Source organism: Perca fluviatilis, chromosome 20 (assembly GCF_010015445.1).
Source record: "Perca fluviatilis chromosome 20, GENO_Pfluv_1.0, whole genome shotgun sequence".
NCBI classification, from domain to species: domain Eukaryota; kingdom Metazoa; phylum Chordata; class Actinopteri; order Perciformes; family Percidae; genus Perca; species Perca fluviatilis.
This window is the reverse complement of record NC_053131.1, coordinates 24264037-24515103: the sequence shown is the minus strand read 5'-3', so window position 1 is coordinate 24515103 and position 251067 is coordinate 24264037. Positions and strand designations below refer to the sequence as shown.

The 251067-nt window shown below is 41.5% G+C and overlaps 10 protein-coding genes, 2 long non-coding RNA genes and 1 pseudogene across 32 annotated transcripts; 8 read left to right on the top strand and 5 right to left on the bottom strand.

The window, feature by feature from the left end:
- Positions 1-445: 445 nt before the first annotated feature.
- On the top strand, positions 446-3041 carry zpcx (zona pellucida protein C). 2 transcript variants are annotated; one of them, XM_039785643.1, is made up of 9 exons: positions 446-885; positions 962-1074; positions 1150-1208; positions 1286-1457; positions 1538-1643; positions 1728-1813; positions 1881-1966; positions 2047-2886; positions 2959-3041. In XM_039785643.1, the coding sequence occupies exons 1-8, from the start codon at positions 451-453 to the stop codon at positions 2808-2810; spliced, it is 1821 nt and encodes a 606-aa protein (XP_039641577.1). In that variant the 5' UTR covers positions 446-450; the 3' UTR covers positions 2811-2886; positions 2959-3041. The 2 variants fall into 2 exon arrangements, with proteins under 2 accessions (XP_039641577.1, XP_039641578.1); XM_039785644.1 differs by having other exon boundaries at positions 2963-3037.
- Positions 3042-9150: 6109 nt separating this feature from the next.
- Positions 9151-17267, top strand: pabpc4 (poly(A) binding protein, cytoplasmic 4 (inducible form)). The gene is made up of 15 exons (XM_039785641.1): positions 9151-9808; positions 12088-12281; positions 13037-13152; positions 14135-14274; positions 14359-14453; positions 14535-14672; positions 14783-14878; positions 15016-15285; positions 15668-15758; positions 15915-16010; positions 16150-16280; positions 16378-16468; positions 16554-16684; positions 16787-16911; positions 17257-17267. Exons 1-14 carry the CDS (start codon positions 9613-9615, stop codon positions 16886-16888), a joined length of 1887 nt encoding a protein of 628 aa, XP_039641575.1. The 5' UTR covers positions 9151-9612; the 3' UTR covers positions 16889-16911; positions 17257-17267.
- Positions 17268-19522: 2255 nt separating this feature from the next.
- Positions 19523-23479, top strand: ppie (peptidylprolyl isomerase E (cyclophilin E)). Its single transcript, XM_039785640.1, has 10 exons — positions 19523-19642; positions 20129-20227; positions 20350-20393; positions 20993-21019; positions 21169-21250; positions 21339-21442; positions 21532-21655; positions 21875-22060; positions 22187-22329; positions 23259-23479. The coding sequence occupies exons 1-10, from the start codon at positions 19612-19614 to the stop codon at positions 23325-23327; spliced, it is 909 nt and encodes a 302-aa protein (XP_039641574.1). The 5' UTR covers positions 19523-19611; the 3' UTR covers positions 23328-23479.
- Positions 23480-23997: 518 nt separating this feature from the next.
- On the top strand, positions 23998-26209 carry gjb10 (gap junction protein beta 10). Of its 3 annotated transcripts, none has more exons than XM_039785639.1 (2): positions 23998-24187; positions 24679-26209. In XM_039785639.1, the coding sequence occupies exon 2, from the start codon at positions 24711-24713 to the stop codon at positions 25500-25502; it is 792 nt and encodes a 263-aa protein (XP_039641573.1). In that variant the 5' UTR covers positions 23998-24187; positions 24679-24710; the 3' UTR covers positions 25503-26209. The 3 variants fall into 3 exon arrangements, with proteins under 3 accessions (XP_039641573.1, XP_039641572.1, XP_039641571.1); XM_039785638.1 differs by having other exon boundaries at positions 23999-24187; positions 24676-26209; XM_039785637.1 differs by having other exon boundaries at positions 23999-24187; positions 24608-26209.
- Positions 26210-29248: 3039 nt separating this feature from the next.
- On the top strand, positions 29249-32191 carry gjb3 (gap junction protein beta 3). Its single transcript, XM_039785636.1, has 2 exons — positions 29249-29409; positions 30079-32191. Exon 2 carries the CDS (start codon positions 30153-30155, stop codon positions 31011-31013), a length of 861 nt encoding a protein of 286 aa, XP_039641570.1. The 5' UTR covers positions 29249-29409; positions 30079-30152; the 3' UTR covers positions 31014-32191.
- Positions 32192-32573: 382 nt separating this feature from the next.
- hmgcl (3-hydroxy-3-methylglutaryl-CoA lyase) lies at positions 32574-37733 on the bottom strand. Of its 2 annotated transcripts, none has more exons than XM_039785634.1 (9): positions 37602-37733; positions 37239-37322; positions 36314-36421; positions 36070-36165; positions 35786-35934; positions 35618-35681; positions 35331-35519; positions 35083-35208; positions 32574-33265 (listed from the first exon to the last, which is right to left on the bottom strand). In XM_039785634.1, exons 1-9 carry the CDS (start codon positions 37695-37697, stop codon positions 33164-33166), a joined length of 1014 nt encoding a protein of 337 aa, XP_039641568.1. In that variant the 5' UTR covers positions 37698-37733; the 3' UTR covers positions 32574-33163. The 2 variants fall into 2 exon arrangements, with proteins under 2 accessions (XP_039641568.1, XP_039641569.1); XM_039785635.1 differs by having other exon boundaries at positions 37611-37733.
- Positions 37734-38187: 454 nt separating this feature from the next.
- On the bottom strand, positions 38188-42060 carry zbtb8a (zinc finger and BTB domain containing 8A). 4 transcript variants are annotated; one of them, XM_039785631.1, is made up of 4 exons: positions 41883-42060; positions 39729-40603; positions 39385-39554; positions 38188-39172 (listed from the first exon to the last, which is right to left on the bottom strand). In XM_039785631.1, exons 1-4 carry the CDS (start codon positions 41945-41947, stop codon positions 38855-38857), a joined length of 1428 nt encoding a protein of 475 aa, XP_039641565.1. In that variant the 5' UTR covers positions 41948-42060; the 3' UTR covers positions 38188-38854. The 4 variants fall into 4 exon arrangements, with proteins under 4 accessions (XP_039641565.1, XP_039641566.1, XP_039641564.1 ...); XM_039785632.1 differs by having other exon boundaries at positions 39729-40664; positions 41883-42059; XM_039785630.1 differs by lacking the exon at positions 41883-42060 and adding an exon at positions 40874-41456.
- A 587-nt stretch (positions 42061-42647) lies between these two features.
- On the bottom strand, positions 42648-46575 carry gale (UDP-galactose-4-epimerase). 3 transcript variants are annotated; one of them, XM_039785628.1, is made up of 11 exons: positions 46400-46575; positions 45481-45609; positions 45086-45198; positions 44599-44712; positions 44132-44308; positions 43934-44047; positions 43735-43801; positions 43520-43605; positions 43350-43427; positions 42993-43107; positions 42648-42886 (listed from the first exon to the last, which is right to left on the bottom strand). In XM_039785628.1, the coding sequence occupies exons 2-11, from the start codon at positions 45599-45601 to the stop codon at positions 42822-42824; spliced, it is 1050 nt and encodes a 349-aa protein (XP_039641562.1). In that variant the 5' UTR covers positions 45602-45609; positions 46400-46575; the 3' UTR covers positions 42648-42821. The 3 variants fall into 3 exon arrangements, with proteins under 3 accessions (XP_039641562.1, XP_039641560.1, XP_039641561.1); XM_039785626.1 differs by having other exon boundaries at positions 45086-45201; positions 46400-46574; XM_039785627.1 differs by having other exon boundaries at positions 45086-45201; positions 46502-46568.
- Positions 45989-50850, top strand: LOC120548932 (annotated as a pseudogene).
- A 12976-nt stretch (positions 50851-63826) lies between these two features.
- Positions 63827-66664, top strand: insm1b (insulinoma-associated 1b). Its single transcript, XM_039785625.1, has one exon. It carries the CDS (start codon positions 64123-64125, stop codon positions 65590-65592), a length of 1470 nt encoding a protein of 489 aa, XP_039641559.1. The 5' UTR covers positions 63827-64122; the 3' UTR covers positions 65593-66664.
- Positions 66665-67741: 1077 nt separating this feature from the next.
- Positions 67742-185957, bottom strand: ralgapa2 (Ral GTPase activating protein catalytic subunit alpha 2). Of its 12 annotated transcripts, XM_039785618.1 has the most exons (43): positions 185673-185956; positions 165452-165562; positions 163052-163101; positions 153721-153778; positions 151041-151084; positions 150742-150922; positions 150420-150535; positions 149500-149638; positions 147575-147783; positions 146880-147119; positions 146452-146634; positions 143714-143848; positions 143436-143584; positions 143210-143321; positions 142608-142845; positions 141773-141952; positions 136183-136329; positions 135656-135778; positions 134871-134956; positions 134679-134769; positions 134247-134420; positions 133232-133417; positions 132057-132250; positions 131417-131515; positions 130812-130967; positions 126947-127075; positions 125488-125616; positions 123262-123320; positions 122944-123052; positions 120055-120165; positions 119684-119752; positions 119291-119428; positions 116690-116867; positions 114456-115293; positions 113721-113792; positions 112865-112988; positions 112617-112772; positions 109735-109893; positions 104679-104806; positions 80101-80222; positions 74309-74368; positions 73352-73393; positions 71154-71287 (listed from the first exon to the last, which is right to left on the bottom strand). In XM_039785618.1, exons 1-42 carry the CDS (start codon positions 185776-185778, stop codon positions 73389-73391), a joined length of 6093 nt encoding a protein of 2030 aa, XP_039641552.1. In that variant the 5' UTR covers positions 185779-185956; the 3' UTR covers positions 71154-71287; positions 73352-73388. The 12 variants fall into 12 exon arrangements, 11 of the variants coding, with proteins under 11 accessions (XP_039641554.1, XP_039641546.1, XP_039641547.1 ...); XM_039785612.1 differs by lacking the exon at positions 73352-73393 and having other exon boundaries at positions 70063-71287; XM_039785617.1 differs by having other exon boundaries at positions 71145-73393.
- LOC120549041 lies at positions 81271-85130 on the top strand. The gene is made up of 2 exons (XR_005637307.1): positions 81271-81529; positions 84140-85130. It is a non-coding gene; the product is annotated as an uncharacterized LOC120549041 (long non-coding RNA).
- A 12423-nt stretch (positions 185958-198380) lies between the features above and the next one.
- On the bottom strand, positions 198381-206975 carry LOC120549384. Its single transcript, XR_005637380.1, has 4 exons — positions 206838-206975; positions 199889-199957; positions 199715-199797; positions 198381-198452 (listed from the first exon to the last, which is right to left on the bottom strand). It is a non-coding gene; the product is annotated as an uncharacterized LOC120549384 (long non-coding RNA).
- Positions 206976-251067: the final 44092 nt, after the last annotated feature.

The following is a 251067-nucleotide window of genomic DNA, read 5'->3' as shown; positions in this document are numbered from 1 at the left end:
ATCCTGATTCTTTAGTGGTTTATGTCCTTTAATTATGTAAATGTGACCTGGTTCCCACATAAATACAATTATTTAAAAAAATAAATTTATGATGTGCACATTTTATTTGTAGGGAATGTAATACCAGCACAATACCATAAAACATGCCAAAGTTATTGGCCACTTGGGCATCTTTAGGCACAGTATAAGGATATCAAATTTAGATTTTTTTTAATTTATTTTTTTTAAATCATCCATGACTTAGTTTTTCTTTAGGTGAATTAGCTGTCTCACAATACAACACGCAAATAGTATAGAAGCATTACTGGCTGCACTGTGTCTCATCTGAATGCCTCATAATGGCCTGGCAGCCTCGTTAGCTGGATTGCCTGCACCTGTCCCTCCTGCCACTGCACCTTATTAATGACACACCTGGGGTGGGAGGGTAATCAGAGTGGTTGGCCCACTTTGATGTTTACACTGGGGACAATGAGAGAGATGGAGCTATTTCTTTGCCTTTTTTTTTTGGACATTGCTGCTCAATCTGTAATAAAAAAGCAGGATGCCCCAAATTTCCAAAATGTTCTGAGGTTTTTCAACAACATCAGGCCTTTTCTGTTTGAAAGAAATTTAGATTTCACTCCGTTCGACACCATCTTCAGCTCTTGGGGAACTGTGATCCCTGGCATTCACATGTTCTCTGAATTACTTCCCATCGTGATGGTTCCCAGAGTAGAGGTGTTTTGCGATGAATCTAAGATAACTCTGCTGGTTGATAAGAGATCCAATGATTTCATGCTAACTGGAGAGGAGCTACAGTTGGGTAATGGCTGCTTGAGCAACAAAGAGCTACCAAACCAATTTGTCTTCACTTACAGTTTGGATGAGTGTGGAACTACACCTGTGGTGAGTTGACCAAATTCTTTACTAGTTAGCCTACTTATTTGCACAGCTTTTTAAGGATTTTCTGATACTCTTACAGATGCAGAATGGCTTGGTAATGGTCACCAACTCTCTCCACTTGAATCTCAAAAAACCTTCCACCATCTGGTGGCAAACTCCTTCCACAGTGCACATATTTTGCTTACCAAAAAGGTACCTCGATTGAGTTATAGAATAATATAAGTGGTCCCAAATAATCATACTAAAGGAGACTGCATGTCTTTACAGGTCGTATTCAATGGCATTTCCTGAGAATGACCAGATCTTTAACATTGAAGCCATGAATCGTGAGTAATAAGAGTAAAAAATGCAATTAGGCTGGATTGTTTAATTTGTAGTAACACATGGTTTACTGTTCCTGCAGCATCTTGGACCAGCAGTGCAGAGTCTATTATCTATGAAAGAGGCCAGGTTGTCAACCTCCAGGTTTCCACCAAAAACAAGCCAGAGCAGCAGCTTTTCATTCAGTCCTGTTTTGTTTCGGCATCTCCTGAGCCTCAGACTAGACCCAAACATGCACTCATAATAAACAAAGGGTAAAGTAGCCAGTCAGGAATTGATTGTAGAGTTTGTCTATGCTGTTCTAATCACCTGTGATGCCGTTACACTCTGCCAGATGTACAGCCCAGTTGGATTCTTCTCATGCTGCCGTACAATTTGTGGCCTCCAACAGAGCGGATGTGGTTAATTTAGTTCTGAACACATCTTATCTCATTTCTGAGGTGGGTGGGTGTGTGTGGGTTTTTTTTGTCGTTTTGACATGTTTCTGCTGTTCAACTGTATAACCTGAACTCTCTCCTCTGAAGCTGTATATCCACTGTAGTGTCCTCATGTCAGACCAGGATGTCAGCTTTGGCTCTAAATCCTGCAACTATAACCCGATCCAGTCAAGGTATTTGTACATGCATGAAACTGTATTTTGAACTTTTTCATTACTCAATTGGATTTTTCTCTTTCAGATGGGAGGACCTAAGTGGAAATGTAGAGGTGTGCGGGTGCTGTAGCTCAAAGTGTAAAGGCCTGTCAGTCAGGCACATTCCGGAGGGTCAGTGCTTTGTGTTGTGAAAAGGTGCCACAATAAGTGGGACTTCTGGTCTCTAACTCTCACTAAATGTATCCTTTCAGATGCCAAGGCTACTGTCAGCACTGGCCCCTTTGTCATTGTGGATAATCATGTAGAGCCAAGTCCTGAGCCTTCTGAACCGCAAGAAACCTCCAGCGCTCCTGTTATGGACTCCATGCGGTCTCACGGTGCAGTCACTGAGAACAAAATTGTTTCTGGAACTTCTGCATTAAGACCCCCTCAGGGTGTGGTGGTGGTGAGTCAGGACCCAGGTGCCAGACTGACCCTTTGGCTACCTGGACAGCTGCAAGATCTTGAACACAGCAAGAATATCCGTTCTGAGTCTGAAGACAATTTGACACTTAAGTTGGAGGCAAGCGACACTGTAGCAAATGACCTTCATGAGCTGCGACTACTGGCAGATAAGGAGCCTCTTCTGAATACGCTCCTAAACGAGATGGAAGGTCAACGTGCAAATGAACAAGTAAGTGAAGGCCACATGTGGGATCTGAATCTTCTTACCCTGGTTGATGGATGGGCAATTCCTTCACAAATGGAAAAAGCAGCTTTTGCAGAGGAATCTCAAAGAAAAAAGCGTTTTGGAAGATCTGGAGGGTTTGACACAAAGTCTCCACAAGAGGTTGCCATCCCTCTGACAGATGAGATGGTTTATGTAGATGTCCTAAACCAGAATGACTATAACCAAATGAGACATGGGCAGCCAGATGCAGCTGTGATGCCCCAAGAAGCAAGTGATTCCCAACCAATAATTTGCTCAACTTCAGTTTTCCAAAAGCACGGATGGATCACACTCCCTGAGTTATGAGGAAGAAGTGATGAGACAACGAGGGAAACTGGAGCATAGACAGAGGGCTGCACTCAACTTTCTTGGATTTGTTGAGGTAGGCGAACTAATCTTGTAATGTATATCTTATGCATGTGACTGAGTAAACTTCTCAATCTTTTATCCTCAGGAAGATGGACAAAGCAGAATAATTGCATCTTCATAACTTCTATAAGGTAGCATACTTTAACTGAATAAATGTATTTGAACAAATATCCAGTGTTTGTTTCAATGTCATACCCAACTTTTGGGGTAAGCAGGAGGGTCCACCAAAAATGAGAACGAAGAAACGGGTCGGTGTTTCGTTTTTGGTTTCAAACTGAAAAACAAATATGAGCTCCCTTTTCTCGTTTTTCCAATGTCCATACAAATTAAAAAATTAACTGGAAAACTGCTCGTTTTTCAACTTTTTTTTTTTTTGTTATTCATTTTCCGTTTTAACCCAAGAGCGAGAATACGGGCTCATTATTATAATGTGCATAATCATTGGAAATCTGGAACACAGGTCTGGTTGTTTTGGTCTTACGTGTTAAGATCAAAGTTGACTAAAACAAATCTGCTCTGGACAGGAAGTAACATTAACGTGTCAAAATAAACGTATGAGAGGTGTAATAACAACCAGAAGAACAATGGGCCTCATTCACCAATATCTTAAGTTTTCTCTTAAATATGTTCTTAAGAAGGTTCCTAAGAAAAGTCTACGCCGGATTCATGACGTGTTCTTAAACAGCAGAATTGTTCGCACCTGTGTTCTTAGGATTGATGAATCCCACGTCTTCCTACCTGAAAGCGCGTGCCAGTTGTTCCGAATTGGCATAAGAAAACGCCCCGCAAATTCCCATATAAGGACATGACACTTCTGTGCACCTCCTGGGAGACAGGTTTTCGGAGATTGTCGGAGCCGCGGTGGAGGAAGTACTGAATCTCAGTACTTAAAAGTACAAATAACCAGAGACACTTTTACTTTAGTAAAAGTAGAAGGTGTCCACTACCACAAACAAGGCCTGGCTTTAAACAAAACAAAAAAAGTCCTATCCTAACCAGCATAAAACGGAAATGTGTTAGAATCGGAATGCGGTTGGTTTTATTCATGGGTGTATTTTATTTTCTTTAACCATGCAAGTAAGCAAATAAAGTGTGTGTGTGTGAAGCAGCGCAAATGGGGAGATGTGAAGAGGTCCAGCCAAATAAATAAGATATGAACGCGTCTTACGCAGCCTGGCAGAGGAGTAAACGACGCTGTGGAGATAAATTGATATAGCAACTTTGATTTTAAAAACGGGAGTAATAAAAACAAACTTTCACTTTTAGCGGTGGCTGTATTACCGAGGGTCAGCGGCGCTGCGCCCGGGCTCTGGAGCACCGGAGCCGGCTTGGATCAGCGGTGCCCCATATATACAGTATCTACGGCAACCAAACTTTACTGGTGAGACAAACGTGTGACGGTCAGTAAGACGTTTTGGCAGGGGGGAAAATGTAACGGAACATTGTAGAAATGTAGTGGAGTAGAAAGTTTAGATAATTGCTGCAAACTGTAACAAAGTAAAAGTCAAAAGTAGGCTATGCACTATTGAGTCTACTTAAGCAAAGTACAGATACGTGAAAAATTTACTTAAGTACAGTTAGGACGAATTTGTACTTTGTTACATTCTATCACTGCATGTTGGCCCTATACATAGCGATCAATCACCAAATAACGCAAGATTTAATTTTTAATTGCTGATGTAAATTGCAATGTTAGTTTTTTTTTTTTTTTGCATACTACATTTTCTTCAACAAATGATCAGAAATACATTACAGTACAATACTATCATTGTAAACGACTGTAGAATTAAATAAAATGCAGTAAGCAATCATTTGGAGCAAATTGTCATCACTCAAATGTGCGTAAGAGTGCTTTTCAGTGTTCGTAGATTTTGTTCTTAGCTAAGAACAAATCCAAGTTAAAACATTAGTGAATGCCAGAATCTTCGTAAAAAGTTCGTAAGAAGGGTTTAAGAACACATTTCTTCATAAGAACGGTTGGTGAATGAGGCCCAATGTACTTTAGCTTTTGCCTGTAGCTTGTCAGATTAAGCTACAGTTAATTATTTAGGGTTATATAAAGTATTTAATTGAGTAACATTCATTAATAGTCACAAAGAGTAAGAATGACTATTGTTAAATAGAAATAAGATTATCATTTTTAAATAAAATCTGCATTCCCCTAGCATTGTGTGGCATTGACTACTTTTACTCTAATCTTACATCAGCCAGTAAAAGGCAAAAAATATAACTGCTTTTTTTAAATTTCTCTGCAGAATATTGTATGTGACATGGTTGACCACATTAGTTGCCAATGAACATGTCGATGTGACGAAGAACATAAATTAACAAGTCCAAGTGTACTGGAGACTGTCATTCTGGTCTGGTCTCCTCAGGCCCTGCAGACTGGACCAGAGTTCATGGTGAGCATGGTAGACCTCCTCACTGCCGGGCCTGTGCCTGGATCACCCAGCTCGTTAGATGTTCACTGCTCATACTAAGCCCTTGAAACGGTAGTTGGCCAATATTCGATAATAAAATATAATACATGATAGGTATTGTGTTATTGAATAACAAGGAATGGTCAATGGTAAGCACTGTGGCCTTACAGCAAGCTACTGGGTTGGAACTCTGGTGGCCCGGGGCCTTTCTGCTTGGAGTTTGCATGTTTTTCCCGTGTCTGCGTGGGGTTTTCTCCAGGTGCTCCGGTTTCCCTCTCCCTTTTACTTAATCGTAAGTCACTTTGGATAAAAGCACCAGCTAAATGACATGTCGTTTAATGTAATGGAATGAAATGAACAAGTGAACTAAAGCACATATAAGACTTAGAACATAACACCGTAACAACATAAAACTCAAAGAACTAAATAACAAAAACTATGTGCTGCTGTGTGCATGTGTTGTAAATAAAATAATTGGTACCAGTCCTGACTTTGCAATGCATTATTTTTCTGATCAAGATACCTGACATCTCCTTGTAAGCAATATAAATATTTACTGCCATTGTATTGTTGGAGCAGCAGCAGATGGCACAGAATCATGCAAATGTTTAATGTTACAACCGAGATATCTCTCTCTCAGAACATACACTTTCACAAAGGCCAGTGCATGTTTATCATATATTGTATGATGCTGTGGACTCAAGTGGCAAATCTGAATCAGCAAAGTGGCCTACTGTAATATTCTAGACGTAAACCACATGTGTGGTCCAGTCTGCAGAGCCTGAGGAGACCAGGATGAGAGAAGCAACATGGCATCTTCCTCACTAATATGATGAGAAGTTTGCAATGTGGCCCAGTTGTACCTGCAGGAGTTCTTCATCACACTCAAATTACAGTTTTTTACAATCACTAATTTCAGAACCTTGATGTCATTTTTCAAAACTCTAGACACAAACCTCACAACCAATGATCAAAATACACATTTTTTCAAAACTCTAACACTTGTTTCAATTGCTTGGATACAATACACATACACCTAAGATCATTTGTTCATTTAACAAAGATCATCTGTTCAATATGACACAACATCAAAGTACTACTATTTCAAAAAGCAATTCACACATTACATTTCAGATGATTGTCTATTCATTTCATTACAATCATATCCTATCTACATCTACTACAACTATCAATCGATATAACTACTCAAAATGATAAGTAACTGTTGCATTACTCTTAATGCATAGTTGTATGGAAACAGACAATATTCCATGTTTAGATTATGAAAGTTTCAAGATAAGATTTATTGTCACCAATTAGCTTGGAGCATGAACCAATTAGTCTACATGATCTATGGATGTAATATTTCATCATCATTCTTTACTGTAATGTATTACTGTATGGTCCCATGTACCATCTTTGAGACTATTTACAGTATTGACAGCACTGCACTGTATGCATGCAGGCCCTTGGAATTGCTTGTCCAATTCTGTCAACTCGATATACTTTATATATAAATATACTGTATATATACATATACACTCGTACCACATTGTTCGCCATGCCCGAAGGTTTTTTCCAAGATGTTTGGCTAATTGCAATGTAGATGAGAACCTGTGGCCAAATCCACAAGACAGAGTTGATGAAGATGTAGAAGTACAGTAATCACTTATTTGTTTTGCTTTTTACAGTACAAGCAAGTTGAGGAACACTGCATTTGATGTTTTACAGTGCTGTCTTTTCTTTTTTGTAGTTAGTAAAAAACTGTATTTTGCTTTGATTCAAATAAACCTATGTTGTGATACTGTATTGTTTTTCAGGTTTTGTTCAATGATTCCACTGTGTCTGTAGTATTCTCTCTACTACAGCAGTACTTTTATAGAGATGTATTTACATCTAGTACCATAATAAAACATGGATCACCTATTTTGTACTACAATATTTAATGATTGTATGAACGATGACACAGTGAAACTATGGGTAGCTTGTGTGTGGGTGATCTAAAGTAACGTTTCAATGGTATTTCACAATCAATTAGTTTTTTGAACCAATGATTGTGAAAGTGCAAGATTTCTTTAAAGATATGAATGCACAATGCAATGTTTTGAACATTGGACAGCCTGTGTTACAAGTGATGACCATTGTGTGTTTTGTGTCTAGAGTTTTGAAAAATGACATCAAGGTTCTGAAATTAGTAGCAAAGTGATTGTAAAAAAACTGTAATGGCAGTTAAGTTGGTCAACCATGTCACATGAATATTCTGCAGAGTTGCAATAAAAAGAAGCTTTTTCATTTAAGTGGTCAAGTGGTTTAGCCCTTGTGTTGTCTTATAAATTGGGTCATTATAAATGTTATTGGCATAACTAAATTGACCATTTCATAAAGCATGAAGTAATTTATCACTCAATTCTGGGTTACCCCTTTTATCCAACTTCATTCCACTCATTAGTTTTACACTTATTTTTTGCATTCATGGTCAACAGACCTCATTTACATGAATTATACCTAATTTCTAAGTAAAATGAGGATATACGATTAGTAGTTTTGGATTATAACAGACTGGTATATTCAATTCACTTTTATTTATAGTATCAAATCATAACAAGAGTTATCTCAGGACACTTTACAGATAGAGTAGGTCTAGACCACACTCTATAATTTACAACGACCCAACAATTGTGTGTGTGTGTGTCTGTCTGTGTCTTTCTGTCTGTCTGTGTATGTGTGTGCTTATGTGTGTGTGTGTCCTGTGTGTGTGTGTGTGTGTGTGTGTGTGTGTGTGTGTGTGTGTGTGTGTGTGTGTGTGTGTGTGCATGCACATACTTGTAAATATATCTTCTGTAAAGCTCAATAGTGCCTTATTGCACTACCAGGTCAAAATTTGCCCGGGAAGACCATAACTACTATAAAATTGAATAAAACACCCAAAATGTTATGAAAGTTGTGAATATTAATTTACTTGCGAAGAGCATTGGAACAATGCATGTTATTTGTGGTTAATTTGGTTGAATGAAACCCACATTTCTTATAAGAAACTTAGAAAACACAACACATTTAACCCGAAGACAACACAAGTGTTAGATGCCTTTTTACTGGCTCGTCTAAGATTAGAGTAGGCCTAACTAGTCAATAACTGCCACACATAGGCTAATAATAGATGAATGCAGATTTCATGTGATTTTAAAATTATTATTTAAAAATTAAATACTTTATATAACCCTAAATAGCTAACTTTAGCCTAATCTGACAAGCTACAGGCAAACAATGTATTCATAAAGTGCCTCGTTCTTCTGGCAGTTATTACAGCTCTCATACTTTTATTTTGACACGTTAATGTTACTTCCTGTCCAGAGCGGATTTGTTTTAGTCAACTTTGATCTTAACACATAAGACCAAAATAACATTATAAACGGGACCTGTGTTCCATCAGATTTTCAATGATTATGCACATTATAAAAATGAGCCCGTATTCTCGCTCTTGGGTTAAAACGGAAAAATGAATAACAAAAAAACAACAGTTAATTTTTAATTTGGACATTGGAAAAACGACAAAACGGAGCTCATATTTTTTTTTAAATCATATTTTCGACCCGTTTTTTCGTTTTTTCATTTTTGGTTTAAAACGAAAAACGGATTATAGCCTACTTTAGTACCCTGACCCATAGGCTTGTGTGACGCCTTTTGTATTCTCACCCAGATGTCGCTGTGGGGAGCTGGGCTCTGTAGTTGGGACAGTACTGTGCTCTCTCTCTTTTACACCGCATGCGCAGAAATTCCTTTTTTCTTTCCCATGTTATGACCCTGGCCACTATTTCCTCCGCACTCTGCCACTCTCTATAAAGTGCCCACGCTTTTCCTCACGCAGTCTCTTTGCCCGGCCACAAAGCAACCGTGAGTGTCTAACTCACTGTTCTTAAAACTTAAAATAAAAATAAAATAAAAAATATAAAATCCACAAAATCTTAAAAACAAGTACTACTGTAATACCTAAAGAAATACAAACGTTAAAAAAAAAGCAAAACTAATTTACAAAAATACAGAAACAAGAGGCCGGCTTTACCCGAAGTTGGCTTATAAAGGAAGAAATACTTCAGAAGAGGTCTTTTTTTTTATATATATATATATATATCGTAATTTTTGGTTTGACATTTTCTCAAGCTGAACCAGAGCCAGCTGTCTCTTATGCTATTAGTTGGGGAGAACTGAAGCGCAATTCGGACCCGGAATACAGCTCGTACGAGCATTTTTTCTGGCCTTTTTAATTTTTTAAATTTTTTTAAGGATAGCCTTTCATTCATTTCTATTGCGAAGTCCGAGATATGAACACAGCGACGGCGGGGAGTTATCCGATGGCTTCTCTCTACGTTGGCGACCTGCACCCCGATATCACGGAGGCTATGCTGTATGAGAAATTCAGCCCAGCCGGACCTGTGCTCTCTATTCGGGTATGCCGAGATATGATCACCCGGCGGTCCCTCGGATATGCTTATGTGAACTTCTCTCAACCTGCTGACGGTAAGAAAAGAAACTTGAGAAGTGATCACTGTGCAGTTTGATCATGTTACTTGCATGCAGCTTTAAGATGCAACAGAAATCATGCATCCTTAAAATATTGACAATGTCACCATATGTTTTCAATGTCAGTCCTACAACTGTCTGCATAACCAAATGCAAAATCGGAACACGATGCAATACAAAGCACTGGACTTTAACTGAATTATAAAGTGACATGTTTGCAGTCTATATAAGACAACCAGTTCCTCAGACTCATTTTGACCCATATAAGCATGCCCCAGTTGTTGTTACAAAATCACTACCAGAGTTAAAGCCCTCACAAACGTGCAGTCTGACCTGTGCTTAAATAATTTTCAATTTTTAATCATTTAGGTAAAACTCATTTTAGCAGATCTCACTTATTCTGCCCAAATGACCCATTTCTGCTCCTATTTAAAGGGCTGTAGAGTGAAACTATTCCCATTGCCCTCTGCTGGTATATGTTCACTGAAAGCAAGAGAAGGGACAAGCACAGCTGAACAATAACCCCTGCACTGCCTTCTAGACATGTCTTATGTGCATTGTCTGGTACATGCATTAATATCAAATACTTGATCCGGTTTCGGTTCAGATTTAATCCCAATTTATTTTTTAACTCGTCGAGGATTATCCGTATCAATAGTTGGTTTATGTGTAATATATTAACTACTTAAACTGGTATCAAATCATTGAGCAATAATAGCAGGTGTTGTGGTTGTCTTTGGAGGCCTGGTGATACATTGTGTGGACTTCTTTGCCTCGTGTATCAACGTTAAACACCTGTCACAATTTATCTGTGCTGGAGTCGCTTACCAAAAGCTCGAGTAACGATAGGTTACAACTGGCTCACTTTCAGGAAGGTGGTATTGGTCACTTGAGTAAATGTAAGAAGACCCACAAGCGAGAACACAATTTGTTATTGGAAGTGTAGAAATGGGGGGAGGTAGCTGTTGGGTATTTAAATGGAGTCCTACCATGTGCCTGTGGGGCAATAGCTTGCTGCTTGTTATTATAACTAGTTAGTGCATTTGATATCATGCGGAGTAAGCCAATAGTCAAGGTTGGTCTGTATGTGTAAACACAAGACCTAGTGTTGCTCATCTGAGCTTTCTTTTTGAGTCTCTCTTCCCCATCAATGGTAGAGAATGCTCTACTCACACTCCAAGCCAGCACATACCTCCCAGGACCCCTCTCTAAATATAGAACATCTTTTTGAGCAGCCCAAAATTTGCCTGGCTGCAATACTTTAAGTTCTTAACATGACATAATTGGTTAAAAAGTAAATCAACCCTGTCAACATTTCACCACACTATTTCACTACCATTCTAAATAACATCACTTACAGATACAGATAATTATGTATTACATGGATCACTCTGGCCTTTTTAAAACTATCCATTCCCACTCTGAATCTTCCAGAAGACCACATGTTTGACAACAGTCACACACCTTCTCTGAACACACGGGCTGTGAAGTACAATTGCAAGCTAAACTGCTGATGCCAGCAGACGCAAAGCAGCTCCGTTTTGTTTACCAGACACTTTTAGCTGGGAAGCCTGGCCTGTGTGTGTCTGTTACTGTAGAGTGACTGAACAAAAGGATGTTTTGGTATGTGCGCCAACATGGACATCAGAGCCTATATGAGAGTTAAATCAATAGACGTAGAGAAAGAAATGGTATAAATTGAACCCTAATGATTAAACTGGCATAATGATTTGAGCAAATTAAAGCTATAACATCTTAACACCACAATTTCAGCCCAGTTTTTGTTATCTGAGGGCCTGCTGCACTGCTGCAACTGGCCTAGGTGGGACATGGCCCAGCAGCATGTGGTGAGTTAGAGAAGGGGAATGTGCTCCCAGCTTGCCCACTGCAGCTGCCCCTCACACTTGTCCCAGCTGCTCATCAGCCACATGGTCTACTGCAGTATCTCAACCATGTTATATGTGCCTTGTTAATGGGCTGGCGGCTGAAATTCTCCATTGTAGCACAAACTGCACAGGAGGGCAAAACGACTAATACACTTTACTGTAACTTCATGTTATTTCTCTTGGATGTTATGCTGTGGTTGTGGTTTAAAGGGATAGCTGCATTATAACAACAGTTACTGGAATAGAATAGAACTTCCTTGTGTGAAAGCACTACAGTCCATGTATTGACCATGATAGATGAAAGAAGGATATGTAGCATACATAGTAGTGACTGATATAGTTTGAGATTAATGACATTTCCCTCCATCTCTCTGCAATTCCTCCTTCCAGCTGAGAGAGCCCTGGACACCATGAACTTTGACGTGGTAAAAGGGAAGCCAATCAGAATCATGTGGTCCCAAAGAGACCCCTCTCTCAGGAAGTCTGGAGTGGGCAACGTGTTCATCAAGAACCTTGACAAGTCCATTGACAACAAAGCCCTGTACGATACCTTCTCTGCCTTTGGCAACATCCTCTCCTGCAAGGTACAATTGTCATAAATATGACTGAGGGACTTTAAAACGGGAAGATGTTTCTTTTATGCTGTATATATTCCCACTTTTGGAAACACTGTTCCTGCTTGAAGATTTCACAGAAATTATGCTTAAATTAGATTATAAATTGGAATAAAATTCTAATGCACTTAAAACATTCTCATGTAAACTCATACGCCATCTCTCCTAGTTCCAACTAAACCCTAGTCACATTGTAGCAATACTGCCACATTTTGGGAAATGCATTTATTCGCTTTCTTTCAGAAAGTTAGATGAGAAGAACGACAGCACTTATGTCCGACAGTGGAATATGAAGCTATAGCCAGCAGCTGGTTAGTTTACTTTAGAATAAAGACTGGAAACAGCTAGCCTGGCTTGGTCCAAAGGTAACAAAACACATCTACAGTCTAAAGCTCACTAATGAACAGTTATGTATAGCTTATTGAAGTGACATCTGAATTGTAAAACCACAAAGTAATGCTTTTACACTTTGCTTTTGTATGGATTAAACAAACAAGAGTAAACATGTTAATTTGGACAGAATGAGGCTAACTGGCTGCAGCTTCATATTTAGACGAGAGATTTGAGATTTGATTTGATCTTCTCGTCTAACTCTCAGCAAGGGCGCGAATAAGCGTATTTCCCAAGATCTTAAACTTCTGTTTTTGAGTGAAGAAACTGCGTGCATGTGTAGTGATGCCTCTCTACCGTAAGCGTATTTACCTGTAAGTCTTCCTCTGCTCCAGGTGGTGTGTGATGAAAATGGCTCAAAGGGCTACGCTTTTGTCCACTTTGAGACCCAGGATGCTGCTGATCGTGCCATCGAGAAGATGAACGGCATGCTTCTGAATGACCGCAAGGTGTGAGTGTCTGATCATTTAGGAACTGGGGACAAAGGGGCATTCATTGTTGGTAGTGTTTTGAAAAGACTGTTGAAGAATTTAGCATGAACTTAAAAATGATTTAGATAGTACTTAACTATCATGATATTGAAAGCGCAGTACTTACTGAGCTTATGGTGAATATGGTAATAGCTTATATGTATCAGACGGTGTTATACTGTGTGTATCAACCTGACTTGTGTTGAGTGAACTGACTTTTCGTGTGCTTTTCAATTGGTGAGTTTGTGTGTGAATAATCTGACTAATAAGCCCATCTCTCTCTACCGCAAGTATGAAGATAACCTCTGAACTGATAGATAACAAACTAAAAACTCGTACTTACTCTTGTCTTTCCTACCAGACGCGTATTCTTTTGCCTCATTTGTCCACCCGCTGGTCACCCGTCTTGGAGTGTTTGTATGTGTGTGTGTATGACCACGCTTGTGTGTTTTAGTGATGGATCGAATGCAGGAATGCAATACTGGATGGCAGAAGGGGAGAGGTCATCATAGCAAGGTATATAAGATCATTTGGTCCTCAGCTTTCCTTTGTACTGTGAGACTCTGTTCCTCCATCCCTCTCCGTCCACCTCCTCATCAAGTTTTGGACCAAGAATTAGGATGGTTGTCACTGTGATGTCTAGCATGCCAACGTATCTGCCTGCCCCTGGTGTTATTAACAGCAGTTGGATGTTTTTTTATTGGTTACCCCAGGAATGATGAGTCACTTGATGAAATGTAGCTATGAATTTGTTTTGTGGATGTTGTAACTGTTTGTTTTTTGTAAAAGAATGTGCTCTCTTTTATTTATCGTGCTTGCGTGATCAGGGCGTCCTCTACCGGATTCAAGAGTGTTTTTAGATCGGCAAAAGGAAGTCAAAAGAGATGGATCCTGGTTTGTTTTCTCACTTCTGCCAGGACTGTTTTACAAGAGTGTGTTTCGCTGCCCTCCCTCTATCTTCAGGTTTGTGGGACGTTTCAAATCTCGCAAGGAACGGGAAGCTGAACTTGGTGCTAAAGCCAAGGAGTTTACCAATGTCTACATCAAGAACTTTGGGGATGATATGAACGATGAGCAGCTGAAGGAGGTTTTCGACAGATACGGTAAAATGGGACTATATTCACGGGTATAAATCCAAACTTTGATGTGGTCCGACAGCCACTTATCTGACCTTTTAACCTCTGCAGGTAAAACACTCAGCGTGAAGGTGATGACAGACCCCACCGGCAAATCCAGAGGCTTTGGGTTTGTTAGTTACGAGAAACATGAGGACGCTAACAAGGTACTTTGGCCTCATGAAAATGTACTAAGTGATTAGTCTGTATTGGTAATTCTTCTCTGATAATAATAATTTCGTTCAAAGGCTGTCGAAGAGGTAAATGGCACCGAACTCAACGGCAAGACTGTGTTTGTGGGCCGGGCCCAGAAGAAGATGGAACGGCAGGCGGAGCTGAAGAGGAAGTTTGAGCTGCTGAAACAAGAGAGGATCAGTCGTTATCAGGTCTGTAGAGACTATGCCCTTAATTTAATCAAATCAATCTTAAATTTGAACCCATGACTGTCAAAGAAGCTATTACATATGTATCATTACATTCTCTCTTTTGGTTTCAGGGTGTTAATCTTTATATTAAAAACCTGGATGACACCATAGACGATGAGAAACTGCGTAAGGAGTTCTCTCCATTCGGGTCGATTACAAGTGCAAAGGTGAGAACAATCAAACAGATGTTGCAATGCATCACCAGTAGAGAACAGATAATGCATCACTGCAATATGAATATAGCAACAGTGTTGACAATATTGTGTATTTGAAGTTATCCAAACACAATCTGTCTCTATATTAGGTGATGCTAGAGGAGGGTCGCTCCAAGGGCTTCGGCTTTGTCTGCTTCTCCTCCCCCGAAGAAGCCACCAAGGCCGTGACTGAGATGAATGGACGCATCGTTGGCTCCAAACCCCTCTATGTGGCTCTCGCTCAGCGTAAAGAGGAGCGCAAAGCCCACCTCACCAACCAGTACATGCAGCGTATTGCTGGCATGAGGGCCATGCCGGCTAACGCCATCATTAATCAGTTCCAGCCCACCAGTGGCTACTTCATGCCAGCTGTGCCACAGGTGAGAGAATCAAAGTCTGAGACGATAGTATGTATTAAAGTGGCTATGATATTTAATATTAAAAATGGATGACTGTGTGTCGCTCCTAGTACAAAGCCACGGATAATTATCTGCTGACTCTACAGTTCCTCTCAGCTCTTTGAAGCTTAGCTTCTTAGGTTTTGGAAAAGCTCTAAAATGAACATACTTTATTCAAATTTAGAATGTCAAAGCTATGATGATTCAACTCCAAGTGAAGTTTTTGAACTGCATTTCAGGCAAACTTTTCTTTACATTCTATTTCTGTAAAATGCCACCAATTAAAAAGGCATTTACATCAGTTTCAGGAGGGTGTGACTTTAATGCCATACATCTATAAATGTCACTTACTTGTATACACCAGGCCCAGAATAGGACTACATACTATGCACCCAATCAGCTGGCCCAAATGCGACCCAACCCCCGATGGCAGCAACAAGGTGGCAGAGGTCAAGGTGATTATGTGGCACTATATGATAGATGATCTTTAATACACTTTCAGTTACCTAATGTAAATAGTTAACTGCAATGGACCTTTTTAAATATATACATTTTCAGTGAAGTTTTGTATTGCATCCCATTGTTTTAGTCTCTGCTTCTAACACTCCCAGGTGGTTTCCAAGGGATACCCAGCTCGCTGCGTCAGCCAGGACCACGCGCCAACCTGAGACACATGAGTCCTGGTGGCGGCACACAGGGCCCACGAGGTGTGTTCACTAATGACAATTGACCAAAATGATCACCTTCAGCTCATTGGCTCTGGCTTAAGCATTTTATTGATCTTACATAAACAGTAGAGGTTGTCAAGACACTGAATTCTGCTCCATTTTGCCTCCTCTCTGCTAGCCTCTGGCCAGGCCATGGCTCCTCGTCCCTCAATGGGAGTCTCCGGCCCCCGTGCCATGCCTCCTTACAAATATGCCACTGGTGTCCGTAATCCCAACCCCCAGGTTGTGCAACCTATTGCCTTGCAGCAGGTATGGGCAAAAGACCAGTCACGTCATCTTGTGTTACTGTCATATAAAGCCCCCAAACCTACATATCCTTTCTATTTTCCTTATCTATCCTTTCTAGGCTCAGCCAGCTGTGCACGTTCAGGGTCAGGAGCCTCTCACGGCATCCATGCTGGCTGCTGCGCCCCCTCAGGAGCAGAAACAGATGCTAGGTATGAATCCTGTATCATAATGAATGAACTGTAATGCCTTTAAGTTTTTATTACATTGATTTATTCTCAATTTATTTCCAAATAGGTGAGCGTCTTTTCCCACTGATTCAGTCCATGCATGCCAACCTGGCAGGAAAGATCACTGGCATGCTGCTGGAGATTGACAACTCTGAACTGCTGCATATGTTGGAATCTCATGAATCTCTACGCTCAAAGGTACTTCGCTACCTCTCTCTCTCTGCCATATTATCATACTGAAATGTCAGTTATCCTCAGAACACACTGTGTCATTGTTTGTCTGATGTTATGTATGTACAGGTGGAAGAAGCCGTCGCCGTGCTACAAGCCCACCAGGCAAAGAAAGATGCCACGCAGAAAGTGGGCAGCATGGCTACTACTGCTGCTGCTGCCCCATCCTGAAGACTGCGTCCTGTATTGAATTGGTATGATAATACATTATCAGTCAAGCTATTCATACAAAATTAAGTATAATAAGCATAATACGTTTTGTGGTAGTTATAAAAAAGTAATTGTGTTGTTTCAAAAAGGAAAGAGGGGAGGGGGGGGGCCCCCCCCAACCCCCAACACCAACCCCCCCCCCCAGGAAAAAAAAAAAAAAAAAAAAAAAAAAAAAAAAAATTTTATTTTTTTTTAAAAAAAAATATTTTTTATTTTTTTTTTTTTTTTAAATTTTTAAAAAACAAACAAAAAAAAAAAAAAAAAAAAATATTTTTTGGAAAGGCGTTTTTTTTTTTGGGAAAGGGGGAAAACCTTTTTCCAGAAAAAAGGAAAATGAGCCTTGTTCTTTTTCTTTGCTTGGAGGTTTTGATTTGAAATGATGGACTCCTCCATCCTATGTTATCATGGGTGCGTGGTATTCTCAATAAAGGTATGATATATCAAGTTGACCACTGTTGTGTAATGTTAATGCTTACTTATAACCAATTTAATTCAGTTTCAGTTGTGTATCTGACAAACTTACCTGTCAGTAGTGCACAGAGAAGAACAGAGTAAACAGCAGAATAGACAGGGCACTGCAGGGGTAGCAAAAAAAAATGCATTTCCTGCAAAGAATGCTTGTGAATGTTGAAAAGCTAAATTGCTAAAGCTAAACTGGATTGCTGGCATAATTGAGTAAGGTGAAAAAGTGAGAATAGTTCCGTAAATATGACTTGAATAAACATGGAAAGCAGCTGAAACCGTATAAATGGCTGAAAAAGTGGGAAAGGGATGAAGGATGCAAAATAAAGAGTAAAATTATAGGGTTTCAAATGTTTTGCCTTATCTGTGCCACTATTTCTTTACTGCAGTAGTTTACAAAAGAGTAATAGTATAGTATGTCGAAAAAATTTATAAAGTAATAGTATAAAAAAATTATTTAAAAAGTCATGTCAAAAAAGTGGGAACAATGTCATATGTCGAAAAAATCTATAAAAAGTCTTAGTATAGTATGTTCAAAAAACTGATAAAGTCATAGTATGTTGAAAAATTAGACAAAAATGTCATAGTGTATGTCAAAAGTAATAGTATATTATGTCAAAAAAAAGTGATAGCATAGTATGTCGAAAACGTCATAGGATAGTATGTTGAGAAAAGAGATAAAAAGGTGATAGTATTTCCAAAAAATAGTATAGTATGTCGAAAAAAGTCATACTATAGCATGTCAAAAAAGTTATGGTATGTCGAAAAAAGTGAAAAAGTCATAGTATAGAAAGTGATCAAAAAGTAGTAGTATAGTCGAAAAAAGTGATCAAAAAGTAATGTTGAAAAAGTAATAGTATAGTATGTCGAAAAAAGTGAAAAAAAGTCACAGTATAGTATGTCAAAAAAAGTGGTAAAAATGTCTAGTATAGTAAGTCTAAAACGTCGTATATATTGTGTCGAAAAACAAGATAAAAAAGTCATAATATAGCATGTTGAAAAAGTAATGGTATAGTATGTCGATAAAAAGGAAAAAAAAAGTCACAGTACAGTATGTCAATGAGATGAGTATGAGATTGGAGCACTCAACCTTGTGGCTACCAATCATACTCTTATCAACCTAAGCTATCTGACCAGACACAAAGTTTCTATTTTAGTGAACCAGTCATAGTATAGTATGTTGATGAAATTAATAAAAAAAGTCATAGTATAATATGTCGAAAAAGTCATAGTAGAGTATGTAAAAAAAGTAATAAAGTAATAGTATAGCATGTTGAAAAAAAATATAAAAAAAATCATATGATAGTATGTCGAAAAGTGCATTTATCTCTTCAAAAGAACTGGTTGGGGAAGAGACTGACAGGATCACAACTTTGCTCTTCATCTTTCCTGTAAAGCAGGTCTTGAAACTAATTGCATCCCATAAGACTTGATCTCTCAACCTTCTGTTTTCCAATGATTGTCCTATCACCCTAAGCTATCTAACCTGACACACAAGTTCATGTTTTTGTCACATTTTTCTCTTAAACTAAGTATATTAACCCAGAAAACTTAGTGAAACATATAAGAGGAAAACTTAGTTTTTGAACTATATGTCAAAAAAATGATAAAAAGTCATTGCATAGTATGTCAAAAAAAGTGGTAAAAAAAGTCATAGTAGAGTATGTCGAAATAAGTCATAGTGTAGCATGTCGAAAAAAATGGTAAAAAAGTCATAGTATAGTATGATGAAAAAAAGGGATTCAAAAGTCATAGTATAGCATGACGAAAAAAGTCATAGTATATGTCGAAAATAAGTTATAAGAATGTCATAGCATAGTATGCCGAAAAAGTATGTAAAAAAAAATAGTCATAGTATAGTATGTCGAAAAAAGTCACAGTATAGTATGTTGAAAAAAGTGGGAAAAAAGTCATAGTAGCCTATAGCCTACGTCAAAAATAGTCATAAAAAAGTAATAGTATGTCAAAGAAAGTCTGAAAGAACATGCAACTCCACACAAAAAGTGTAAGTCACACAATACACACCTATAAACGCAGAAAAAGCACTCAATTTAAACAGTGTTAAACGTTTAATATTATAGTATGTATAAAAAAGTGAAATTAAAGTGATTACAGCTTCCTCCGACAGGTGTCGCCAGAGGAAATGTGGTCGGGAGGCGGGCTTCAGCCTCATTGCACCAATGACAAGCTGAGGGGGTCAAAGTTGAAGGGTTAAATCCAATATGGCGGCTAACAAACGAGTGTTGTATGTTGGTAAGTGTGTTACTTTTTATTTTATTTTTAAATACATTAAAGGTATATTGTTTCAGTATATCTAGCTAGCGTTTTAAGGACATTGCTTTATAAATAATTAAATTAGACACAACTACATATGTATAGCGTGCACATATTATGTAGCTAAAAGCCGGTAACTCATGAGAGCGTCACCTCAACATGGCAACTTCGTTGTTTGTAAACGTTGCACAGATTACCAGCCGCTATGAGTAAAGTCCGTCGTGTCAAATGAACTCTGAATACATGGAATAAAATAATGAAACAAAAAGCTTTATCCTCAGGGAACTCAGGACTCCAGTGGTTGTTATTGTTTCTTGAACGTAGCACGTAAACCTGCTACGTTATCCTCTCCTCTAAATATCGTTACAGACACATATTTTCTTCATTGTCAAATTTAAATATTAAGCGACATCTCAATAACGTACTGTTCATAAGCTCAGTCTCAGTACGGTGTGTTTCTGTCAGGTGGCCTGGCAGAGGAGGTGGACGAGAAGGTGTTACATGCAGCTTTTATTCCGTTTGGAGACATCACTGACATCCAGATACCATTAGACTATGAAACAGGTAAGATCAGAAGTTTAATTGCTGTTAACTGTGATAGTAACTGCACTGTTTCTATGTAACATTTTATCACTGTGAGTATGATAAATATTAAGATGTATTCATGTTTTATGTTCTGTTTTCAGAAAAGCACAGAGGATTTGCGTTCATTGAGTTTGAACTGGGAGAGGTATGTACTGGTTACAGACAGTGCTGAAATACACACTAAAGACTGCAATATTGTGATATTAACCCAATAAAGACAATACTCTGTATGGGAATCTTCATGCATTAATATTTCAAATTAATGAACATGAATAAGGTTATAGTCAGAGTAAGCCTAATTCAGGGTGTATAGTTGCATTATTGAGAGAGATGTTGAACATACCTTAACTGAGCTACACTATCTATGTTTTAAGTGAATTTTGCAACACAGTTATCAATCTGCTTGCTGATGGAATCTACTTTTATGTACAGCCATAAAACATAAAAATGCACTTATTGTGTACCATAATAGCAACACAAGAGAAAGATTCTGTTTGATGTGTAAGAGAAGTGATTTACAGTTATTAATATGGCTGTTCTCTAGCATGTGAATAGGGATTGAATACATTTATCGGCATCCTTTATACACAGTTTCATTGCAATGCTGTCTTATTTAGAAAAGGTCTATGGTAGCATGACTAGTGAATTCAGTGTGAACATGGATGGTAATTGGCACATAGTTGGGACTTTGATGGTAAATGTTTCTGTGCTCATAATCTGTTTATGGCCTTTTGTCTTATGTAGGATGCTGCAGCAGCTATTGATAACATGGTAAGTGGATCACATTGCTCCACATTAATGTCAATGAAGTTTTATTCCTTTTTCTGAGACCTAGCTGTTGTGAGTTTACCCCCCAAAAAAAGTAAAAAAAATGAGTTTACGGTTTTAATATTGATGTTTTTGTTCTCTTTTCCTGCTAGAATGAGTCTGAGCTTTTTGGACGGACAATCAGGGTCAACACCGCCAAGCCCATGAGAATCAAGGAAGGTTCTTCTCGACCAGGTGATTGATAAAAACCTGTTTATAGAAGCCTTTGCCTGGACAGTAGTTTAAAGCCTTGGTTCGGATTTTAACTCTGCTTTTCCGTCAGTGTGGTCGGACGATGACTGGCTGAAGAAGTTCTCAGGAAAGACCACAGAGGAGGCTGAGGGGGAAGCAGCAGCTGGAGAGACAACCAACACAGCAACAGAGGAGGTGAGATGGCTTTCTCTCTAAAGTGCATTGGTGACTCTGACTCTTAAACTATGTCAAGATAGTGACCGAAGTATGATTTGTTTTTGCAGGCTGAGCCCCCGGCTAAAAAGGGAAGAGTTAACCCTCAGGTCTACATGGACATCAAGATTGGAAACAAGGCAGCAGGGAGACTACGCTTCCTCCTTCGGGCTGACATCGTTCCCATGACAGCAGGTGTGTGTGCTTGTAGGGCTTTCTCCATCACATCTTTGTCAAAAATATATACTGTAGCTGCACAATGTTTGGGTTGCTTGCATACATAATTGACACTAAAATGAATTCTACAGGAGTAAAACAAAACCACAAGTGCTTAAGTATATCTCCCCTTTAAAAAAACCTAAATATTCAGTTGGCATATAGTAACACCAACATCTTTTCTTAAATCCTATATAGAGAATTTCCGCTGCCTGTGCACACATGAGAAAGGATTTGGCTTTAAGGGCAGCAGCTTTCATCGCATCATCCCTCAGTTTATGTGCCAAGGAGGTGACTTCACCAACCACAACGGCACCGGTGGTAAATCTATCTACGGCCGAAAGTTTGATGATGAAAACTTTGTCCTCAAGCACACCGCGCCAGGTGAGGAATTTCGCAAGGAGCTCATGGAGTGTGTGTTGGTAGTCTCTAGGTGAATGAGCATCATGGTTTACGTTTACTAGCAGTTCCCGTGGATAACTGGCCAAACCTTATCTCTCATGCTCACAGGGCAGCTCTCCATGGCCAACTCCGGGCCAAACACTAATGGCTCTCAGTTCTTCATCACCAATGACAAAACAGACTGGCTGGATGGCAAACATGTGGTGTTTGGAGATCTGGTGGAGGGTATGGATGTGCTCCGTGCAATGGAGGTAAGGGATAAAAGGGTCTACTGAGACCGCAATCTATTGGTGGGGAGAGTGGGCAACGTAAAACATTTCGCCGTTTCATCACTAGAAATGCAACTGTAGCAAGCATCTCACTATCACTAACGTTATCCACATTCATATTTAGACACAACAAATGATATATCCAGCTACAAAAAAAGCCTGAAAGTCAGAAGTTAGAGCGAAAGTACAAAAAGTCGTTCCTCGTCTCATTGGTGTAAACTGGCAGGTTTCAGAGCGACGTCTTCGCAAATATTTGCAAGTTTCAACTCTTCTCGTCGCAAATCTTTGATCTAAACTGGGGCTCTGAACGCCTCTGCGGAGATTTGACTGTGAGATTAGCAGTCGAATCATTCTTCTTTGATTGAAGCATCGAATATTCGACTGTTCAAGGTCACTCCTATCTATATCTATATATCTATATATATATATATATATATATATATATATATATATATATATATATATATATACTGTTGCATGTTTCAATTTCACCGTGAAATAAAGGGTTAATTCAGTGATAATAAAAGCGTAAAATCACTCACAGCAAAAAAGCACTGTCATAACAAACCTCAGTTATTACCCGATTTGGTCTTTGTACATCACTATTTCCTTCTCACTTTAATTCTTCTCACAGCAGAAACCCAAATTAGCAAACATTTGAAAATTGGCACAAGAATCTGCTGGTTTACCAAATGCTATGATTGATTTTTAGGGATTATGCAAAATTAATCATGATTTAATCTAGATTATAATTGTATCCATAAAGGTGGAACTCAAACATCTATCTGGGCTTAATGCTCTATTGATATTAGTTGGTCATATTATAATAAAAGCTTGCAAAAGTTTAAGACAATCATGCTGAATTTTGGCAAGTAATTGCTGTATCTTTTAAATGTGTTTTCTTTCTTCAGGCTCAGGGAAATAAAGACGGCAAGACGAAGCAGAAAGTCATCATCTCTGACTGTGGAGAATATGTGTGAACGAAAAAGAATTGTGCTTGTATGTGTATGTACCATATGTGTCTATGGAGGCAGTGAATGTCGGAGAGTGTGTTCATGGTCTTTTGTACTTTGAGCCCATGTCATCTGCCATGTAAATATTTCAATAAACTTGTTTTTGTTTTATAAAGAAACCACTGCTTGATGTCTATAACATTCTTAAATGTCACATTGATCAGCCGGTTGTTGGCTTATCCCTTTATAGCTGCATAACTACCTATTTATTGCACATATTTTCTTAATTATTTTGAACTTTTTTAGTAACATGCTAAGTCAATGTTAAAAAAAAATGTAAAAAATAAAATCTGAGTTTGTGTCAAATTGGTACACTAAACAAATAAAGCATGTTAAAATATGTATAATAATGGCACAGAGATTAGGGAGAATTATGACTAGAAAAGTCATAAAAAAAACACGTCCAGACACTCAAGGTTGTTTACAAAAAGTGATCAAAGACCTTTAATTAACAGGGCAAGACATTAAAAATAAACCAACGCGTATCGACTTGAGCCTTCCTCAGGGTCTATGAATGGGTTTCATGTAAAAAAAATGAAATTATCAAGTGCAGGGAGCCTGATTGACCACGTTACATAATATCTATAACTGATCCAAACTTCAATAAATCGAATACTTAACGCCGCCCTTTCTCTTAAATTGGAGAAACGAGTATTTAGTGCCGTGGAGCGGCCACACCTGAGCAGGTTGAGCCGAGAGGAGACATGGCAGGCCAACAACTCCACCCCCTCCTCTCCCGTCCTGTTGAGAAATCTGCTGAGGTTCTCATCGGTGAGGTTCATCCAAAGCACGCTCCGACACTGATCCGCAACAACTGCTTTTAAACTGTAAGTAATACAATCGATATATAAAGTACTGAATAATAACACGAACTTGTTCGGATTCCGCTGATTTAGTAGGTTTTAGATGTGTATATTTGGGATACGCGCAATTGCGCATGGAATGTACAAACTTGAAAGAGTTGACCGTAGTCGTTGGGAAGTGAATGGCTGACTGAATACGAGTTCTCGGACTGTGTCTCACTATAGCGACGAATTAAAAGGTTTCTGATAGGATAATGATAACGTCTCTTGTTAAATACAAGTTTTAGGGAGCATTTATGTCTTTACTTTGGCTCTTTTTCTTTTTTTTTTTTAAAACAGAATTTACGTTCAAGATAAACACGTGAATGTATATGTTAATAACCCAGTTCCACCTCGGGTTGTTTCTTCTATATCTGTGAAATGACTGTTTTCTTTTTGTCTCAGGCTGTTGGATACCTGAGTTGTGTCTGTGCCATTTTCAGCTGAATAAAGCTTCCCCTGTCTTCCATCAGCAGGAAGAGAAGACAGGCTGTGGACAAACCTCGTCATGAACTGGGCATTCCTCCAGGGCCTCCTCAGTGGGGTGAACAAGTACTCCACAGCTTTTGGCCGAGTGTGGCTCTCTATTGTTTTCCTCTTCAGGGTCATGGTGTTTGTGGTGGCAGCGGAGAAAGTATGGGGCGACGAACAGAAAGACTTCAAATGCAACACGGCTCAACCCGGGTGCCACAATGTCTGCTATGACCACTTCTTCCCCGTCTCCCATGTCCGGCTGTGGGCCCTGCAGCTCATCTTTGTCACCTGCCCCTCTCTCCTGGTGGTGATGCATGTAGCCTACAGGGACGACAGGGAAAGGAAACACCGGCTTAAGTATGGCGAGAACTGTGACCGTCTCTACGCGAACACGGGCAAGAAGCGCGGAGGCCTGTGGTGGACCTATGTCCTCACATTGGTCTTTAAAATAGCTGTGGACGCCACCTTCGTCTACCTTGTGTACCACATCTACGAAGGCTACGACTTCCCCTCGCTCATCAAGTGTGAACAGGAGCCATGTCCCAACAAGGTGGACTGCTTCATCGCTCGGCCCACTGAGAAACGAATCTTCACCATCTTCATGGTGGTCACCAGCCTGGCATGCATCGTCCTCTCTATTTTCGAAATCGTCTACCTGGTTGGTAAAAAATGCCGTGAATGCGTCATCTCGTCACGCAACTCTCGCCGCAGCACGACCAACAGGATGTACAGTGGAAGCAACCTGATGGAGTCAGACACTCTAAAGGTGCCTGGCAAAACCAGCCCTGAAACGCCTGCTCCTTCATACAGCCTTGCTATATCTTGAGATACTGAGAATAAAGACAAAGACTTAATGAAAAACTGTCTTTGGAAAGGAAATATGCTTTTCCTCCTGCTACAAGCGCTCCCTTAAAAGCAGACATTTGTGTGTTCAGAGATTGAACTACGATGGAGGTAGTTCTTTACCGTTTTTGTGTCCACTGTCAGAAAACTTGAAATTCCGGACCACAAGACATATGTCATTGATCTGGAATGCGGTCACTGTTGTGGTTTTCAGTCAGAGTATTCAAAGATATATATTTTTAACAGATGGAGTTCTACAGCCCTTGCAAAGAAAATCAAGTCTGTGTAATTTAGATTTAGCCTTGAGACCGATTACATGAGTCACTTCATGGTTTGGAGATGGTTTTTCACAAACACATGTGGTTTGCTGTGTAAAGTTTTCCTTCTACTCGGTGCCAAACCCACAGAATGTTTAGTTCAAGCTGTACTGCGTCTTCTACCTTCCATTACATGTTCATATTTTTGTGGATACTGTACTTTATGTAATTTATCAACATGTTTGAAAGATTGTGCTGTTGTGCGTGTTATTGTTCTGACCTGTTTAAACTGCTTCCTGTACACAAGCAGTAGATAGCAATGAAGTCAAAATGCAGTGTTGTGAACACAGCTGGCAATAATATCAGGATGTGCATATTTCACAGTCTTAAGTGTTAATAATATTTTTCATTAAATAAAATATTTTTATGTTTAGAAAATGTGTTGGTTTTTTTTTCTCCATAAGATGAAGAAAGAGACAAGTTAGAGAGGTCCATACACAGTACTGCATTCAATTCATAACAAGTAGTGTAACAGTCTTAGCATAGGAAATATACTAAATGTAAACCAGCCAGGACTTGTGTCAGTTGATTGACTTTCGTACTTCTACTTTTTCCATGAGTTTCATAAAGTCCTCCCTCCCCATGCCACACATATTGCTCTGTTGCTAGGAGCAGCGCCTCATTGTTTATGTAGATTGGTACGTTGACGAGGGCAGAGGAGGAGTCTCCCTCTCAGTTCAAATGATCTGTGCAGACGGATGTGGACCCACCCAGGGCAGGAATTTGCCTCTGAACGGATGTTTTCATTATTTGCATTGCAACGTGCGATAAGAGTGATGTAGCGAGAAAAAAAACACCTTTTTCTGCTCTCTCCTTCTGTTATTGAGCCAGTCAGAGATTTTGAGTTTGCTCTGCTGAGGTTTTGAGATATCTGTCTCTGAAACTTGTGCTGCCACCTAACAGAATAAATATAGCTTGTGCTGCTCAGAGCAATAAGGACTGACATTTTAAAAAGTCAAACAGTAAAGTGTTTTTCCATCACTGTTAACAGATTTCATTGGAACAATTAATATCTATTTCAGTAGACGGTAGTTCCGATGAACTTTATTACAAAAGAGGTCTGTGGAATATCATGTTAGCTGTGGCACTGTTTTCGAGAAAGACAAGCTGCGGCTGCTAGAATGTCGTTTTTCACCTCTATTGGGGTGCCATTCAGAAATGTAACAGATGGATATCTGAATCCAGAAGGAGGAACCTTTTTGTGGGTGATTTGAGACTCAAGAGAATGTCATGGTCAACCCATCCATATAATATCCAAGTACACAGTAGGGATGAAATGTTTCTTTCTCTGGGGCCAGTGGTGCTAAAAATTAAAGCTCTTAAGTGTTGCATCACATGTGTAGCAAGCTCTGAAAATATAAGCAAGCTTCAGTATGCGCAGTTGTCTTTGTTGTGTTCCTGTTTGCCCAGCCTGGGTGGTTCTGTAAATGAGCCGGCAATCACTCCCCTCACGAGATCCTCCCAACTCTTCTCGGGTAGCCCTTCTCTTTTTGTTCCAGCCTTCTATGCGCTGGTACATTTCCTTCCTTTCACAGCAGTCATAAGGGATGTGTTTTTCCTCTTTGCGTTGGTCCGTCTTGTCGAGACTTGAGGCTGGCAGATGTTACGTAACAGTCTGCATTCCTCCAGGTGTGTCCAGGCAGACTGCCTGGACCAGTTCTTCATCTAGAGTCAAGAAGCAACTCTTCTTTCCCCTTCCCCCTCTACAAATTAATTATTGTCAGCTGAACTGCTCTAATTTAATGCTGCAAGTACAGATGTTGTGTTCACATGGCCAAGCTTTATGCTACAGATGAAGGATAGACGAACATTTGATGAACAGCTGTAGTTGATACTTCTAACAATTTTCTGAGTTTTAGCTCATGGCTGCAAGACTTTGAGATGAAGGGTTTAATTAAGACAAGGCAGAAATATTATATTCCCTTAAAAGTTATACTTTTCACTCCTGGCCCAAGCCTTTTTGTTATCATAGAAAGTGCTAATTATTTGTACAGCGATGAAAATATGAGTACCCCATGTTTTAGCCAGGTACCAGACAACTGGATTTACTGTCCACATCTCAGATTTACAAATCATTTTTAGACATTTTAACCATTTCAGCTTGATTATCAGATTACCTAAATTTGCAATGTATGCATTAGGCATTTCAACAGCTCTTATACCAAAGCTTGTACATTACAGTTTTACAAGTTTTTTTGAAAAGCGCTTTCTTAGCTTCCTTTTAAAATGTTGGGCTCAGTTGTGAGCAATTGCTGTTGTGTGCCTGAAAAAAAGCCCATTGGGACATTGTATTTGATTGTTTGAACAATACAAATACCTCTGACTTGACTTGACTTGAAACTGGTGATACATGAGCAAGTCTTTTATAATGTTATATAATGTAAACACAGGATTCAATAGTTCTGAACACAGGCAAGACCTGGCAGGCTCTGGCACAGCTAAACAAGCTGATATTTGATTTTCCTTATAACGTCTTACATTTTTCTGTAAACACTTCTAATGATGGATTGTTTTCCCTACAGAACAGAAGCACAGTAAAAAGTTTGTCTGGTAAATCTCATCTGTAAAGTGTAAGAAGATAAGTTTGGTCGTAAAAGCAGGCGGATGGTGAAGTGGAGACAAAGGCTCAAAGGGCTCATGAATTGTTATCTGAGAAGAGCGTGATGTAAAGGGGAAAAGAATAAAGGAAACAATATGCCTTTTTGGCACAGGTGTGGGTGTTGCATAAAAAAGAGAAGGAATAAATTAATAGTGCAGGAAGATAAAAAGGAACAAGGAAATTGAATATTTATTCTGGCTACATGACAACAAATTCACTCTGTTTGGTGTGATCTCCCCACTCTGAACTCCTCTCCACCAGCCACCTTACATTTTTCAATAACCAACCTCTTCAGAAAAAGTGTTGTGACACGATGAGGCTGAGGACATGCAACAATAAAAAATGCATTCACCTCAGGGTGTGTCTGCCTCCTATACTGTATGAAGTACTCCGAAACATATTGGGACAGGGAGACGGCACATTCTGAAAAAATGAAACAATGGACATAAATCTCAAAACCTTTGATTAAGTACAAAGAGGGGCTTAGAGGGCGCTTTATCTCATTAACCCTGTCTGAGAAGACTTGGACCCTGGTTGCCCCCATGTTGCCAATCCTGAACTTAAACCTGTGTCGCCTGAAATCAACAAGGCTCTGATTGGTTTATCTGGTTTCAAACTGTCCATGTGTAGGCTTATCTCCAAATCCTACTCAAAGTCCCTGGAGATGGTTTTTGTGATCTGTGATAACTGTTATGCTAAAATGTTTGGTTTGCCACTTAACACTTGGGTATGAGTGAGAGAGAGAAAAGGAGCGAGAGAGAGAGAGAGAGAGTGAGAGAGAGAGGGAGGAACATCTGGGGTAGCTCCAGTCTTTCTTCTTTAACCACACCCACAGGCGCATTTCTCAACACTGCGCTTCTCTAGCTGAACCAAATATGTGCGTTAAAGGACTAAAACGACGTTAAAGCGGCAAGAAATTCCGCGGAAATATAAGCGCGTGTCTTTCAACTAGTAATGGACTAATACTTATTTTGGTAAGTGCAAAACTCGCTATAATGAACTTTGGATGTGTCTAAGATGAGTTCAGCTTTGTGAAGTTCGCGTTTCAGCCAATTGGAAATGAGTTGATTCCTTTTATACGGCAGTCTATGAAACGATAAATAATCTCCGGTGGTTGTAGAAGGGCCTCATGTCGCTAAAGAGCCAATAACCCTGTCTATAAAACATGTCTAAATAACGCATTCACCATGTGCGTAAAAAGGCTGTTTTTTTTTTTAAGACTAACATATTGAAAAGGCTGAAGTGCGCTTTATGTGAACACACGTTTCTTAAATCAGTATTTGGCATACTGCTTTCTGAAATACTTACTAAATACTACTAAACTCCGAGTGTGTTAATAACGTTGGTCCAACTTGTTTCCTTCATGGACGCTCTTGGGACTGTTTGGCTCGAGACCTACTCCTAACTGTGCGTTATTGTCAGAGGTTGTTTCTGGTAGGGATGATAAATGAGGCCTGTGTGAGATGTTCTGTCATTAAATCAGCTTCGGAAGACAAACGAATGATTTAAAAAGTCAGAATGAAAACATATGCGTGATTGAAGCCACCTGCAGTAGCTAAGACACCACCAACAGAGTGAAAGCAGAATACTCCATGCTGCCAATTAAACCATGTTTACCCATTCTTCATTCTGCCTTCCTCCAGGTTTGAAGATAAACTACTATTAGCAAGATCAGCGAGATTTCCAGAGAAGAGGTATTTGACGGCCAGCCAAGGACATGGACTGGAAGACCTTCCAAGCCCTCCTCAGTGGGGTGAACAAATACTCCACGGCGTTCGGGCGTGTTTGGTTGTCTGTGGTGTTTGTGTTCAGGGTGATGGTGTACGTGGTGGCAGCGGAGCGAGTGTGGGGCGACGAGCAGAGGGACTTTGACTGTAACACCAAGCAGCCCGGCTGCGCCAACGTCTGCTACGACCACTTCTTTCCCATCTCCCATATCCGCCTGTGGGCCCTGCAGCTCATCTTTGTCACCTGCCCGTCCTTCATGGTGGTCATGCACGTGGCATACCGTGACGACCGCGAGCGCAAGTACAAAGCAAAGCACGGAGACAATAACAAGCTGTACAACAACACGGGCAAGAAACACGGTGGCTTGTGGTGGACCTATCTGATCAGCCTATTCGTAAAGACAGGCATCGAGGTCGCGTTCCTCTACATCCTCCACCACATCTACGACAGCTTCTACCTGCCGAGACTGGTCAAGTGCAGTGTGTCACCTTGCCCCAACCTGGTGGACTGCTACATTGGCCACCCCACCGAGAAGAAGGTCTTCAGCTACTTCATGGTCGGAGCTTCGGGCCTTTGCATTGTCCTGAACATCTGCGAGATCATTTATCTTGTCTCCAAGCGCATAGCGCGAATTGCGAACAAGCTCAATAGGAACAAGCGCAAAGTGGCTGTGCGTCAAAACGACTACAATGAGGAGGCCTTTGACAACAGCATCGACACAATGCCAACGCTGAGGCTAAAGGAACAGCCTCCATCCTTTAGAAGCGCAGTCAAGTCTTCACAAAGGCCACCTGGACTCAAACTTGAAGAGAAGATACGAGCCTCTGCTCCTAATCTGTCATTTTTGTGAGCCAAAGATCAAGCTGAAATCAAGAGATCAGCAGTGTCTGAGCTAATACCCATTGACAATCCTCAGAAAACAGAGTCAGAACTATGAGCCAAATATCCTATGAGTCAGACCCTGGAAGTTGAGTCATCAGCACTGAAATCATTCCGTGGGCCCCCGTGTCCACATCTATGACTCTTTTTGAGCACAATTACTTTGGTTTCCAAGTCAACATCCACAATATTTACAAGTCACCTATAGCCAAATTGATTTGTTAATAACTGTGTTTTTCTTTTTTTAATACAATAAAGTTCTGTGTGCCTTTTCAACTTCACCCTTTCACCTATATTAGAACATTCCTGTGAGGTTTCTCTCTTTCTTGTGATTGGACTTTTGACACGGGAGGGAAAGGAAATGAACAAGTAAGCAGGACACTCCTGGCAGAGGTATTCACCCTATCTGCCAGTGAACACAGTGCTGTGTCAGGGTGCTCTGTTGTCATTGAATTGTTTTCATTTATTTTAATGATCTCGTTTTATTTAACTTAACTGACATTGCTTTATCTTCACGGTTTGTTGTCCTGATGACATTGAAAAATGGTAAACAATTCTGCATCGGAGTGTGGACACTCCAATGTCATAGAGTTATGGCTGAGAAATACTTGAAGGTGTGCATACTGGCCGACACAAAAATATTTTTACTGCATTTTTTTTTTTCAGGTGAGCAACAAAACGCATAGATTATTGGTATATTTCTTAATCTGAAGCCTCTGTGGATATATGCTTGGTCTCAGGTTTATGCTGCACGGTGTACATACTGTAGACTGTGTGTGTTTTGACGTGCTTGTACACACTCAGCTCATCCAAGACCACTGTTGATTTAAATAAGGCGAAAGGAATGCTGCGGTTTATTTCGGTGTTGGTAGAGCAGGAGCACGCAAGATGAAGAAGGTTGGACAGATGGCTCATTGAACTATATCACGCATTTTTGCGAGTCCCTAATCGTCCACTGTGGACATCAGATGGAAATGTATTTTATGCACTTATTAATAATGCCATTTTTACAAAACTTAATAACATGTATTGAATGTGTTTGTTTGGTGTTTTAACAGTAAGGGCTGCTAATTGATGCCTTATGTTAATTTCATTTCTGGAATATGGTTTCTATTTACGCATGTGGGATAAACACGTTTTCTCCCAGGATACCGTCTGATCATTATTATTTAAGGAGCTGAATTTTTCAATTGATGCTGACTCATTACTAAGTTTCTGACATTAACAATCACCAGGCTGCAATGAAAAATTTATAAAAACATTGTTTAAAAAACACCAGGCTTGCATGCCGATTAGCATTTATTCATTTGAATTAGCTGCGAGTAATCAAGACATGGCATTTTCCTGTCTCTGACAGCTATCTGTTTCTAAGGGTTGTGGGGGGGCTGCAGTAAGAATCTCAGTCTGCCTGTCAGACTTGTCAGTCAGGTTTGAACAAGGTGCAGCAAAGAAACAGCCATTTCTTTTATGAATCATTTCCGCAACAAACTGCAAAATCATTGAGCCTGTAGATTCATCACAATGCTGCTAATTTAATTTATGAAATAGTATTTATTTTTAAAATTCACAATCTAGTTGAATATTTACATGATGAATTTGAAGTGGGGCATTTTAAAATAAATACACAGCACATCAATTTTTTTTTCACAAGCCAGTACAATGCCCAAGTTCAAAAGAACTGATAAGTTTCCATAGACGTTCCCTATAGAGAATTAATTTGAAGACAGTGATCACTGCATACATCAACAGTGAGTTTATCCATACCTAGGACATTTTTACTGGTTCATTATTATAAACCCACTGCCCAGAAAGGAATGCAAGCACACTATTAAAAAACTGGTGAAGGCATAGAATTAAAGTAGGATATGTATGATTAGACTGACTTTACATAAGGCACTGTTTCAGCTATGCTATCATATAGTGAATCAGGTATTTATTCTAAACAGAGGGAGGGGTCAGTAGTACCATCTAAATCTTAAAGTAATATTCTCATACCGGGAGAGGATAAATCAAACTAAAATGAGAATAGGGAGAATAGAATATACAAAGAATGATGGCTCCAGGTTGCATGGTTGTGCTGCAGTGTACAGTCTGTGAAAGAGCCTGTGGTTTGGCTTTTGTCTACAGCTTGCAGGTTGCCTGCGCCACTTTGGAGTTGGTCTTTCTGTTGAGGGTTCGACAGATAAAAGCTCCAGCATCCATCAGCTTTGAGAGGTCCACTCCCTGAGTGGAGGACAGAAAGTCACAGGGTCAAAGTTGAGGGAGCTCACATCGTACACAATAATTAGAACTGCAAACTAATTTATAATGGGGTGGACCGGAACATTGTGCAAAGCTGGTGCATATAATTCATGAAACACCATTTTTTCCCTCATCAGAAAATAAATAAAAATTTCAAATAATCACTTATTTTCCCCGTCCCTTTCAGACAGCTTCTTTGATATTTGGGGAGCTAAGGGTCTCTCTACTCTAAACGACCTGTATGAAAACGAAGTGTTCTCTTTCTCAGCTAAATTTAACCTTCCTAATAGTCATCTCTTTCGTTTTTTTCAAGTGAGGCACTTTATTCAAAAGCTATTTCCCCATTTTCCCAATCGTCCTCCCGAATCAGAAATTGATTCAATTCTCACCTTCGACTCTGGTCAAAGACGAATGATTTCAACCATTTATGGTAAAATTATCTCCTTAACCCCTTCCCCAATTGACTCCCTTAAGCTAACCTGGAAGCATGATTTGGGCATTGACATTTCCGACGACCAGTGGAAAAACATTCTCAGTTTAGTTCACTCTTCATCTATTTGTGCTAGACATGCCCTAATTCAATGTAAAGTGCTTCACAGAGCTCATTTCACTAATGCCAGACTGGCAAAACTGTTTCCTAACAGAAGTGATGCCTGTAACAGCTGCAAACAATCCCCAGCCGATCATCTTCACATGTTCTGGTCATGCCCGGTGCTATCAGATTATTGGTCCGACATTTTCAGAACTCTCTCACAGGCCCTCAATTACACTTTTGTCCCCAATTCCTTGAGTGCCCTGTTCAGCCTTTCCCCAATCACATGTATACCAGCTACAGCGCACTGCCTTTACTACTTTGCTGGCCAGGAGCGCCATCCTCTTTAAATGGAAGCATGCTTCTCCTCCATCACATGACGATTGGATAAGAGAGGTATTACAATGCATCCACCTTGAAAAAATTAGACACTCTTAAAGGTTCCCTGAGATCATTTCATAAAACTTGGAGCCCTATACTGACTACTATTGAGGGCCTTATCGTGATGTCAAGACCTCCTGACTAAACTTCTGTGGGGAGGGGGGAGACTTTTCTTCTTTTGTTTACTGTCTTTTTATTTATTTATATATATTTTTTTACTTGTGAGTGCTACAGGTGGCCTGGGGTGTGTGTGGTGTTGGGTCTATATTGCTGTGGGGAACTGTTCTGATTTTTCTTTTCTTTCAGACACCTTGTTGCATCTTACATCTGTTGTAACACCCTTTGTATGTCTGCAGAAAACTTAAAAAGAAATATAAAAAAAAGAAAATAAATAAAGTACATGCATTAAAAAAATAGGTTTAAAAATAAGCTTCTTTGTTTTTTATTTAAGTAAATAAAAAAAGCAAGAGCAGAATCTTTAAGTGCTACTAATGCTACGTATACACAGAAAAGTGTTTGTTTACATGTACCCGTGTTTATATGCCGTTAATGCCGTTAAGAGCATGCCAAACCTGTAGGTGGCAGCGTAACAAGAAGCTCAAGCCCACGTTAGCTAATCAGAATCCCGAAAATAGCAACAGCAACGAATCACTTCCTCTTTCTCGGCTTTCTAAACCCCCGTTTGTCTCAGTTTACATGCAAACGAAGATCTCAAAAATATCCACTCTGGCCGGAGTTTTTAGAAAGACTCGTTTTCAGAGGCGAATTCTCCGTTTGCGTGTAAACAAAGGGAAATGTCTCCGGTTTTCAAAATAACCATGTACGTGTAAAGAGGGCCTAAAAACAACCAAAAGACAAGCGAGTCTAAAGAGAAACACAGACTTACTGTTTGAATCCCAAGTCCATGCAGCATATAGACTACATCTTCAGTAGCAACATTCCCAGAAGCCCCCTGGGCATAGGGACAACCACCCAGTCCAGCTACTGACGAGTCAACCACACTGATTCCCATCTGCAAAACGCAGAAAATCTGTAGCTTGAAACTGACTGAAGTTTACACAACATCAACAAAAGATTACCTACATGGACAAGATATTTCCAAATACCATTAAAATAACAAGAACCAGGTCTGACCTGTAAGGCTACAAGGATGTTAGCAAGGGCCTGTCCGTAGGTATCGTGGCAGTGCACGGCCAAGGCATTAACTGGCACCTCTCTGCTTACCGCCTCTAGCATTTTACTCATGCTACCTGGAGTCCCCACTCCAATAGTGTCACCCAGAGAGATCTCATAGCAGCCCATGGAGTACAGACGCTTAGCTACCTGCAAGAGAGTCAAAGCTTGAGCTGGTTGCATGAGTGACACAGTGCTTACATTGTGCCATTTTACATAATGTAAACAAGCATCAAGTGAGAACGTACATGTGCAACTTTTTCAGGTGCCACCTTGCCTTCATACGGACATCCAAGAACACATGACACATACCTGCAGTGACAAGAAACAGAGTAGAAATTCATGCCAAAATCAAATGTTATAATTCCAATGATTTATACGTTTGTTGACAGTCAAGAGCGAGACAGCGAACCTACCCTCTAACTGGAACACCAGCCTCTTTAGCTGCTTTCATAACCTCGTCAAAGCGCTGTAAACTCTCGTCCACTGAGCAGTTTATGTTCTTCTTACTGAACAGCTCAGATGCAGCACCAAATATGGCTACCTCTGAAGCTCCTGCTTTTATCTGTAGTAAGCAAGAGGAAGGAAAATGCATTTTAAATGACACATTAAGACAAATCACCTACAGTAGAAGAAGCTAGATATACACTATTTCAGTGTAGCTATTTGGAAAGTGTGTTTGTGTATGATTGACACTCACCGCAGCCTGGAAACCTTTGAGGTTGGGGGTGAGGACTGGGTAAGACACTCCAGGTTTCCTATCAATCCCCTTCATCACCTCCACCTGGTCTGCCATCTAACATTTGGACAAGGATGACAGAAACCATTAGTGCTTTAGAAAAAAAGCCAGTTCCATTCTCATACACTGTGCTTTGGTTTCTGTAACTCATTGGGTGTGTCAGCACTTTCCATATGAATGGATCTGAGTGGGAGAACAAACTCACCTGTGGAACCCATTTTGGAGATACAAAGCTGGTGGCCTCAATGACTGGCAGCCCTGACGCGGACAACATGTCAATCAAATTTATTTTAGTCTCTGTTGGCACCATAGTCTGAGAGTGGGATCAGTAAAGCAACAAGAGGAGGAACACTTGAAAAACACTGAGACAAATGCATGACTGGGAATCACAGACCGTAAAAGAAATGGACGCCGTACATTTCCACAGAGGCGAGTGAAGTCTATTAGAAGCATGCCTTTCAACCTCTTTAATGTAAATTTCATGCCCCCTTTTTCATGTTTGTATGCATGTATCATGTTTGCATTTAATGCTGTCAATGTATTTATGTTTCTGTACTGGAATAATAAAGTTTTTTGAAAGCAAAAAAAAAAAAAAGTCTATTAGAAGCACTTTTTCCGGTGATGGCTGAGCGTTACCAGAGAATGTCTAATAAGGGGAGAACTTCCACTCTCTGGAAAATTCCGGGTAGGGAGTGAGATAGGGAGTGAACAGGCTCTCCATAGACAGGCTCTGGCGTTACGGCGGAGCCTCCATACTGTCTATGGGAGCCTCCAACTGAGTTTGAAGACGTAGAGGTGACGTGAGCAACCTGTCTGAAAGTTGTAAGTCTTCTGATAGCGGTGCCAAGAGAAATCTCAATCATTCCCAATCTTGCAGAGATGGAGAGCGTAGATATATGTAAGGAGATAACATAGGCACAGGCTAATTATTGCTAACTAAAATGCTAGTTAACATTAGTAATTAAACTTAAACAGCTAATGTAAGAGAATACATGAGCTATGCACCTGCTCTATCTTAGTACAGTGATGGTAAAAAAAAGCAATCGGTGGTGTAAATGTTAGACTGAGATTTTCTGGCTATAATAGCTGCTGTGTAATCAAATGAACCAACAATTCTTACATAATGTTACCTTTTCATTCTGAAGACCATCTCTGGGTCCCACCTCCACTATTTTCACCTTCTCTGGAAGAGCTTGACCTGCTCTTACGCTAGCCTGCACAAACACACACACAAACACATTTAGCACAGGTGTGAAGTAGCAGTATTAGTATTAGCAAAGCCGGTCTACGGATATTAGATACGGATACGGATATATTCTACTATATTAGAAATTCTTTGGTATTAGTCAACTAACTGCTGCCTAGTTCACCGACTATGTTAGCTTAACCGTAGAGGACGCTAATAGCTGGTTGACAAGCACTGCCGCCCAGGCTGCTAGCTATACGTGCACAGTTTAACCTGCTGGAAGATACAAGCTCAAGAAAAAACTCACTGCTTTGACCTTTGCTGTTGAGCTAAACGCCACATACTTCTGACCCATGGCTGAACTTAAAGAGCTTCTGTATACAAGCCTCATTACGGCAGCCATGATGGTCTGACCTCACTTCTTCCTCGAGAGGGTGGAACGGAGAGATTATAAAAAGCACTGCAAGGGCGCCATCTATTGGCCGGGAATTTGAATTGAAAAATAATTTTGTCATTGACTGAAATGTTGGTCAGATAAACAGTATTAAACACAATTTAAAGCTGTCGTTTAATGACGCCACAATTAATATTATGGCAAATATTTAGATTTTATTGGGAATTTATTTTATAGGCATATGTACTTTTTCTAAAACAATACATGCATGTTACTGTTCCTTCAAGTCTTTACATAACTGATACACTCTGAAATGACATAAAAACATAGAGCATATACACAATTAATGTTATAGTTGTATGTTTGGCTTTATTTTATTGTGTATTTCATTATTTTCTCCTTTAATGTTCTTGTACTTAATATAATTTCCTTTTATAAGATTTGATTGCATGCACTTTCCATTTACACTACAAATGGGGTGAAAAGACAGACACAGCAATGTATAAAAATATTTTAATGTGTGAAAAAGTAAAAAAACAAATAAATTATTTTTTATCATAGTGCATATTATAATTAAACATAATCATAGAAAACTGCAACCGTGTGACATTGGGGAAAAAGTCTGCGCTTCACTTTCCCTACAGAAAGTAGGGAAATAGCAATAGTCCCTATTCTGTCCAGCTTTTATCAAAGCAGTCCCAAAAAGTAGCAAAGGTATTCTTCCATGCATATGAAAAAAATATATATATATATATATATGTTTGAAAGAGTTATCATTCAACTATAATTGAAGCAAAGGAAACACTGAATATGCATGCTTTGGATACTGCATATCTTTATGAAGTTTAACAAAAAGCATTCCATTTTGTCACAAAGGTCAACATCTCATTTAAAGTAAAGATTAAACAGTTGCATGTAACTAATAGACAACTAATATATCATAAATGTGTGCATTTACATTAGTGGATTACATATTTTGTGCATAAATTCTCTTGCATGGCTTTAGCACGCACACACGCACGCATGCACAACAGGATCACACACACACACACACACACACACACACACACACACACACACTCTCACACACACACACACACACACACACACACACACACACACACACACACACACACACACACACACACACACACTTTGGTTTAATTTCACTGCAGCTCCTCGTCACTGTCGTCAACCTGTTGGATGATGAGGTCAGCCCCCGAGTCTTCAGCCAGGTCGTCGTCATCGGTTACCATCCAGCTCCTCTTGCTGTCCCCCTCCTCCTCCCCGTCCACTCCCAATAACAGGGCCGGTTCCTCACTAGCACCATCTAGACTGTCCATGGGGATCTCATCACAATCCACTTCCTGGATGCATGTGGTGCACATGCGGTAGCGTCGTGTGCCCTCACACACCACATGCCCAGTCTCCTCCGTCACCTGACACTTACACTTCCTGCACACCAGCTTCCTGGCTTGATGGATCTTTGAAAAAACAAAAGAATGTTACATAAAAAAAAGTTGGCTTGTGTTTCTGTAGCTGTATGGGTAGGTGGCTGTAAACACTCATACATGATTTTTTGTTTCTTCAACCCTGCAGCGCAACCTGAAGTGAAATCTTTATCACAATGTCTATGTTTCTCAAGCCGTTTCATCAATAATTAATTACTTTAACCTCCTGGTTGTAATAAACCTACCGTCTCAAAATGGCTACGAAGATGCTCCAGGCGAGTAAAGCGTTTATTGCAGGCCTGACAGGGGTACGGCCTCTCTCCAGTGTGGCAGCGCAAGTGACGCTTCAGGTCAGCCTTCCTCTTCACTGTGTGTGTGCAAAAGGGACACTTGAAGCGCATAATGGGGTTGGAGTCTGCAAAGAGGAAGAGAAAGTGTTCAGAGCTTTGGCTTTTCTGTTTATTCCCTGGATATCTTACTGGCTTCCTTTGAGGGTTACCCTCATGCCAGTCTGCTGATGATGTTATTCCTTTGTCACTTCTCTAGAGAACTATTGTCTTTCCATTTACTCATATACAGTCCTACTCACCTTTATTAAAGTGTCCAATAACACCCACAATAGGTGGCAGAGTAGCATACAGCTCCTCTGCCTTTTCAGCCTTTCGTGTCCTCGCCTCCTCGATGTCTAAGTCTTCAGGTTGGTTGGAGCGGGTGCTGTTGGATGCTTTCCTCTTGGTTCCCCCTTTACCTCGCCGGCGCTCTGATCCAGGCAAGGTGTACAGAGGGTCCTGAGGGTCCTGCAGGTCCTCTGCCTCTGCATTGAGATCATCAGCAGGGCTGCTTGGGTTGGTCTTCAGGGCTGAGGTCGATGACTCCTGGTCTGGGTCTTTCCCCATGAAGTTAGACTGAGTTCTGGAGTTGTCCCGGGTCCAGAGCGCCGGTGGTGGGCTGACAGAGCTGAGGCTTTGCTGCTGCTGCTCTGAGGTTTCCTCTCCTGCCCCACTGGTAAAACTGCAGGTCTCAGACAAGCTTAGGCAGCGGTCACTGTCTTCATCTTTCACACTGATGTCCAAGGAGGATTTGATAAAGTTCTTGCAGTAGTTGATGACATTGTTCATCTGCAAGTAGCTGGCTGCAGACATCACCTCAATCACATTGTGACTGGAGAGGTCCAGCTGGCCAGAGTAGATGAAATCCAGGATGACGGTGAAGGTCTCAGGGCTGAAGACGTCAAAGGTGGCGTTGACAGAGTCGGACAGCCCGTCGGGCCCCTGGGACAGCAGCATGCGGAAGTAGCCGCTGCTGGCGTACAGGACGTTGCGGTGGGCCCTGAAAAGCTGTCCCTCCACCAGCACGCTGCAGTCACAGAAAAGTTCCTGCCGGCGCTGCTGGTTGAGCTGCTTCAGCAGGCTGCTTTGGTGAGACACTGTGATGTCAGCGGTGTTGAACCACCTCTGAGGCTGCCTGCAGGAGACAACATGATAGCACTCACACTGGTTGTGCATGCGGCATAGACTGACTTGTTCTGCAAGACAATAACAGATCATAGAGGCCTTGTGGACACTCATTACTGAAACTGAGACACTTCCATCTTCATGATCTAGAATAAACAAGCTAAGACTATTCATGCACGAGCCTATGCATACATAATACATAATCGAATTGTACATATTAACGGAAACATGCACTCCTGGGGTGTGATTCTTGGGACATCTGACCTTATTACCAGCTTACCTTGGTAAATGATTAGCTACAGACCCCAAATATTGACAGCAGGTCACATAGCAAACACACCAGTGACACCCCATTGATGTAGCTGTCAATTCTCCCCTGTCTTTGTTTCTGCACTGGACTATTTCCAGCTCAGCAGACCATCCGCCCACAGGACTTCATTCTGCACTGTGATTGGCTGGACGAGCCTTCAATCAAAATCTTCTTCTAATGGGCTACACCCGACTCCAGTCAGAGAGCATCGGGTGGCAAAACCCTGTAATCATCTCTGAGGGACGCTAAAGCGCGCATGAAATATCTGATGTTACAAACAAACCAGACTCATGGGAAGAGAAAAAAGCACTGTTACCGGGCATGATATCCAAAGAAATTGCCGAAACCACATTGTCAGAATAGTTCCTCTTTTTCTATAGTAACCTATTTAGCCATTCTCGTGTAAAGTCTGCATTAGGCTACACGCATTCATTTTTAATTAGGCTACGCGATGCTTGCTGACAGGCTTCACAACGCCCGATAACCCACGGTGCAACGCCCGCCCGCAAGACTCTATAGTGCTCCTCATTTCACACGAAATCAAGTCTAGTATGTTTACCGAGCAATTCTCCCTTAATTCAGGTATCAGTCGACCTACAGAACGGCATGAGAGTGCTGCAGTCCTGCGAGAGAAAAGCGGGCAGCGGCGCACCAGAGCAGCCCAGTCTGTCCTGGAGCGACGCCCACTTCAGGCTCCAGCAGCACACAATAGAAAAATAGATACAAACCTCCAGCAACTGTGCATGCTGCCAGTTGATAAATAAATATATTCACATAGTATATTATATTAGGCGCTAAAACGCCCGTTTTCATCCTAAAGACCACCCCCACTTCTCGCCGGAGGTCCGGAGCGCAGCGAGCACCGGGGAGGATTTGCCTGCTGCCCAAACCCAGCGACTCTTTCCCAGGCGTGAGGTGTCGGAAGGACCCGCTTACGCCCCACGCCGTGATACCCCTGACAAAATCCATCGATACTCACTGGTGACTTGATTCACCCGGCGCCCGATAGAGTCTACTCGCCCCCAAGTCTGCCACCATTTCCATTTTTAATTTCTTTAGCCTTATTTTCTGTGCTCTTTTTTTCTCGTCCAGGGTCCACAGTCAGGCACTTCCTGCTCAGCCCTAAAGACCGAAACCCGGTTAGAGCGACTGGAGCAGTGTGCTGACGTGGGTGTTTATTAACTGGGTGCCCGAGGGTTCAAGGAGCCATTTAAAGCCCTAGTGCCCCCTTTAAATGTATCGTATGGACAGAATATTAATATTGAACCCCCCCCCCCCAAAAAAAAAAAAATAATTTTTTTTTTATTTTTTTTTTGGGTTTTTTGGCCTTTTTAAACCCTTTTTTTCCCTTTTTATACTTGTATTTTTCTCAACTGCCTTGATATTACTATGATAATGTGTTTCTGTGATGTCCAATAGTGACTTTTCAGCAAACTTATTACAAGTGAGTATATTTTACTGGAATATTCTTATTTTTTTGTCACTGAATCATTTTTCTTTGTTAGCATTGAAATAGTCAATCTCCCCTAATTACAACTCATTTCACAATAATTTGAAACGTTTCATAATAGAGTGGAAATGAAGGCTTCAGTTTTCTCAGTAAGAAATTTTATTTATTCATCATTGTTATGGCTCACAGATCAATACATTAATAAGAGAAAGATCAAATATTTATTGTTAATCTGAAATAATAAAGTAAAATCAGAAAGACATTTGTTGTGTTAACGGTTACTTTTAATGTAAACAGTAAATAAGATAACCCTTAATAAAGAACAAATATAATATGAAACAAGACAAAACATAAAGCATTCAGCTCAATCATGTGTTAATATGAAATGCAAAAATGAGGAAGTTGATTGTTCCCTTTGGCCCGGTGATTTAGAAGAAGATTTAACAACAACAAAAGGCTGGAGTTGCATCAAGAGGCTGTGTCTTTGGAAAATCCGGTGGGATTCATGGACTGCCAGCGCCACAGATCCTCACCTACATGGGTACAGAAAAAATAACATCAGGATGTTATGGGGAAATATTTCACACAAAAAAAACCTTATTAAAATACATGTAGATGTAGCAGTGTGGCTGCCCTTACACATTCTTTCCAGGTTAAATTCAGCCTTCCAGCCCAGCTCCTTCTCGGCTAGACGAGGGTCAGCGTAGCAGGATGCTATGTCTCCTCCCCTACGTGGGGCGACTTTGTATGCGATCTATTGAGAGGACACATTCATATTTAACAGGAGGGTGGTTAAGCCTAAAAAGTGGGATTGTCAGTGAATCAGGGGCCCCCCTCACAGTCAATGTCAGGTTTGCCATCTCTTAACTAAAAGGATAACACCATGTAGTGTGGTTACTGCTCCAAGTCACTTCAATTACTCTCAGAAGACACAATACGATCGCTCACCCTGAAGAGAATTTACTTTGGAGAGAAAAGAGCTCTTCTGTCACTCACCTCTCTCCCTGATGCCTTCTCCATGGCTTTCACCATCTGGAGCACAGAGTAGCCTGTCCCTGTTCCCAGGTTGTAAACCTACAGACAATCATGTATCGATGTTAATGCAGAAGGAACCAGAAAATGTGTTTTCAAAATGCTTTTGTTTTTGGTTTTTTTTTTTAATTTACCTTGCAGCCGCAGTTGTCCTTCAGCTTCTTCACAGCTGCTATGTGTCCTTTTGCCAGATCTACGACATGGATATAATCTCGCACACCTAGCAAGATGAATAAACTACATGAATATATGCTATGACAGTTTGCTTGTCATTAAGAGCCCCCTGGCCAAATTATATTTCAAACCACAATTAAATATGTGCACAGCAGTTACAGGTCTTCTCCATTACCTGTCCCATCAAGTGTGTCATAGTCATTCCCAAATACACTGAGGCACTTTCTTCTCCCAATGGCCACCTATGAGGGAGATAATTTAAGCAATGCCAACAATGGAAAATTATCCAATAGCTAATAACTACCAAACACATGGAATATGCGTTGCATGCTCTGATCTGATCTAGGCATGTATTTGGCAGAGAGTTTGTGTACCTGGGCAACATATGGCAGCAGGTTGTTGGGGATACCCTGAGGGTCCTCTCCTATAAGTCCAGAGGAATGAGCCCCAATTGGGTTGAAATATCGCAGCAGCACTGCATTCCAGTCCTGCTGACACATAGGCAATAATGAAACACAATATTTGTATGTGTGTGTGCAACTTTGAATGCCTTTCTGCCTCCTGATCAGTACCTTCTCAGCTTTACAGTGGTCGCTGATCATCTCCTCAATGAAGTACTTGCTCTGGCCGTAGGGGTTAGTGCAGCCGCCCACGGGGTGCTTCTCGTCGATGGGAAGGAGCTGAGGGTCTCCGTACACCGTTGCCGAGCTGCTGAAGACCAGATTGTGCACCTTGTGAGCCTGCATCACCTGGGACACGTGCAGATGCAAACAAAGACGGCACACACAAACAGTCAGCAGCCTAAAGCACACACATCTTAGGTGTAAGCATTAAACGTTAAGTTTGGCAGACACAGTGGGCTCCACAAGTTAAAAGTTACGAAGGGTGCAGTGTTAGAATTAGCAGACTCAGTATTAAATGAATACATGCTGTCATGCACTCAGTGAACAAAGATGAAGTGCAAATAAAGATCAGTTCAGAAATAAAGAGTGAATGGAGGACATAAGGAGTAAGTTCAGATGACAAAGTTTAAACTGACCTCAAGCAGGTTCATGGAGGCGGTGAGGTTGACTCTGTAGTAGCGCAACGGCTGCTCCACTGACTCCCCAACAGCCTTCAGACCAGCAAAGTGCATCACCGCAATAAAAGAATGCTGCAACACATATAGATATTTAGGCATGTGTATGATCTTTTTATTTATTTTTTTATAACTTATATGCACAACTAGTACCTATATGCCCATGCACTACCCATTGTCAATGCTTTCTGAGCATGTATGGTAGCCAGCAGGGACATTCTTCGGTTAAAAAAAAATAATAATTGTATAAATACTGGTGTATTTATCAGATGGCTATGAATACAACACTTCAAAAGCAACTCTCCCAGCATTTATTCAATAATAGTAATTTTAGATTAGATTTATTAGAAAAAAACTTTTTTACATTTGGAGAAATCTGATTTTAGGCTGCAATGAACAATTATTTTCATTATCCATCAATCTGCCAAATATTTTTTCACTTTCTGACCTTTTTGAAGAGTTTTTCCAAGCCAGGTTGGTCCAAAAGATCTAGTTCATGGAATTCAATGCTGGTGTCGAGGAGTTTCTCTATCCTACGTATGCTCTCTGGCACATCTCCTTCTCCTCCATCCACAACAGGATGACACACACACACACACACACACACACACACACACACACACACACACACACACACACACACACACACACACACACACACACACACACACACACACACACACACACACACACACACACACACACACACACACACACACACACACACACACACACACACACACACACACACACAGTATCACTGCACTAAACAAACACACTTGGAACTGCCAAGTTTATGGTTTACAAAGTTCATCAGCCTGTGTTTCTATTAAGGGAACTTACCTCTTACAGCGTTACTGAAGTTGTCTACCACGACTGGCTTGTAACCTGCTTCAATGAGCTCCAGCACACAGTGACTCCCAATGTAGCCTCCTCCACCTGTGACCAGCACCTTCTCTGCCATTTTCTCACCTGTGAAATACAACATACAATCAACCATCCATTTAAACACCTTCTCTGGTTATTTAGTTGGTTATGCAGTGGTTCCTGATTTTAGCAGTAGGAGAATGACTTGAGTGCACACCCTAAACCTGCTCTGAAAGAAAGAAAAAAAAAAAAAAAAAAACAGGATATCCTTTAGTCTGAGCCCAGTTGAGTACACCTGAAAGGTTTGTTAGGCCCACTTGACAGATGTGACCCACCCACATTGTCCCACGTCAGTCGGTTCAAGCCTGAACCTGTGTAACCACATAAAACAATTATAGTGTCTGCAAGATGATACGTCAGTGCCTACTACTTTTCATTGTTAGAAGTTATTCTTATCTTTTGAGAGAGCACTTTTTTTGTTGCAATGAACACAGTAAAGGCTGCATCGGAATGAAATTTGCTATTACACACACACACACACATACATACATACATACATACATTTAACTACATGCCACCTAGGATACATTCTTAACACTCTTCTTAGTGTTCCCATTATATCATTATTCATTGCTTAGGCGTTTGAGCCAGACTATACAATAAAAACACAATGCTTGTATGTAAGGTTAGCTTATCAAAAAACCCACTTAAAGGTGTTTTTAATATCAATGTCATGCATTTCTGTCAGTTCCTCTCAAGACTAAATAACTAAAACTCGGCCTACAATCTAACCCAGTAAGCAAAGGTTCAACTCTCTTAACAAACTGTCAAAATGAGACCACATCGTAAATATTTATGGTACAGAATGATTGAAGTTGTCAGTTAAAAGACTTACTAAATTTCCCGATAAGAATGTAAATTGTCGTTCCCGGCACAGTCTCTTGATAAAACTGGTTAGAAGAAGCAAGAAAGAAAGTATGTGTGAAGACAGACTTACGTTTTATCTGTCAATTGTTTTAGTGAGAGTTCGCCTCTCTCCATATTTCTTTACTTCCTGTGAAACGTGGAACATAATCAAGGTGATGATTGGCGCGCAACTTCCTGTACGTTTTCTTTCAAAAGAAAAGCTTAAACATTCCTAAAATCGCACCACAGAACATTAAATTTGAACTTTGATCTACCAACTGATCAGTACGTGATGTAACGTGATGTAATACCTTGTAATAACAGTCGATAAACCTGTGTTAATCTGGACATAATTCAGTTTTCAGTTTTAATTTTGAAGTACAAAACGGATTCGCAATATGTTTTATCGCTAACTTCACTGTATTTAAAGTCTCTGCCGTGGTACGTGATCGCCTTACATGCCGTGACGTCAGACACACCTAATAAAGCCACGCCTTTGACCATTTACATAAGGAGGTGATTGTGCCGAACAAATCTGAAACATACCGGGTGGCAAAGGAAAAGTGCCACGTTATAAAACAAACAAAATTCAGGGCAGCAATGCAAGTGCAACTTAGTTAAAAAAGACACAGATACTTATAGCCTATATAGCCTATATCATTTTCTTGAATACATTCAGGTCCATTCATTCAGACAGTTTGCACATAGGCTACTCAAATAACAATAAGGGATAGTTGTATAGTTTGTATATTAAAGTATGTTTTTTGTGATAAAGGTTTTATTATTGTTTTCATAACAAATACAAACAAACTGTGCACCCCATACACACAATATGTATGTCTTTATGTCGATACAAATATAAAAAGAATGGCAGATCTAAATGGTAATATTCATAAATTAATATCATTAGGCTATATCATAAACTCAAAAGAAAAACAATGATATGTTATATATTTAAATTAAATTAGATTGAGGGAAACTATCACAACATGCCAATACAAAATAAATCATATTAATTCCTTAATCTGTGAAGCTGCGGTGTGAACACCATGCCTCAAAAGTTTCCTGACTGGCTCCATGTTATGCCAGCAATGCACATTTCTGGGGGAGTGATATCTAGACCAGAACATATTCCTAAACTTGAGAAACAATAACCTCAAACCTAAATCTACATATTATTTCTTTCCATGCATAGACAAATACTCATTCCCAACCTCCACAACACTAACAGGAATCGTCATGAAATCATCAGATAAAGAGCTTGTTAAATAGAGCTGCATTTTCTATTAACTTTAGATCCTTTTTTCCAAAATAATGCATGTTGAATATATATTGGGATTATATAGGCAGCTGTCGTTTTCCGTTTTTATGAAGTTCAGATTTAGCAGGATTCTTATATATCCTGTGCCATTTCTGAAGCCCGTTTGCCAGTCCTGCCCTGCCCAGAGACACTGGCACATGAAGAAAGGCAGCAGATTTGGGAGGAAAGAAATATGAGACTAGTCAGATACCTTAGAGATAAAGTTTGTTCGCTTCATTCACTGCAAATGCCGTCTCTTTGTTAGAAAGGACTTGGAGCTGATGAAAAAATATCAAGGGAGAAAAACTAAATGGCAAAATACTTCAGCAGGGGAACATGGTAATAATAACAAAAACCAATCCCACCATTCAGAAGAGGACAGAAGAGAGGAGACAGAAGGAAACATTTAAAACTTAGAGGAGGAACAACATGTGACTGTTTGACTGTCAGTGAACAGCTGGCAACCAGGACTGGCTTTTATAAATTTGGTTCAGTTTGAAACAATTTTACAGTTTCATTCAAGTTCTTTCATCAGAAAGACTTTTGTTGATTACTTTGTGTGCTGATGCAGGTCAGCAGCATGGCATATAGCTTTGCCTGTGTTTGTGTATATGCATGAGTGTGTGGCTCCAACCCACACGTCGGGTTGCCACCCCAGCACCGAGGGTGACTGCGGTTGTGGGAGGAGAGTGAGGATTGCAGGAAGTGCAACCACCACCTCTGCCCCCCGGCCCCTGACAACTGTCATGTAGGTCGGGTGCAGGACAACTGTGGATGCTGTGAGCAGTGTGCTAACGTGGAGGGTCAGCAGTGTGACCCATGGGCTCAGAAGTTCTACGGCCGCTGTGTAAAGGGCCTGGTCTGCCAGAGAAAAATGTCAAAGAGGGGACACAGGGCAGCCAGAACCTACATGTCTGTGTCAGGAAAACGGCCCTGAATGTGGCTCAGATGGGTGGACGTACCTAAATGTTTGCCAGATGAGAGAGGCCGCCAGCCACCGTAACACAACCCTCAAGCTCACTGGAAGAGGACCCTGCCGCTCTGGTTACCACATTCTTTTCTCACATATGTTTTCAGTCCAGGAAAGTTATAATTTTCAAGATTTCAATGCATGTGAATAGTTGTCTTGATAGGGAACATGAAGGGTCCTAGTTCTGAACCTTGGGGTACTCCCTTTCTTCTGCCGCAGCCCCCCGTATCCTTCTAAGCCCCAGAAACCTGTTCAACTACACTGGGAATGATATCGTGTGCTCTTCCAAACCTGAGCTGGAGGAAGATAGGGAGTGACAACGTCCTGCCAGGAGATGATCCTCACATCTCGGTCCGATTGTTTTATGAGCTGCAGTTATTACGCATCACAGTAAGTCTCATTAACAGTGTATGCCATTGTCCTAGCTGCTCAATAGATTAAGATGTTTTACACTTGAAGTTCAGTTCATTCATCAGGAGGAGTACTACTGAGCCTGTAAAATACTTGTATAATGTCTTCTGTGGCTCTATAGTTAGCTTTCCTACGTTGCATTATGGGAAATGTAGGACCCAGTGTTTTTGAAGCTTGACCCATACTATGAAGTAAAAGTCAGGCTGCCTCTGCTGCTTCGATTTTAAACCATTCTGTTTTTATTGTGTCTTTTGTGAGACAGCCAGCTTTGTAGAAGTGACACACTAAATTGCTGGCGTAGCCCTTTAAACTTCCAAATCCAATTTGGTGGATTTTTCTATTTTCCGAAGCTGAAATAAGAATCCCACTAACTCACATTATATTGGCAAAGACTGCAATGATATTACAATGCAAGAGATTCTGATGTGTCTTATAATGCAAGACAATCATCTAAAAGAAACACAATGATAGCTAACTAACTTAAAAGAAATTAAATGAACAAAACAACAATCACTTCGTACTACTAAGAAGAAACAGTGATAACAAAATTAATAGACTTTCCTTTTGAACACCCACACAGCAATGTCCTCTTGTCATCATTCAGTGTAAACACGCACTGGCTAAACACTCAACTACCAAGCAACAAAACAGTCCCAGAGTTTGTTCCACAAGTCTGTTGATAACAATAAAAAAGGGAGTTGATATTAGTGCTTGTGTATCAATAATGATCATAACATAATCTTATTATGTTATTAAATTGCTTTCTTGTACTACCCACACTGCTGACAAAAGTCTTATACATATTATTTCTTACTTTTAAATGGCTTTTTAGCATCTCTTGAGGTTTAATCCCGTCCTTTTTCAGGTCCCCCAGCGCTACACTGTGTCTACCTGGCTTCTTCTACAGGGCCTCCACATCTCTGATGCAGGGGTCTACTCTTGCATCTCCCACAATGCCTTGGGGGAAACGTCTGCATCAGCACAGCTCACAGTGTTGAGACAGGGTGAGTATTTGAGCATCATACTGTGGACTGTTTGCACTAAAGCAGCTCATTGGAATGGCAAACTAATTAAAAAAAACTTATTTTAAAAGATGCTGTAATATTCTTACTCAAACTGTTTCTTATCTGCTCTCCAGTGGTGAAGGGAATGAAAGGTCATGCTGAGGAGAAACAGGAGCATCTGGAGGACAGCAGTGGTGATGGACAGCTGGCATCTGGAGATTACCTGGGACTCATTTATATCAGTTTTATACGACCAGACAGAACATGGTCTAACATAAAGGATCATCTTACATTTTTTGAATTAAAGGGTAAAATGTTGTCAGTCACGCTATCTCTAATTTATAATTAAACATCACATCTGATTTACTCACACAAATAAATCACTCTTCTTAATTGCTGTATAGAGTTGACAAAATTTGAAAGATTATATATATAATTTTAAAAAAATCCCTTGAACACTGGCATTCTAAGGAAAGTGCTGACTCATCTTCAAAACATTAAATGTATACATATTGCAAACAGCTGCCCCTAAAGTAAAGCTTCTACCACTTCCTTCTGCTTTCACCACTCCACCCAGAAAACATAGAGTACAGTGCATTTGTTCCCCGAGAGAAAAAAAAGAGATGGATGGAGCAAGAGAAGGTGTGACCATCCACAGGGTCTCCGTCTGATTCTCTTCATCTCTCTCCACCTGAGTGCCAGTTAATCCTTCCCTCATCCCCCGACTCCCAGCTGGATACACCGGCTCCTTCTGAATGGCAAGCTGCATTAACGCCGAGGAACTTTCCCCTGCTGTCTGTTAGTCAAAGCTGATTGGAGATTACAGGCCTCCATCTCATCTCAAATCACTTTCAACCCCTTTCGCTCCTTTATCTCTCATTTTTCTCTTCATTTCTTTATCTTCTTAACCCCAACTCGCCTCCTTTTCAATGTCATCAACTTGCCACTACATTTTTGCCTCTATTGAGTGTTCTTTTTTTAAAAAGCTGAATGACAAGAAGGATGAAGAGGAGGAAGAGGGAGAGAAAGATAAAAAAAATCTTTCCCTTCTGTGTGGAGCCAGAATGATGTCATGGGGGCATTTGTCCTCCTGGTGTGGAGGCTTCCCTTCCCCTGCTAATTACCTTGTACAAACTCGAATCTGATATGGCGGATATGAGGCCCAAATACAATTATTGTGGGCTAACAAAGAGATATTGAGATTCAGGGAAGGAGGGAGAGACAGCAAGTGAGATAGAAGGAAGAGTCGCAGCACACACACACACACACACACACACACACACACACACACACACACACACACACACACACACACACACACACACACACACACACACACACACACACACACACACACACACACACACACACACACACACACACACACACACACACACACACACACACACACACACACACACACACACACACACACAAACCACTTGTCCTTCCCCTCCATTCCCTCAGATAGGCTAATGTTATTACTGGGGTAATTATCCTCATTAGTGCCAGCAGCTGTAGAAAGCACATTGCTTGCTATTCAAACTCCACCCGAACCTTTCCGTCTTCACATCCCTCTTTGTCTTCCATAGATCTCATTTAGAGACTTTGTCTCCAACCTTTGCATGCTAGGTGGATGCAGTTGTAAAATAGAGCCTCATCGAATATCAAATAAGCCAGAGTTACCTGTTTTCTAACTTGTTAGAGTCCGTTTTGTTGATGAGGGTTACTAATTGTTGTGGCCTGTAGCACAGCACCACTGAAAGCTACACTACAGGGCTGAACAGTGTGCAAAGATAGGAAAATAAGTGAAAGAATATTAAAAAAAATAAAAAGCTCATAATCTGCTGTCACAAGAAAAGGATATGTTGCTAACAGATATTGTTATTTTGATGAAAATTACAACTGTCTGTAATTTGCACCGTCCAGGTTTTCTGAGTTGTAATTTAACACAAGATGGCACTGTTTAGTCAAAGAACCACTGTAATGCTGTCTACTGCTGCTATCCATTGACACTGCTCTTTCCTCTCATCTGCTTCATGCTTCTCTTATTTACATCCATCAAAAAAAAACACTTAAATGCACTTAAATTCTCCACTCTCAAAATATTACAATCTTGACATTCTGCCTCACATCATAATGTGTGTTTGAAGAGTTGCTGTCTAGTGCTTCCTATGTGCTTCCTAGTGATTGCATCATTCACATGAGCATTGACAACAAATATCATTCAGACATGTAAAAGTCTCCACAATGCATCCTTAAATGCAACGACACTTCCCTATTAGGATGGCTATGAAGAGCTGAGAGTAATTGTGATTATAAAAGTGGTCGCATAACTAAAGGTATTGCCGGTTTATTTGTGTGATGTTTATATGAAAGCATCCTAAAAATGATTCCCTTCATTCTCTTTTACTAGGCTCTGTCTGCATCTTTACACCAAAATTATGAGATCAACAGCTGAAACAGGCGGCTTTACACACAGCATCCCCCCTGCTCTGTGAGATTGCCTTTTGTTTTATTGCCAGAGGCTGGTGCGGACGGTAGGTAACCTGTATACCGCTAAGCCCCACATCAGGCGCTAAATGTCATGCATAGCCTGTTTTTATTGGCTGATATGGCCTGTTGTACCCTTATCCTTTTTCCTGGAAGCCATTGTTAAAGAGCTGGTAGTTAATGCAGCTGACCAGATGGGCTCCTTCTCCCCACAGCTCTGACTGAGGGTGTTTACCATGCACTGGGCTGTGGATAACAGGTGAGACTGCTGCTGGCTTTTCAACCAATCAGAGGGCAGCAGATGTCTGGCTTCTGCCTGTAAACCTTTATTTGGCATTTGAGGCCTTGTGGGAGTGGGTTTGATAATAACACTTAATCAAAGAGAATTCTGGTTTATATGTTTTTTACACAAGGCTTTTATGTGAAATGGTCATGCAAGCTATAAGTCCACACACATGGTATCAACCCTCCCTGAGCCCCATACTGAATAATTTTTTTGTAAGAAACTTCAGTTCAATAAAGCTGAAGTATCTTTTTGTGTATCAAATACTTTACAGATACAAACAGATGACAAATAGCCCAGCTATTTCATTTTCCCTTCGTAAAGTTCAGACATAATTTCCAGAGATGTTCCTTCATCTCGTGTAACAAAATGTTTTTCAGCATTAGCTGCGCAAACAGGGAACATTCCTTTCCCTTTCCAATGTAGGCCATCTTGAATTACTGCAATTTGAATTGGCAACAACAAAGGTATGACCAGGCCTGGAATGGTTACGGAGTAGTCTTAAAAAGCTTTGAATCAATCTGCCTTAATAGATGACCTGACAGGTTTGTCTAGCATGCATGTATGGATTAGTTTGGCTGGAGCACCTGTCCCTGTTCTGTCAACAGCAGATCAGGTTACTGGCTACACATTTACCTGGCTGACACAACTTCTTATGATTGACAATACGCCGGCCTTTGTTCACTGCTTATTGTTACATGTCATTTCTGATCAATATGATTTAAAATAATCACCATATAAAAATCTCATTATATAAAACAAATCCAGTATAACACTACATAATTCCAGAAACAATTCCACCTAACGTCTGCCTTCTAATTTCAAGATCTGGCCCTACCAAGGCCTCTCAGGTTGATAATAGAGTTAAGCTGCCAGAGCAGCCCACTGAAGCGAGGCTGTGGCTGGGCTTAACATCCTTCCAAGGACAGCTTGTATCTGATCTGATCTGGGAGACAAAGCTCAGTCAAGAACTGGAAGAACACTCTCTCTGAACTTTGCTCCTGAGTACTGAGATTTAAAGATTATATTATTAAGTGTAAGCCATTTTCTCTGATTTCCAGTCAGATAATGTTTATTATGCATATCTTGTGATATTTAGAAGAGAACTGGGAAATCAGAGCAGCTGACAGGATATGAAGCATATCTTCTTAACACCAGACACGTTTTTATTCTCCTAATCAGGGCAGATATCTCCTCTGAGTTCCTCAGAGCCCAATATGGGGAAACTCCCCTTAGATTTATGGTGGTTTCATTCAGAGTTAACGAAGAGAAACAAATGCTGTTCCAAAGCATGAAGCCAGCTCCATCGTACACTCATGTGTAACCATTAACTGATGTTCAAACAAACGTCACCAAGCCTGTACCTCCAAGAAGTAAACCTTGAATGCAAGGCTCTATTTGAGATCATTCACATATGAGTCAGGAGTCAAGGGAAATCTCTACATATTTCATCCAGCTGGCATAAAGCCGCCTCTGTATGGCCTTATACTACTGGTGCGGCCTTGCTGCTACTCTGTTTTCCCTGTCATCTCCATTATCTCCCTGATGATGAAACGATTAGCTAGCCACCGTTATGATAACCACAAAGCTGGATGGTTGATGGATGGGCTAAGTGATAGACTCAGGCGGTTGGTTGGGGGGCTTTGTCCTGGATCTCTGACACCTTCTATCTTGTGATCCATGCAACACCCCCCATTGACTCCATCCAACCGCCAGATCCACCCCAGTTACCCCCACCAGCTGCCTCTGACACCTCACCATAGCCCTGCCTCTGCTTGCCATGTGCTGGGAGTCAAAGGGTTCCCACCTATCGCTCTTCAGAATGGAACCCCACCATCTCATGCCCCACGCACTAAATCACAATCAATCGCTTGGCAGACAGAGATGGATTGGGACATCCATGACCCTGTACCTTTCAGAGAGCCCCCCAGCACCCTCCAAAGGGCTGCTGGCCCAGACAAATAATAGAGGGGATTCTAGGAGGAGTGAGCAGGTCAAGTCTGCCGCCCCTGGAAGGAAGTGATCACAAAGCAATGGAGGGAAATTATTTTCTGTTTAGGAACAACAGTCACAAGTCCAACAGCATGTCTACCAGAGAGACGTGTGGTGTATAAAGGTTTGCTTTGATGCTAAATGACTTTATAATAAAGTTTAAATCCATCTAAATGTAATTCAGGCCACATTTCTTACTGATGGCTTCTTATGAGGGCATATCAATGTGTTGTTTACTGCTACTCATTAAAAGTCCATAAGGGTCTATCCCCTCAAAACTTTTGTCACAAAAAGGTTAAATGTTATATTTGTACTGAAAATAGAATATTTTATGTTTATAGGCTACTAGAGAGTTGTGCCGAGGCAGCGTGCGATAATACAGTTTTGGATAACCCAAGATGATAGCACTCTTTTATTGAGACATATCTGCACTTCAATCATCTTAGCATTAGCATTTCAACATAAGAAATACAAATGATTGAAATTATGCCCAACGTCTCAGCTAGATGTCCATTTAATAGACAAACTGTCTAACAAGCTAACCGTAAGACAGCCAATTCTTACAGTCCACTGAAAAGCTCACTTTAACGTGAAAAAAACTAGTTGGGTCACCAAGCAGCATAATATAGAAAGTGTAGTCATGCCACGAGTATGCCTTTTCTCAATTCTTTTTAGAAGATGTTTTCTTTCAAGTAAGTAGCTTGGCTAATGTTCATGCTAGCTTACATTAGACTAGTAAGCAAACAAAGCTGGATTCTGGGTTATCTCTCATTTCACCAATGTTACACGTATTATGTTACTCAAGGTTATTAAAATAAGGTGTATTTGTTAAATGCTGTTTAAATACATACAACAAATACATTGTAATTAATATAACAAACACTAATTAACTAATTAACCCTGTAAAATAGTTCATTGAAACGTTAAGGGAGCAGTATATGTAGCCTACAAAGATGTAGGACCAAAAATAAAATGTTCACTATGGAACCACTTAGTACATACACTCAGATACATGTACACTGGCATTCTGCACAATTGATCATATTATATATATATATATATATATATATATATATATATATATATATATATATATATATATATATATATAACACAGTACAGGCCAAAAGTTTGGACACACTTTCTCATTCAATGCGTTTCCTTTTATTTTTTATGACTATTTACATTGTAGATTCTCACTGGAGGCATCAAAACTATGAATGAACACATATGGAATTATGTACTTAACAAAAAGTGTGAAATAACTGAAAACATGTCTTATATTTTAGATTCTTCAAAGTAGCCACCCTTTTTTTATTAATAAGGGAAAAGAATCCACTAATTAACCCTGACAAAGCACACCTGTGAAGTGAAAACCATTTCAGGTGACTACCTCATGAAGCTCATTGAGAAAACACCAAGGGTTTGCAGAGTTATCAAAAAAAGCAAAGGGTGGCTACTTTGAGGAATCTAAAATATAAGACATGTTTTCAGTTATTTGACACTTTGTTGTTAAGTACATAATTCCATATGTGTTCATTCATAGTTTTGATGCCTTCAGTGAGAATCTACAATGTAAATAGTCATGAAAATAAAGAAACACATTGAATGAGAAGGTGTGTCCAAACTTTTGGCCTGTACTGTATATATATATATATATATATATATATATATATATATATATATATATATATATATATATATATATATATAAGCTGCCTTACTACTACAGCTTGTCTGCTTCCCCTTTTTCTCCACTCTCAAAATATTACAATCTTGACATTCTGCCTCACATCATAATGTGTGTTTGAAGAGTTGCTGTCTAGTGCTTCCTATGTGCTTCCTAGTGATTGCATCATTCACATGAGCATTGCCAACAAATATCATTCAGACATGTAAAAGTCTCCACAATGCCATAACACAATGATTGGGAGTGAAAGATCTTATTCTGTATTCACTGCCAAGGGCTCAAGGAGGATCATTCACATGTAGATGTGTCCTTCTGGAAGTGCCTCAGCTATACAATTTCCATTTAGATAAGGTGTATACACAAATAAAGAAAGGACATTGGGTTCGTCATTTGATTAACTAATCATAGTCTTTGTAATTCCACTCGGAGACCTTGAAGGGCAGTGCCGGGCTGTGCACCCTGATTAGCGTATGCATGATTGCTGCTGCTGTGGCACAAATCAGTTCAAGTAACTCAACTCCATACACTACACATAATCACAGCCACTGTGTACCTGTGATTAAACAGGCGATTAAGACATAGAGAGTTTCTTTCTGTTTAATCCCTTTTCCCATTGTCTAGATAGATAGCCACAGTATAGTCCCTGATCAACAATAACTGAACACCACAAGAATTGGAGTGAGATGTGATTAGGGTCTTTAAAGCTCCCTGGAGTGTGGCTGCAGGTTGTTAGTGATTAGCTCGAATTTAGAGGTACATTCTGTTCTTATTGCCTCTTGCTGGAGCAGGGAATTCATTATCTGATGCTTAAGCTGAGAGGAGAATAAAAAAAAAAACACAGCCCCAGGACTGGTGTAATATCTTTAAGTGAGACTGAAATAATCCATGTTTGTAGCACACAACATGCCAAGTCTGGAAGCTTCCGGTTCACAGCATGTTGACAAACCCAACAAAACACTCCTCAACCTCACGACTCAAGCCTCAACGTGCTTTAACCCTCTTCTCACTTCTCTGAAAGCCCTCTTCATGATGTGCAGTGGTGTCTGTGTATCATCTGAAGGCTGTATAGAAACTCTACAGCCCCTCTCCATGACTGATCTCTTTTGATAGAGCTCATTATGCAAACTGCTCCCAACTCCCACCGCATAATTAGTGCTTAATTAATTTGAGTGAAATCTTTCATCTGTCTGTGTCCGGCCAGCTCCTTCCTTCCATTTACAACATGATATTAATTTCAGAGGGGGGAATGGTAGCCCAGCTGATGAAAAGGCTGATATAATTAATCAAGTACTGTATCTTTTTCCTTCATTTTTTTGCAGGAATAATAATAAGTGTGATGAGCAGAGTCTGATTAACCCTATTATGCTCCCTAATTAGGGTGATTATTTAATAATCAAAGAAGCAGCACAATTATAAGAGAATGCAAATTATGCCATCTAATGAAGAGCATGCCAATTCTGGGAATTCTTTGTTTGGAAAATGCGGCATTCCAAAGTCAAAGGCCAAGAAAAGGTTCTTTGCCTAATGTACACATATTAAGGATGTACTTACATACTTGAGCCCCACATTTTTCATACATTTCTCGGACACTTGTATCTCTATGGGCAAAAGCCACAACTTCAGCATTACAAATAATCAACTAATTAAATGACGAGATAATGAGAAAGTGTTAATTTATGTGCTTTTAAGGTGCTGGTGCTGGTATATTTTTAACCTTGCACAGAGTCAAGCACTGTTTCCGGTCTTTGTGCTAAGCTAAGCTAAGCTGCTGCATATAGGCATGAAAGTGGTGGTGGTTTTCTTATCCAACTCTTGGCAAGAAGGCAAATAAGCATATTTCCTCAAATGGAACCATTCTTTTAATTTTTTAAATAAAACAAATAATTACAAAAAAATAGTCAACATCATGTTAAAACAAACTTATTTCAAGGTTACACTCAGCTAAAAGTAAGAATGACAGAATATCATCACTCTGGCTTTTAAAGCCACTAACAGGGCACCGATTGTTATTTCCCACTGGTCCTGTGTGTTTTATAGAGCCTGAGGTACTACGAGGCAGCTGCCACTGTAAACTCAAGAGCAGAACATCAGCACCATGGACAGCAACCAGCCTCCTCCAGAGAGCTCACACTCCATAGACAAACTTCCTCAGACCTTCCACATTTAGAGTCAGTGTTTAAAATACAACATTGTGAATATTAATTCAGGAAACAGAATGGTTATATATTAACAGAAGTCCAATGCATCTTATGTATGAATAAGTGAGATAAGCTGACTAATAGTTAAAGGTTATAAGAAAGATGACCACTATGTAGCTCCATATGTCAATAGATAAAGGATATGGCCCATTAGGTCTGCCAGAGTCCATCTTTCATGCTCCAAGATGATACAGCTGCTGTCTACACTTTCATCAAGATAATGGTGACCTCATATATGGAGTCTATGAGCAATGGCCCTGATTTCATTTTTCTTACATGGAGTCATTATCAATATCATTACAATCTTCAGGTAGCCAGTGAGCAACAGAGAATGGACCTTTTTTGTTGTCCAGTTGTGTGAGAAATGTATTGCTGCTAATCCAAAAATGCCTGTCAGTAAAATCCTGTATATGCTGGCTTCTCTTGCTACAGTGCGTGTGTGCCTCCTTCACTTCTTTGTATCTGTGAGGTGAGTGCGTGCTTTTGTGTGTGTCTACATGAATGTACCTCAATTTACTCCTCTTCACCCCCATAGTGCAGCTGTGCCTCAGAGGACTCTTGTGAAGTAATTGAATGAGCAGGGGTAGGGGCAAACCTGTGGCAGCGAATGTGGTGCCTGCTGGCCTTATTATCTGTAATACGGCAGCAGCTCTGCCTGTGCTTTCTCATCCGCTCATGAATACAGAAATGAATGTGGTGGATGTCAGAGGTGAGCGCAGAGGGGAGATGCAGGCCAGAGCTGTTTTAATCAGCTCCCAGATAGAACAATCACTTTATCCACCTACACAGCTCAGAGGTGAATTAGTGTTTAACATTCCAGGGCATGCTTTCTGACAGGGGACTCCACCCCAAACAACCAATGGACTGCGGAGATTATTGAGAGACACTCTGATGTTTTTGATGAGTTAATTAGAGCTAAACATGCCCCTGGGACTTCAGCAGCTACTGATATGCCTGATATGCAGGAAGACTAGGCTCTATACGAGAAAAGAAAATCTGCCGTTGTCCCATTGAAGCATTTGTTCACATCTGTGCACACATAACATTCGATATGAACAATACAAGCTTCTATGGTTTTCCCTGAAGTCATTAGCAAACCTTTTTTGCCTTGATAAATTGTTTAAATGGCATTTGATTATGCCATATTATGCACTTATTTTGCAGTGGATTTGAAGATGCACTGCAGGATATAGTATTGCAAAAAGACGATTTTATTAGCCAGCAGCACCAAAGAACCTCTCCAGAAATTACATTAAAGCATCTGTCCTCATTGAGTCATCAGCATCATTGTCAACAGTACAGATGACATCAGGGACATTCCGAGTCAACACCGAGGTCCATTAGTCTTAAGCTCAGAGCTCCACCACTTTACGGGGCTTTTCACAGTAACCTGGTCTCATGGGCATCTGTCTAAAGTACACTTTAAAGTCTAGACAGTGACCTCTGTGTTGCTCTCATGTCCAAACAAGCAATTTCCCCCCATTGCTCTTTTGGATGTTACAGTCCGACTTCTTTTCTAGAGGCTTGATACAAACCTTTTACTATTGTTGCCGTAAGTACTGGCTGACTGTTGCTTTACAGTGACATGTTGACTCCCCTGAGACTGCTGACAGATGGTTTTCCAGGTTATCCACGAGAAACACCTCAAATCAAGAATGTGTGACCCAAACAGTGGCACACAATTAAATAAATGCATGGCAGGGAACTCTGTCTTTATTGTTCTCCCTCTGAAAACACAAGATGAAGCAGAAAACCTCCTGACTCTGTAGTATCTTGATTTAAGCTCCATACACTTTCTGTGACTGTACTGAAAATGTTCCTCTCTGGAAATGACATGAAAATGTATTAAAAGGCCAAGCAGTGAGTTGTGCTCACTCACTCACTCACCGCAAGAGCGCAACTAAAAAGAATAGAACAGGATAGAAGAGAAGAGAATCAACAGGAAATGAGCCATCATCTCTCTGTAGAAATAGTTTAAATGTGTTTCGGACAAGCCCATATAGACCCAAATAAAAAAAAAAAAAAAAAAAACTAATCACTTCATTACACTCTGGTACTTTTGTTCTACTGTGTCATTGTCCTCTTGTTGGTGCATGCCTGCTCTCAGTTTCAGGGACAAAGGCTAGAGCCGAGGCTGTGCTGTGTTCCACAGGCAGCCTGATTAAATCTGGGTCCCTCGCTGGCTCTCTCCATGGTGCTGAAAGAGCCCTCTATCAGATTACAACCAGCCAGAATAGGACCTCAGCTAATCCATTACAATAATTGATTGACAATGCATTGAAGGTGGCCATGTAGTGAGCCCCAATTACAGTCATGTCCTATTGCACTTTCAAATTGGCTTGGGTTGGCAAAGCAAATGGAGGCAATCATTCATCTGGGTAGTACAGGAGGTTTCTGTATATCTATGGCGAGATTGAGGGTAATCTAATTTTTGTGAAATAACCAAACTGCTCCACAGCTCCCAGGGTAACTCTGTTAATGTTTGACAGAAACAGCATGGTGAGATGCCTGCGAAGAGATCTGAGTGCAATGCTTTGGATACTGGAGGTAAACTTTTCTGTGTTCTCAGCAATAATTATTCCTCCTGTAGGTGGTGCAATGAAGTAAGAACTGACTTGAAACTGATGAGTCTTGTGGTTATACAGTTAATCAATTAACTATCAGTCCTACAACAGCTGAGGCATCTTTTTCAAAGTGACTATTTGCAGAAAGCTGGACAAATGTAGGCCTGCTGTAAAGAAACATGATTTGACACCACATAAAAGCATTTAAAAGATGACTTATTTATATTTTCTACTTTAATTTATCATATAATCTAACTAATTCGATTTACAGCATGGCCTACAGGCAGGAGGAACATGAGAGCAACATTTTAAATCCTACAGCATGCCATAAGGTTTAGAGGCTGAAGTTGAGCCTGCATTAAAGCAGCTGCAGCTGTATGCTAATTAGGCGCCTAGCTTCCCGTCTTCCAGGGCAGCACGCGCCACTGATCAAACACGCGCATGCGTCCTTATAGCCAAGACAAGCCCACGCGCCCCACAGAAATTATCACTGGGGAAAGAGGAACTCGTTAAAATGCCATCAAAGCGCGAGTCCCAACAATGCACGACTAATAGATTTGCAGACTGAAAGAACAACAAGTAACAGAGCAGAGCGAGGCAAACACGAGACCCACTCAATAAAAAAGTTTGGAACATATTTATATTTTAGAGCAAAAATAAATGAGTAAAGGCGAGTCGGTGAAGCCACGGGAAACTATAACAAGATAAAAACGTAGCAACAGTACACACTTACAGGAGAATATGATTTTAGTAGCCTGGTTGACACCAAGACCCTTCTCGGTTGTAACTGAGACTTGCAGAGAAAAGCTCAAATTTGCCGGAAGTTCGTCAGGGTTTTCCCAGGCTATGATTTTAGATGACTACTTCAAAAATATGTTTAAACTTAGTCACTTAATTAAAACATTGAACCGTTTCTATCTAGTTATATATTTAGAACGATTTAAAACTTTTTTTTTTAAACTTCAAAACATCTTTTTTTTTTTTAAACTTCAAAACATCTTCTTTTTTTTTTTTACTTTAAACTTTTTTTTTCTTCTAGTTTTAACAAGCGTGTCATTTAACCCATTCAACCTAAATAACGGCGTGCTTTCGGGCAGGTGAGAAGACACCGGCACACAGAGGCCTATTGAGAAAAAAAAGGCGCAGGCCTGCGGCTCAGCTCCGATTGTGTAATTATTTGACTTGGTCATACTGCAGCTTTATGCAAATGAGGGGAACAATGTACGACGATGGAGATTAATTCCTCCCTGGTCTGCCGACTGAAAGGAAAAAGAATGTACTCTCTGCCAAGTGGCGCACTGCAGCCTACATTTCGCTGTTGTAAAGTGAAAAAAAAAGATAGATCCACAATATATGAGGTATGCACAGAAACCATAGGGGAGATGAAGAAGAAAATAAGGCACATGTATTTGTCGGGAAAAAAAGTTGTCTTTGTTAGGGAGACAGGAGGCTGCACATAATAGGCCTACAACAGTGTTATTGTAACAGAGTGTTTTAAGAACCACGCATTATATTAACTTGTTTAACTATTGGATTCGATGCGAACTTAAATCTTGAACTTTAGGATATACGCTTCTTTTAGCAGAATAAGACAACCAATCAACAATTAACATTCTGAAAACACTTATTTGTACAAAAAACCTTCTCCACTGTATCCAGCAACAACAGCAGCTTCAGTTTAGCGTTTGGATATCTGTGCAGCATTTTTGTAGCACAAGCCTCGACTGCGGCCTTCTTTTGTCAGGAGCACTGATTCCGCCCAGCACGCGTCTAGCTGTGGGCCAGATTGGCCGTGAGTCCCGTTTCACAGTTAAGAGGTCAATTTGCCTTTCAAACGAAAAAAGAGAAAGAAAAAAAAAAACAGGGATATCCAAGCACGGGCAGACGTGGCTATTGTGCACAAAGACCAGAGGGCTTACTTATTACTTATGTATGCAGCGAGATGTCTGATTTATATGTCGAGTTAAACTACCGAGACAGACACGTGCCCTAAAATAAAGAAACACTCCCTCTATAGTGCTTATTTAAGACATAATAAAATAAAGACTATAAATTCGGGCTTATTTGGTTTGTTGGAAAGCCTGCGTAATGTGCGCAAATGTCTTGCGTAAAAGAGGAGCATGTATAGAGAAAATAAACAACTGTAAACCGTGTGGAGTAAAAACAACTGGTCTTACAATTGTGTCTATTATGTGAATTGCCTCTTTGAGCAACATCACAGCAGAAATTGAAAGAAACACAGCTTTTGGTTTGTATTTAACCAAGTTTGTCTCATCCCCGTCTTAATTCTAAATTGCGATGATTGTGGCAGTGATGGACATTTCCTTTTGGCAGCTCCGGGGCCCCCAGAGGAGAGCCACAAAGCCGTGGCACGTGTGCATTTGTATAGGGGCCCATCAGACCGTAAAAAGAGGAGGGTCCTGGCGTGTGCCTCTGTCGGGGAGGGGCTGAGCGGACACATTAATGTAATAAACCGCCAGTACATCTGCTAAGCTATCTGCACATCCTCCAACGAAATCCACCAAACCCAGACTCTAAGCCCTCCCACAATCAAATCCACTGGGATCTTGGTTTCATCCGATTGGTCGGGGATGCTGCAACAGGGGGGGGCGAGAACAATAGCATCATTCCGGCATAAAAAGAGTGGAGCTATGCCTTGGAGACGAAAACATTTCAGCAACAGAAGAATCGATATACTGGGGAGATAAAGTCCCATAAGCTTCTAGTGTTGCCATATTTTTAACAAACCTGGATACTCGAGACTTCATCCGCCTCCCCAAAGTGCCTTTCCACTGTTACTCGCCAAGATGCCCAAAGGATTCCTGGTAAAAAGAAACAAGAAATCTGCACATGTTTCCTACAGGACTCGGTCAGACGAAGATGACCTCCAGGAGCCACACATCCCAGCTGCCTTGCCGAGTTATGTGGACCCCTCCCGGCCGATGTCCATGGCGTCCAGTCCGGACCGCGCCGCAGCATCGCCGGATTTCACAGCAGCTGACGCGCCGGTGCCAAGACTGGAGAAGCCGGTACAGTTCGGCAACCCAGAGGCGGTGTGCCAAGCCCTCTACAGCCCCACCCGGCCCATCAGCAAGGAGCACGACAGGGGATATTTTGAGCGAAGTTTCAATTTGGGCTCGCCTATTTCTGCCGAATCATTCCCGACACCTGCCTCCCTCTCCGGCCTGGACCACCTCCTGTACGCCCCGGTCGACCTGAAAATCGGCACCAGCAACAGCAGCCGCAGCGGCACCACCACCACCACCAGCAGCCTCCCGGGACCAAGCAATCGTGTCGCCACCAAAAGGCCCGCAGCTGACGGTACAGAGCGCAAATCTAAACCCGCCTCCAAGAAACCAAAAGCCATTAGAAAACTCAACTTTGAAGACGAGATGACGACTTCTCCCGTGCTTGGTCTCAAAATAAAAGAGGGGCCGGTGGAGATGAAGCCGAGGGCGCAGTCCTCCGGAGGAAACAAGCCTCTAGGAGAGTTTGTGTGTCAGCTGTGCAAGGAGGCGTATGCGGATCCCTTCTCTCTAGCTCAGCACAAGTGCTCCCGCATCGTCAGGGTCGAGTACCGGTGTCCTGAATGCGATAAGATGTTCAGCTGCCCAGCCAACCTCGCCTCTCATCGCCGCTGGCACAAACCCCGGACCACCGGGGCACCGGCGATGCCACCGGCACAGGGCATCAAACCTGAAATGGCCAAAATGCCACCGCTAGGTGTCAAGTCCGTCTCCGACGAAGCCAAAGACATGAGTGACAGAGACACCCCGAGTCCAGGTCTGTCCGAGTCGGGCTCTGAAGATGGCTCATATGACTGCCAGTATTGCGGGAAGAGGTTTAAGCGACAGGCATACCTAAGAAAACACATCATGGCACACCAGGCCTTGCAAAAGAAAGTGCTTGAGGAGCAGGGGTTTCAAACCGGCGACCGCCCGGCAGAGCAGGCTCCGGTCTTACCCGCCTCTTCCTCATCAGCATCATCATCATCATCATCATCATCATCCTCCTCAGAGGAAGCCTCAAACCAAAGCCCTCTCAACCTGAGCCCGGTGGACTGCCTGCTGTGCCCGGTGTGCGGGGAGAGTTTCACCAGCAGGGCCGGCCAGGAGAGACACCTGCGCCTCATGCACTCCTCCCAGATTTACCCGTGCAAATACTGCCCCGCCACTCTCTACAGCTCGCCGGGGCTCACCAGGCACATAAACAAGTGCCACCCCTCGGAGAACAGGCAGGTGATCCTGCTCCAAATGCCGGTGCGCCCCGCCTGCTAAAGACAACACCTAACTCGTGCCTTTGGGGGGAAAAATGAAAAAAATGACAAACAAAAAAGTCGCCCTAGGGTAAATAAAAAAAAAAAAAGGAAAAAAATGAAAGAGTTTGTGATGCTCACTGCCATAACTTTAGGCCAATGAAAGGCAGGGCGGTTTGATGTTTAAGTGGTGTTTAATGAGGTGTCTTTTCCATGCCAATCAGTGATTGTTGAATGCTTCTCTCTATATTTGAATTACATATAGGCCTATTTTGAGTTTTTCCTTTCTCAAATTAGTTTATCAAGAAAAAAAAAAAGAATACAAAGCGTTAGTTTACTGTTAAAGGGTATTTTTCTAGGACAGCACATGTGTTCAATGATAGCTTCTAGACCTAAGAAATGTCTTAAAATTCTCAGAAATCCTTTTCCCCATCAAAGCCTTTTGACTTTTCACCGACCGTGATGGCTCCATCACTGTAGCTTTACGCTAGTTTGTGAATGACAGAACTGATCAACTTTGTATTGGTGGGAAAAAGAGAGTGACTGAAGCATTCCCTGTTTAGTAGAACCACAAATGCCTTTAGTATACAGATAAGCCTAGTCCGGCATACAGTAGCCTATACATACACATCCAAATCCCGCTGTATAACTGCCTTAAAAAAGTCAACATAGACTGTTTAATTTTGAATGCTGGCACATATTTTATTATTATTATTATTATTATTGAAGATTGTTGCAATATTTTTCATCATATGTTTATTTATTTATTTATTCTAATTATTTTATGTAAGTTATTGTTGTGTTTGTTGTGATTTCTCCTGTGAATCGTTCTGGCAGTTTACATGTCGTATAGCCAAAATGTTTTTGTTTTTTTCTTCTTTTGGGTCCAATTCACGAGTTGTGATCATTGTCATGGCTCGGGTTTTAATCTTTAATCTCCACAGCTCTTGTAAAAAGAAAAAAAAACGTAAAGCTCTTACCTTAGATGCAATCTTTTTTAAGAAGTTATTTTTCTTAAATGTTGGCTTTTATAGCGCTTTGATTGTATGTGTACATCGTTGTTGTCTATCGAAATAAAAATATTTTCAAAAGGACAGCTACTCAAGGTGGTTATACTTGTTCAGATAGAGTGAAAAAAGTACACTACGGTAATTAACTTTATTCCTTAACGGAAATCCCCATATTTCTGAAAGAAGTTTATACTGACATTAATGATTTTAGTGAACTTATTTGAGTGTTTCTTTTTTAACTATACACTCGTTAATCTTCACTGTCCATGATGTGTGTTTCTCTTCTGGGAAGTATTTGGCTGACAACAAATCATTTCCATTAGGCTACATAAATGGCATGCCGAGATGACATGGAAATTAATACATGTAGAAAAGATTTACTTAGGCTATATATATATATATATATATATATATATATATATATATATATATATATATATATATATATATATATATATATGAAAAACCTTAAGATGTTGGAGAAACGCCTCTGATTTTTGTAATCTTATTTTTAGGACCCAAATTGAAACAATTCTCTATGCATAAAACTGTGCGTAAAAGATCTTTCAAAATTACTTTTAAACCAAAAAAAATAAATCTTTACAATTCACTTATGAGTTTAGTTTAAGTATTGTATGGATTATTAATTTCACATGAATTTATTTCATACAAAATGTAGATATTTCTTTAACCCTCGGCAGTTATGATCCTGCTTCTGTGGCCGATCAGGTGGTTTAAAGTTGACACCCAAAGTGGGGTCCCCAAGCCCTGCAGAGGTCACCAAGCTAGATAAATAATAGTATAATTAACTTCCTAAAAGTTTCATTCAAAAGCCTTTAACTTCTCATTTCTCCTCTGCTGCACCATGTCTCGGTCAGATCGGGTCACGCTCCAAAATGGTGCGAATCTGTTTAGTCGTCCTTAACAGGAAAAGGAACCTCAGGAGCCCCCCCCCTCCCCCACCCCCCTTTGCCAAACCTTTGCCTTCGATACCCCTTTATCAGACGGATTCGCAGTAAATCGTAGCTTTAGTGGCTCAATAGACGCCGTTTCGCTGCCACAGAGAAGCACTTTGGGCCTAATCATAAATCCCCTTTCTTAATACCATGTCAGTACATGACAGGAGGACAAAGAGGTGGTGGATGAAACTCACCTCTGGAGCAGTAAAACATCTGTCTGCTTTGGAAGACTCATGCAGCTCGATTTGTGCTGATTTAGGACACATGAGGGCTCAGTTGGCTTCATATCCGACCTCCAGAACCTGTAAAGCATTAAGACAGTTGTAGGCTAATTTAGCAAGCAGCTTCCAACTGTGTCACTTCAGACCTAGACACCTCACATCAGAGCATTATTATAGATGGTGTTGAGTTACTCACTCTGCTAACAGGATTAAAAAAATATCCCCCTTTTGATACTACAGAGTAAGTTGTTCTTGCTCATTTTACACCTGTCCAAGGCCAAAAAGAATTACGCAAACTTTTAATGAGTGTCAGTCCTTCTTAAGACATCAGCAACAATACATCAAGACATAGATATTTGATGATAGACTCCAGGCAGCATGTGTTACATATTAATCAATACAATCTGGTAATCACAGAGAATATCAGACTGGGACACCTAGACCCTGCCTGTTCTGTTGTAAACTATCTCAGAGTCAATGATTGAGGCAAACTACTCTGAGCCGGGTGAAAATGAGGTAACATTATGCTTCTTTCGCACCCTCTCTCTCACACACAGTTTTAGGGCTCCAATTACAGTCAAGTGCTTTTCTTGCGTCTTTATGTGACCCAGGCAAGGCACGGCACCCGTAGTTGTTGCAACCATTGCACCTGTACCTCCTGGTGAGGTTCCATTGTGCTGGCCTCCTCTAAGCAAGGCTGAGCAGCAGGGGAGACAGATGGGAGGAGGGTCAGGTTACCCCTGCTGCTGCTGCGAGCAAGGCTAGGCCAGGGTCAGAAAGCCCATGGTAACAGCACTATCATGTCAGCACACAAAGATAAAAACCCACACCCACTACTCCACAAAATCCAAGGTTACACAATTAGCTAATGTGTTGCCGAGAGGGAAAAAGGACAAAGATACTTAGAATTTCAAATTGATTTAATGAAATGTTTCAATTTTCACATTTCTAATAAAGATAGCAGGACTTCGGTCGTTAAAAACAGTTTGATATGTTGACAAGTAATGATGAAATCTTCAAGCTTTTTTTTTTTCCCCCTCTTTCTCTTATACAAAGATTATATTACAGGCATTAATATATTTATATTCAGAAGGCGCTCAAGCCCTCAAGTTTGACACAATGTACAAGGATTTCTAAAACAAGAAGAAAAGAAAAAACATACTAGGTATAACCACTAGCTCATTTTCTTTACGTGTATAAGACACACAATCCTTTTCTTGGACCAAACTAACATCACCAAAGGGGGAGCACAGACCCCTTTCAACAGACATCATCTAAAGCCTACAATCTTTAAGATCAGCATCCTGGGCGGTTCCTTCAAGTGGCTTTGAAGGAAAAATAAAAACCATAGAAGGTATCCAGGACTATATATAGATATACATTCTTCACACAAAAAAGGACACCAAAAATGGATGTTAATCCTTTTGCTGTTTGGATTGCCCATTTTCTGCACGGGGAATGAACAAACAAAAGGAGGAGACATGACAGGAGAACATGGGGGAAAGTAAGGCATAGTAGTGCAACAGATGGGGATAGTGTTGCAGCTTGGGTGGAGCCCTCTGAGGGTGTGAGTATATAGTGTGTGTGTGTGTGGGGAACACCTGGCTACCATGACAACCTCAAGCGGGCAGGTTGGAGAAGCGAGAGCGCCGGCCTGGCTGTAGTTCAGCTCTGGCATGCCACCTAAACCCAGAACTACCCGCCCCCCTTCCTGTGGCCTCAGGAGGTGACATCGGGAAAGGATCATTGGAAATAGGAGGAGTTGAGCCACTTGATTCCATTCCCAGATAAAAACAGAGCAGCAGACCACCTGTTATAAAGACTAAACGGAGAACCCCACAATTCCCAAATCCATCTGAGACAGTGACCTTTAGAGACACACAGGAGGAAAAAACTTTGTTTTAGACAGCTAACAAGGGGATGTGATGCAGGGTGTCAATGGTTTGTCACAGACTCTGAAGAGGAGAAACTAAAATCTGATTATGGGGAGTGGAGGTGGTGTTGGACAGCATCTTGGAGGATAGACATTACACAGGCACTGTCTGTGAGAAGCTCCCACGCACGCACGCCAGTGCATGTAGTTAAGATTCACCTGAGGCTCTGGCGGTACTTTTCCTCTAAACAGCACATGAATACATAACACAACAGCAAAATAACCCATCAAATAGTCCTTTCTATATACATCTAGGAAACAGACAAATACAATTTAAAGCAATTTACATCCATGAACAAAGAGAAACATTCAATGCTAGTTAAATCAATGACAGTGAGTGCAAAAAGAAAATGTTGCTCGGGAACATTGGAATGTCGATGTCTTTAACTTCACAGCATAGGGAAACTGATAGCAGAGGAAAGGGACAGAAGGAACTTATTCAATTACTGGGACATGAGCCTATGTTAACGACATCAGAAAACAATTACAAACGCAGTCCTTCCTCATTCCAGCAGAGTTGCATAAATCAAATCATGACACAATCCATCGGAATTCATTTAAAAATGAAAAGTGATAAAGAAAACTCAAAACAAATTTCCATTCAGCTAAAGTTAGAAAGACGTCATTGATTGTCCACTCTGGGTTCAAAACAATTAAAAAGCCTCTGACTGCACATACTGCAGGGACTCTGTGCCCAGGAAGTCTGAGTAGTAGTGCATTAGTACAAATCATTCTGGGGAGGTATTCCCCATGAATCAGTCTCTTTTTCAGTGTAAGGGAGATGGTCCATGAACATGGTCCAAACTGGTGCTAACGAGCAGGACAACGACATCATCCTGTCACCAACTGAAGTGGTTATCTTTGACACGGAAAGGTTGTGGCAGGTAGAGGTGGAGGTAAAAAAAGGCAGACACATTTATAAATGGATACCAATCTCTTGTGCAGTTTTAGCATGATGCCATTTACAGCTGTGTCATTCAGTGCTTTGTCACATTAAGTTTCGAAATAGATGATACAGAAACGGTGAAGCAGATCCATTCCGTACTATAGTAAGAACGTTTTTTTTCTAGTGCATCGAGACTGCATTAGAAAATGAGAATAAAAATGACATTTTAATCACAGGTTGCATTAAGACTTCTGAGTCAAGTCTTCCTACACTTCTGATTCTTAAGCTGAAACCACCAGGGTGAACATAAATAGCTCAGTCACAAGTCCATCTTGATTAGGCAGTTAAACACCACAACAAATGGAAATGTATCAATGAAATCAATGATTGCCACTTAAATAAAAAAATTGCAATATGCTCCAGTTGAATGTTTATATGACACAAAATAAAACACCAAAAAAAGAAAAACTCTTGCAGTCACGGCTGGGTGTGTGATGTTCTTCAAGAAAAGATTAAAGGCTGCACTTGGGGGGAGGAGGGGTTGAAGAGCTCAGTTGGAGGATTTGCTTATAGCGCTGGCTGATCGGCGGAGTTTTCCGGAAACTCGGTTCTTTGTGGCACGGGGCATTGTGGGAGAAACCTGGTCGACGTTGTCTGTCGTTCCTGCGGTGTTTCCGGCTTCGGTGCTCGCACTGCCGGTGAAGGAGCCTGGGAGAGAGATGGAGGGAGAGTGTGCGACAGAAAGAAAAAGAGACCAAGCCGGTCAGACATGGCAGTCAGGTTCATTGGGCTTTGTGTGATTGCTGTTTATTCCAGCATGCTTTGTCATGCACGTGGCTGCTCCCACAACCAAGATTACCCAGGATTTTCACCGACATTCACAACACTTACAATGCAAACTGTAAAAAAAGTGTTAAGATTTGAGTTTGTGCTACCCCTTAAGTCATTAGAATAAAGATGTGAGAAAGCAAATCAGAAATTACATGCCTTTTTCACATGCTGTGGAAAAGCAAAGGTTGTTTAAAGAGAAGCTGGCTTTTTTTTTTCAAATAGTTTTTCCAGATGCTTATGAGATATAAAAATGACAAGTAACCTTTGGAGCAACGGGCAAAATAAAAAACAGGTATTCAGTTCGCAGTGTGACAGCAGAATGCTTTGAATGAAAATAAAATTGCACATTATGGTTTTGTTGTGAACATGTGGAGCTTTGACATTTTCAAGTATTGTCCTTTTTCAAAAAAACTTCACATCCATGATTAGGGCATGGAAAACAGTAATAAGTCTTGAAGGTGGGAATGGAACAGTGTTGGGAACAATCACTTATTGTGAACGTCGCCCTGACTTCCTCAGCGTGCCCCTGACCAAACCCAGACTGCGGGCCCCCCACCCGCCTCAGCACCATGCTTGGAGTTTAAACAACTTTTCTGCTTTGTCGAGATGGCATCTGGTTGCCTATTTTCTTTCCTATCCTTTTATTTCCTGCCATTTTTCGGAGGCATCTCAAGTTGCAGCGGCTAAAAGGAATGGCAGATGGCTGGAGTAACAGACACTCAGCAGCACAGTGGACACCCGCAGCATCCAGGGCCGCAGCTCACTGGGAGAGGAGGGCTGGGCTATGGATGAAACATTGGGTGTGTGTATTGTGAAGGGCTAGAGGGGAGGCCAGGGGGGGTCCAAACTTGAATTCTCAAATCTGCATATGAATATTTAAAAAAAAAAGGGGATGGGCTTGGCTAAAAATGTGGGCTGGCCTGATGGACAGAACAAATCCTGCATTCCCGTATTCTTCTATTCATTCCTACAGTAAACACTTTGTTTTATAAACTAAACTCCAACTGCATGTGCTGTAAAGACATATGCTAGACAGGAGGAAGACAAACACCTATTACAGCTAATATACACAGACAATAGTTTGGTACAGTTCACCACCCACTCAACAGACTTCCCTTATCGTTTAGCAGCCATTAAAACATGCTGCACTAAACAGTCATCACTCCCACTGTGGCACTTAATGACTGGGGTTGCATCAGTTTCTAAATGGCGTTCTTCTCTGTATGGCCTTATGCAAGAATTAATTTTCATAGCAAGTTACTAAGTGAAAAAATAACCCAGATCCAGAAGAGGCTAATGTATCATTATTATCGTCATTATAACCCCAGCATTTCCGCTCCTTACTCAGCCCAATCTGCCTTACGGTAAGGTTAATTTCAGATGGAAAGAAGAAGGGAGAGACCGAGAGAGAAAGAAAACAAAGAGGTTCTTTAAATGGCCCTGCTATCCCATTGGTCCCCTCTGCAGCAGTTCAAACAAGGCTTTAGTTGACAAAGACGTCTTCCAGTGCGGCAGGTGTTAGTCTCAGAGTCGGCCCCAGGCAAACAGGCACACTCCAACAGGAGGAAATGAGGGGGGTGGAGGGATTGGGGAGAAAAAAATAGAAAAAAAGAAAAGTGTTTGCTGGGGGAAGAGATAAAGGCGTGCCACATGCAGAAGCGAGGGCCAGAAGTGTAGCCGTATTGTTCATGCTGCTACTTAGTCAGGTGCTAATTGTACCCACTGTGCATCACTTTCAATTACCAGCCAGGCCTAAACAGTAGGACACCCCCAAATAAACAGCCTGGTTTCTCTGTCCATTTCCCTTTGTCAGAGCACTCAAAGCTTGGTTAGTGCTGAATGGAAAAAAAGGAGGAGTGGGAACAGCCAGGATGAGTGATCGAGCGAAGGGTAGGTAGGCCGCTGGACGGAAACAAGCTTCTGGTCTGACTCGGGGCTTACCTTCGCCATATACAGTATTTGGACCTTTAAGATATTTTTAATCTAAAAAGGGAAAAACAGAGTAGAGTATCATGTGAGAGAGCAGTGGACACACACCATACCACACTGCAGCAGGACACAACACAACGCTGCTGAAAAGTCGGTGATTCAGACAGCGTGTGGCGTCGAGGTTAGTTGTCACTGATAGGTTTAAAAGTCAGACAAGGTAAATCGATTTGGGTGATGAGTTAATCAACAAGTGCCGGTTTTCTGAATATACCTTCAAGGCCATCATGTCTGATGGTACCTGATGCATTTGTCCAATTCACAGGTTTCAAAATCAAGACAATCTTGAAATCCAAAGCATGAATGGTGGGCAGTTCACATGGCAACAACAGAAACATGTACCACCAGTGTTACTATTAGAGAGGGTTAGGATGAGCGAGTAAAAGATGTGGGGGCACCTAAGAGGGTCATGGGAGCTTTTAAGTTCTTTCATTGACTTCATGTGCATTAATTTAGAAAAGGTTAAGAGGATGAAAACACACAACATAACACAACAATAAAAACTGAGCAAAGCAGTGCAGGTGTAACACACAACAAGACCAGAGCACTGTGGATAAAGTCTGTATGACAGTTGAACTAGCTCATGCAGGAAGCCATGATACTGGCCTGAAGTTGCTAAGTGAGAGTGAGGTTGCATTCAGGATCCTGGAGGACAAGGCTGTGGAGGATACTGACAAGCCAAACAGGTTGAAGAGATGACACAAGAGGGCTGAGGTTAAAAGCCTTACATGGGAACTGGTGAAACACTGCAGGAGTGCTTCATTTAGCAATTAACATGCAGAATATGTACTTGAATTTGAGCCCTACTTTGGTTGTACAAAAAGGGCTAAATCAAGCTAAATGAATGGATGGATGTTGGTGGGCTGTGGCTGGGCGTCATGCCTAGTGTGGAGGAAGCAGGCAGAGTCTTACAGTCCAGTTTGGCCCAGGGGTACTCCATGTCCCAAACCATCCCCGGCCAACGCCTGCACGCTGTCATGAAGCATGGATGACATGTTAGTGGCAGCAATGGGAGCCAGAGCAGGATGGACAGACACACAGAACCACAGACACACGGACACACACACACACACACACGGACACACACACACACACACACACACACACACACACACACACACACACACACACACACAGGAGGAGGGCGTAGCACATTTCAGAAGGGTGAGAATGAGGAGCAGTGTCAGCCAGCCATCAATGCTACATTGAAGTTATACGTTTGATGGGACACAGAGGCTCAGGACGATAGACTACAACAATAATGGATTAGGGCTGGGCGATAAAACGATAACGATATGTATCGCGATAGACACGTAATCAATATCAATAGAAAATGCGTTCGATAAAACGTTCGATAACTTGTTTTTCTTCTTTGGAAGAAACCAGAAGTAGCAAAGCAAGTTTGGTTGCATGAACAAAGGCACTCACTCTCTGGTAACCTAGCAACGTAGGGAGTGACACTCTAACAGCCAATCATGTAACAGTATCAAGTTTGGTTGCGCCACATCGCTGTCTCGTGTTGGATTCTACAATAACAGAACCGGCGGCGTGGAGCGATAAGTGTAAAGTGAGTGCCGCAGCGAGCGAGGAAATTTTTGATAAAACAGGAAAAGTCAGTATGGCAGTTTTGGGGATTTTATATTCTGACCGTCGTCCCCACCAACATTACTGCAAACTTGTTTTACCACCTTAGCCGCGCTCATACTTTGGAGCACAGCCGTATTCGCCAGCAACGTCTAACAACATCTGCAGCTGCTACACCGCACAAGCAGCAGACCGCCATGGAGAGGTACTCTGCATCAGCGCCTTACTAAACGCTACAAAGAAATAACGGAGGCAGACGTGCTGAGCACTGTCCAGAAGCCAGGTTACCAACCTAGCACTAAACCTGCAGAAAATAGTTCTTCTCAGGTTTCAGGTTTCTCTATGTTTATTTTTAACACTTTGCACCATTTTATTACACCTTATTAAGCAATTCTTACTTATTCTTTCTTCACTGTGATTTTAGACTTATGTTTACATTTTAATTATTTGAGTGATTTCCATGGTTGTGTTGACATTTCTGCTTTTATAACTGAGGGGATTATAATCAGAGGAAGGTTAAGTTTAAAATAAAAATGTTTAAATTTAATATATTTTTCTCCTGGTCCTTTTTTTAAATAGGTCATAAAAAATATCAATAATTATCGATGTCGACCGATATGAAACACTTATATCGTGATACAGTTTTCAGCCATATCGCCCAGCCCTATAATGGATATGTATTTTTTATACTGTATGTGGCCTAAAGCATTAAATACATCATGCCGATGGTTTTGGAAAGCTACAGAGCAGCCTTCAGTTTATGAATACAGTTGATAAGAATACATGAAAACACACACAAACAACTGTGATAGCTGGGAAGAGGGTAACCAGACGTCCCGAGAAATTAAGAGCCGTTGTCCCAAATCCTGTCTCATTTGTCCCGAAAATGAGACTAAACCAGAGTTTCATTGCTGCAATCCTAGATCCAAACAAAGCATTTTCCACAGCCTGCAGGAAATAATTTGGCATATCACAAGAAGGGGAAGCAGATGTCACACTTACATACAACATATTCATTGCCACAAGTGCTGCTAAGATGTTTAATGCCTTGTTTATTGTGTTGTTGTTTTTTGTACCTCCAACTGCAAATCAAATTTCCCCTCGAGGGACAATAAAGAATTCTGAACTCTGTTTCTTTTTCCTAATGACAGACAGTTGGCTTCATGTTCATGGACAAAAATAATAAACTTCAGTATTGAGTTATGATTTTCATGTGTGTTACAGGTGCAACCATTTTGACAGTCAACTAATTGTGCTGATTGTAAACTGAAAACATTTGGGTTTTGGTCAGATTAATTGATAATATAAATAAATCTTAGTTTCAGACTGGTATGCCTGTTTTCTTATAAACACCTTAGGCTTACATTTTAGATTTTTTCTGTTAACTTTCTTAAGGTTTCTTTAAGTTTAGAGAGAAAAACTCTTCTTTTACATTATGCGACAGATTAACATACACAGGATATTATGTGCTTGTCCCAGCACTTCAGTAAAGCTATACGATGCTCATACTGAGCAGTGAAATAGTCAAACCCAAGTTTCCCCCATTTTCATGGCTGCACCCTAACATAAAATAGATCTATTCTAGACGTATCTATTTTTGCTGAAATTCATTGTTAAAAATGTGTTAACTTTGGAAATTCCACTAGAACTGAAATACAGTTCTGTGGGTTTGAACAATTCTCATCCACATTTTATTAGGGTGGACTCACCAATGAACCTGGCAGTATTTAAAGGGGTGATAGAATGCAAAACCGATTTTACCTTGTCATAGTTGAATAATGACAGTTTAGTGGATAACTAGGACATACATAGAACCTCAAAATTCCATTGACACCTCTTTCCTCTGCAAATCTCACAATTTGAAACTGCCTCTGAAAACGGGCAAATCTCAACGAGCCGCCTAGTTGACGTCAACTCGGCGGCTCCTCCTCATTTGGCTCTAGTCTCTCTCTTTGTCACACCCCAACATTTGCATAGGCTACACAACTGACCTGAGATCAGGTAGTCTTCTGAATCTAGGTCATGCAGATCTCAGAAATTGCGAGAAATCAACTATGTAGAGGTCAAATATGGGCCGTTTTATGAAAATTGATGTCTAATTGCAAATTTTGTCCGACTGTGTGTCAGAGTTCAGCGGCCAGTGCTGCCTGTGTTGCTGCCTCGCCGCCTGGCCTGCCTTCCTTCACAGACCCCGGCCTGCTGTGAGGTAGATTGAGCTCCATCACGGCTGGCAGACCACGGCACTCCATACCCGCGCAAAGTCACCGTTTTTTGGGTTAATGGACTACCAAACGCCGCTGCCTGGACAGAGCTCCAGGGCCTGCAGCTCCCCTCTTCCTGCTAAATGGCCGGTGTGTGTGAGTGAGAGCGCGGTCAGCGAGCTCGTTACGCCAGCAATCTCTTACCACAGGTTCCAGTTAATCTTATAATGTGCGTAATTATAATGTGTTGAGTTATTTAAACAAACGATCAGTGAAATAAACGCCTCTTGTCCGCGAGTCTCATTGATAGAGCCTGTGGCTGGATGGAGCTCTATCAATGAGAGCTAGCTAGCCTCCTCTTAGAATTCCTCTGAAATTCACAAAAAATTATCAAATTGAAATCGGACACCATTGTTAGCTTTATAAGAGCTTAGGGTAGAGGTTATATAAGTGGTGTGACGAAATTCAAACTGTAAATATACTCTAATTACGCCGAAAATTAAGCTAACTAGCCGCAATGTATACACATAGGATTGAAGGGACAGTCGCAGCTAACGAAACCCCTAGTGTTCACAAAAATTCATTAAATTGAAATCTGACACCATGGTTAGCTTTATAAGACCTTGGGGTAAATGTTATATAAGTGGCGTGATGAAATTCAAACTGTAAATATACTATAGTTATGCTGAAAGTGTAGCTAGCTAGCCATGATATTTTCCCATTGTATTGAATGGGACACATAGCTAGCTAGCTGCTCTTCCTAACAAGACCTCTTGCGTTCATAAAAATGCCTTACATTCAAATCGGACTGTTAGCTTTTGTTAGCTTTGTAAGACCTTGGGGTAGCTGTGATATAAGTGTCGTGACGAAATTCAAACTGTAAATATATTATAGTTATGCCGGCCGCGGAGCCCCGGTAGTGCAGTAATCGACAAAGGGGGACTTTGCCCTGGGTATGGAGCCCAGCAGGCTGCCGCTTTCTCGTCAGACTGTGTGGAGCTCCTAAAGTCCGACACGTCTTACCAAATTTGCAATTAGCCATACATTTTTGTAAAACGGCCCATATTTGAGCTTTATATAGTTGATTTCTCGCATAAAAAAAGTCTCAGAAGTGAATTTGGTAACGAAACATTGCAGTGTCTGGAATATGAGATTCTGTCGCGTCTCTAATGTGTGTATGGGGATTCGCTCAACCAATCAGCGCGCAGCTCATCTAAATGTTCATGAGCATACCATATTTGGAAGAAAAGCTCTTGTTATAAATAGGGCCAAAACACAGGGATGCATAAGGGCCAATAAAATATCAACCAGGCCATTTTCAGCACAACCAATGTTACATACCCCATTAGGAGACCTTAAGGAACAGTGTAAAATACCCTATATAATCATTATATCACCCCTTTAAAAGGTCAAAAATCAGCAGCAAATTTGTGAAATCACTCAACAGCCCTGTTATAATGGTTAACAAGGAAACAAAGTAAATGTGTTACAGTATTGTATAGAACAGGTGAGTCCTGGATAAAATATGAATGGACAGGCATATACACACTCTCACATTAATCTAGTAATCTATTACACGCGTAGATTCCGAAGAAATACAAATTGCCACTGAGAACGAGTTTCCGCAACAGCGAGGGTGACATAACAGCTTTACTGACCTCATTATGTTAAGGCCTCTCACATTAGCCACATTGTATGTCCCATGCGGTGAAAGATTATTCTCAAGCCTGGCTAACCTCTTTAACCTCTCTGACCAGCCACTCTTCCTCTCTCTTTTGAACTCACAAGTTCCTCCTCCTCTATATTCCTCTGTATCTATTATTTCCCTCAGTCCTTCCCTTTAAGCTGGTTTTGTGGTGGGGATGGTCACGAGAGGTCAGTCTGGGGAGATTTTACACCTCGGCAGGAGAGATGGGAAAACAGTATGGTCATGTAGCTGACTACCTCTTGCCTGCCTTCAACAGCCTGAATATCACACCTGCCGTCTGAGAATCTGACACACACACACACACACACACACACACACACACACACACACACACACACACACACACACACACACACACACACACACACACACACACACACACACACACACACACACACACACCAAAAAAAAAACGGACATTTTACATTTAATTCTCACATGCCAGCATACTGGCTAAAAATATTATATACACATTAAACGCCCCTCAAGCATATGAGCACTGACAGATTTGAAAATGACAAGGCATCTATGGTGTGGTATTGTGAAGTGCTTTCCTTGTCAAAACAGAACATGTGTCGGGATCCAATAGAGTGGAAAAGTGCAATCCCGTATTGATTTCAGTGCTGTTGCAGATCGATCAGAGCTGGTACAAGTAGGAAGAACAAGATAAGACACGTTTTTCCATTCTATTCATCATGGACTGATAAGAGTGCTGTGCTGACATCCGCGAGCTGCTGTTTGTCGGTTGAATCTCCTAAGTGTTAGGGAATGAGCTCATGAAGGAAGACACACACACACACACACACACACACACACGGCTGCTTATATTCATAGGAAAGTAATTGCACAGAAAGATGCAGTTTGAAACAAGAAGAGATGAGCAAAGTAGCGTGAGTGTGGCTTGAGGAAATGGAGAAAGCGTAGTGTTTGAAGTCAGTCGGATGGCGTGAAGAGCCGTTTGATATTCATCAGTGAGCGTAGGCGTGGAAGAAGAGTGGAGAGAATGAGGGCGGTGGAGGAGGCGACGGGAAAACAGGTGTGTTGTGGAGGAGGAGGAGAAACTGATACAGAAAAAGAGGCAAGAAAAGATATGACGAAGAAGGGAGGAAGAATGGAGCAATAGTGGGACGGAGAGACGGAAGGAAAGGGGCAAAGACATGGAATGGAAAGACAACATTGAGGACAGTGGTAAAGCGTGGTTTATTTCTCACCTGTCCCACTCATTGGATAGCCAGGAGAGGGAGAGAAGACCTGTGAGGCAAAGTCTTCGAAGCTCATGACCTCTCTGTGGTTCTGAACAATGGCCTCCAAGTAGAGAGCCCGCTCCTCATAGCTGGTTAGGTCTCGTTAAGGAACAAAACATAATGACATGATGGAGAAGAAAAGGGCAGCAAGGTATAGTTATCCTTTACCTGCCATTAAATCTAATACTCACAAAATAATCACATTTCAGACTATCATCAATCAAAACATCCATCTGTACATAGCACCACTTGTAAGATAGAAATAAATCACAATTTTTCAGTGCCGCACTGCATATACATGTACGGTGAGGGTGAGAGGCAGGGCAGGGCAGCTCCACCATCAGCAACTCAGCCAGAAGCAAAGATGGAACAATCAGCCATGCCACACAGCCCCAAATGAGAAAGCAGTCTCCAAAATAATCATAAAAAAAGAAATAAAAGAATACATCACTACTGGCGTGATGCTCCAAACCTCTTCTCTCTCCGCCTCTCGTCCCTCTCTTCTCTCTAATAGAACCCCTGCTGCAGACAGCACGTCTAGGACCACCCTCCCCGATGTGCTGCCTGCCACTTCTCCGTGCCATCAGGGGGAAAATTGGAGCCATTTGAAATTCAGAGTGACAAGCAGTGACTGGAGCCTGGGCAGCCAGCATGCAGGATGGATGGCCGGATTTGAAATGGGAAAGCTCAAATTAATAAATAAATAAGCCTGCAAAATGGCTGCCGGGTGAGGATGGAAAACATTCTGATGGCCATTATCATATCATTATCATAGATATATCGTGCTAAGTCTGTTGTGGAATGGAGGCAAGTGCTGGATAAAATATGTTGCAGGGAACTATTGGAGCAAAAAGATCTATCTGATGGCATAATCATAGTAAGCACTTTTGAGATTTAACTGTGTTTGTGTGCATGTTTGACAATGAATCTGATTATTCTCACGGCTGTCTGTTGTGGCCATGTTTCTTTGATAGCCGACACCTAACAAATTGCTCTACAAACATGCATTCTCACTCTCATACACACACACAAACAACTCTAGTCGCTCAGCACAGAGGCCCCCTCCCCCTCATCTCAATACGACTGCCAGGGTGGAGTGGCACTGGGCTATCGCTGACGCCAAAGCTGAACCAGGCTGAGCTGAGATACGCTGGACTGGGTCGAGAGGCTCTGGTCTGGGTTAGGTAGATAGGATGAGACAGTGACTGGGCAGGGGGCCTGCTGTGGGCACATGCCGCCACAACAGGGGCCAAGGCAGCCATGACCAATGGTTTTGAGAGAACCATGGCAAAGCGGGGGTGACGGGCACCTGAGCCGGGAGGTACCAGAGGGTACGATGGCCAAGCTGCTCACAGGGACAGAGATGGACAGAGGGCAGACTGAGACAAAGGATAAGGTAACAGAGGAAGATAGGGAGCAAGATGGGTTTGTATACTCATGTAAATGGTATTGATGTTTGGTTCCAAACAACCTATGAACCAAATAATAAGTCTTATAAGTCTAACATAGTCTATTTACAGTCCATGTCTTTTAAACGGCAAAAACATGAACAGCATTTCTTAACCATGGAAGGTAAAAATTAGAGACAAATACTAGCAAAGGTAGGTTAAAACAAACAGAAAAAAAATTACAGAAAAACTGACCTGCTCTATGTAAAAACATTGGTAACTCTACTCTGTTAATTTTTGGGGCATTTTCTTGAAAAATTTGATTCTCAGATAAACATACAAGATTTGAATGGTTGTCGGAACAGAATACCAAAAAAAGGCTCATATTTCCTACCTTATGTAGGAAAAAAAGAATGGAAGACAGGGCCAGAATTTTCATTTAAGAGATGCAGAGCAGCATGACTTTACGCATGTAAAAGCACTTCCCACTTAAGCTCTATATCTTTCCGGTCATAGCCAGACATGCAACGTCACTGTTTTCTGTCACTTGCTGGAAACAGTACTGGACAAAGAGTGTGCATCCCAGTCTCTGCTGCCATGGTAACTTGGGTCACAGCTCTGTGTGGTGGGTCATATCCAGGCTTTTATGGATGACAGACAGAGAGAAAGGATGTTTGTAAAAGAACAAAATGTGCCCAGATAGGTGATAAGTGGAAGACAAAATATAGTAGAAGGACAGACTTAATGAAAAGGAATGAGGGAAGTTAGAAGGAAGCTGACAAATGAAAGACAAGGGAGGTAGAGGAGAGAGAAAGAGAACCTTGGCACAGCGTGGGTCAACAGAGCCATATGGCTGTCCATTATCAGAGATGCAGATGACTGGAGGCCTGTTATTGAGATTCCTAACGCAAATATTGACTCCAGCTGGAGCAGACGCTCTCTCTGACTCTGACACACGCCTCTCCTCCACTACTTCCTTCCGCTGCCCTCTATCCAAGTTAGACAAATGAATTATAGTGGGTGAGAAAAAAAAAAACTTCAAAAGAACATATTGAAGGGAGATAGTGTAACATTATCAAGAGACAAGAGAATATATATGACAGGCTGTCAGGGAGAGAGAGACTAATAAAAGGTATTTTGGAGATGAGTGAAAGCAAGAGCCATAATCAGCTCACTTAAGTAAATGTACAATGCTATCTGTAGGTAAAAAAATTGCTGCACAGAAATCAGACCTGATGCACAGTGAGAGGTAATCTTGCCTTCTCTCCCTTGCACTCCCTCACCTTTCCGAGTGTCTCTAATTACTAAGCCATGGGCACAGCTTGTTCTCCTGCATATGCACAGATGAGGCTGCCTCCATGCAGTAACTTAATCAATGGACACGTCCGAACAGTGACGCAAAGACTATGTCCATGTCATGGACATCAAACCCGCTAACACTGACCTACTTTTGGGGAAAAATAAGCTGCGGCTACGGCTGCTGATGAGAGCCTGGCTAAGCTTCATGTTTGTGACAAAGTTCTCTGAAAAGATGTATTACAAAATGCTATACTTTATGAAGATGTTATGTATGTTATGAAAGCCTTTCTGGTTGACAATATTACTGTATCGCACAAAGCTCCCCTTTATTCAGTACTGCAAAAAATTCTAATCAAGCTAGAGGATGGAATATATAAAGAGGAAAATGCAGACAAGTCTACATTTCCACAGATGGACTGCAACTCAAGTCACCCGTGACATAACTGTCATTTACAGCTGAATTGGGCGGGCAAGCAAGACAAGCCGATGTGAGGAAGGAGAGTGCTTTGCGCCACTTTGGGAATTTCCAAGGAACTCCTACGTTCCAAGCTGCTGCATTCCTATTAGGGAGAAGAGCAGGAAACCAATGTAATGCCTTTGGAGCGTGGTAACCATTGGGATAGTAACGACAAAAACGTTATTGGACTGATGTCTAGAGACGTGGAGGTTGTGGTTAGAGCGTTATGAGGGTGGGGAGGGAGTATTATAAATATAGTATAAAAGGAGTCTATTACCTATAACATTTCCACATTTGGGATAATATGTTTTAGTGGAGAATGGTCCTTTACCACCCTATCCCCTGCTTGCCCTCTTTCATGGTGACAAAGGCAGTGACATATGGTTGGCATGTGGTGTCTAAGTGTACACAAGACGCATAGTACACAAACTTACAGGACAATTATACACAACCACACAAAGCAGCTTACATGCAAAAAAAATTAATGGTGGTATGTGGTTTAACAAACACCACCAGAGACAGAATACAACAACATGAAACCTGGGAAAGCATTATGTGCATGTGTCTATGAGTCAGCCTGTGTGCACATGCATATGTATCTGTGGGTGTGTGCACGTATGTATACATATGCATGCGTGCTGTCCAGATGGCAGGATGGTTCTTCTGGGGGGAATAGTGGGGGTCAAGTATCTTTGTGGATCAAAGCCAAGGTCAGGGCAGCTGTAGTGGCCCATGTTCAAGGTGAATGGAGGCCTCAGATGGCTCTTCATTAGCAGGCTGCTCCATCCCTGCTGGACCCCATCGGCCAACCGCCACTAACCTTCATCATCCTCTCTCTCCTTTTTTCTCTCTACGTCCACAGGGACCTGTCCTGAAAATGCCTGTCCACTGGGATCCATTTTGTGCTGTGTGTAACCCCACCCAGTGCATAGGGACACGTACACATGCTCACACATAGGCGTTTGTGCATAAGTAGGCACAACACACATTCATACCCTCCACCCACACACTGTTCCCCAAAAGAGCCTATGTTGACCTCTGAACTGGGGTGTGTGTGTCTCTCTCTCTCTCTCTCTCTCTCTCTCTCAGCAGGATCTTGATCATCCACCACTCCGTCCTTGTGTTCCTCAGTCCCTCTGCTGAAAAAAGGCCTCACGCCACCACTGGCCTCGGAAACACACAACATATTTTGAACACACACAGCCTTTAAACACACAGCCAGCAGGGACATTCACGGCTTCAGAAAGGACGCCTTAACCGAAAGGTACTCTGAATGTATGGATGCTGGAATGTTTATCGCTTCCCACGTGTGCTCGTGCTCATATATGTGCGTCCTTGTGCTTGTGGTAGCAGTGTATGAGATACAAAACAGAACAGCAAAACTCAATTCATATGGCAATAATGTTTTGAAGAAATACCTCATTTACTTAGGTTTGCTAAAGGACTACATCATGATTCCTTCATTGTGAAATGCAATATGTTTCAAACCATCAAGACTCTTTCTAGAGGTGTGGCCAATCTCAGTAAATGCCATAAGAAGCTTGGTCAGGAGAAGATAAACCCAATGACTTCAATGATTCTGAGAGCATGATGCGACAACAAAATAATTTGGTCTGAATGCCAAGTGAACATTGGTGCTATTGTGTACTATCAGTGCTATAAAGATAAGGAATACCATCCCCACAGTGAATCGCATTGGTTGCAGCATCATGCTGTAGGCACGGCTGTCAGCAGCAGGGACTGGGAGACTGGTCAAGACTAGAGTGGGAGCAGGCCAAGTGTCCTTGAGTAGCCCTGCCAAAATCCCAGTGTTGTGCTTTATTTGTACAAAACAATAAAAGATTGTGTGAAAAGATTTTTCGTTATAGTCTTAACTCTCATTTTGCAGTAATTGCACACATGAAGAGAATGAATGAGATAGACAGACACTCTCTCTCTCACACACACACACACACACACACAAACACACACACACACACACACACACACACACACAGTTAATCTGTTGATAAGACAGGGTAGGGGGTGAAGGTCCAGATTAGGCAAAGGAGCATTAGAAGGGGTCTTAAGACGCCCCATACGGACATTTCACTACTTAAGCTCCATTTCTATCCACTTCTAAGTCGGGTGCATGCCCCCTCCCCTTTTGTCAAAGATGCCCTTATCGTGTTGAGTAAGTAAGACTGAAAGCTCTTTGCTTCATGAGGAAGTTTTCATAGTCAAGTCAATTTTATTTATACAGCCCCATATCCCAAATCACAAATTTGACTCAAGGGGATTTACAATCTGTACAGCATACAACAATTTAAGGCTATGAAATTAAGCTCATTTTAATCTTGATTTCGATTTTGGCTCCCAACAATCCCAAAAACAATGTAATTAAGAAAAAAAAAGATTATTTTGCACATCGCATTTTAAACTCTTATTTTGTCTTGTGTTCTGAAGGGGAATTCAAAAAGTTAAACAGGAAAAGCATTTAGGCAAATTTCACAGTTCAAGGTGTTTTCACTGTTGATCTGTTTAACTGTTCCACTGTTTTTTAAATTCAATAAACACAACATCCTTCCAAAAGTCAATAAGTAATCATGTTAAATAATCGTCATTTCAATATTGACCAAAATAATTGTGATTATGATTTTTTTTTAATCGAGCAGCCCTACGACACCCTCTATCCTTAGACCGTCGATTTGGAAAGGGAAAAGCTCAACAGGGAAGAAAAATGTAATAAAGAGACAAAATTATAGAAAGATTGTAAACATATATGAAGAATATGGATGTGGGAAAGAGAGAGAGGTCCCAGGATGGCCGATGGTCCAGCACAGAGAAGCATGAGTAAAAAGAGAGGACAGGGAGGATAAACTAGGTAAGATGTTCTTGATTAAATTTGGCTTGAGTGTCAAAGAGAAATCTAGAATAGTATATTTTGTTACTGATTAAACGAGAGAAAAATGCTGCTTAAGCAGTGGATAGAGCATGTTTGTAATCCAATACACATTTGTGCCATGAGAGGTAGAACACTTTTCGTGTTCCAATCGCCTGCAGGTCTGCTTAAGAGCAAGTCTTTCTACAATAAACCAGTGTTCACCTCTTTGACCACCTTATTTTGATAGAAAGAGGTGCAACTGAATCCAACATATAAAGAATATTAAGGGCTGTGTTTAAGTCACTGGTACAATTTTCAACAGGGCCTGTCACTGCAGTGAAAGGAGCCAAGACCACAGGCAATCGCTTACCAAGTGCAGTTAAAGTTGACGGACCAATGTGTCCATCAACTTTCACTGCACTTGAAATAAAGAGATGGAAGAAAGACGGGTTTGGCAAGAAATACGGGTTCAGATCAATTGTAATTTGAAGAGATTACTATAAACATGGCAAGTAAGAGAACTGCAGAACAGTTCAGAAGTCCTTTTCTGAGAATTATATCTTATCTCTGTTTGAAACATTGTCTGTGAGGTAATGTTAACGAACGTATAGTCAGACTCAACGGATGTTTATTGCTGGGATAAAGCCTGACATGTTCCTCCCCTCTCGCTATCTCCGCTATCGAGGCTTAGCGCCTTAGATTGTGATTGGTTTGAATAAAAACAGACAAGCCAGAACACTGTGGTGATATATCTGGCAATGCAAGACTAACTAAAGTATAACACAGACTTTCATTAAGCTAAAATAAAAAATAAAACCTTTGCCATGCAAGGGGAGCAAACACTCCTACGCTCCTCGGGACTCCATGGCAGCAGCCAAGGTTAATCCTGTTTGTAGAAGCGCTGGTGGGAAAAGGGCCTCTTGTAGTGAAGAGGGACAGTTTTGAGATGAGGTGGAGGGTGCCTCTAGGTGCTTGACCCCCTCCTCTCTTAGCCCCACATCTGCCCATTAACCTGGGCCAATCAGCTTGACCTTGGTGAGGAGAGGAGCTCAGGAGTAGCTCACAGCGCCATTGACTCCCAGCAGTCACATAATTGGCCTGTTAAGAGGAAGGGATGGGGAGGGGGGGCTTGGTTGTGCTGGGGTGCCAGTTCAAGCAGAGTAAAAAAGCAGATGTGGTCATTATTTTGTTTTGTTGACAGGTATAGTGCCTCATGTCCTCATGCACACTCATAGCAGTATTGCTTGATATCACACGCATACTGTCCATCAAAATGAATACATTAAGGGTTTAAGTCTCCTGCTTAGGTTGTGAACTAAAAAGGAAAAAAAGATTTGAAAAATGATTGGTGACAAAGACAGGCTAGACACACCTTTAAATGACGGGCATACGGTATCTTGTTGCCAGTCATTTACACTGGCTACCAAGGAAGGTAATGAAAGCAGAGTGGTGTCAGAAGAAGCGGTTTAAATCAACAGGGGATCACAGTGCCATCTCCAGGAGGAGAAATGGACTGGACTGCATATGGATGAACTCTTACTCATTATAGAAAAGCAGATACGAGGCAGAAAAATGGCAGAGGCTGGAGATGTTTCACCGGGAAAAGGATTGGTGGAGACACTAAAACAAGGGATAGAACTATGAAGAAAGAAGGTGGAGATGGAGAGGAGGGTGGGGTAACATGAAAAAGAAGAAGGCAAGAAAGAGGGATAAAGCAGAGCAGGTGTTGATTGGAGAGAGGCCAGGCGGAGGGTGCCAGCGGTACCTGTTGTCAAAGAGATGGCTTAGGTGTGAAGCTCGTCTCAGCAGAGGCCCTCAGAGGTGTGAGGTGATTATGGGGAAACGGGAAAGAAGACAGAGACATTTAGCCAGAGAGAAAGAAAGATCAGGACAGAGCGAGTGAATATGGCAATAAAGCTGGCTGCTGGAATAATGGCAGAGTGGGAAGGAACAACAGATTGAGAGGGGTAAAGTGAAAACGTGTATGACAGAAACTAGCCAGTAGGGTAATTGTATAGTGTGTGTGTGTGTGTGTGTGTGTGTGTGTCCCAATCCCATTTTATATGGCAGCTACTCAAACCTTGGTTAAACGGGATATAAACCCCAGTCTCCTGGGTGAAAGTCCTGTGTTTGTTTTACTCATCCACCACCCAAACCTTCAACTTTCTGGATTTTAAGTTATCAGAAAGACTGCATTAGCCCTAGCCAAGCAGAGCTAAACACTACTAAGCTAGTGCTACATCCATGGATACATCCACACCTCCTAATGAGTCCCCATTCCCCCGCAAAATAACATTGCTGTTCAGGAATGCCAATACAGAAATTGCTGACCTTAGGGAAGATGTTCGTCGGATGTCTGAGGATTAAAGACTAAAGACGCCCTGCTAACCGCCTGCTTGGATGTGGCCCATGATCAGTCCCTGCGGATTTCAACTCCCTCGGTGGCTCTCCAGGATACGGCGCCCTGGGATCGGTCCGCCTGCCCACGTCCGTCCTCCTGCTCAACGCCGAGCCACCATTCGTCCTGGACAGAGGAGGTGCCTTGTCGGAGCTGGGTGTGAACTCGTCTGACAGTCCTGGCTCATGATCGACATCTGGGGCTACTGCAGCTCCTTCTCCATTGGCGTCTGGTAGCGTTCACATGGCTCTCTGTCACAACCGCATGGCCCCTGTGGCAGCGGCTGCCGGTGTGGTGGCTCCTTGCTATGGCTGCCCGACGTCTGGAAACACACTGGCTTTCCCGAGGCAGAGGGCTGGTGGTATACCTGCGGCATCCTGTTTGAATGGCTTGGCGTCCCCTCCACGCTTGTCCGGTGATTCCCCTGAGACCGACACTGAATGTTTTCTCCCAGATACCGACCATCAAAACACAACAACTCCTCGTCCTCTTTTTCCCCCTACCACTATTATTATCGGTGACTCCATCAAACGGGGCATACGATTTTTTAATGCAGTCACACACTGCTTTCCCAGAGCCAGGGTTGTAGACATTCTGATTAAACTTGTGGACCTGATACTCTCACTCCCGACCTCCATCAAACGTATTGTGGTCCATTGTGGAGTTAATAATACCCGCTTTCATGAAAGTGAACTTTCAAAAAGGGACTTTAAACTTCTTATTGATGCGTTGAAGAGCACTGGAAAGTGGGTTTTTATTTCTGGTCCACTTCTGTCTGTTGGTCGAGGAGCGGGACGTTTTAGCCGACTCCTCAGCCTTAGCACTTGGCTTCAGTCTGCCTGCAAGCTCCACAACATAGGTTTTATTGACAATTTTAATTTGTTTTGGGAACGCCGTTCTCTTTTTAGCAGAGATGGAATTGACCCCAATAAACGGGGCAGCCAAATGCTCTGCGGTAATCTTCAGCACGGGCTCCTGACTCAGACATGTGACTGACTGTTTACATCTTGCGCACACGTGCACATGCACCAGTCACACCCATAGACAGTATAAGAATGGACCAACAGACCCCGTTGCTCTGGACGAAGACCAGTGAAGGATATTAGAAGCACTTTTCCGGTGAGCGCAGAGTGTTACTGTGCAGCCTCCAACTGAGAGAGACGATGTAAATGTGACGTGAGTAACCTGTCTGAAAGTTGTAAGTCTTCTGGTAGCTTTGCCAAGAGAAATCTCAATCATTCCGAATCTTGCAGAGACGGAGAGCGTAGGTAGGTAAGGAGATAACATGGGCACAGGCTAATTATCCCTAACTAAAATGCTAGTTAACATTAGTAATTAAACCTAAACAGTTAATGTAAGTCGAAACTGCCTGCTAGCTTCTCCTGTACTATACGGTAATTCCTCTACTATGTGACACAATTGTTAGCCTATTTTTAGAAAAACGTCTGCTACGGAGCCATAACATGAGGTACAAGGTAATGGAGCCTTTTAAACATTGTCGTGTTTCTTTAGAAATAAACAATGGAAAAATAGAGTCTTTAAATGCTTCAGATGTGAAGTTATTCGCTGTCAAAGTGACGTCAAAATGAATGGCAGTCAATGGAATGCTAACAGGAGCTGATTGTTTTGTAGCATCAAAATGGCGCCATAGGAGGTTCGAGTTCTGAAGCAAAGCTTACCCCCTTGGTCACACCCCTCTTCCTCTACAGCAGTAGAAGCATATGTTACCCTTGAGAGCTTCCCCTGCAGGCCCCCCTTGTCAGTTACTACCTACTCTCCCTTGTCACCTTCTATAAACACCCACCTCATGAGCTTTTCCGATCATCACGGAGCTTGTCTAATGTTAGAGCATGACTCACTCAAGTACAAACCCTACACAAGTCAGGGAACTGGTCCTCAGTCCAACCGGGCAATCAATTTTTATACCTCCACCTCTATTATCATTCCCACAAGAATTACAAACATTCGAGGAAATCATCACTCCCCTGGCTGCAGAAGATGAGGAGTCAACTATGGTAATCTCCGTTGCCTTGAATGTTCAAATGATCGAATAGGATCAGCGCGGGCTGTGGATACAATCCCTATCAAATTCGCATTGTTGAATGTGCAATTACTTTCGAACAAAACATTCATTTTAAATGACTTATTTCTATCACGTGACCTAGACTTTTTATTTGTCACGGAAACTTGGCTGCATGTTTGTGATCTAAGCCCTTTACTGATTTCTCCCCTGCTGATTTCGACTTTTTTAGTTCTCCCAGATCCACTGGCAGGGGTGGGGGTTTAGCGACAATCTTCAAAAATCGCTATAAATGCTGTTAATTGCCAGTTGATAAGTACACTAGTTTTGAGGTGCAAGCATTTAAGGTTGATTTGTCCTGCCCACTGATTTGTGCACTGGTGTATAGACCTCCAAAGTACAATAAGGACTTTATCAGTGAATTTTCAGTTTGATTGTGCCCAACTCGGATAACATTTTAATCCTTGGTGATTTTAATATCCATGTCTGTTGTCCATCAAAGTCTTTAGTTAGCCAGTTTCTACAACTTTTGGACTCATTCAATCTGACTCAGTCTGTAACTGGTCCCACACACAAACCTGGTCATACACTGGATCTTGTTTTATCATTAGGTTTTCCTGTTTTAAATATTAAGCTGGATGTTGCTAGTCTATCTTACCATAAACCTGTGATTTTTAATGCATAACTTCCTAATCCATTACCTAAACCTTGCTTGCCAGATCGCTACATCCGAGCACTAAACCCGTCCCGTTAGGAAATTTTCTGATGTTTTCATAGATAGAGATAACCTCCGCCTCTCGGTCTAAAGATGAGCTAGTTACCCGGTTTAATACCACTGTCACAGATGTTCTTGATATGGTTGCCCCTTTTAAACTGAAGCGACCCAAAGTCAAAGCCCAATCTTGGCTTAAATGTGAGACTCTTGCCCTTTGACAAAAGTGTAGAAAAGCAGAGAGGAAATATAAAAAAGATAAACTGCAAGTGTCCTATGAGATACTGAGAGATCAGCAGGTATCCTACCAACACCTTGTCAAAGCATCTAAAGCAAAGCATTTTTCTGATATCATAGCTAAAAATGCACATAGCCCTACAATTTTGTTTAGTGCAATAAATACTGCACTAAATCATGCTATTGCACTCCCTGATGCTATGTTTGAAATCACAGAACAATTTTTGAGCTTTTTAATGAACAAGGTTGACACTATCAGATCTTGTATTTCACCTACTGATCATGACCCTTGTAAATCAATGCCCTGCTTCGCTGAATTGTTTTGTGCCTGTGGCCCTGTCAGCATTGATGGATATTGTATCACACATGAAACCTCCCTATTAATCTTCAGATATTGTCCCCTCTCGTCTTTTGAAAGAGGTATTTGATACTATTGGTCCCAGCCTCTTGTCTGTAATAAATAGCTCTCTTATGAATGCCACAGTCCCATCTAGCTTTAAACATGCTGTGGTTCAGCCTCTAATTAAAAAACCCAACCTTGACCCTACTGATTGTAACGGCTTTAGGCCTATTTCTAAATTATCGTTTATATGTCAAAGATTTTGGAGAAGGTTGTTCATGCTCAACTCTCTTCATTTTTAAGTGAAAATAATGTCTTGGACAATTTTCAGTTTGGTTTCAGAGTACACCATAGCACAGAAACAGCACTTCTTAAAGTGCTAAATGATTTGTTGCTGTTCGGTGACGGAGGAAATTGTGCTATCTTACTCTTGCTGGACCTTAGTGCTGCATTTGACACAGTTGATCATGCCATCTTGTCGGATTGCCTTCAGCATAGGGCAGGGATCCAGGCTATTGCTCTACAGTGGTTCAATTCTTATTTAAAAAATATAACCTTTTTTGTTGGAAATATCTCCTCTTCGGTAGCGATTACATGTAGTGTACCTCAAGGTTCGATTTTAGGGCCAATTTTATTCTCTTTGTACATGCTCCCATTGGGCTCCATTCATATCTTATCACTGTTTTGCTGATGACACACAGCTGTACCTGGCTCTAAAAACAGGTGATACCAACTCTTTAAAGTCCCCTTTTCACTGCCTGCAAGACATTAGGTGCTGGATGGCTAACAACTTTCTCCAACTTAATGAGAGTAAGACAGAAGTCATGTTGTTTGGCCCCCCAAATTCAGTTGATGAACTTTCAAAAAGATTGGGGACTTTAGCCTCAAGTGTGCGCCCTTTTGCCAGAAATCTAGGTTTCATCTTTGACCCAGCATTAAAATTTGACAAACAAATTAGTTTTGTTGTCAAATGTAGCTTTTTTCATCTCAGGACAATTGCTAAAGTAAAGTCCTAGTCGTAAGGACTTGGAGACTGTTATTCATGCTCTTATTTCGTCTCGTATTGACTACTGCAATTCCTTGTATTCTGGGATTTGCCAATTATCTTTATCACGCCTGTAGCTTGTCCAGAATGCGGCTGCTAGATAGTTGACTGGTACCAGAAGGAGGGATCATATCTCCCCGATATTGGCTTCTCTTCACTGGTTACCAGTCAAATATAGAATCGATTTTAAGGTAATGTTACTTGTTTTTAAGGCATTACATGGATTGGCCCCTTTATGTATTGCTGATCTCCTTACCCTACATCACTCCTCCAGGAACCTTGGATTGTCTAATCAGTTCCTTTTAGCTATTCCACAGTCTCAGATGAAAACAAAGGGTGGTCGTGCCTTCTCCGTTGTGGCCCCGAGACTCTGGAACAAACTTCCCATTCATATTAGGTCCTCCACTGCAGAGATCTTTAAGTCACGTCTTAAAACGCATTTTTATTCTTTGGCTTATGATTTAGTTTAGGGACATTTGTATAGAAGTGTGTTGTTTGTATGATGTTCATTGTGTCTTCCCTTGTTTTTATAACATAATATAACTTTGTACAGCACTTGGTTCATCCTAAGTTGGTTTTAAATGTGCTCTATAACTAAATTGACTTGACTTGACTTGGTGTCTCATTAAACAGCTTTTTGCTGTAGACACAGCAGCAGGACAAAAAATGTCTGAATGTGTCACAGATGCATTATGATGAGTGGAGGTGTTATTGTGTCCATTTTCTGGGTGTGCGTAGACACACACAAGATCAGATCCTCTAGAGGAATAGCCGGTTTCAGAGAGTTTTAACAAGTAGCCTAATTAGGAGCGGATCCAGGAAACTGGAGCTCTTAAGCCCCAAAGGAGTTGGGTCAAACAATAAGCCCAGGTTAATGACACCTCCTGAGGGGTAAGTTTCCCACAGCAAGATCTTTCTAAGCTCCAACCTCCACACCTCTCTACCGTCCATCTGGCATTCTGACAGCGGGGTGGGAAGTTATGGCTGTGACATCACTCCTAACCTGTGACATCATCACTGCCCATCAGTGATTTCACACAGGTTTGCCACAGCTGCAGACAAAATCTGATGTCTGCTAGCTGGCATGACCAGGTTATTTATGTGCTGACTGGAGGAAGTAGTCACCCATTTTCTCAAGTCTCTAGCAGCCCACTATTCCTCTGGGGGACACTAAAAATCGATTTCTGCTCCACAACAAATCATAAGACCAGCACCTAAACCAAAGTCAATGTTGACCCCTACACTATGTTAGGACAGATTGTTGGGTGGGTCACAGAATATAAATGATAAAGCAACAAGTCACCCTCACACCACAGAAAAACAGGACAGCCGCAAGATACCTGGTGACATCATAATTTGTTGTAGCGTGGTTTGTTCAACACAACATGACTGCCATCAAAGCCTACTGGGCTTGTGTATTCAGATGAGCTGAGCCTGTAACCAATCTCCTTTTCAAAGGACTCTGGTCTCCATTGATGAGTCCTAACGCAGCAGCCTCAGATGTGAAACACAATGGATCGACATGATTAATCAAACACAGGCCCATTACAGCCAGACAGTCACACAGGCCTCCAATGTGCATTAACAGAAAGTCATAATAAGATGAGCAAAGGCTCATAGGGATGAAGATTAACAGATACAGTTCTGTGACTGGCTGGGTGAGAGTTCTCTCTGAAGGTTTCCTTTGTCAATGACGATGGCCAGAGTGACATGAATGCCTTCTGGAAACATTATTAGGTCAGGACAAAGGTGTGCATCTTATGAGTTATTTGAGTTGAATATGCATGTTTTTTTCTTCAGTTCCTGATATTTGAATTGTTCAGAATCGAGACAGGGGACAACATCATCTATCTGATCTCAATTTGAACTTTTAATAAAAAGTCAAGGATGAAACAGGGTAGGGCACAGTGAACTGAGACTTTGATTGAAATCCATCCGATTACTTATGGGGCATTTCACCTCTTCTTTCTTCAACTTTCATGATGAAATTTATAGTGTGATAATCATCATCAGGCTACAGACTCAAACTCTGCCCACTTGTACCCACTGCAAAGCATGGCAGCAATCAAAGTAAGCTGATGTTCTATAATCTATTTGACACAGCTAAAAAACCAGCCTGACACTTAAATTGCACAAGGAGTGTGCCAACTCGGGTCCTGCCAAATGGCTCCGATTTTAACCCTATAACACACCGTTCAGAAAAGCACTGATGAAATATTAAAACAAAATCAACAGGCTTTTGCAATTTTAATGATGCTTGTGGCATGTGCAGCAGAATGACTATGATGCCTTAACACCAAGCATCTCTGTCTGCTTCCCCACGAAGATGTGCTGAAAAAGAAGTTACTTGTTCCTACATTGCCTCCTCTATGAAAGGTTCATCGGGCCAATTAGGCTGCTTGGCCTTATGCAAAATGCCAGGCATTTAGCGGGAATGATAATGATTAGCGCTGGGTTACATTTGATCACAGCTGTGGTGAATGCACATAGCAGAGAGGGTTAGTTATTGGGGGCAAGAGTAATTTCATTTGTCCACCATTTGCATGTTGGAAATATTTCAATCAACTCTATTGTGATTACAATGAGATATGAACTCCTACCTAAAATATCACATGAAGACACCGGTCAGGACAGGCTCTTCATATCATTTTTGTCAAAATGATGTTGATAATGATGGATGAATATTTTGTTGTTGAGGAGCAAAGGATATATGATACAAATATTGTTGCTGCAAGGCAGTTATGTTTTGTGTCAGTATATGCAGCCTGAAAAGCTGAACAATCTGAAAGCAACTTTGTAGGGGTGTACGTCTAAAATGAATGTGCTGTTTGGGTAAGAAGCTGGGTGACAGCCAAGAAAAGTGGCCCAGCCTTCTACCTGCTATAATTGTAATGGATGAGGAGGATGGCAAAGGGAGATGTATACACACATACACACGCACACAGAGAGAAACCCACACACAAAACCTTGGGCAAAAAGAAAATGGACTTCTGTGTTGGCAACAGCTTTTTCCTAATCCTCGCCCCTGGGCTATATTGTGCAGTCAAGCAGGCTATTACATGGCAACAATTAGGGGGGCTGGAGCCCAACACCTGGTCATCTCCTATTCTGGCCCTTCAGTGGCAGCTGACTGTACAGTCTCACAGCCAGGTGGCCCTCCTTCAATGACATTAGCTAGTCACTCCAGGGTTAATCAGGAGTCTGCCATCATCCAGTGGGCACGATTACAGACTGGAAGCTTTATAGGGGGAAAGGGATGATGGAGACAACGTTGTTATAAAAACTTGTTCAACTAAAGATCTTGGAAAGCCCAGATAATCAAAATGAACTTGGGGGAGGGGTTAGGGCCTCTTGGATTTGTGGCCTAAGTTCAGTGCACCGCCTTGCTTGGCTCAAGCGGAGCTCGCGGCACGTCAACTGTGCATCCTGCAGATTATAATGGACCTTTTCATGGTTGGACAAAAACAGATGGAGGAGCGGGAAGTGCTATACATCCATGCAGACGGGTGATGATGTGGGGGGGAGGGAAACTGGATTTTGTCAAAGTCGGCAGATACAAAAACAAGTGGGTGTAGCTAGAGCGGCCCAAGCTATATCTGCCTGCACAAAGCCCCATTCCGAAGCCCTCTGGCTTGGAGATCTGAGGGTAAATAACACTCATTAGAATAACAAAAGCTATAGATTTGTACCCAAATCAGCTAGAGTCTCATCAATAGTAATTAGAGGCTATACATAACTAATGAAGATGTGTACACTAAATTAAACAAAGGTACTGAGAGCTGTTGTGTATCTAAACAGAGTGTGTTGGATAAGTGGATGTCTGCAGCACAAAGCTTGTCTTACATTTCATTACCATTATAATCATGTGTAGTATCATTCCTAATTCTAATGTTATAATGTATGACAAAGATGCATTTAGTGGTTAAGCTAAGGCGATCCCAAGATTAGCAAGTGTTGTGGCTGCATCTGCAACCAACAATACTTTCTCTTTGTTTAACATAAAACCAAACTATTATCAGAGCCTGTTGCAGTGGAAAGACACAGGAAGATCTGGGTAATATTTCTCAGTGCTTCTCTATCAGCCACATCCACTACTTGACAACAAAACGCAGATTATCAGTATTAACACATCAAAGGCTTCTTTCTGTAAGAAGAGGCAGACAATGCACAGCGATGCATACTTAAGTATTTTGTTTTTGTTATTGCTTTGTTTGCTGTGCCTTGTCTGTCAATGCATAAAATTCCATTTAGTGCAAAAATGCAAATGCTGTGAGGCACAAGGACATCCTCTAAAAGAGAACAATGGCCACAGGCCAGCAGAGGAGCAGATACTGCCTTTGAACCATTTAAAGAGGCATTAATGTGCAACTTATAAATAATCAAGTAATTCCTTCTTAAAACAGCCAATTAAGTCTGTGACAATAAAAGCAACGCAGCCTTATGTAAAAAGAAAAGTGCAATCCAAGTCTCTGAACCAAAAAAGAGAATTGAAAATGTAATGGCCATTTAGGGACAAAGAAACCCAATAATGTCACAAGCTGTTCTCACAGGAGTCCCTAAAAACCCAGGGCCACATCAGAGACCAAGAGATTCCAGCGGAGTACGGTGAGTGACATTTCACTGACATTTCCCAGCAGCATTCAATGCAGGGCTGTCTCGAGACAGCTTCAGAAATATCTATGGATATGCTTGCATGTGACACACGCGTTAAGGGATGCAGGTTCTTTCAGGGGACGCCTCAGCTCTGGGGCCGGTGATGAGGAGCCTGGACCCTGGGAGATTGAATGGTAATCACTGGAGCACAGATAATGGATGATTGAAGGCTCTTTCTACGCCGCTGTTGGATTTCAATATCAGAGAGGCCCTAGAATTGGGATTCTTATCAGGGGCGGTGTGTCAAACAAAGGAGAACTGAGCGTGAAATATGGGGTCCAACTCAGGCACACGACCATGGCGATTAGCACAAGGATAAAAAAGGCCGCACAAACAAAAGAGGGCAGCTTTAGCTGGACAAAGGGCTGTCCACTGCCTTATAACAAGAGACACGGAAGGAAGAAGGGACATAAAGGATGGGAGAGAGTACTTTGTGGTAAAAGGAGGACAGGACAAGAGTTGTGCTGAGGTGGCTGAAAGATAAATAGTGACAGACCCAACTGTAAAAGAGTGTTCCAGATTCCCTGCTTCTCAACAGGAATAATGGACCAGCGGGGATGAAATGCAATATACCCCGCCTCAAAGCCATTCATACACATTCAAACAAACACACATTATCATTCACGTTCACACTCATGCACACAAACACACACAGTAGCACGAGGCTTCACATCTCTGCCAAGCTCATCACAAAAAACAAAACACAAAAACAACTAAATTATTCCCATTTATCCCCGGATTCCAAGTGCTACAGCTTGCCAAAAAAGCTCATTAACCCTCCCTTCAAGAACCCTGAGACAAAAGAGGGGAAAACAAAACATAACTAATCAATGAGAACGCACCCATTGAGGGGGACAAGAACATGCATCCATTTGGATAACCTGAGAGGTCTAACAGCTTTTGCTTTAGTTTTGCGCTGGCTGGCAACGGGGCGGAGAAAGAAAATTCATTAATTAAACAGGGCTAGGGGGAACAGATGGAATGGCTAACTGGATGCTTATCACTTAAAGCAGACAGACAGGTTTTTACACCCGTGCTAGAAGCACCACCACCACACAGCATTCACAATGAATATGTCTTCTTAACGGCAATGCAGTCTGTACTAATCCAGTGGTGACACTAGGGTCAGGGTAGGCTGGCTGATGGACAGAGACCACTGACCCATTAGCAGGAAAGTCATTATAGCAATTTCAATTGTTGATATTTTGCGAGGATATTTGTAGTTTTTTTGGACGGTCTTTCCAAGGGTATAGTCTTGAGGAGTGTTAACACCGAACCAACACAGCCAGTCATTCCTTTACATATTTGTAGCCAATTTGGGATGATTACTCACTGTTAGGCATACATGTTCAAGTGTATTAGTCTGTGCATAATATAATAAATGAAATGAAAGTCTTGCTATCCTTTTTGCCTGTTCAATCCTTGGGGGTTTACTCTAAACTCTTAAATTAGTAGAACTAGGAGACTTTTATTCAGCGGCAGCATGGTGACAATTAGCACAAATAGGTTATAATATATTTAAATACAGGAAATACTAATGTGCCCTAAAATTGATAACGGCCAAGCAGCTGTCAAAAATACATTAAAACATTGACACAATTGTGATGGTCTTGTTTATGTTATTTTACCTGATACTCCAAAGCCTGAGTTGGGGATGGGGCAGAGAAGACGACCTGACACAAAACTGGCAGTCTTGCTGGCTTTTACTTTGCCGCTCACAAACACACAGATGTCACACATGAATGCATAACAGACGGAGAGAGAAGGGGAGGGGGGCGTGAAGGTGGGGGTTCAAGTTTAAATATACACAGAGCATGACATTTTTGGGGTTACACTAGGCTATTCAGTTTCTATCAGTGCTAGTTAAAACTACTATCCATTGAAAACTGTTATTTTGGCAGCTGAAAGCTCCCTGACACCATAAATTGGTTCATTAATAGTACATAATCAAGTTATTGATAGAAAAATCTAACAAAATGCGGAAAAAGTTGAATTAAACGAGTTGGACTCAAATTACACTTGAAAGGAGCACTTCTGTTATTTTGGCAAATAAATGGCAATTATTATTTGTCAGAAATGTAGAAGTTAGACACAAACAGAACACATGGTGCTCACAAATGTATTAACATACAAAGCATGATGGATGTACAATACCAGAGGCACTACAAAATAAATGCAGCTTCTGTATACATACAAACACAAACACAAATGCACTAACAGGCACAACAGTTTGACACCAGCAGTGTGTGTACGCTACCCCAGGCGGGGCTCTGGGTCCCTGCTGTTGGCCGTCTGGTTCCACGCCTGTTCTACCTGTGTTTAAAAGGGGCGGCCCCCATGAAGCTCAGACCTTAGAGTGCAGGCTGGGCTGGGCCCCCAGGGCTTTCAGGGTGTGGGTGCCATGCAGCGGACGCCTTTTGTTACAGGCTGGGTGGCAAGAGGAGGAGGAACTAATGTGGGTGGGGGGGTGGGGAACGGAAGAAAAAAAATGAGTAATGCTATGAGTCATTCTGCATTAGCAGCAGGGGAGGGAGACGGGGAGGGGTGAGGGGGGAGAATACTTTTGCATGTTGTATGAAGCTAGACGCCATATGCCATCCGAGCTGGACTGCCTCCTGAGTCAGGGCTCTTGGTTTGACAGGCTTGTGCTTGCCCCCTCCTCACACCCAAAGCTACCCCCATCTCCCCTAACTACCACCCTTCTCCCTGTAGGCCTGCCTAGGCTTCAGCAATGGGGTGGGCAATTGCTTTGCTTGTGCATGGACTCTGTGTATTTGTGTGTGTTGGGGGTGGGGGGGTACTCAGTGATCTGAACACATCGGACATTGTCGTGAGTCCCGGCAGGAACAGCTGGTCAGCTTGAGAGAAGGGTGGGAGGGGTAGGGATAAGGAGGGGGAAAGAGATGGGAGGCAGTGCGCTACACTGATAATGGGATTAGGTTAAAACATTCAGTGGGGGAGAGACCCCTCCTCTCGGTGTAGTCCCCCAAATACTGCGTAAACTCTCAACCGCTATCAAAGCCAATGCCAGCCTCTGCCCAAACCACCCTGGCCAACTCCAAGCAGGGGCACTTCAACTCAGGGATGGCCCCTAACCCAACCACCTACCCACACGACAGCAGCCAACTGCCTCCAACTAAAAGGCTTGTATCAAGTCCAGATCCTGATACACTACTAGATACTTAACATACATTGCACGACAGGTGAAGGTGATTTCTTAAGCTTCCCTTTAAGAATTTATCGGTATATTAAAACTTACCTGGAAAATTTTTATAAGACCTTTTGTCTTGAGAGTCTGAGAGTTGGCCAGTCCTGTTTTCCATAAACAGGAAGTTGGCTAGTTATATTTATAAAAGCTCAGACCATTACATGAAACCAACATAAAGTGACTAGCTTGGCGTCTCACTGTGCCCAGTCAAGCACTGTGTTCCACAGTGATATAGACTGCTGAGTATTATCTATGAGACTGCAGACAGTTATGGCACAACAGCTGGCAAATTAGACCTATCAACGATGCTAAATAATTCATGTGAGACAACACTAACATGGCAGATCCTATTCATGACATCCTATCATGCATACAGGCGCACTTTCATCTCCGCTAGGTGAGGAATCTTACAGTATACAATAGAACCAACTGCTGTTAGACAAAGACACAGTGAGAGTGGGACAATAACTTGCTCAGAAGGGGTGTGAGAATATGTCATTGCCAATGCAGTGACTGTAATAATTATGATGGCGCCTAAGGGGGTGGCAGCAACAGCACACAAAGGAGTTCATAGAGGATATCAAATATATTATGTTTTCAGTATACATCCATTGAAATTATGTACATCTCGTTTTGGCATTCAGGGGAGCTGGGGGACTGTAGATATGCTCACGCGAGCCTGTAAAGGAACAGGACAGACTTCAGCACATTTTCTGGGTTCCACTGAAAGGATCAAGTCTCCCTCTCTTCTTTCTACCACACACACACACACACACACACACACACACACACACACACACACACACACACACACACACACACACACACACACACACACACACACACACACACACACACACACACACACACACACACACACACACACACACACCTAAAAGCCTGTCTCGCATGACTGGCAATGGGCAGAAACAGATTATGGTTATTGATCGCTGCCTGGAGATGGATCTGTGTGTGTGTGTGTGTGTGTGTGTGTGTGTGTTTATGTGTGTCAGAGCAGATGATGGGGACTAAAGGCAGTGTGCAAAAACTATTGATTCTGTCCAGTAGAAAGGCTATGTCTCTGAATCAGGGTCAGTTTTGCACTGTCTCACCTATTAGAAACTTGCCGTCTCCACAACACACACACGCAGACAGTTTTTACCCTTAACAATACCCCCATCACAAAGAGTGATGGACGGCACATCAAACTCAAGTGCTTGTTGAAGAGAGAAATGAATCCCTGCTTCTGGATGAAGACATTATTCTACAGTGACAGTATGAAGGATCTACTTCATACAGTAAATGGCAGCAGACAGCAAAGCCATTCAGTAACAGGCTAAATTCAGGTGACACAAATAAACTCATCGTGTCTTCCAAAGCAATATGTCACACACTGTGTGCATGCAGCATGTGTCATTAATAGAGGAACATTTACTTATTTCTGTTTTGTTGCTGATGAAAAAAAAAAAAAAAAAGAATGGTGGTTTTATAAAAACTTAAATTGAGATATTGTTCTCAATTCTTCAAAAATGCCGCTGTGAAGGGTGGACTAGTTGCAGACAATACACTTAGACCACACAAAGCCAGACCAGCTGCATTTTCCATCAGACATATAAATAATAGATGATACATTATGAGTTGTCTGTGAGAGGATAGGATGTCGATGAGCCCATGGTGGTGTCTTGACAGAAGAAATTGACAAATTCTAACTGACGACAGAGCTGGACCCTGAACAGGAAAACAACTACAAGGATTTCACAAATCCTTATAGTTCAGAGATTGAGAAAAAGGAGAGAGGAGGAGACAGAGGATGTGATGAGGAAAAAATAAAGATAGCAAAGGGGGGGGGGGGGTTATCTGAAAATGTTGCTGGTGGTCATTTTTCAATATCAAATCCTATTAGCCTGAGAGATCCTGTGAGCATTGCAGCAGACTGCTGGAGTCCTCTCGAGCCTTGTGACAGAGCGAGAGAGGGGGCCTCAGCGCCATACTGGCCTTTTATCTGGACACACAGGGGTCAGCTATAGCTTGCAGTTTTAATATCAAGAGCATTGTGAAGGGGTAAGCTAAGGATAAGGATTTTCCATCTTGCACAAAAACAAAATACACATCCCATAAAAAAAAAGTTGGGTCATTGTTCCAACCTGTGAAAGATAAAGAGCTGCATAACCTGAGAAGATGGAAGAATGACGACTGGAGAAGGAAAAGTGCAAAAGGTTGGTATAATACAATAACAGCAAATCCAATGATGAAAGCATATAAAAGAGTAACTCCACCTGCCACTCAAGACTTTCATTTATGGTCTATGCCAGTGGTGGACGTTGCGTCACTTTTGTTAACATTGTGAGATATGGCATTTGTGCTGCATTCTTGTGGTGACGAAATTATCGGGAAAATTAGTTCCCGACTGGGAAAGTTCACACTGCATTAACATTATATGCCTCGGCGGAGGTCTGCACTGTCCGAGTGCCCTTCTAGTTAGTTCATACATTGCCTCTGTCCTCACAAGCTCTCAAGCTAGGCAGACAAACAGCAGAAAAAAACAGACATGCAGACACTCATGCTGGCAGTGTGCTTTGCCTGGCACATTCATTCATCTCCTCTCTTGGAGTGTGTGAGGCCTGGCAGCCTATCAATGCCAGAACTCCAGAGGCAGCGCTTATCTCCTCTCATAGATCATGCCTTTGTGCTGTCTGCTCGTCTGCTAAGGAATGCCAGGTAAGGCTTTTGTGGCCCGGCACAGGCCCAGTACTGTCCCACCCACCACCCACCCCCTGAGGCTCACTGGCACTGTGAGAGTCACACTGGGCTAATTCACTTGGCGTCGGGTAACAGACATCTGTCACTCAGGATTCCCCCGGGGACACACAGACAAGGCCTGATATAGGGGTGGGGGGCCAGTGGATGTGATGCACTGTGAAACGCATACATACAGGCAGACACATACTTACACACACCCAACTGTAAACAACATACACAGCGTGTTGTAAGGTGATTAACGACCAAAATCCTTTTCTTGTAAATGTCTATGATAAAAGGACTTCATAATTAATCAAAAACAACAACTTTTAAAAATATGTCAGTCTAATAAACAATAGAAACTATTCTTCCACCCAAATAAACCTCCTTGGGGGAGGTTTCTATAGCAACCGCCGGAGGGGCAGCGTGGTTCTGGTGAGGCGGTGCTGTACATGCTGTCTGAGGAGGAGCGGGGCGTTAAGGGAGATCAGGTTTCCCCCTCCAGGGGCCATCCCGACTCTGCCCCCCATCTCACCCCCCAACTCTATGCTGCTGGCATTCACATGCTAATTCATCTCCATTGGTGATTACACTCCCTTTAAACCAACTGACAACTACAGCTGGAGTCAGGCTCTTAACGGCACACTGTTGGATGGATGGGTGGAGGGATGAGAGCAAGTATGTGCATGTGTACGCTTGTGTCTGTATGCCCTCGTATGCATTTGTTGAGGGTGCTCTTATTTTGCCTCTCCTTGTGCTTCATAAAATGATAGTGATGGATGACGACACTTATCTGTGCTACTACCCAAAACATCCCCACACAACCTCCCATGCTGCTCCAGGCTGTGAAACAGCCCCAGCCTAATAGCTGTATGTAAATCAGCCAGCCCATAAAGATCAGTGTCAGCATTCAGCTGTGTACGTTGGCTGACGTGACAAGCACGCCACATGTCTCAATGAATTTACCCAAATGGGCCACTGGTGGTGCTGAAAATGTAAGCTCACTGGTGTTATATATGTAATGAAATCATCATTAAAATATATGCTCATAACCTTAATGGTCTCTCAGCTGGATGGGTAATCAAAGGTTGATTTAAAAAAAAAAAATTGCATTCCTCTGATGAGTCATTGCCGTATGGGATAGTGAACAGTAAATGAAGCAGAAGGCATGAGGAGTAAAGGATACAAGCTCTGGTAGAGAGTCAGCCGGGACTTAACAGCTCTGCTGGCGTTGATACAGGTGGCCCGCACCAAGCTTGGCAGCAGCATCCCAGTGATGATGGCGCCATTAAACAGAGGCCCGAAGAATGGAACCTGGAGAAGTTAAGACAAAAAAAAAGAATAAGAAAAAAGGACAAAGAACATGAGGCATCAAAACTTCCATTGATCCAAAGTTATTTTTGTCAGTCTCCTGTCATTGTCTATGTCTCAAAAAAATTAAAAAGGGTTGATTAAAAATCTTTTTGTTCCTCTTTTCAGTTTCTCCATCTGTTTAGGGCAAGGGTTCAAGTTGAAATTGGATTTTTACCTAACTTTGCATGACAACCACACATATCTAATGTGAATCAATGTTAGGCAAATGCAATTAAAATGACAATCAATACTAAACAATGCTCTCATATTGAGCTACTGAACAAATACAAAAGAAGCAATATGCATTTAAGCGGCAGCGTGTGAGTGTGTGTGGGTACACGCGTCTGTCCATGCATATTGGAAGGGGGCCCTTAATCACTGAGGCTCAATGGTCGTTGACCTGGAAGTTGACGTGAATGTCAAAGTCTCCAAAAGGTCCTGCTGTCTTCAACTTGGTAGTTCAGCTCGTAGAATAACCAGTCAAATTATACAATACATGGATTTAAACCAGAAATAAAACAGACCAATTATTCACATGCTAGAGAACTGGTGTGACACTGTGTAAACTAACATAAACCTAAGTAGATAGATGTACAGGTTGTTGGAGGTGGAGGCATTTAAAGCTGCCGAACTTTAAAAAAATAAATAAAAATTGCTGGCTTGCATGGGGAGGGGTTGGGGGACAGAACAGCGGCAGCCTCTGCCATTTTCCTAACTGGGCTTAGGCTATTGAGATCCTCTGCTGGGTTGAGGCATACTACAATGCGCTGCAGTGACAAGTAGCTCAAGCTAATGCTTGGTAGCTAAACTGTACCATAACGTTATAAGGAGATAGGATATATAAAATATTTTTTTATCGGCAATGGTGGCTGTTTAACAATGAAGACAATAACTCCCATGATCCAATGCAACTTCACGAGAGACCCCTATGGAGACCCAGAGCGGCAGAAAATTACATATTGTACGTTTAAAGGTACAATATGCAACTTTTCTGCATTAAAATGTCTAAAAACGACCATACCTATGTTATATATTTTTCTGCAGTTGTGTAGTTACACTATCCCAAATGTTTCCATCAAATGGCAAACCCAGAGAAATCTGTTATTTTATTTTCAGACATGTAACGTTTCATTTAGTCGCCCGTCAGTGGCGTCATATAACCTTTCACCATCTAGTTACTCGTAACTTCCGTCAAAACATGGGCACCCAGATGCTACGTTCGAGAGTAATTGTAAATCATACAATATCACAGAATAAAATATTGGTAACACCTTATTTATTGATACATATCAATATTAATTAGGGCTGAAACAATTCCTCGAATAACTCAAATAATTCGATTACAAAAAATCCTCGAAGCAAAAATTCTTTGCCTCGAAGCTTTGTTAAATCAATGTAATTAAGGTTGTACGGCTCACTGTGTTTCCGCACGGAGGATTATTACTAGAGCACAAGAGGTTGGCGCTTCTGCATACACAAGCATGGACAGTATATAAACACAAGATTTACGGCCCAGATTATAAATGAAGGAAGACGAAAATAGCGAGGGTCTAAGAGAAGAGACAGGCGAGAGAAAACGACAGAAAGTTTGGGATCATTTTAATCTGCAAACATGCTGCTACATCATCTTTGTAACAAACATCCAGTGTACTCATCCATTCTACGGAGCGAACCCGACACAAGGTAGCTAACGTCTGCTGCTCTCGTCCACTGCGCTGTTTTACACAACTAGCCTACAGCATGCACTCTGCTAATAGCCATGTTTTACCAACAAGCTAAAATGAAAGCTGTCGGTTTGTAGTCTGTTTATTAGTTCGCTACTAATCTTTGGAAACTTCGCTGCTGCCGGAGACAAACCGGCTCCTCCCCCCAGCATGGCCACTTAATATGCACGTGAATGACGTCATTAACCCGGTGATGTCTGTATTCTTTCTCCTCACATTTACCCTCTGGTCAGTGAACAGCTCGTTTGCATATCCAGTCCAAGAGCCAGAGGCAAGAAGGGGAAGGGGGTGAAAAATATTAACATTTGGGCCACCAAAAATGTACTATTGTAATGGGTTTGTTTTTTGGAATTTGGCAATAAAAAATTTAGCTTTTTCTAAAAAAAGGACGGCAATTAGTAAACGGCAATAATAATAATTTACTATTGCTGTTTACTAAGTATTTCTTACTAAGTATTTCTTATCCGATTACTCGATTAATCGATGGAATAATTGGTAGAATACTCGATTACTAAAATAATCGATAGCTGCAGCCCTAATATTAATCCAGCTTAATGTTACTACAATGCATGTGCTGGTTGACAAGTAGCTAACGTTAATGCTAGCTAATGCTTGGTGGATAACATTATAGAGTTACAACATCGTTCAACACGCTCATAAAGTTATTAGTAGTATGATTGTTTTGACCATGGATAAAAGCAGCACTGCACTAACCCACGAAACAGTTCACTAGTAACGTTAACGTTAGCTGTATAGATAGACGATTAATCTAATGCTAATTTAGCCAGCTAGCACACTCCGGTCTGCCTGCCTCACTCCCCCGACACAAAGAGAATTCATTCAGGATGAAAGCTGACAACACAGCCGGGACATATAACAATAGCTAGTTACCGTTAGCCCCAGCCGGTGCTGGGTGCTTACGACGCTAAAGGCATTTTAATGAAGCGTCAGGAAACAGAAAATATCAGACCCAGGCATCCTAGTCACAACATCGGCCATCCATAATGTTAGCTAGCTACATCTCCGTTAGCGCTACCGGTGTTCGTACCGAAAATCTCCTCCTTGCCGAATTTTTCCCCCCTTTGCGCTTAGCTGTCATTACAGTTAACTAGCTAAATTACCCAGACAAAAGGTGGGTTAAGCACCAAAACCAATAGTTAAGATTACAGAAAAGTGAGGGGGGGAAATCGGGCTATCTAACATCCTTGCCGTCCTGGAGATTCCCCCTGCAATCTCCACACCCGTCTCTCAGCCTCGTTGAGTAGCTAGCTAGCTAGCTACCAATACAGATTGAATCAAGAAAAACGTAATTATGTTGGGTAAACTGCAGCTATTTTATTAACATGACATGAATAAACGTAACGTGAATAAACTTGAATGGGTAAACTCGTCCGTGAACAGATGCATTCTAATCGACGATAGTGTTTAGCAAAACTCCCATAATTCCACGCAAATTCCCAATGTCATCAAACGTCTGTGTTTACAATCCATTTTTTTGGTTGAGAGACCCCTTGCAGCAGAAAGTTACATTTTGTACGTTCAACAGTGAGGAATAAAAAAAACATTATGGAGAAATAGTTTTTAGCTGAATAATGTTCATATAAAAATATATTGTGGATATATCTGAACATCTGAATGCAGCCATTTTTTGAAATTTCACTATCCTCAGGAAGGCCACACATCCGAGTGCAGTTCTACAGAGTAGCAATGATGAAAGCTAGCCAGGAAAGGATAGTAACCATCTCTGAGGGCACAAACCCACAGTGAGGGTAATGCACAGCTGGAGTAGGGGAAACTGAGAGCCTTTAGACAGAAACCAGAACAGGAGAAAGGACCTATAAAACTCATGGCAAAAGTCTAAATAAGAAGCGAATACAAAGGACTGCTTTAACACGTGAACAAAGACTTGAAATTAGTTCAGCGCTGAAAATAGCCTGAGTGGTTTTCTTGCTTATTGTGCCTGGAAACTTAGGCTACGTTAACACTGCAAGTCTTAATGCATAATTCTGATTTTTTGTTCAGATCAAATTTTTTGTTTGGCTGTTCACATTACTTTTTAAAATGTGGCCTATATCAAATTCCAGTGTGAACTGTTTGTAGTTTCGAACTGACCCGCATGCGCAAAAGAACAATAACAATGACATCAGACGCAGTATGCTGTTGCACTAAAGTTAGGGAGGTTATGGAAGAAGTAAGCATTTTTGCTTTTATTTCAAAATGTTTGTGTAATGGCAGCCTTAACATTAATGAGCAGGTGCTGAGGAGGAGAAGAATTAAGAGAAAGAGCCAAATTGGCTATTTTGGCCTTTTACGGGGTTATGGCTGCAAATTCACTACAGAGGTCTGTGTGACCGGACGATTGATTTGCACGTCAGGACCGCTACGGGCCTTCACCAGATTTTCCTGGCTTCACCCTGCCCAGGCATAGTTCACCATCTTTCGGGTCCTATTGCACACGCTCACGCTCCACCTTCCCGACGGTGCGGGCGAGATGGGCCGGTGGTGCGCCCGACCACGAGGGGCTGGGATCCCACCTCAGCCGGTGCGCGCTGGCCCTCACTTTCATTGCGACAAGGGGCGACACTCTGACTCGTGCGCGAGTTTTAGACTCCTTGGTCCGTTTTTCAAGACGGGTCGGGTTGGTTGCCGACATCGCTGCCGATCCCCGCCCTGGTGATGCGACGCAGTTGGGACGCACTGAGGACAGTCCGCCCCGGTTGACAGCCGCACCGGGAGCAGGGGGCCCTGCCCCTCCCCGCAGGGAGAGAGGTCGCATCAAATCCGCCTTGGTTGTTCACACTGCGGCCGCATTGAAAAAAAAAATAATAATAATAATAATAATAAATAAATCAGACCTGGGTCTGAATCAGGACCACATATGGAAGTGGCCTGAATCGGATTTGAAAAACAATCGGATCTGGGCTAGATTTGAGTGTTCACACTACTTCTGAAGAAGTCTGACCTGGTCACACAAAAATCGGATTTGGGCCACTTTTGCCTACAGTCTGAACGTAGCCCAATATACTTTGTCATGCAAGTATAAAGGGAAAATACACTTATTTAAAAAAACAAGTTTAAACACATGCAATAAAAGTAACTTTCGATGAGTTTATTTATCTTGTATGCGTATAGTCTTAACAATATCCACTGACTGCAGTGGATTACCTGTGGTTTCTTCATGATCTGGATGAAATACATGTGGTTCTTCATTGGGTAGATGATAATCAGCACGTCTCCAAAGTCTGTTGGGATGATGCCACGTCTGTAGTCCCTGGTGTGCTCTGACCACACTATGTGCACCTCATCATTTCCCAGGTGACGCAACTGCCAAACAAATGAAATCAGTTTAATCAAGTGCCTGGTGAGTGCAGGTAATTTTCATCCCTATGGTGATGTTGACAAGAACACATATTTAGTGAAATAGGGCATGCCACTGGGTTTATTCAGCTAGTACCATCGGCCCACACCTCTTGAAGGCTACGGAGTAAACGGAGGTGTAAGAGGCATGTAGAAGGGGATAATACAACATCATTTACTGCTGACAGATCAGTGGAGGTTCCATAAATAAAGTGCCGTAACTGGCTTTTTCACTGCATACAGCAATATTTTATTTAATGTTTTATTCTGTTATAAGCATTGTTGTTGTATCGTTAAGATAAAACATAATTGCAGCAGGTGCAAGAGCATGGTAACTGTTTCTAACTAAATCACAAACATTTAAAACAAACAAACAATGGGCTCTGGTTTTGACTCTTTTTATAGCCTTTTCATTACAAATTCAAATTGCAAACACAAAATGAACAAAATTGAGCATTTCAAAACCAAATAATTCAAATCCAATTGACTTTTCCCATCAGAGATTAAATTGCTTCCCATTTCCACTCTATTCACGTACCCAAATTAAACTGGGCAGGACAAGAAGGTACAGTATACTTAAATGACAGGAAATTGACTGATGCTAGTTTGAAATAGGTAAACAGCGTTCCTCCTTCCCAAAGTAAAAAAAATAAAGGGACACAGCCACAATATATTCCACAGTATAAATCACTTATTAGCTGGTAGCCCTGTGATGTTTTCTGGGGTATCATGGACAATGAAAAGTGAGCCTCTACTCAGAAGAAAACATCTGCCAGTGTACTGTGGGCCTAATGAGCCATTAAGAAACATGCCCTCGCCACCAAAAATGCAAATAGCACATTCTATTATAAGCCCTTAATTATGGTAATACGGTAATCTTAAACAAATCCACGGCATGCTGATTACTGGAGCCCGCCAGTTCAGTCTGTCTGTCCAAGGATCAGCAGGTACCAACCAGGTCAGTCACTGGGACAATTTCAGAAAGAAATGTTGAATATGCATTTGCGGGAGACAATCAACACTGGGATGTTAATTTGGGTTAAGATATTAGCATTTGGATGAGCTTAATCACAAGTTTAATGAGGATGCTTATGCTCTAGTCAATCATCTTTTGCACCAATTTATTTACGCCCTTGTTAATCACATCCAAATGTTTGAGACTTCTTTTATGAAATGTGATTCAAGTCAAAGGCTCTTGTCCAATTAGCCCTTGTTGACTGCCCACAAAGCCTACATGGAGATAGCAGACCAGAGGAACCCAGAACACAAGAGGCTTCTTATAAAACCAACCTGCAGCAGCACAGTTAAGCAGTGGACACACACAGACACAGACACACACACACACACACACACACACACACTGTCTACATGGCCTGACCCCAACCCTGCAGGTTGCTTCTATAACCACATTACTGAAGCCAGCTGCTACTGCAGCAGCATGCACTGCCCTAAAAACCACAATTGGATTGAGGAATTCATGGTTTTCCCTCTTTTCTTTTTGGTTTAGTGGTTTGTTTTTTTCCCTCCTTCGTCTTCAAACAGGCAATCTGCCCAGCGAGAGCTCCCCTATCCGTCGCTCCCCTACCGTATGCCTCTATGGTTACAGCCAGTAAAGTGGGTGACTGCTGGACTAAACGTGTTATTTTTAAATTGACAGGGAATGTCCTAGTTGGACACAGACAAAGCCTGTTTCTCAATCCAATTCTTCATACCACTTTCTCTCTGCCCTGCCATCATTTTCTGACGCATCTATGCATGCAGCCAGCCAGCCAGCCGATTTCTGTACAGCCTGTGGCTTGTGTGGAGGTCTGTGCAAGATGAGCATGAGCACTTACAGAAGTTCCCAATAAAATGGTAGGAAGAAAAGTGGCAGCACACTCCACTCTGGGCATAGCCACCCCTCCAGCGCCTCACTCTGGCCAACCAAAGTCAAAATCTTTACTCAGGCTAACTAATTTTTGCAGTCACTAAGCAGGTTCAGGATAGGTTTGGAATGAGTAGGGGGTTATTTGTGAGAGGGGGAAGGTCTGTGGAGGACTGGAGGGGGGTTGGATATGAGGAGAGCCTGATGAATTTCCCTTCTCAGCAGGGTACCGTATGAGAAGATTGGCAGCACGGGCAGGGGCCTTGTGGCTCATTTCTTCGTGCTAACCGCTACTGGTGCACTACAGCTCCGAATCCCACTGCAGAACACAATCGATCGCTCCTGTGGCGGCAGCAGGAATTGGATAAAAGGATCCTGCCGGCATCCGGCCGGCGCCTGCCCTAGCAGGGAGAGCTAATGGCTGAATCCAGGCCCTGGTCACAGCACACAGGGAGGGGGGCAGGGGCTAGCAGAATCATAGTCATTACTGCAGCGGCACATGCCCTCTCTTCACTCACGCGCCTGCAACTCTCTACTCCTCAGGCCTGCCTGGCCAGGGTCACTAATCAATGCCCGCACTCTGGAGTCACACCTCCTGATCACAGCTTAACACAGAGCTGAAGGCTACAACATTATGCTATGGGCAGGCAGGACTGTATAGCCATTTCACGCATCAAACAGGCAAAGCAGTATTTTCTCCTTATTCCTGGCATACTTTGGATTCAAGGTGTGCAATTTATACATGTTACGATAATCCAAAAGTCACAGTCAGGCAGGAACTGTCAAAAGTTATAAAAGGCTAAAAACAGATACAGGACCTTTTTACCTTTTTGGTGAGGCAGTCATCAGAATCAGAGGGCATACGAGTGGAGACGTGGAAGATGGCTTCCACGGTGGAGGTAGCATAGTAAGGAGCAGTTAGACCTGTGCTGCCATTCCTCTGGAGGCCACCCATAAAGCCGCAGTGTGTGGCCAGATCCACCTGAGGGATACATGGACAATTTTAGCGTGCATTGTGCAATGTGTGCATATTTCCGCTGTATCTGTGGACACAGAGGGTGTGGTTTTTGGTACCTCCCATCCCAGTCCAGAAACAAAGTCTTCATAGGCCTGGCTGCCTGCGCTGTTCGACAAAATGGAGCACTTGTCCTCTTGGCCCTCTCCAATGTAGAACACAGCAATCTTGTGTGTCTCTCGACTACAGAACAAAACATATAGTAGCCAATATTAAAAAGAATAACAACACAGCAGCCAATTTTATAAATGCAATGGAACTTGAAAAGCTTCTCACTACTCTGCCCACTTCAGATGAAAATGCTTTGAAACGCGAATCCAATGAGTCAAAAACACTACAATTGTGTGTGTAAGTCTAATTAATGTGTCAAATAACATCAGGAGAGCAGAATGTAAAAAAAACACATTTGTCTGCAATTTTTTTCAAATCTCTCCAGCTCTAACATGATTTAAAAAAGAATGGCAGCAAAGGCCCCCATCTACTTTCCCAGTTGCCATGGCAGTAAATCATGCTGGGGTAGATTTAGGGCACTTTGCATGCTTGAGCACAGGTTGTTATTGCCCAACCAAGTCTGGCCATCTGGGAGAATGAAGTCCAGTCCTAAGGGAAATCTTTAATAAGCTCCTGTCATTAGCAATGTGTGATGTACTTATTGATTGGACTAAGAGAGACATGGTAAGAGAAAGACAGCAAGAGTGATAGTGGGAGACTTCCATGGCTGTGATCAACAGGAGATGGTACAAATTAGAAAGATCATTGGGGAGGAAGCGAGGGAGGGGGCAATATAATCTGTTTGGAGTAACTGTATGATTTATAACCAGTGCTAATTTCACTTATGTGGAAACAAGAAGCTGCAGTGACAGTTTTATGATTAGATATTTATACAATTCCACATGGAATTTATAAAGGTATTACCACTTCCTGGAATCCAAGTTCTTCAGTTCCCTTAAGAGTTTGAAGTTTTTCTTCAACAAATGGAAACTTTTCCTGTTTGACAAAAACAGTGTTGATTAAACGTCATACTTTCAACTCTGTATATAAAACACAATTCAGGAAACTGCCATGCTTTTGAAAAAGTGGTATAATCTACTAGCCAATTTTCAAAGAAAAACTTGTTTTTAACCAAAGTTTTGTTTTGAAGACAAGATTAACAACAGCAAAAAGGCACAGGTGCAAACAGCAATCTCCTAGCTGTGTGCACGTTGTACCATCACCATTAAGAGGTGTAAGCTTTTAATTTACGGGGTAGCACGGCAAAGATATAGCTCTGCAAGGTAGACCTTAGTGAAAACAGCTGGGCACTCTTATCCTGTGGAGAGGAGATTAAGACACCCTAGACTCCACAGTGCTTTTAACTTTGCTCTTTCTCTCTTTGAGTAACGAGCAAACATCAGTTACTTTGAGGATGAAGGAAGTAACTTGGGTTCAAAAATGGTATTAGACTGCAGAGGTTATTTTGTCCATCACACTGGTTACATGTAAGATGTAGGTGTGCAGACTAAATGATAAAAGAAATACATTGAGACACAAATAAGCAACAGATCCCTACATGACTTTTTACAACCCTACTTTACTCTGTTTTTCTCTTTCTTCTTCTAGAACAGTGCAAACCAGACCAGTGATTGGAGCCAATTTCAGTTGGTAGAGTACCTGCGGTCCCAAGAGTTCATGCCAAGGTCATTAAGCAGCAGCCGGCAGAAGTAGAAAGGAGCTTTTGGTTCCTGGTGGGAAGGTTCCCTCTGGCAGGCTGCCCGAAAGCTTACATCAGCATCCCACCTCCTTACTTGCTCTTCCTCCTGCTGAGTCTGACGCAGAATGGCCTCCAGGATGGCGCTCTCTTGCTCTAGGTTCATGCCATGGGGTGAGGGGGCTGGCTGGTTGAGCCTGAGTTGTGGCTGGGGCAGGCATTCTGGGCTGCTTTGGCCTAGGTCCTCCAAAAGTGTATTCAGAATATCTATCTCTTCCTCCTCACAGCAGTCAGAGAGGGAGTCCAAGACGGAGCAGTGATTTTTGTACGGTCCCTTTGTTGGAGAGTTGGGCTGGTTTCTGCTGTGAGCAACAGTAGTAGAAGTAGTAGAAAGAGGGCGATCAACTGCATTAAAAACTCCTGGATCAAGAGAGTCTTCCTGGGTTGTGCAATAGAGGATTGCGCCATCCCACGAGTATTTGCCCGAGATGTCCCGGACGATAACACGCACTTGGGAGGAAGGTTTGGGGGGCTGTCCGACAGTGGGGGTCTCTGCCGGGATCTGCAGGTAGGACACTAGCGTGCTGTCATTGAAGACAAACAGCTGCAGGTTGGGGCTTCTGAAGACCTCGGAGGACAGCTCGGATGACTCCACATACGGGTTGTCGTGGTTCTCGCTCACAAGGCTATGCAGAAGGGCTGGGCCACCGCTCAGCGGATGATGGCCCAGATGGTTCACCAGGTGTGTCATGATCATTCGTGCTGTCAGGGGAATCAGCTCCATGTTCCGGCGTCGCTTTTCTGGTGGAAGCAAGAGGGCAGAGAGATAAAAATACTGAGACATCTCTGATGGAAAACACATTAGTAAGTGTAAAACGTGCTCAATGGTTAAAGTTACTGATGGGTTTAGAATAAGGCTGCACATGGGGCTATCTTTTATAATACATTCAATGCACACTTTGCTAACCATATTTCAAAACCCCCCACATTTGTGTTAGCTCTTTTTTATACAAAGCCAAATCTCATTTATGAATAATAACAGGGGTACTTTATTCATTTCTCACAATAGCTTGGCCAGCACACCTAAGTAGGTAGCATCTAATCATGAGAGACAACTTTGAAAAGCCCATTGAGTCTTCTTACAATGGACATGTGTTGAGACTGGCTGAGTGCTAATGAGAACCACCATCTTTACAGGCTGCTTAATAGGACTCTACTTAGTGAATTGCATTTATGTAAATTCACAGTATTGTACTCCCAAGTGAAAGGCATGCCATGCTTTATTCTGCAGTGATGTAGGAAAAACAAGAAGATGCACTCTTGCATTGTGACAGTGCTATCAATACCATCACCCCCCATCAAAGTGGAGAAAGCTCTTTAGAAAGCAGGCCAAGCTGCATTAGAGATGCACTAGCCCTTTGATGTAACTTGATCAATATGAGGTGGGGACATGAATATAACTAGGTCGGCACTCTTTGGTTTGCCCTTTTGATAGTGTTTTGTTATTTCTAGTAAGAATCTGTGCAGCTGTGCCCCAGAAAGCAGAGGTGTGGTGAAATGTTTCCAGGCAAAAGCTACTGTTAAAATTTCTTACATTGTTTCAGTAGACTGCACTTTGTATTTAGGCTCTAAGGACTTTTCAGAAGTTGAGGACATGAGGGAGAGAGAGAGAGAGAAATACATTGCCTAATGGAATCACAAGGTCACAAAAAAGAAGAAAAAAAAATCACATTTTTATTCGAACCCCATAATGGGTCTTCTCTCTAGGGCTAAGTACTAATGCGAACATTCCATTCCCTGTGCTGGTTGATTTCCTTTTCATACTTTTAATAAGATATTGACATTTAATGGAGAGGCTCCAAATGGATAGGCTACTCAGTTTGCTTTTCCCTGTAATCCTTTTTTGGATTTTGTTTTTTTTGGGGGGGTGGGGGGTGGAAATATGTGTCCCTGTGGTCTGTCAGAAGCACAGTAGGAGCTGAAATAAAGTAGTGTGTGAAAAAAGTGATCAGAGATAGTCATCTAGTGATAAGATATGATACGACAGCTGACAGCCAACTGAGTTTTTACTCTCCCACACATAATGACATGCACACATACTATGCATCCCATCATTGTCATTTTTTCTGCCAGCCCAGTGCAATCTTTCACACAGCGGACGGTAAAAAGGGGCATCAGGAAGGCTCAATATCCTTACCCTCAGCTACGGTGAGCAGGTTCCCGAAGTCGGTGGTGGTTGTCTGGGAGTGTAGTGGCTCGAAGCTCTTAACCTGACCCAACATGAGGTCATAGTCAGTGGACAAGTCTGACAGGCTGAGGAGGTAGTGGCTCTGTTGGGTGTGCAGGTTGGAGCCGGACACACAGCAGTGCAGCACCTGAGGAACAGTAGAGAAAGGGTAGTACTTGGTGATTCAGATTTAGTGTGCCTAGGTAGTTTTTGTACAGAATGACAGTTATAGGCACTTTGATGTGTAAAGTCAACATCCTGTTACATATGGTGGTGTCTGGTGAGACGATGCACAGTGACACTCCTGCAGGCCTGCTCTAGGTTTACATTATCCAGAAGCATATGAAAAGAGGAATATATAGTCCATTTACATCATAAGGCCATGGAAGAATAGAGGGAGAGGAGCAAAAAGAGGGTCTTTATTGCCACTAATCCATTTCTCCTGTTATGTGTGAGTGTATCGATCTACATAACAGATGGCAGAGCCTCCGTTGGCAGGGCTAGATAAGGCGAGCTGGGGGCAGTTGATCACAACCATGGACAGGTTTACACGGTTTGATTTAATTAAGACTTTATTCTTTTGCTCAGCTCCTACCACAAACATGCACACACAGCCACACACACAAACACACCTGCATACTGTATAATCTGAGTGGATGTAAGGTGCTGCATGTGAGCGTGCAAAACATATGTCTAATGTATGTATATGAGGGGGCCTCTCATTCAGAGTAGAGCAACTTGGGTAAAGCCATGCAAAGGCTAATCCCATTCAGTGCACACATACGCTCAAACTTGGCTGAGAGATGCTCTGAGAGGCAGGCTGGCCCTGCCATCTGAAACAGTATTGTGTGTGCAATGTAGACAGTATGTGGATGATTCTACCGAGCAGACCTCTGTGTGCATGGGGGAGGGACTGGAGGCTTGAAGCTGAAAAGACCCGAACCAAACAGCTGTTACACCAAAGCCCCAAAGAGCTTCCTCTGTGGAGAGGTGGAGAGACAGAAAGGGAGGGGGGAAACCCGCAGCTGTGCTTGACAACTAAGTGACTGCACTTTGCATAGCAACAGTTCCTGGAAGGTATCATACAGTCCAGTGCATACTGTAGTTAGGGCACATATTGGGCATACACAAATCCACCTATGTGTAGACATAAATCAAATAATTAAAACACAAACAGAGACATTAACACACACACACACACACACACACACACACACACACACACACACACACACACACACACACACACACACACACACACACACACACACACACACACACACACACACACACACACACACACACACACACACACACACACACACACACACACACACACACACACACACACACACACAGTGCAGCTGGTTACCGAGGCAGGCTGAGGGAGCAGATGGAGAAGCTTGAGCCGGACTCCAGTGAACCAATGACGTCTAATGCAATGTTGCTTCACATCGATCTGCATGCAGTTAGTCACCAATAACAACTTTCCTCACTTTTCTTTTTACCTCAGGACGAATAGCATGACAACCTTTTCCTTAGCTGTATTGTGCTAGTGTTTGATGGCTTGGTATTTAATAAGCCTTTTTAAATATAAAAACTGTAATTAAAAGGTGAAGCATGAAAAATAAATGGACACTCCCTGCTACCTTGTCAGTGACACAATGCCAGTGATGGAATAAAAGGGGAGATGTTTTCTAATTGGGAAGCTATTCTCGGTTTGCTATAGAGAATAAATGGCAGCCAAGGTATCTGTTGAAATGTATAGATTTCACTCTTGATATTGCATTAATATTGTCACAACTTGTGATGCCTTGCTTAATATATTATTTCCAATTAAACCCAGAGGGGCCATGCCTTTGTGTGGTGATAGACAACCAATCATGCCAAATTGTCTTTGCTTTCATAGCAGCTGCAGTCGCTCTCATATTAAGACATATTCCATTCAAATCTCCAGGACAAGCGTTTATAGCCTGAGCTTATCAAGTGGACAAAGGGTCCTGTTTGAATAATTGGAACATTTCTTATCAGGGGTGACATCCTTACAAAGATCTGCTGTTGACCGCATCTGCCCAGACAGGAGGGAATGAATAATACCTCATTCATTTGTGCCTGAAGCTTGGCCCTCATCCTCAGGGGCAGACCATAAAATAAAGGGTTAGAGGGACAAATTCAGAGGACTACATTGAATACTGCATATTTTGCCTTTTTTAAACAAATGTAGTATACGCTAATACAAAGCAAGTCGTAAGGGTTTCCTGCATATGATAAATGCCAATTGCATGCGTCAGCTATGGCGTGTGCCTCTATGCTGTTGTGCCACTATAATGTTAAATGAGGCATAGTCATGAGGTCACGGTGTAGGTGAGTCTAATTAAAGTGGCAATCCCATTTGGTGGGGTGGGGGTGGAGGAGTCAAAGCTGAAGTTGTTGTGTCTGTGGGCAAACACTATGTATGTTTCAGAAGATATTAGAAAGCAGTCAGTAGTAAAAGAGTTGCCATTCTTCATGTTTGTTGTAACTGAAACTTTCAGCTTTTCCCAACTCCCAGCTGCCAGTGAGTCTACACACCCTGTAGATGTAGTCCAGCAGCGGGGCCTTGTGGGATGTGCGGTCCTCCAGCGAAGGCATGGTGATGGGCTCCAGCAGCAGACTCAGGGGAACGGCCATGCACCAGTCCAACAGGCAGAGCAGCAGTGACACCATCAACTGAGAAAATAAGAAATATATTTGGTCAACAAACTACAAAGCAAAATTATATTAATACAGCAAAACAGAGCTAGGCAGTTCCTGAGAAACAACATGTAATAGAGGAGAACTGCAAGGACAGAAAATACAGAGGTAAAGAGAGAAAAAGAAAACAAATCACTTAAGCAGAAACATTCCTCTGCAAATGCACCATTCCAACATGATAGATCAAGGGCCTTTAGATCTCAGTCTTGTCTCCCCCTTTCCAACATGTACCTTTTTGTCTGCTTCCACTGTTGAGTGCTCTGCGCTAGGCAACAAAAAGGCTATTGTAGCCACAAAGATCTGTGTTGGGACAAAACAAGGAGAAAGATAATTGGATGACACACTCCTATTCATCAGCTGAGTTAGGGCTGTGTGCTAAAATGGATGTGATGCCATGGGATGTAGAGTATGCATATGCATGAGTAATGACTAATGTAAGACTTGCATTTAAAAGCTTAAGAGACGTGATAGGAATCTTTCACTCAATTTCTTACTTATAATATGTTCTCACAGGCCCCTAATGGCTACTGGCAATTGAACTGTGTGTGTGTGTGTGTGTGTGTGTGTGTGTGTGTGTGTGTGTGTGTGTGTGTGTGTGTTACCTCAATTATTTTCTTAGGCAGAGTGGGCTCCAACCTCCGGAGATGTTCCCAGTGAGAGATGAGCAGCTGAAACACGTCACAGGCCACTTGAGCCACTGCTTTGTTTCCAAACTGGACAAACAAACGAATAAGGGCAAGAACTAGTCAACAATGCAAAGAATTTGGCTTCTTTTATTATATATTTTATATTAATTATTAACATAGAGAACATTTTTGATGATTAACCAGTATTCTCCTGTTATACATGTACATTCTTGGAACAGACTTTTATTTCAACTGCCTGGACATTGTTGCTATGACACATTGTACATTCCCTCTGCTGGAAATCCAGACATAGCATAGCTAGCAGGCTGAGTGAAGATATCCTTGGCTCAATGTTTTGCAGTCACTGGCCATCATCAGATTGTTTACTTGCTTGTTTAACTAACAATGTGATTGTTATTGAGAGCAGTTCTTCCTTGTTCCAAGATTAAGAAAAAAGGTGCTTAGAGAAATCCTAATCTCTGAGGCAATTCTCAAAATTGGTGCTAGCTGGCCATCCATTTATAATCTAAGCAATGTAAAAAAAAAGAAAAAGAAAAAAAAGGCATTAACAAAATATTAAAATGCACACGATGAATTTTATAACAAACAAAGTAAATAATACTGGAGCCTCTTAAATTGCTCACAATCTGTCAATACAGAATCAAATGATCTAAACAGAAACTCTAAATGGCGAGTTCATTAATTAGGATACAAACAATACCTAGCCACCTGATACATACACTACGCTATGCCTTTAAAGCTGACTCCACACTGACTAGGTTTACATGCAGCCAATAACCCGTTCAAAACCGTAATATTAGCAATAACCCGGTCGCGCACGGCCATGTAAACACCAGCAAAAACCCGAATATGCTCATATTCTGGTTTTTAAAAACCCGAATATACCTGGGTTACCCCTTTTCTAACCCGAAATTTTGGTCATGTAAACGCGTATCGGCATATCCCCATCAAAAGGAACATTGATTTGTGTTCTGCGCATGTTCTATTCGCAAGGAATCTTGGTCTTTTGAGTAGAGGAACTTCTTGTATGCGCCAGAAAACATAGTTATAATAATAATTATATACTATAATAATATAGTTATATATATATGTCAATGCAGAAAACCTGCGCGCAGTATACCGGAAGTAAACAAGAAGTAGAGGTAAACATGGCGAGACGCAGCACAGCACCACACTTTTGGAGCGAGGAGGAAACCAATTTCTTTATTAGTGTGGTGAAAACCATGAATATAATGTCTTTTGTTGACGGCAGAAAGTACAGAGATTGTGAGATTTATAAGAAGGTGACCGAAAAATTATTGCGTCTTAAGGTTGTCCGTAGCCTACGTCCAGACGCTAACCGTGCATCGCCGTTTACGTCGGGATATTGCCAATTGATTACATATTCCATGTATACAGGAGTAACTCTCTCTGCTCACGCATGTAAACGGGTTATTCTGAATGTTTCAGAAACCCGAATACTGACCTTAACCCGACCATAACCCGAAAATTGACAGCTTGTAAACGTAGTCACTGTAACTTAAAACTAATAAATAACTGTAAAAAAAAAGGCTGATGTTGCTGCTGTTTTTACAGCCAGGACAAAACATATATGGACATATTTCAAAACCGGACACAATTTCATCGATACACATAAGCACAAAAATGATATATATACAAAGTGTCTTGCCTGTGATGTGTGTTCTTGAGGCAGAACATTTATTATTTGCAAATTCCCAGGCTTCAATGTTATTAAATGTATTATCCCGAAAGTAACACTGATCATTTTGTTGATTACACGTCCCCTTTTTGGATTTGCGTTACCAAAATACTGAAACTCCAAAAAAAGCAGAGGGACATTGCTGGTTGAAGAAGTTTAGGGACACACTGACCGTAACAAAATTCTGAGTAATTTCCCTTAAATTTAGGATTTCACTTACTGTGCATGTACTCAGCGTAATTTCATTTCCACTTCAAACTATGGCTCATTTTCTCCAGACTCATTGCAGAAAAGAAATGAGCTACGGACAATTTTCTTTCAAATGTGGATTTCTTTAGCGATTTGAAATTCTTTGTGGAGAAATAGAATTTCCCATTTCTTCTAGCTGAATGCCTCTCAACATGTAACAAGGGCACACAATGTGCGGAGTGCAGAAATGGCCAAACACAAAAAGGGGCCCTGAGAGTTCAGCACCTGCTTTTAGAAAAGAGACTCTCAGTGCCACTCTTCCCCCTAGATCCCCCACCCAGCCTGTACACTCTATTTTGGGGCTGGCTGCGTCTGTGTGTCAAGTTGTACAGGGGAGTGATTACTGCTCCATTAGAGAAGGGGCCGGGGTTGCGTGTGAGCAGGAAGCTGGGAGATGTAGCTGCTTAAATTGGTCCACATCTACTGAGAGCGAGCAGCCTGAAAATTACGCCACCGCCCCAAACCCTTTTCCATGAACCCCCCCCCCCCCCACACAAAAAACAGCCACCACTGGTTCTCTGCATCTCTTCACTCAGGGAGAAAAGAGGGCTCTTCCAAAATATGCCCATGAGTCACATCACTGCACATTTTATTCTCACACTTTCTGTCCACTCACTATGTTGAAATTGTCCTGAAGTCCATTTATGTAATCAACTATGATTTCTGTTTGAGCTAAACACTATGGGGCTTGTGTGGTACAACAAGAAAAGACATACTTTGTTTAAAAACACTGGATAACAGTTATCTATTCTATTCAGAATGTTTGCCACAGTTACCATTGTCAACACCGCCCATGATGCAATGGTTTTCTATAAAACATATTGTACGCATAATTTAGCAGATATCAAAGTGCAAATGCATTGAAGATGCGATGAAGCTTCCAGAGGGTCACTGACCTTCAGTGTTACTCCCAGAACATTGATGGCATCTTTCACCTGGTGGTGGATGTTCTTCTGCATGAGCTCCTCACACACCCACAGACCAAGACTGCACACAGCTATGCATCTAAATGACAGAAGAAGTGAAAATATTTGTTTGGTAAATGGGCTTTAATAGCATTGCACAGAATTTCTTATATTAATAAATGCTGTGTATCAATTAGCTTTTAAATTGTAATTATGCATGTAAAAACACATTCACATCAAACTAATAAAATAAATAGACAATGTAACCTAAGGAAGAAAAATAAGCATCACTAATATTGGCGATCATACCTGGCCCCTTCACAGTGCTCCTTTGTTGCAGTCTCTAGCAGGATGTTAACCAGACAATCCTGAAAAGAAAGAAAACATGCTAAATTTACTCAAGTAGTTCAAGTTCTCAAATGATAATCTAGGCCATTCCCATCATTTTATATTTGTAAAGATATGATACCATTAATTGTAACATAAGACATTATACTTAAGGCCAATTTATGCTTCTGAGGTAAATCGACGCCATGGGTACGTACGTAGGACCATTCGTGCGGACCTGATGTGCACCTTTCAAAAAATGTAACTACTTCGCTTGGCCGTGGCTTGGTAGCGTTGCATTTCCCCCTACTCATTTCCGGGTTATCGATCTCCATAAACAACATGAAATCAAGGAGAGGGTTAACTTTTTCTGCTACAGATTTCCGACCGTGGTTAGAAAGCACAGGGGAGACACTTTGCACTATGCCTCTAGAGTTGATACTCGCTCTGAAGCTAATCCCTGTCACTCTCTTACTCGCTCTACCCTACGCTCCCCACGCACACACACTAAAGCTTAGATCGGGCCCAAAAAAAAAAAATCAAGCCCAACCCTACCTGAGCCCGTGCACGTTGTGTCGAGCCTGACCGGACACATTAACTGTAATTATGAGTACAAGCCCGATTTAAACCCGACAATTTTTTAATATGTGGGCCGTTATAACTGACTCTCAACTACAATTCAGAGTTGTTTGAACTACAGAAATATTTTTAGAATTATCTTAATGAATAATGCAACAACGACGAAGCATGTAAACTGCATTGTTTGTTTATTCAGAATGGAATGGATCGCAAATGGATCCGAATGAAGAAACGTAAAAAAAAACCTTGACCCTAGCTCCCTCAACGGAACAGTGTGGGTAACAGATCAAGGCAGCAACATAATCAAAGCCCTGGAACCATATAGGAGACTTTCTTGTCTCGATCATCTAATTAATACTGTCCTCCGCCACGGTCTGCATGCCGACGCACTGCCCGACAACCTGCCAGATATAAGAGAGACCATATATGCTGCTAAAGGACTCCTGAGATATCTGAAACAATCTGGCCTGGTTGCGCAATTATCGAAGACAGTGCTACAGATGGGGGAGACATGATTTAGCACAGTTTACCTCACACTCAAGTCAGTGCAGGACATATACCCAGAGCTATGGGAGAAGGTGGAGAGGCATAGCTTTCTCCCCACCCAATTAGACTAATAAAGTAATGATTAAAAAAAACACAAATGCTTGATAAAGGGCCCGGCCCGAGGATAGTGGTGGGAAATATCGGCCCGCGAATCTAAACTCTAACACACACATGCCGGACCCTGCTATTCTCTTAAAGAGATCGATGCACGGACTCCTCAGAAGAGATACGTCTCTAAAGCCATTCCTACTCCCGATTGCACGTTCTGCCAACCTGAACAAACTGGAACTTTTCTGCACATGGTCTGGGAGTGTGAACAGGTGCATGAGTTTCAATAATATCTGATGTGATAGGATGTCGACTTCCTACTGACCTGATTGTTTTGTTACTTAATGATGACTCTAAATTATACCTACTTGGGAGAAAATTTGGCTAGCTGGATCAAGAAAATTATAGCTCAGCGCTGGCTCCCCCCCCACACTCGCTTTGTATAAAACAGTGGTTGGCGTATTTTCTGGACATAGTTATGCTTGAGCTCTCTACAGCAGGATTAACAACAAAGCCAAGTCATCGACTATAGACCTATGGAAAAACGCAGCAGCACAGGTATCAGTCCTAATGACCTCAGCATCACAAGAAGTAGAGGAGAGTGACTAGGCAAGGTGCGATTTTTGTTTTCTTGTATTTTGGTTGGTTTTGTTTTCCTCGAGACCGCAGAGGGTGGGTGAGGGTTTTGGTTCCTGTTTGATTGTATTTGTTTGTTCTATGTGTTCAGAAATATAAAAATAATAAAAACATTGATCATTAAAAAAAAAAGAAAAAAAAAGAGATCGACGCACACACGAACGCACAAGTATAAACCTCAGGCCACTTATGTAGGCTATGGCGGACGCTCTGCACGGAGCCTCCGCAGAAGCATAAATCCTGCTTCAAGATCCTATAACGTTTACTTTTTTTCTGAGAAATGTGTAAAACTCTTTGTTGACTGCAGGTGACTAATCCACTTATAATATACAGGGAGCAGCTTTTGCATTTAAATATTATTACAGGATATATCCAATATGGCACATGTTGACCATTTACCTTGATATCCTCATTGCCTAAAATGATGTCATCAGAGCCAGGCACACGCTGCAGTACAGGAATCTGGAGGTAAAGGTTGGGGAAACACACGAGGGAGCCCAGTATTGTCTGAGCCTCCATCCTTGGAGCCTGGAAGAGATGAGAAAAGACATGCTATCATTCATTCCCTAAAGCTACATGAAAACAACCCACTTCCAGGAAGAGGGAAGGTTGCTATCCGGGGAAAAAGGATTGGAGGGATCCAGCAGAATTAATTGCGTCTTTATTCATGATTCTGCTGATGCGCAATCTGACACATGGTAGGCGTTGGACAACAAAATTACTGATAAAACGTGCGATGGATACAGCTCTAAATCAGATTGTATATCTTGTTGAAATTACAGTATTTGGCAACCGATACAGTAAGAAACGACACATAAAAAGGTCCTTGTTCTTGACATATAACAGTTTAGACAAGTAAGAGACAGTCAACACTAACTTGCCCATATTTAAATCTGTGCACTCTGGCAACCCGTTATCTAATTTGTCTGTAACATAGTCTTTAGTAATTGTTCCAAATCTAGCCACAGTCGTGCAAAATGTTTGCATCATAAGCCTGTGTGTTCATGTGAATGTAGCACAATTCCATAAGACTGTGTATTGAACTTGCGACAATCATCCGTTTGCATTTGTTTCATGGTAGAGGGGACAATTCTTCAAAAGGCCACAATTACTGAGAACACGTTGGTTTCCACAATGAATCAAACGTGACAGAGTTATATTCACACTTTGAATGTGATGCCCTTATGCATTAATTGAAACATTTTCAGTTAAAAATGTCTGACTAATTACAGACATTTGTTTTAGGTGTAATTAATTGCTCTTTGCTTCTCAAAAAACAGCAGTTGTAGGGCTTTGAGTTAAAGATGTGTACATTTAAATCAAGTTTTATTTATAGGCAATAGGTATAGCCAGTAGGCGATTTGTCAATTTCTAACAGGTAGGACGGTCTTGGTTTGTTTCATGCACCCACGACTAGGGAACCGCCTCAACATAACTCTTTTGTAATATTTGTGTTATTTTGTCCCTCAGACTCTATTTTATAACTACTAATAACTACTGACAAAACAATTTGAACTTTTCAATGTCAAAAAGCTGCTAAAATGTATTAAAACTATTACAGGGGCATATGTTATTCATAGCACTATCAGTTATGAGTGAGTGAGTGAGTGAGTGAGTGAGTGAGTGAGTGAGGGAGGGAGGGAGGGAGGGAGTGAATGAATGAGACACTGAAGATCAACCAGTATGAGGAGAAATTCTGTTTTCGCATTTTTTTGCATCTTTAAAAACGATCTTTTTAAAACATTTTCATTGACATTCCTGAAAACCTTTAAATATGTGTGATATTTAACAACTTTTTCTAGTTTTTGAAACTTATATAGATTCCAGTTTGATTGATATGATAAAAGTGTGTGCGTACCTCTGAGGAGTCAGAGCTGAGAACGCGGGCCGCAGCAGTGATGAAATCTCCAACAAGCATGGTGAAGCCCGGCAGACCGAGGAAGAAGAAACGAGGAGAGCAGGAACGAATGATGGTGTTCAAAACATCCTGATGATAAGCATGCACATACACAAATGTTAATAGTCAGTACACAAACCATCATTTTTATATTGATATTTATGTTATTAGCCATCAACAACTGACTTGATACCGGAATAAACCACTATCATCTATCAGAACTAAAACTGAGTATCTCAGCACTTCTTCACAGTTAGATGGAATTTTTGCATTAGGTATGAGCACATGGTCTTGTTAGTGTGGGTGCAGAAATGTTTGGTAAATGGGCCACCATGTGATAGATATGGCAGTGAGAAAGCTTTTTCCTAAGCATTTTAAGTGTGTTGAGGAAAGTAAGGCACTCAACAGTACATGTCACTAAAAGATAGAAAAGAGAGAGAGAGATAGAGAGAGAGAGAGAGAGAGAGAGAGAGAGAGAGACAGCAGATGGATTGTTCACAGAGGATAAGAGAAAGAACTAAAGACCTCAACTTTAGTGAGTCCCATGTATATACACAAGCAAACCTGTAATTAAAGCAAGAGACAAGGTATTGTTTTGGAGAGGTTCAGGCGGCTCAGTGGCAGATGGGTGCTCTTTCAACATTGACATATGCTGTACTGCAGAGGGCTCTGCATAAAGTGCTCAAGTATGTACAGTATAATACCACGTGAGAAAAAAAGCATAGAGAGCTCTTAACAGGTTTTCCATTTAGAAGGTAAATGGTTTTATTTACTATTCATTGACAGAAGAAACAAAACAACCCAAAAACATATTGGTATAAGAATGCATTACCTCAGCAAGGCAGAAAGATTGATTCTCTCTTATCTGAGACATGCACGTGCATATTTGTGTACAAAGGCAAGGTCCAGGCTAGAAACACCTGCCGTCTTGGCCATAAACTTGTGTAAATCGGACAGTTCAAACATCAGGGCACCTTAGCAAACACGCATGCACACAATTTCTCTCGTTCTGTCTTTCTCAGTCTCTATCACACACACACACACACACACACACACACACACACACACACACACACACACACACACACACACACACACACACACACACACACACACACACACACACACACACACACACACACACACACCTATCTATCTAGGACATTAATCACCTGAAGCTTTGGTAAACAGGGAATGCAGGTGGACAAAAGAGGAATAGAATAAACATTCAGAGGCAATCCAACATGAGGCACTGCATGTGGAAAATTGGTGGAAAGAGCTTTAGGATTGAGGGCCCATTTTACCCTCATTTAGTTGGTAATTGACCTCTGAAGCATAATGTGCAGTGCAGAAAGAGGTAATTAGCATGCAACAAACTGTTGCTTGATTGCCTGAAATGAGCATTTTAGAGGAAGCCACAAATGTAGAATGCAAAGTGTTTTCTATTGTATGTAGAGGAAACCTGATTTGAGGTGTGTGTATAGAAATGGGAATTGAGCCCCACATGTGGAGCTGTGTTGGCAGTAGGAATGGCCCCCGCATCAACAAAAGGTGCATTAATGTAACTCTGAATAGAGCCACCTCAGGCCTTTTCATTTGGCCTCATCTCGAGGAAATCACGCTCTGTTCACCTGCTGGCACCTGGGGTGACAGGGTTCAGTCCAGTATTACTCAACGGAAAGTTTTTGTCTCATTTACTAAACATGGACATTTCCAGTTTAGTATGGGCCAGATTTCCTGTTGCAATTCAACACCACTATCATCACTATGCATATCTGGGGTTTTCCCTTCACAAGCTGTTAAGAACGGATATAACCCACCTGCATAACTACGAGGTGAGAGGTTTAATCAACAGCCACGTTTGTGGTTTAGGGGTCAACTGTCACATTTTAATCTGGCAATATGTAAATTATACAAGACCTCTTTTTTTGCAGTGAGAAGATGAATTTAAGTTAAGGAGGAGCTAGTTTTGGTCTGAAAGCACAGGTGTGGAAAACTGCCTGTCCCCTTGTACCTAGCATGTTATATGCAAGATTAACTGGTGTTTTAAGAGTTTTTTTCTTTTTTAACCTATGCTAAATGAATTGGTACACAAAAAGCTTTATTTGTGTGCACCAATATACTTGACAAAATATGCTGTTATTATACTATATACTATTGCAGTCCAGACAGTAGACCTAATGGATAGATTTCTGCTAGTGTGAAATGGTCATGCCTTTGTGAGACCAGTGACCAGAGGATGACAACCAGGACAATAGCCCTGATCTTGGCACTCTGTCAGATGGAAGGAGAATCCCTCAAAGGGAACCGTCATTTGTCTCTAAGCTGAGTTGAATTTACGGTTGATGATTTAAACTGGGGTCCCTCTGTTGTCGATGATGTTGGGTTTACACCAGCCGCGTAAATTCGCTTTGCTTTACATTGCTTACGCGAGTTGGATAGCTCGAGTTGAAATATTTAAAATCACACAGATATGAAATGACATGAATTCCACGGTGCGAAATTTGCACCATTTTCAGATTTTTTAAGATACAAATGTACACTATATACCGTTTGTAAAAACCAAAACTAAACACAAACCATTTGTACAACTAACTAATTGCACAAGCACAATTATATTAGATGATTTGCAGACCAGCGTATACTTTAATCATGTAAGCTAATGGGAAAAAGAGTGCATGAAAAACAGATAGAAATATATAGGATGGATTTGAAAAAGTTTTTTTTTTCCTTTTTTTGGATGGGGTCAGGGTTGCGGGTGAAGGCAGAGAGGAAGGAGGAGGGGAAGAGTAAAAGCCACTTTCTTATGTTAAGCAGGCGTGCGGCTGTCGTCTATTGTGTGGCATGAGGACTCTTTTCTCTGGCCAATCTGAGCATGCTTCAGTGGCCAGCCTGGCTCTGTCCCCCCCGATGCATTATACAGAGCCACAACAAAAGCTAGAGAATGTTGCCTCGTCCCTCAATGTGCCCCCCTCATTGCTCTACTCTAGACTACGTTCCCCAGGCTCCCCTCCCGCTCCTTCACATACTTGCATTCACACAGACAGGCAGGCAGGCAGGCCAGCTTACTCTGGGCCCCTCGCCGACGTGTCAGTCTAACGGAGCGCGACAGACGTCAATCCTTAATTAATCACGTATACGCGGCAGGGGCTCAAAACATTATTTAACGACATGGAAAACATTCTAATAAGCTTGTCGCACTGCCAAGACGCAATAGAAACCAAGCCAGAAGGGCATACACACACACACACACACACACACACACACACACACACACACACACACACTTTTATCCCTGTCCTTTGTTTTTTTTTGGGGGGGGGGGCTCCATTCATCTCCACTCAGCTTCGTCTGGAAGGCATGGAGCTAGGCCAGATTTAACTACAAGGAAGGGTGTGGCTAAAAGAGGTGGAAGATGCCAAAACACAGAGGCATTCTTCATCACCACTAGTTGGCACGCTGTGTTGAAAATAACAAGCACAAAAGAAGCCTCAACAATCTTAAATTGCAGTGCACCTACATGACCCCTGTCCTAAATCCCGTCAGTTACAGTCCTCATGTTGAGGCTCAACTAGCACTGGACACATATTAGATGATAAGCCAAGGGCTACGTGATTTAGATCAAGAAACAACAGGTGAATAGGAATCACTGAGTCAGATCACACAGGAAAATGGAGATGGCAAATTGGGAACTACAAACCATAGTTTTCCAGTTTTTTAACAGGGCCAATGCATGTACATCACATGAGTTTGACTGATGCGCCATCTAGTGGTGAATAAAAGCACAACTTGCAGCCATACTGCAGGTGCCACCTGCTAGCTGTACCTGGTCTTCGCTGGTGATGCCCTTGTGCATGATGTGGTAGAGGTGCACCAAGAAATCACTGTTGGGGAACACATCCTGGTGCCTGGTCATCATCTCACAGATCAGCTTGTAGGCCTGCAGCTTGCCAGCTTTGTACTCAGCTGGAAGCATGGTGGCCTGTAGAGGGTGGGGTGGGGGGTGTGGGAGGAAATATGCTGAGGTCAGTATCATTATGAGGAGCTGAAGACTTTGACATCTATTATGCTGCAGGGGTGGTAGGAGAGGTTAATCAATTTTGTCAAATTTTTTTTCTGTGGGGCAAACCTGTCACCATGGGAATCAGTGACCACAGTCGCTGTTTTCCATCATTGAGGCAAACTATGAATTTGGATCTTGACTTTAATATGCAACATTCTTGTTTTCATGTTTTTTTTGTATGATTAGATACTGCTAATTGAATTTGTGTGTTTACCTGCATACCTACTAAACTATAACACACTTTCAATCTAACCCTCAGTTCCCTGGTTGTTGTTGTTTTGCACATTTTGTTTTATGCCTCAAAGTATTTCATTATTGTGACTGTTGTTTTCTGGATGTTGTCTGCTGTGCGTATGTGTTGTTGGTACCCTAAAGAGCCAGGAGGCCAGCATTCGAAGAGGAGGGATGAAGGTGGGCTGGGGAGGAGAAGACTGGTTGTCCACACTGATCCCGAGATTGTCCCGGATCTGTAAGCACATGTTCACTTTCGGTAAACAAACGTAACCACCATGCATTATCTTTGAGTGAAAAAGTACAGGATAAAGTTTACGTGAAGGCCTCTGTTTAAAATGCTACATACATTTACATTGATACTTAATGATACTATGTTACTTGTGGATTCAATTAAAATAATAATAATAATAATTTATACTTTATTAATCCCGCAAGGGAAATTACAATGTTTTCACTCTGTTAGAACACACAGACCTGAAATACACACACTTAAATCAATCACTCGTCTTTTTATACTAAGTCATTGTGTTACTTATATTTCATGCCAACTATACAGGATAAAGTAGAGTACAGGATAAAGTTTATATGAAGGCCTCTGTTTAAAATGCTATATCCATAAACATAGATAAAGTTGATTAAAATAAAACACAAGTACTATAGTAAGCCATTGCGTACATTTCATGCCAACTATCCCTTCGTAAGAGTGGGTATATCTTTTTTCTCTTTTGGGATAAAATGCTTTGTATTTAGGTGGTTTTTGCCTCTCCACCTTACCTTGGCCAGCTTGTGCCAGAGCTCGTAAAGACAGAAGAGGACCTTGGCATGGATTTTTGGGCAGCGAATGCTGTTGACATCTCCCAGGATACCCAAAATTCTCCTCCACAGGACGAAGGCCGAATCAGCATGCCAGCCAGTCAGGGTCCCACCGGCAATTATGCTGACATCATCAGCCAGACACTCACTACTGTCTGCATGGTCAGAGAGAGAGAGAGTTTGGGGTGGTTTTGGTTAGAGAATAAATTATTTGGTAACATCTATATTTGTAGTTGCCGGTACCTAATACAAAGTAAATGAAATTACATTTTAAAGAGGGTTTTAGATTCAGTCAACAAACACCTTTTATAAAAGCATTTTAAATTTAGAGACTTGTCTCCACTACATAAAAGATAAATAAACCAGTTAAAGCCATCCTGTTATTATTTAACCCTTGTGTTGTCTTCCCGTCCACCATGCATGTTTTTCTGGGTCAAAATTTAAAATTAAAATGTTTATTCTTCTTTCGCTTTTTTCCAAGTCCTTTGTCACTTATTCTTTTTTTGACGTTTTTGTTGTTCTTTTCCACTTTTTGAACCTTTTTTTACCCAAAATTCATGCTGTAGAAACTTTTTGAAAATTGGTCAAATTTGACCCGAAGACAATAGGAGGGTTAAGCAGTTGTTGACCAAATCCTTAGTTTCTCTGTGCATTTTCCCAAATGCATCCAAACACTCGGTTCTTGGCCCACTGAAACTAATCAAAGCACTGAAATACTTTTGGGAAACAGACACAAGTCACATGCATCATCCAAATGAACTCTGGTTGGATTGTGGGAGGACAGTGCCATCTAGTGAGCAGCAGAAGAACGATGGGGAGTGAAGGGGAGCAAAGGCCAGGAAAAGACACAAAAATGGAAAGTGTGTATAGAAGATCTGAGGTGATTACTAAATTAATGAAAATGTTGTTCACAATTAAAATTAGATATACAAGAATGCACGTTTGGTTTTAAGGAGAAGAAAAGAAAGAAATGTAATGTATTTTATCGAGTAATTGAAAGGGAACAAAACAAACGTACTATAAGTGTAATGTAGGCAAAGGAAGTGAGGGAAGGCTGAAAAATATAGAGCATGGAGAGTCGGTGGTAAATGAGGGCTTAATGGTCTACATGATGAGTAGCAGCTAGGGAGCAGTACCCAAGTGGTGTGGCATGTGTAAGACAGACTGATGCATGGTGTCATCCAGGGGGCAGTCCCGCGGGCACTCTGTGTGCACCAGCAGGGCTGGTGAGGCGGGCGGGTTCTGGGGGTAGTGGTTGTGGTTGTGGTTGTGGTGGTGGTAAGACGGGGGTGCAGAGTGGGGAAGGAGGGCACACTCGGGACCTAAAAACGACAAGGGGAAGGGGTAAAATTGGGTTTGAGGAAGGGAGCACAGGGACAAAGGAAAAGTAACAACTACATGATGATCACAATGTAGGACAACACAGACAGAAGTTCACGTGCAAGGGTGGGAGGGGCCACTACATTATCTCCATCAATAATGATAGGGAGGGGGGGGTACACTCAAAGCTGAAGCGTTTAAAGCACAGAGAAATCTTGATATTATTTTCCTATGAAAATAAAAAATAACTGTGACTAACAAATATTACAATTCTGTTTAAATCACTGTAGACCACAGGTCACTTTCCATTCACAGAAGTTCACAATGCACAAGCACAAATACTGTCAGCACTTTTAGATTAAATGGCTTAGCCAGAGAGGTACTGCAGCAGATAATGACAAGCTGATCAACTTTCCTTACCGGGTCACTCTACCTGGCTAGGACTAATCCATCTGGAGTGAGGTAATTGGAGGCACCACAACCCAAGCTAGATGGGACACACCTCAAATAAACCCGCATAACTGCTGATTTTTTTCAACTAATTTATGCTTAGCGACCATGCAATAGCTTATCTAGGGTTATTTTCTTTTAATTCACAGCAGTGCTAAATTATACAGGTCTATGGCTTACCCTGTATTTAACCTGCTCCTGATCACAACACAATGGTCCTATTTTAAAGTTAGGGTCAGCCTATGTGCACACTGAAGGGTGCCTGTATTTATTTTTTTCAAAAAGATTGCAGTTGATTGTAAATTACATTAACATCTGGTATAAAGAGAGGGTCAAAATCGGTTTTATGTGCTCAGGGTGAGTTCTTATCAGTTCCAATACCTGCTAGAGCCTCATTATGGCTGAGCAGCAGACTCCCCTGGCTCTGGGGGTCGGTAGTCACGTCCATGTGGGCTGACTGTGTGGACTGAGTGTCAGCTTCCTCATCAAAGGCCTGCCAGGTAACCTCAGCTTCATTGAGGTAGCCGTTGGACGTCTCACTACTTATACTCTCACCTAGGTAGGGTGTACGAATGAGGTGGATAAAGGACATTAAAAGTGTAAGAAGTTAAATACAGAATGATGGAATGTACTGGCTGTGTAAGGAAAACAATTAATCCATGCAAAGAGTGGTCTTTGTTTGATACTTCGATGTTTGATTTAACTGATGAATTTTGAATTCAAAAACTGTAATTCTTTACGTGAAAAATATAAATACACATAAATGACAGTGATTATCACTTCAAAGAAGTAATTAGTGATGTAATCTCTAACTTTTCTCTCTGAGCTTGGGTCTTGTGTAGTTTGTGTGTCCCTCAGCATTGCACTCCGTCTCCACTGGACTGCTGCTCCGCCGGATGAGGATCTAGGAATACAGAAACAAACATTGAAGAAGAGACACTTCTATGGTCAAATCTTATTTCATTACTTTGACATAATACTATAGTACAAGATGATTCTTCTCACCACTGGTGGCTCGTTGCTCTCTCTCCTTCCCTCAGACATCCTGCTATCAGAGCCACAGGAAGTAGGGGAGTACTCTCTCTTCTGGGCTGACGTGCAAATGGGGATATTATAAATAGGCAGAGAAACCAAAATTAACTTATCTTAAAAGGTTTTATCGCTTTACTACTATCTTCATGTCTGAGTTTAATTGGTCAAAAAGTAGTTTCTTTTTAACATCCGGCCAAGGATAATAGATGAAAATTAGTCTTCAAGGCTAAAGCTGGCTCATTTACAATTCTTTTTTTTTAAATCTATTCATTAATGAGCGTAGTCCCTGTCAAATTAACTAGATCAATAAAATAAAAATGCATCAAAATCTATATGAGAATACACTCTAAATGTCTGATTTTCCCAATGCCCTCTCCATAGATGGTACAAATGAATGAAAACTGTCTCCAGTCACCCTAATAAAAAGATGCAGAAATGCATATTAAATGTGCATGGTATTACAATACTACACCACCACTAACTATAGCCTACACATCTCTGATATCTGACTAAATGTCATGAACATAAAAGGCTTAACAAATATTGACTTAGGTTATTGTATTGTATTAAATTGTAAAGGGTGTAATTAACAAAATGGCAACTCAACTGACTTTTTCCCTTTTCAGTTAACCAATGACTTGCATTTGCTCAGCTAAATCTCTTCTTAATAAATAACCAATGTGAGGCCAATGGTGTAATTTCAGTGAAGATCAGAGGTAAAACATATAGTTCAAAATCAAGTTTGTGTTTGTATATACCTGGTAAAGTGTCAGACAGTTGTTGGGTGATGTCAGAGGTGCTGCTGCTACGTGGCAGAGGGCTATCCCCGCCTCCCAGCTCCTCCTCTCCCCCACATTCTGACAGCTGACACTCCTCCACATCTGACAGACCGGAGAAAGGAAGACACATCGTTAGGCAGAACCACAAGAACCAAACAGAAACCATAACACAACCCTTCACATGTAAACACACTGAGTAAAGATGAAGATTCGACATGAGAACATTGGAGAGAAATTAGGACATGCACACATGCAGCGGAGATGCAAACATACTCTTGAAGTGGTTATAGACTGTATTCCTACAAATTGTAGTGCTGCCCTAGATATTTTGACATTTTTCAAAAAGTTAGCAGAAGACAACCTTAAATTCCTATTAAAACATAAACCTCTCTTTACTGTCACAACAGATACAGAAACTGACAGCATATAACAGTGACAGATGGACGGAAAGGCAGGGCGGAGGTCACAAACACACAAACACATGCAGCTCTCAGAACACACTTTACCTGAGAGTCTGTGAGAGCAAGCAGAGTTACCAGAAGAGATACCAGGCAAGAAAGAGCTCACAGTGTGGAGCAGCATAGGAACGCTTTTAGCAGCGGGCAAAGCCTCGTATAGATGAACACAGTTGCTGATGGACTGGCTTCGCTTAGCTTCCATCAGGGAAAAAGAAAGAAGAGGAATAAGAAAGACAGTGGAAACAAACAAAAAAAGTAAAGGGAAGAAGACAGAATTCAGTAACCGCAAAGTACATAGTGCTCCAAAAGTGCTTCAATTAATAAAAAAACATTCCTGATCAGGAAATAAAGCACAGCAGAACCAGAGTTTTCATACGGCCAAATTCAGTGTTTGTTGAAATGAATGAGAAATGCTGCAACAACTGTGGCTCTCAGGAAGAATTTTAAATATGATTAATATCAGAAGAAAAAAATAGATAAAAACAAACTCAGTTATCACGTCACTGAAACTGTAAATAAAACATTGAGTATTTGTATAAGATGCAGCATCACTGACATTTGTTTAGACTAAAGCCTGACCGATACTGAACACAGATATTGATATTTGAGAGTTCAAAAAAAAACAAATAGCACCTTCTTTTTCTTTTTAAAAGTCCCATGGCATGAAAATTTCACTTTATGAGTTTTTTTACATTAATATGCATTCCCACAGCCTGCCTATGGTCCCCCCAGTGGCTAGAAATGGCGATAGGTGTAAACCGAGCCCTGGGTATCCTGCTCTGCCTTTTGAGAAAATGAAAGCTCAGATGGGCTGCTCTGGAATCTTCTCCTTATGAGCTCATAAGGAGCAAGGTTACCTCCCCTTTCTCTGCTTTGCCTGCCCAGAGAATTCGGCCCACCCATGAGAGAGAGACATCATGGCTTTCAAACGAGCAAAGTGGCAGTTGGTCAGGGCCACACCCCACCCTCCACCTTGCCCCCCTCTCCTCCTCAATAGCTACAGACACAGAAATGGCACATACTAAGGAAAGCTCATTGTGGGACTGGCTCTAGTGGCTGTAATTCTGCACCAAGGCTGAATTTCGGGAAAGAGACTTCAGATACAGTATTAGGGGACCACTAAGGTCTATATAAAAGCATCCAAAAAGCACCATGTCATGGGACCTTTAAACAAAAAAAGTACATATTGTTTCACAGGGGGAAACCAAAATTCAGAAAAAAAATGTAATAAAGCAAATAGCAAATAAAATGACAGAATGAAATAGAATAAAATACCCCAAATAAAACAAAATAAAAAAACAGTAAGAAAGAAAAGAAATAGGCTAACATTAATAAAAGGCTTTAGGAAAAGATGAGTTTAATGTTTGAACACTTGGCAATACTGCTCTGCCAAATATTAACATAACTTAAAAAGTATCACATTCTTTAAAATTAATTAATTAATTAATTAATTAATTAACCAAAAACCCTTTGCTATAAAACATATATATTAGTACCATAATGAAATATCCAGCCTTTTCTCCATTATCAAAACAACATCTCTGAACAATATTAGTTTATATTTGCATGCAGAAGTGCAGCCAAGTTTTGACAGTTGTCAATGCTGAGGCATTGGCTATTGTATCTGGATAGCACTTCAGGCTTAATCTCAAAGAGAGCAATGAAAGAGGACACTTCTATTCTTGCTTTCAGCACACTTTAATTACGCCTTTCAGTAAGAGAGATACATCGTCTCTGCTACAGCCCGCCACTGCTTCCCATTTATGCATATTAATGAGCATTAATTACACTCTTAATGAAACTATCAAAAACTGCGGTGCAATTGATGTGTGGGCCCTCTCTTGAGGAGGAAGGAGGAGGGCTGCCGGGCCTTTGAAGATCAATGTAGGAGAAATCCAATTAGGCCAAAGAAAGGGAAGGGAATTTGAAGCAGCAGTGTTTAATGTCCATCTTTGCTTGCATGTAGATACAAATAAACAGACTAACAGAATAGGTGCATGCGCATGAGACATAATAGAATAGTGTCAGAGCGAACGAACACACACACACACACACACACACACACACACACACACACACACACACACACACACACACACACACACACACTCCAAGTCTTCATCCTTCAGGCACAAATACATCTGCTCCTAGCTTAACAAGCTCGTCATTTTAGTATGTTGGTGGTAATTGGGAAGGCGGAAGGCCAGGACCTCGGCATTAAGATTCTGTCTAGACAAAATAAAGACAAGTAGGACAGGCACTGCAGCTAGTTACTACTACTATACTGCCTCCCAGCTCACCTTATAATTAGCCTGCCACGTTCCCATCAGATAAGGGGTGTTTGCAGTGTCTCAATTGAGGTAATGACAATGAGTGTCCAAAGCTGGCCTTTGACATGCTGTCAGGTGGAATTGTGCTTGTGTGCCTGCAATTGAGCTGACATTGAAACATGTTGACATTGGCCGGGGACATGTGAGGGGAACAATGGGGGCCATCTGCTGGCCTTTTTGTCTTTGGTGCTGGTCCTTTCAACGACACCTGGGCTAGCGTACACATAGACCTGTCTGAAGGTTTTTGCACTCAGTCAATACGTCCGATAAACCTGATAAAGCTTGACGCTGTGCTCACTAAGCTTATCAGTGCTGTGTTGTTGGCCCACACGAAGCCAGAGGATTAATACAGCATGGATATACACTGCTCAAAAAAATAAAGGGAACACTTAAACAACACAATGTAACTCTAAGTCAATCACACTTCTGTGAAATCAAACTGTCCACTTAGGAAGCAACACTGATTGACAATAAATTTCACATGCTGTTGTGCAAATGGAATAGACAACAGCAGGGCTGGACTGGGACAAAAAATCGGCCCTGGCATTTTTGGGCCAGGCGGCCCACACCCACCGTGATTGGTCAGACAAATTCCCTGCAGACAGTCCTCTTAAAATATGCGTGCGTTCCATTAAATGAGTTGCCTAGTGTTCAGCGTTCATGTGATCATTTTGGATCCAGCGTTCATGTGATCATTTTGGATCCTTCAAGAGGGCACTCAAGACTTATCTGTTGATCTTACACTTAAATCATTCATTCTTAGAGTTATGATTTGTATATTTATGGTATTTTTATAATTTTTTATTATTGATATTTGATATTGTATTGTCATTATTTTTATTATTACTATTTTGCTTAATATTGGCTTAGCAACTTTAAAAACAGTTTACTGTTAATTTTAACTATTGTAAGATTCATATTTTGTCGCTTTGGACACAAGTGTCTGCTAAATACAATAACCATAACTATAACCCTTCCTAAAAGCTACAATAAAGCTGAGAGTAGTATATGCCCTGGAAAAGAGCACCAATACAAGAGAAGCTAATTAAGCTATTTCAAGTATCATCACTGATGCATCACACATTTTATACTTTACAGACTTTTTACCCAACAGGCCAACCGCTAGCATTTTCAATGTAAGCTTAAGCTGTTACCTGACAGCCACTAACTTTAATGTTACAGCCAAACTGCTTGTTGTCGTTATGACGTGACACACTTCGGCGGGCCCGCATCTAACACACACACACACACACACACACACACACACACACACACACACACACACACACACACACACACACACACACACACACACACACACACACACACACACACACACACACACACACACACACAACAACGCCTCCCTCCCTCCCTCCCCTGAGAGTCTGTGTTAATTTGCCTACTCCTTACCACATCGTCATCTATCTCTCGCCTCCTCCCATAGACAGTATATGCCTCCTCCTCGCCTTCTTCCCTGACATTGTTGTTTCTGCTTCTATAGCCAGCCACCTCTCCTCCTCTACTTCAGGTAATGCTGATATTGAAGCAGCTACTACAGACCCAAACGTCCGAAATTTTTGAGGAATCCGCCTGTAGATTCTTAATCTTTTTCTCCTCTAATTTCTCTGCACCTCCCTTGCACTTGGTGGTCATTTGTCCATTATAACGTGAATGCTAAACTTCCAGCATAACTATTACAGCTCACGTCTCAGGGCCGGGAGGCGTGGCCATAGTGGGATTCGTAAATTTGCGGCCCGGAGTGGGGAAGGGGGTTCCTGGATTTCATTGGGTCAGGCCAGTGCCAATAAAGAAAATTAACCACTGGGCCGCTGTGACTTCTTTATGGGCCGGACCGGCCAAAAAAATTAAAAAAGGACTATTTATATCGGCGATTCGGCCCAAAAGTCCGTCGGCCCACCGGGAAAATGCCCGGTATGCCAGATGGCCAGTCCAGCCCTGGACAACAGGTGGAAATTATAGGCAATTAGCAAAACACCCCCAATAAAGGAGTGGTTCTGCAGGTGGTGACCACAGACCACTTCTCAATTCCTACGCTTCCTGGCTGATGTTTTGGTCACTTTTGAATGCTGGCGGTGCTTTCACTCTAGTGGTAGCATGAGACGGCGTCTACAACCCACGCAAGTAGCTCAGGTAGTGCAGCTCATCCAGGATGGCAAATCAATGCGAGCTGTGGCTGTGTCTGTCAGTGTAGTGTCCAGAGCATGGAGGCGCTACCAGGAGACAGGCCAGTACATCAGGAGACTTGGAGGAGGCCGCAGGAAGGAAACAACCCAGCAGCAGGACCGCTACCTCCGCCTTTGTGCAAGGAGGAGCAGGAGGAGCACTGCCAGAGCCCTGCAAAATTACCTCCAGCAGGCCACAAATGTGCGTGTGTCTGCTCAAACGGTCAGAAACAGACTCCATGAGGGTGGTATGAGGGCCCAGCATGACCGGTTTGGTGGTGGGTCAATAATGGTGTGGGGTGGCATTTCTTTGGGGGGCCGCACAGCCCTCCATGTGCTCGCCAGAGGTAGCCTGACTGCCATTAGGTACCGAGATGAGATCCTCAGACCCCTTGTGAGACCATATGCTGGTGCGGTTGGCCCTGGGTTCCTCCTAATGCAAGACAATGCTAGACCTCATGTGGCTGGAGTGTGTCAGCAGTTCCTGCGAGAGGAAGGCATTGATGCTATGGACTGGCCCGCCCGTTCCCCAGACCTGAATCCAATTGAGCACATCTGGGACATCACGTCTCGCTCCATCCACCAACGCCACATTGCACCACAGACTGTCCAGGAGTTGGCGGATGCTTTAGTCTAGGTCTGGGAGGAGATCCCTCAGGAGACCATCCGCCACCTCATCAGGAGCATTCCCAGGTGTTGTAGGGAGGTCATACAGGCACGTGGATGCCACACACACTACTGAGCCTCATTTTGACTTGTTTTAAGGACATTACATCAAAGTTGGATCAGCCTGTAGTGTGGTTTTCCACTTCAATTTTGAGTGTGACTCCAAATCCAGACCTCCATGGGTTGATAAATTTGATTTCCATTGATCATTTTTGTGTGATTTTTGTTGTCAGCACATTCAACTATGTAAACAAAAAAGTATTTAATAAGATTGTTTCATTGATTCAGATCTAGGATGTGTTATTTTAGTCTTCCCTTTATTTTTTTGAGCAGTGTAGATACATTCATATGCAGGGTCTTAAAAAAGCCACACATTTGTATCGTATTTGTGCCTGCTTTGATAGCATAGTAAGCTAACCCAGCAATAATGCCATCGTTAATATCACAAGTACTTACCAGAGGCCTTCTGTCGGACATTGTTACGGGCTGTCTCTACACCAGGAGCTCCTGAAGTAGTGGCGGAGCGAATCCTCATGGGCTCCTGAACTCCTGGCCCGCCCTGCTCCCCTTGGTTCCTCCAACTCAGTGAGAAGGATCGCGCCACTGCCGCCGCTTTCTGGGAGTCCTGGATCACACCTGACATGCAGAGAACAACACTTGCTGAGTACTAAGGTGTACATTTCTTATTAACAACCAGCTTTATAATTGAATTTAGCACCACCAACCTCTACTGACATGCAAGACAATTCACTGTGGCTTTCAGCAATACAGATTGCCTTAGATATAGGATAATTGTGGTTATGGTATTTTTGACCTTAAGAAAACATGTTCTTCTAATATTAACACCCGACTGCTGTAGTGGCTGTCAACATCAATGACTGATTGCCCCTAAACTAAATTTCCTTAAACTTGTATTGCGTGCAGTGTGCATATTATCTGAACTAGCATGAGCTCATTTGTCAAGAACACACTCTAAGCTCCAATGTGAAGGATTTGAACATTTATGACTTTGGCGACCACCAGTGGTAGTATCAAAAAATACACTCTGGCAGTCAGCAAGGTACACTGATGGATGGAAGTTGTGTGGTTTATGTCAGTTGTTTTGTGTAGCCAACAGTCAAAAACCCAAAAGGTATTCAAAAATCAAAGCCAAAAACATGAGGCAAATCTTTACAAGTGAGATTCAGTGTAGTTATGTCAAACCACTGCATATGAAAAATATTCATTTCCTTTTTTTCATTAGCCACTTTCACCCCCCCCCCCACCCCCCCCCACCATTTCTCCCCCTCACCACGTCCTCTCTGCTTTTTCTCCTTCTGTTCGCTGAGTTTGTCCAGAGGCAGGTTGGCCATGTCCAGGCCATAAACCGAGCGTGCCAGCACAGCCGTCAGCGAGTCCATGATGCTGGCCCACTCTGTCACCAGCTCCTCCCAGCAGGTAAGAGAGGACAGCACTGCCAGCAGCTCGTCCCATAGCTCCCGGGAGATAAATACGCACAGGTTGGCTCGCACCCACGCCACAATGATGGTCTGAATGCGAGGCAAGACAAGGAAAGATGAATTAGCATTGACAGGCAGAGTTGCAGCTCTGAATTCCAGCCATCAATAAGATGTGAAAGCAGAAATCGCACACTAATACATCTAATTTGGTTTAGTGTCTCTTTGGCTTTTTGTCAACTATCAATCCATCCAAGACACACCCACCAACAGTAGTAATAGGTTCCTGAGCAACAAATCATGGTGGATACTTATGAAGGAAGTGTACTGAAAGGCGTAATTAAACAGAGAATAGGTATGATGACATATCCACACTCACTCCCTATTAATCCTGATATGAAAAATATAAAAAACCTTGTATATCAGTACATGTAAAACAAAGCACCTGTAGACATACCCTAAAAAGTATTGATGCTAAGCTTTCAGCAAAGTTGTCTTTTCTTTGGTTTTCCAGTGGCCTCTTCATCACTGCCTCTGTGATCCTCAGCAGTACCTGCAGCATCTGCTCCCTGCAGAACACAGAGATTAATTTAAAACAGTGTCAACCAAAGAAAAAACTTCAGGTGACTTTCAAGAGTGATGAAGGAATAACGGTTTCATATGTATTAGAATATCTCACTGACCATGTCTGTGTATTCATTGTGTGCTCCATGATCATGTGCCGGTAGATGCTGAGAACACCTTTGCACACCTCAACCTGGTTTTCCAGGAGTTTAGCTACATCCTGGCATGGCTCCAGCAGGAAAACATTGGATGAGTTGGTCAGGAACACCTAGACACATAGGTGCAAGAAGACCGCAAAGAGCAAGACACAGAGTGCATACAGTAAGTATTTCTGATTCTAATCACCAAATGCTGTGATCTCAGGATTACACAAAACACACTGAACATAGAGACAGACCTGTAGTGTGGGCTGGATACCAGCCTTGATGTCCCTGTTCTGCCCCTCTGCGAGAAACCCCCGATTGATGGCGCTGCTAAACGAGTAAGTCCTCCCCCAGCTGGACGACCGTCTGTGGCCGTGACTCTCGACCGCCTGGTAGAAGAAAAGGCAGGTCACTCAATTGGTCAGTAGACTTAAGCTAAGATATTAAGACATTTATACAATACTCCTATTGCTCAAATAGAACCAACACCTGCACCTAAAATGTTTTCTTTTGCAATCTTTAATAAGTGCACTGCTGATGTGCGCTGATCAGATAACCTATCCCATAGCTTACAAGATATTTCCAGTTGTATACTATACTGTATGCACATTATTAACATCCAAACTATTAATCTTCATATGTGTGCACATAACCGTCTTGTTTAAAAAAAACTGTCTAAGCTACATTACCAATCCTTTTGAAGCATTTTACTATAATTCAAATTTATTTGTGAAATAGACAATCATATACAGTACAATGTGCAGTGAAATGCTTTGTGTACCTGTTACGGCTCAATAAAAACAATACCTAAAATAAAATAATAATAATAATAATAATAATATACAACACAATAGAGTAAGTTAAAATGAGGTCGGGGTGGGTGGGGCTTGTCACAGTTGTCATTGAGCAGACGGACAGTCTGAGCGAAGAAGCTCCTTTTCTTCCTCTCTGAGTCTGTTCTCAGGCAGAGATAACGACTCCCTGATGGCAGCAGAGAGAACAGTGAGTTGCTGTGGTGAATGGGCTCCCTGAGAATCTTTGTGGCCTTAGCCTTGCAGCGCCTGATGTAAATGTCCTGCAGACTGGGGAGAGTAGCTCGAGCGGACCACCCTGCTAAGGGCCAGGTAGTCTTTTTTAGTGCTATTGCCCATCCAGATGGTGATGCAACTAAGACAGGATGCTCTCTATGGTGCAGGTATAAAAGTTCCTGAGCACCCTGACGGGAAGCTTCAAGTCTCTCAGGCGTCTGAGATGGTAGACGCTGACAAGCCTTCTTCACTAGGGAGGTGATGTGGAGCGACCATGTTAGGTCCTGTGTGATATGAACCCCAATATGTTTAAAGCTGTCCACCCTCTCCACCTGAGCCTCACTCATCCTGAGTGGATGGTAAATCCTCTGCTGTTTCCTGCCAAGTCCACAATCAGTTCTTTAGTTTTTGTGATGTTCAGCATGATATTGTTTTCCTGGCACCAATTCTCAAGATGGTTGATTTCCATCAGGCAGGCCTTCTCATCATTATGGGTGATCAGGCCAACCACAGCAGTACCGTCAGCAAACTTTACAATGATTTTGGAGTCTGACGTGGCCATGCACTCGTAGGTGTATAATGAGTAAAGCAAGGGGCTCAGTACACAGCCTTGGGGGGGCTCTGGTGTTGAGGGTGAGGGAGGATGAGACATGGTGGCCCAATGGCAATACCTGGGGTCTGCTGGTCAGAAAGTTGAGGACCCAACTGCACAGGAAGGAGTGCATACCTAGGTGCTAGCACTTTGTGGAGAATGTAGGCTATGGCGTCGTCTGTGGATCAGTTACGAATTGCAAGGGGTCTAGGGTGGCAGGTAAGGAGGATGCGATGACGCTTTAATCATCTTCTCAAAACACTTCATCACCACAGACGTAAGGGCTATGGGGCAGTAGTCATTTAAACACTTAGGCTGGGCTTTCTTCGGAACAGGGACTGTGATTGACTGTTTAAAGCAGGTGGGAATAATAGACTGTCAGAGGGGGAGGTTGAATATTACCGTACAGGTACTAGTTGGTCAGCACAGGCTTTAAGGACATGGCCGGTAACACCGTCTGATCCAGCTGCCTTCCTGATGTTTCCACTTCTGAATGCCCTCCTCACGTCATGCTCAGTCACGGTTAACGCCCCCTCCTCTCTGCTGAGAGATATACTGGCTTGTCGGCTGTCGGTCTCAAAGCACGCATGAAAGTAGTTCAGTTCATCGGCTAGAGAGATGTCATGGTTCATCATAGATTAACAATTTTACAATTTCATTTTATAGTCCGTGATGGTCTGTGGTCCCTACCATAGGCCTCTGGAGTCAGATTATTGAAGATGCAATTCCAGTTTTTAGCGTAGCGCTGTTTTGCCTCCTTCACTGCTATGGTGGCCTCTGGTTGGTCAGTCCAGCGTGTCACTTTGCACCGGGGCTTCCTGCTTCAGCCATTGTTTATATTTTGGTATGAGAAAAATTGCAGCATGGTTAGATTTACCGAACTGATGGAGAGACTTTGCTTTGTAGCCGTGATCCAGGGTTCTGTCTCCTCAGGTGGGGCATATGATGTGCTGCTGAAGGTCCGGTCTTACTCTCTTGTGGAGTTCAGTCAGAGCAGTGTCAGTGTTTGCTTGTGGTGGGATATAAACGGTACTGATGATAACTGAGGTGAACTCCCAAGGAAGGCAAAAATGTTCCTCAGACTGTTTCTGATGACAGCTCGTTTACCTTCTCCGTGACCTGTTGCTAGCGTGTCCATTGTTATCGTTGTTGTTATTGTCGGCTCTCCACACAATCTCGCAGGGCCAGGTAGGATCGGGAGTGAAACTTTCCCGTATATTTAAAAGTGTCTTTTTTTCATATGTGACATAGCACAGGTGAGATTAGTAGGTTTAGTTAAAAAAAAAAATTATAATAACCAACCACAAGAATAGTATATATGTATGCTATGCTAAAACGTATTTTAATTGGCTGTCTGTATCAGAGGTTTTACCTGTACGTGCATGCTGTCGGTCTCTGTGCTGAGTATCTGTTCAGAGCGGTCATCCACCTCATCTTCCTGGGTAGTTGTCTCGGGCTCTGTCATGAAGCCAGGATTGTCCTGCAGGATCCACTTCCTGTACACTTTGATGACCTTCCTGGTTGCTGATGCCTCGCAAGACGGCAGCAGGAAGGCCTTAGGAGGGAGAACATAGACTTTTAATTTGAACTAATAAAGTGTTATGAATGGTTTTAAAATGGGGGAGGATCTTTAAGTTATGTTAATAAACGGCCAGCAGAGGGCAACATAGTACATGTTATCACAGTGTCGCCACCCAGTCTGCATTCTCATGACTCAAAATTTTAACTATAAAATACCTGCAATGTAATTTATTTTTACAACATAAAATAAAGAAATATTGCTTGGTGACCGCACTGTACCTGGTGGAAGACCTCGTTGACAAAATTCACATTGTCTCTGGTGGACAGCAGGATGGCATGCACCATATCATAAACATAGCGGTGCTCCTCCTCAATGCTACACAAACTGGAATCGCTGTGCCGTCGATCTGACAGCGTGCTGCTGTTGGAGTGGCTCTTCTCAGGCTCCCCCGCTGGCCCGTTCATATCCCCATCTGATGTCTTATCCTTCTCCTGGCTGCTACTGCCCGCAGTGACAGTCTGGGCACCACAGAGACAGTGAAAAATGAGAGTCCCTTAGTATGCTGTACAGTTTAATAATTGGACACTAGTCTCGTTGACTAGAAATTCCTTAGTCAATTAGTTGTGTTTTATGGTCAGTTCTGTGGGGAATGAGCTACTGTATTGGTCATTGCTGTAAAAAGATTCTCACCTCCATGCAATCATAAAAATATTATATAAATGCCCAAAAAGACTGTAAGAAGAAATCCACAGTACTGTATATAAATCCCCACTATATTATTTTAATACCTATGCATATATTATGATAAATATTAAATATAAAACACTGAGGGACTTTCATTCGTTCTCAAAAACATCTTATATGTCTTTTGTGCTCAGCTGTTTTTCTGCAACAATACCTTGATAACAGCCTCCCTCTTCCATCCTCAGTGACAGCATGAAAAAAAAAAACAGAATGGTACTCTCATGCTCACCTGGATAAGTTTGGGGAGGACCTCAGTGCCGTTCTTTGCGCTCTGCGCCACAGCAGCACTGCTGACATACTTCTTCTCCAGGAAGAAGGTGACCAGCCAGGTGATGAAGGCCACACGGGGTGCCAGGTACTGGTCCCTGGTGCAGAAGGTGCTCTCATTGTTCCGCGTCACTGGAACATACAAGGGTTTTGGTCTGTGGTGGGGGAGGTCTAATTAAGCAATATAGTGGGATGAAGAGTGGACGATGGTGAGGGAGGGAGGGTAAAAAAAAAAAAGAAAAGGAGAAAAGCGGGAGAGAAAGACAAAGAGATTAAACGTCAACTCCAGATGTCTGGCTGTGAAGGTGTTCAGAGTTTTTCCAGCTGAATCCAAATGTGTTCACTTAATCATAATGCCATGGGAACTGAACAAGCAGCATATTATTTATTACATTAATATTACTATATTGCTCACGTTATACCTTTCTGTTTTAGAATCTGTTGTTTTGGAGTCCCATATAACAACAGCACATATCATTCGCTCTTGTAAACAAAACAAATGTGATTGTGTAGTTTAATGTAAATCTTCCCTCAGTATTGAATTCAAGCAACACAAGGGTATACCATAAATTAACATAATAGGGTTAGAGAAGTAACTAGACGCTTAACTTGGGGTTTCATAAATCAAAGAGGTAACTTAGATCCAAAGCTCTAACCTGTACAATATAAAGGTTATTAACGTTGGCCTCCCCATTTTGTTACCTTAGAAGTCACTGTTCCATTATCTTTAATGTGACTATTATTTGCCACTGTTCATCACACCCCCAACCGGCCCGTCAGACACCGCCTATCAAGAGTTGGGTCTGCCGAGGTTTCTTCCTAAAAGGGTTTTTCCTCGCCACTGTTGCAACAGCCACAGCTAATGCTTGCTCTTGAGGGAATTACTGTAATTGTTGGGGTTTTGGAATTTATAGAGTGTGGTCTAGACCTACTCTATCTGTAAAGTGTCTCGAGATAACTCTGTTATGATTAGATACTATAAATAAAATTGAATTGAACTTCACTATTCACTTACTTATTTTGCACACAGTCAAATCTACAGTATAGTCATCAATATTGTAAAATAGTTTCTAAAATATTGTAGCAGTGTTTCTGTATGTAATGATCTAATAACAAATTTGTACAAATATACAATAACAATAAACTAAATATATCTGTAATTAGAGATGTTCTGATACTGCCTAAAACGCTGGTATCGGTATCGAGAAGTACTGGAGTTTATGCACCGATCCAACACCACGTAATAAAGCCCTAAAGAAAATCTACGTTAAAGTAGTTTATTTATGTTCTTTTTCCGTTATAACTGACTGTCAAACTGGATAATAAAAGAAAGTTCTGTGGCATTCATTGTTTGTATTTGTTCATGTTTCACAAAGAGTTTAACCTGAGCCAGACAACAAAGATAGAAATAATATCACATCCATACAGGGATAGTAGTATACAGTTGTTAAAACATAATAAAATATATGACACACTGGTATCGGATCAGTACTCGGTATCGGCCGATACGCAAGTTCAGGTATCGGAATCGGGAAGCAAAAAATGGTATCGGGCCATCTCTATCTGTAATCTAAAGCTTATTGTTTCCATGTGCTACAGTTTCTTCACTCCTTTTACTGCCCGTATGACCTTAAGTGCTTGACGATGTCAAGAATGAGAGTTTGCAGCATGAATTGTATCATATATGGAGTACGCCAGTTACGCTAGACATTACAAACTGAGATTTTACTGCACAAATAGCAGCTCTTGAGTTTAAGTACAGTAGTGCAAGTACATCTGCAGTAATAGAATATTCACTTTGAAGAGGTATATATATATATATATATATATATATATATATATATATATATATATATATATATTCACACACACTGTATGCCAGCTTACCTAATAAAGGCTTGTAGAGATTGGTAAGCTTGGTGAAGGAAGGGAATAGATGTGGAAGATAGTACTTCTTGAACAGGCTGAAGAGAAACCTGAAGCCTGTGTCCTGGTTTTCTTTGTTCCTCCATTCTAAGCTGGATGCCTGGCAGACAGAGCACAAAGGCAGACAAGGTCATGCTACAGAGAGAGGAGATGGTTCCAGTATCACTCAGAAAGCAGCAGTACAATTTTTGCAACACAATACTTTGAAGGTTCCTCTAACAAACAGTACACAAAAGGGAAACTGGTTTAGGCTAGGTACACATAAGATTAACAGACTCAAACTTTACACACTTAACAATTGATATATTGTATTTAGGAGATCATCTTACTGTTGTACAAGACAGGGACTACCTGAGTACTCACGTCAACACCATGCCCATGACAACACATACACGGTGTAACCAAAATATACATTGTGGTGGAATATTTTCCATATACAGGTGGTGTAGTTTTGCCTTGAATGTCTTGCAGAGGATTGTTTTTGGAGAGCCCTCCAAACAGAGTACAGTTTGAAGAGTAATTTAAACTGTTAAAAAGGATGGATACAATCATTTCAATTGTGCCAACTGCCAATAAAGCCTGTAAAAAGTATTTCAAACTAAAATTGGCAAAAAAGATAAATCAGGGTCATGTAGGCCCAATATACATCATGACTACACCTGAAACCTAACCACTAATCTGTTAGAATCATGTACAACAAAATTGTCCCTTTGTCTTATAGGCAGCCATTCCCTACAATATAACCTGTGCCACTGCAGTCACCCCATACTGACAAGAGATTCAGTTCAAACTTGAGATCTAAGTTATGATAACCACATCGTAGCCGCTAAATAGTCTTGCAATGTGTTGTGTAGTCTTTTCCGAGTATAATTAGTTATTACCTGGATGACCATGTACTTGAGCAGGGTTTCGAGGATGTAACAGGTCGGGTCATCTGCAACCTTTTCTCCTACCACAGCCGGAAGCAGGGGGGTAATCTCCTCAGGCACCACCTTGGCTGCTCAGATCGACAGATACAAAGACCTGAGTTAAGTGTAGGGAAGCGAGAGTCCCCCCCACTAAAAAAGGAACCTACACAATCCGATATCAGTTTAGTATGTTTTAGATGACCCAAATGAGCACGCTCATCACAACATATGCTCTATCAATGTCTCAGAATCAATGTCATTATAAATTCAAACATTAGGAAACATTCAAATTCACCATCTGGTGGGTTGGAGAAGGGGTTGTAAATGATGGTGTCCAGGGTGCAGGGCCCTCTGGAGGAGGGCACAGCAGGGAATCCTGGCACCAGACAGGCAAAGATAAGGAACTGCTCCTCAGCACAGTTGTCCCTTAGTGCCTGCAGCCACAGCAGGAAGAGACGGATCCCCTCACAGCGGATCTAGACAGGAGGAGGTTGGGACATAATAACGGATAGACAAAAGATTAGTGTTGTAGTGCATCATGTGGCTGAAAGATGGAGATTTGTCATATATTGTGGCAATGAAAACAGCAATAACCTTGAATGAATTTCCAGTGTGTAGAAGCTTTTTCAGAATAGAACCTGGAAGAAAGAAAAAAAAAAATCCAAATATTAAAACAGAATTCTGCTACACAGAGACACAACAAGCAGAGACAATACACGGCACAAAGCTGACAGGGAGGGGCCCGCTTGTCATCTCCACTGAGTCAAATTGACCTTGATCGCTGGTCCTGACAAACTAGTGGGGAGAGTGGCAAATTTTCCTGATGAAAATTAACATCAGTTGGCAGCGACACACATTTATGAAGGCAATCTGGTTCTGGTGTAATCAAATGAGACATTGCTCTGATTGCTAAATACCTTGGGTGGAAGAGGTCTGTGTGTGTGTGTGTGTTAGGACATACTCCTGACAGCCTGCAGACAGCACTGTTCTTATGAGGTCCCTGTGGGCTGTAGCTAATACAAAGCTAAACTAATAGATAAGACACTTTATTGTCATCAATCTACATACGTACATAGATGAACGAGTTATAATAGTAATAATGTAATCCAGTTTATTGTCCTGTGAAAACAGTCGGTGAAGATTGGTCTGCTGGGGTTAGCCTTAAGCCTAGCACAAATACAGGCTTGTTTGCCATGTTTACGTTTCCTGTCACACAGCCACCGGCATGTCCTTGTTCAGATGGCAGCGTTAGTCTGCTACAAGGACCAGAGGACGACACCACGGCACCGCTTACTGGTGCCTTTTCAATGACGAGAAGCCGCCAGTGTGAGAGAAAAAGGAAATTCTGCGGACGAGCCCATAGTTTACCCTTCTGCTAACCGTAGGTCACGGCTGCAGCTAATTCAAGTTCATGTTTCTGTAGCTAGCTAGAGCCTCGAATCACAGTATGTCATCTCAAACGGCTTTACAAAGAAAACGGGACGGACATTCTCACAGAATTGCCGCTATATAATGGCATCATGACTAGTCCTTCGTACAAGTTACTGTATGAAGCCAGTGTATATGCCTGTGCTAATCTGATGGGACGGGCTGGACAGAAAGGGAAGAGGGAGAGCTGCAGGAGAAGGTCTCACTCTACTTCAAATTCTGGCATTTTCTTTCAACACACTGCAGCCTTAAGTCTTGATCAAGAATGTCCTTAACTGAGTGATTTGACCCAGACATATTTAAGTGGCAGCCATGAAGAAGTGGCTGAGGTATTTCAAAAGTATAACAAAGCTGATGTGTTTGCATGTGAGTGTGTGAGTTTATAAGTGTGTTTGTCTGGTGCTTTTAATGTTCTCAATTCATCAGGTTCGATCAATAACATGTCTCTGTTGGGCACACACATCCCTTTTCCTTTCAAAAGGTCTTAGGCTCAGCACAGAAGGAATTAGAAGTAAGCAGACAGAGGATGGTCAAAAGGTGTGAGGATTTTCTTCAGCTTCTAATGGTCTGTATATAAATGTCTGTGACCTTGCAATTCTCCGCTAAAAAGGACAAAACCACTACAAGTCATTAATGTCATTCCTGACCTACTGTTAAGGAACATCTCAAGAAGAAGGTTTGGAAGACTTTGATGAATTACACAGGAGCCAAATGAACACTCAATTGAGAAGAATTGAGGATCACACAGGACAGAGTGGGTACCATCCCAACTTCTGAAGTTCCTGTCTTACTGAAGGTTTATTTTAGATTATGCTGGAGGCGTTAAATTTAGCTAAACCTTTAAGATAATCAAAGATATTGCAGGTGCCCAAATGTCTCAGCACAGACAAAATGTGTTATGCGTTTACTTTCGTTATGGCCTAGGCAGGGTGAGCAGCACTGTCCTATCATACAGCTCCTATGTCTCCCGTCATCTATGGAGGCACAAAGTTGAACAACTCTTCTGCTTGGAAAGGTTATGAGGTTTTGTTGTACACTGACCTGAATGAGACCTGGGGTACTATTGTCTCAACACACACAGCATGAGTTCATAAGCTGGAAATTCCACCACACCTACCACAACAAATTTGTCCCAGGGCACTGAGATGCTTTCAGCAAATGCGACTGGACGTAGAGTGTGATAAAAACAAAATTGTGAAAGAAAAAGTTTAACTCAATTAAAAATCAGGTATGGGGAGAAGCTATCCCAGCCACCACCACACATTCTTCAAAGCAGAAGTACATAGTGAAAGCACTGCATCGTGACCAGTGACACGTGAACTGGTAAAAGGAAATTCTATGCGGAGTCAAGAAAAATCCAAGAAGCAGCCTTAAGCCTGTGATAATTTGTGAATTTGCCTGGGGCATCCAGCCCCAGATGAGTCTTGATATTTGGAATTACAAGCCTGAGGGTAAGGCCAATCTACAACAGTGATCTAGACCCTAGACTGTTTAGCTGCCAAACAAACGTTATAATTGGGGTTATCACTTCTTGCAATGGTTTTCCTATTTTTGTGTGGCACTGAAATCATGGCAGCATAATTCAATTACTTATTTGCATTTCAAATGAAGTGCTCATTTGCATTTCCCATTTACGTACATCCCCTTCTAAGACTAATTATTTTCTCGTCTTTATGAAAGGCTGAGGCATGGTTGTGGTGATGATTTTTTGTCTTAAAGTGCATCTTAGAAGTTACATAAGTATGAGGAGGAAAGACACATGCACAGTACTACATGTCAGGTGTAACAGAGAGACAAAATTAGCATTCAAGTATTTCATATGGTGAAAAAAGCCAGTAATACATACCTATACTGTGAAACTGCCATCGGTTGTAGATTTTCTCAGGCAGGTGTTGGAGAATTTTCTGATGAAAAATTAGAAAAAGTTATGATTAGGTTTAGCAAGTGATTAGTTATTGGAGTCCATGATGGCATAATGGCTAGTCGGGCCTTTTTCATTCACCATTCACTTCCTACGCAAGGAACTGTACTGACCAGCTCCAGGCTTTTTCTGAAGAAATATTTTCTTTTAAAGCTGAAACGATTAGTTGATTAATTCAATCTACAGAAAATGTATTCATTTTATGCAAAAATGGCAAACATCCAATAGTATTAGGCTCTTAAATGTAAATATTTTCTTGGTCTTATGTGATAGTAAATTGAATAACTTTGGGTTTTGGTCTGTTGGTTGGAAAAGCAAGACATTTGAGGACGTGACCTTGGGCTCTGGGAAATTGTGATGGACATTTCCATAAAGCAGGCAGGAAAGATTGTGGTTGATCTCTCTCACCCCAGACAGAAACTCTTTGAACCCCTCCCCTCTGGCAGGAGGCTGCGGTCCATCAGGACCAAAATCTCTTCCGCTCTGCAGTCAGCCTCACTAACAGGACCTGGGGCCCGTTTCAGGAAGGAGGTTTAACAAACTCTGAGTCTAACCCTGAACTCTGAGTTGGGAAACTGAGTTTTCGGTTCCAGAACAGCTGATTTGAGTTGGTTCAATAAACTCAGAGTTGGTTCACTCACCACCACTATAAAAAGGCAGCATGAATGGAGCAATGATACTACGATTCACCATGGTAACAAACACAAACAAACTGGTCGGTGGAAATACTCATGCACACATACAGCGAGTTTGAACATATATTTCATTAAAGCAACACAGCGGCTGCTGCGAAAGAGAGAATTTGCGTGGGAGAAAATTGCTGCTAGAGTAAATGCGTAGGTTCCAATATAGTGTATTCATTTCATATTTAATCATAAGTATAATATTACTGGTGAAATGGTATTGAATCTATAATCTATTTCATTTAGGTGCAATCCTGCGGGTGAAAAAGTCCCAGGCCTACTAATCCCATTCTGAGGCTGCATCACCATCGTTAACAGAATTATAATTCATAATCTTTTATTTCACATCATTCACCTGCAATACTGTGGAACTCCTTTTTAATGGCTCTTACTGGTTTGTGTCCAGGGAACACTACAAAAACGTTTAGAAAACGTTTCAGAGCGAGTCACATTCTTCTGACGGCGCTCTGCTATACAGTGGCTTTACTAATATTCTCCGCATCACCAATGTTGTAAAGAATGTTTGCAAAAAAACGTAATGTGACACAAAGAATCTGCTGGGATGTAGAGCATGTCCACGATGGGTGACATTAGTGATATGAGGACGGATAAGGTTACATAAGGTCAAGGCTACATAATTGATAGACTGGGAAGAAAAAGGATGCCGCTCTGCTGGAGTTACCCCCGCCCTCTCTCTCAGGTTTAAATAACCTCCCTTTCTGAAACAGAAAACCCAGTTTCCCTCATCTCAGGGTTAACAAACTCAGAGTTTTCACTAAACCTGCTTTCTGAAACGGACCCCCTAACCCTGACTCGTAATCCACTGCCCCCACCTTCTCAGATTGTTTACTATTTGCTGTCATAGACCAAACAATGAATCAATTAATCAAGAAAATAATCTGTAAATTAAGCAATAATGGAAACAATCGCTAAGTTGCAGCCCTATTTTCTTTATGTGATCCTAAAATAGAAGAGGGAAGAAATAACAAGTAAGTGGCACTGTTTTGACAAAGCAGAATACACTTAAGGAATGCAGTGTCCTTGCCCTTTCCCTCCACTTGGCCTAGCATGTCTGCAGATCCCTGTGACACAGGGAAGCACTGAGAAATGTCATCACTTCGCCAACAACCGCTTTACAACTCAATTAGAGCGCCCTAACCTTTCAGCAGCCTATCATTATTCTTGAATGCTGCGGCAGGTTAACTGGGTCCCTCAGGAGAGGAGAAATAAAGACGTGTGTGTGTGTGTGTGTGTGTGTGTGTGTGTGTGTGTGTGTGTGTGTGTGTGTGTGTGTGTGTGTGTGTGTGGCTAGTTAATAGTCGGTACACTGTGTGAGCAACTGATGCCCCCAATGGCTCACTTCTTATCAAATCCTAATCACTGACCCAATAAGACTTCATGATTGCAATGGAGAGGTCAAGTCTATCCTTTACTGTGTTACGTTGACCCACTCAACCAGACAACCAACTCTGGCCGGCATGATAAAAAGCTCATCTGCCCTGGAGTGTGAGAAGCACAGGCAAGCGGGGGATACAGATCATGACAAAAAATGTGCAGGAAAGAGCTACAAAGATTAAGTCCTCTCCAGCCACAGATGCAAAGTGCTGCGGCAGCATCTGAGTGAGGAATAGAAAAGACAAAAAGAAAGATGACAGAGCATGTGCGAAAGCTTTAGAGACTATAGAGCATCATTGTATGGCATGGGAGACAAATGAAAAAGCTTTTATATCAAGGATTTTTTTTTACTTTCTTCAAATAATGTATTTCAAATTATTTAAGTACATAAGCTGAAGTGAATAACTTTGCAAACATTCGGTTGCTTATAAAATAAAGCTAAAATTCTATTCCTAAAAATGTATTTCACATGCTATTTTTACATAATAAAATGTAAGCATTAGTTTGCCTGTTTCTATTGTTTTGTTGTAAACCACAATAGAATTGCTCTAAAAGACGGCATATGATAAAAAAATGTTGCCCTGTGCTACGTTACATTATGCTGAGAGCTGTGGTGGTCCAGAAGTCATCTCATGTTATGAGTGTCTCAGTTTGTCAACAACGTCCTACTTCCTTTGTCATCCTCCATCTTTAACTTTCCCTTCTTGTCCTCTGAGACTAAATCCCTCTCATAATCAGTGACAGCGGAGATGTTGAAAGACATACATCACTTAAAGGGGGCACTGGATGATTATCTCTGTTGTTCAATTTCTCACTGATCCACAGACGTGATGGTATGCGTGTACAGGCGTGTGGCTGCACCTTGCTATTGATCCCGCATGGGATTACCACATCTCTGCACAGGCTTCGTACTAGCCTCTTTTACTCTATCTCCTTGGGGCAGCAGTTACATTATGCTAGGTGGTAACACAGCAGGGTAGCCTGCTTAAGCCTCTCCGTGTGTGTGTGTGTGAGTGTGAGTGTGAGTGTGAGAGAGAGAGAGAGAGAGAAGAGAGAGAGAGAGAGAGAGAGAGAAGACACAATAACATCTTTCTTACAGAGAACCGGGATAGGAGAATGGGAATGAGATGGAGAAGCTAGCTCAGAAAGACTCCCTGCGGAGCTGGAATGGTGGCCGCAACAATGAGGAATTTACTGGCTGATATGAGGCGAATGGAGAGTCTGCCGGACTGAAGGTTGGTGGAGTTACTCTAATCTGCAGCCATACTCCAGCATAAAGATGGGGGCATTACTGTGGTACAACTACAGCCTTAACACATTTACATGATCCGAACTTAGGTTTCCAGACGCAGGGCCTGAACATGACACAGAATACACTTCTCCAAGAGGTGGTCTACAAGGGCTTTCTGATGGCATAAACAGACATGCAGTACTCCCAAGAGAAATATAGTCATCTACATATTGTTTAGGGTTTTGATACAACACAGAGATGATTATCCATTCTAAAGACAATGAAATCTCCTGAGACATACAAAGCACTGACCTACTAACATACAGCAAACCCATTAACACAAGATGTACTGTACATGCAGTGATCAGAAAATAACAAATGTGTCAATCACATAAAAGAACTTAGGCAAACTAAGATTGTAAAACACAGCACTAATAAAGTGAAATTCTGTCAAGTATTATCTTTGCATTACAGCATACTGTACAACAACATATTTTGGCTTACAAAGGTAATGATAGCTTGATTTTAAAATCACTTGCAGACTTCATGTATGCTGTGTAAAAAAACATCAGTTACACACCTGCTTTGTTTAAATTGCTTTGCAGTGTAAGTCCAAACACTGTAGACAAACCAGGCTGCTTATTTACATGCTAACCAAATTTCTGAGCTTGACCTTCATTATTTATTTGTTTATTGTTGTTGGTTTGTTATGACCCTAAAATAAAATGAAGTTCAACTTTTTTTATTTAGTTGTATTTTAGAATAGTTTAACAAAATACACTGAACTATGACCAAATTACTAAGATGTTTTCATCCTCCTCTGTAGCCAGTAGGTGGCAGAGGCAGAGCACAATCAAACTCCTCCTCAGGCCTCCAATTGCCAGTTAGCTCAGCCATGAGGTTTTCCTCTTTGCTCTGTAAAAGCCAAGCTGCTGCAGGCTTCGTCCAGGACCATTGTAAAAAAATAAAATCATGATTAGATATAAACAAAGCCATACATTTATATTTTTGTATATGCAGTGCTGCTCATAAGTATTCATACCCATGCTAAACTTGACTAAAAAGAGGAATAAAAAAAATCATCTTTTGGAAATTGATCTTAATGCCTTAATTAAATAAATGAGGAAAAATCCAATCTTTTAAGGACACCAATTGTTTTTGTGAATGAATAATGTATTGTAAATAAATAAATGTTCTTCCTTAAAATACAGGGGCCATAATTATACATACCCCTATGTTAAATTCCCATAGAGGAAGGCAGATTTTTATTTTTAAAAGGCCAGTTATTTCATGGATCCAGTATACTATGCATCCTGATAAAGTTCCCTTGGCCTTTGGAATTAAAGTAGCCCCCCATCACATACCCTTCACCATACCTAGAGATTGGCATGGTTTTATTTCAGTTAGCCTAATAGCTGGTTTGATTTGCACTGATATGGCTCTTATCTCAAATAAAAAAATTCATCCTCAAAATTAGTGCCCTTGCATGCGACAAAAATGGTTATTTATTAATGTGCGGCAGAACTTTAAATCAGGTAATGTTTGAAGGGTAAACATAAGCACAGGTTAAAGCGTAGCCTCACACATCATGATTCATTTACTCAGCCTGCTCCAAGTGTAGACCCGAAAAACACTTAGTAAATTAGCATTTATGCATTAACCAATAACCCCCTGCTGGTGAAATATCAGTCACAACTAGGACTGTATAAAGAGGAAACTGGAAGGAAAGGAAATCACTTAGCTAAGTAGCCCTGGGTTAATTTTTTTAAAGAAATATGTTAATCGACATGTAGAGGAGAGTTTCAGTGATTCTAGCAAAGATGTGCATCAAGAGGAATATGACGCCATAACACCAGAAGACGGTTGATGGGAGTTCATGACACAAAGTGACACTGTATTTTAATAACTTACTTACTAATTAAATGGTGCATCTGGTGTGGCATTTAAATAAACACGAATAACAATCAATCATCGGTTTGCAATGAGCTATATTGGGAAGGACAATATAAGAAATAGCAATATTTTGGTTTAGGCTTTCGTTATTTCCTTTTGAATGAATGAATGAATGAATGAATCAATGAATCAATGAAGGTTTATTCGGTTACTAAACATAAAACATATAAGTATAGCAAGTTCATTACAAACAAGGGTGGTAACGGAAAAGGTTTACACGCTTTTCTGTATTCCTCTTCTTACTTTGTATGTTGGTTCTGTTTTATGAAGATAGTTGTGCTGTAATTTTGGCCAGGACACCCCTTAGATTTCAATCTCAAGACACCATCTTGGTTAAATAAAGGTTAATCAGACAAAAGCCTTAGATTTTCTGCAGTTTTCTATAAGACAACAGCTTTTGCAGTACCCCTGAGCTGAATTAAATTCAGTTATCTATCACAAAAATAATAAATCAGAAATACCCATATAAGGCAACTCAGTAAGTCAAGTATCAAATTGAGATAAGGGACTTTTACAGAGGATGACAAGGGGAATTCAGAATGCGGAGTTGGGTCCGGATGACAGACGGCAGGTCATGGTGAGGTCATATCCTGGATAGAAAATGGATATGAATTGACTTCCCTCTGAGTTTTGTTGGTCCCACAGCTGTCCCTTAACCTGTCCCACAACCTCAGTGGCACCAGGATCAAACTGCTTTTAGACAGTGAGAGGTCATTTACAGTCAGACAGCAGCGTAAACAAACTGGAGTCCCAAAAACCCAGAGAAGCTCAATCTGGTGTTGCGACAGCAAAAACTAATACAACTGTTCTCCTGAAATTACACGTAACGGCACTTGCCGCGTAATTAGTGTCCATCTAAAACAGCTTTTCAGTATCTCTCTCACTACATACAGTACATTTGCTTGCACTTTATCTGTACAGCAGCAAGAGGCGACATAAGAGGTGATTAAAAGGACTGCATTTGACCCCAATAAGATATCATATAGATGGCTGGCAAAGGGAGACAGACATTATCCAACTGACAAGGACGTTGTCTCACAAACCTGCCTAGTATGGATACTCTAAAACAAAAACACAATGAACACCAAGGTCAAGCATCAAGCTCTGACAACCTGACACAAGTTCTCAATTGGATTGAGGTCTGAACTCAGACTTTGCCATTTCAGGACATAAATAATTTTGTTTAAATCTTGGCATTCATCATAAACTCTCTACCTTCACAAGCCTTCCAGGCCCTGTTGCTCTTGGTGGTCTTCTCTTACTAATGCCCATCCCTCACTGACACTCCTTGACATGACTGACCTTATCATAATGTAAGGGATATGTGGCACCTTGAGAGGTTTTTCTTATTCTTTTCACTGGCCTTGTTGCTAAATTTGTTTAAATGTTCCTTTGTCTTCATAAGCTAGCTATTAGAAGGGAACTGACTAACAGTTCCATGTACATGTGTATCTAACATACAGTCACACCTTGATTAAACACAGGTCTCCACTGAACTTGTTATGCGGCTTCATAAAACAATTAACAGCACCAGGGATGATTTAGGTGTGTCATAGTAAAGTGAAATACAGTAATTTCACATGGGAAGGCCAAACTTCTTATTTAAAAAAAAAAGACCATGGAAGACCTTTTCCCTGTGATAATACAACATATATTGTGGTCAATTTTTAATGAATTTGTTGGTCAACTGTGTTAAAAAGCCTAAGCCTACATACAATACAGCAATATTAAAATCAAATTGTGATGTAAATGATTAGAAGGGACTTTTCTATCAAGCATTTCAGCACTGTTGTTGTGTCCTCACAAAGATCAGGTTGCTCATCTCAGTCAGTTCTGGTGCAGCATCACAAGCTGCCATGGTAGATGTCTTCGTGGCAGCAGACACAAAGGAATCCTGGAAGGGAACAGCGACGAATGCTGCTGGTGGCGGTGGGGGTGGGGTGTTCCAGCAAGGTTTAAGGGGGAGGGACAAAAGATTACCCCCTCTAGATATTACTCTACTACCATTGCTCAAACGGGCTCAGCATGGGGGAAACATTCAACCCACAAAAAGGGGGTCACATACCTAATAATGACAGCAAAGTAATCCCCACATAGCTAGCTCAAAGCAGACACACGCATTGGCAACATGTACTGTATAGGTCAGCCAGATTTAAATGCAAGCAGTGACTCAGGTGATGGAGAGAGTACGCAGGGGGGAGACTATAGCACAGAAGATGAGGGACAATAATAATCTTGAGCTGTGTTGTTCTTATTAACCTGTCTTACAGCACAAACGTGTGTTGCAAAGCACAAAGCCACAAAATGGCTTTTGTCTCAAGCGTTAACCATTTATAGCCGATACACCGCTCTGAGGCTTTTTGGACAGAGGGTGCGAGGGTTTATGTTTTGGTTGGTTGACCTCTGTGACTAAAACAAATGACACACATTTACAAAAAGAACTATCCTGAGAAATTGGGTTTATGACATAAATGCCACATTTAAATTCAACAAAAAGGCTATACATGACTATACATGCTTGTTGCAGAAAAGATTAGGATGCACAATCCACTTGCCTCAAAATATTGTATTAGTTAATCTTTAACCGCATTTGTCATGTCCCTGTGTTACATAATACAACCTCTGGGACAACATGATACATATTAGTACTGCAGGTTTGCGAGTACAAACGTATCCATTGATATATTTACGACCAAATATGATCCAACATGCCTACTATAATGTGGCATAAGAAGAAAGTCCGCAGAGTGTAGCAGAGCACAGGATCAAAGCAACCCTGTATCTGTCCTGTACACACCACTCAAAGCAAGCTTATCTTCTCAGTGCACGGGTAAAAGCACACGTCGCCACAGGCAGGGGCTAAAAGGGGACAAATGAGGGTTAAGCTGCCTTCAATATTAGTTTTCTTTTTAAATATGACTTCATACATATGTAAGAGGCATGAATCCAGACTTTATTTACAGGTTAGATTACTGGATGTGTGCTGACAGGCAGTCTTGGTGAGCATTGGAGAAAACTGGAGAGACATATAGTGAGTCAGTATTCTTTTCTTTTAAACAGATGGGGAACACCAATCTTAATAAAATATTTTCCAAACAGCAAGCTAAGAGGCAATAGATTACAAATCTGAACATTTGAGTCTAGCATCAGCAGATGCACTAAAACGCACTAAGTACATAATGCATCACCCAGACAGAAGATCAGAACAGTAATGTGATAACATGAAAATAGAGTTATACTAGATATGCCTGACTTGCAAAAGGAATCTTGGAATCCATAGCTAAAGATAGATAACAGCAGTGTCTGGCCTGATGCTACTTTAACAAACATGAATTGGTCAGTGGGCCTGAATCCAAAGTAAAGGATCCTCTTCTGTGTTGTCTAAGCTGGAATGACTTACTCTATGCCAGACATAATGCAATGAACACTCCCACACAGTGCTCCCAGGTGATCAGGAAAACTAGGACAAGACATACTGTACAGAGGGACAAACAGACCGCCCATTTTTTTCCTGCTACCATCCTTACAGCCCTGCCCTGAGCAAATGTAACTGGAGAGCTGGCTGTTTGTATTGGAAACTGGAGCTGCCTTTGCAGTCAGGTGGGAAAACGAGGTAGGGGACTTTAACCTGCATTTGCAACATAAGAGTGTTCGGAAAAACAGAGGGAGGGGCCATAGTGCCAACACACAGACACAAAACATACTTCCTCTGATTTGCATACACACCTAGGTTTTAAAAAGTAAGAAATTAACTAAAAGCTCCCCCACAACTCGCTGAAGGCTGGAAAATGATTGAGCAAAGGCTTTTTTTTCATCTGCACAATCTCCAAATGATTTATGGGCTATTTAAGGCAAATTCAGGAAGTAGCCAGAGTTACATGCAGTATGGCACCATGGAAACTATGGTCCCGCCCCAGAGTTCAGCAGTAAACAGGTTGAGGATGTAGCAGCTATCAGTGGAAATCAGAGATGGAGAAAAAGACAGATGACTTACTTCAAAAATAAAGAGGATAGAGTCCAGCTCCTCCCTTTGAGATTTGTTCCCTGAAACACAAGGGAAGTAGTTCAGTTTTTAAACACAAAACTGGGAGCTAGACTGCATTAGCCTCATCAATAATGTAACAGTAATACAGGCCATTTCGTGAACACTTATTCAAAGGAACTTGTGTTACCATTAGAGCATACTCCCGCTGGGAATTAACCATCTAACCCCTAGGGCTGCTCGATTATGGAAAAAATAATAATCACGATTATTTAACACAATTACTCATTAACCTTTGGATATAATGAATAGTGTCCAGGGTATAATGTTAGTGTATTTTATCTCACAGAAAGAGTCTTTGGATCGAAATAAAATCAGTTTTACTACTGTGAGTCGGTTCAGCTTTACAGATATCACACATAACGTTACACAGCTAATGAACAATTCCAGATACATAACACAATGTGCATCTCACATCACATTTTCACTCACTATGACCACTACTACCGTCATTACTAAACATTGTACCAAAATATAAACAATAATGTCGCCGTCAGTGGGCTCATTTGCTAGCTAACCTAAGGAAAAATCCAGCACATAGACGGTACCTTAGAATAACGTTATGTGAAACCGGGGATTTAACGTCCCTGCTCATTTTACATACAGTTTAACAACAAAACAAAATGCTAAGGGAACATAACTATGTTTTTTCATGTTGGTTTTGAGCGGTATGCACCCCCACTAAGCTGGAAAAAGCTTTAAACAGTAAGTGAATACAACATCTACTACAGCGGGGAGGCAAAGGCAGAGGGACTGCAGGGTTAGCTAACGATAGCTTCTTGTCTCATCTGGGGTCTGTAACTAAATTCTTGAGTAAATTCATCAAAGTCAGTGCCAACAGAGACAGTTAAGAAATGAGACGCCCCCAACTCCGACTAGTTTCCTGCATCTGTGTCACGTGGGCTCCTCCGCTGCCACGCCTCTTTATGAGACTAGCGGCAGGTCCTGAGTATATTGATTCCGATGTGAGAAGTGAACACAGATTTTGAGCGATTCTTTCGTCCCATAGTCACCCAAGTAAATATTGGAGCCATTTTTCACAAGCCACATATCTCCAGAACATTCTGACACTAAAATGGCATTTTTCAGACACATATCAGGAGAAAATTAACTTTGTTTGAGACCAGTTTCTTTCTCAGGAACCAAATTCTCGCGAGATCTGGCAACACGCCAGATCGTTCACGTTTGTGAACGATCTAACAGAACTAATCTCCGTGATGCTAAATATGTCTTTCAGCTGTGTAAATATCTAACGTTAGCAAAAGCAAATATTAATAAATTATACAAATATAACTTTTCATCTATCCATACAGCGTTCACTACACTTTCAAACAAGGCCAGGCCCCTTTAGCAGACAGGAAGTGTTTACCGTTTCATACCATAGACCTTTTTCACAGCAGCCATGTTGACATGTCATAGTAGGAAAAGCACAGGTGTATTCAAAACCATTAATGATGGCTGCATTCCACTTAAGAGAGGCCCTGGTATTGTGCATGCTGACTCACTGGAACAGCTTACTGGGACACTTGATGGAATTGACTTGATCGTTAAGGTTATCAATTTCAGCTATGCTTTTCCTACTATGACAAGTCAAAATGTCTGCCGTGAAAAAGGTCCATTGGCGCTGCTTGAAACGCGCTATCTTAAGTATAGAGGATCTTTAATGCCAATAACGCTATTTTCCAAGCGACTGTAGCGATCATATTTCACACCGTTTACGTGGTAAATCAGCCGCAGAGGCTTTCGTTGCCGTTTGTCATTCTGAAGGATAAACTGCTTTAAACGTGCTGTTGTTTATTCTGTCACTGTTCCAGTTGCACACCCTCAAAGGGGAGAGAGAGTGGATGACTGTTCCCTTGAGTTCAGTGGAACAGACCGCTCTCCAGAGTCGCGTAGTTACGACTTCATGACATTTTTGAAATACTGAAGGAGCAGCGGCAATCTCTCCTTCAGCGGCGGACCGAATGTATATAGCTGAAACACTGCGTGATGTGCAAAATAATCATTTTTCTCGATTGCTGTTTTTGTAATCGTAAGGAGCCAAAATCGTAACCAGGATTAAACATTTGATTAATTGCACAGCCCTACTAACCACCAATAGTTTTGGAGTCAGCTCACCACACAGAGTTGAACAAGATATAACCAGAAATGGCTATAACCAGAAATGGCTTCTCTTATGGACTCTATGCTTATTGCTCTGTAAATATGGGGCAGAGGGAAATAAACCTCCTCCAGTAACACATACCATAGAGAACAGGCAGAGGGTTAATTATTGCACCATCTAGGTTGGTTGGTGGTCAACTACTGAGTGTGCAGTTCACAAAAAAATAATAAAAAAAGGTTTTCACTCACCTTTTTGTTTTAAGTTGCTTTCCAGTGTAATGAAGTTTTCATAGAAGATGAAATAAATCTGAGAACAGTTGCTTTCAAAGAACGCCTTCAGTTCACTCTTGTCAATGATATCTGTGGAAAAAAAAAAAAAGGGAAACGGTTGCCTACATGAATATAGGAGCATTATACCATCTGGATGTGGGCAATAACTTGATATAGATATGTCTTGAAATGAGAATAGATTTTGTCTAGAATTATGGTAACCATAATATTGTGGTAAAGCTTTCATTTGGTGTTGATTTATAGGCTATTATTTGATTTTGTCAGTATTTCTCAGCTGTAATGGGTATATGACACATTAGTTGTGTGTGTTCATGTGTCAAGGTTCGTCACTGAAAGTTGAACAAAACCGCCACTACTCATCTTTTACCAACCTATTTGAGATACCTGAATTCTTCTGAGCAGTTCTGTGAGTGTATTTCTTTAATTTCAAGCTGCTACGTGACTTGCTGTTGCTTTAACTTAAAAAGGGACACTGTTTAACATCACTGTTGCAACTATCCACTTGTTTCCCATTTTGCAGACTACATCTGTTTTACATAAAAGGCAAATTGCTTCACTTCCTTAACCTGCGTAACTTCACTACCCCTCACCTGTTATCATTATGAAACGATAACAGGCTTTTTGGAGGTGTTGAGAAATAACTTTGCCTCCCAAACTGATCATTTCACAATCCCTGAATAAGGGCAGAGATTTCTAAAACATCCCTTTTCTGTTGATGATGTGAAACAGTATAAATGATTCCTCTTAAATTTATACAGGTGAGGTGAAAAAAAGAAGCATGTGCTACTGAATTTATGTTCAACTCTCATATTGGGATTATTCCGCTCTCTGCTGCAGACCTACACGCTGCTCCACATTATGTTGACTAAAGAAGTGTGTTACATTCCTTGGATTTTCTACACTTTGAGCAAAAGCCAAAACATGACTGAATATCCACTCACTCACTCAGTAAATATATGCTGGTGTTCCAGCCTGCAGGACCATTCACATTTTCCTCAAAAAGTTTGACATCATAAATTTAGAATGTAAAGTTTTTCATCTCAGTTTGGACGAGTTTGGGGATTATTTCTTGTGGTTGTGTGGCGTTACTGAAATGGAGAGGGGTGGTCTGGATCCACACACTGAGATTGATGGCCATACAAACTCAAGATGCAACACTTAATGAGGGAAATAGGTGGTACATGTGTACAGTCACAAACAGACTGGCACTAACAAAATCCCAAATTCTCCATGTAATGAACCCCTATTATTTGCCATACTTATACAACTGTGGTAATGAGACAGGCCTGGTCTGAATAATCAAATATAGGCCAGGAGGAGTCTTGGCACAATAACAGCAATTAAGGTTCACCTTCTGCTGTGATTCTGTCTCTACCACATGGCAAACTGGAAGACTTCCAGAAGCAGTCCAGCTTGTGGAGAGTGCTGGAATTATGTTGTGTGTGACAAAAACTCAAGATGACTTATTTTTGCCCTGAGATTAAAGCTAAGATAATGAAGATGCATGACGGGAAGATCAAGTCAAATTAAAAGGTATGATAGTTTTCCACCTTGATGTAGGAAAAACCAGCAAGGCATCATCTGAGGATGTCAAGTGGCTCTTCGACTAGTTAAGAGGCCTAATGCAAAAGTAGGAGCTGGATGTGCATAAAAGCAATCAATATAATCTTATTTGTAATTTTATAATATTAATTGTTTACACATTGCAACACTCACATTTAGCCAAAGAATAATTCTACATTGAAAAATGTAAGAATCAAATCTCTACATTTTTCAATTGCATTTTTCCCCACTGTGTCTTGCACACCAAAGAACACATCCAATGCTTGAGCTCCCTCCCTCAAAGAAGGCAACACTTCATTAAATGCTCCTTGCTCCAGGCATTAAGCTAATCACATCTGCTCAATTCACATTTAAGCACAAACACTGACACACACGAGCGCACACCCTCACACACATTGGGAAACTTCAGGAAAACTTTAATGGTAGGAGTAATGATTGTCCATGCAGCAATTTAGTCTTTAGTCAGCTAGTGAAAAGTGCATACAGCAATTCTCCACTTTGGCATGAGCTGCAAGAGCCAACACCAGAGGCTGTGGATGTAGGCAAAGTCTGATCATCAGTGGTGAAGCAACACCCCTGCTGTGGCTAATATTTTATCTGATGTTTGCTTGCCTGACAAATATGCAAAGCATACACCATTAATAGTATATGGTGTTTTGTTCCAGAAACACTGAATATAACGGTTTCTTCCCATTGTTTCTTTGTATTTATCTCAGAGCTGGCAGCATCAGCTAACCTAGATGACTTGTGTTCAGTATAGGTAGTTGGAATGATAAACTGCTCTGCTGTACCCAAAAAGTGTTAACTGCAAAGATTGACTAGAGCTTACAGTATACCCACACATCACCTTTCAGAGACAAAATAAAAAATACTTGATTGCTAAATGTGGATAACAACATTGCCCAAATGTCACTTTAAGGGTACGAGTAGATTGTTTTTGTTTAGAAAATCCACTGTCAATTTTTCTACACATTAATTCACAGCTGTTGCAAATCTAAACATGATATTAAGTCATGCATGTGACTCTGCAATAAAGTTTATACTTAAACTTTCCTCCATCTTACCAGTGTCCAGATCTCCCTACTCAAAGGCCAACTGAAACACTGGGAGATTTTTTTAAAGTAAATATTAGTCTTTTTTCTCTGGTCACGTAGCACTAATTTCAAAAATGTTTGTGCCATTCTACTGCATAGACAGACAGCCCAGTTTTATGAAAAGAACCTCTTTCCAGCAGTAAAATACTTCTTTAAGTAGGCTGCTGTTGAGATAAAAACAGATTTGAGCCAAATTACAGCTGACTTGCTTAAAAACTTAACCATTCAGCAAAATCTCTCAGACAATAGACAAAAAGTAGATTTGACCTGTGTTCTATAATTAGACCAGTCTCTCTCTCTTTAAGATATGTTCCAAGGAAAACAATGTAACGCCTAATATCAATCAAGATTTTAACATGTCTAATTAGGCAATCAAAAAATACAATTTCTTAATATCAAACAGGTCTGAACAGTGCAAATGGTGTACCTGTGTGCATGAAAGAGATAGAAAAAGAACAGAGGAAGTCTGTATAATAATTATGCAGCGGTTATTTGAATATTTTTGCGTGTCTGAGGAGTTGATGTGCTCTCCAGCCTTCACTCACTGCCCTCCATCTGCTCAAATACCCCTAACCAGTCACTGGAGCATGACGGGAGGAGTGAAAGGCCTCAAGAGAAAAGAAAGATTGCATGCTTTCTGACACTGGGCTAGAATCAGGTGGGAGCTAATCATCTTGGAAAAGGCTGACAAGACACTCTCTCCAGACTGCATTAAGTATGTCAAAGGGTCAAAGGTAAGTATTTATGCATAAGCAATGCCATCGGTTCACCAAATGTTTATAAAACAACATCTTCCCCCTCTCTCCCCCCTTTCCTGTCTATTAAAGGCTAAAATGGCCAAAATATATCTTAAATAAAATAAAAACAGAGCCAAGAGGAGCTGCAGAAGTCTAGGTTTCTCTCAGACCACTGGGATTGCAATATGCTGAAAGATTATTATGGAATTGTTGCCCAAAAATGGCAAAAATATACCGTGTACCACAGCTTTAAAGCCAGTAAGAATTAAATCATTCTACATGACATTATTTGTTCACTGGTTTAAGTCTTACCTTTTGTAAAAGAAGTGTTTGGCTGAAAGGATGAAGTAGTACAATGGTTGTCAGTATTGTGAACTGCAATATCCAGCCTTCGCTTAATGGGCTTCACTGACTTTCAGGTAACAACATGGGCCTGGGAATGCAGGGGATGACATAGTATCCTCTAAGCCCAACAAGACAACAGTGTCCTACAATTAACACCCCTTTGTCTGCAAGACTCTAATGTCAAAGACAGGAAAAGAGTGCTGGACGAGCAGCAGCTGTGGATGGCTGTGATCACACAGGACTATTATGGTGGGAAGAAACCATGCGTCTTAACACTGGTGACTGCAGCTGAATAAGCTGATAGCTTGGCACCCTTGTTTTTGGAACCTCTCTGTTTAAGGAAGCACAGTTAATGCCAACACTCAGTGATGTGATTCACACATAACAGCACTTCTTGTAGAAAAGAGAGTGCTGCAGAACTAATAGAAGGGAAACGAGAATGGATAGAGGGGTGCTAAGAAAACCCAGCCAAGTTCAATAACCAAACAAACCAAAGGTCAATTGTTGCCCCAAATTCTATCCTTGTAATTCTACTTCATATCGACTGAAGCTAAAAACTCAACTATTGCCCATCAGCTGCCTCAATTACAGCAAACCGATTATTCTGCTAGGGGATCATTAAGTCAGCCTTATTGTAAACCAACCAAGAACTATGAACAATGGTCTAGATACTGCTGACAGTGATAACTTAATGATGCAGAGACCTGCAATCTTCTCTAGTGGAATTAAACATATGCCAAACAGTGTGTGATGTTTCCTGTCAGGGAAGGGCAGATGTGCAAACCCCATGTGAGAGGACCAGCTGGAAAATAATAACGTGCAGCCAGAGCTGAGGGCCAAAATGTAATATTTTGAAGGGCAGAAAAACACAGCACATTCACAAAATGTTCTATAGAGGGAGATCATTTCCACAATCTCAGTGCAAAGATTATGCCATTATTTTTTCAACCTCTGGCTGGATAAATTGAATTCTGATATTTCAGATGTCAGATTACATCACTAAAAGTTTCCCTGTGACTTCAGGGGCCAAGGGTGAAAGGGTGGATTACACTGCTGGGTCCCACACAGTATTAGGCTATATAACCCTATGGCATACCTATGGTGTAGTGCTGGGCGATATGATGATATATATTGTCAAAATTATATAAAAATGTCTCTCTCTCTATTTTTTTTTTATATTTTTCAACCAAACTGTATTACGGTAATATTAACATGGACAACGAGTTACATTCTGATCCTTGCAAGTTATGTTTATTTTGCACTAAAGTTCATAATAAAATATACCTTTATATCGCCCAGCCCTATGGTGCATAACAACTTTACATTAGGTAACCAGAGAAAGAAGGATATTATCCATCTGCTGGAAAAAGCAGCATAATTTTAAGCTTCAACTGAATAATTAGATTCTCTTTTAGTTGCTTGCTATTCTAATGAACTGATGTTAAACTGGGTTTGCCTAGCGAGCAATAACAGAGTGCACACAGCAGTGCACACATAGGGCTTGTTAGCCAAGAAGGTGAAGGTCATCTAGTCAGCTAAAGCCTATGGTATATTTACACAATCAAAACCAAACTGGCTACTCCGCCTACAGCTCCCTGTTCAAACTTAATAAGCACACAACACATGCAATAAGTTCTCACATTTAATGTTCAAAGGTTGTGTTAAACCATATTTAACCCTTTGGGCAACTTACAATGTATGCCACTTATACCACCTAAAGCAGAATCATTAATATGCCATGTCATACTCAAAAAGCAGTCTAATCAGGCCTTTGATCAGACTCATTTGCATTAGCTCTGGGCTAGCTTACACTGCAGGTGCTCTATATTCTTGCCAGAAAGGAGATGAGGAGAGAGAAAAGACTGATATGTTTCTTTGGCAGTACGCTCAGATCAGACACAGAGGACTCTTTAAGAGCTCCGGCAGAGGGATGCCTAGAGGGTGTCAATGTAGTAGAAGAGATACGGGGGGTGGTAGCTAATGTGGATGTTGATGTTGATGGATGCACCATAGATGGCGCTTCCCTCCCTAAATGGTTGTCTACAAACAAAGAAAGACCAACTTAAAGAGACTGCACAAGATTGATCAATTCAAAAATTTGAGAGGAGTTTTCCTTTGGAATTTTTCTTTTGGCAATCATCTGGAGATTTGCACGAGGGAGGTACACTGACCAATCCCTCCAGGAATTCGCGATGTTGCGATCGCAACAATTCATGCAAATTCAACCGATCACAGTGAATTCGGTGCGACTCGCAATTTGGGCCAATCACCGCAACTTTACCGCAAATTTGGCCAATAACCGGAGTTTCCCGCAACTTCAGCCAACCACAGCAGTCCCACGTGCCAGACATTGTGTCAGTATGTGATGCTGAGCGCCACTGACCAAGTGGGAATAAACAGGTTGACGTAACACACGTACGTCGCCAAATTAATTTCCTTGTTTCTGATATGAAGACAAGACGTGTTCTCTTAAGTGCTCAGATTATGCTTTTGGGCTTTTTCCCTTTCCTTTATTGTGTTATATAGCTTTTTTGCGCACGTTATAGGTATACAAAGTGAAAAAGCCCAAAGTCCACCCCAAAGGGACTTACCACCTCCAACAGAAAACACTGTTCACAAACTGCTCCAAACAGCTCTATTGTAGTCCAGCCTTTACTTCCGTGACAAACGTGGATCACTTTGTAACACACGTTATAATGCTCGCCTAGCTGCCAGCATGGCACTCCCTCATACTCTGCTTCTGACTGGCTGGTAGTCCTTACCTATGTACTGCGCATGTGCGACTCCCAACAAAGAATTGTGATGCCTCACTCTATAGCTTAAACTGAGAGCTCAACAAACAGGGTGAAAAGAGAAGCTGCAGCAATGTGCAGTACAACAAAAATATAGTGTTTTTTGAAAATTAAACCATGTCAACCTATTCTGATTTTACACACACACACACACGATGCAGGAAAAACCCGAGAAGAGACGTACAGGATGACCTAAATTGAAGACAGCTACGCTCGTTATTGTAAGTGCAATGCTAAGTTATAAAGTCCAATAAGTAAGTTACTTTATCAAACTGTATGAATGTGTCCCAGCCCAGGGTAGGAAATTAACTAACAATGTAAAGCTCAACAAGCCACTGGGATGGATGGATGGATGGATGGATGGATAGATAATTATATATATCATATTATACCAACATTTGCAGCATCCTGAGCCTTTTTGGTAAGGTTACTAGGAAAACTCAGCCCAGAGTAGTTTTATTCTCCCCTAAAAAAGTTTACTTTATATTTTTAAAGAATTACAGTGCCTTGCGAAAGTATTCCGCCCCTTGAACTTTTTCGACCTTTTGCCACATTTCAGGCTTCAAACATAAAGATATAAAACTGTAATTTTTTGTGAAGAATCAACAACAAGTGGGGACACAATCATGAAGTGGGACGAAATTTATTGGATATTTCAAACTTTTTTAACAAACAAAAAACTGAAAAATTGGGCTGCAAAATTATTCAGCCCCCTTAAGTTAATACTTTGTAGCGCCATCTTTTGCTGCGATTACAGCTGTAAGCGTAACTTGGGGTATGTCTCTATCGGTTTTGCACATCGAGACTGACATTTTTGCCCATTCCTCCTTGCAAAACAGCTCGAGCTCAGTGAGGTTGGATGGAGAGCGTTTGTGAACAGCAGTTTTCAGTTCTTTCCACAGATTCGCGTTTGGATTCAGGTCTGGATTTTGACTTGGCCATTCTAACACCTGGATATGTTTATTTGTGAACCATTTAATTGTAGATTTTGCTTTATGTTCTGGATCATTGTCTTGTTGGAAGACAAATCTCCATCCCAGTCTCAGGTCTTTTGCAGACTCCATCAGGTTTTCTTCCAGAATGGTCCTGTATTTGGCTCCATCCATCTTCCCATCAATTTTAACCATCTTCCCTGTCCCTGCTGAAGAAAAGCAGGCCCAAACCATGATGCTGCCACCACCATGTTTGACAGTGGGGATGGTGTGTTCAGGGTGATGAGCTGTGTTGCTTTTACGCCAAACATAACGTTTTGCATTGTTGCCAAAAAGTTCGATTTTGGTTTCATCTGACCAGAGCACCTTCTTCCACATGTTTGGTGTGTCTCCCAGGTGGCTTGTGGCAAACTTTAAACAACACTTTTTATGGATATCTTTAAGAAATGGCTTTCTTCTTGCCACTCTTCCATAAAGGCCAGATTTGTGCAGTATACGACTGATTGTTGTCCTATGGACAGAGTCTCCCACCTCAGCTGTAGATCTCTGCAGTTCATCCAGAGTGATCATGGGCCTCTTGGCTGCATCTCTGATCAGTCTACTCATTGTACGAGCTGAAAGTTTAGAGGGACGGCCGGGCTTCAGATTTGCAGTGGTCCGATACTCCTTCCATTTCAATATTATCGCTTGCACAGTGCTCCTTGGGATGTTTAAAGCTTGGGAAATATTTTTGTATCAAAATCCGGCTTTAAACTTCTCCACAACAGTATCTCGGACCTGCCTGGTGTGTTCCTTGTTCTTCATGATGCTTTCTGCGCTTTAAACGGACCTCTGAGACTATCACAGAGCAGGTGCATTTATACGGAGACTTGATTACACACAGGTGGATTCTATTTATCATCATTAGTCATTTAGGTCAACATTGGATCATTCAGAGATCCTCACTGAACTTCTGGAGAGAGTTTGCGCACTGAAAGTAAAGGGGCTGAATAATTTTGCACGCGCCCAATTTTTTCAGTTTTTTATTTGTTAAAAAGTTTGAAATATCCAATAAATTTCGTTCCACTTCATGATTGTGTCCCACTTGTTGTTGATTCTTCACAAAAAATTACAGTTTTATATCTTTATGTTTGAAGCCTGAAATGTGGCAAAAGGTCAAAAAGTTCAAGGGGGGCCGAATACTTTCGCAAGGCACTGTATACCCAACTTTCTTTTGCAATTTTCACTGTCTCTAGCAACTTCATTGCAACAGAAATACAAAAGACAACAACTTTTATCTCAATTTTTCACAAAAGCTCCCGCAAAAGTCAGGCAATTTGGGCCCCAACAATCTCAAAAAAAGGCTGCGAAATCCTGGAGGGACTGATTGACAGAAGCACTACTTTAACCGGTTCCAAAATTATACTTTTCATCAATTACAGTTTTTAGATTTTAATCTCACTTATTTTCTCTTTGTTCAAATACAATACTAAACGGTATGTTATGGACATTTAAAGGCTATATTGTATTTTATGTGCTTTCTGTTACCACAGAGAAGACAATAAAAAAGAAACAGATCAGCTGCTGACAGCACTTCACCAATTGCTGCGTGAGGAGGTTGATATTTGACTACAGTAAAAGGAGTTTAATCATAAATGGAGCTGAGAAGGAAAAGTCTGTCATATGATGCACTTTACAGAGTTACAACAGGTAGCACACTGTATCAGCCTCATTTGAGGTAGAGCTGTGCAATATGGAGAAAATCAAACATCATGATATTTTTGACCAAATCACACATCAATATCGATTTTGTGGCGATATTGGGGGCTGACAATTGGTGCTTTCACAAAATATTTACACAATGATATCTTTGATAAACACTCATCAGTAATGCAGATATAAAGACAAAGTGGGTAAAGGCAAATAATAGAACAGCTAGAACAGCCTGGTAAGTTTAGAAAATGGCATCAGTTTACTGTAATGCAGCCTTTAAAACAAGGAACAGACAACACTTGTGTCATATTTAGGGATGCAACGATTAGAGATTTTGTTGGTACGATTATAGTCTGAAGAATAATCACAGTTTCACGATTATTATGCATTAATTAATTTCACTACTAATGTATGAAATCACATGAACTTTCATTTTAATGTGTTATTCATTGCTGCCTTTTAAAAACAGAAATAACAGTAACACGATATATATGATCAATCATCAACCTTTTTATTTAAATTAATCTGAAAAGATTAGAGACTAGAGGTGAATCAGTCACACCACAAACAAAAAACAGTGTTGGGCTAGAAACGACCCTGCTAGCTGGTGTGTCTAAAAGTTGGAGGAGCTGCTAGCCAAGATGCACCTGTCATAGGGAGATTTGCCATATGTTGCCAAGGACGAACTGCAATGCACAGATCTCTTTGCAGCCTTATGTAACCCTGTCGAAAATTGGGTTGAAATAATAATCAAAATAAAAGTGATAAACTACTGAATTATTTATGTAGATTGAAGTTAATGTTTATTTCGTCACTACTAGGTGGGATAAGTTTGAAATAAATTACTCTTTTTTTTAACCATTTTTGCATCTGTCGGTTTAACCAGACATTTTACAGTGCATTCTGAGGAAGCAGGAAAACAGAGCTCGGTGGAAATTTCCTCTCCAAGCTAACGTCTTCAGTTGAAAACGTGCACCTTATGACACAAGGTTTTGTAGAGGTTGAAACCTACTTAGAGAGACGCTGTAAAGATTATTGGCATTGTGCAGTTATTAAATAAATGCTGTGAAACAGCAAGAAGTACCGGTTTCATCTCAGAATGCTGCACTTTGTGCTTCGGTAAGCTGGCTATTCAGTGCTATTTTGCTAGTTGTTGTGTGTTGGCAACGAGGTTATTTCAACACAAGAAATTAGTTATCATTCCACTGTAGTTAATGAGTAGAGTCTGTTATTAAGAAAGAAAGGAAACGATCATTTTGGCTAATATGTTAACTTTTTGGTCACTTTTATTAGTGTTGCTGGAAATGGTTGAATTTTACAAGCAGTATTCTATTGAGAAATAGTGAACTAAGAAATGTAATTCACTCTACTTTTAAGGGCCACTACTCTGTTCCCCGTTTGTGGAGCAGGTACTGTTACAGAAAAACATATTTGCTTTTACTGAATAAGTAAAATTAAAGGGTGTGTGTGTTTAATGTTAAATATATGCCTAAATAGGGTGTTAAGCTAAATTGTTGATTGTCTTTTATGTCTATTTACACTGTGTTTATATGTTAACCATATTTTGTTAGAACAAAAATAATTCTAGCATTATTCAAAACATGAGAGTGAACCAGAGAATAATAATGTTTCAGCAGAAGTATTTTCACTTAGCCAGTGACTATTTTGATTTGTTATGATCTGGTAAAATGTTGTACAACAGAAATATGTGAGATATGTAAGAGAAGTATAAGGTGAAACAGAACAGAGACTATGAGCCTGTTTGTAACTGCAGGTCAGGTCTTTTGTGACTACTGAGATTCAACGAGGAAAACCACTGACCCAGTAGATGGCGAGCCACCCTGTGCAACTTCCAGGAAATCGGATCTCCGTCGCTATTGAAACTGCTGGATGAAATATCTAGCATGTGGTAGGAGTGTGCCAGTTCCCCAGATTGGTACCCGCAGCAGATATACATAGACAATATCGCACTTTGACTCATAACTTTTGACTGATTTAACTTCCGTTAGACAGGAACTCAGAAAACACTACTTATCAGACATTGACCTGGATAGACATTTTGGAGAACTCCATACAAGAACAATTTTATTTAGTTTAAAGGGCCTGTTTATTGTTTTCCACATCGTAAATGTAATGTAGCTTTCTTTGCAATTCATCTACTAAAGTTGCAGTTAAAGTACACCTCTTTTGTGTTATTATGGTTATTGCACTCTAACTCAGCTCCCCGAACCTAGAGCGAGGTGTTCTTACCAAGAGTGGGTTACACTTATGTCCCATATTATATGGGATGAAGAGGAGTAAGTAACGTTAAGTGGTAGCGTCAGTGACATGATTCAGCTGTTGCAGAGTTTTGACTCGCACCAACGTAACGTTATCGTCAGCTCACCTCACTGTAAATGAAAACTTCGGCTTATGACTCGTTCGATGTTAACGGTTACGTCACCGTTAACATTAAACAGGCTAACATTAGCTAACTGGTCAAGTTACCAATCTAATAAACACTTAACAACAATGTTAACAAACAATAAAGTTGCTAGCAAGCTTACCAACTTGGGTTGAATTCCCAGTTGCAGCTGCAGCTGTCCTGAGGTCAGGGGCTGGCTTTGCGCTGTGTTTTACTGCTGTTTGCTAACTTTATGTAACCAAACATTGCAGGAGTAAGTTATCCCACCACGGGACGCCGTTGTAGGCTACATCACTCTGACAGTCAATACTCGCGGTGACAGGCGTCTGTCGATTACATGTGTGTAGCGCATGTGCGCACACTAGCATGTATGTTGTCAAGGAGGTTTAATAAGAACTGCACACACTGCTACACATAACGTGCAGTCAGTTAACACTGTGTAGTGGAGCTTTGACGATAATTAACTGTGACATTTTAAAGCGTGGTTAATAGTGAAACCGGTTAATTGCTATATCCCTAGTCATATTGCAATAAATAAAAATTTAAGACGATATCTAGCCTCATATATCGATATAGTGCCCAGCACTAATTTTAAGCCTTGAGAACACACTACTGCTTCTAACACTGTTAAATGTGCTCCAAGCTGTGCCAGTCTGGAGATGTCAATCATAATTCAGCAGTCACTGGGCCAAACTGACATTTCTTATCAGGGGGTCGATTGGAGCCAATTCACTTCATTTTCACTTCATCAGTAATGACAAGAGACTCATATTCCATGGATTGGTTTAGCTTATAAAGCTTTCAGTTTGCAGCATAGCACAATTGTGGACTCTGACTAACTGCCATGTACGCCTGTAGTGGGCTTGCCCCTTTCGAAGTTGCCATAGCTCTGAGTTGACAAAGACACAGCACGGGTTACAATTCATAAGGTATGCCAGTCTGTAATAACTAAACCTCATTTAAAATTTCAACAGGTGTAATGGCTCTGAAGAAGTAATAGGAAGCTCAGGGTGAATGCTCATATTGTTTATCATTCAGGGTTTAGCACAAACTGCACCTGCATTAAAACAAATCCAAGAAATGGAATTATTATGAAAAGGGCCTTTCCTGCAATGACAACACTTATGGTGCATATAATTTCATTATGACGCCACTGTGCCAAACACTCCATGAATGCCTCCCAACTTGCAGTCTGTCTAGCTGTGTAACAGATTGGGGACTATGGGTCTACACAGAGCACAGTGTGAAAGAGTCATGGTAGAACTGGCAAAGCCTGACCTTATCCCAGTCTGAGCTCACACAGAAGAGAGTGGTTTATCTCCGCAGCTTAGGACTGAAGAGCTGCTAAACTTGCAACTTTCACTCTTCTTAAAAGGTACTGTACAACTAAAATCCTTATCTTTATCAACACAGGGGTTACATTTTGTTTCCCTGTGGTCAAATGAGTCCTTCTGGGCATTACTTTTCCTTAAACAAAGGACAGTAAAAATCCCAAATTAAAAGATGGAAACTAAACAATCTGGTTTCAACCTACAAATTACTATGTTTAATTCTAAAATGAATAGTTATACTTTAGTTTAATGTTGTGCTTCTTGTCTGTTCATTTATAATTCTAAAATGCAAACTTTAAAAGAAAGGGAGGCATGAAGCATGCTATTAGAGACAGAAGATAAAACACCAACCCTTATTAATGTATTAATTCATATTTTTCAGGAAAACAAAATAACTGACATTATTCACTCTCCATTCCACTCTGGAGAAAACAGTTAAAACATGGAAGTCCATATTTTTATCCACTTAATTATTAAAACTAAATGTGATAGCAACACTTTTTTCATGTTTTTCAACTTTAGCTGATCCCTCACTTTTTCTACATGCCAAATGTAATCATTTAGGGGTTCACAGAAGGGAATACATAAAGACAAAGGTGCTACATGAAAAAACAAGTGTAGATATCTTTTACATCACCCAGTATTTTTACTAAACCTAAAAATTGCTCTCTAACGACTCTCTGTAGCAATCTGTAAGCCAAAGCTAAGTGTTTATTTTCTTTTGGCTTTAAACCTGGAAATCCATAGCAGATTACAGCAGGAGCTTGGAAATTCAGAAAGGCAACATAACATATAAATCCACTTTGAGATCAAACCTTGATAACAAGTAGTGTCACATTAAACTGCAGGTCTTGGGCTAGGTCTGGCTATTATAAAAGCAGGACAGGTACAACAGTTGAACTAGACAAACTGGTTTTTTTCATCATATCTGTCAAAAGTGCGTTTCAAGGAAGCTCTGCAACACATAACCGTAATACCACAGACTGAAAACAGAAACCTTTCTGTACAGTATAGAAAAATAAAAATAAAAAATGAAGAAAGACACAAGACAGTGAAATAGAGACATTGAAATAGATTCAAGTAGCCTATTTCATGCAAGCGCCAGACCATTACAGAAACCAATGACATCCCTGCAAATAACTAACAAGACCCGTGATTTGACAAATAGCCAATATTTGATGTGAACACACTGCAGCATCAACACACCATTAAGATCTCACCAGACACTATGAGGTGTGGTGAGCCAGCACCAGTAATAAATAATGTGCAATAGCTAACTGCTCTGTTTTATCATAGCATAGTTTGCAATTCTAATGGCCCAGGGAGTGCAGCACAGGACTTATTTATACCGCCAACTGCTTATCTTGACATTGGCACCGGTGGAGAGGAAGACTCACATATGCTACCTAAAATGCAAGAATAACAAAGGAGAGGAGAGTAATTAAAATGTATAAATAATAAGAGTCAATGTGTACCTTTTATTTTTAACATTAACAGGTCTATTAATCTGATTTAAAAATCTAAAGTGGAAAACATGGCCAAAATGCAGATTTACATTACACAAACTTCCAAACTCGGTTAAATTCTACTCTCTCTGACCAAAAAAACGGTTATCAATTACCCCTAGTGACTATATCTTAGCACTCTTAACTACAGCTGCTTCACAATGCTAGTCTCAGCACGCACCTGCTTTAGAGGTGCCTGGCTCCTTAAGCTAGCCTCTGTTCCGCTATCTGTATCACCATTACTTTTCGCATAGAGGGTTTTTTCATTGATCTCTATAAAAAGCTGAACCTGAGTTAATTTGACAAACAACATATTTCAAGCATTTGCATACCGGGTAAAAGCCTCATGAGCTGTAGTTGTGGATGCTGACAAAATAAACACATGTTGTTTTGTGTTTTATCTCTGTTAAAATGATGAGGTCATCATATTTTACTATCCAACGTCTCCTGTAAGGCTGGGTATGACAGAGGACAGAACTTAGGCTCTGTATTTAGCAGCACTGTCTCGAATTTGGTCAGGGAAAGTAAATCACACTGCAACATTTACTAAATTCATCTGAATTTTCTGTAGTTCTATCTAGCTAATCCAAGTTAAAATCGTGCAACATTACATTCCCCCATAATTTAAATGTTTACCAGCTGATTCTGTGGCTCATTTCTTCTTTTAAATCTTCTTCTTAAGGAGCTCTGCTAAATGCCCAGACCATAATAACAGAAGCCGTTATCGTAATAGGCAACACCACCAGACAGAGACCTGTTAATGGCCGTCTAGTGTCGCCTAACAGCAACAGCAGACAATCGTGTCTTCAAAGCTTTCAACAGTGTTACTAACAAATAATAATGTTTTTTCCCCCTCAACTTATGCAAGAAAGCCTCATACTGCTTCAAATGATGTGCGTTTGTCATATAATCAGGGTTGTCTTATATTTTGGCCAATGATGTAATTGAAATCAATTTGTACAGATTTATTTTCACTTTGACATAAGAGTATATTGTATTTGTGCTTATCAGTGCAAAAAGCTTCATTAATCCACTACAATGTATAGGCCGTGTATGTATTTTTATAATGAAACTTTAAACTAGTTTCACTTTAGTGTGCGATAGCCTGTAAGGATATAAGAGAAAAAGCCTCAAGACCCTTAATAGTTAATAAAAGTAAGTTAACAAAACATTTGTTATTGCTTACTCTGGTCGTTATACCACTTAGTTTTTTTTCCCCTAAGTGTCGACATCATGCCTTCATAGTGTGGGATAAAAGATGATAAGAGGCTGACATTATTCACAAGTCTAACCTGAGTGTTTTACAAAATGGGAAGTATCAGAAGTCGAGTGATCGCGGCCTTTACTTCAGCCCCACAGAGGAGCTTGTTGAGAGCCTTTCCAGTGTTGTGCAACCTGTGCTCATTGTTTCCTGTGGTGCTTCACCTTGTGATTTCATCTTAGCGCTTTCAGTTAACCCTGACCTCAGCAACACTTAGCGCACGCACATGGAGAAAAATAAGGTGTAATGAAATACACTTTATTTAATTTCTTCTCAAGATGAGTGCAGGGTTTCCTTTAAAAACATTACCTTTGGCTACAAACTCACACACAGACACTCAAACACACCCGACCGTTATCACTAACAACACACATTCACTGTTGTTCGCATGCAGTTCACCACCATGTTTAAGCTTAGATTGATTACAGCAGTTAAAGAGAACAAAAGGAAACAAACAAAACCTCCTTAGGATATAGCTTGTACAATTCAGTTTATTGGGTAATGTAGTTACTTGTGCTTCAACCATAGGGCCCATGTTCAAGCCATCACGATAGCAAAGCATACAGAATGACTACTAGCTCCAGCAGCACTGACTGGTCTACAGCTGTCCTGGCACAAACATCTTCTTCTGGAATCAATGGATATTCAATACAATCAAATTAGTGAGATATTTTATTTTAGCATTTTGACCATCTACTTCTAGCTTATTTTTGGAGGAATTGGGGCAGTTGCATAGAACAACAAATGCAGAATGAGTTGAGACTGAGCTTGAAAATGACTTAAAAACACAAAACAGTCGTTTGTGCCTCAGTTGAGAGAAGCAGTGCATGATCAGGTGGTTTGCTGGCCTCCTGTAATTAACAACCTCAGCCAAATCCAGCCAGGCATGACCAGCAAATTAACATGCAGCAGCTTTCACACTCTATCCCACAGATCTGCTCAGTGAGCAGAAAACCAATACAGGGCCACTCTGAAAATAGCCCAGACCACAGATTGTCCTTTCAACTCCAATACCACTGATACTACGACTAGTTTCAACAAGCTGGTTATAGCAGATTTCTGTTCCTGGTACTACAAAGTCACAGAGACAATGAGACATAACTTACAACATATTTCACTATTTTAGCTTTTTTGTATAGCTTAAAGTGATGGTTCGGAGTAATTTCACCCTAGGGTCCTTTGCACCATGACCTCGAGCCAAACACCCCCCCAGAAGCTTTTTTCACCTGGGTCAAACATTGGGAGAGTTAGCGTAGAGTATCGTTATCAGCTGAATAGCTTAGCGCAAGGGCTAATGGAGCCGAAATGTCTCTTAACATTACCCCACTAATAATGCCAGAAATTATACCAAACTTCTACACTAGTATAAATAGGTTATGCACTCATAAAACAATGGATTGTAAAGTTTGTAAGTACACCAGAAGTGTATGTAAATAACACTTGCCTGCTGGCTTCTGCTCTCTGCTGCTGTTACTACCGGGCAGTAAGAGTGCTTAGGGCCGTCTACAAATTACAACACCGAAAAGAGATGCAACAAAAATATTTATTAATTTAATGATTAAATAAGGTAATGTCTCCAAACTTACCTCAATTATAACTTGTCTCCTGCTAGTTATTCTACAGCACTTACTTTAAAAAATAAGTTAAATTAATAAATATTTTTGTTGCATCTCTTTTCGGTGTTGTAATTTGTAGACGGCCCTAAGCACTCGTCTTACAGCAGCAACAACAGCAGCAGAGAGCAGAAGCCAGCAGGCAAGTGTTATTTACATAAACTTCTGGTGTACTTACAAACTTTACAATCCATCGTTTTATGAGTGCATAACCTATTTGTACTACTGTAGACGTTTGGTATCATTTCGGGCATTATTAGTGGGGTAATGTTAAGAGACACTTCGGATCCATTAGCCCCTGCGCTAAGCTATTCAGCTGATAACGCTACTCTACGCTAACTCTCCCAATGTTCGACCCAGGTGAAAAAAGCTTCGGGGGTGTCGTCAAGGTCATGGTGCAAAGGACCCTAGGGTGAAATTACTCCGAACCATCACTTTAACGGACTATGAAGTTGAAGGGGGTCTACGACAAGGTCAACTAATTAACTAGTTAACTACTAAATATTGGTGTGACACTTGAACTTTGAATTTCAGAGCCCCCTAGAAATTTTGGCTGACATATAAAGCAAATTCTTTTCCATCACATGTTATGACAGTTTTGTTTAACGTTACTTAAATACACCACAGCTGTTGACATTTTACCATCAGCATATGAGGGAATTAATCCTGACAGCCTTACTTTTCATCTGAGGTGAAATGCTTATCTTACAAATTTAATGAATAGTATGATTTCCAAAAATACTGCTGTCAGCAATTAAATGAGGCCAGCTATATTCCCTCAAGTCCCTGTCCTGTCCTCCACAGCAGCACATCTCTCATCACTGCTTCCTGTCCACACAGGAAGCAGCAGCACCAGGAGGAAGTCCTTCCTTAGCTGAAAGCACGGTGAAATCAGGGAGGCTGGGGGGACATCAACATGTTGGCCCTTCTATCAGCTGCTGGACAAACAGACCAACCTTATCTTTAACTGCACATGAGGGAAAGAAAAACACAAAGGGCACGCAGCCTCCACTTTGGTTGTACTAGTCTTGACATTGAATGTGTGATATGATAGCAAAAAAGATCTAACCATGTTAACTTCCAACAGTTTTTTGCTCAAGCTTCTGGAACCTATTTAGCTGATAATGGCTTTCACAGTTGTGACGCTGTGCAAGAAATCAATAAAACAGCAAACATACCACTGTGTCTGATGCATGCTTGTCTGATGCAAGCATGCATCAGACACTTTCCACTGACTTCTACTGCAGACATACAATCACTGGGAAATTGTGTCCGAAAGTGCCTAATTTTCCATCATCTGGGCGATATTAATGTGGTTCACAGTTCTCATGTCTTGATGAATTCAAGTTAAATGTGATCAAAATCAGTCGCAGCAAGAGGTCTTAAAGGTTCAGGAATCAAGTTATATTACTTTTTTTTTTAAATACTGTAAACAATGTTATTTTGCCAAATATCAAAAGATAGATAAAGCTGTAATAATTATCAGAATATCAACTTCACCTATACTACTTTATTGTGTAATGGCGAGTTGATTAGATTACATATTAAACTGCAATACTTAGAGACCTTCATCCTTACCAGAGACAAACTCTACGGTACAGAGCAATACCTGAGCATAAGTGACCTACTTTGACTGAAATTCTGTAGAGGAAGAACATCATACAGTAGGTTGCACTTATAATGAATCCAATGCAGTTTTCCTCCATAGCTCACAATTCCCTCCTGACAGCTTTCTTCCTCTCCACTCTTTCCTAAAGTATTCACTGACCCCGTTTTATGTGCAGTCCCCAGTACTATGAAGGTCGTCTTGGTTGTAACAGAATGAGTACTCAGGTGATATGCAATGAAAAACGTATATCTGCATACCTGCCATACACCTGAAGTTACACTATATTAAAAAATAAAAATAAAAAACTTGCTGTATTGTTTAAATGTGTTTTTGAGACACGCAGACTTAGCAAAACAGAATGGACATAAACTTGCATGTCATTTGCCTTCAACTTAAGCTACATGTTTTGCAAAGTGGATTTGGACTCTTTAGCCATCGTGATTGTTGATCAATGAATAAAACCATAAGAGTGGATTGGAAATAGATTCCATTATATGTAATACAAAACTCTGATGTGCAGCACAAGTCAAGCTTCTACAGTACAGAGCAATCTCATGTATTTTCGATTATCATAAGTGAAGGAAGACAGGGCTGGAACAACAGCCACACAACAGATTTATGACAGTCATAAATACTGCACTTCCTTGTCTACTGAACGAAACAAAAGGACTTCACCAGTTTACTTTCTTAAGGTTTACATTTTTCATAATTTTCAAATGAAATATCTCTAGGAGGATAGAGTAACTTGTTAGTAGCTCACAATGCAACCAGCTAGAGGAAAGCTTTATTCTCACTTCAGCCTATTAAGTATTACAACTGTGGTTTATGTTTGTGATGTGTCGAGACAGAGAGTTGCAATTACTAGGTTTTTAAAAACAGCCAGGATGACACAGGTCTAAAAGACAACAAAGGTTGTGGTAATGTTAGGCAACTGCTTCTTTACGACTGATGCCCTGACAAGGCAGCATCGGTTAGCATTGGCTGGCTAGTTAGCCGCAAGGGGAGCTAGCTCATTTTAGCTAGCATCCATGCCTTTTCACAGTGCGACTTGTCTGATATTAGTACGTAAAAAAAAATCAATAAAAACGTGTGGTGGGTGGCAAACACTTCAAATTGCAAAGGTGGTTTGTAGAGGGATTTTTTAGTACCTGTCAGCTAGCTTGCATTTGTCAGGGCAGTGACAGTCAGCCAGCTAACCTGACGCCTTGTCTGACGTTAGCTGTCGGCTGGTGCCAGCTAGCTAGCTCGGCTAGCTAAGCCTCGGCGATGCAGCATCAAAAGCCCGGTGACATTTAACTCACCTAACAGTGACCGGAGGTGTTTGAGCCGTGTCAGTACATCCTTCTTTGGGTCCAGAACTTTCTGTGTAGATTTCTTGACGTCTCCATGCCCCCTTCGAGTGAACATTCCGCTGTAAAATGCAACCGTGGAAGCTGAAATCACCTGTGTTTCACCATACACCAAGCCTCCAGTGTAACTGTCACTTTCCTCACCACCACTCTATGTCTGCTCGGTAAACATTCGTCTGCCGGCCACTAGTGTCCTGTTTTTTTTTTGTGGGTGTGCAAACACGGAAGCTCAGCCTGACAGAGAGGAGTGGTCACATTATATGAATACGCCTCCTTGTTTATAACCGTTTCCCCTTGCACTTCCAGTTGGTTTTAATCAATTTTCATTGCACATTGCAATTTTCTGTTTTCATGCATTTCATGCATAATGAATCATTTCAACTTTCAGTTTACTTTACTTAGGCCTATATATTTTTTAGTTTAAGGCCAAGCTATGCATCGTGACAACAGGGGGTTTGTCTCGTTCAAGTCCCACACTCTTGCATCTTGAAACAAGAGAGAAAGACAAGCTTACTTTCTTGCAGTAAACTTTAGGTTAAAGACTAGCACTTATCTTCAGGGACTTATCGATTTCACTTTAGCTCCTACAGTGGAGGTTTTATAAATGGAGGCTGGGGTCTGGTTGTTGCAATCATAGACAGTATATGGTTGCAATAGCTCCCAAACGCCCTCTGGTGTTTAAAATAGTTAAACACAATTCACTGGGAACAACAATATATAAATGCATGGAAAGGAGGAGAAAGAGACTTGCAAAGGTGGATCTCTTTAATGGAAATAGCCAACATGTTTTAGATTAGATTGTTTGTATGTTTGGGATAACTCTGCAACTAAAGAGTATATTCTTAATGCCTATTTAATCTGCAATTATCTTCTTGATTATTTTTTGATATAGCCTAAAATATCAGGAAAAAATGTGAAAATGCCCATCTGAATTTCCCAAAGCCCAAGTTGTTATATCCAAACTTGTTTTGTCTGACCAACAGTCAAAAAAATAAAATAAATAATAACCGGTGACTTTGGGGCATTTTTTGTGCTTAAAATGGCTTAACGATTTATCATTATTAAAGTAATTACATTATAGCAGTAGTCAATTATTAATTTTCATTCAAATTCACTTATTGATTAATTAACTATTAACAATCTAGACTTTTTCACCTTCCCCAAGGGCTTCAAGAAAAGGTAAATTATAATGCATGTTTTAACACACTTCAAGAGTAGAACAGTGTTTTGTATTTAAATGTATGCACTGCAGCAAGGACGCATTTAGCATAGGCTACATGTCTGATATTGAAAAGAAACTGGATAACCACAGTGTAGTGGCTTCAATGTCATTAATACATTATCATTACAAATAAAAATTTGTGCAATTTTATTCGTAGACTAGACAGTTTTCCCTGCAGGCATATGGACTTGTCATAACATGATAAGCACAGGTGTATTTAATAACATTAACTATAGCTACATTCCATTTGAGGGTTTTAGTTCCAGGGCTCTGGTATTGTGCATGTAGGTACATGTTGGCTCTAAATGAGACAGTCATCGTAAATGTTATTGATTACACTTGTGCTTTTCCTGCTATTAGAAGTGTAAATAGGGCAAATGTGTCTGCTGTAAAAAAGGTCTATTAAGGTGTAGGTGTTTTTTTTTCTGAAACAAGTTAATGCACATCAATGCATATGCCTTCACTGTATCTTACTGTATTTAACTCCAACTCAGAATTTTTTTTTAGGTCACTTTATAGACAAAGCCTGTATTAAAAATACTGTGTGTCTCTCTACTAATATCCATAGCTAACCAAGTGTTACAATGCAGTTATGAATGAACCAAGGAACCTACTGTAAGTTCCAGATGAAAGACACCTGTATTTTTTTTATATTCACGCTATGGTGAAACTTACAAAGAGAAAAACGGTAGAACAGCTTCACTGCTCATTCAAGTCGCTGCCACTTGACACTTTTTGAAGAATTAATATCAGAATACAAGGGATTTTTCTTAAATAGCAGAGCTCTCCTGCAGTTAAAGTAAACTCATGGTTATGCTAAATTGAACAGAGTTCAGTGTGCTCTTTAATGGATTTTCAAAATAATTTGTTCTACATGGTTGTGCAGACAGCAAATTCCATCTTGGAAATGAAAAAAAAAGTGTTTATGTTCTGAGATGAATCTTAAGTTTGAAGAAAATTGGATGAATCCGTTAATCAACTCCAACAAACTGACATTCCGTGCAATCTCACACTTCTGCTTGTCTGAATCTATCTGTCTTATTTTGAAGGCAATTAATTTTGAGGCTAAGCTGGGGAAATTATTTTATTTACACATTTTAAACACATCTCACTAAAGACAGAACTTAGACTGTAGAGCTCAACTTGGTGACTGAGAAAACTTTTCAGATTTATGATTAGTCTATTAATAAAATAAGAAATAAACATATAATCATGACTGTGCCACTGTCCCCACTATCAAATACCATGTTATGCAATACTGCAGTTTTTGTTCAGGCTGTGTATTGTAAGATATATTATAATATAAAAGAATAGATATATTTTTTGAATTTATTGTACTCACAAAAAATTGAAGTGAGACTCGCTGTGAGATTCGGGGATGCCTGAATTTACCAGGAGATGGCGCCTAAACCACTGGGGATTTAAGGCAAATACACATAACAACACAAAAGTATCGTAAATTAGTAGGTTTTGTTTGAATAACTAAACTCTGAAAGTAAAAATAAAAGGATTGACAAAAATCTCAATGCTTAGAAGTTAACTGTGAAGGATCTTATACTCAATAAAGGAGGCAAGTCTATTTTTTTTCCCATCTACCACCCTCACATATTGAGCATTGAAAATGTTTTCAGTGTTTGTTTCTCTTTTTCAAGGTTCTGCTCAATGGATGTTTTGAATGATAGGAGAGGGAATAGAGGGTGGCGAGAGCAGAGGCCGAAGAGGAGGAGTAAAAAGAGGAGTAAAATCAGCCTTTGCCCTGCAGTTTGGTATGACACTCATTATCTGAAGTGGGCCATTCTGAGAAAGGAGGAGGTTGCCTGTCACAACAGATGTTGATTATACAAAACAGGGTAGTTTGGAAGGATGCGTGAATAAAACACAAGCTCGCTCGCTCACACACACACACACACACACACACACACACACACACACACACACACACACACACACACACACACACACACACACACACACACACACACACACACACAGGGTTATTGTTGGTGCTTTGTCACCAGTCTTAATTGATTGTAATCACCATTCCTTCTTGGCAAACCTCCCCTGTTCTTGAAGTACAGGTTATTGCTCATTATCTAAGATGGCATGGACCTACGATAATCTATCAACAATAACAATGGGACTGCATGTTTTCTTCCCTCTTTAATCTTGCACCTGGAAGTATTTTTGGGTCCAGCTCATTTCTGAAATGATATACCATAGACTGAGACAATTCAACTTTTACAGTTTGCTGTAGAGCCCTACACTTCTTTCTCAAAGATAGTTCAGTGCCGAATTAGACAATTATGGTGCCAACTGTGACATTACTTTTGAATGAGATAATTTGTTCTCATTTATTCAAAATGGGATTTCCAGAGCATAAACCAGCATAATTTATTCTTTTTCATACAGGCCTAGAATTGCCAATTGCCAGTGCCTGGCAGAGAAATGAAGGCCTCATCATGACCAAATGGTGGCACTGTAGCCTTACAAATGTAGACCTGCCTTCTCATGGCCATGCTGTCGGACTAATTCCAATCCAAGGTTTGAAAAGCACTTGTCTGCTCTAAATTGTTCTTATAAAGAGCTTGGAAATACTTGACTTTTCTCCTTATGTGGTTATGGATTTCCTTTTTGTACAATTAAGTGCCATTAAAAGCTAATGTATCCTGTTAGGTTAGATAGGTGTTGGGGTGGACAGTGGTACAGTTATCCATCCGCATATTGTGAATAGGAGCCCACTCTCTGGGCATTTTTTGAAATCTATATTGGACCATTCAGAAACTTCAGGATCAAAAGGGAAATGTCCACAGGGCTGCCGAATTTTCTGGCTGTGAGACCACCCACAGCCGCTAAACATAGATGAGCTATAGAGCAATGAAATGATGAAACAAAACCAATCTGTTTGACTCAACCAGGCCCACAAACGTGTTTAATACAAAAACCTTTCTTAGTTTTCTGTTCACAATTTTTTGTTAGCCCTTAGAAGTAATCATGAAAATAATTTTTTGATCAATTGCATTAAATACATGTCATTAATTAAATACATTTTAGGTTCACTGTTATATTATAGTATATTGTATAAAGTATTATATTGGAAACCCCTTATTGAGTCATTTGGTAACAGCCGTTTCTACAAATACGGCAAAAACAAGAGCCTGCAATTTGACATGACAGCTCCCACCAGGGGTCGTCATGGTGCCCTTAACCACCAAGGTTATCTCACAATTAACAAGTTCAAAGCACAATGTTTATAATTGTAGAGCCTCTTCCTTTTATTTTTGAATGCTGAAAATGTGTGCCTTTTTTTCTATATAACAAAATGAGGAAACACATTGCGTTTCCATACTAAATTCTTTACGTCTTATTTTTCAGACACAAATATTAAGCTCTGCATATGGATATAAGCAATTCCCGAACCTGGTGTTTGTAATGCACACTGTAGTTTGGAGCACATCTCCATAGAGGTTAATGAGGGGGCACTCTGAAGTAATTAAAGCAAGAGCATTATAAGGCAGCAGTTTCACATAAGGCACTCATAGCAGCATAACCCATACTTAATTAAAACTCTTTGCTGACAGCATTCTGTATCTTCTCAGGTAATCTGCTGTGAAATTAATAAGTAAGGAGAATTGAATGACTAATGTTGGCAAAGAAAGGCAATTTTTTTTCACGCAGTATGCATGACAGGGGTCTCTATCAGGAATGTGTGATCCTTATTGTGCTGAAAAATACTTCTTCAGGTTTTCACCGTAATCTGATTCCAATTTCACTTATGGTGTGACACCTTAGCAACAAGCAAGGAGGACGTTTAATTGAAATGTCCATGCTTTTAATTGGATTCTGTTAAGATGTGAAATTACCTCCTGAATTACAGTCTTGTACCTTTAAATGCTGATATAGAATGGTTTCCAGCGGTGATCAGTTAAGGAGATGAAATAATGCCTCCGTACAGTTTAGCGCTTGAGAGACATTGTGGCATGCTCCTAGTAGCATGCATGGGATTCTATCTTCTTTTCTTCTGGTGATATTTCTTTATCAAACTCCAATATTTTACAATCACGGTATACACTGCTCTTTGTCATGATACTGTATTTAGACCCACGAAGGCCTATTACCAATCATACTGTGGCTGCTAGATATCCATTGCAAGGCAAGTGAACCAGGCATTCATGATATCAAAGTTAAGCTGAAGGTGTTAGCATTCAGCTCTGACATGTTCCGGTAAAGTGTGGGTGGTAGGCAGCAAAGCTTCCTTCACCTCCTTGAGGGTTGTGCTCTTCCAACCTCCTATATTGAGATTTGTCAATTTTTCCCATTCTTGGACCCGTGTCACCCTGCGGTGGCTGCGCAAAACATCCCTGCCTCCTCCACCAACATCCATGACCCCCTCTGATAAGCTTGGAGTTCATCCCTTTCACTGATTAGTTTGCTGGCAGATTGAATGCCCATGTCTACAGCCCTGTGTCACCCCAGCTGGCTCTACCTGTGTGTGGTTGGATCAGCAGGTGGCTGGCACACTGTACAGCATGATACTGAAACCATTATTTATACATAACAGTTCGGCTCAGCAAAGCCACGTTTCCTGCTTTGGGGAAATAACCACCTTGGTTATTTCATAATTCAGAAAAAAAGTAGATTATGCCTTGATTTATTCTAGGGATGCACAGTTTGGGAATAGCTTGCAAAAATGTTATGTGTGATTCTAGGATTCATATTCAGTGTAAGAGTGAGGATCCGAAAAAATGTGAGGTCATTAGTAACTCCTCTGTCCAAATCCCCTCTTTTCAGTATACTGTGTGCGTATGTGTGTGTTTGTTTGTTTACCGTGCCACGGTTGGCCCAAGTTGGAGCCACAGGAGTGTGAAATAACAAGCACAAGAGGGATTTCACGCCTTGACAGAGCTGAAAAGGTATGTTTTTGTCAGACAACTAAGTCCATTTCCATCCCGACAAACTTTGTTTACTTCCCACTAGTCACTGCCTACCTATTTTCAAAAAACAAAAACAAAAACATACAATTAAACGGAAAAATTATATATGGGTTCCCACGGGTATAGTGTGTCCAGGTTTGCTTATGCCACAACTCTGGCCTGTTTTATCGCTGTTATCAGTGGCACACTGTGCATCATTAGAAGAAGACAAACAGCTCAGTTTCTTTTTGGGGGGCAGACCTGCTGACAGAAAATCAATGCGCGGTTTCCCATGAGCACCTAATTAGCTGGACACTTGTGCACTGTTGAAACACGGACCAGATCTCTTTGTCTGCTGAGTCGATCAGGTGAAATGCATTAGAGACACCTTCAGAGCTGATAAAGTGTCAGAGAGGTGAGGAGTAAACACACAAGTGACACTTATGGTCTAGCACGTCTCACAACCACTATATTCTTTGGCAGATTTGATTTGAACTTCGTCCACGCCACCGAAGCATTTCACACTGAGGGCAATATATGTTTATCAAGTAAGCTTTCTTATCTCACAAACACCTCCAGTGATATTTGTAAAAGTCAGTTGGCTATAATAACACAGGGTCAGGAAACAAGTGCTGAGTATATAGAATAAAAATAGAAAAGTTGAGTGCCGTGCAGAAGGCAGTTTTTCTGCATAGCTCTGACTCAATTGGTCTCTCACTAGAAATTGTAAACATTCAATAAAAAGGAAAAAGCTGGGTAAAAAAAAAAGAAAAAAAATCTAAAATGTCCAATCCTATTCTATAACCTGTTAGAGTGACACTTGCGCATTTCCACTATGGACAAGGTGGCAGTACAAATGCAGATAAACGAAGGGGAATAAAAGGGACTTCTCATGACAAACTTTCTGGAAATGTCAGCCTTTCATGCTTTTGAGAAGACCTATTTCATATCTATTACAGCAGGCATTCTGTGTCCGATATTTCAGATTTGAGTCCTCCCCGCACTGCAAATCCTCTGCCAATCTTCTGCCCTTAAGAATCTCTGCCAGCCCCGATGCATTATTCCCCCTACCTCCTCTCTCCCCCTTTTGATGTGACAGAACAAACCGCGACCTATTAGGATTAAGGCTTTGAAAAGATCTTTGAAGCCGCTCAAGGTTCCTTTAAACTGGGGAATGACAATATGAGCTGTGTGGCAGCAGATGCTGAATGGAGTGATTGCTAGTCCTCCTCAGCAAGGTCTGCTGTCACACAACACATAGGCATACAAACACTCACACATGCGCGTGCGTTCGTGAGTGCACGTACACACAAACAACTCACAGCATCCGTCCTTTACCCAAAGCACTGCAGTTGTCTTTTGCAATACATGTATTGTGCTCACAAATGCAGATTTGGTTCCAGCATTTTCATTTTTTTTTGCAATGTTTTGCTGTCAATTGTCAGAGCTGAGTTTGGCTCCAAGCCTTTGCTGTATCTGAACTGTTGCCCAGGATGAAAACAAACAAAAATGAAAATTCCTTGTATTTTTTCCTAAAATGATCTGTTTCTGTTTAGGACACAGTCATGTCATGCATCATCGGAGGCAGGATGCTGAAATGTGAAGGACGGGGTAAACACGGAAAGACGTGGGCTGCTGGAAACAGACATGAAAGAGAGAAGTCGTAACCCACTTGTGTGTGCTAACGTTGTCTGTATGAGTGCGTGCGAATGAGAGTTTTGTGTCTACTTAAAAACATAATGGCATGCTGTGGGAGCAGTTTATCTGGCAGCATATTAAAGGAGTTCAAGGTGTCCCACTTTTCAGCGCAAAGATTCTCAAAAGCACAGAAGTATTTTCATTTTATCATTTTTTTTTTTTACGATGCCTCAACACTGACAGAGCATCTGATGATACTGAAATGCCGCACTGACGCAAAGGAGAGCAAATTAAGTAAAAATGACATCCTGAATGCTACCTATACACTTTACTTCAGTCGCACAGACATGGCAGAGTGCAAGTACCATTGCTAGGCATCTGCTACAATCAAAAAAGAATTTAGCTTTCTTTTATCTAATCACTTCTCTGAATATCCCTTATCATACCTGCCTCGCCCCCCGAGGTAGCCAAGGACAGATATATCAAATATTCAAACTGGGTGATTCCTAGAGAGATTTATCGTGGACAATTTCACAGGCGATCCTATTTAGATATTCACTGTCTGTTTTACATTGGTGTCTGGGGTTAAACATGCCCCAGTGTGAGATGTCACTGAGAGACAGTCAATGTACAGATAGCTGGTCTGTGGAGAAATGAAGCCATGGGACACAGAGGGTAAAGGCTTCTCAGTGCACAGTCAGAGAGACAAGTTCTCAGGGAGCTGCCACCATAGAGCACATATTGATCTGCCATTGCATCTTATCTGTGTGACTCTAGATTAAAATGCTCAACATTGGCTCTCCCTCTCTCTCTCTGCCAGGCTGAAGGCCTTTTCTATATCCCTGAGTGGAGGAGCTCTAATCTCCCCATGAAGTATTGGGAGCCTATCACTGGCAGAAAAACACACAGTTCTCACTGCAGAAAAAAGGGGAGCTCAGAAATTAAACTGCTTAAAAATGCTCCCCATCTACAAATTAACTGGAATGATAATCGGGTTTGATCCGCGCTCTGGGTCTTTTGAATCTGGTGGTTTCTTTTCCTTTAAAGAATGTTTTGCTCTGCCCCCACCCCCCTTCCTTTCCGACTCCTGCTTCTTCAGACACTGTTATCATAATCCAAACAATTGGCTGTTGTAACTGTATGTATTCCTCTTGTGGGAAATGGCTGTGAATCAGATCCTCTCGGGTCTTGTTTAATGTCCTTTCCAAATGAGCGGGGGAAGAGCTGAAGCTCTGACAAAAAAACAGGCAGAAATAAAGGGGAGAAAGCCTGGGCAGACAGACGGATGAGCCTCAGCCTCCAGGGCTTTGACTTTGGCCAAACAAACGTTTGTTTTTCAAAGTGTTTTTATAGTGGGGACGATTAAGGCGGATGTGGACCAAAGTCCCCCACCACTCCTGCCCATCCGTGGTCTTGTCAAACGGTGCATTGAGAAGAGGGGTCGCACCTGTTAGGGCAGCCCAGAGGAGCAGGACCAGGATGATATTGAGCAGGGCTTTGTGGGTATCAGAGTCAAAACAAAGCTGTCAGCCAGGGCTCATTCATCTTTGATGTTCATTGATGAGGAAACTGGTGGGCCTCAACAGGGCATTGTTTCCTCTAAGTGGTGCCCATTGATAGCCAGAAAGCCACGTTTGTTTTTAGTCTCTGACGGGTGGAGCTCATTTTAAAAGGCTTAATGGTGCATTTAACCAGTCCAAAACACTGTGCTTTGGAGCCCTCCTTACACCATTGGCTCGGGGTTGTCTTCCTGCTTCCTAAATAGCTTATAAACAATAATAAAATGCTAATCATGTTTGAATGGCCAGCACCGGTGGGCATGCATGTATCTTCAAGCCCGGGGCTCTTCTAAATGCCTGCTGTGACAAATCAAGATCCAGAAACGAGGGCATTTGACTGCCGTGTTGTCTGCTTCCTGGCCCATTCTCCACCTCTTCACTCTCTTTGTCATAAAAAAAACCTGGATAGCCTTCATAAAGTGCATTTCTCATGCTATTGTTCAGCTAATCATATCCTCTCCAACAATTTCAGGATGTGACAAGATAAGATAGGGAATATTAATGCCATATCGCCTCATCTCAAATTATGAAAATGTGTGGATGGGGGCGGCGGAGGTAGGAAATAGAAATCAATTTGTAGCGCTTCCATTTTGTATGTTGCCTTGAAAAGAAAACAGTAATTTTCCATGTTATCTACCTCAAATCCTATTAGAATCAGGTTAATTTAGTGCCAACGATTTCTAAACGTTATCATTTCATTCTATCAGCTGATGTCTTTGAGTGCTCTCTGTTTGTAAGGTGTAACTGTTCGAATTTAATATCATGTCAGATACCATATCTGACTGAAGCGTGATCTTGGTTATCACTGGCTGAATGGTGAATGCAGGAACACCACATTAATTAAATACTCAATTGTAATAAGCTTACAATGTGGTCCACCTTTGAATAAAGTGAATGTAACTGTACTGCTGATTAAAATCCTTCCTTCCGCTGTGGTAACATGCCAAGTTCAACTCTTAGCTTGACCTTATGTGCCTTGTTTTTATCTTTCTTGGTAACATTTCCCTATTCTATATCTGCACTGAATCACTGAATTGAATTGAGAAATATCACCTTGCCTATAGTGTACACTCCAGTAATGTACAATATAACATACATTCTTTATCGCACAAATACTCTATGGTCTGCAAGTTTTAAATGTTCTGAGCTGCATGCTCATAATTTACCAATATAGATCTTGAATTCATGAATATGAATGTGTCTTCCTCAAGAGCTGGCCCCTCTTGTCTTGTTTCAGTGCAGCGGTGTATCAAGGATGCACAGCCACATCTTACCTTAAATAAGAGTCTCTGTTTACACCTTCAAAGCACTGAAAGAAGAAGCTCTCACAGAGTTTCTTTTCCTCTCCCTCCTGATTGTTTGCAAGCTTGATTCGCTTGGATTCTTAAATGATAGGCTCATATAGAGTCCCAGACTTTATTTATGTGGGCGCGTATTGGTTGGCTGCCTCCTTAAGCGTGAGGAGATATGCAAGAGCAATCAAATATTTCTATGGCTTGTATAAATGATGGTGGATGGGAAAGGAAGTTTGAATTTTTCACTCCTCATTTGTGGTTCAATTGCCAGAGTGTGTATTGCCTGTTTTTCCGGAAAGAAAATAGATGGCTTTGTCACTCAGTATGCATAAACTGTTGGGTCTGTTTGTTGTACGCTGTCAACGGAAATGATAGCAATTCTATTTGTCTTATGAGAAAGACATTGGTACAAAGTCTGAATAGCAGTTTTCATGAAAGGGATTGTTTGTCCATTCTGAAGTTATTTTCGTCAGACATATCTTCATGGACCCTTTCAAATGCTGAACTCCCTGTCACAATGTGATATGTTAAGAGGAAAGCAGAAAAGAAACTTGATTTTTTTTGCATTCACCTCAGAAACCACAGTTTGACATGCTGTGCTCTTATTTCTGCATATACTGTAGTGTTTAGAATTCAAAGGTAGTATCAAGGAAAAACTTGATAAAAGTGCTGGTAATTATGAGCTATTCATCCAACACTAATAATACATCGCATAGATTACACTTTTTCTCTTTATCTAGAATAACAGACTGTCATACATACAGCCCCTCCACATCTACCTTGCAGTCTCATATCATTCAGCACTTGAGCCAAACATATATTTCTATCAAGGCGCAGGAGAATAGCATCCTCCGTTTTGGCGCAGCGGAGGTGTGTCCCCTTCTATAGCTTCACGAGAGAGGGAGAGAGAAAGACGGTAGTGTTAACTGGTAGTGTTTGACTTCCCCCAGCCAGGAGTGGGTAATTCTGGAGCCCTGTGTGAGGTTGTTAGATCACTGAGGCCCAAGACAGCACCATTCTTTGCAGACCCTTGACAGCAAATATGTGGTAATGATATTGTCTCCTGCTGGGTAATAACACACAATTCAGACTGCCACATACTGCAGTCGCCGGGGAAAAAAATGGAGGGGAGAGAGAAAAAAAAGAATTACACTGAAGTACTGGAGGAAAATGACAGGAGAAATGTCTTCAACCTGAAGTGCTATATTGAAAAAATTCACTCCTGCAGGACACTGCAGTGGGAACAACGGTTTTATTCCCCTCTTCTCAATATGATGTGGCCACTGCTATCTGTAATAGGAACAAGGTGATTTCCTCATGCAAATATCCATTTGTGAGTTTATCTTTCTTTTAAAATTAGACTATTTAATGATAATTATGTTTGCACTTTTAAGCAGTCCAGTCCCTGAATGCCAAATACTGTTAGCTGGCTGTTGACAAAACCCATGGCTTCAAATGACTAAAGCTCTTTGTGTCCATGTCACACACTGCATAGTTAGTGTTTAGTACAAACAGAATGTTCCTACTATGGAGACCTTCCATTGTTAACCAGACCACACTGGCAGCTTCAACCTTGACCTTTGTGTTGCTCCACTTGGTACTCGGCTTGTAATTGTCAACACCATCCATCACCGGCCAATCTGGGGCTGGGATGGGGGCCGGTCCCCCTGCTGTAGTGTGAAATTGTGGCATGTGATCCTTAATGTGCGTGAAGTACACAAGGCCTTGACACAATGCATCAAGCTTCAGGGGGGCTCCTCTATTAGCCTCCCGCTGTGCCCCTGGCTGCCTGGATTTATTCCTAGGGATACGTTGGAATAATAGTGTTATGTCTGCATGCCTCCAAGACACCTTTAGCCTTCCTTAGGCTCAGGGCTGTCTGTCAATCACAAGACGGTAGGTAGTAAGCATATCTGCCAAGTCCAACACACCTCTTGTATATTAACAGTTAAAAAACATATTTTCCATTCTTTTTTACTAGTAAAAAAAATTCCACTGAGGATATTTGGGCAATCCTCAGCTCCAAATGAACCCTCTTCTCATGTTTTTCAAAATGATCTTCTCTGGTCTTCTCTGCTAATGTCCATGATCTTAAAGACATCGCCTCTCTGTAGCATGAGAGAGGAGAGAGAGAGAGAGAGAGAATGAGATAGAGGGTGACTCCCTCTCCTTATTCATACATTTGACTGCCAGAGCAGCATCGTGCAATGGGCTAAAATAAATGAGAGCACCATGTAAAGGTAGCCTTGATACCGCGCGGCTGGGTGAAAAAGGGAGACACATTGAAACGGAAGAATTCATCTTTTCTATCAGCCCATCCGCTCACGAGTTGAACCAGGTATTCAAATGGGTTCAATCTTAGCCGCTCAGATTTGCATAACACAGACAGATGAACTCAAGTGATTGAATTGGGCTGGGTGGAGTGAAAAAAAGAGAAAAGAAAATGAATTTCCAAGCGAATTAGGAAATGATGGAAACGGCAAAGGGTACATTATTTATTTTTCACACTGAAATAATTACGGAGTTAACCTTTCCTTTCAATGTGACAGCCCTCTAAACCCTTTTTATCACAGGGAATTTGATGCACTGGACTCTCTTGGAAAAAAGTTGACTCTTTTGACAAATAAAAGAACAGCATCACCTATTATCTCACCGCCATAGCCATAGCTGGTCAGCTGATTTGCATTGGTCTGCTAAGCTCCACCCGAATGTCACGTTTTGTTGTCTATCAGTGATGTAACACTAATGTCCGTGCAACTTCCCCGTAACTGTCAGTGACCACTATAGAGTCACAACACTGCAGGAGGGGAAAAAGCAATTTCATGGTTCACTCTGTGGTTAATGTGCTGCTGTAATCTTTAGAGAGGCCTGTCCTTTTTGTTTAAGTTTCACAGAATAAAGGGTTGGACTATCGTAAGCTCAGCCCAATTAATCACTGGGCTAAAAGGTGGTGGGAAGCCATCCACTGGGAATGGGCCATGGTCAAAGTGTGTGTCTGTGTGTGTGTGTTTGGTTGAGCGAATAGGTTCTTTCAAAAGGATCAGCTGGTGTGTATGTATTTACCTGAGTGTGCAGTATGTGCTTTTTTGAGAGGAGGAGGGGGTGAGTGTACTTTACGGAGTGTACCTTTTGTGTGTGTGTTTGCGTGCTGTGCTCACGCCGTCAGGTAAGCCTCTCTAATTGCTGCGAGGTGCATTAGCACTCAGCCACTTTTTTTTTTTTTTTTTTTTTTTTTTTTTTTTCCCTCTTTTTTTTTTTTTTTTTTTTTTTTTTTTTTTTTTCCCTCCCGTGTCTTTGTTTTTCCTGTCAGTGCCAGTCTGCAGGCCAGAAGACAATCAGACCAAAAGGGTCATTTTCTGCAAGAGCTCACCTCCCTTCTCCAAGCCTCGCCACTGACAGGCTCCCGCTCGGCAGGAACCCTAAATTAACACTTGACGTCTGCGAGGCTCAGCCCTGATGAGGCAGCAGGGAGACAAAATGTCAGAAAACAAACACTCGATCATTTTTGCTTCATTTCCTTCCACTGCTGGAGAAACACACTCACCTGGAGGGCTGGAGAGGGGCTGCGGTGACATTCACTCCCATATCTGTTGCCGTGAATCAACCCTGGAGCCTATGGGCCGAGGTGAAAGGTTGAGACCAAATAAGAATAGAGGGATGCTGAGTAGGAATTGGTAATTAAGTAATTGTTATCAAGAAGCAAACTGAAGGGAGAAATGAGTCGTTTTGACACCTGTTGGGTTTAGATCAATTAGGTGAACTCCCCTCTCTTTATTTCAACACATCAAGACAGAAATTGGATTATTTTGTCAAGTCAACATGTACAAAATACAAACACATTTTTGATTTTCTTTTGCAAAAAAAAATTAAATTATTTCCCTGCATTGGGATTGCATTCATCTCCGTTCTGATATTACAAAGTAAATTATTTAGTTTTCCTGAGTGCATCAACAACAACCCTTGTAATTATTCCTCACTGGGGATGTGCGCAACACTATAGGACTCAACACTGTAGAGTAGTATGATACTATTTGAAGCCTACTTCAAACACAGTGCCCCCAGTGAGTTCCGATAGCGCCAGTGTCTATTTTATTATTTGCTTTATCTCTTTGTTGCGTGAGAGTTTGTTTACATGAGAGGGATTGGAGGTTTGGTGATCTGAGCAAATTGCAGCAAAAAGTACTTCAGATGGGAATGACTGTAATTAGCATGCTCTTAAATGTGGAACGCTCTTCTAATGTTTTTGTTTACGTGCGGCAGCTGATCTGTGACTCGGTGCGGGGGCGGCCCACAGGCAGGTTAAAATCACTTGTCATGCCAGAGATCATCATTATGAGCTTACAATTGGTCAGTGTTGAGGAACAATCAATGCAGCGCCAGGTAGACACTCTACAACCAGCATATGCGGTGAGATTTTGTGTGTAATTTTGTATTTATAGTTGTGTTTTCCAGAGTGGATAATTTGAACATATGAGTGCGTTTATGTGTGAATGTCTGGTCATGCTCATGTTTTGGCTTTTTTTTTTCCTTCTTTTTTCTAAGCTAAACAAGCTGTCTTTCCCTAATCTCTGCAAGAATATGTTCCATGACACTCATTAAGAGTCAATTAAGAATTTGCTGGTGTGCCCAGTTATTCAGTCAGTGATTATATTTCACTGGAGGATAATATCCAGGTAAATTAAGATTTCGATTTAATTCAGCCCTGGTTGTCGCTGCATCTCCATTTCACATCATGAAACAATTGAGATCTTATCATGGATTAAAGTGGGGGGATATTACACCTAATTTAAAATATGCACATCTACAACTGCACGCACAGCTTAAGCATCCGCCATGATATTGTGGAAAAAAAGAAAGAGCGAAACAATTAAGCGCCTTCCGCGCAAAACTCAAAAGGCTGTGAGATACAATTCATTAAAATGGCTGAGGAACTCAGGGCGGAAACGCTGCCTTAAAGAGATCTTGAGAAAGATAAAGGGAGGCATCAAAAGAGAAGGAGACACGAAAGGAGCAAAGAGGAGACAGGAAGTTGGGAAACATTGAAAAGAGGGTGCCATAGTAGCCAGGTGACAGTGTGACAAAGTTGTGCTTGTTACAAATGTTCCCAGACTTCCTCCCTGTTGCTCTCTCTCCCTCCCTCAACCCCCTTAGAGCCCATTGCAAACGCTAAGCTCCGGCATCTGAAGTGGCAACACTTGAGATGGTGAAAGTGACAACATCTTAACATAAGCTGAGGGGCTAAAGTGAAAGTCAGTGCGAACCCCCAACCAACTTCTCTTTCCACCCACATCCTTCACCCCTGCTCTGTCATCCCTCTTAACCTCCCACACACCCCATGCATGGGCCACACAGTAACCATGATGTGGCGGTTTGGACATCCAACCTGCCTTCAACAACGAGAAAGTTACAGGAAGAGAGCAGGGATGAGACTACCCATGATTCAAGAAGTGGAAATAAAAGGTGAAGGGTTGAGAAGAAGGAAGGAATCCCTCTCCGTCTCCTCTCTTTCTATGTTTCACTGTCATCGTTGGTCCTTCCTTCCACTTCCAGTCACAGGTGACTCCAAACAGAACTGGAAGCATGTAATCCGCCCAAATCCAGCCTCTTCCGAGGAGTGTAAAACCAGGAATGTTCTGTGGGGGTCACTGGATTAGACAGAATTCATGGTGGTAGCTTGGCTTGAGAGGCGGAATTAGCGGAGTAGGAAAAAAAGGGAGAGGAGACTGAACTGGTTTTGTATTAAAATGAGCTTACCAGGTGGTCTCCCTCCCAAAAGTGGACACAGTGTGTCAAGTAATCTGAAAAGCCCCCGGGTGTTTGTTGCTCATTGGCCAGAGGCCTGGTAAAAAGAGAGAGTGAGGGACTGAGAGAAAGCGAGAGAAAGAAGGGGGCTGGCTAGGGAGGTGGCACTGATGTGGCCATTGAGGCCTCAGTGAAATGTCTGTCAGGCTTGGTTTACCACAACCACAGCAGTGATTAGGGCCCTTTTGATGACAGGTTTAGTTTTCTGTCCATTGGCAAGAAAGTGAGAATGGACAAGAGGGAGGGGTTGGGGAGGAGGGTTGGGTTGCATTGGGAGACTTTGGGGGTGAACGTTTACGCACTGTTGCAGGAAAACGGGAGGGGTGGAGATGGAAGGGGGTGTATATTAATGTCTTGCACCAGGGAGCTCCTACGTAATTTCCCAGCAGGTCATGGGGTCAGGTTTGTATTTAGTTAGTGGTAATGATCTCGTTAGGGATCTGAATGGACCACCGTCTAAGCCCATTGAGGACAGCGAGTGTGCCTCCCCATCCCCCACCTCTGCCTGCCTTGTGTGGGCTTACACAGCCCGTGAACTGTGATTAATGGACTTCCAGGGCTTAATAACTTGCAAAACAGTATTAAACAAGGGAGGCCCCGGGACAATCGGAGAGGCTACCCAGGCGGAGTAGGAGGTGGCTGTAAACAGTGCCCGGCAACAATTGCAATGCATGGAATTAATTGAGATGGGCCACTCACAATGCTACAGCTGGCTAGTGGCAGGGAGCCAGGCCTGGGAGAAAGCTTCACTGGTGCTTCCAGGTGGCCCAGACCAGGCAAGGCCTTTTCAGTTTTGTAAGTGTTAAAAAATAGAAGGGGAGAAAGGCTACATTTGTGATGGGGAGACAGTGAGAGGAAGCCATTGAGTAGAGACAAGAAAGAGATTAAAGAGCACAGAGAGTGGTAAGCAGATAACGGGGGGACACATTCAATGGAACAAGTAATCCTTGACATGCAAGCACAAATATGAAGCCTTTTGTCTCTTGCGTCTAATTCAAGCCAGAATGCGTTAAGTGGCAAAGCAAGAATGGTGATCCACATTAACACAGTACACACAGACAGATAAAACACACTCATCTGTCCAAGTGCACACACATAGACAAACATTTCATCACAAACTCCCTCCCCACCCTTCCCACATCTCCCGGCCGTCTTATATTCTTTTTTTTTTTCCCACACTTGTGCCCTCTTGTCTGGAAACAAATGATCCCAGCATGGAGTCATGAGTACTGATGTGTTCAGACCACCCTCCACTCTGTCATGGAGCTTGTCTTTTCTCCTAAGCATTGGTGTGCATTTTATGCCGGTATAATGCATCTCAAATTTGTAAATATAAGCAATGGGGACCACTTGTGCCGAGGGAAAGCACTTTTTAATGGACATGGGAACTACATTGGTCTACTTTGTGAAAAGGCTTCTGTCGAATGAAATTGACTGGTTTGTGGTCAGAGAAACAACAGAGAGCATTTTTGACAAATACATGTCAAATGTTTTGTTTCATTTGCAATCTTGTCCAGCAAATAATTTGCAGAAGTATGTTTGAAAACGAATACCAGAGATTACAGTTATTGCCATTGTTGAGACAAACAATGCCAGCATGCAGAAAGTAGATACTGGGACAAAACAGCAAAATTGCACAGCTTGTGTTCAATTATAGGTAATTATGAAACAATTTGGAAAGCATTTGATTAAAACATGAACAGGTAGTTTCTCCCATCATGAGGCATGTGATATAAATGTTTTCATTGTATGCAATGTAACCATTGTTTTTATCCATTAGATTTAATGACAATATTATCCTAAAATATATAGCTAATATAGCATTATGTTGTACATTTCATATATATATTTCATTATATACGTATGTATGTATATATATATATGTATATACATTTTTTCCTATATTTTGTCTTGCTTCAATTAGAAAAATCTAAATTATCCACATCAAGAATAAAAAATATAGTTGTAACACGCTTGTCTTTGGCCATATAAGAGAAAAAACATTGAATAAATGCATGCAGCTGCAAATAGAGGAGGCTTAGCTGTTACTGCTGTTTGACATTCTCTCCAGTGGGTTTGGCTTTTCTCGACAGTGTCTCATCTCCAAATGAGTGACACTGGGGTCATCCTAATCTGCTTTTCTTGCAGATCAGAGACAAGTTGGACAAAAGCTCATTTTCCCATTCACTCTAGTGTAGAAGTCCAATATGTCTCCAAAGTATTTGCCCAAACCCTTTACTTAATCAGCAGCTGAGAGGTTATTCAGAACCACAGTCTGATGCTCCTTCCAAGTTTCTGATACGTGTGTGTGTGTGTGTGTGTGTACATGAGTTAAAACACTTCTACAAATTAATCAGATTTTAGATATTAATAAAAAAAACAATTATGCCATAACCTATCCATACTGTATGTAGTTGCTACAAATTTGAATTAAACGCAGTTGTTACATTTGTTTTTACAATCACATGAAATAATGACATTTGATATGTGTGTGTAGGAATACATACTGTTGCATTATCTCTCTATCTCCCCCTCACCCCACAGCTGTCGCCAGAACTCCCCCACCCCGCTCACCCTCTCTTGCATCAGGGTGTGGGTGCAGCGGGTGCAGTGGGGGCCTTGGCCCTGACGAGGCCGAGAAGGGATCCACTGCTGTGCTAAGCCTCTGGTTCCCTGCTCCCTCCCCACCTCCTCACATCATGAATAATGGAACAGAGAAATACATTTATCTTTTAATAGCCCCGGCCCCCTGGCTGAGACCGTTCAGTCTGGCCCAAACCGCCACAGCACAGGGCTGAGGTTTCTGAACACACCCCCTCGCCCCCATGCCACACCACCCCACCCGTGATTGTCTCTGCTCCTTTTGAAGTTGGGTGCTTCTTAGTGTCCTAGAGATGGGTAATCAGGCTTGATTTTTGAAGGTTCAGGCCATCTTTTGAAGGGGCGGTCATCCCCAAGTTCGACCAAGGAGGGCTGCGCTCATGGTCTGTGTAAGAATTACTGTAATTTCATCAGACATATTCACTGCCCAGTTTTAAGTTTAATAGACTCAAAAAAAGTAGATGAAGAGAGCATTTTGATCGTGGTACGAATATAGTAGCAGGATTGTGTAAAAGGATTGTGTAATGCAAATTGCCAGCTGTGAAATAACTGTATGGTAGATATAGGAAGGCTTCTGTTATTGATTCAAATGTGAAGCCTTAAAAGAAACGTTTAAAGAAAAAAACTGAATCTGGATTATTGAGACAATGTGGGTTGTGTAGTTCATCCTGTTTTTCATGACGTGCTAAATATTTGTCTTTTGAATCTCCTGCCTCAAAGATGAATACCTCTATTTTTGAAGAAATTAAAAATAAAATATGCCTTTGTATATATTTTCTATTAAATTATATTCTTTTATTATAATGGTGAGTTTTTAGAATGAGAAAACAAACACACACACACACACACACACACACACACAGGCACAGATTAATGCACCTCAAACAAATCTAATACAGTTTGCATAATTACCATCAATACTAAAACTATATATGTGCATCAAATAAAGACATTGTCCATCTTGGTTGCCACACTATTTCTAATGAGATACTATGATTTAAAATCAGGCAGGCTCTTAATGCGCTACGTATCGGTGCACCATAATGTGGGAATAACACTGTCTTTCTCTATTTAACGAGGCTCAGGAGGATTTCAGTGCAGCCTCCTCATCCTTATTGCTTACACATCTGTATGTGAGGGCTCTGGGGAAAGTGTAGCTGGATACCTTAACCCTCTGTTTGTCTACGCTGATTTAAGACTCAAACAGCCCTCGCTGTGTCACTCGTAGAAAGAAGAAAGGGTCAGCCTGCAATGGCTCTGATAGTCATCCGAGTAGGTCATTTATAAAACAATTATTTACACAATTTTTTTTTTCATCCCAGTGAGGGTTTTGACTTGTAATATTTTTTATGATAGAACGTTTTTATTTAAATACATGCATAAAGTTACAAATAACACTTTTGTATAGGATCCTTTTATTTTAATTTTTAATATTTTTTAATTTTATGTCAAACAAAACAATTTTCTAGATTTCATATTATTATTATTATTTTTTTTTAAATAATAAAAAAGGTCTTTTTTTGTGACAGTTTCTAACAAAATTGTAAGGAGCGCTAATGTTAATGTATATGTTAGTGCACATATTTTTAATACAAAAACAATTTGTACTGTATTTCCCCATTACCTAGCAGGCAATATTTACTTTGATCGTGTTTTTTTCTTTACTTTCAGGTTTGTTGGTGCAATATACATACATAGGTAGAATGTAGGAGTCAACAATACCAAGGTACAATATGAGAGACTTTTATGTCAGATATTTTATGTCACTAACTTGTGATCAGATTATCACATTACTGAAAATACAGAGAACAAAACACACTCGAGAAACACTGAAGCTGACATCACTTTTTCAGCCAACAATAACAAGTTCAAGCACACACTTCTTCACAACATGCCCTCTCCTCCCCCTCTCCCCACACACACACACACACACACACACACACACACACACACACACACACACACACACACACACACACACACACACACACACACACACACACACACACACACACACACACACAGCGCAACCTAAATCTCTTTTCTCCATATCTGCACACACAACCCATCCGGCACCAAACCCCTCTTACCGACCACTCCCCTGCACCCAAAGCCTTCAAGCTGCCCTGGGCTTGTGTAGTCATGCGTCAGTTGCCCGGCGTTGGGGATGAGGCCTTGCTAGCCGTAGCTGTAGCTGGGTCCTAGCCAGCAACTCCTCAGCTCCCTGCTCTGCTCTATGGAAGGCAGAGAAGCTGAAAGCACCATTTATCATCACTTGTGTGGGCAGCATCACCACGGCAACGCTCAGGCTGGCAAATGCCACTGCTGTGAATACTAATGAGGCTCTTGGCAGGCCTGCGTTGGCGTCAATGGGGCCAGGGTTGTACTCTATGTGTGTGTGTGTGTGTGTGTGTGTGTTTGTGTGTGCATGCGCGCAAGCCAGTGCTAGGCTTTGGGAGGGCTACAGTAGAGGTAAACAGTCCAAAGGAAATCAATTAAGTGTTTCCACAGTGTTTGGCAAGCGCTCTAATCTTCGGCAGCACATTTTAAAATAAGGGCAGAATCTGCCTTTAATACCTCCTCTGCTTTCTGCATGACAATAAACAAGCAGGCAACAACAAACAGCCGAGCACACCCGAGCTTGGCTAAGTCCTACAGTCTGTACTTTGAGAAAACACACAAGTGAAGTCATTATTCCAGAGTTCTTTAGCTTTCTTCCCCATGCAGAATGTATGTTTCTTAGAACTGGACATTAAATAACAGCAATTATTTCCTCAAGGTTTCATATTCTAGGAACATAATGTTTATAAGTGAAACAATCTCAGATGATTTAAAGTTGTGTTGTGAATCCCGGAATAGAGGCTGCAAGGCATTTGTAATGAGCAGCAGTGTTCTGACATTCGTGCACATGTGCCTTTTTGCTATTGACACTAGCTTTTAGTTCCAGCGGGGCCTTCACATTGTCACCTGTCAGAGATGCTCTCCCTCTCTCTGTTTCTCTGTGACTCTTATGTGAGAGTGATGCTGTGAATAAATTGGGCTGGAGCATGCCTGCTCCGCTCTTTATTGATTCAGGCACTTTGATTGAACAGGGATCTAATCAATTCTTCAGTGGTAGTGAGACGCCAGAGTAAAATTATTCTTAGCCAAACCCTTCAAACGACTTGTCATTAATTTGCCTCTTTACTGGCACTTGTTTGCAGGGAACGAGATGCGTTTCGGGTTTCCTCTGTCTATTAGCAGGGTTGTGCTCCTGGGATTTTCATGGGCTGTTGCTAAGCTGGGGTGGGGGTAGATGTGTGTGTGTTTGTGTTTTGTGTACAAATCTGTTTATGTGTATGTGAACTGGGGGTGATTGGGCACACTATGCTTGCTCATCCTTACAGAGTGACTTATTAGTGCTAATTGGGAAGGACAGTTCAAACAAGCACAGAGGAGTGGTTGTCACACAAGCGTGACATGAGTGTAGAGAGGCAGGCAGTACCGGGTGCTCTTTCCAGCTTCAGCCCTCCCTTTTCCCAAACCCAGCCCTCCCTGTGTCTCCTCCTCCCTGGATCCCACACCCCACTCCCCACTCCCCACTCCCCACCCCCTCCCCTCCTGGCTGTCCCTGGCCCCCGGCCTGGACCCGCAGAGTGGCCACAGAGTGGGCTCTTTGTCTGGACACGGCCATTAGCAGTCAGCGGACTTCAGAAATGTGAGCGGGACAAGGCAGTGGACAGAGGCGCAGACAGAAACACGGCTGTCTGAGACACTTAGGAAGTCAACAGCTGACGGAAGGGCCAACACAAAGGAGGAGCTACTGAAGCATGGGGAGCGTGATCTGCATAGAATATAGACCTCCCTCCATTCGCTTGTGCACTTTGTGGCGAGCACACGCAAACAGCTACATGAATCCACGCACACACATTATGCACATAAACATGCCTGATATGCTACTGAAGAAGGCACACACGCACACACACACACACACACACACACACACACACACACACACACACACACACACACACACACACACACACACACACACACACACACACACACACACACACACACACACACAGAGACTGCACACAGATGTGAATGTGCAACATCAGTGCCTCCATTAGCTGGTGCAGAAGATGCACTGACACCACAATATGATTGGAAAGGCATTCCTTCTGCCCTGAACCCTCTAGTTAATGATGAATCAACCGGTGGTGCATCGACACTAAGACCTCTTCCTGGAAAACGCTCCGTACTTCTATTTAGCACGGTTTTTGCTAAAAGATGCTAATTCCAATGATTATTTAGTACCATAATAGCTGCAATTATATTCTGCACAAACTGATATAAGGTGTAAGCACCAATTAGTAACTGGTCATTATCTTAAGCATTTGGTGCAGGGAGAGTGAAGTAATAGGCAACCATTCAGTAACCCTTGCTCAGAAAAATGACTGCATAGTGCCTCAGTAATTAGTGGAGCCTGTTTGCCTTTAGTTTTGAAAGTGGGTTGTAAATTCACTAACCTGCATTACTGTGTATTGCTTGCAGTCACATTTTGCTATTATAGAGACAGCCTTGCTATTAATGGGTAGCATGAGGACTGTGATGTATTTTAATTATTCTCTATTTGGTTATGACAAGAGGACACTTTCAATGAAGTGGCCCTTTTTCTGGAAATACATTTTCTCGTACCTGCATAGTAGCAGTGTAATACATTTTTTAGTTATTTCAGAAATGGACACAAGAGATGAAGACAAATATTGGTATGGAGATGGCAACAAAGGATGCCAAATTTCCATACAAACGTGCGTTTAATGCCCAGCTGAAAGGGGGGTGGTTTCATGACAATAATAATGGAAAATTCTGGAATATATAAAAAGCACTGTGTTCAAATGGTATGTAATGGCGATGGCCTGGGCTCTGTGCTGTGTGTTTGCTTTCTCAAAGCCATGCCAGCAAGGATCACAAGAGCTGTATCAAAGCACTCGGCCACCATGCGAAATGTCTTCTCGCAGCAGGAGGTTGTGGAATTGTTGTCGGCATCCCAACTCTCTTTGAATGCCAGCCTCACTAACAGGGCAGTTGGCCTACACGGCACTGCTGACAACACAGCTACTTTCAACTTTTATTCTTTAATTTTTTTTTTTGCCCGGCACAGCGCCTCTCGATGGCAAAGAAGATGACAGACACATGAACTATTCTGTATTCACTCAATCCTTGTGGAAGACACATCGTAATTGTAGCTGAACATGTGTTGAGTTAAACGTTGGGTCAATGTGTATTATTTAAAGCGACGTATGCCGTGGGATTTTTTTGTTCACACTGACACATACAGGACTTGCGGAACATACAGCCCGATACTCTGCAGAGTATCCGGACAGCTGAGCACAACAGCTTTGCACATAAATCAAGCGAACCCCAACACACTAGGCCTGCCTAATAGATGTTTAACTAAACCCCCTCTTTTCAAACAGTTTGACCCCGGTTCGCTAAAACACAATGTGAGAACTCCCTGAGGATTAGGCCCTGAACTCGCAGCGAATGGAGGGAATGGCCCACACCGGCTATAAAGGGGCCTGCCATTGTGCTGTCCAGGCATGGGGGAGGACAGTCCGAGGCAGATACATGCCAGTGGGTGGAGATAGCCTTGTTGTAACGACATCTTGATGGAGCATCTTTCCCACCCACCGGAGCAGCACCGGCTCTGTATGTATTTTAATGAGGCTTTGTGTCTGCCCACATATAGCCCCTCTACTGACAGGGAACGTGTTAGCAACATGCTCACCCTTTGTCACAGCACCCAGTCACATAATCGACTGGTTGGCTAGATTTATTCTCTTGACTCTACGTGTGTGTGTGTGTGTGTGTGTGTGTGTGTGTGTGTGTGTGTGTGTGTCCATATGTGCAGGGATGTAAAGAGTAAGAGTGACCTTTCACAGACACTGAACTGCATAGTTGGCATGGGTTGTAAAGCTGCTGGGGTGAACCACAAAACCCCTGGAGCTTTTGCAAGTGTCATTACAGACTCCTGTATGTGTATGTGTGTGTGCACGGGGATGGCGGAGCCTAAATTGAAAATTTTAACAAATCCATCATTTACAAGGGTCACTGGGAAGGCAGAAGTACTTTGCAGATGCTTGTCCTGAAGATGAATTTGCCTTTCATATTGTAAGATCAAAATAATAATTTTCACTTTTGAAGCACAGTCTTTTCATTCCAAAGTGCCCTTATTGAGAACACAGTGAATGCGTTCATCACGCTGGGTGGGGGTGAGTCATTTTATTTTCTTAAGCGGGGATATGGCAGGTCTGGAGGATCCAATTGTGTGCCAGAATGCAATTCAGATTTTATTTTCTTAGTTAGTGACCTTGATCAAGGAACTGCAGGGTCAGAGTCTCTCCAGTCTCTATTGTAGGCTCCAATAGAATGTTAATGAATTGGTGGACTAAATATGAATATTAAAACGCAGACCCCCTTTCAGCACCCAGTCAAACTGCTGTGGCATGTTGAGTGTTTTGGCGCCTGGAGATGCAGAAAGGGTGGGTGGGGATGCCGAAGCCATTCTATCCATTTGTAGTAGCAGGGAGTCTTTTCTTCCTCCCTGAAGAATACAACCAAGTCTCACCGACCTGGAGAGGGAGGTAGTGAATGAATGAAGTAACAAATGGTGCGTTCTTTTTGTCTTGTAATCGCGACTAGTAGCTCAAGTGTGACGTCACATCCGTGTCGAAAAACGAATAACCGCGGGTAGGCTACTGCTCTGCTTTCTGCTCAAGACTCGGCCATTGTTGTCATATAGCAACCGAGCGTCTCTAGCCAATTTCAGCTGCACAAGCTACAAAATAACTAATTAGGCGGTATTTAACTCATAATAAGACTGTAGCGACATGCCTATAGGTAGCAGTATACAGCGCTATGTGTACGACTTCTTCAAAACCACAATGTTTACTACGTGTGATGCACGACGTAGCCATCTTTGAACGTGAACTCGGGGTCCTCTGAGTTCAGACGACTTGACGAGTCGTATATACGACCTCGGGGGCGTTCTTTTTGCAACTTCCGGTTCGTAACTCCGGAAAACGACTCGTAGATCGACTTCGGTGGACAAAAAGAACGCACCAAAAGTCTGAGGGGGGGGGGGTTTAGATGTGTAAATGTGTGAAGGTAAATGTGTGATTTTTAGGTGTGGGTAGTTGGGTGTGTGCAGAGGAGTGTCACTTGGCCCACAATTGGGTGCTGTGTGATCCTGAAGATTTTTTCTGGGAGAGTACAATGGTCCATTTAGGGTGTACCCAGCACCCCTGTCCTCCTCGCTGGCCCCGGAAGTGCTTCATTTTGTTTAGAGGACAGCTGCACAGCTCTGTTTGTCTTCCCCTGCCTTTTGATTGGCCTGGCATGCTTGAGAGGGGCATGAGTACTGATTGTTTCAAACAGAACCTGGCATGTTATCAGCTGGGAGGATTGTTTATTGGGGGAAAGGCAGGACAAAGTCAACAAAGAGAGCCAGGAGCCAACAGTGGCCCTGGAAACGTCCAGAGACAGTCTTCAAAGGAAACGAGCATCTATACAGCACCTCCAAGCCACTGAGAAATATTACAAATAGCAGCACAATACTCATCTTTCTAGTGCCACCTCAATCAATGGCTTTTGTAGTCAAGTATAAACCCCACCGAGCCAGCATGGGCTCTACAACATCAGCAGTCATCAGAGGACAGATTACATGTATATTAATATTAATTATTACATAAGCAGAGGTAGTCAATCAGTGATGATGGACAGCCGCATGACTGCCTTCATGACTAAGGGTCACCATCTTCTCAACACACTCTTTATGTGTACTGTCTGTATTCATATTTAAATTAGAATGTGAAATAGAATATGGTTGAATGATAGTAAGTAGCAATAAAAATGGATGTTTTCTAATGCATTATTTATCAACGACATTTATCAATATATTCACCCATAAAAATATGGAAAACAAATTCTGCATAAGCAAACAAGAGTAAGAAAGAAAGAAAATGTGGAAAAAAGGAGTATGGGACAATTCAAAACTAGAGGTACACATCAACAAACTCCCAACTGATTCAACACTAGCCATGATTTGGATAAATCTAATTACTAGCTAGCAGCTACAGTTACTACAGTAGCTATTTACCTAACAAAAGAGGCGGCATATTTAATGTCAACTGAAATGTGTGCATTTGGTATCTAAATGGGAAGAAAAGGGGTTAACCTTTTTGAGTTTGGCTGAATAGAACAGACTGGCTGAATAGATCAGATCCCAGAATTAAATTAGCCATGTCTATTTCTCTTTCATGGCCCTGCGCTGAGTCCCTCTATACAAGGATGAGCGAGTTGTGGCCTTGTGCTAGCCACCATCTCCCTGAAGGAGGACAGGGAGAAAAGGCAGCAAATAAACAAAAAACGCGTCTTGCAGTTGCTTTTCGGTGTCTCTCCATCCTACTCATTTTGAAGCAGTTGTGAGTGTCCTCTTTTTATTTATATATCTTTCTGTCAAGTATTTCTTTTTTCCCTCAGGTTCAAATGGAAACCAATGTCTGATGACACATCTGAGGTACTCTAAAACGACCCGGAAAGAAAGGGAGAGCGAGAGACATAAAAAAAAAGAGAGGAAATAAATGGGTGTGTATGTGATTGTGTCTGTGTGTTTCCATCTGTGCCTTACTGTGGATCTCTGCATGTGTGCATGACTGTTTTTGTGCGTTTCCTAACACACACCATCTAAGGGTGGTGCAGTTGTCCATGCTGTGGCTGGTCTCACACGCTGGTTAACATGCCTCAGAAAGAAGGGATTTTCCCTCTTTGTTTCAAATTTCACAGGCTGTCCAAATGGGCACAGAGATGCTTCCAAAATATATAAATAAACGGATGTATCAGTGGCCAACATCTGCAGATTATGATTAGCATTTGGAAATTGCGTCCTTGAATGAGATTTGGATGTCAGTCTTCTTTTTATGCGTGTGACTCCTATTCTGGGGAACTAGAGGGTACCGCTTTGTCCTTAAATTGGCTACAATTTGGAGGGAGAAAGAAATCCTCTTCTCTCTCTTCCCCTCTGCCCGTTATGATGTGCCGTCTGAACAAGAAAGAGACACTATTAATTGTGTTGAATATGAATAGCTGTATTTGGTTAACCAGTTTCAAAGGAAATTGGCCCAAAGGAACTTCTTTTCCTCTTCTTCCCCCTACTGTCTGTCCCTGCTTTTTCTTCTCTCTTTATCAAGATTTTTTCTTCCCTCTCTAATTTTACACTGAGCGAGCTGGCTGCTTTAGTGCGGCTGCATTATCTTATGTATTCAGCTTTCAGCTCCTCTCCCTCTCCCGATGAGGCGAGGCTTAATTGGGCTCCGGCTTTAAAGTCTGTAGAGCTCTCCACTTGCTCATAGAAACACATTCAGGGGCTGCTCATTCACTTCGAGTATGTGTTAGATGTACAAATATTATTTACTTTTATACTCCAAATCAAAAGGCACACACTTCCTGCCTCTCTACACACAGTCCGTGCAGGAGAATTCACAGTTCAATTCACTTCAGGGTATTTTTTCCCCTCCTTCGTCAACCGCATTACAAGAATGTGGTGCTGCTTCACAACAAAAGTATTATTTAAAAGGACTGTTTAATTACAATGTAGTGGTATTATTGATAAGGAAATATTAACAACCATTTTAAAAGGACTGTAATTATTACACTGCCTTGCGGTAGCACAGAAAGGAGAGAGGCTACGACATCTTAATTCTAATAAGAAAAAATAAACTATTTTTTTAATTACTGCTATTGAAACAATGGGAAATTTTGTATTTTAATTCCAGTTTTGTAAGCCATAATACAATGTGTGACATTGTCTAATTATTTCATTTAAATTTCAAAAACATACTATTTGTGTTATGTCATGCATGAATCCTTAAAACAAATGAAACATATTATAGATACATCCAATCAACAGTAGAACATATTCTGCTAAAGATTGGATTAATAAATGAAATAAAAAAAGTAGACACAGATGGCAGAAGTGGAAAATGAAGGTTTCACCTCTTGGAGATCAGGCAAAGAGAACAGCTTTGTGCACACACTCCTCCATTCCTCACAGCTAAACAACCTGAGCAATTAGCTGCACCATTAGAGCCTGGAGAAGAGTGAAAGGAGCTGATAAGAGAAAGATGCTGGAGAGAGGAGGAGAGAGAGCAAGTCAGACACAGAAGTTGTGGTTCTTGTTTCTACAGCGAGCCCCTGTGCCGTTATGTGAAGTGTCGACGCCGAGGCCATTTCAGGCGGGAGCTGATGAACTGCGGAGGAACAATTTAGCACTTCCCTTAGACCTGAGCTTACATACAAACTCCTCCTCATTAGTTTTTGTCACTTGTGCCAGGCACAGGAATAAATGAGACCACTATCAGCTGCTGCCTTGATAAGCTGCCTTATCTCATTAGGTTCCACATCAAAGTTAATCAGAGATGGGAATAGTAATTGGCCGACTAGACAATGCAACAGATCATGGGGCTTTTGTAGTGTATGTCATCTCCAAAACATCAGCAGGCTGGGGCTGGAAGATAGGGTGCATCTGTTGGAGAGAGAAGGAGAGAGGAGTGTTTGTAAGGGGGAGAGTGGGAGTGAGAGCTGGGAGTGAGTGTGCATGATGAAGAGCAGGGGGTGAGAGAGAGAGAGAGAGAAAAAAAAAAAAAAAAAAAAAAAAAAAAAAAAAAAAAAAAAAAAGGGATGAGAAATGCCGAAAGGAGTAATGGCAGAAGCAAAAAAAAAAAAAAGAATAACCAATCAGTGTGTGTTGGGCAAATATAATTTGGGAATAATTGCTTGATTGCTTTTCTATAGTAGGCTGATTTGACCACACACAAGAACTGAGAATTAAGATGTCAAGACAAGAATTAATTTGGCAAGCGAGGGCACACAAATGTTCCTCTCGCTCCCCACTCAGGCGGCTTGGGAGGCGGCAGAGCCGTGAGTTGGAGCGCACTAATGATGAAAACACAGTGGTAGATTGCGTATTCATTTCCCTGTCTCTATTTTACATAAAGAGAGCCATGGCTAATGCCACAGATGTTGGGATATCATACAAAAAAAACTGTGCGTATGCTAACACATTTAATTGGCATTTTTGCATATTCCACTCCATTGTTGATAGCTAGTTGCAGCTGATTGTTCAGTTTGTGTCCTCATTGATTTCAGTGTGCGTTTTTGGAGGGTTTTTGTTTGTTGTTTTTTTTTTTTTCCCCCCCTTTTTTTTTTCTTTTCTCCCCGGTTGCCAAATCGTGAAGGCTTAGAGTGCGTCTTTCATTACTTGCTACCTGCTTTGAGAAATCAGTCTCGACCTCACTCACACACACTTGTGTGAGAGGCAATGAGGAAATGTTTTTTTCCTCTAACAAAGTGCCGGTGGTCAGAGTAACACATTAGAGAATAACAGTGTGGAATACAGTGAGGAGAAGAGCAAAACAACACCCACCCTAGGACCCTAATGGCCAGCTGCACCCTGCTAATGATACACACACACACACGCACACGTATGTGCACACGCATACACACACAACCCCGATGCTCCATTTCCATTACAGGGCACTGTATAGGGTCTCCCGATGTACACATGGCAGGAGCTTATTAATAGTAATCATGGAGCATGATGCAGGGTAGAATCCAACATTAGTGCTACATTTGGAATGGATTCAACCAACCCCCATTCAATTTAGATTTGAATAAGAAATATATCCCAACCTGACCACATGCATATGAATCGCCACATACTTGCTCCCACATGTGTCTGCTACTTAGTTCCAATTAGGCTGAAAACACTGCTGCTGTGACAGAGGCTGCTCACACCGTCTCAGTTATCACCTCTCTGCAGGTTCCACAGCTAAGGCTATTCATTTTCAAATGTGTGTGTGTATATGTGTGTGTGTGTCTGTCTGTCAGGGTGTGTACGTCCATGTGCATGTGTGCATTGACATTATTTGAGCGGTGAGGTAAGTAAAGGGAATAAATAAGCAAGCAGAGGTCCTGTCATGATGATGTTATTGCCGCCCTGGGTTTGCCTGCGGCATTATGAGGACAGGCACACTGCTATATCCCTCACTGTCACATGCACGCCGCACGCACGCGCACGAACACACACGCACACACACACACACACACACACACACAAACACACACACACACATCTGCGTGCTGGGGATCTAGGACACATGCTCTAGGTAAATTTGCTTTGATCCGCATTGCACCTAATTGAGTCACAGGCAATGTCTCTATTCCCACATCAAGGAATTTGAAAATGTTAGATTATTTCGCTTGGGGATTAAACCTAATTTTCGTGTGTTACGCATTAACCTATTAGGCTGGTTCATCTGCATTGCTAATGCCCCGGTGCAGACAGCTGTCACTGCCTTGGAAAAAAAAAACATGATCATGCAATCCTTGAATGAGTGATCCCTGCACCGATTAGTGGCAGTGAACTTCGCTGAGCCCAAGTGATAAGGCTGCAAAATTCCCAAGTTGCCAATAGCTCCGAAAATTATCAGACTGTAGGCAAAGGAGAAATTGTGCCTTCCGGCTCAGGGGCTTCAATCCAGGGTTTGCCCAGATTGACATTATTTAAAGCTATGGAAATGGGCTCTGGCTATCTGGAGGATTGCTAGAATAAGAAATTTTCCAGCAACATTTATGAATACGCTGACAGGAGGGGATAGGGGCAAATATATATATAAATATACTGTGTGCATTCTCGAAAAGCAATTTTAGGGTAATTTCATGATTTTATGATCTAATCTAGGTAAATAAATAAACAGATATGTGTGGAGGGAAAACCAATATGGCCGTAATATTCTTAAAGGACCTCAGCAATCTTTACTGAGAAGCTACTTTAGCAGGAATCACTGTATACTCTATGTGTGGACCAAGTGCATTGTTTTCTAACCTGATGCAGCAGAAATGAAAACAAAATCCCTTCAATCACTTCCTGTTGTATAGCCAGGACATATTGGCAATGCAACTTCTGTGCAATGGCCTGAATGTGGGGGTACATGGAGAGTGTATTATATTTGTTGGTCAGTAAAATGAATCCATGTTCTCAGTAGATTCAGCTTCGGTGCATATTTTGTAACATCGCCGCAGTGATGACTCCATAGTGGACAAACAGACTGGCACATCAGCCCTTTTTAGCATGCACAAGCACTAGTGAAGTGTGAATGTGGCCATTTTGCATAGCTTAACAAAAGTGTGCACACTGATCGACAAAAGCATTTGTGTGTCGTAGAAGATGGTGTGTGTGTGTGTATGTGTCTGTGAATGGTGTGTTACCGTCACCTATGAAAATGCTGAACATAGGGTGGAACACTGCCCCTGAGCACCTATTCAAATGAACACAAACATCAACCGCTGGCCGGCCCCTCATGTTTTCCAGCCTTGGAGGGTGACACTGTAGTAGTCACGCACATGCTCCACCCAGGATGCTTCTGTGCTGTTTTAATGAGAAGCAGAATATTAATCCTGTCGCGCTGTTTATTGTGTTTTATTTTTTTAATTATGTTTTTTCCACTTTTGTTTAAGCGCTATGCAAATGAGGTATATGCATGTGTGTGTATGTGTGAGTCTCAGGGCTGTGTGAATGCGGCACTGGACACTTCAGCATGCCTAATGGATACAACTTCATTGGATATGGTCATTATCATAGATGTTCAAGAGCGATGTGACCTCACATTATCACAATAGATTCCCTACTATTCTCATCCACTGTCTAATTACGTATGGGTGTTGGGCACAGTGCACTATACCCACAATATCCACCTCGCCATGTTTGATTTTTTTTTTTATCATAGCTGACTGACTGTTTTTTTGTCTGCATAGTACAAATCTGTCACTGAAACATCAGGCTAAATACTGCCATTCATGGTAACTGCTCAAATGTGTTTAGTAATTCCAAACTGAAATCTAAAATTGAGATTCTAGCCAGTATAAACTAAGCCAGCCAACTTTAGACATTGCCTATCGGTAACCCAGAGGCTGGAGCATGAATGTGGGGAGTCCCAGAGCATAAAGGCTAATCAATGTCAGGGTGGAAGCGGAGAATCCCCCGGCCCACCCTATTTGACTTAACTGCTCCGTTTGTGCTCCTACTGATCCTGTGGTCTTTGTGTACATTGTAATGAGTGCTGACATAATCCTGCGGATTTTCCTGGAGGCCAAACCTTTGCCACCATCAGGCCTGGGGTCTCTTCTGCGATCAGGAGGGCTGCCAGAGGGGGGAAAGACAGAACCACAATGCTCCCCGACCCCCATGAGACACTTACATTTAGGGATGGTTTGAAGCTCTCTGTGATTGAGCTAGTAACCCATTTTAATCCTATTAACACTGGCCAACAAAAGCTAAATCTGCTGCAGGACAGGCAGGGCTGAGGCATGGAGGCTGGGCTGCGGATAGAAACTGGGGACTGGGACTAGTGGGAGATGGTGTCAAAGTATAACACATTTGTAGAAAAAACATGAATAAAAAGATGCTGAACTGAAAAGCCTGCCCTTAAGGGTACTTCTTTTCCCTTTTTTTTTTAGGAAAGAAGATGGGGAAACAGGAAACAAAGGACAACAAGAAGAACACAAATAAGAGACAGAAAAATCAAGAACAAAAAGCCCCTTTGTGCCAAGACAGCCTCAAAGAGGTGGACCACCAATAGCCACTGTCAAATATACACAAGGTTAACTCATTCAGCAAACATCCATCTTGGAGCTTGAAGGACATGTTATTGGCAGAAAAGGGTAATAAATATACAGCAAAGTGCAGCACAGGAAGTGAGTCCAGTGCCTTGTGGGTGTTGGTACCTCTAGGTCGAGGAACAAAAACCGGGGATGCTCTCAATGCACTTTTGTTTTGGGTGCATCGTGGGGCACAGGGGCCAAGTATGCTGGTGGTCCTTGCCCTAGCCCCATCAGAAAGGGAAGGGTTTTACACATCTAGTGTGGCAGCTTAAAACCCCCCATTGTAAGAAACAAAAGGGGAGTGACAGGGCCCATACAGACAGAAAGTGTTCTTTAGCCAAACAGGGCAGGATATGACTCTTTAAGAGGAAAGGGGGTGAATGAACAATAACTTGCGTGAAGAATGAAACCCTGTGTAAGGAACACTGATACTGCAATTCCTCACTAGGTGTCTTCAGTCATGCCTCATTTCTGTGCTCTGTGCTTGGACATATTCCCCTGCTCTTGCCCTCAATCTCTGTTCCACTCCCCAGCTCCTTGTGCTACAGCCGCGTCGCTCATCACCATATCAATTTGTCATAGTAGTGGCCTGATCTGGCAGCAAAAGCTATATATATGATTATAATTGTCAGTGTGGGGTCTAAGTGATGAGGTATGATATGTCATTACGGCAGTGCAGGGTAGTCTTTGACATGGGTCATTAGAGACAGGAGCCTTAACCAGAGAGGCGGCAGGCCACGAACCAAAACTCCAAGGGGAATAGCCGACACCCCTGTTCATGGCTCCAACATCATTATTTAGACACAACAACGTATAAAACCCTGCTTCTTCGGCCCTTTCCCTGTGGAGTAGCTCCAGTGCGGTCTGGGAAGTGTGCATAATCAGTGAAGTGAGCCACGGGATTGGCTGACTGGTTGAGACAGACAGTCAGCTCCTGTGAACCTCCTGTGAGGTCTGGCCTTCTCTCTTCCCTGGGCGAGGTCCTTTAAGCATCCTGAGATCCTTCGCTGAGACGGGCCACGCTTGCGGTATCCTAATATACATTTATGTATGGGTCTGACCTTTCCTATAATGAGTTCACATCATAACCATTGACCTAAAACAAATTCACAAATGTTCTCCAGTGCTGAGTTGCAGTTGAAAAAAAAAGTGTGAGAAAGAAAGCAGGAGGGAGAACGAGAAACGGAAAGACCACATCAGTGATTGTGACTAAATTGTTCTGGTATAAAATCCCATTTTACAAGTGTTTTAGCTGGGGGCTAATTAGATAACAGCTCATCTCTGCTCTGTGATGATGACATTGATGTGTGATAAAGATGCTGCCACTTGTAATATTTACTGTGTAGAAAGTGAGCGCACAGACGACAAAAGCATGTTAGCATTTGGAATATTAAACTTTTGTATGTGTAAAGTAACTAATATTTTTTGTATATATATATATTTGTATTATTTAAAAAAAATCTGAATTGAAAGATATTTTAAATTACACTACTACTTAACAAATATTAACATACAAGTTATGTCAGAAGAATGTCAATGGTTCACATCTTGGTGTTGACAAAGCACCATATTATCAGGTGTTGTTTCAGAAGGCACTTTTTGTTTAGTGCAGTTCTTTTGTTCAGCTAGTGGCTGTTCGTACAGCAGTATATATATATATACACATATATATATATACATATATATATATACACTATATAAATTAAGTTTACTTTACCTGAGTATCTGATGTTGTGACAAACTAAAATGCTAAGAAAAACTGTGCATTTAAAATTGTTTTTGCACATTAAATGTGTCATCACTATAGAGTGAAAGTACTAGTTATATAGGTGAGATATAAAAACAAATAAAACCCTAAATAATTTACATAAATACATAATAAATAAATGACTTCATGCAGAGTCCTAGTATTCAAAAAAAAAATTGTTATCACTTTTAAAATTGTGATTTTACTCATGTTGGTAAAACATTTGATGCCTATCAAGAAACACTGAAAATGTATACATATACATATATATTTATGAAAAATTACACACTGTGCATCATTTCTCCAAGTTAATGTTCCTTTAACCAATTGCCATACATACTTTAGATTATCAATCCAAGCTTGAGCTTGTTAATACAGATGCCACATAGTCCACTGCGGAAAATAATATTGTTACATCTTGGGGGACACACAAGCTGTATGATATCAAATTGTAATATCTGAGAGTGTGTGTGTGTGTGTGTGTGTGTGTGTGTGTGTGTGTGTGTGTGTGTGTGTGTGCGAGACATAGTGAGAGAATAAATATCTTCTGTGGGACAGAGTGAATGTGGGCCTCTGAGAGAATACCTTAACAAACCCAGTGTGTGCCCTGTTCACAATAGAAGGGGCCAACCTACCAGTTAAGATTGCAAATTCAACCAGGGGAAGTGAGCTTGGAGGAATTGCTTGGCTATATTGGATATGACCTCCTGGCTACAGGTATATGATAAGCACTTATCTGTTTGCACTAACGGAGCACATGCATTCAGAGGCTTCCTCCTGGAGTATTTCTTCCATGTACTGTATGCACCCTCCAATGGTGGTACACACACACACACACACACACACACACACACACACACACACACACACACACACACACACAACACAAACACACACAAACACACACACACACACACACACACACACACACAAACACACAAACACACACACACAAATGCAGCACGTATGTTTACATCCCAGAAATATTATCTCCATACAATGGAAAGAAAGGCAGCAAAATAAGTAGCTGCCCACCCTGCTCCTCACCCCGGCTCATCCTTCTCATAATTAGCTCTCTTGTGCTGTTGTGCGCCGCACACAGCCACCACAAAACAAGTGCTTCATGGGAGGAGGTATTTATCAACATTTCCATTTACTGTGTACAAAAAGGACATAAGCAGCACATTCTCCTCAGTTCATGGACAAACTCTTTTAATTCAGCGAGGAAGCGAGCAGGTTTTCAGCACACACGGCCAGACAAGCGTATCACAAATAGTGCCAGGCAGGCAGATAGGGGCTCATAACAAGAGATCATCAGTAATTTTCAAAAGTACTGAGTTCCGCCACGAACAGCGTTCAGTGGGTCAGAAAGTGTACTTGACAGCAAATATGCATACTGAGTGGATCCTACTCCCCTGCTTTTCATTTGCATTGTGTATTGATTTTTTTGGTCCCATTTAATACAATATTATGTGTGGGTCTACGGCGGCTTTTAGGTGTCTTTGGAGTGGACCAGTTCCACTGGAGGCTTAATGATAATTGCAGCTGGTAGAGGCAAGCTCAGGCAGATTTCATTGCAGGGCCATCAGGGCCCTCTCGCCCACCTCTACTTCCATTCCCATACCCCCTCCTTATGTTACACACACACACACACACGCACACGCACACGCACACGCACACGCAAACGCACACGCACACACACATACATTTCAATCACACTAGAAACTGTGGAGAAAGAAGGAATGTATCAAGAGAGGAAGAAAAAAACAAGGTTGATGATGTTTAAAGCAATCACCAGCCCCCTTTGACTATTTGTCATCATGTGTGACTACAATGACATTTTATGGTACGAGGAAGATGCTCAAAAATCCTTTAGGTTGCTTATATTCCTCCACCAATAACCTTTTCTAGAGCGTACACTGGGAGTCTACTATGCATACAAAGATATTAACAGAGAGCTGTCAGCTGCTGCAATGCAAATCACCTTTCCGCTCCTCCTCCCAGGAGACCCCGATTAATGCCATTATTGTAATACAATTGGTCACAATGTGGCTTCCTTTGAGAAAAATAAAGTAAATATGTAACTCCCTAATAACATGATACTTATCACCAGGGCTGGCTTATAAAACTGTTAAACCATGACACCAAAACACACAAATCATGTTAAGGTCCCGGTCATGCTCCCCCAGCTCTCTCTTACACACACCCACACTGAGGTTAGAGATTATTAAGCTGTCACAGACAGTGGGAGTGATAAGCGGCTATTTGGTCTACAAATTAGGCATAATTAAGGAGACATGTTGCCAAACAGGGGCGTAGATATCTTCATCTGGCCTAAATATGACAGCTTCCCCATCCCATGCCTGGATTTACAGAGACAAATCAAACTAGGGATGAACTCAGGTGTTAGGGAGCAGATAGTAAAACTTGTATGCTTTAAGTCTTTCAGTCGCTCTGTGTCTCGCTAGCTTAAAGGAAGCCGAACAAAGTTGTGATCTAGGGAGGAGGCCGGTGGCGTCTTTGGCGGCGGTCTTTTTTTTTGTTTTTATAAAGGGCTTAATGCTCATCCCTTGTTTATATCTACAGCCACCAACAGACATGCACAAACATTAATGAGATTAAGAGGAAGCGCTGTGCAATATTTATTAGGCTAGACAAACACTTCTGGGCTTTAGTGTGCTGGAAACAGGGCTCTCTCCAGGGGCCGGCATTGGCACAGGCTGCCCAGGCAGGAGAGGCAGATGTCTCGAATTGCCAAGAGGATCTGCCTGCCTGCCTGCCTGCCACCCTCAAGATTGCTGCTCCACTTCTCCACACAACTTTAAAACACACTTGATGTGTAATGGGTGTATGTGTGTGCTTGCATCTCTGTATGCGCCCAATGAATTCACTCCCTCCTTTACCCGCTCCTCTTCATTTTCACAAGCTACCGCCTCCCTAATTTTTATTTTCTCTGTGACTGCTCTTATAACTTAAAAATGCAAATGTGTGGATTGTTGTGATCATTGATGAGGACCTCTTTGTATTGTGTGTTAACCTCAATTAGGCAGGATTACAGGGACAGAGGCACACTGGCATTTGGTCAGTGTCACAGTGACAGCACTTGCTGCTGGAATGCCCGGCTGTCACAGTCAGCTCTATCACTGGGCTTTCTCTCCTCCGTGTGTGCACTAATAAGCCTAGAAATTACAATTGCCTCCCTGCTAAATCCCTGATAGGCGGAAATAATGATATCAGTGCCCTGCTAATCTTCTTGGCTTGGCGCTTGGCATCAGCCTATTGAGGCACCAGTCATACTTACGTCTGATGAGATGAATTTAATCTCTCAGTCCGTAATGACAATAGGGGCCATTTTAATGTTATGGATGATATTTGTCAAGGTTCTGTCTTAGTCTTTTTTTTTTTCCAACCCTCCTCCTTCTCTAGCACGTACCCAATTTGACACATTCTGTCAAGGTCTCAGGACACTTGGACATTAACTAAAGCAGACACAGATAGTAAATCTTAATTTCCTCATTTCATAGAGAAACAAAACAAGTTGCAACAGCAGTGCTGAATGTTCTTCAGAGTAATAGGATGTTCAAAGTACTGACAGAGCTAAGCCAATGCAACCAGACTTCTGCCAAAAAAATATTTTAATTTCTTTGCTACTAGCTATCATCCAACGCTACTGGGTCATTCGGCGCTCCACAATGTCCTTCAGCTCATTATAATCCAAAATACATTTGACAACGTTCAGCATTCTCGCAATATTAATGCATTTCATTATGAGGGATGTATAGTATATCGCCATAAAGGCATGTGTGCTTCCTCTAGCTGTCATTAATTCTCTCTGGGGGGGGGGGGAGCAATAAGACTCTAAGGAAAAGACAAATTCATATCAAATGTGATTCTTTGATAACAGAGGCCTCCAAGGACACCTCTTTCCAAGAATACCCCAATCTGTTTTTCTGCCAGTTCCCCACTACCTAAGACCACGTAGCCATTGTCATGATGCATCAAGGTCACACAACAGCCATTGCAGTGACCTATTGGTGCAACAAGAATGTAACAGCGAGAGAAGTGGAGAGACGGAGTCCAAGAGTGGAGATATTTCGGACTCAATTTACAGATGAGTACTAAAATATAATATGAGCTGCTTAAATAGTCCTGCATATTCTCTCTGCGGCAGCACACAACACCCAACCTCCCTAAACTGCAAAACCTTTTGTCACTTATTAACATGAATGTATTTTTTACAGTGACCTCAGCTATGACAAAAAAAAGTGAAAAGAGATGCAGTCAAAAAAGGAACAGATCTAATGCTGTTTTAGCAAGACAAAACAATTTCGCATTGGTGGTAGGGCTGGGCAATATATCGATATTATATCGATATCGTGATATGAGACTAGAGATGGTCTTAGATTTTTGATATTGTAATATCGTGATATGACACAAGTGTTGTCTTTTCCTGGTTTTAAAGGCTGCATTACAGTAAAGTGATGTCATTTTCTGAACTTACCAGACTGTTCTAGCTGTTCTATTATTTGCCTTTACCCACTTAGACATTATATCTACATTACTGATGATTATTTATCTAAAATCTAAGTGTGAAGATATTTAGTTAAAGCACCAATTTTCAACCCTAGAATATCGCCGTAATTTCGGTATATCGGACCAGGTTGGTCAAGAATATCGTGATATCCTATTTTCTCCATATCGCCCAGCCCTAATTGGTGGTGTAAAAAATGTAAGTTTTTAGACTTTGTAGGGGTGCACAACATACTATCATGAATTAGAGAATAATTCCTTTGAATATGTTTACATATTACTGAGAACAATATCAGAATTGTGTATCACAATAGATTCAACATAAGCTCATTTTATTAATCTAATTATTCTAAATGTGACAATAACTAGGATAAAGTTAATTTCTAACTTTCAGTGCATCACTAAAAACTTTATGATGAGTGAATGGTTTAGACTCCCCCATATAATATTATGTATACAAAATATATGTTTTTATGATATTGGTGCATGTTGCTAGGAAGCTTTGAAAGATCCACCTGCTTTAGAAGAAAAATGCAAAAACAAAGATGTTTGACAATGTTGTGCAAAAAATAATGTTAGCTCAGAATATCAGGTCAAATTCACTGGTGGACACTAGACATGCTGTGGTGTTGTGATGTATTGTTATTGTGTGTAAGGTATTAGGTTTTAGATACCTGCACACATTTCAAAAAGTGTGCACTCTGCAAGTATAAGACCAAAGAAGAAGACTTAGCTTAAGAATGTATTAAAGTAATACCTTTAAGGACAATCATTACAAAGCATCCCTGTCCCCTGTTCCTGAATGTTTTACTGTGTTCAAGTAACCCCCCCCCCCCCCCACACACACACACACTCTCTCTTTCTCTCTCCCCGGGCTGCAGGAGGATCGATTGTCGTCATTAGATAAATGACTGCTTCCCCGAGCTGTCAGATTAACTTTGACAGAACAATCAACACTATGTTATTTATGCCTGGCTGACAAAGAATCGTTTTGGCTTGGCAAGAACTGAACAATCCCACTGTGTCCCTAGTTGTCCTATTCATGAAAGTACGCCATTACAGGGGTTGAGTTATGGAACATTGGACTTCCTTTACTGTCTGTTTATAGGCCAACGCTTGAATCATTCTCCTATGTAATGGAAATTAGGCTCTTTCATTGGCAACTTTTTGAAATGAACTTCCTGTCAAACTGTGAGCCCTAACCTTACAGTATTACCACTTTAAATTAGACAAATAAAAAAACATCACTTACCTGCCATCCTGGTTACACCTTTCAGTTCTTACAGTATGGTGCCAATTATTTCAGCAGGGAAAACTTAACAGATGTGTATTAATATACAGTACGTAAACAGAGGATGTTTGAAGTTAAGAACAGTGGGGAAACAATAATAATTATGATCTGATGTGTTTGGCATCAACTTAATGCACGTTGTGAAGATAGTAGGTAGTCGACAATTGTTGCATTAAGTTACTATATGGGATTATATTTTCAATGGATGCCTTTCATGTGTTAGCTGTGATTAAAATACACAAAAGATGCAGCGTTTACACCAATACCCATGGCCAAATGTTCAGTCACTTTAAACCACTGCTGGTGTACACAAATCCTTGTGCGTGGGAACAGAATATCACCACACCGTCTGCTTTATTTCCATTCTCAGTGTTTTTTTTTCCCAAACTGATTGCCTCTCTGCTTTATGCTCTAATTTGAAATCTGTTTGGCTTTCCTGGAGGAGAGTATTGTTCTTTTGCTGCACTGTGCTGTTAATGAGTATGGTTAAGAACATCATTATTTTTTAAGTATCATTTGGGTGTTCACAGTGGGTGATCTCGACAATAATCTGTTTTCTTGTTTCATATCCAGAGTGACAGCAGTGGGTGCCTCTTTAATACCCAGAAAATCATTAGCGCTGAGAATCTTTGGTATGCTGAGAGAGAGAGAGAGAGAGAGAGAGAGAGAGAGAGAGAGAGAGAGAGAGCAATTGTAATGAAGACGTATTAACTACGGGTAATTTGGTTGTTCTTCAGCTTGAGTTTCCCTTCGCTCTGCTAGTTGGTTTTATTTGCATTGATGTCTCCTCAGAAGTAGTTTGCTTCTTGAACAAAGGGGCTGGCGTATGTTAAGTGCTTTTGAAATCACAAGCATTCCAGCCACGAGGGCCGGGCATGATGAAAGGGTGTGAAATACAATGTGGAAATCGATTTCACTATCTTCTCATTTGGCCTTGCCAAAGCACAGTCTTATGTCAAAGCTGCAGACATGGGGCTGCTGTGTGCATGTGCGTACATTTAACACAATTCACGCATTGAAGGGCTAAGAACACGCAGCCTGGCTTAAAGCCTGATAAATTCATGCAAATTCCAGCTATGCTATGGACAGAATACATTAAAGCTATTTAGTCTTGATATCAAGGCTTAACAATTATGAACAAATAAAGAGAGAGGGGTGGCATACAAGGATGCTACTGCACCATCAGTCCGAAGGCCACCGCCGGGTAACACTAAGCCACTTGTAAGATACAAAGGTCAAATACTTGATTTTCATTTCCTCAACAACACAGACAATCGTATTACAGTTACACTAATGTGAATGCTGTCATTCAAGCAGAACGATGAGTGGAAAAAGGGGCAAGCCACAGGAAGTCCTTAGATAGTGTATGCACATCATTATACTCATTGCAATCTGTCAGCGCTGCACCAAGCTAGCATCATCAATTTCTTTCCATTTCCAGAAAAACTGCTTTTTGTTTTTCCAAATAGCTACGTTGTTGCCATGACTCGGGTCATCCATCCATCCGACCATCCATCCATCCCCAGTGTATGTGTCTATTGAATGTAAATGACAGTTCTGTGTCTATACTGTCACAAAAGGGCTACAGAAAGTGGGGGCGACGGAACAACAGTGTGAGAGCTCCACTGTGGAGCGCTGGCAGTACCATCTGTGGGGATGGGTAAACAGGAAACTTACACAATGAAATTATAAGGCTTTTTCCTTTCTCTCTCCTCGCTTTTGTGATTAATGGCAGTGATATCCGTCAAGCCATTTCACCATATTTAACACTGCTACAGCAGTTTGCAGCTGTTGTATTTTTTCCAGTACAGAGAGAGAGAGAGAGAGAGAGAGAGAGAGAGAGAGAGAGAGAGAGAGAGAGAGAGAGAGAGAGAGAGAGAGAGAGAGAGAGAGAGAGAGAGCACAAGACAGAGAGCAGCTCAATCAAAATACAGAATCACTCCTGAATATTCCTATATTAGCACCCTAACTCAGAGCGCTATGCATAAACAAACAAATGTACCCAATACCAAAGACCATTTGACACGACACCAGCCAAAACAATAATAAAACACCACATTATCTCTAAGCTTTGCCGTGTGAGACGAGGCCTCTTATTGGTTGGGTGGGATCAGTGAGACTCCAGGTCAGGCAATGAGCTAGGGGAGTCAATTAAAGGAGCTCCATCTTAATAGGGCTGTGATGTGGAGCCATAACACCGTTATCTTGGCTCTTGCTCGAGGTGGCCAGATCTCTTTTGTGACACCAGCCAAGTAAATAAATAGCCAAATGAGGGCAGACAAAAGCGTCGGCAATATCCCAGGGCACCTATTATGCAAGGGGCAGGGGAAAATTATGCCCTCAGCAAATTGCTAATGATGAGCCAGTGATGTCTTGTTAAGCGACATTGTTTTCCCTCAGATCCCTTTGTGTCTGTGCTGTGTTCTCCATTTAACGAGACACACAAAAAAGCAGCCGAGCGGCTCGGCGATATTTTCCCTTTCTTGTCCCTCCCTCTTCTCTTTTTCCTCCGTTCCCTTTTCCTTCTTCCTCCTCCTCTCCGTCTCTCCTTTGCAGTTAACTCGTGTATATGTGCCTCTGTTTTTCCATCCCCTCACATCCGCTGCCACTCAGAGGGCCTGATTTGGCGCATGAGAACATGCTAGAGTGGGCCTGCTCAGCAGGGAAGGGCCTTTTGATGCAGACCCCCCTGGGATCCATCCACTGAACCAGCAGTACATATCACAGATGTGACAGCTTTCATCTAATAGTTAACTTTTCCTAATTAAAGTCCCAAGTCTAATTACAAACCAGCCTATCTGATATTTCTCAGCTGGTCATAGCAGTTCTGGGGGCAGAGCCTATCAAAGATCCAAGCATCGGTGATTGGGTGGGTGGGTGTATGTTTTTTGGAAGGAAATGGAGCCTTGCCCGTGCCCTGTGTGGGCTGTGTGCTCACCTGGGTGTGGGGGGCCGTGAATGCCAAATGGCAAGGCCTCATCTCATTTGCAAAGATGGTGCCCCTGAATGTGGATGTGCAATTATGAATTGGGGAGAAAAAAAATGGTTAAAAGAAAAAAAACATCTATAATTAGCAAGGCAACTCCAAGCACATGCAATGGAAATTAGTCCTGGTGTAATAAATTAGCCTGTGAATATATTACATGAGATGAACACCCTTGGGGCCTCGTATTAGTAGTTATGGCTGTACACTCCACTGTATTTAAATAAAAAATACTCTCCTTCGTTCCGGGCCCAATGACAGACATTTCTCTTCAAAACCTTGATTTTTTTCCAACTCATCCCCACAGTGTGAGCTGGGTGTGGTCTCTTTGTCTCCATAATACCACACGGGCTATTGCATCCTACAGCCTCTATTCTCTGCACAATCTGCCAGCCTTCGTGGATCCGTAATCATTGGATATTTTGTGTTCTATTTTACATTGATTAGAGTTACCCATTTCTCCCTAGCTATTTTCTCTAGCTCTGATAAACAAATGTGAAATTAGAACCAGTTGAGATGAGCTGGGAGGAAATTTGCATCAAAATAATACAGTGTGCAGCTAACAAACCAAAATCAGATAGCAGCAACAAAAGCAGGCAAATTGCAAATTAAAAGGCATGATGTAAATGGTATTTTGTCATTAAGCTTCAGCAGCCATTTTGAGGGTGGGGGAGTTGGTGGCGGTGAGGCTCATGCTGCTGGTTGTGATGAGTCTTATCCAGAGCAATTATTCATACTTGTCCTTCTGCTTGAATTAAAGCAAGAGTGCTGGAGCCAGTTAAAGCCAAATACTTGAATAGCTAGTGAACTCTCACCTTCACGCGCATCCATTTAGCTCACAAATGAAAGCCAAGTACAGTCAGTGGAAAGCCATAATGGGTCTTTCTTCTTGCAGAGTGTGGCCATTACATACTAATTTCTTCTGGAGGCTCTTCAGGAATTTAAACACTTGGCTGGAGCCGCTGAGTCTTGTGCTGAGACGAGCAGACCCAACAATGCCAACACAAGGTGTTTGTGCTGGTCACACTCATGTCGACTGACCACAATTGTGCTAAATTGGAGGGCTACAACATGTTGTTGTATTTGGAGGGGCTATATCTTTTGTGCAGTGGAATGTTTTTTAATGATTTGAATTGTTTTTGTTTGTAGTTTTGAATCTGTTAATGCAAAGTTGTTCTCTTTAGACTCTTAAAATCATGTTGTCATATAATTATAATCATATAATAATTAACACATTGTGCCATCATGCTTGAAATAATGTTTTTCAAACTTTAGTACTTCATACTTACACATGTTCATTCTGTTCAAACAAGGTTACTTTAAATATAGTGAATACATTATTTCAAGTTCAAGTTATTTATTGTAATATAGATAGACGTTTATTGATCCTTTTGGAAATTCATCGTGCACCATACAGCTCATGAAATAGACAGACAGACAGACAACAGACAACAACAATTACAGAGAAGCAGTTGTTGGCAATGAACAGCTTAGAGCTCAGGCTTCCTCCAACAATGCTAATTACATATGTGTAAAAAGAAAATTAAGTAAAAAAAAAAAGCATCTAAGACATTAAAATAAGTGCTGTTTACTACAACGCTTACAGTGTTAAAATATAAAGAAAAAAAACATTGAGGGTCACACATGTACTTGCATAATTATTAAACAAAAAATGTGGTATTTTCTTTGATTTTGAGTTTTAATTGTACAAATATATTAATCTGAATACTTTGTTAAACATGAGTAGTAGCACAAATGCAGGAATGCATTGGTAATACAATATCATTCTCTACTCTGACAGTAAATAAAACCTCTTCCCCAACATGTGCTCTAATAATGTCATATCCAGTTCTTTTCACAATGGTGTAAAAACTGACCATAACCTTTTGTGTGTTTATGAAGCAAGTTGTCCTTGTTGAGTTGCTATGGTCTTAGCCATCCATTACCATTATCAACCAGCCCACATTGTTGATGAGTGGTATTTTTGCGCCAGATTACCCACTGCACATCAGTAGCACCCAGGAGGCAGTGATTTAATTATGCAATTAGTGTGGTGGATGATTAAATGGCTTAATTAATAGAGGAAGAATGGGAATTTGGCTGGAGTTGACAATATTTAGCTAGCTCGCTAGTTTGTATGGATCTTTCAATAATTGCTCTTTAGCTCTTTTGTTCAGTGTAATGCATTGGTATGATGAGTGTGATGATGGCAAGACAGCTATTGAAAGACTTCAACACCCAACAATAGTTGTTCATTTGGCTATTAGGAATTTCAAGTGACAGTCTTTTAAACATTGCTTTCCACAATAATGGCTAATATTTATGGTAGCGCCTTGTTAACTAGCTAATGACTCCACTCAATGAATCAATAAATATGAATATCTATCATTGCAAATGTTACTAGCTTTGTCCCACATGCAGTCTCAGCTGTTCCTTGGAAATAGTAGGATTTCACACTTCATGCCTGCTTTGGAGTCATTAGATTCTGTGTTCCCAGCTTTCCTCCTGTGGTTTGAGACTGGATCTTCAGACAGGATTTTTCTCAGGTCGGGGCTTTTGTTGTATTTACTGGATTAGTTCAGCTCTGAGCTCTCTAACACAGCGTAGTGTACACTTGTCCATTTGATTGACGGCCCGCGGGGACCGAGTGAGCCAGTTATTTACTGCTTCGTTTGTTTGCTCTCACGCTGAGATATACGCAGATACCAGATTGTGAGGTAAAATCAATGGTGAGTTACACGGGCCTTTGTCAATCACAAATAGTTGTGGCAAAGGAACAATCATTGGAGCATGTCGTCTCCTGAGTCGAGCAGTGCTTGCTGTGAGTGTATATTGTTTGCAGCACTTGACACTAGAACGTGAGGCTTCTCTCAGCCTCACGTTCTAGTGTCAAGTTCACTGGTCCTCAGAAGCGTGACGTTGTGTTGTGTGCAGAGAAAGACGACCCTGTCGACTAGGATGCTACTCATCATTATTGCCACCAGTGTAAAGCAATTTCTGTTAGTTTGGCTTTGCTTTGTAGGAAGAGTTTAACTAAATATAGTGTTTTTTTTACTGCTGTCTGGAGTGGTGCTTTAATTCTTTCATATTCACACAATCTGAAAAGAAACATTGCGGTAGAAGTCAATAGCTGTCTTTTTATTTGTTTGACCCCTGGTGCACTGTGAAAGCTATGTGCAGTTTGAACTTTCAGCTCCGCTGGATAAATAATTTTCATGGATCAATTTAGCAAATGGAACATTTAATTACGTTACTGCAGTATATGGTATTGTGTCCAGTCAATCAAACTGTCACTACAGTTCTCCAATATTTCAATGTCCTGTTCAGAGCATGAATGTAATACAGTATGTATAATTACACTATTTTAATCACACATACTCAGCAGACATAATCAAATGGACAAATTACTAAGTGTGCAATTTTCCATTTGTTCGTTAGGAATTGCACTAATAGAGGCTTTAAAGCTGGATATAATTATTTGCTTTTCATTTTGCATGGTTACATTATCCTCTCTATTTTGAGCCTCATTTCAGTTGAACTGCAGCCAGGCGTGGGGTTCCAACCATCCATATTCAATAAAACACGGCATCTCACTTGATAAATATCTGATTCTTTACTGATGCTTAGTCGGGCCACATTGCGGTCACTGCTGTAAATCTAATAAAGCTACGGATAACATTGCGTTTATTGTATAAAGAATTTATTCAGGAGGCACATTCACACAGAATTGCCACATCCATTAAAAAAAAAATCTGTATTCATTATTTCCTTCATTCAAATATGTATTATTTATATTTGAGAATGTAGTATTTCTTTCTATCAAGGTCACGTCAAAATATGTTATATAGCACATTTCATACGACAAGGTCTTTGTGGAAATGCAGTTGAAAGTGCAGAGTAATTGTGCAATCTTGTGAATCCTGTGTTTATGTGAAATCAGTGCTGTTTTCACCTCCCACCCCACTCAGGTTGATCTAGCACAAATACATTCTCAACTCGTGGGAAATTAAACAGCAGCTGAATGTATGCAAGGCAATTCCATGTATGCTCCAAGTACTACTAATAATCCAAGTCATCCAACTCAACATAAAAAAAATAATTATCTAAGTTAAGCAAAGTGTGGCTTTGATTTTTGTAAAGCGCTCCAATTCAATAAAAACATATTGTTATCTCAATCAAATAAACGCTGGGGACTAGAATGGAGGGTGGGCTTCACAATAACTGTAACAGACTTTTAAGAAAACGCACTACCGTATTTAATTGCAATATTCAAGCTTTTTCAGAAGACTATGGATGTGGTAAAAAATAAAGTTAAATAAAACTGAATGCTCAAAACTGTGAAGAGGAGATGAGTTCATGTTTTGATTAGTGACAGTACATGTACTATGAACCGCTGCACAAACCTGAAGCAGCTTCCCCGTGTTGCTGCCACTGTCAGCAGCCTGTCTGTCAGTCTGCCATGCTGTGATTGAGACATCAACCTAATCCATGTTTACACTGTCCTGCACGTGTCATGCCTAGCCGTTAACCACACAGAATTAGGCCGTGTTTGACACCTCCTGCAACCCACCACTTGAACCCATCATCGACTTCAGGCTCAAAGAGCAGTTCCAGCGCTCCGTAAGCAGTTACTGCATTGTCAAGGGCCGAGAAAGCAAAAATAAAGCAGGAGGCTATAAGGGGAACGGGCTGGGGGTGGGGGGGTGTAGGAGAAACGATGGATGGCTGTGGGTAAGTGCCACTCCTTGAATATCCTCTCCGGCTCCCTTCCCACTCTGCCTCTCTCCCTCTGTCCTTCATTCTCCTCATGTCTCTCCTCCTCCTCCCATCTCTCTCCCTCATTCTCTCTATCTTCCTCTGCTTCCCTCTTTCTGTTGCTTACTCAGAGAAGCTGCCAGTGTTTGCTTCTCCTTATCCAGGTTTCTAATCCGCCGCCAGTGAAAGAGGGGGAGAGGGACAGGCAGAACCATTAGAGGAGAGTTATCAGAGTCGCTCAATCTGTTATCACTCCTGTCCCTCTGTCCCTCCCGCCAGCCACCACCTCCCTCCCTTGTCACAGAGCTACTGATTGTAGCCCCTACCAGTCCACAAACACACACACACATACACACACAGAGCCCACCTCTGAGTATGTTTGCGCATGTCTGTTCAACAGCTTTGTTGGTGTGCCTTGCCATAAGTGAGCGCATATGTTATTGTGTACCACTGCCCATCAATTTCTGCACCACCTGAAAATGGCTGCATCCAAGAATATACAAAAGCCCCACTCTTTTCATCAAGGGTGTACTCTCAGTTAACTTCCTGTACCTGATCACAAAGGGCCCGAGAAATAACATCAAATGTGGAGTATTTCACTAGAAACCGCAGAGGAGACACCGAGTGTCCCTGAGGGCACTTTGAGGTGTGAAGCGGGTGCTCTAAAATATGCCTGTGCTGTTCTGTTGGCACGGGTGCTACTGGGACTGAGAGGGGAGGGCTAAAGTTTACCTAACGGATAAATGTCAGAGGATCAGCTAAATTAGATCCTGCCTGTATTAAGACATCAACTGCTGCTGAAGTGCGAATGGTGTATGCGTGTGCTCTGTGTGTGTGTGTGTGTGTGTGTGTGTGTGTGTCTGCTCTGCTATGGGGACCCCTGCTCTCAGCTCGACTGCAGTCCAGGCTAAAATGGAGCTCAAAATGGAAGTGGCAGAATAAGCCGTTTCCTAGAGTTCTGTCTAGTGCAGAACAAACCAGTGAAGAGGGATGTCTCTGTCTTCTCTCTTATGTCACACTGTGCTGCTCGTTGTCTATGGCCCAATGAACTGCACTGCTAATAACACGGTTTTAGATAACAGATAATGACCATTTGAATAGCAGGTAGTCTTTAATAATCCACAATGACCACTCCTTTTTCTATAACAAATCTGTATAAAAAGAATTGAGCCTAAAAACATTTAATACTTAAGGCAGTTAGCTAGAAGACTCTTCAGTCCAGTCATATAAAGTGCATCAGAGCTCCTTGACCACCATAGCTGCAGGCATCCTGGGCCTCTTTATTTACCATGAGGGTTATATAGGTGGACACAGTGTAAGTGCTGTTGTGGCCCTAATATGTGAGACAGATAATAGGTTGTCTTTTCTAGCCCAGGCCCAAGTGTGGTATGTTGGCTATGGTCACTGAGAGCACTGCTGCAGGGCTCTGAAAGCTTCAACACTCATCACACCTACAGCTACCACATTTGTTCGTATATCCGAGACTGCCCAGAACACAGCCTGAGAAACATGCTGGCTATCAATTTTATGTGAAAATACAGACGGAAGATGACTGCATTTGGATACAGTTTCTGTGGGTAATTTGCTGTGAAAACATTGCCGTCAGCTTTATGAGAATTTGTGTTTTTCAAATTTTGATGTCTCCATCTTGGTTTATGGGGGAGGCACAGCGCAGCGCAAGGCAACAACAGGAAAATGGCTGGTGCGGAGTGACATTTCTGCCACTTCGTTCATGTTCCGTCATTTAGAAGTAATGGCCGTGACCACTGCCTCCGTGTTTACATAGCAGTGGGCTAGGCCTCTGTAGCCGGGCTGCATTTCATTAAACTTTAACTTCCCTTATCTGCAGCAGCAGAGGACAGAATAATAAAGGCTGACAGGTATCTAAAGATGTATGTTTAGACTAGGGGACAGGAACAGCATGAGAGCCTTAGCCAGCTTTGTCACCAAAGAAGGGACATATGTTGTGGGCTATAAAAACTGAAGGCAGATGTTGCTGTTTTACTGAGGCTGGGAGAGGTTGTAGACGCTGATGGTGCTTTGCACATATGTCTACCATGAATAGCTGTCTGTTTCACTAACAATGCCTCCTGCTGCACATGACAACAAAATAAAGAAATACAGGTGTTATTTGCTAACTGATCAAATACAGTGAAAGTATAATATTCACTTAACATATTTTAAAGATTCAATTGTTGAATTGCGTTCAAACCTAAATACGTATATAATGGAATGCACGCATTTCATATAATAACCATGCACTCATACAGCACTAATATAGTTTGCGTAAAAAGTTGGATATAAATTGAAGATGACTGATTTTAAGATGGCTTTTTTGACTGTGGTGGATGAATGAGTCACAAAAAATACTATGTATGCTGTCATTCATTATTAGTGAGAACAATATGCCTCAGCCTTGCTTGGCTCTCTCTCTGGTTGTGTTTTCCCCCCACACTGAGGCCGCTCTGAAATCCACTCTACACAAAAAGACCCCTCAGAAAAGAAACTTGGATCTCAGGCGCAAGTTAGATGAGGTTTATATCTCAAAAGGACAATGTGGCAAGGCCAACATTAAACCATGTTAAGATCTTCTGAGAGAAGCAGTTGATTGATTCCATAGAACCTTGTTCATCAAGGCCACCAGGTTTGAACCAAAGATATTTGAAATGTGAGGAAGAAAGAGGTAGTTACGGCAACAAAAAGCTGCTGAAGCGGCCTTTGTAAGTATCTGAAAGGACCTATCTACAGCTTGCTAGGCTCTCCCGTTGAGCAGACGAAAGACTACCATGTAAATAAAAGCCAAGGGTGAGCTCACAACTTTGCCTGCGTGAATAAAAATGCCCACAATAACATTACAGATGCGTACACAAATAAAGCAAGCCATTCATTTCCTTCTAATACTCAGCAGGCGCCTTCTCTTTATTCAGTGCCCCGAAAGTATATGAATTTCTTATGCAGTTTATTTCAAAGTACAAAAAAAAAAAATCATGTTGTATCTGCAATTTTGTTTATTGTGTTCAATGTTAGCACTGATTTTGTGAGACCAGTGATTGTCCAATATCATTTTCTCACACTGTAATATCCAGTTTCAAAAGTGGCTAGGCTGTGTACACATTTATGCGCTGACAATTTTGTGATTTTCCTATATACTCTCCAGGAAAGGTTGTTTTCTGTGGTCTCCCCAGTGTGTGTTGCTAGACAGCTGTGCACATGCTGAGATAAGGTCAGATATGGCCTTCCCCGTGGGTGTTGGTGGTGGTGGTGGAGGGTATCGGCCAGCCTGAGGAGTGGACAAGGTGGCTGAGATAGCCTCCTCCTGCAGGCGAGCAGGTCTGGAGTGCTGCTGCTGCTCTCTTCCCCCCCCCAGCAGCCATGTCCTGTTGGAGTGAGCCCCTTCACCAAAGCTTTGTCTGAGAAGAGAGTAGCCGAAAGGGCCCTCTGACACACTGGACAAGACCCTTCAATATACAAGCGCCACCTCCACAGCCTCGTGACCAACCTCAACCACACACACACACACACACACACACACACACACACACACACACACACACACACACACACACACACACACACACACACACACACACACACACACTCTGCATATGCTTATGTGTGGCACCACATGAGTGCTGATGTTGTTTTATCTACTGTTTTTTTGTGATTTTAAAGTTTGAACAGCGTGCTAAGCTCAAACACAAACATTGGGAGCCGGAGGCGAGAGCAGAGCGCCATCTGCCCCGTTCGTGGCCTATCACGGCTTTCACTGTCAATTTCCAACAGGAAAGCCTCTGCATTCATTGCAAACCAGGGGAGAGAAAAGAAGCAAGATAGAGTTGTACACTGCCTGAGTAAGTTTGAAATAGTTCTTTATCTATAGTGATTTTGGACTATTTCTCTGGGAGGAGAAATATAGATGTAATCAATAATGAAGAACCTTAAAAATGGCTGTAAACAGATGGCCTATTGAAAGGATGCAGGCTTTCACCTTCCGTACTTTCCTCCTATATTTGTGTTTTCTAATTTACAATCAAAAAAAGAAGTTTCCTCCATTGCTGAGTTCCTGACTGCATCTGTTCCTGAAAAAGATTGCAAATCTCCCAGTCAATACCAGCACACAATTGTCTTTCGTGTTATCATAAATAACAACCCACCTTTGCTTGACTCTCAGGAGACATTTCCTAAGTCTCCACAGATAACTCACACCATGCGTCACTAGACGTGACAAAGCCCACAGTGTGACATATCTAGACCAACGTAGAGGACTCGGAGAAGATGAGGGAAGAAAAAAAGAATAAAGACGAGAGTGGTGGGGGAAGGAGTGTATAAGAGGAATGTAGTATAATATATACTGGTTTTGTCCAGGTAACTGTTGGCTCAAATACGGCTGTGACACATTTGAAATTGGCCCTGGCCTGCCTACAAAGACGGACAGAGGCGCCGCAAGCACTAGCCAATCCATACTCTCCAGACACCTGCTCGGCTTGGAGAATCCTCAGATATTGACCTTCAATTCAGCCGGCATTCAGAATTGATGAAAAGAGATAAGCACTCTAATCTGTCGGTGTCTTTGCGCTTCCATTTATTGACTAACTGACACAGACTTATTTTAGCTCTGGCTGAATGCTGTCGCCACACACCAATGTGATACATAAACCTAATAGATGTTTATTTGAAAGAGGCTAATATGAAAATTGCCGCTAAAGACACATGAATCAATTTTCAAAAGCAAACATAATTGGATATTCCGGGACACTTATTAAATGTGAATTGGCCCGGGTCTTCTTGTCTGTCAGAAAAGTCTGCCCCCCCCGTTGCTCTGCTTCCTTGTGTGACATGTTATTATGCGCCGTTTCCCTCCGTCAGTCATATCCATTTAACAGATTGCCTGCCATGGAGAAACTGCTGTAAAATCTCAATGGAGGGGTGTTTGTGTAAAAAGAATGTGTATATATGTTACCACATGCTTTTATGTGCACGTGTATAGATACATTCACACATTATACATCCTTTTCTTACTCCTCCCACCATGGTCCTACATTTTCACATGACAGTTGTAGGCTGGACGTTAGAGGCACTTGACAATGAGTAGAGGAGTAGGAGGAAGTGCTTACTGAGAGCCACTGCATAGGATAGTGATGCCCACATACTGTCTGTGTCACAGACCTGCCATGAAGGTGACCATGTGGACAGATACACACACACACACACACACACACACACACACACACACACACACACACACACACACACACACACACACACACACACACACACACACACACATATATAATCAAACGTGCGAATGCACAGATTATTGAAAAGATTCACACACACCCAACCACGGATGGTCACGCACCCCATATCAGAGAGCCATCCGGTAATTTTCATATTCATATTTACATGTATATGAGAGACTGCGCATCCCAGGAATACAGATCTATTAAAATTCAGACGGAATCCGTAAATACCCACCTCCGGAGAGCCAGGAGAGGGGGAGAGACAGAGAAAGAGGCCAGTATATTTATTTGAGTGACATTGTCTAAATTGAAGTTTGACACTCTTCACCACTCTAACCTTTATGCAAATGTGAAAACATCTATATGTGATGGACAGAATTCAATTAACTGAGATGACAGAAAATAATCTAGTGAACTGAATACATCATGCAGTTGAAAGTAACATAATCATCCTGGTAGGAAAGGGTTGGGGGTCAGTGGAAGAGAGACAGAGAAGGAGAGAGAGAAGAAGGGGGTGGAGGAATGGGAGGGAGGGCACAAAGGAAGTAGAAGATAGAGCCCATTTCTCCGCCGTCTTATCGAATGGCACAAGCTCCATTTCTCCAAAGCGGAGTCTTCAGTCCACTAAACTCTTGATCTCAAATGAGAGACCCTGGAACACTGTTGCTAAGCAATTAGGGGGGCTTATTGAGCAGCTGATTCCCGCCGCTCAGTGTCCATCATTACAATTTTTCCTCAACCTCATAGACTTCCTTACTGATGAACAGCAGCCAGCGCCCAGTGACCATGCACACGAAAATGGGCTCCTATGGCAAGGCTGCAAATTACACCGACATCCTTATTTCACCCAATATAGTAAGACTCCCCCCAAACAAGTGTTGCTGCGTGGACACTTTGGATGGATGTGTGTGAGAGAGAAATAGAGAGGGACAGTAATAAATCCTTAAAATTCTGGAGCACAAAAACAATCTTCCACAACTCCATTTTCTGTTCTCTTAAATTCCACAGTATAAACACTAATGATCACGTCTGAAATGATTAAAATCACCTTATGCAACCAACGCAAAATTAGCATAGGTAGTTTACATACACTGTCCATATCATCTAACAATTAGCCACCATAAAAGGAATCAGTGCAAAGACCGAGCCGTGGGGTAGGAGGAACCAAAGGAAGCACCCAAACCTGCCTCACAAAATCTGTGCAGACATTAGTGAGCTGTTGGCCAGATGGGGGCACCCTTAACCAATATATGAGAAACCATGCAACATTAGTGGAGCAGCCTGCCACAATGAAACATGGAGGTGTGTATAGGACTGGGAATGTTTGTAGTTATGCTCAAAACTATTCAAAAGTTGAAATACTATACTTAGCGGTACAAAGCAACAACACTGCACCCAAATACACATTTAAATGAACAGCATTCTATCTTGCATGTGGTTCAATGTATGCTGTGAGATCAACCTTGAATGGATTTTCTTGACAATGATCATACAAGTAAGCCCACATGTACTCTAACACGTTTGTGTTTTCAGGCCATTCAGTGACAACAGTGTAGTAGTGTAGTGGCCCGAGGCTGCTAGAGGAGTCTATTGTGTGTTGAGTGCTAACACTAGGTGGCTCTGTGCTCTGTTAGTGGTCCTGGGGAGCCACTCAGTCTTACTTGATTGGTCTTGTGTTTACATAGAATTTACAAAATCTTACATTAAAGCTGAAATGAAAAAAAAAAAAAAAAAAAAAAAATCATATTCTGAAAATAAAAAGGTCAACGTTAGATCGCTATCATAGATCAATGCCAATAGTGTATTTTAGAAAGTACAGAATGTTACAATGCGATGTAGCGAAGAAAAACAACGGTATCAATCAATGAAATCTACCTCACTGGTTTGCAAAACTCTTCTCAATTCACATATCTCCCCTAAATTGTATTAGAATGCTGATTTAATCCCCATCATTTACATGTGGCTAGAAAACGGTGTTGCAGAACTGAAACCCGCAGTCGTAATGGACGGTTAAGTGACTCCTCACCAGATCTCTTACATATAATATAAGTTCCATTAGCCCCGAAATGGCTACTGTATGGCATTTAATTAAATATAGCGTTTCAAAGAAACCCACGGCAAGCAATTTAGAGTGTGGTTACATTTGAAGCTTGTGTGAGGTTACTAGTGCTTTTAACTACTGCACCCACTGCATAAACTGTTAATTAACATATTTAGAATGAAGTAGATTTGCCATGCACTAATCATTCTCTAATTCACTGAGAACTGCAGCCTTTCAAACACTGGACAGTAATCAACATGCCAGGCCTAAACATTCCATAATCTGTAATTATGTTTCACTGAAAGAAAGGAAACAAATGTATAAATAAATATACATAAATTAACAAAAGCTTATTGATGTGATTGGTTAATGGATGCCTTGAAGTGTTGTGAAGGCGAGGTCTATTTGCCATGTGTACAATGAAACACACTTTGTGACCTACCATCGACACATTCACAAGAATGTTAGAGAGGGAGAGTCAGAGGACAGAGTGTGCTCTCAAGTGCTCATAATAAGTTCCACCAATATCAAATGTAATGTTTCCTGCTGTTTGGAATTATTGCTCAAACAGGCTAATATCTATCTCAATATGTAATAAATAATAAGAAATATCTGCTTATTCCCCATCACTATTATGGAAATGAGTCCACCGTATAGTGCAATGGGTGGGCCTGTCCCAGTGCACCATGGGTAATGTTTTGACTCCTCAGGTATAATGAGGGAGCTGTGGCTTGGCTGCTGAGAGGGAGAGTGGCAGCACTCCAGCCCTGACCCCCTCCTAATCCGGGGAAACCCATCCTGGACTGACTCCCGCCTCACTCACAGCTTTAGGGTTGAGGAGAGCAACAGACTGCTGTTCAGTCTCAGAGGACCAGGAGACTCAATGTACCTGTGCCCAGGTTAAACATTGGACTTACTCTTAACTACACTCCTTCTGCATTCATTCTCTTGGCTTGTGCGGCTCTTACAGGATAACCTGTACCTACATTAGGTAGGGCCGACTACTGAGATATAAGTAACAGAGAATGAGTGAGATCTTTGCTAATGCATTTAAATTTGATGGCAAAAATGATACCAGGCATGCTCGTGTCATTATTTACTATGAAATGTTTGTCTTCCTTTATAGGAGCCCAGAATATACATCTGCACAAAAATGCAACAGTGGAAAAAATACAAAACCTTTTTCTAATTTCCTGAGCTAATTTTCTCACTAAAGTCAATGGGAAAATTAGCTATGCTAATTATGACTGCTGAATCAGAAAAACGTGAATGTGAAGCTTCATGACAGGAAGTTAATCATTGGATGTCTTCCTTGTGACCTATGTACAAACAGAGGATAAAGCAATTAGCAAACTGGCTGGGGTTCAACAGTTTTGTATTATTAATTACTTGTGCAAAATAAGTTACTTTTTATCATTAGTTTGGTTGCATCACACTCAGGTACTATGGGGATCAAACACATATTCTGATTGAAAGAGCACCAATAAAGAGGAAACTCGCTGGGGGTTCAGAGGTATATATATATTTAACATTGCATTAGTCCCATCCCAGAGGCCTGTAATTCAGTCACATGCACACATCAGGAAAAGATCACACAGCAGGCAGGCAAGCAGGCCACTGCTGTACTGGCTGTGTGAGGTGACTCTCTCTACGGCTTCAACGGCGGCAAATCCCAGCAGGGGACGTTGCTGATTGCTGACCACGCACACAACAATGTCGCCTGTGAACCCACCGCTTTATGCCTGCCCAGGCTTTGATGCAACATCTAATTGGCCGAGATGAACTGTTACTGTGGCAGCTTGGGGCCCAGCTCCACTGTACGCCAGTCCACACAGTCACTGTGCGCATTTAATTGCCCCTCTGCTTCTTTGTGTTTGTGTGTGCATACACACAGTATATCAATATTATGTCCACTTCTATGTTTGCAACCACTTCTGTGTATCTATGTGCATTTGTCTGTACAAGTTCGTTATTAAAAATTACAATTTATTGTTTGTTGTATTGAAGTATTACAGTATAATTAGAGATGAGCTGATTTCACATCAAGAAAGGAAGGTGGGGTGGTTATCTGTGACATGACGAGGTGCATGGTAGAATTAAGATGGAGAGGTTTGGGGCTTTGTTGCTCGGTGGTTTGTTTTCTCAGTTCTTAATGTAGCTCAAGGTACTAGTGATTGGCTTGGGCGGTGACAGGGTGCGATCGAGTAGAAGAAAGAGTGAAGGGTGTCGTAGTGGTTTGTTTTCGCAGGCCCTTCACTTCTCAGCATTTGGCGATGGGTCTGGAGCCTGTTGTCGCCGCGGAGGGGCCGCTTGTGAGTGGCGCTTTGTTTAACTTCCTCTCAGTACTGGAGAAACCAGCAGGGCCTGGTAATGAGTCTGCAAACAGGACTCACGAGGAAGAGAACAGCGTTCCTCATGACTAATTGCAGTGAGTGATGTGTTGCTTGGTATTCTAGCAAGAGGTTCTGTTTAAAAGGATACAGTGTTAATTATAATCAGTCATTTGTCATAAAAGATCACTGTACTTCCTGACAAGTACTAAACACACAACTCGTATAAAAGAACAGTAGAGCCTAGCTAATACATAAATCACTCATACCTAACAGTTACATGAAAGTTGCATTGGCAGTTACATGCCAACAGACATTTTCACATAAGAAATGAAGGGCAATTTTAGAAGCTGTGCTGCTTTGTTTATTTGCATAAAATTGAAGAAACACCACAAAGTGTCATGTGTCTCAGCTTTTGCTGAACTCACCAGTGCACAATGACTGATTATGGCAAATTACTATCCCCGTACGAGCTGCCGAGAATCTGCTCTCTGTGCTGTATGCAGCCCTGAAGCAGGGGAAGAGAAATTGTTCCGCCCAAGTACCATAAAAACAGATTGGAAGCTCGGCACAGTGAATTAGCTGCACAGGAAGCCCCCTAAACCCCCTGTTTTATTCATGAGCATGAAGGCTATCGGATTCTAAGAAACCCCTGTGGTCTCGCCTGCTACATCAAGGTTGCATGCCGCATCCATGGAAGGTTGCATTTTTTTTACATGCTGCAATAAAAAGCATCAAAGATTAACTGTTGCTGTCATTTGAGAGTATATAAACAAATGATTAATCCTAATGCAGTGAGAGAGAGATCAACCCAGCAGCCATGTTGAAAGATTTTAATGAGAAAACCATCATTCAAATAATGGAATCTTGCTTGAAAAGTCCACAAGTTACATTTTGGGGTACAGGGCTTTGTTAAGCCGACCAAGGGACGAGTTGGTGTAAGAGTGGGGAGTGGAGAAACTTTGCACAACTGTTGAGGAAATGCATTGTTGTTGGTAATCCTTTGGAAATTGAAATAGGGAGAGGCAGTGGCTCCTAAGGGGGAGCGATGCAGTGGAAACACATATGTCGCGCTACACTAGAGCATTGCAGAGCCTGAGAAGTTGGTGGTAGCCACAGGGGGTACAGTGGATTGGGGCCAAATAAGAGGAAGGTGAAGAGGCCACATCTGCCAAAATTGCAGAGGAGTGTACTAGAGAAAATGAGCTTTCAAGTTTCCAACATCTCCTGCATTGAGTTTACTGTTACACTATACACTGTTTACTGTTACTGATGTACCTATAACAACTTCTCCACAGTTTAGCATCTGCTATTATATTAATACATACTATAGAAAATGCTCAGCTCATAAAACTGCAGAACCAAAAATGTAAACCGTGAATGAATGGAGAGACAGCAATAGGACGCTGTCCTTGTTTACTTGGTTTGTCTGTGTGCCAACATTTCCTAATTGTCCTCTCTGAATTTAGCAACTTGGTCTCTTGTCATTACGGTGGCACTGAAGTCCTAATGAGTGGAATTGTTGTCTGAAAGATGGCCCCCTTTTTTCCCTGCTGTGAAAGCACATTAGATCCAGACAGCTCATTTCCATTCCCCCTGTCATCTCTCTAGAAATGACGTGCAGTGCTTGAAACTGTTTATTTCCAAATTCAGACCTCCTCCGCGGCAGCCATCGGCTTCAATTACCAGTTTTTCCTGAGCGGAGCCATCAGGCAGCCTGACACTGAGGTCCAACCTAATTCCCACCTTCTCCAAAGTCAAGAGCATAATGTGCAGATAAAAAAGGTGGAAAATAGCCTGCCACTCATTAGCATGCAGCGCCTGCCTGTTCATTTGCTTGCTGCGAATGAAAGTTCTGACACTCAGCGCCTTGTGCAATATGAGAATAGTCCTCTTCAGACTGCCTCGTGTCCTTACTGCCATGGAAAGGTCATCGGCAGAGGTGTGCGCTCACCAACCTGGCGCTCTGCTCTTCACTGGCCCACCTGGGAGACGGGTTAGCCGGGGGTATTGATTCAGGGAGAACCTCATTACCTGCTGAATCAACATATTATTGCCATGTTTCACCCAGCCGAATTGTTTACAAGTGTCTTTAGTGCGGGCAAAAGCCTGCTCTGGTGGGCCACGACCGCATTCATTAGTCCCTGACCCCGGTGATTATGTGTTATCTGATACGCTGCTATCTGGCTTGGCCGCATGAGCAGGGCCACTGGCCTGCATCGGCCTCGGCCCATTACAAGCCCTCTCTTTTTCTCTCTCCGTTTTTCTCTCCCTCTCCCCCTTGATCCCTCTTTCCCTCTGTCTGTGCTCCCTATGAATGTATCCATTAGCCTGCCGATGTGTAAATTGTTTTCACCTGCACTGCGGGCAGATGGGGAGCAGTGTCTCTGTCGTGATTTCCTATGCATGAGCTTTCTAATCAGTCAGAGAGTAACACGATTCCCTTGCTCTTTGCTCGAAAAAAGGGTGAGCTTGCGCGAGCATGCACACATACATTAAATGCATACACACACACAAACACACACACACACATGTTCTCGCACTCACAATATGCAATCAATATGCATGCTGTGTTGTGGGGATATTGGTGCAGTGGTAGCGGTGACAGGGTTCATTATATGGGCTCGCCTTACAACACTGCAATGGCTTAATACAGAGGTAAGGACCTGGCCCGAGCTGATCCTTGCCTCTGCCGTTCCCAATTTCAGTTCAAATCTAAGGATAATTTCACCTGGAAGACTAAACCCACATAAGCACAATGATATCCAGTAGCAGTGTCAAACGAGTGTGACCCACGGAAGAGACAGGAGAGGATGCCCCTCACACAAACAAATAAAGCATTCCCTAATACCTTAATGTGGATGTGACATATGCCCTGTGGGCCTCTCCTGTAGAAGGGGGTCAAATGGGCCATCCAGGACTGGATTGGCTCTTTGGGTGTAGGAAGAGGTGCTCATATAATGAACTGTCTATTCCTGGCTGCTTGTCTATTCTGGTGCTCAGACAGGTTACAGATATTGGTACTGTATGTAGGATGCTGTATCAAAATTGACATTAGGGCTGAACGATTAATCGCATTTGCAATAATATCGCAAAATGTTAAAACGCGATTTCCTAATCACAAAGGCTGCGATTTGGTCACGTGACTCTGAGAGCAAAGTAGTCTGCATCAACTTGGCACACTAACGCTACGGTGTACCTTGACCTGTTGTACACTGGCTCGACAGAAACTTCAGTCCCAAATAGGAACAGTATATCACTTGTATGGGACTATTTTGGTTTAAAAAAAGAAGTTGATGCGCAGCTTCAGGTATTGTGTAAACATTGCTAACGTTGCTACCTCACAGGGTAACACTATGAACCTGTATCAAAAAAAACAACACAAAGCCATCTACGACAGTTGCATGGCTAAAATGCTGAACACCAGTTTGTCAAGTAAGCAAAATACCACCCGACAGGCATCACTCACCGAAATGTTTGAAAGCGTAACGTTAACTCCATATGAACGTACTTTAAAACAGAACGAGGAAATTACTCAAGCAGTAACGGAGTTTATTGCCAAAGACATGACCCTTAGTACGGTCACAAAGCCTGGGGGTTCACGGCTACACAGAGCGTCTGTTTAGCACCGCAGGGAATATAGTGACTTACACTCGCTCGTCACGGAGTCAGAGAGTGATAGCCGGAGTCTGGAGATGTTTTTAAGATGAAAAAAGGCGGATTTGGTGATAGATTTGATGTGAGTATGAAGTACACTGACCGGAGCTGGATCGGAGCGGGAGTTGATAATGGTGAGAAATAGTTTCCTGTGTGTTCAGGATCACTATGGCTGGTAGTGCCATACCACTGCACTTTAGTCTGCATTGTGTGTTGCTGTTACTGACTAGAGATATAATTATGATTAATATTTAGATATTAATGTTCAGACAGTGATTACATTTAACTTTGAGTTACCTAAATATTTTCAAAGAGGTACAGGCAGATATTTCTCTCCTTTTATTTTCTGCATTTTTGTTTTGTTACTGACTGGAAATATACTATATTTTTACTTATTTAACTGTCTAGTAAAGTTCAAAGACAGTGTTTAAAAAGTGCAATCCACATGTTTACATATGTTTATTACAGTAAATAATAATTAAATAATCAAAATACTACTAAGTGTGGTAAAGCCACATATTTGTTTTTATCTTTCTGCAATCTGCACTTTAGATTTGTTTCTGACTTTCATATGAATGTTTACACCCGGTTTGGTCAGTGCTCAATATACTATGTGATTGAAGTAGTTAAATAAAAGATGTCATTCATATAAATTCATGCATCACCTAATTTCATCATCACATACAGACCTGGCCTCCAGGAAAGAACAGTTTGTTTAATCTATCTAATCTTGTGTTGTTCATACTATACAATTATTTACTGCTTGTCTTTGTTGAATAATACAGAAGACAGGGAGCTTAAAAAATAATCGCATATTAAATCGCCATCGCAATATTGGTGAAAAAAAATCGCACTTAGATTATTTTCCAAAATCGTTCAGCCCTAGGTGACATCTACCATTATTGCAGTTTTACTGTATATGCATTTCTTTTTGTAATTGTACTGCAAATAACAAATAAAACATAATAAAACAGACCCACAACTACATTATGTAGGTAGCGGCTGTGGCTCAGATCAACTAAGCGGTCAACTAAATTGGAAGGTTGGGGGTTCAATCCCTGGCCCTGCAGTCCCATATCAAAGTGTCCTTGGGCAAGACACTGAACCCCGAATTGCTCCCGATGCTGCGCCATCGGAGTGTATGAATGTGTGTGAATGGTTCCTGATCTATATAAAAGCGCTTTCAGTAGTCATTAAGACTAGAAAAGCGCTATATAAATACAGTCCATTTACATTTACCATTGCTTAACATATTCAAAACCTGGCAATACATTTAGTTGAACACACAGGATACTAATGCACAGAGAGACAAGACCAAGAACAACACAAGCTAACCTCTAGTTCAGCATCAGTAATAGGTTCACCTGTCACCTGCTGCCTTACAGCCGTCATCACCGAGCCTGAGCTGGTAAATATGAAGGTGGAAGGGCACAGTCCTAACAAGGCCAGGGATCAGGGTAACGAACCAGGTCCGCTATAGGAGCAAACATTACACCCTGGTTGTGGGAGGCCTGACCCAAACAGCCCAGCCCACATGAACCTCGTCATCTGAAAACCACACACGCTGCCCTTAATCGCTGCTGTGTCACACCACCACACCACCCCTGCTATCAGCTGTCGGTCAAACTCCAGGCTCACAGACTCTTGTCAAACTGAGAGATGATCCTCTCCTTCCTGTCTCTCTCGCCTACTGACAGGATCTGCCCATGGACCGCGAGCATGTAAAAATGATTGGAAAAGCAGCAGATGTCCAAACGAAAGAATACAAAAATAAATAGAGAATGAATTCACTCTGCAAACTACGACATCACAAGGCAAGTGTGGACTAACAACAAGCCACTGTCCTTAGACCTGGGAGTCTTTGTTCAAAACCACACTGAAGCATTGTGCTCTCAGACAGCACTCGAGACTGCCCTGATGTTTATTCAAATAACCAACAAGTGCAGCATCATGCTGAATCTGATCTCCTCACTCATCATTAGTGATAGAATAGACAGCATCTACAGAAAAAAAGGGTTTATAGAAACAACTACATTTGAAAAAAGTGTCTTAACACAGCTTAGCACAGCCTCTTGGTGTTCAATTTCTTTTTGAGTCACAAATGAAAAGGCAAGCATTGGAAACTAGTTCCCCTCCAACCCATTCTATTTTGTCAGCTTTCTTTTCCATGAAATTATAAAGGGGATTTGTTGCAGCTTTTCATCCACTTGATAGCACTTAACTAATTGCTGTCCTCTCATAGACAAAAACGCACTCACAAAACATAGACACAAATAAACCATATGCAGGCATGCTGGCACATGTGTGCACATGGACACACAAACATATAAATATTAGATTTTGTAATCTTTTTTAAAATTTGAATCAGACATAGTTCTGAACAGATACTACTAATATCATAATCTGGACACATTTAATCTTTATAATATAACTTTGTTAAAATCAAACTATACCTGTGCCAACTACAAGTGCCTACTTTTTGAAACGATTATAAAAAGCCCGGTCAAAACTCTTTCACTAGTGGTATCAGCCAATTATAGAAACAAGTGACCATTGAATTAACACATGGAACTTGAAAGCGTTTGCACTCTGATGTAGAATGCTCTCTGGAAAAAATATGTCAGACCTTAATTTGCAATTTCACAGGAAGTCACCCGTGTTCTGGGCAAACAATAGGCTTTAACTCAATAGAAACACAATGGCATTGTAAATGTTAAAATGTGTTGATAAATGTCACAGTTCTTTTAAACACTCCACAATAGGCAACTCCGACGCCTTTTTTCTTAATAGATGAGAATTGAGGATTTGCATTAACCCCAAACACTGCTTCAGTATCTAAGTGATAGTAAAAAGAGTGAAGGGAGAGACATAAAAACCAGAGCTGTGGAAGAACAGCCACAAAAGACAGATAAACCCAACACCACAGAGAGGTGAGCCAACTGTTCCAAGTCTCACACAAGGGGAGAAAGAAAAAGGAGGAGGGTGGAGAAGATAATTTAGCATTTGTGTAAGCTGTTTATCAAGTTATTAACTGCACAGATGT

Coding starts and splice junctions, on each gene's coding strand:
- hmgcl (XM_039785634.1), bottom strand. CDS start 37,697: ATGGCTGCCGTAATGAGGCTTGTATACAGAAGCTCTTTAAGTTCAGCC. Junction 35,520..35,617: donor CACCTGAAAAAGTTGCACAT/GTACGTTCTCAC, acceptor ACTCTCTTGCAG/GTAGCTAAGCGTCTGTACTC. Junction 33,266..35,082: donor ATGGACTTGGGATTCAAACA/GTAAGTCTGTGT, acceptor TCCTCCACTCAG/GGAGTGGACCTCTCAAAGCT.
- zbtb8a (XM_039785629.1), bottom strand. CDS start 40,809: ATGTACAATTCGATTATGTATTATGTATGCATAGGCTCGTGCATGAAT. Junction 39,555..39,728: donor TATTGGACACTTTAATAAAG/GTGAGTAGGACT, acceptor TCCTCTTTGCAG/ACTCCAACCCCATTATGCGC. Junction 39,173..39,384: donor TTCGTAGCCATTTTGAGACG/GTAGGTTTATTA, acceptor GTTTTTTCAAAG/ATCCATCAAGCCAGGAAGCT.
- gjb10 (XM_039785639.1), top strand. CDS start 24,711: ATGAACTGGGCATTCCTCCAGGGCCTCCTCAGTGGGGTGAACAAGTAC.
- ralgapa2 (XM_039785612.1), bottom strand. CDS start 185,778: ATGTTCACTCGAAGGGGGCATGGAGACGTCAAGAAATCTACACAGAAA. Junction 133,418..134,246: donor CCATAATGAGGCTCTAGCAG/GTATTGGAACTG, acceptor TGTCGTTTTTAG/GTCCCGAGTGTGCCCTCCTT. Junction 127,076..130,811: donor GCATCACCAGCGAAGACCAG/GTACAGCTAGCA, acceptor GCTTATCATCAG/GATGTTTTGAACACCATCAT.
- gale (XM_039785626.1), bottom strand. CDS start 45,601: ATGGCAGAGAAGGTGCTGGTCACAGGTGGAGGAGGCTACATTGGGAGT. Junction 43,802..43,933: donor TGCTGCCATATGTTGCCCAG/GTACACAAACTC, acceptor TCTCCCTCATAG/GTGGCCATTGGGAGAAGAAA. Junction 42,887..42,992: donor ATTTAACCTGGAAAGAATGT/GTAAGGGCAGCC, acceptor GTACCCATGTAG/GTGAGGATCTGTGGCGCTGG.
- pabpc4 (XM_039785641.1), top strand. CDS start 9,613: ATGAACACAGCGACGGCGGGGAGTTATCCGATGGCTTCTCTCTACGTT. Junction 14,454..14,534: donor AACATGAGGACGCTAACAAG/GTACTTTGGCCT, acceptor TTTCGTTCAAAG/GCTGTCGAAGAGGTAAATGG. Junction 15,759..15,914: donor ACAAGGTGGCAGAGGTCAAG/GTGATTATGTGG, acceptor TAACACTCCCAG/GTGGTTTCCAAGGGATACCC.
- ppie (XM_039785640.1), top strand. CDS start 19,612: ATGGCGGCTAACAAACGAGTGTTGTATGTTG. Junction 21,656..21,874: donor CATCGTTCCCATGACAGCAG/GTGTGTGTGCTT, acceptor AATCCTATATAG/AGAATTTCCGCTGCCTGTGC. Junction 22,061..22,186: donor CCTCAAGCACACCGCGCCAG/GTGAGGAATTTC, acceptor TCATGCTCACAG/GGCAGCTCTCCATGGCCAAC.
- gjb3 (XM_039785636.1), top strand. CDS start 30,153: ATGGACTGGAAGACCTTCCAAGCCCTCCTCAGTGGGGTGAACAAATAC.
- zpcx (XM_039785643.1), top strand. CDS start 451: ATGTTTACACTGGGGACAATGAGAGAGATGGAGCTATTTCTTTGCCTT. Junction 1,458..1,537: donor GCACTCATAATAAACAAAGG/GTAAAGTAGCCA, acceptor ACACTCTGCCAG/ATGTACAGCCCAGTTGGATT. Junction 1,644..1,727: donor CATCTTATCTCATTTCTGAG/GTGGGTGGGTGT, acceptor TCTCCTCTGAAG/CTGTATATCCACTGTAGTGT.
- insm1b (XM_039785625.1), top strand. CDS start 64,123: ATGCCCAAAGGATTCCTGGTAAAAAGAAACAAGAAATCTGCACATGTT.